At 38.5% G+C, this 288,358-nt stretch overlaps 1 protein-coding gene across 1 annotated transcript; it reads left to right on the top strand.

Moving 5' to 3' along the window:
• The first annotated feature begins 34,028 nt into the window (after window positions 1–34,028).
• Window positions 34,029–217,416, top strand: LOC149147167 (short-chain dehydrogenase TIC 32, chloroplastic-like). Its single transcript, XM_089439526.1, has 8 exons — window positions 34,029–34,327; window positions 61,793–62,024; window positions 62,256–62,335; window positions 63,467–63,620; window positions 63,987–64,065; window positions 151,922–152,006; window positions 216,809–216,855; window positions 216,991–217,416. The coding sequence occupies exons 1-8, from the start codon at window positions 34,219–34,221 to the stop codon at window positions 217,147–217,149; spliced, it is 945 nt and encodes a 314-aa protein (XP_089295652.1). The 5' UTR covers window positions 34,029–34,218; the 3' UTR covers window positions 217,150–217,416.
• Window positions 217,417–288,358: the final 70,942 nt, after the last annotated feature.

Consider the following 288,358-nt stretch of genomic DNA (forward strand, 5'->3'; position numbering starts at 1 on the left):
TTGAATAAAGCCTCACTTAAAGACAACTATCCCCTCCCAAAAATGGATCATATATTACAAATGGTAGTTGGATCGAGTAGGATCTTTTTAATGGATGCATTTTCAGGTTATAACCAGGTCCTAGTTCTTCCTAATGACCAACAAAAGACAACATTTACTACACCATGGGGTACCTTTATGTATATAAAGATGCCTTTTGGTTTGATGAATGTTGGAGCCACCTTCCAAAGGGAAATGGATATTGCCTTTGCTAATGAGATTGGAAAGTTCATTGCCATTTTTTTGGATGACATAACTATGTTTTCCAAGACTAATGAAGAACACTTGTTGCATCTAAGGAGAGTCTTTGAAAAATGCAGAAAATATGACATCTCATTGAACCCCAAGAAAACAATGTTTGGTTTGGAGGAGGGAAAACTTCTAGGTCACATCATTTCCAAAGAGGGCATTAGAATTGATCCTAGTAGAGTTGAAGCTATTCTCAAAATTGACCCTCCCAGGAATAAGAAATAAGTCCAGTCCTTCATTGGGAAAATAAATTTCCTCAAGAGATTTATTCCTAATTTAGCGGAAATATTAAGATCCATCACAAACATGTTAAAAAAAGATACTGAGATAAAATGGAACTCTGAAACAAAAAAATATTTCAGCGAAGTAAAATTAGCCTTAACAACTACTCTTGTATTGATTAGTCCTGATTTCCCCAAAGATTTTATCATATTTTCTTTTGCATCTGATCATACTATTGCAGTTGTTTTATTGCAGAAGTACAACGAAGGGCAGGAGTAGCCAATAGCTTTCTTTAGTAGGGATTCAAGGGATGCTTCACTACAATAGAATATAATGGAGAAACATGCTTTTGCCTTGGTAAAAGTACTCAAGGAATTTAGAGTTTACATCTTACACTCCCATATAATTGCATTTGTACCTAATGCTATTGTAAAAGATATTTTGACACAAACTGATCCTGATGGAAAGAGGGGCAAATGGATTGTTGTTATGTTAGAATATGATCTTGAAATCAAGCCTACCAAGTTGATCAAAGGTCAGGGATTGGAAAAACTGATGGCAGAATCTAATTTCCATGCACTTGATATAAATTTCATAGCTGAACTGGATGAACATGGAGAGTGGGAAACTCCACCAGTATCAGAAGCCTTTGCTACCTCTCTGTGGTATGAAGATATTTCCTTTGTGCTGCAAAATTTACAAGCTCTTCCAGGTTTGACTAAAACTAAAGCCAGATTTCTTAAATTAAAGGCTATGAGATTTTGTATTTTGGATAATAATGTGTATTGGAAAGATGCAAGAGGAATTTTACTTAACTATGTGCTAAAAGATGAAGCAGATAAACTTATGCAAGAATTCCATGAAGGAGATTATGGAGGACACTTGTACTAGAAGACAACAGTAAACAATATTTTAAGGGTTGGGTTCTATTAGCCCACCTTGTTTGCAGATGTCCATAGGAAAGTCACCACATGTCATCAATGCCAAATCTTTGAAGGAAAAAGAAAATTGTTACCCCTACCCTTGAAGCCCATATCAGTTGAAACTCCTTTCTAGCAATGGGGTTTGGATTTCATTGGAGAAATACATCCCAGTTCCTCAGCCTAGCATAAGTGGATTCTTACAGCCACTGATTATTTCACAAAATGGATTGAAGCTATACCTACAAGACAAGCCACAAATGCAGTAATCATTAAATTCATGGAAGGTAACATTCTTACTAGATTTGGATGCCCAAATAAGATTATTACTAATAATGCAGCTGCATTCAAATCAAAGAAGATGGTGGACTTTTGCAACAAGTACAACATAAGATTGGGTCACTCTACTGCCTATTACCCACAGGGAAATGGGTTATCAAATTCTTCAAATAAAAGTTTGGTTAATATCATTAAGAAGTTGTTGCAGGATAACAAAACATCTTGGCATAATAAATTAATAAATGCTTTGTGGGAAGACAGGATTAGTACCAAAAATTTTATTGGCATGTCTCCATTCCAATTATTTTATGGGGTAGATGTTGTTTTCCCCTCATCCGTAAGAATCCATTTTCTCAAATTACTGCAGGAGTCACAAGCTGAGCCTAATGATTTATAAAGGAGGATAAACCAAACCATACAACTACAACAATCAAGAGAAGAAATTTACAATAAAACCCAAGTCATCCAAGAGAACATCAAAAAGATTTATGATAGAAGAGTTAAAGCTGGTGATTTTCAATTAGAAGACATTGTACTAAAGTGGGATTCAAGAAACGAGAATAAAGGTAAGCATGGTAAGTTTGATAATATGTGGAAGGGACCATATCAAATTGATGTTTACAGAGGAAACAATGCATTTTTCCTGAAAGACATGTTTGGAGCACAACTGCCTAACAGACATGTAAATGGTAGAATGCTCAAACATTACTTCCCTCAAGGATAAATTACTTTTCACTCAAATAATTGTGAATACCATTCTATTTTTCTACTGTTAGTGTGGGTGGCTTACATCAGAAGTTAAAGCTCGAGGTGAAGGCCATAAGATTTTGATGAGTTGCTGCCATATCTACAACAATAACAGATCAATTCAGATGCAGAATAAAGACTGAAGATAATGGACCAAGGCTATTGATCTACTACATTCTTGACACCTCACAAGGAGGATGTCATCCCTAGTTAGAGCCATTGTTAGGGTCTTATAATTCATAGGATCAAATGATGATTGGCTATTATCTTTCAGTTGATAGAAATTGTAAATAATATTGTATTCTGCAAATGATTTTTTTAAAAAAATGATGATGAAAAAGGGGATAAAAAATGTATATGAAGAAGAATAGAATTAAAAAAAAAAATGAAAAAACCCCAAAAAGCAAAAATATGTATGCAAGTGAACAAGTCTAAATGCCACTAAACAAACAAAAATGCATCAAAGATACTTTAGGAAAATTTCAAATAAAGTGTGTAGCTTGTTTAAATGCCACATAGAAATTGATTTCCTAAGTTTGATCATATTGTTTAATCATGGTTAAACTGAGTTAAATAAGGTTGGTTATATTAGTGAATAAATCAACCATCCAGATTAATCTTGGTTCAACTTAATTATGGATTAGGGAAAGATTAAACAAAGTGTTTAAGCTTGGTTAAATTTGATAAATAAGCATTAGAATAGAAGTTGCACAACGTTAGAAAAAAATATAAAAATGGGCTTGCTAGATTAAATGATCTCTTATATATTTCCATCGTAACCTAATGTCCCCTACATTAGGTTTTGATCATGGTGGATAACACGACTAGATTGGTCAAACTCGACTTCCACTCCACAGTCTTGTGTCATGCATCCATCATCGGTATCTTCCATGCGAAAATGATGTCCATGTGCCCACATAGATGGGAACAAATGCACCTATAAAAAAGTGAAAAAATCACAGTGTCATGTGTCTAATAACCCAAACATAATTAAATAATATATGTGTGTGTGTGTGTGTTACAATTCAAAGGCACGATATGAAGTTAAAACTATACAAAAAGAGATTATAATTATCGATTTATTGCACCCAATCCCTATGTTTAGCGCATATTCTTCAGCACGTGGATAATGACCAGATGCAATGTATTTCTCTCTGACTTGATCAACAAACCAACTATTATGGCATGTCATTTGCATATTTTCTTTTAAATGATCAGGGTAATGCATGCTTCTACCATTCAACCGTTTGAATTTTTTCCTATCACTGTTCCATTTCCTCCTCTTCTCTTTGTAGAATGCGACCCACGGTTGTGTCACTTCCATATTGTAAAGAATGAATTTGTTGATGACTTCAATTTATGAATTCACTGATGAAATCAAACCAACATATATGTATAGTACATATGAGATCAAAATATGCATTAATATGAAGTTCAATGTGAATAGTTATTGTGTAGTAATTTGACAAATGATAAGCCTACACTTACTCTTTATCATGTGCCTCTTTCCATTCATTTCGAGAAGCTCCCCTTCTCTTTTTTCTTCATCCCTTTCGTCGTCCCAAATTGTCGCACCTAGTGTGTTTTCGATCTACTTGATGTACTCACTGGCATAATAGAAAGACTCATATGATATATAGCCCTTTGCCATAGACCCCTCAGGTTTTTCCCTTTGTCGAACAAAACCTTTCAATTTCTTCATGTACCTCTCTAAGAAAAACATTCAATGACATTCAATGACCCCAACTAATTCAACCTCATCTACTAGGTGAATTAGAAGATGAACCTGTAAGTCCATGAAACTTGTCGTCAACTCCTTCTCAAACATACAAATAGTCTCAACAATATCTTGATGCCACCGTGGAAAGCTATCCATATGAATCTCCTTTGATGTGATCCAACATACAAATGCAGATAATTTAGATATGGAACGTCGTAGGTCTTAGGGGAAGTCATGGTTCACATATCCACACACGAGCAGAGGATAATGACATTGCATAGTAAATAGTACATTATAGAAAAATTAATTATAAAATATCCCATTACATTAAAAAAAATGTCATTGACATACGTACTCTTAGAAGTTTCAAATAGTCATGCTATTTCAACCCCAACAAATGATCATCCATAGTGAAGCAGTGCCATAGTGAAGACCCATATAAAGAAGGCACCCTCAAATTCATTGTAACTTCATTTGCCAAAGAAAGATGACCTTTCTTTAAAACCCATGGGACATCACCTTCTTTGAAAGACCAAGAGGGGCCAACCTATCCTCTAGTTTTTTGTCTTGGAAAATGTTTCTTTTTAGTTTTTGAAGAAATAAGATCTTTCCTAACAACCAATCTGTCACTTTATTTCAATGATATGTGCCACCATAAAGAAGATGAAACATTTTTAAATATATGCATGGGGTTTAGTAAGTGGGCAATCTTAAGATGCTCCCAATATGGGAGCACATAAAAGACAGATTTCCTTTTCATCCCAATGGGCGATTTCTCAACATAGGTGTTAAAGAAATTTGGAGCATGGAACATAGGCTCCCCATTTGAATCGAATGTTTTTGCAAACTCCTTCTCCTTCTCTATCTCATATGCTCTAAGCCATCTAGCTGGTGTCATTATGGCAGGCCTTTGGGTTCTCTTTAGTTTACCATTGAAAGCGAATGTTGCTCTTCTATAAGGGTGTTCTTCTGGGAGGAATACCTTAGCGCAGTCATACACTGGCTTTTGTAGGTGGTTGGAACACCTAGCCTTCAGAGAAGGTCCACAATATTTACATCCATGATACCCTTTTGTTACAAGACCTGTGAAATTATTATATACAGGATGACACGTTAGCGACCATGAATATCTGAACAATTGCAATGAATTAAATTAATATATAAAACAATATTGTTACTAAATAAATCAATAAGAATGTAATTTACCAGAGCAAACTCTTAAGCTTGGATAATCATGTATGGTGTAAGTGCATATGCCATACAACGTAAAACTCCTCTTTGTTGCAATGGGTTTTGATACATCGTACACATGTATCCCTTCCCATAATTCCTTAAATTCGTCTACCGATAGTTGTAAGTAGACATCCATATTCTCCACTTGTCTTCTACCAGGACTATGAGAGCCAACATAAGATGTTCATTCTTCATGGACAACCATGGGGGGGGGGGGTATTGTTATTGATCATTGCTACATGCCAAACATAATAGTTGGTGTTTTGGAGGGAATATGGGTTGACGTCATCCATGGCTATGCTGATTTGTAGACTTCGTACTTCATCCTTGAATTTTTCAGGCCATGTATCCTCTATATGCTTCATGGCTATTGAATTTGTTGGGATTCACATAACTCCTGAATCACTTATGTGTGAGGCATGCCATCCCTGCAACATAGCTAATTCTTTGTAATGAAAGAGTCTTTGAATCCTTGGGATTATAGGCATGTGCCTCAATATATTATGAGGAGGACCATGTGATTTACCCATTTTTTTGAATTACGGTACCTGTCATGCCCACATTTCAGACATATTTCTTTGTCTACATATTCTCCTCTATATACAATACAATCATTCAGACACGCATGATATGATATGTACTCAACACCTAACATTTTCAACAATTGTTTTGCCTCTTTATAGCTACATGACAAGACATTATCACTCAGAAGAACCTTATCTTTGAATATCCTACAGTTGGTGGGGAATATTATTGTACAGTGTCAATATTTAACATTCATAAAAATGGCAATTTTTAAATTTGATTGTGTGACCAAATATAAGGAACTTGATCGATCATGCAAGTCAATTACTTCGATATTCCTGAGAAACATGCATTCGACATGCCAAACATTGCTTTCACGTTGTATAACAACAACGTTGTCCCCAACTGAGTAGACTTTGACTTGCCACCATGTACAAAGAGAGGGGTGGTGGAAGTTGATTTCATGCTTTCGAATAAAGTATCAGTGATATGAGCATCACCCCCTAGGTCATTGTTCTGGAATGCATCTAATAACATTGCTTCCATGGAAGTCGTATCCCGTAAGTAATCATCCATACCAACCTCCATTTGATTTCCTCTATTGCCAACTTGTGATCAAGAACTATTGTTGTAGTAGTTACTCCTAATTGGTGAATCTTGATGAAGTGGGAATTGAATAGGTGGTTGATTCAACCATTCTTTGTATGCTTCCTCTCCGAGACTTGCTCTTAATGTAACCTTCTCTCGATTTGACGTTGTAGTGGGGTGCACCAAAAGATGGTAGGTGGGTCACTCATCATCACTAGAATCCTAATTTCAAAAAATATTGAACATCATTAGTACAATATCAATGATATTAGTAAGCATGACAATGCAATTGGTTTGTTGAAATTTCAGTATACCAAATAATTATTACCATCGTTGATCCAAGATTGCGGCTAGAAGATGCCATGTTCTAATTGGCAGGGTGAAGAGGCTGTCCATTTTCATCTACCAATTGCTTGCGATATGTTGCTCCTAATAAGAGCTTCCGATGTTTTTGAAAATAATATGGAGTAATATTTTCTACATCTGAACTCGATTCTAAATCTAGATCCTGCAAATAATTTTCATACATTTTTATTCAAATTAACATGGATTAAAAAAAAATCAATTAGATAATCGAAATATAAATAAAATCTGAACTTACTTGAGATGGAAATGGAGAACTCCGCGAAGGACTTTGATCAGCAATATGGAATGAGTTGGAATTTGAAGAATTGGCCATTTGATATTATTGAGATTTTGTCCCTATATTTGAGAAAAATCAAAAATAAAATTTTATGTGAAGATTTAAAATTAATCTCGAGAACCATATAACCACAATTTAAATTTCAATATAGTTTTGAAACCATTTTTCAAGAACAAGGCGATTTTAAGCGGAAAATGTATATAATGAACTACTGTAATTCATGTGGATGCGTCCTAAAGAATAATTTGAGATTAATATGCCATTTTATGTGAAAATAAAATTTCATATGGCTTTTAAACTTTACCAGTGTGCTATTCAGAATAAATTGCACTTGTCTATTTAAATAATAAGAGCATAAGGGTGTTTAAATAATACCCGCACCCCCGGATGCGGGTGAATAGATGGCATACAGGTACTATTCCAGCGTGGAGGAGGGGCGCGTGGCCTTCCGCAAGCGCCAGTTGTTACGGACGCAGGTGGGCGACATGGGCTCACACAAACCATTTAATGGCAGCATTAATGTTGCCCCTCCCGGAGTTAACGCTATATGCAATGGCGCCTGGACTATTTACCCACCAGGCTTCTCCTCTGTGCGTCTTCAGACTTAGCAAGATTGCAGCTCCTGGCTGCACCTCTTCTGCCAACTCCCTCATCCGCCGGTCGTCTGCTCTGAATCAGTGTGCTCGGTCTCCACCTTATGCGGTGGGCTTGCTCCTCAATCGTTCACTTGTCATTCCCTCTGCGCCTGTCGATCCAGCTTGTGGCAAGATGCCAAGGGAGCGACCCAGAATGGGTTGCAGAAGAGGCAGTTACCGCGGTCGTGGCTCCCGCCAGACCTCTTCAACCACCTCGGAACCTTCCTCGGATGCCTCGGAGTTCTGTTGCCACAGATACCCGGCCACCAAAAGCGGCAGAGGCAGAGGAAGGGGGCAATCAATAGCGGAAGTCTGCGCGCACCACTCTCATACGCACACTGCCCGTTTTCGCATTCCTTGCTCACTGGGAAATTCTTCCTTTATTGTTTCAGTTTCTGTTGAAATGTGTGAGGCAGCGGTCAGCTCAAGGGAGGTTAATCCTGAGGCTCCCCCGCAGCAGAGAATGGCTAATCAAAGTGTCAACCAGCGCCACGACTCAGGAGGTTTGCACACTACGCAGATTAAGGCAGAGGCCGGCCCAAGTGCGCCCGCGGGAGGTGACCCTTCAAGCTCTGCTGCTCGTCACTCTGACTCAAAAGATTCAGACCAATTTGGGTGCAGAGTAGTTGAAGAACAGCCATCAACCTCGGAAGATGATTGATCCTGCCTGCGCCTTCAGTTTTATGTTTGGTCAGTTGACAAAGAAAGTTGCTTGTTATCTCGTTGATTCTGGTCTCAGTCTTTTTTACCTGATGGTCGCTCCTATGAAGCAGTGTTTTTCTTATATGTTAGTGTCTGTTAACGTTTATGCTTATGGTGGTACTTGTCCAAGTACCAAATGCGCGCACGTCTATCCTGGCTACTGTATGGGTCAGTTTTTAGGTGCAGTCCAGATCAATTTTGATAAGGTCAATGTCAAGTTTTGGAATTTCATGCTCTCCGAGACAGTAATTCCTGATGCAAATCATTATGTAGGTTCTCGGTTAGGCAAGTTAAGAGTCTTTTGTAAGAATGCCAAATCCATGGCTAGAACTCTTGTGGCCTCGGCCTCTCTGTAATATTATTTTGTATCAATATAGGAGTAGACTAATTGAGAAAAAAAAAAAAAAAATACCCGCACCGTTTCCGGTATTCTAAAAAAAATAAAAATAAAAAAATTATCATATCAGTGCTCTTTCACGTAAAAACGCACTCGTATGATTAAATAAAAAACAACACTGATACGCAACTATTTCCTAAATTTAGAAAATAAAAACGAATTCAATTGTCTCAATGCTCTTTTAAATATATACCGCATCATTGTGCTAAAAAAAAAAAACACACCATTTTGGGATTTTGAAAATGGAAAAAAAAAATGAATCATGTTGGTGTGTTGAAAAAATATGGCATCCTGGAAATGCCGGTGCACTTTTTATATAGCCGTACTGGTGCGCTTGACCATGAATGCACCAATGTGCGGAGAAATAGAATTAAAAAAAAAAAGAGTGCAATTTTTTTTTTCTTTTTTAAAATTAAAATAACGAGCTGCAATTGATTTTTCGAAATTTAATTTCATAAAGTCTTTTAAATATTAAAAATTTATTCACCATTTCATTATTTTACCCAAAATTTCAAGGTAGTCATTTGCAAGAGAGATATACTAGGAGCACTGTGTAGCAGCAACATAATACTTTGGCACAGCATAACTATTCAGAAGATCATAAGCTAAAAGGTATGATGATTCACTCAAACACCTGCATAGTAAGTTTTAAATTTTATTGTTTATTTTACTAATACAAAAATTGACATTTTCTGTTAAGGTTTAATTAAAAGATAGATCATTTGCAAGAGAATACCATATTAGAGCTGCAAAATATTTTGGATCCATTGAAAGATCAGAAGTTAAATGGTATGGTGATTCACTCAAAACCATGGATAACAAGAATCTTAAATTTTGTTGTTAAAATATTTTACAATTTCTGTTAGATTTATTCACAAATAAAATAAATTTATATTAAATTAAATTAAAAACCTTGTATAATAAAAAATTTACTATATAGTTTACTAGTAATTTTTTTTTTTTTCCTATTTAAATTTGATTAAAATTTAGAAAAAAAACAAAAACAAAAAAATTCAACACTTTTAGATAGAGGAGGAATGCCCTGTTATAAAGTTTTATGAACCCAACGTTTTGGACTACCAAGTGAGTCCATCATCAAGGGATGTATCAATAGATATTCTCTAGATCTTAATGATGTATTCAAGAGCTATATTTAGGGTATATATATATATAGAGGTTTTTAAAGAAAAGAAATAAGAAAATAAGTCGGCTCTTATCCTACTAGTTTTTTAATTAATTAAATTATTTATTTATTTATTTATTATTATTATTATTATTAAAAAATTAGTTTTACATAAAAGTAATTAACATAATAATTAAATCAACAAATAGCAAAATTAATTAATTAGTTTATCCCCTTAAACTTATTAATTAATGAATTAATTAATCAAATTAATAATTTAATAAACATATTAATAAAGAATAAATAATTAAATTAATTAATTTTATTAATCAAACAAATTAATTAATTATCTAAACAAAGTAATGAATCAATTAAATCAATTATTTAAATTAATTAATTTTATATAAAATAAAATTAATAAACATAAATAATTCTATAAATAATATAATTAATTAATTAAGTTATCCCTTTAACTTATTAATAAATAAATTAATTCATTTATCCATTAAATTTATTAAAAATAATAATAAAATAAATAAATAATTTAATTAGTTAATTAATTAAATAAAAAACTAGTTGCACACTCCCAGCACAATTTTGTAATACCCTCTGATACAACACCCTGTGAGGTGAATTTTGTATGAACATTACAGCAATGCCAATGGCATCTACCATATGTAATTTTCAATCTTAATGGAAATTACTGATTTTTCCAGTGGAACAAAAAATAAATAAAAAACTAGTAGGATAAGCATCGACCTATTTTCTTATTTCTTTTCTTTAATAACCTATATATATATATATATATATATATATATATATATATATATATATATATATATATATACCCTAAATATAGCTCTTGGATACATCATTAAGATCTAGAGAATATCTATTGACGCATCCCCTGATGATGGAATCACTTGGTAGTCCGAAACGTTGGGTTCACAAAACTCTATAACAGGTCATTCCTCCTCTATCTAAAACTTGTAGAAATTTTGAATAATTTAACACATATTCACAGAGATTATCCTGATCATACAATTATAAGCGGAACATGTATAATACATAATCTCCTCTACGTTGATCATCAATTTACAGAAGCAGAAACATTCACAGGCACACATAGAAGCATCAATCAAACTCATTAACACAATATGTATCCCGGGGGAAAGCATCTCGTTAAAAACCCCAACTATCTGTATATTATAGTGATTGAATCATGTAACATTACAAAGTACAATGCTTATCACAAGCAATCCAGTACCAGCTCCACCTGTTACACACAATACAGCTCAGATTTGATCTCCAAATCTATTCCACTGCTTGCCTGCCTCTCTAGCTCAATACCTGCTCAAGAACTGATGAGAATGGTTTACCGAACTCGTATTTGACCTGCAAATAATCACTCACACTCTATTGGACGTGAGCACAAGCTACAATTCTTGATATTGGCCAATTCATTGGCATACTCAATCCCTCTGATTGTGCAAATCATCATGCACAGCTATAGTCACAACTGATAGCAATCTGATCCTCTAACACCTGTCCCTGCTGAACTGAACATGCACTGACATGCAACTGAGTTAACTGATGTATTCTATAGTTGCATTATGAGTTAATAACTTGTGAATTAATTAATAACTAATTCGCCCAACTCATCTCTAGTCTATTGATCAGTTAGACTAAATACAAGTAGTTTAACAAAGCTAAACTGAACACAACTCCATCAACTGCACCTCCAGTCCATTAAACTCAACTCACTTGAGTTCTAACTGAATTCCTGCATGCAAATATTAGTCATCCCATAGGTAACCACGTATTTCCCTCTGGGATCTGCATGTACCACATCCGTAGCTCATCCTGAAGTGCTCCAAGAGAATAAGATCAAGTTTATAGTCCAAATATTATTATGAGACAATAATATTTGACTTTTCTATTTTTGACAGCCAGTCTAAAAATAGACTTTGATCACTCACACTGTGATTACTCACACTGTGGTCACCCACACTGTGGTCACTCACACTGTGATCACCCACACTGTGATCACTCATACTGTGGTCACCCACGCTGTGATCATCCCTGCTGGGATCAAAAATAGAACTTGTGCCATAATTTGCCTGCGGGCCCACTTAGTGAAGGCGACTCCTTTCCACTAAGCTCCATCATCTTGTTGCATTCTCAACAAGCATTTCTTGTTGCACACTTTTCAACAAAACTATCATCACTTGTATGGATTCATTATTTAACAAATTCAATACTTACCTTAAACCCTTGCTTCTTCTTGCAAAATTTAACATTAGGGTCTAAATTTATCTATCACTTCAGAATTAGGGTTTTTCAATTTAGGCATTTTAGATTTAATGGGTTTTTGTACTTACTATATATAGGGCATTTGACATATAAAGTAGGGAAATTATTTATTGAATTAGATCTAAACTTTGTCGACCCTCTCCCCCTTTTTTAAAACAATTATATGTTTCGTGGTGTGCCATCTGTAACATAGCGCATCGGTGCTATAGGAGTAATACAAGGCACCGGTAAATTAAAACACTTTCGATTTTGTCTAGTCTGTTCATCGTTGTTGACGGTGTAATATAACGCACCGAGTTGCTTGTTACTAATAGCACTGTTAAATCATTTTGGTGCTTTGAGCCTTACAATTCACACCATCATCCCTCTCCAATTTTGAGAAACAAGTATATGTTTCACGCTGCTCCTTATGTAACATAACACACTGGAGCTACCTGAGTAACACAACGCACCGATATATTATAACACTTTGGATTATGTCCAGTACTGGTGTGATTATTCCTAATAGCACCGTTAAATCATTCCATTGTGTTTAGCCTTACAAATCACACTGTCAACCCTCTCCTTTCTTTTTTAAAAATGACTATATGTTGCGTGGTGCACCCTCTATTATATAACACACTGAGACTACCTGAGTATTTCAACGCAACAGTATACTATAACACTTTCAATTTTGTCCAGTTTGTTCATCGTTGCTTCCGTTGTAATATAACACACCAATGTGTTTGTTCCTAATAGCATTGTTAAATCAATATGATGCATTTAGCCTTACAGATCACACCGTCCTAATATATATATATATATATATATAGATCAATATGGTGCATTTAGCCTTATAAATCACACCGTCCTAATTTAAAACTACTTAAAAAATAAAAAAAAAATAAAAAAAATAAAAATCCAAGACGGTGCTGAATAATTATTAAAATCCTAGTGCGTTTAATCTCATAAACACATCGATGCGTTTATTAAGATAAAACACCAGTTATCAGTGCTTTTTTTTTAATTATTTGATTTATTTGTAAAATATATCTAATGGCTTTTGTATTGAATGGTACAGGTTGTATATTGATAAAAAAATGTCTCAGAAGGTCTCAAGTAACAAAAAAATTGATCGACACAATGACAACACATCAAAAAAATCAGAGAAGGAAAGTTCTTTGTAAATTCTTTACAAAATTAATATGTTTGAACTATATGTAAGTTTAACTAATATGTATTAGTTGGTGTGTGTCATGCAAAGCCACAAAATGAAGAAGGTCGATAAGATTATTTCTAATCTAAGTGCAGAAAAGCGTAAAATCCTGATAGAAAAATTGCAGAATGATGAATCAGGTGAATGAAAAAATACTATTCAATATGGGTGTTTTTTTTAATTTCCATTAATAATATGCTTAAGAATATTAGATAACATGTTTCAAACAATCTATTAATTCATATATGTTCAATGTTCTACAAGAAGCGACAACAAATGAAAAGATCAATCTCGTTCTAAGAAAAGAAAAATTATGGAGCACGTAAATGAAAATGAATTGGTCCTTAGCTCATCTGGAGTGGTGTTGAAGGTTAATAAAAGGGGGAATTTTTTTACAGAACTATGAGGGATCTAGTGGAACCAACATATAGATGTACTTTCCACTTACAATACAAAAATCAATGCAATGATTCTAAGAATGAAATTATATCTAAACTACAGGAAGTGTTTCCAGAGCAATGGTCAATGAGACATGTCAAACTTGCAATAGCAAAAACATACAACAACAAAAAAGAATCATTCAAAAGGTAATATTCCTAATTGTATAAAATGATTTTCTAGAATTATATGTATATATTACTATAAACCATTAATTTTTTAATATCAATTCTGTTATATTTATTTTTCATATATCATTATAAAAATGGTTTATTACTTTTTTTTCAGGAAGATTATGAAAATTCCAAATAATTAATGCACTGATATACAAAACATGCGAGTAGAAATGTCCAAAAAAATGTATAAGGAGATGGTCAATGAAATGGGCATAATTGCATCACAGGAGGGGCCATCTCAACAACAACGTGTTTCAAATGTATGTAATCATGATTGACTTTGTACATAATAAAAAAAAAAAAAATAGCATTAAATATTAATTTTCAAGTATTTTCATGCAGAAAAGAAAACAAGATGGAATTCATTCAACACGTAAAACATGAAGACAAGGAATAAAAAGGTTGATTTCAAAGTTTGTGAGTAATTGTTAATATTTCCTAGTAACAACTCAAGGTTTCATTTTTGTATATTTTAAGTTGTTTTACAACAACCATCCTTGAATGTTTTCAACAAACAAAGAAGAGCCATCAGAAGAATTGATTGACATTGGGTTACATAACGGTTGTGAGTATATGTTAGCATATCAAAAATTAATTGTGGAGTTTGTAAGTATCTATGTTGTTTTACTTGCAAGAAACAAAGTATGAAACTACGCTAATAGAAGAGTTGTTGAAAGAAGGCATGAGATTTGGTTTTGAAAGAATGTGTATAATTCACGAGTCACTTCTTGCTATGGTACATTGTTTTTCGATTTACATCGATGTATATTATTTATTTCAATTTTCATTATTCTCGCCAACATAGATAAACTCGTTACACTTTATTTGTATGTTTGTAGATGGAACAAGATCTAAAAGATGAAAACAATTAATGCAATCAACAAAACATTCCTCCAAATAACCCCAAGTCATGGAAGTACCTCGAGCAGTGATAATAGTTCCAGTGAAGAAAGATGATCTATTTAGATATCAATGCAACCTGTTGTATTTTTTGAAATAATTGTCTGTGAAAATTAGACATTTTGTTTAATGTAATCATGGACATAGTGTCCCAATTGAAAGACAAGGGGTTACCAATAACAATCCCATTTTGTATGACAAAGAGCCTCTTATTGATATATAATAAAATACATTTTAATTTATTATATTGTGTTATCCAATGTCATTGTGAAATGTTACACCACTGATTAAATATATGGATGATTAAATATTATAATGAAGAGATGTGAAATTTGATAATATAACAAATTAATCCAAATATCATATACAAATGCAATAATCAAATATTAATTTCTATGAATATTGTTATAACACATATGTCAATTTCTAAATGAATAACATATTTTAAAAAGTACAATAATTGCACTATCATGGGTCGATGTCTCCAAAAAAGAGAAAATATCATACAAAAACACGGGCGTGTGCATAACATAAAAATGCACTTGTGCTTTACTTTAAATAAAAGCATTGTGACATCATCTTTTAGCATAATCGATGTCTTTTCGGAAAATGACAACATCGGGGCTTTCATGTCTTCAAGCATCTATATTGTTTTTAATTAATGTCCCGGTGCATTGTAACTCTTAACACACTAGTGCTTTCATAGAACTAACACCCCCCGGTTCTACAAAGTGTTATTTCCATTCCTGATGCATTGTTAAAATTAACAACACCAGGCCCTCTATATAACAAACACACCGGTGTGTTTATGTAAACAAGATGTGCTAATGCTGTGTGTTTAAGAGAAAGCACCAGAACTGCAAATATTTTTTGCATGCCCCAAAGTTGTTCCTTCATCAAAGAAAGACCGAGGCTTTTTTTTATACAAGCGCTGACATGATATACATTTCAAGGTTTAGTGCTCTTTGAGTTGAACGCATCGAGAATTTTTGTTGTTGTAAGCAATGGGGTGGTACACATTTCAGACTATGATGCTCTTTTTATTAAATGCCTCCATGCTTTTAATTATGTATTAAGCCCGATGCATTTCTATAAGTAGCACACCAAGGCTTCTTGTTCCATAAAGCGCGCTAAAAAAAAAATACAACAACAACAACAACATTCATGACGACAAATCGCCTTCCAATTGTTAGAGGCAAGTGTCAGAATAAGTGAAAGTTGTCAAGTATGAGTTGAAAAGCAAAGCAGTTTCCCAATAAGAGACAAGGCTCGATAAGGGATAGTTGGGAACCATATCCAGTAGGAGGAGGAGTATGAGACTCTAGTGTGCCAGATGGGAAAGATCTAATGTAAAAGCAACAAGGAGATTAGTTAGATCAGTTCCAGTTGTTGTAGAAGGATCATCAACTTTGCTACGAGATCCCACATTATTATAGTAATAAGAGAACAATCGTTCAGTGTCAACAAGCATTGTTAATCATTTGGATGACAGTAACAAATTTATTTGCAGTTAGTGCTTGAGAGACAGTTGCAAAACTAGTTACAGTGATACAGGCAGTGTGAATTTCCCAGTTGCAGGATGCAAGTGTAGTTCCAGCCATAAGATTCCCAACACAGATCTATGCATCCCAGTTTCCAGTGTAGGAGGATAGTGCAAGTTATTAAGAGGGAGTAAAGAGATTTCCCACAGAGAGATCGATACTCAAAGAGAGTCAAGTTTCAAAGGGAGAAACCCTATGGAAGCTAACACTTCAGTATCTGGGGAGATCATACTCATTATTGCAGTAGTTGCAACAACAATGCAAAGATAACAATAGTATAAGTAGATCAAAGTTCAGAGTTGCAGAGATTTGGGCAAGGTCTAGTGAGGTGATCCTAAAATGGTGTTTCCTCATGGATCAGAACCTTAGGGACCCACAATATTTAATAGTAGGAGGATCAACATCAGTTGATGTAGTCATATTCTAGAGTGACAGTTGCAGACTAGTGGCAGTCAGATGCTGAGGAGCGCAAAGCAGTGTTGACAATAGAGCAGGAGGCTCAATGCAGAGTCAACAACAACACATATTTCTTAGTGGATAGTGTAGAGGATAGTAGCAATCAGATGCTCAAGAGATAGCTGCAGCACAAAGACACAAATGATTCAATATTTCAGATACTTCTCATGTGCAATAGCAACATAAACAATTAAGAGGGAGTTCTAGTGCAAATGTGGAGTTGGCAGCAGTACACAATGTACAGTGCAGTGTCAACAACAACAAAAATGCATTAGTTTGGTTCATCTACAATCATTGGCAGATGAATTATAGTTAGCACAGTGGTTGATGGACAGTGGCAGGAAGCTACAGTGGTCAGACATCATCAACATGATTAGAGGATGTAGCAGAGATAGGGTGTTTTAGCAGTAGGACACTCGAACAACTTCTTCGCTAAGAGGGAGTGTTAGTTTTTGTAGCAATGAATGTTGTTATAGTATCGAGACTTTGTGGAGAGGCTAAAACATAGGAGTTCTACATAACCCATAAATATTTTCTGGAAATTCCACCTAGTGATGGTTCAATTAAATTAATTGACCATAATTAAAAATTTCCTGTCTAACTTAGGAAAAGTGGTTAACGAATAGGAATTAATTGAGAAAGGTGTGAATCATCTAGAAACTCACATGAATAGACCTAGAGATGATCTCAATAATCAATTAAGTTTTAATCGTGGTTGTTGGAGTCCCAACTAGAGATTATAAGGAGAGGTCGATGGGTAGATGGAGAAATACACTTGGAGAGTGAGTTTCCTTGGGTAGTATAATTTTCCATAAATCAGTAGCGATTCGCTGGAACAGTTCGAGCTAGAGAGGGGACACAAATATAGAGAGAGGCAGAGGCAGTGATTCTGGAGGAAGTCTTCTAGTTCCAAAGAGTCAGCAACATAAGGGTCGTATTTCCCAAAGAAGATATGCAGAGCTAATGCATATAGCTTAAGAGGGAGACCGATTTTCTTGAAGGGAAAGATGATTCAGTTACAGTTGCTCCAAAAATTCTCCACAAGGCCAAGCGAATTCCTTCCAAAGGTAGAGTCATCCAAGACGCCATTTTTCTAGCAGTTTTGGGGCTTAGCAAGTTGGGGTTTGTGAAAGCACTGTGTGGAGGCTCACGCAGAGGTTGTATGACTGGTTAGTTTTTCTAGTTATTGAAGCTGGATCAAGCGTGATGTTGAGGTATTTTCCTCACAAATATTTTGGCAAAAATATTTTGCTAATTGGATTTCCCATTGGGCATCCATAGATTGCACTTATAATTTTCTCATTGTTGCTTGATAATAAAAATCCTCAGTTGTTGCACCATTTTTCCCACATTGGGTTTTTCTTGGGCCTTTTGTCCAAAAATAACAATGTTATGGTTTTGTGTGTGTGTGTCTGTAGTTTCTCAACTTCCAGTTTATATTCTGCAGTATTTATTTTGGTGAAAATTGCAGTTGTGAATTATTCGTTGTTTACCGTAGTAAATAAACTGTAAAATTAATTTACAATTAGAAGAATAATTTCTAGTTATTGCAATAGTTGAAAATTTCACATTTCAATGGTATTCAAAAGTTTTAATAGAATCTAAGCGTACTAATCATATCCAACCTTCAACATTATGGTTTGCTTCTCAGTGAAGCATTTTAAAATAACTACTTTGAGAAACTGATTACTAAAGGCTAGCTCTATAGATCGACATCTTAGACTTCTAGTTCTATTAAGACTTTTATTCACATGTTTTGCTATCAAGGAACCAAATCATGTGAAAACACATCATCATCCTTCAAATTATTCGTGATCTGGCTCGCTTGATATGGAATCAACCTCGTTTGATACTATGTTCTGATGCCTGGTGTATTTCAAATGTGCCATGTCGTTGTTTGATTGTAAGTTTGACTTTGTGATTATGGTTAACTAAGATTATTTTGTTTGCACCCAATAAGCGAAAATCCATATAGGCACCATTTGGCATCTTCCCATGTGCTTTGGTTGATTTGTCTCTCATGGGATCTATTTGAACCTTGGATTCAACTAAAAAATGTTAGTGAGGCTACAAAATGTGTCAAATTTTATAACTCATGCAAATTAAATCAAATTTACAAAGCAAAACACATAGAATTGAGATAATATTGGACCTTTATCTTATTGCTTATTTATGGAGTTTTGATGATTTTTTATTTCAAAATAGTCGGGTGATGATGTAATGATAAGTGACAAATGAGTGAAAGAAAAAGTAACAAATTGTCAAAAATATGCAATTCTTGTGACCCAAAAATCATTATAGCAGGAAAGGTATTTGCTTGTGAGTTGAATGGTAACGACTCGACCCCAACTAAGGAAATTCAACTCGGATAACTACAAACTCAATGGTAGTCAAATGTGATGGTATCAAAAGGCAAAAGGCATATGATCAAAATGATATTTGTAGATGCGTAGAATTTGCAACAATGAACTCCATTTGGGAAAATAGCTTACCAATCCAGTAATATAATCCTAATTAAGGATGCAATCGTTTTTTTGTTAACAGTTATAAATTTATTTATACTGCTAGGCAAGAGGAAACAAGGGTTGGAAATTCTAGAAAGGAGATTGTGTACACTTCTTATGTTGCTTAGGATTGAAGATCAACATACTGGTGATGTATTTTTGTGTGTGATACTTTAAGTGCATTAATATACTTTCATCTTGAAACACAAATATAATCAATTGTTCTTTTCTTCAATCTTATTAGTGGAATATCTGTAAATATTGCTCTATTTTCTTTGCATTGTTATTAAAGAAACATAGTTGTGTAATTATTATCTTTCCATGTATGTTAAGCTTGATGCAAGAGATTTCTTATCGAATATGAGCACTACAAATTAAGTTATTCAAATAAGTAGTTATTTAAATAATTCAATTCTTGTGACTAGATTAATAGCTGAATAATTTGAGAACTATTTCATATAATTAGGCAGTTTCATAAGAAACTCATATCTGCTTTAAAATATTGCTCTCGAAATCATTTAATCTTAATTGGAAACATTAGTTAAGGTTGCACATATGATTTAATCCATCATAATTGCATCTTAGGCATAAACTTTAAATTAAACTTGGATTGACAAATTTGTTGATTTGTAAATCCCCTTAATGGAAACTAGGCCCACATATCGATGGGCATCACTATATCAAACAAGAATAGGCTAATTGGGGCCTTGATTGTGTGGTGATCCTCATTATTGACTAAGGATTTTATGAGGCATCAACAAATGTGCATGGGTTTTTGCATTGGAAACTTGTGTCCAACTGTGCTTATTATATGAGGAAGGTGCAACTAGCTACTCTTCTACTAGGATGAAGCGCAACCAAGCTTAAATGAGTAAATTTTCTTTGGTTGAAGAGTATTTTAGCCTCATACCATCTTATATAAGACCCATGGTAGCAAACACAAGTAAAATACAAACATGACATATGTGTAACATAATGTGAGATTAACATGGGATAAGTTGACAACAAAATAAATAAAAAAATGCTACTTATAAAAAATAAAATAAGAACATTTAAGTGAACTTAAAAAATTAGTAAATATATAAAAAGAAAGAAAAAAGAAGTGAATATGCCACAAATAAAGAAGCTAAATGAAATAGTATCTATGTTCATAGACTTGAGGGTTAGGCAAGTGGTCATGAGTTATATGTGAAACCTCTTCTCTCACACCAAAGTTGTTTAACTCACGAGGCCAAAACATAACATAGAAAAGTTAGATTGCACCAAAATTAGACATCACTTTGGAACTCACAACATTTTTTAAAAAATAAACCAAAATCAACAATACCATGTGAAATTAGGACATGTTATATTAAATGATTTAATTTTAATTTTTATATTTTAAAAATAAATTTGCTTTTATATTTGACTGTTTCTATTTTTAGCCTGGAAATCTAAAAATAGACTCTGATCACTCCGCTGTGAACCAAAAATAGAAGTCCATCTATTTTTCCCAACATGACCAATCATCCATAAACAACATCCTGCAACTCATAGACCATGATCCATATGTCTAAAAATAGACTTTGCGCCAAAAATAGCCTGCGGGCCCACTTAGTGAAGGCGACTCCTTTCCACTAAGCTCCATCATCTTGTTGCATTCTCAACACTCCCTCTCAACAAGATATGGATTATCTGCAACCCCTATCCTACAACTCTGGAATGTTCTGCATGCAACACATTTGCCCGGTCCACTTGCTCCAACAACACTTGGAACAAAAACACTCCCAACTGACCACTCTGTTGGGCTAGGAACATACTCTGATGCTGAAGCTCTACCTGCTGTTGACAAGTGCTCCCTCTCTGACATCTGCGCTACTGCAACATCTCCATGCATCTCACACCATTGCACACCTCTCTGTGCCACCTAGCACTGTGCAAAACACTTGTGCCTCACGCATTGCTGCAGCCTACTAGCTATGCATTGTCTTGGGATTCCCTACACTGTCGCTCTCTCTGCCGCTCCATCCGCATCTGTCTCTACCCAATCAGTCAGTTCCTGCTACTCCACATCGAGGCTCCCATAGCAAGGTCTCATCCAAGAGGTTGGGTACCTCAAGGATCTTGCCCCTCCTCCTTGGGACGATCAATCCACATCACCCCACCTCCTACCTGGAGGTATGGCTGCATGCGATCCCTCAGCCCACCTGGCTCGAAGTTTCCCCCTACTGGAGGTCTCTGCATGAGTAGATGTCTCTACTCGATCTCCTCTCAGCTTCCCTTGTTGTGGCTGCTCCACAACCTCCTGAAGTTGCTGCATCAATCATGGCTCCTCCACAATCGTCTGAGACTTCTTCTGGCTCTGCATGTTGAGAGGTAATATACGCTCCCTCTCAACCACCAAGTCTCCATCAGTTGCCTCGCTGCTCAAGGCTTTGCATGCATCTTGAGCCTCAAGAGCGTACAGGTTCTTGACCCGTGAACCAATCTGCTTCACCTGTCTAGTGATGATGTGTCCAAGGAAAACCTTTCCCTTACTGAAGACTACATCATAGCCTCTGTCTTCCAGCATCGCGATCGACACCAAGTTTCTCTCCAGTCCTGGTACATACTTGACGTCGGTCAAGGTAATTCGAGCTCCATGCTCCCTCTGAAAAATAACCGTGCCTACACTTGAGACATTATACTTCTCATCATTACCCATCGTTATGAGTATCTAGGATCTTTCTCCTCCAAAGTACTGAACAAACTCTTGTCAACGGTCATGTGGAAAGAAGCTCCACTGTCAAGAAACCAACCACTTCCCACCATGGATGAAACCATGCATGCAAAGAGTGTGAAATCCAACTCAAACTGTGAAGCAAGTGCCTCACCTTCAGATCCTTCCTCGGATCCCTTCTTGGATTTCTTCTTTGGGTAATTAGTAGCATAATGGCCCAACTCATGACAACGAAAGCATCTCACCTTTGACTTATCAACCTTCTTCCCATCATTGGAAGATCTGGATTCAGAAAGAGAACCCTTCTCCTTCCCCTTCTTCACCTTACTCGCTAAGGCACAGTTCTCCTCATCATGCATGGATGAAGAATTGTCTCTGGTGCTCCGTCTGATCTCCTCTTGCATAAGATCCGACCAAAGTCTCTCCCATCCTGGCAATTTCTCTCGACCATTGACAGAGTCCTGATAGGAATGCCAACTCTTCGGAAGACCAAGGAGAGCCAAGCTCACCAAGTCCTCATCATCAACAGTCACCCCCACACTTCGCAGCTCATCTCGACATTGGGTGAACTTCGTGAGATACTGGGGCATACTGTCTCCATTCTCACACTTAGATGTTTCTGAGTTTATCCTTGAGTGCCATTCCACCAGCTCAAAACTCAACCGATTCTGATATAAAATTCGTGAGAACAAAGTATTTCTCATACAGAGATTGACTGTATGGGCATTCACCAGATATCTCATCTTCCAAAAGAAGGATGAATCCAGAGGCTACCTGGCCCGATTACAGACTCTGCCTGAAGAAATAAAATGTAAACACTTTCTGAATAATAGATCTGATGATCAATCCTCGCTTTGATATCATGTAGAACTTTTTCTACAAATCAACCAGCTCCGATACCATGTAGAAATTTTGAATAATAAACACTTATTCACAGAGATTATCCTGATTATACACTATTGCGGAATACATGCACAATACATAATCTCCTCTACGTTGATCATCAATTTAGCAGCATCAAAAACAATGAAACATCAATCGCATGCACACATTAACACGGTATGTAACCTGGGGAAAGCATACAGCTGAAAACCCCACACTATATGTAGATTAATGATTGAGAACATGTAACAATACATAGTACAATACTCCTCACAAGTACTCAGTACTATCTCCACCTGTTACACACAAAACCAGCTCAGATCTGATCAATCACAACTCAAATCTCCTCCACTGCTTTGCCTGCCTCCACTGCGCAATCCTGCAAGAGAATGAATGAGAATGGCTGATCCAAACTCCTATTTACCTTGGCTGATCCAAAATCACATGAGCACAAGCTATAATTGCCTTGGTATTGGCCCACACTGCGCAATCCTCATTGGCATAACTCAATCCATGCATGTGCAAAATCTCATGCACAACTGATAGTCACAACTCACCCTTTCACTTACCTCTAACACCTGTCTCTGTTGAACTGTCCATGCACTGAGTTAACTGATGTATTCTTTAGTTTCTTTATGAGTTAATAATTAGTGAATTAATTAATATTTAATTCACACAACTCATCACTAGTGTATTCTTTAGTTAGACTAAATACAACTAGTTCAACTAAGTCAAACTGAACACAACTCCATCAACTCCACATCCAACTCCACAGAACTCACATGCATGAGTTCTAACTGAAGTCCTCCATGCAATAGCTCAACTAACACATAAGAAACCACGTGATTCCTTTTGTCAGCTGCATGTGCCACATCCGTAGCTCGAACTGAAGTGCTCCAAGGGAATAAGATAATGTTTAGAGTCCAAATATTACTAAGGGCTAATAATATTTGATTGTTTCTATTTTTAGCCTGGCAGTCTAAAAATAGACTTTGATCACTCTGCTGTGAACCAAAAATAGAAGTCCATCTATTTTTCCCAACATGACCAAGCATCCATAAACAGCATCCTGCAACTCATAGACCATGATCCATATGTCTAAAAATAGACTTTGCGCCAAAAATAGCTTGCGGGCCCACTTAGTGAAGGCGACTCCTTTCCACTAAGCTCCGTCATCTTGTTGCATTCTCAACACTATAAACCCACTAAAAAAATAATAATAAATAAATAAATTTAATGTTTATAATAAACAAAAGTCAACAATAATTTGTAAAGATGACATAGTCTAATTTATAAATGAAATGACCTTTTTTAGAGTATTTTTTCAGATAATTTTAACCAAAATTCAATAAAGAATTTTAAAAACTTGGGTTTAAATTGTTTAATTATAAAATTTGAGTGTTTGAGGGAGTTTTACAAAGTGCTAAATCCATTTGTGCATTAAAAAATGTATTTTAAATAACAAAAATTACAATCTTGCTTGCTTGAGATTGTATCACCAAATTACAATGAAAATACCATTTCATTTAGAAGTTAGACTACTATTGTAAAAATTACAACATAATACTCTTAAAAAATACCATATTAAATCATTTTTATTTTTACTTTTATATTTTAAAAATAATGTTTAATTCATTTATTTATGTTGCATAGAAAATATCCCTTGTGAATTCATAATAATCTCTTTTTTCTATTTTTTTTAATAAAAAATAAATAAACAATACTATTTTAAAATTGTGATATAATATTTTAGAATATTCTATAAAACTACACTCCAAATTTTTTTATCTCTCTATAATAAACAATTTAACTAATTACACAATAAAATAAATAAAACTTATTTTAATATTAAAACAAATTAATTTAATAATTTTTAAATATTAAAAATAAAATCAAATTTTAAAATTTAACTAAATAGAAATATATATTAAAAAAATAATAAATTTTGTATAAAATACTATTAATATAAATAAGTAATAATAAAGTAAAACTAAATATATATTAATAAATTAATAAATTTGGTATAAAATAATATTAATATAAATAATAATAATAAAGTAAATCTATCTCACTTTGAATAAAGATCAGTCGTTGCAGTCGTTGCTAGATCCCTGCCCTTTCTTCTTATTCTTGCCGAGGTTTCCCCTTATTTTCCTGTTTCCTTTTCCTTAGAGCTGTCTTTTCCATCCTCCTAGGATTTCTCCTTTGGTTAGGTTTTTTACTTATGGTCATGTTCTTGTCCTTCTTGTATTAAAAATTTGTGGCTTGTCCTAATAAAAAAAAATTATTAGTATTATTAATCCTATTTGTTATTAAACTTCTACCTTTACCATTTAAATAATATATAAATAAAAATAGAAATTAATTTTAACCAATACCCATAAATAATTTATTAATTCCATTAAATCATTATTATTAAAAACCCTTTACTTATCCCTATGGATTTAAACAATTAAATAAATTAACAAGTAATTAAATAAATTAATTCAAAATATATAATAATAATAATAATAATAAATAAATAAATATAAAATAAAATAAAATTATATATATTTCTAATATATAAAACCCCTTTACTTATCCCTAAGAATTCAATTGATTAAATAAATTAGAATTATGTAATTTGATATATAAATAAAATTAAAATAGTATAACATTCTATAAAAAAAACTTTTTTCAACAATTTAATATTATTATTATGATGATGATGATGGCTAATTTTCGCTGAGACCAAACAATGATCTATCAGACCTAAAGAAACAAATTATTTATTTTGATTTAAGATTTTATTCCTATGCTCAAAAAGCTTGGAGAGAAGCCTCTCGAGCTCACTATAATTTTGACATTGTAAAAGGCTAGGAAGGTATTGTAACAAAGACTGTGAAATTGAGATCTAATGCCGTTTTATGTAGTTGTTGATGGTCAGCTTAGTCAACCTAGCCATTTGGAAGATCTGCTCTCCCTATTTAATTGGCAGCCTTGATCTGAATCCTCAACTTGTCCTGACGATGAACCACACTAGTTGGTTCGAAACGCGTCGACAAAGGTTTTCTACATGTGATTTAGGCCGAAACTCGTCTTATAAATAAAATATAATAATTCTCATGAACTTTGAAACCATAAGTTGGTCTATTCTCACAATACTAAGAGATTCCAAGATGAAAACACTTTCTCTTGGATTGTTCAACTCTTACTCACATCTATTTTTATTTCCAAAATATTTGCCCCACTACTAACCTCTTTGACTTATTCAATTGGCAAAACTATAATGACCTCAGAGTACTTCTTTCCCTCCTTTTTATCACAAAAATAAAATTTTAAATAATCTCAATTTATTACTTCTTTCTTATAGCTCCATTAACTATATCAATTTTAATAAACATTATTAAAAAACAATTAACTTATCATTTTATATTTATCCAACCTCACAAAAATCTCTTTATATTTATAAAAAAAATATATATCCCAAAAAACTGAATAACTTAATCTCCTCTCATATTTAATAAATAAATTAAAAAACACAACAACCACAAAAAACATTCCAATTTCGAAAAAACATATAACTACTAACCTCTTTGACTTATTCAATCAGAAAAACTATAATTATCTCAAAATACTTTTTTCCCTTCGTTTTTATCACAAAAATAAAATTTTAAATAATCTCAATTTATGCTCCGTTAACCCTATCAATTTTAATAAACATAATTAAAAAATAAAAAATAAAATTAACTTATCATTTTATATTTATCCAACCCCTTTATATTTATAAAAAAAAAATACATCCCAAAAAACTGAATAACTTAATCTCCTCTCATATTTAATAAATAAATTAAAAAACACGCCAACCACCAAAAACATTCCAATTCGGAAAAAAACACCATTAAAAAAAAAAAAAAATCATATCCCCCTCGCGTAAGTTTATCAAATAAAAAACATGAAATAAAAAATGATCATACTCTCCCTCACGCGAATGTTCATCGGACTTGTCAAATTTGAATCCGAGTAGCATACGGGATATTATTGATTAAAATAAAGGTTGAGTGACACTTGGACAAACGGGATATTGCTGGTCGTGCATCGCTATCGTCGGTACTTCAAGTGTATTGGTACATTTTCATCTTGAAACACAAATATAATCCATTGTTCTTTCCTTCAATTTTATCAATAGAATATTTGTAAATGATTGGAAACTCATATATGCTTTAAAATCTTGTTGCTAAAACGGTTTATTTTTCATTAGAAATATTAGTTTAGGTTGTATATTAGAGTAATTAATTATAATGGTATTTATTAGTTTTTCAGATTAATCACATTGTTGGAATTGGGTTGACGTTTCGAACCAACTAATGTGTTTCAGATTAATCACATCATTGGGATTGGGTCGACGTGATTTCTCACCTTGTCCTGAGGATGAACCACATTAGTTGGTTCGAAACGTCGACCCAATCCCAACAATGTGATTAATCCGAAAGACTGATATATACATTATGGATCACAAAGGTCTTAGATCTATAATTGTATTTTAGATATAAATTTTAAATTAAAGTTAGATTGGTAAATTTGTTGATCTAAAAATCTCTTTAATGGCAACTAGACCCACATATCGGTAGATATCACTATATCAAATGAGTATAAGTCTAATTGGGGCCTTGATTGAGTGGTGATCTTCATGATTGACCAAAAAATTTCAGAGGCATCAATAGGTGGATATGGGTTTTACATGGGAAACGTGTCTCCAACTACGCCTATTATATGATCCGGATTTATGCAGGAACCAAATCAAATATAGATTTAAACAAAAACACAAAACTAAAACGAAAATTTAACTTCAATTCATTAATAACAAATACTCAAACTGTTTACATGCAAAATGGAAATAGACTAGCTCGGATAATAGTAGCTTATCTTTGAGAAGAGATGTGATGACTACATGCCTTCTGACCTATGTTACAATGCGGCTTAGGGACTTTTTTATTATTGAGAAACAATGGAAAACCCTAAATATCCAAAAACCTAACCCTAGGAGATGAATCACCAAAAGTCTAAGGGCCTCGTTGGGGTTAGTTGCTACAACAACTACCCGGGATCGTAACTTTGGCATACTATCTTTGTTTGACGCATACGATACCTCGTAAAAAAGTTCTATCCGAGGACAACAAATTTCAACTGCAAACCCTTGTCCACCGACTATGGGTCTGTCTGTTAAAAAAAAAAAAAAACATCTTTTAGAGCCTCAATACAGCTTCGAAAGTTTAAGACCCAGAAAAATGCCAAAAATAGTAAATTATGCTGCAATTAAGGAAACTAAAAGAAACAGGGGCGGGCGTCCAAGTGGAATAGGTGGGTGGCCACCAATATCCACCTGGATCATTATATGAGGAAGGTGCAACTGACTGCTCTTCTACTAGGAAGAAGCACAACTAAGCTTACATGAGTAATTTTTCCTTGGTTGAAGTGCATTTAAGCCTCATACCATCTCATATAAGCATTGTAAGGGCTATGCTAGCAAACACAAGTAAAATACAAGCATGACAATGTGAGATTAACATGAGATAAGTTGACAACAAAACAAATAAAAAAATACTACTTATAAAAAATAAAATAATAACATTTACGTGAACTTAATTACTTTTTGTTTGTTTGTCAAGTGGTCTGAGTTCATCAGAGATTACATCAGGCTTGACCTGTGGCCTGAGAAACCACGTCCGAGGGGCATTTACACTACCAAAATCACCCAGGGATTGCACCCAGCCTAGGCCACACCAACGCTTAACATCATTGGATTTTTTCCCACAGAATTTCTAACTTATGACCTTCACATCACGGAGTGACTTAACAGTACACCCCATCACCACCGTCTATTCTACACCTCATGGGCAGTGAACTTAATATCTTAATAATAAAGAAACAAGAAAATATACCACAAATGTACCTACCAAATATAGAAATGAAGAAACGAAATGTGATATCATAAGAACATACAATTGTTTTAATATTGGTCAAATTAATAAGTATTTACGTTCGTAGACTTGACAGTTAACCAACTAGTCATGAGTTATATGTGATGGTTATGACTTATACGTGAGACTTCTTACCTCACCCCAAAGTTCTCTGACCCAAAACCAAAATATAACATAGAAGAATTAGACTACACTAAATAAAACTAGTAATTGCCTCTAAAAGTGCAAAGATGCACAGAAAGAATAGAAGATATAAAAAGATCATGCTGAAAAACTAAATCACTAAATATAAAAACTCTTATTTCTAATAAAATAAATATTATATAAAGATTGAGATCGATCTTCGTAGAAATATAGAGTACAAATAGGTATAAAGTCACACTACCATACACATATAAAGATGACCAACACTATTATACATACATGAGTAAGCTTTGTATGCACATAAGTCAATCATTATGTTCTTCCTGAACATAAAACACATGGAATTACCATGTGAAATTTTGAACATATAAAATAGTAATTTGTTCATTGTGTGAAACTTTGAATATACAAACAAGTGAAACAAAGTTCTTCATTGTGTTTTGCTTGTAGTGAACCATTATGAAAACTTGATATTTTTCTCCCATATATTTTAAATATGTATAAAGAGAAATGAAATGATTTGAGAGACCCTTTTGTTGTAAGAGACGAAGATTGCGATAAAAGGTTTTAAGAAAATTGGTATCAAAGATCCTAATGATTTTAAAGATAAAGAATTTAGTAAAAAGGAATGGATTAAAGTAAGAGTTATTTTAAGTTATGCAAGATAGTTGTTTATCAAAGATTTTACAAATTGCTTTTAAAGTTTTTTTTACTCTGATTAATTCATGTATATTTATCATATAACAACTAAAATGAAAATCTCTCCATACTTGAAATGTTTCAAATTAAAGTGGAAAGAAATATCACTAAAGAAAAAAAAAAAAAAACCAAAAAGTCTAAGTTAGTGTGCTAGATCTTCAAGCAAACTTTTGTTTTAACATAAATACATGTTATTTTCATCAAGATAACTACATATAATCACGTTTTGGAAAGAAACAACATTGCGTTATCAATCCCACTTCAATGTCACATATAAGCTTCAGGTAGTTGTAGCCAACACGTAGCCCATTCTCTATGACACATATCAAGATCTATAATTGACCTTTAGTTTGGCTCTGGATGTTGTGCAAGATTTCACAAAGTTGGAAATAATCGCAAAAGTTCTCCATGCTATGATACTTCCATAAAGGGGCTTCTCATTCATGTATACTCCCACATCTATACACTTATGTACTAATAAATGGTATAGTTTCTCCACTCTACTTCTCTAGTCTCGTATCATTCCCATTACTCCAACTAAAAGTGACGAGTCCCCAATTTTCGACGCGTTTTCAATCGAAAAAGTGACCTTTGACAAGATTATGTTGTCGATCATCATATAGGATGAACATGATGGCCATTTCCAAGCTTTAACAAAGGGAGGTTCGAGTACCCTACCTATAACCTCAGTCATATCAACAACCACAGTGATTTGAAACTGTTGTTCCTGCATAAACCAAAACAAATCATGAAATTATAATAGTATTTTGTAATGGAAAAAAATATTAAACATATCGTTAGACAATCTTGTTTAGCCATGATGTCATGGATCATTTTTTGTTAATGGCGAGCATCTCTGCATAAAGGCATAAAATTTTAGAAACTTTTAACCCCCTTAGTACCATCAAAAGCTCCCTTAAGTTTGTTAAAGACCCAGTTGACCCTAAGGAGATGAAAGGGGTTTATTCAATCCCATGCTCTTGTGGGATCCCCTACATTGGGGAAACTGGGTGTTCCATTAAGCTTAGGATTTAGGAGCATGCTGTAGACATTTGACACAGGCGTTCCCGCTCCTCAGCTATTGCTGAGCATGCAGAGAAAACCAAGCACCATGTATGCATTGAGGACTCCCAGGTCATCACTAGAATAAATCACTTCCATCATAGGAAGTTGCGTGAAGCCATTGAAATTGAGAAGCATGCGACGAATCTCAATAGGGATGATGGGTGGAAATTGAGTAAGAGTTGGGTTCCTACCCTTTCTTCTTGATTTCTAGGTTTATTTATTTATTGATTTTTTTTTTGAGCCTTCTCAATTCTGGTCTTATTTTAATCATTTTCTAATATTTTTGACTTATCTAGGTCTTTGTGATGTTTCCCTTTTGGTTTTTATTTATATTTTGTTATTATGGTTTGTTAATAGAAATATGGGATTTAGTTTCCTTTTTTCTATTTGGTTAAACCTTTTATGCTCCTTTTCCTCATATATATATATAACTAGAAACTTCTTTTAATAATATTTTGATATGGTTTTTCATCTTTGTCTTGAGGATGAACCACAGTAGATGGTTCGAAACGTTGACTCAAAATCTGATGATGTGATTAATCTGGAATGCATTCTGAATAATCCTTGTAAGATCTGTAGAGCGAGAATTACTACAACAAACTATTTGACCATTGCAGATCTCACAAAATTATAAGGGAACATAATGTGCTTTTGCTAGATTTCTGATCACATCCACACAAGGCCAAGTTTGAAGCAGATATCAAGGCCATACTTATGCTTGAAGTAATTTATGAAACTCACCATGAAAATTTCAAAAGGGATATATCCAACTGCTTGGTTGCTAAGCCTTTGAACCATGTATATATCATGAGTATGCCCATGGGTGGTTATGATTTTCAAGCCGCACATATTTCTCTACACATCGTGAATACTTTTCATAGATAAAGGTTTAAATTCAATGTAGAAAAAGGTCTCTTGAATATAATCAACAAGACTAATGTTTCAATACAAAAGGTAAAATAGGGATTCCAACATCCAAATCCATTCCTCGAGTCGTTACCCTGAGGCTCTGGCAAAACCCTCTTAATGTAAATATTCCACCGCCAATGTTCTGCTCATTCATCTCTAATTGCTTCGAGTAAAATCCTTTGCCAACCCTATAAAACTATTGGCTACACGGATTCATGCGCGAATTATTCTTAGGACCACTACCACGACTTGCAAAAATTTTTGGTTATTCTCTTCCTTTGCAAGGTGCCTTCCATCGAACTAGTCATCTAGTTTGATAACCATTGCATGCTCCATCTCTAATTTCATCTTGGGTCTTTCTAATAACTTGTTTGTGAACTACCCTTGGGGTAATGACATAGAACTATAAATGTACCCATGAGGACCGGGACGAAGGGGAAGGCAAGGGTGAGTCCATTTCCTGGCTCCGATGGAGACTCAAACCCTGTACTAGACGAAGGGGTTGGTGACAAAGTAATGGCTCATGCAAAGCCCTTTCCACGTGTTAGTTTTTTACTCGATAGAGAAAGACAAAAATGAAGCGTTGGGATTGGCTAGGTTGAATAGTGTCTACCCAACCCAACCTCACAAAGAAAACAACTTCAATGTAAATATGTAAAATTGACCACATCAAATCCAAACATTGCTTTTGAACTCACAAAAATAAAAATAATATATATATATACAAAACAACACTACCATGTAAAAATTATATGAAATTATATTAATTTTTTTAAATAATAATTTTTATATTTAAAAAATAAATGTATACTTATTTATATTTCAATAAAAGAATCCATTTCTTATTGAAAGAATCACCTAGGAAATGGAGAATAACCTCTTTTATTTTTTAATGTTTTAATAAACAACAATCATCAATAATATATCAAAATTATCACATAAACAATAATATGTCAAAATTACCACACAATATTTAAAAAAATACTATATTAAATATTTTTATTTTATTTTTAATATTTTATAAATAAAATAAAATAAAATAAAATCATACTTATTTATGTAAACATCTAGGGTGAATTCACAATAATCTTTTTATTTTTTATTTTTTTAATAAATAAGAATAAGCAATATTATTTTAAATTGATATAACATTTAATAAAATATTCTATATAATTAGAGTGTAAAAAATTATCACTGTAAGAATTAATTATAAAATAAAGTAAATAATTTTGTTTGTTTCTGTTAAGTAATTTAATAATTTTTAAAATATTAAATAATTGTATACAAATAAATTGATTCAAAATTTAAAATTTAATTAAATATAAATATATATTAAAAAATTAATAAGTATTTATATAAAATAATAATATTAATGATGTGATTAATGTTTACGAAGAGCAATGCGGTTTATCAAAACTTAAAAAAAGAAAAAAATAAATTTAAATATGATTTTTCAAAATCTTGATGATGATGATAATGATAATGATGGTGGTGGTTATCGTCCGCTAAAACTAAACATTAAACATTGGTCTATCGCACCTAAAGAAACAAATTATTTATTTTGATTTAAGATTTTATTCCTATTCGGATTTAAGCTTATTTCTATGAAAAAATTAACATATTCTATGCGAAAATAAAACTATTATTTCACTTCAAAATTCATGAAAATTAATCACTAAATAAATATTATTTTAAACTTATCCTTTTATATTTATACATAGAGGATTCTCTTTAGGTTTATCCAACCGAGAGGAATGTGCATATTCCCATAAAAAATAAAATAATAACTTAATCCCCTTTCATATTTAATAAATCGAAAAGACACGAAAAGGATTTCAAATCGAAAAAAAACATAAAATAAAAAATTGATCAGATTCTCCCTCACGCGTAAGTTTACGGGGTTATTAAGTTCGAATAACAGTAGCATAGCCTTTTTAGATATTGGTTTAATATTCAAAAACGTATGAAATGGTCAAATGTGAATTAAAAACAAAAAAAATAAAAAATTTAATGGTTCACGTGATGTATTTGGCTTTATTTTTGTGAAGTTTCACAATAACTACTCATACATTATCTCAGGAGCGAGCTATAGTCAAATGTATTTGCATATCTTTTCTTATTGTCATCGAAGGTATCACATTCTAAAATAGAATGTATTTTTCTGTTTTTATTTTATTTAAACGGGATTAGAATGATACTATCCTGAATAAACGGGATTTTGCTGGTCGGTCTGATGGGAGTACCATCCTAAAACTGTAAATAAACCATCCATATTACACAGATTCTATCCACATTACACAGATTGGGTTGACGAAAATGAATTGGCTCCTCAGAAGGCCGGGCCCTTCGGGCTTCTCCTACACATCCACAGCGGAAGAAGTCACGGAAGGAATTGACGCCAGCGGTTTAACAGCAGTTGTTACAGGTAGTAGTTTGAACTCTATTTGATCTCGCCATAAGCTGCGCTAATGTTTTTGGAGTCAGGCCATATGCTTATTTGCTAATTACTTGGGTTAACTCTCAGCGGATGGGTTCGCAATATAGATATATATATTTAAAGAGGGGCGTGGTGGGGTTAGATTATAGTTGCAAGTTTGATTTGGATATGGTAAGGTACTTTAAAAATTCAGCAGTATACAGGTCACTAATAGAAAAAACTATGCAATTTTTTAAAAGTATAGAAAATCAGGGAAACAATCAATGATTATGCTTGTTCTGTGTAAAAAAACAGAGTTTGGAGTTTTGTATAAAAACCAAGAAGATTAGAAAACAACAAACTCTGAACTTCTGGATGACTCTAACATCAATAGCACGAGAACAAATATTCCTTATAAAGGTTTCATAGCGTTGGGAGTCCTTATCCTGCAGTTCCTAGGTTTTTGGTTTGCAATTGCCATAATTGCCCCCAAGAAAAGGGCATCAGATCATCGAATGTCTTCACTGTTATCTATGAAGAGGTTTCTTACATGTAAGTTGGATACTAATGAGGTCCATCTCGGGTATATTGTTCATGGCAACACATGAGTTATGCACATACTAGAAACCTCCCTCGAAATTTCTTCAAGGTCATTGCAGGAGTCATCTAAAATACCATGTATTAATCAGATTAAAGTATCGTTTATTAATCAGATTTCAGTGAGCTATAAATCCACAATTTTTGAGCATCGCTTCGTTCAATTTACAGTTTTGATCGTTTGAATCGATTCAAACCACTAAAACCTCAACTGGCATCAATTACTGAATTGGAAAAATTACACAATGAATGTATATTTTGGATTTCCAACAATTTTTTCTCTAAAAAATCACAATGGATCTTGCTAAGCAAGCTTTAGCCCACACCGTGTGGTTCACCTCATGCCTTTGCCAAATTACATTTCATTTATATTCATTGTGGTTTCCTCCTCGGCTCATATGTTTTAAGCTCCCTAGGGCCGATGTTATATTCTAGCGAAAGCCCCATTGGAGAGCGCTAAAGCTCTATACATAACCATGACAACAATAACAGGAAGACCAGTAGGGATGGCAATTAAGATTGCCCAATGCTGGATGTAGTGATGGCAATGGCATTGGGGTTGAAGCGTGAACATAAGGCAAATGTGATGTGAGGACTAGAGACACGGCTTCGATGATTTAATGGAAGTTTGCAAGAAGGTGAGAAAGCTGGAGAAATCCCAGAAGATATTCCTCTCAACCAATCTATCTGTATCACAAGGTTCGACACTCTCGTCTGACGACACGGTATGAAGATGTACGAACTGGGTGGCTTTGTCCTCAAATTTCCCCACATCTCCGAAATCTTCAAGCACCCTGTTTAAAGGCTACTCTAGTGCAAATTAACCTCGGTTTCGCTTCAGCAGTTTAAAGAAGAAAAAGCAGCCATGGCAACACAGAAAGTGGAGGCGGTGATCCGGATGGCCACATAGTCATAAACCTCTATGTGATTAATTTCATCGAAAGGTCATCCAAGCAGCGACCATGCATAGAAAAACTTATCCAAATGAGGCCATCCATGCACAGAAACGATCCATGTTTCTCGTCGTTTCTACAGAAACGGTTTCTAACGCTAAAAGACGAGAATACGCGTAAAGAAGATGTTTCTCGTCTCGTTGCCATTTCTAGAGCATTTTTTTCCCATGGGAACGAGGCCCTTCGTTCCATTTTTGGGAACATATATACTATACATGGAAGTTGAACAGAACATGTAACGATCTTTGTTCTGTTTTGTTCTATTAACAAAGTTAATAAAAAAAGCAACAATACGCCATTCGATACTGGTTAACAGAATAGACCAGCCTTGAACAGAAAGAAAGATGAGATCATTCATTCATTTTTGTCTTGTTCAAGTAGAGAAGGTTAACATGACAAAACTATTTTAGAACACGACGAATTAGAACAGGCATGATACATCATCTCTGTCTCACTTGAATTTAGAATCTGTTCATTACGTCGTAGGTTAACTAGCTAGTATTATGGCTTCATCTATGACATAGAGGGTTTTGATCTTGGAGAATTGGAGACTGATTTGAAATGGATCATTAATAGAGAAATGGCTTGTTTTTAATGACTCTTATTTCTCAAGTTATGTGCTCAAGTTGAAGGGTTAATGGCCTCAAACTTGTTAAACCCTCCTTACCAGTCTGGCTTGTTATCACCTAAACCCTCACTTCTTGATATAAATCCCTGAAGCTCAGGAAAGGATTTGGAGAAACTAAGAGGGAGCACACTATCATCTCACCAACCCTCTTCACACTTTAGGCTGGATCTACTTTGGCTCAAGGGGGGCTTCCCTGTAATAGTAATTGTTGGAATTTTAGGCAATGGATTCTAAGGTGATATGAAGAAAAAATTCCAGCAAAACAATTTTAAAAGTTAAGGAAAATAAAGTGGATGGATGGACTGGAAACTGGTGTCTCTTTATTGGGAAAATGGAGTCAAATCAAGGTTCATGGGAGGCTATCCTATTGAGGAGAAAATGGCAATTGAGGCTTAATTTTGAAACATACAAGCTACAAAGGCCTTTTTCTTGCTGTACCAAATTGCAGAAATGTAACTAAAGAGATCACAAAAGTAGATCAACTCCAACACTTATGAAGATTTTTAGAACCTAGAATGAATTGTATGTGCATTTAACCAAGCATCGAGAAATAATGCATCCATAAACAACATCACAAAGATAACAGAAAAGAAGAAAGAATAGTGTTACCCAATTCAATGCTCCATAAACATATGTCAGGATAATTCGAGCAATAAGAGAAAATGTTAAGATCTACAGGATATCCTCATCCACAATATATTTCATTAATCCTTCAAAATATTTAATATTTTAAATGGCGTTCTTAAGTCTAAACTTAGGGAAATTAAAATATTAATGGGTATTAATCAAAATATGGGTGAGAATGATCTAGAAGGTGGATCAAGTCTATTAATCTTCACTGTTGATTAGAGACTTAATATCGGCTGTTGAAGACTCAACATGAAAAATATAAAATGGAGGCTTGGGGTTCATTTGGAAATACACACAGAGAGATTGAGGAAATCGATTTTCTGAGGTGAGAAGTTTCCAGGAGGAAAATCGATTAGGGAGATCTTACAACTGAGGGACAGAGAGAATCTAGGAGAAGGACTTTCTGGAAAATACAGAATAGAGAGGCAGCGCAGTAGTCGGGAGAGCTGACGTAGAGGTAGCGCAACAGTCAGGAAAGTTGACGTAGAGGCAGCGCAGTAGCCGGCAGAGATGACGCAGAAAGACTGCCTATCACGCAGAATCCAGAATTATCGGAACAACTGGGAGTTTTGACGCAGAGGCAGCGCAGTAGCCGGGAGAGCTGACGCAGAAAAGCTATTTGTCACGCAAAATCCAGAACTACCGGAACAATTGAAATTGTCGGGAACTGCCAGAACTGTCGGGAATTGCTGGAACAGCCGGGAGAGCTGATGCAGAGGGCAGAGAAGGTGACGTAGGGCTGACGCAGAGCCAACACAGAAATAGCCGGGGTTAGCCAGTCTTGTGTCGGATCAGCTGGAATTCTGCCGGGTGAAGTGAGGTAAAACTCACTCAGATTTTTTGCCAGTATTTTCTCTGTAAAGGATTGCTAGATGAGCATCCTAGATTTGTATTCAGATATTTCTCCCGCATAATAATAAAACCCTCAGAGTTGCTGCACCGATTTTCCCGCATTGGGTTTTTTTGGGGACTATTGTGTCCAAAAATAAGTGTGTCCTATGTATCTTGTTCTTTGCTTTATTTTCTGTTTCATGAGATCAAATATTTAATTAGTGTAGGCTGCAGAAGTAATTTGGTTTAGTATTCAGAGGAATAACTTGATGAATGTAATTTAAAAATCAAGTAGGTGAAGTAGATTCAGATTTGCTGCAGTAGGGGTTCCTAGAGTCTAGGAACTTTCACATGGTATCAGAGCATTGATTTTGAAACATAAAGAGTAGATCTAGTGCTGAGCAGTGAGGCCGAAAGTTACACTTGGCAGCAATTCGAATCCCCTTGAAGGGATTGCGCAGTCCTTGCCGGGAAGCAGATTCGAGGAAATCTCTCTCTGAGTGAGTGATCAAGAGGTCCAATTTCTAGTTCGTGAGTTTGCAGAGGCAGAGGGAGTGACACAGAGCCTCAGCGCAGTGCTTGAAGGGAGCAGTTTCTATGGGGCAGAAATCCGCTAGAAAAGAACGAAGACACGTAGAAGGGGAATTTTCTCCTTAGAGAACTTTTCGCCAAAAAGTTCGAATTTCTCACTTGCTGAGCAACTGAGCAGTGACTAAAGGAGTCAGTTCGACAGTTGGGTGAAATGGCATCGCATGGGTTCAGAGATCAGGACAAGTTGGATGGAGCCTCCAACTATGTCATATGGAAGACCAGAACCTTAGTTGTTCCGGAGGAATATGATCTCGATCCCTACGTCAAAAGTGTTGTAGCTATTCCTGCTAACAACGATCAAAAGAAGAAGTACAAAGCCGAGCAGGGGAAGGCAAAGAGGCTCATTCTCGATGGAGTTCGAGATCATGTGGTCTCACACTTGTAGGGCAAGGATACAACCTGAGAGATGTGGGAAGCCTTGTCTTCTCTGTTGAAGGATCTTTTGAACAGTGGGAGATGCATTTAGAGTAGAAGTTGTAGCGGACTTTGATACAGAAAGGAGAAGGGGTGAACCTCTATCTTCAACGTCTTCTGGACACTAGAGACCAACTTGCTACAGTGGGGTCCACTCCTCAGCCAACCTCGATGGTGAGGTTAGCCCTGAGTGGAGTCTCAGATGAATGGCAAGTTTTCATCCAAAGCATATTGGGTAGAGAAAAACTACCTTCATGAGAGGAGATGGGGGCAACTCTTCAAAAGGAGGAGTTAAGGAGGGACCTAGTGAAGGTCAACCTCAATGGCAGCAGTGGGAGTGGCACAAAGACGAAGGAGGAGGAGGAGAACGCAACTCTGACATCGAAGGGACAACAGAAGCCGAAGCAAAAGAAGGACATTTTGAAGGTGAAATGTTTCAGTTGTGGCGAGATGGGCCACTATGCATCCTAGTGTCCTTTGAAGAAAAAGGACAAGGATGAGAAACATGATCCTAAGGCTGCTTCAGCAAAGATTGATGAGGATGAGTTTGCCATGAGTGCCCACGCATCTCCAGGAGGGAGATGGGGCGATATTGAGCTGTAGTCGGGAGAACTACATGTGGGCAGGATCCTTGAGGAGTCCACCTCTTGGATCAATTCTTTGTTACGGGAGCCCAAGATTCAGCAGTAGCGAGATGGACTTCGTGTCAAATGATGCAGTGGAGAGTTTGGAGGACAGATGCAGCGGCTTGGGACTAGAGATTGATCAGCGTAGAGCAAGGTTGGCAACAGTGCAGAAGTCAGCAGCAACGCAGAAGATTCAGAGGGTCAGCAACAGTCAGACTCCAACATTCATTGTATTATGCTGAACACAGTTAAGTTCAGCTAATTTTGGATGTTTTTCAATTGCTTCTCTCAACAACTGAGTTGCAGTACAGATGCAGTGTTAGCAGTGGCAGTACTAGCAGCATAGCAGATGCAGCGTTTGAGAGGGAGATGTAGTACAGATGCAACAGTGTCATGGGCAGTAGTACAGTAGCAGCAGTAGTAGCACAGTGTTGGTGGCAGTAACAGTGCAGAAAGGAGGTGCTTCAGAAACAAAGCAGCATGCAGGTAGACATTGTTGCTAGAGCACTTTCCTCGCTAAGAGGGAGTGTTAGTTTTTGGTAGCATTGGAAGTGCTCTAGCCTTGAAAATTGGTGTAGAGGCTAAGACACATGGGTTCTAAAAAACCCAGAAACCGTTTGGTGAAATTCCACCCGGATTGTATTTTATTAAAATAATTAATATTTTTAATGGAGTTCCTAAGTCTAAACTTAGGGAAATTAAAATATTAATGGGTATTAATCAAAATATGGGTGAGAATGATCTAGAAGGTGGATCAAGTCATGTTTTAATCTTAGCCGTTGATTAGAGACTTAATCTCGGCCGTTGAAGACTCAACAGGAAAAGTATAAAATGGAGGCTTAGGGTTCATTTGGAAATACACAGAGAGATTGAGGAAATCGATTTTCTGAGGTGAGAAGTTCTCAAGAGGAAAATCGATTGGGGACATCTTGCAAGTGAGGGGCAGAGAGAATTCGGGAGAAGGAATTTCTAGAAAATACAAAACAAAGAGGCGGAGAGAGCTCGCAGAGAGGCAGTGCAGCAGTCGGGAGAGCTGACGCAGTGGCAGCGCAGTAGCCGGGAGAGCTGACGCAGAAAAGCTCCTTGTCACGCAGAATCCAGAATTGCCGGAACTGTTGGGAACTGCTGGAACAACTGGGAGAGCTAACGCAGAGGCAACACAATAGCCGGGAGAGCTGACGCAGAGGCAACACAGTAGTCGGGAGAGTTGACGCAAAAAAGCTATCTGTCACGCAAAATCCGGAACTGCCGGAATTATCGGAACAACCGGGACAGTTGACGTAGAGGGCAGAGAAGGTAACGCAGGGCTGACGTAGAGTCAGCGCATAAATAGCCGGGGTTAGCCAGTCTTGTGCCAGATCAACCGAAATTCTGCCGGATCAGCCAGAATTCTGCCAGGTGAAGTGAGGTAAAATTGACTCAGATTTTTCGCTAGTATTTTCTTTGTAAATGATTGCTAGATGAGCATCCTAAATTTATATTCAAATATTTTTCCTGCATAATAATAAAACCCTCAGAGTTGCTGCACTAGTTTTCCTGCATTGGGTTTTTTCGGAGACTATTGTGTCCAAAAATAAGTGTGTCCTATGTATCTTGTTCTTTGCTCTGTTTTTTGTTTCATGAGATCAAATATTTAATTAGTGTTGGCTGCAGAAGTAATTTGCTTCAATATTCAGAAGAATAATTTGATGAATGTAATTTAAAAATCAAGTAGGTGAAGTAGATTTAGATTTGTTGCAGTAGGGGTTCCTAGAGTCTAGGGATTTTCACATTATGGAGTTCAATACTCTTGCTTTACAAATTTTGAGACCAAGTAGATGATGGACAACTGTTGCTTTGATGAGTATTATCCTATATGAAAATGCAATTCCTATGACTTATGTGAAATGCAAGAATCTTGATTGATTTTATTTAAATGCCTATTCTAAATATGTCCTTTGATCTTTGTCTATATTGAGCTTAAACTTTATAGCGAATGATAGAGAGAAGTCAAGGTGAAGCACACGAGGGTGTGATTAACGATCCCTCTCCTTGAAATCTAACGTACCCGGTGCCTCTGGCGCTGTAGAGGTTGTGGCTCTGATGACTGCAAGGTCACCGTTTTAGACACTAAAAAGACTAGACTTCTCAAGAGAAGAAGCAAAAGGTGTACCTATCTTTCTTTCAACCAAGCTTATGCTTGGAGGTCGATTATTAAATGCAAGACTAACTTAGAATGCATATGCCATGTGAGATTAGTAGATGAATAATGAAGCAAAATTGTTTAAACCTTAGAAGCACTTAGATTACAATTTATTCTGAGTTATTTCGCCAAGTACTTATTTAAGAAATTTGATAGATAATCCCAATTATGCCAATTTTGAAAATGCTCACAACATGAAATGAAAATACTCAACTTGAGAACTGAAAGATATACAGTTTATCACAAGTCCATAATAGAACACTTATTTGATCTCAGTGTAAAATGCTAATGATAATTATTTGAAGCTTCAAGAAAAATATCCAAGGAATGCACAATTAGATCTCAAATCATTCAATTATCTGAAACCACAAATTACTCAATGACATGCACATAAAGTAAATCACTTTCAATCCCACTTAGCTTAAAGAGAATTAGATCTTAGCACAAGAAAATTTCACAAATTAATGGGACAAGAAATTAGATATTAACAATTCTTTAAATTATCCTCTTGACCAAATATGTGAAATTATTCTTTAAACAGTGAGTTTATGTGTGTGATCTCAAGAGTTAGCAAGCATTCAAACTTAAATTATACTGCCAATAACCACTAAAAATTCGCTGAAATGAAGAATGTAAAACTTTACCTTAAAAGCACTTAAATCTCAGAGATTGATAGCAGCAAATTCTCTTAGGACAACAGTAAGTTTAGATGCCAAACTAATGCCAAATTATTTTAAACAATTCTGAATTTTACTATCTTCTCAAATGTACTCAAAATAAAGATGCAATCCAGTTTAATGATCAGACTTCAGAAAGCATAAAAGACATTCATTCAAATTGTAAATTTTATCCCAGTGATTATTTTGTGTTAAATTTTAGGTATGTTCTATGCTTAGAGTAACTTATTTCCATTTTCACAGTTAGCTCAATATCTTTTCCAGATTAGCAATCACATAAGCATTAAAGTAAACTGCAGATAGAACATAAACATAAATCGCAGAAGACAAGCCAAGACAAGAAGACACAAGATGTGGCGCTATCCAGGGACAAACCCCAATGTGGGGAAACCCTTGATCAATTCTTCTTATATGTTCTTCAATAGTTCAGCAGAGAGAGAGAGATAGTACGTTTACAATAGAAGTCAGCACTTTGACTTATCTAGATAAGAGCATAGATCATCTCTAAGAAGATGATACATGAGATCAGTTGAAGACATGTTGCTTCAACTAATTCTCTAAAGTGACTCCTTCACCTATCGTTGAGCTGCATTTCGTCATCATGCTGCACCTCACCACGCTGCACCATGTTGCACCCATCATCACTATGCTGCATCTCATCACGCTTCATTAATCATCACTGTACTGCATTATGTGCCATTGCTGCACCATGTTGCCATCCTGACCTATGTGTTGGTTGCACCTTGCTTGCTTGTTGTCCCTAGCATGCTTGTTGTCCTTAGCATTCTTGCTCTCCTTCGGAGATAGATGCTTCGGCTGTTCCGGCAGTTCCTGGTAGTTCTGGTAGTTCTGGCTGTTTCCGGCAGTTCCGGTTGTTCCCGGAAGTTCCGACAGTTCTCAGCAATTCCTTTAGTTTCGGCTGTTCCCTGTAGTTCCGGTAGTTCCCGACAGTTTCGGCTTTTCCGGCAGTTCCGACTTTTTCGGTAGTTCTGGCAATTTCGGATTTTTCGGCAGTTCTGGCTTTTTCGACAGTTTCAGCTTTTTCAGCTTTTCTGGCAGTTCTGGCTTTTCCGACAGTTCCGGCTTTTCCAGCATTTTTGGCTTTTTCGGCAGTTCTGGCTTTTCAGCTAGTTTCGGCTTTTCCGGGAGTTCGACTTTTCCGGCAGTTCCAACTTTTCTGGCAGTTCTGGCTTTTCCGGTTTTTCTTGCAGTTCCGGCAATTTCGCTTTTCCGGCGTTTTCGGCAGTTTCAGTTTTTCTAGCAGTTCCAACTCTCTGCTCTCTGGATCAGGGCAGCGTTATCCCTTAGGATCTCTCCTCCTCCTAAAACCCAAAGACAAGTAGAGAGAGGAAGAGATCCCAAGTGTGTGTTGAAATGACTTGAAGGCCACCTCTATTTATACTAAAACGTTGAGCACATGTGGGGTTTATTTGGTTGCTGGCCGACCTTGACGAATTGTCTTATAACACAAATAAATTCATAACTCCATGAATACTTATCAGAGTTGGATGATCTTTAGATCAATCCTACACCTCTCGATGAGAGGGATCCAAGAAAAATATGAGCTGCCATAAATGAGATGACCCACATGGAGTTTGGCCCTAGTTGCCAATTGTAACATTTTGCCAATGTGTTGAATTAATGTCATGATTTAAATATTTTGTTATGCAAGTTTGTTTGATAAAATACTAGGATAAGGTTCAAAGAAGTGTACTAGAGAGCCCAAAGGCTTGAAAACTTCTTCCAAATCAACGAATTTAATCACCCACCTTCAGATTTGATGCCAAACTTAACTTAGAAAATGCTTCAAAATTTTATGTCACTGATTGCAAATTTTTATGTGAGTTGTGAGACTGTGTTAAGGTAATATGGACGGCTGCGTTGAAACCTTGGGAAGATACTTCGGGCAACTGCGAAAGAGATAGAGGAAATAGGCAACAAGGAGGAGACATGCAGCAAAAAGAAGAGATAAGGAGAATGGTTCAACAGGGAAGGAGAGAAAGGGAGGTTGAGGCAGCGAGGAGATGGAGGGGATAGGGAAGCGGGTGGCTGCCAAGAGGAGAAATAAGGGGAAAGGACGGTAGGGACGCATGGGTTGGAGGAGCGAGGGTTAAGGGAAGTGGAGGCAGCTGAAGGAGAATGTGGGTGGGAAGATAAGTTGCGAGGGAGAAGGTTGCGGGAGACATGTAGGAGGGCCGAGAAGAAAAGAGGGAAAGGGAGTAGCGAGGAAGGAAAAAAATGAGACAGCGTGAGGCTGTGGGCAGGTTGAGAAGGGTTAGTGAGCAACAAGAGAGATGCAACAAACAAAAAAAATAAGGGCAATGTGAGGCTGCATGGAGGTAAGGCTTTAGGGGCAGGCTAAAAAAAATTTACAAAAATTTTGCCCAAACTCAGAAAAATTTCCTCCAAAAGCTCAGTTCAGAAGAATTTTCCAGGTCTTGATATTCTTCTTTTCACTGAATAATATTTTGAATTACGGCCCTGCAAACAAATTTGAGACCAAATCTTGCCCTCCAAGGCCTAGATCTGTCTCAAAATCCCAATGTTTCCTTGGCAAACTTCAGATCTATGGCATATGCCTCCGAAATTGCCCCCTACCCTTCGCGCTTAGCTCCTTGTGTCACCCTCCGCGCTGAGCTCCTTGCATTACCCTTCGTGCAGAGTTTACGATAACCCTTTCAGAGTTTCGGCCTTCCCTCCTTTGCCTCTCCTGGGGACTGGAAATCTTCTTCCCAGAATGCTGTTGCCCTCCTTTCCCACCTGCTACTCACGCTCTGGCTCTATCTTCTCTGCTAAGCTGCTGCTATTGAGAAAATCAAACTGCCTGGGCAATTGAGTATCTGCACTGGTGTATTCTTCATCACCACATCGACTTCCCTTATAATCCACTCTTGGAGCACCAACGACCAAGATTAGAACTTAATCAATGGCTAGGATAGTCTCTGGATCAATCCGAGTGAGTTTTTAGATGATTCTCACCTTATTTCAATTAATACTGATTAATTAACCATATTCCCTAAGTTTAGACTTAGGAAATATTTAGAAAAACGGTTAATAATTTAATTGAGACACTTCTATGCAAAATTTCTTGAAACGATTTCTGGATTTTGGAGATCTCCTGTCTTCTAGCCTCTCCACCAAATTTTGTGGCTGGAACACATCCGATGCTACAAAAGCTAACATTGCCTGCCCAATAGGCAAGATGAAAGACTCTCTAAGAAGGGCCAAGAGGGTCTTAGGGCTAGGTTTTGGGAATGAGACTCCTTAAGGAGGGACTTAGTCCTAAAAACCCTTATGAAGACTTGGTTTCCAAATGGTCTTTGAAGAATTACCTTCCAAAAGTTATGGGACCACATGGGACCAAGTAAACCCTAGGTTAGATCAAGGGGATAGGATTGAGCAACCAATGTACTTGACTTAATTAAGGAGGAGAAGGGGACCAAAGAAAGTTTTTTTAATGAAAGGTAATGCAGTGATCACAATGAGGTCACTAGCCAAGGGAAACCTAGGGCGACAAACTATCCTCGAGCTAGGGCTTGCAATATCTGGAGATCCCACCGTCGAATTTGCTTCAAATTTGGAAGGCCTCTAGAGAAAACACCAACGTAGATATAGACCAAAAATCAAAGTGTTTGGATGTCTAGATTGTGAGATAATTGATGCCCTAGGTGACCTATGTAGGCTAGGCCTAGAGAGAAAGAGAGAAAGGTGAGAAAAATATGTTTTTAGGTGATCACCTATGGAGGACTAATGCCTAATCCTTTGGGAGAAATGGAGTCAAGATGATTCCAATGCCTAGGATGGTTTCATCCGGTCAAGGAGGCCAATAGAACAATTTCGCATGTCAATTAGGGCGGGAGAAAAACTGCTTCAAGGTATTTATACTTCAATGTGGCAATATGTGATGACTTGTCAAGATAAATTTCAATGAAATATCTCTAGGAACATTCACTTATTCAAACATGGCCCATAACATGATGCAACACTAACAAAAGACAAATTAATACCTTTTTAAGCAAGAAAAACAATAAAATTTCAGCCTAGTATAGCGAAAATCCCAACATCATTTATGTGACATAGAAAAGAATGAAAAAGTAGCATTAAAAGAGCACTTACATGTGAGAACAAGTATATCCAATCATCATCATATGCCAATATAGAAGGTCCAAGACAAAAATGAAGATATCCAAACATCAAAATTCATCCATCCATCCAATTTTGTCCTCCAAAGAGAATAGCGAAAATCTCACAAGAGAGTGTGATCGATCCAAGTGATAATGAGAGAATGAATCAATTCATCATCTATTTATACAATGTCTAATGATTTCGATTTAGTTTTTTTCACCTAATTAGCCCCTAGAATAAAATAATGTGCAAAATAACAAGTACTTTTGGTGAGAATCCCACCAAAGTGGCTCAATAAGAAAGGAGTAAGCCTCTCAAGAGGGTCGAATGATCAATAACATGTGTTGTTGGGCCTTAGAGGAGGCCTAATGAAGTCCATAGGTGCCATAATGTGAAATAGGACTCCAAAAATAGTGGACAAGGGGTTGGCCCCTTGTTCTCCAAATAATAAACCTGTGGTGCTCCCAAATGGATGTGGGGGCACACAAATGTCCTCATGGGTCTCCAAACAGATTGAAGATGCTTGTAGACCATTTGCAATCGCTGGGATGATGATATAAGTGATGCCATATCATCATATAGATCTTGGACCATCTGCCAAGTGTATAATGCAACTGTGAAGTCGGTTGGGCATGGTGAACCATGTGCATCTTCCTTTTCCAATAGGTTGTTGATTTGGGGTAGCATCGAATGTGCTTTAAGCCTCAAATTTTGCAAGGAGGCTTGGGCACAGGTATTCCAAAGAACCCATAAAGCGTTTTGGGAAATTCCACTTAGAAGTGATTTTATTAAAATAATTAATATTTTTAACGAGGTTCCTAAGTCTAAACTTAGGAAAATTAAAATATTAATGGTTATTAATCTAATCAGGGATGAAACTTCTAGAAAAAGCCATGGATCAAGTCAAAATGATCCGAGCCTTTGATTATGTTTTAATCTAGGCTGTTGGTTGTCCAATAGGAAGATATAAGAAGGGGCTTGAGGGTCATTTGGAAAACACACAGAGAGAGATCAAGAAATTGCTTTTATGAAGTGAGAAGTTCTCAGGGGGAAAAATCGATTGAGGAGATCTCTTGCAACAGAGGGGCAAGGATAGTTGGGTTGGAGGATCTTCTCTGGAACCCCGAATACTCAGCAGAGAGGCAGAGATACACCAGTGGAGGCAGCACAGACCCAGGGAGGACTGATGCTGGGCCAGGAGGGCCCACATAGTGCTTGACGTAGTGCCAGAAGGGCCAGCGCAAAGGAAGATCTGTCCTCCTACAGAAATCCGAAACTTGTTGGGGAGCAGTTGGATCAGCCAGGAAGGTTGACGTCAGAGCTCCAGGAGGCAGTGAGACCCAGCGCAGAGCTGACGCAAAGCCTCAGAGAGCTCCACGTAGGCCCACACAGTTACTGTGAAGGGGCAGCGCAGTTGTAGCCGGGGATAATCAGTTTAGTTGCTAGATCAAAGGGATTTGCCAGGTGAAGTGAGATAATCTCACTGAGTTTTCTGCCAGTGTCTTTTTCTCTATAATTGGATTGCTAGAAAGGCATCCAGAGTTGTATTCTAATAAACCCTCAAAGCTTCTGCACCGGTTTTCCCGCATTGCGTTTTTTCGGGGACTATTTGTCCAAAAATAATTGTGTCCTATGTGTTGTATTTTTCCTTCTTGCTCAGTATTTTGTTTCCGCATATATGTAAATTAAGTGAAGGCTGCAGATGTATTTGCCTCGATATTTCCCGTAGAAGACAGTAAATAACTTGCATGATTTAAACAAGTAGGAGAAGTAACATCAGTTTGCTGCAGTAGGGATTCCGGCTTAGGAATTTTCACATAGGTGAACCACGAGCAATCTTCGAATGACTCTGGGGATCCATGGAATGTTGTCTACTGCTGTGGAGGCCCATTACTCTCTACACACACCCTACATGTGCCAATGTAGCCTTTTGGAAGGTTAGGAGACCATCTGTAATCCTGCATAAGATCCAATGCGTCCCCTTGCCCTCTAGTACACCAAGTCATTGAAGAAATCAAGTAAAAGAGTTTACAAACCATGGAAAACTGACACTTCATAATGGCATGCCCTTCCATAGTGGGCTTTGGCATGTGCAAATGTCTCCCAGCTCAAAGGGAGGTTAACCAAGCACCCTATTAGGCGGTTTCCACTTCTAAAGTGGGTGGTATGTCCCTGGTACATCCTTCAAATGGTGGTGGCATGTGATAAAGTGATGGAATGGAGTAGGGAATAAAGGGGAAAACTTGGGTCACATGCCATGGTACAAGGGTAGCTAATGAAAGGGAAGCCCATACTTGGGTAAATGATGTGTAGGAGGGAGCAAATCATGGTACATGAGTTACCCCGACCTTTGTTTTTCCACCCTTGTTCATATGCCTTTTTCCTTTTATTATTTTTTCTTCATAACTGCCCAGGGCTCCAGGGGATGGGAGCATGATGTGTAATACGTAGGAGTGAATACCCCCTTAAGGTGGGGTGGTTCATCACCCACTAGGGGTTGGGACAATCATGGGTTCTTTAATGATAGAGGGGGCTCATCTAGGGCCCATAAGAACCAGGGTGATGGCCATGGATAAGGGGTAGAGCTCATGTTTGGCTTTTGCCCACGTGCTAAATTTGTTTGTCCCGACCATCTTTTGCATTTTGTGGTACAATTTCCTATTGAATGTGGCCAATTATGCTTTTACTTTTCTTTTTAGTTGCATCAACCTTCAGAGCATCGTTCTAGGCCCGACCCAAGGTGTCGACAAAGGGGAGGGGGTGGCTGACCCTTTGTGGACCTAGTGGAGGAATGTGGACCTAGGTAGTAGGAGTGATGAATGCGTTTATAATGAGCGGAAGGGGGGTGATCTATGTGGATTGGGGAGTGGGACCACACAACCAAGATTGGGGTTTCCCATGTAGTACCATCCCTAAAGCCCAAAGGCCAGTGAAAGAGATCCCACAGGACTAGGGTCCAAGGTTAACATCCAAAAGAGACCTAGGGGACAAGAGCACAGACCTAGTCCACTCTTTCCTCCAAATCACCACATCAATCCATGCCTAAGAGTTTCCATGATAAGTAAACTAAAATACTTAATTACCAAATGACGAGGCATACCTTTAGGTTTGGGAGGCCCACCTTCAAACATACTATGATGACAGATGGGTGAGGGACCACATGGCTGGCTAAGGAGGCGAAGAAACGACACAACGAGCTAGTTGGTGGCTGCAAGGGGTTGCCGACTGATGACCATTATGGAGAAAAGTGTTAAAATTGGCAACTAGGGCCAAACTCCATGTGGGTCATCTTATTTATGGCAGCTGATATTTTTCTTGGATCCCTCTCATCGAGAGGTGTAGGATTGATCTAAAGATCATCCGATTCTGATAAGTATTCATGGAGTTATGAATTTATTTGTGTTATAAAACATTCGTCAAGGTCGGCTAGCGACTAAACAACACCCACATGTGCTCAACGTTTTAGTATAAAAAGAGATGACTTGAGAGTCATTTCACACACTTCTCTCTTGATTTCTCTCCACTTGTCTTGAGTTTTAGTGTGAGAGAAATCTAGGAGGAAGAAGCCCTATACGTTGGAGGAAAGGAGGTTGCCTTACCCGCAACAATGAAGACAGGCCAGTGAAGCTATGGAAGGGATCTATGTTGACCTAAAGGAGCTCATGGAAGAAGTTTAACGCAACTATGGAGGAAGCCTTAAGAAGCCCTAGCCGCAGTCCTAAAGTAACCCTAACGCTGTCCTAAATTTGCCCTAACCGTAGGTATGTTCAAGCCCTAGACGCAGGTCTATTGAGGTCTCTTGGATGCAATAAAGGGCAGCGTATGATGGTACAAGAAGAGGCCAAGGCAGCGAGGAAGTTAAGGTTTGGTTTAAGGCTAATTGAGCTACTGTTATAGGGCCGAGGAGTTGAGCTTGGAGGCTGAGTTGAAGAAGGGTGATCACAAGTCTGTTTGGGGCAGCGAAAAGGTAAGGGAAGCCTGTTTTGAGTGGGTTGTAGGTGACAGCGTGGGACTGTGGTAGGCCGCAATGCTAACCACCTCAAAATAAGGACAACGTGGAAAGGTTGAGGGCTCAAACATGCCCAAAACAGCAGCGTGCTAGGGGAGGTGTCTCATGAAGGTGAGCCGCAGTCTTTGAGGGCTATTTGTGGATTGTGTTGAAGGTTTGAAAATCAGGTCTACAACAAGGGGGATAACCACTTGGTCCGGACCTTGAAAGCAGCTCCTTTTCCGTTTGGAATGGTGGCTCCGACTAGGGGTGATGGGACTAGTTTTCCAATCTGTTTATGATGGTGTGCTATCGGGATGATGCTTTTCTTTTTGGGTTTATGGGGTTTTAAACTATCCCCGGAGTAACCTTTTACTTATGTGATCTAAAATAATTTCTAACAACAATCGATAATAAAAATCATTCAATCACTACGAGAAAGGAATCTATTGAAAATGATTATTTTTTATAAGAAATTAGATGAAACAATTATGAAAAACATATCGCATAAGAGTTATTCATATACTCAGCATAAAAAGAATAGTTATTACCGTACAGAAGTGCAATAATGACAACTGAACATTTAGACTTTCATAAATCAATAATTGAAAATAATTTATCACTTGGCACATAAGTAAAAAGTATTAGGAGATAAAAATACCATTGGTAATAGGTTTTACTCATGAGCTTTAACAATATAGATTTATCTTCAAATAACTCAACATCCACTAAGAGCACAAAAGTGCATTTCAGTAGCAGACATCAAACTCATAAAAATAAATCTCGTTCCATTCATTTTATCAAAACCTCCTCAGTGGGGGGCAAACTGCTCATTCTGAAGAATTGTTTTTGATAAAACTCTGGATCTCTCTCCAATGCAATGAGAGGGGTTAAAATATTACTATGCGAAATCTAAAATTAAACATTACAAAAATAGATGAGGAGGTTTAAACGACCTGCCTCATTTTAAGCAAAAATGAACTAAAAATAAAACTAAACTGTATCTATGATAAATTATGCATCTGTTCTTTTAAGTTGCAAATATCCAGCATCGGCTTCAAGAGCGTCGGTTGGCCGACTTCAGCTTTTAATTGTCCTGCAAATACGGAATTGGCGAGCGCTGGCACTATCTTCTCGGTGGAGGTTATGAGACATTTCAGGGTCATCCATTGGCTATGTGGCTTTACTAGGTACTGCTAGTATGTGTCCCAGTTTTACTTGTTTAATTGACTCAGCCTTTTCCTCTGCTGTTTGTTTCCACTTTGTTTGAAGCTGCTGTGCCTTTGGGAGGAATCCTGGAGTGGTCTCTGATATCAAATTTGCCTTGTGCAGATTTTCATTGATGCACTCAATGACGTTGTTTGCTGCTGTCGCTGCTTCCTCCATCGCCTGCTCTGCTTCTTTAAGCTGGGAATCCCATTTTGCAAATAACATTTCTTTATGAGATTCATTGATTCTGGGCAATTCGCTCTTTTTCCTTCATCTGATTTCTGCCAGCTCAAAAAGTCAGAAACCTTCTTAAAAATTGAATCATAATCAAGTCGTAAGTCTACGACTTGATTTGTAATGTTATCGCTCTTTTCGCAATGGGAATTCCATTGCGAGATCTTTTGGCAGAGTGTTTCTTCCTGTTGCAAGAGTTGGGCATTAAGAGCGAGTGCTTCTGTGATAAATTCTTCAATCTTAGGATCATCCTTATGCAGTCCTATCATGGTCTGTAACTGTTCTTCTTTATTGGCCAGACTGCTTTGATAATCCAATTGCATTTGCTGGAAGTCCTGCTGGAGTTTTGTCAATTGTATCTCTGCTTCTTGACTGATGTTGGCCTACTGTAGTTGCTGTTCCAAAAATAGAATCCTATCCTCCTTTTCTTTTAATAGCATTTGAACTTCAGTTGCCTTATCAATTGTTGCAGAAGCATATGCCCCTGCGATCTGAGAGAGTCTAGTTAGGTTTTCCGATGGGTCTGTAGTTGGGTCTTTCCACAGAACATCCAGAGGTTCAGCCTCTGGAGAGAGCACGACATCTATTTTTCTTTTCTTCCTTTGCCTCCTGATGACAACCTTATGTTGCAGGCTATAAAATACATCCAGAGGAGGAATCTCCTCTATTTTCAGTATGATTTCAGATGATGGAGCAACAGGAATATGCTCTGTCTCTTGAGTATTGGTAGCCCCTTCCACCACCATTTCTGTGGCTGTCTCTCCTAGGTTTGTTAGTGGCTCTGCGCTCTGTTCCTCAGTGTTGATTAACTCATTAAAATTTTCCCATTCCTTTTCTAGATCCACTACAAGTGGCTTTGTTGGCTTTGGAAGGGAAGTGGGAGTTTCAGTTTGTTCTGGGGACAAAACCTGCTGATCAGGCTTCTCTGTAGATTGAGCTGTATCTTTAACTGACCCTTCACTTCTGTTGTTTTCACTTTTGGACTGATCATCGGACTTTTCAGCCAATTCTTTTTCGGAATTGGATTTAGACTTCTCTTCTTCTGAACTTCCACTTATGCTAATACTGGGAGTGGGCTCCCTTATTGGTTCAATACGCAATTTGTCCAATGGGACCTTTTTTAACCTCTGTTCTCTATAATTGTTAAACTTTTGAAGTTTTTCTTGATCAAACTGAATTTGTGCCATATGTAAGACCTCTCTGAAAGTGTGCTTCTACAGAAAGACATCGTCAAAGGAATCTTCTTCATTGGTAAACACTTTTATTTTAACCGCTGTGGTAAAATTCTTTACAACACTAAAGGGATCGTACTGTCTTCCCGGGAACTTTGGTAGTTGTAAACATAGCATATTATCAACCTCTTTAAAAGCATGACCTAAATCAAATAATGCAAAAGCCCCGTAGACTACAGGGAATTGAGGCCAAATGGCCTTCTTAGAATCCTTGAGTACTTTGCTCATTCCCCCAACACCACAGGTCTGGTAAGCTATTTCTCTGGCCATTAGTTTGTCGGGGACATACAAAGGAAGCACGTGGGGGGAAGTAATGCTACCAAATACCCTGATGTATGTGAATAATTCCTCCCCGAACCACCTTCCCACAGGGAGAATGTCAACTTCAGCTTCTGGGGAGAATCTTGGGGTGTCTTTGTTGTAGAGCATTCTATGGATAGGGAGCATCACTCCATGACAAATCTTGTAGAAATGTGGGATGAAATTGGATTCCCACAGTTCTTTGTGATAAACTTGAATAGGAAGAGGGTTCTGTACTGTCCATTTCCACCCCATGATAGGAAAATCGGAGACAAAACAAATGGTGTCCATGACGTAGGCACTTAAAAAGAATGGAGGGTAAACCCTCTGAGCAAAACTTCTTTTAGTTCGATATCCTAAAATAGCAGAGGCTAAATTATTTGATAAAATCTAGGCCCAATCCATTATGGTGGCATTGGTGGCCGCATCCAATAAAGGCAACCATTTTGACGAAAACTTGTTGATATCTGGCTTCCCAAATAGTCTACATAACATTGCAGTGGCAAAACAATAAGGAGAATAGAGAGAGCCAGTGGCATACATACCGTTTTTATCCTTCTTTAGTGGTTCCTCCTTGGCAGACCAGCTTTTTGTGCACTCCGCCAAATCTTCGTTGTCCTTGGCGAATTTTTCTACAAATTGCTTGTTGTAGGAAGCCTGAGGTTCTGGCAAGTGATACATGCGTCTCAAATTGCTTGGGGTAAATGACCCCATGACTAGTTGACTGGCCGTCTTGAACTCTCTATCAGATATATCTGCATGATCTATGACCCATTTAACCATATCAGTGTAGGGAAGTATCTTCGGCCTCGCCGCAATATGATGTAGAAACGAGCATGCAAGCTCAGTTAGGGATGCTTCGGAGGAGCCGCGTCCATCTGCTGTAACTGTAACCTTCATAATCCTCGGGTTTTCCTCTTCTAACAATTTATACATGGCTTCCCAGGTAGATATCCCTGCTTCTCTAGTACAAGTGGTGTCTGTGAATAACAGAGTCATTTCTGACTTTTCAGATGCAGGAGCCTTGCCTTTCTTTCCCATTACGCTCTGTGTGCTGCTCTGCGTACTGCTCCTGAAAATTGCAAGCAGAGAACAAAGATACGATAAGGATGATAGTGAATAACGAACAAAAATAAGGTGACGGGAAAGCTTTTAATTCTTTAAATCATATCAAAGATATCACCTTGCGTGAGATGGTCCTTTTACCCTGATCCGAATCGTTTTTAATAAATAACCACTAATGGACCGTTAAGCTAAAATTTAATGCTCATAACTTTGCATCGAATGATGGAAAGTACTGTCATAGAACTCTGAGCCCTTAGATTTGCGATAAAGCGATTTTGTGATTTGCTTCGCAATATCGCAGATCGCGATATCGCAAAACCTATTATCATTAACAACCATTGTTTCGTTGGGCGGCTGTGATATGTGATTTGCGAGAAGCTTATCGCATTTCGCAATATTTGGGCGTTTTACATTAAGTGGCGCTGCGGAATTTGAAATCTGCGATATGCGATGAGGTTGTAAGGCTTTGTGATCTCGCATTCTCGCGGATCGCATTTTCAAGGAGTTCTTTGTGTAAGAGATGTCCGCCATGACCTTTTTGCGATGCGATACTATTGTTTGAAAAGCGGGTTTTGTGAAAGGTTTACCTAATATTTAAGACTTTCCGCTTTCAAAGCTTTTCTTGGGTTTTACGACCATATAGCGCTTAGGTATGGAAAAGGTAAATTTACACGTTTTAGCAAGTTTCACTTTGATATCTTGTTTTATTTTAAACAAAAAGCATTATTAAGTGCTAAGTTTTGATTTTTTGGAAGGGTCCCCATTTATTAATGTTATTGCTAACACTAATAAAAAGGGGGGTTGTTGATGGTCACAACAGATTGTTAGAGGAGTTTAGGGCTGACCTAGTGCCCTAACCAGAACAACCACGAACAACAATATACAAACATATTTGGAGCAACATTTGTATGGTGTGTTGGCAGCTAGATACATGGGACAACAAGGTCACTTGGTGGAGAAAGCAATAGGATAGCAATCAATGACATGGTGCAACAAGGCTACAATGGGACAACAACAATAGCATAGTGCTGCAAACTCATTAGGACAGCAACAAGGTACAGCATGCCAAATGGGACAGCTAGGCAATGGTGCTTGTTGGAGCATAGCAAATGGGACAACAGTATGCCAAACATGGAATGGAAATGTCACTAACAGTGGGACAACTGTATGCCACATGGGACAACAATGGCTAGCATGGTGCAGCTATGGCACATGGGACAACTGTGGCAGCATGGTGCAACAATGACACATGGGACAGCAGTGGCAGCATAAGGTGCAACAGTATGATGTGTGCAGCATGGTCATGAGGTCCAGCATAGTGATGATGGGTGTAGCATGGTGCAGCACGGTGAGGTGCAGCATGATGACGAGGTGCAACACAATGATAGGTGAAGGAGTCACCTTGGAGAATCAGTTGAAGCAACATGTCTTCAATTGAGTTTAGCTATCACATGTATCATCTTCTTAGAGATGATCTATGCTCTTATTTAGATAAGTCAAAGTGTTGACATCTGTTGCAAATGTACTCTCTCTCTCTCTCTCTTTCTACTGAACTATTGAAGAACATATCAGAAGAATTGATCAAGGGTTTCCCCACATTGGGGTTTGTCCCTGGCTAGCGCCACATCTTGTGTCCTCTTGTCTTGGCTTGTCTTTTGTGATCTATGTTTATGTTCTATCTACAATTTACTTTAATGTTGATGTGATTGCTAATCTGGAAAAGATATTGAGCTAAATGTGAAATTTGAAATAAATTGCTCTAAGCATAGAACATACCTAAAATTAACATGGTATCGGAGCTCAGGTGAAGACAAAGCCTAAGCAAGAGTGAAGAGCAATCACCAAAGACAGTTGGGAAAGGACAAAAGGATCAATGGATTCCTCATCCCTCTTCAAATTCACTGAGGGTGAAATCGAAGCAGAGAATATTATCAGAATGGTGCAGCGGAAGCTTTTGATGGCCTACCTAAAGATCACTTCAATGGGAAGTCCAGATCTAAGGGTGGAAGGAAAGGCAAATGCCTTGTTTGTAATAAGTTCAACCATTATGCAAAGGAGTGTCTGAATGGTAGGGACACATCACTTGATGATGATAACAATCATTCCAGGGACATCTTCAATGATCAGAGGAATGACAGGTAATGCAGGTCATCAAGGAAACGACCGACTCTTCAAGAAAGCAAGGAACCCCAGGTATGAAGAATCAAATGTTGTTTCTGATAAGATTAAGAAGTGCTATCTTGTATTGGCCCTCTCCTTCAGACTCTTTGGGAATCTGGCTTATTGATTGTAGACTTGTAGTGCTTCAAGGCACTTCATCGGATAGAAGGGTGCTCTCTCTAATTTGGTAGAGATGGAAACAATTGTGGGATTATACTTGGAGTCGATGCCACCTATCTCGGAAAGGGTGTAGGGAATGTTACCTCTCAATTGGATAAGGGTAACTCGATCCATCTCTTTTATGTACCTGATTGCAAGAAGAACCTGGTGTCCATTTCGACAATGGAAGTCAGAGGTTTCAGGGTGGCATTCATCGATGGAAAGGTACGTGTTTGAAAATAGAATTTTCAAAGATGCTTTTACTCATAGGTTCAGGGTTGGCAATTTGTATCAAGTTGTAGGATGGTCCATTGGGGACCATGTCAGTTGACACATCTTATCTATAGCACCAGAGGTCTGCTTAGTGGGGCCCTACCCGATGTGAGTCAGATAGTGTCAGGGATGCCTGAATTCAAGAAGAGCATGAAGGTACATGTCCGAGATGTACCAAAAGAAAATCCTACAAGGGGACCATTCCCCTCATGTAGTAGGTCCATAGGTTTGGAACAAACTCGAGGGGTTTAAGATTCATGATTGAGAATCTCATGTATGTAGGTGGAAGAAACCCCTTTATGGCTTGAGGCAAAACACCCTGGGCTTAGTTTGAGAGGATTGATAGCTGTCTGATGACGTTGAGATTCACTAGGAGTGAAGCCGATCCAAACCATTGCTTGAAGGTTGTGGATGATAGACCTCTCATACTGGCACCTTATGAGGACGACCTCTTTCTGATAGGTGCAGACCCTCTCATTTGCAGAAGTAAGAGGGAGTTGGATTCTGGATTTGGAATGGTGAACTGCAAGCCCGTGACTACCTCGATGGAGCTTAACTTTCATAAGTTATGTGGTAGTGATGTTGGACTAGATTTGGGAAATGCCTCTAAGTTTCATAAACTCATTCGCTTTGATGTTCTTGGTACTTCCGTCCGGATATATGTTTTGCAATTAGCATGTTGGGCTCATATTTGGTTGAGCCTCACTGGATTAGTGCCGGGAATCTTCTGAGATATCTTCGGGGCACAATCTCTCATGGATTGAGATACACTATCGGAAATGTGAAGCTGCATGATTTCGAATGCTAATAGCGCAGGCAATGTGGAGGATCTCAAGAGAACTTTTGAGTGCTGATTCTCCTTGGGTTTTGCTCGATATCCTGGATGAGCAGGAAGCAGAAGACTGTTGCTTTGAGCACCGCTGAGACCAAATATATAGCTACGAGTGTGACCTCGTGTGAAGCTGCTTGGTTGCGGAAGCTCTTCAGTGAACTCTTTGTACACATGATGGATACCACCATGATCTTCTGTGTCAACCAGGGGGGGATTCAATTGTTGAGGAATCCTGTATTCTATGATTTCTCCAGCATATAGACATCAGATACTACCTTATCTGGGATATGGTACGTCGATGAGTGAGGAGGATCCATCGCATTGAGATTGATGTACAGGTCACAGAAATTCTGTCAAAGCCCAGGGAAGGGTCCAATTTGTGACTTTCCCGAACGACTTGGAGTCATTAAAAGACCCTCTTATGAGGGTCCTACATGATGCATACATTGAGCTCTGAGAGCTCCGGGGGGGCCTTGGGGTACTTCTTAGAGCAATAAGCGACCATAGGGCGACTCACCCTCCCCTAATGGTGCGCTGTGTACAGGGTGAATGATTCAACCTTCCCCTGTGATACCCTGTGGCAACTTAAGGACATGATGAGTGGTTCTCCTGTCGAGGCATCCTACCCATGCAGTCTGGGACTCATGGGAAGTATCTCTCATCTGGCCAATGAGCAGGGAATGAGGTTAGGGACCATAGTAGTACTATCGATGGACGCATCGTTGTATCTACCGTACTCCCTATGCTAGGAAGACTTGCATTGATCTGGGATCAGTGTGAGTGGTTTGAAACACTCTCTTTTGATATTGATCTGGGATCAGTATGAGTGGTTTGAGACACTCTCTTTTGATATTGATCTGGGATCAATGAAACTGACTTCGGGTCAGTAAAAGTGATATGGCTCACTCCCTTGGAACTGATCTAGGATCAGTAAGAGTGGTATGACACACTCTCTTCATATGGAACTGACTTCGGGTCAGTAGAGAATGGTATGAAACATTCTCGATCAATTCTTCTTCTTCATGGTTCAGCAGAGCAGAGCAGAGCTCAGCAGAGCAAAGCAGAGCGAGCAGAGCAGAGCAGAGCTCAATAGAGCAAAGCAGATTAGTGCAGGGCACTGATGGCAGAGATAGTACAGTCGAGCAGATGGATCAGCGGATGGAGTTCTCCCTAGTTGAGAGGGAGCGTTAAAATTGGAAACTAGGGCCAAACTCCATGTGGGTCATCTTATTTATGGTAGCTGATATTTTTCTTGGATCCCTCTCATCGAGAGGTGTAGGATTGATCTAAAGATCATCCGATTCCAATAAGTATTCATGGAGTTATGAATTTATTTGTGTTATAAGACAATTCGTCAAGGTCAACCAGCAACTAAACAACACCCACATGTGCTCAACGTTTTAGTATAAAAAGAGATGACTTGAGAGTCATTTCACACACACTTCTCTCTTGATTTCTCTCCACTTGTCTTGGGTTTTAGTGTGAGAGAAATCTAGGAGGAAGAAGCCCTAGACGTTGGAGGAAAGGAGGCTGCCCTAGCCGCAGCAAAGAAGACAGGCCAGTGAAGCTATGGAAGGGATCTACGTTGACCTAAAGGAGCTCATGGAAGAAGTTTAACGCAGCTATGGAGGAGGCCTTAACAAGCCCTAGCCGCAGTCCTAAAGCAGCCCTAACACTGTCCTAAATCTGCCCTAACCGCAGGTCTGTTCAAGCCCTAGACGCAGGTCTATTGAGGTGTCTTGGGTGCAAGAAAGGGCAGCGTATGATGCTACAAGAAGAGGCCAAGGCAGCGAGGGAGTTAAGGTTTGGTTCAAGGCTAATCGAGCTACTGTTAGAGGGCCGAGGAGCTGAGCTTGGAGGCCGAGTTGAAGAAGGGTGATCACAGGTCTGTTTGGGGCAGCGAAAAGGTAAGGGAAGCCTGTTTTGAGTGGGCTATAGGTGACAACGTGGGACTGTGGTAGGCCGCAGTCCTAACCACCTCAAAATAGGAACAACGTGGAAAGGTTGAGGGCTCAAACATGCCTAAAACAGCAACGTGCTAGGGGAGATGTCTCATGAAGGTGAGCCGCAGTCTTTGAGGGCTATTTGTGGATTGTTAGAGGAGTTTAGGGCTGCCCTAGTGCCCTAACCAGAACAACCATGAATAACAATATACAAACATATTTTGAGCAACATTTGTATGGTGTGTTGGCCGCTGGATACATGGGACAACAAGTTCACTTGTTGGAGAAAGCAATAGGACAACAATCAATGACATGGTGTAGCAAGGCTACAATGGGACAACAACAATAGCATAGTGCTGCAAACTCATTAGGACAGCAGCAAGGTACAACATGCCAAATGGGACAGCTAGGCAATGGTGCTTGTTGGAGCATAGCAAATGGGACAACAATATGCCAAACATGGAATGGCAATGTCACTAACAGTGGGACAGCTGTATGCCACATGGGACAGCAGTGGCTAGCATGGTGCAGCTATGGCACATGGGACAGTTGTGGCAGCATGGTGCAACAATGACACATGGGACGGTAGTGGCAGCATAAGATGCAACAGTATGATGTGTGCAGCATGGTCATGAGGTCCAGCATAGTGATTATGGGTGCAGCATGGTGTAGCACGGTGAGGTGCATCATGATGACGAGGTGCAGCATGGTGAGGTGCAACATGATGACGAGGTGCAACACAATGATAGGTGAAGGAGTCACCTTGGAGAATCAGTTGAAGCAGCATGTCTTCAACTGAGTTCAGCTATCACATGTTTCATCTTCTTAGAGATGATCTATGCTCTTATTTAGATAAGTCAAAGTGTTGACATCTGTTGCAAATGTACTATCTCTCTCTTTCTCTCTGCTGAACTATTGAAGAACATATCAGAAGAATTGATCAAGGGTTTCCCCACATTGGGGTTTGTCCCTGGCTAGCGCCACATCTTGTGTCCTCTTGTCTTAGCTTGTTTTTTGCGATCTATGTTTATGTTCTATCTGCAATTTACTTTAATGCTAATGTGATTGCTAATCTGGAAAAGATATTGAGCTAACTGTGAAAATTGAAATAAATTGCTCTAAGCATAGAACATACCTAAAATTAACAAAAAGTTTCTCCTAGGGATGTCACCCACAAAATGGCGGGTAACAAGTGGGATATTCAGTGGCATGCTGTTCTTGTTTTTCCATTTTACTGCGGATTTATTTATTTATTTTTGTTGTTGCTGTCCCATTTTACCTTCATAGTGATAAAACATACTTATGCCTTTTCTTATCGGCATTCCATAGAATAGTGTAACATGACCCTATTAACCTTTATAATCACTGGAAACAAAGTCAGCTAGTGGCTCTAGGTATCACTCTCTAACCAAAAACTAACCTTTTCTAGGTGCTGATTACGTGACCTAGTTTTTTAATGCACTATCGACAAAAATAATGCTATTGATTTGGGGTCAGCCCTGTTACATTATGGAGCTGAATGGAGGGTTAGCTGTTTTGAATTACACTGCTCTGGAGGTTTGTTGTGAATGGTTTCCTCACATTTATGCTACATGCTTGGGATATATTCACTGTGATTTTCCTTCTTTCTGACAGCATTATGGGAAGAGTTGTAGTATTCTGCTGCTACATTTTAGATGCATATGCTAAAAGTTTCCTTTGCATGTTACAGTCTCTATAAGGGTTTATTAGATTATTGATGTACCTTTCTCCACAGTAATGTTTTACGCTTGCAATTTGTTTTCTCAAAATTAATTTATTGCCAATATTTAAATTTTCCTTGTAGGTGCTTCAAGTGGTGTTGGAAGTGAGACGGCTCGTGTTCTTGCATTGCGTGGTGCCCATGTCGTCATGGCAGTCAGAAATGTGAATGCTGGCAATTCTGTCAAAGAAGCTATCATTAAGGAAATTGGCACTGCTCAAGTGGATGTTCTAGAGCTAGATCTGAGTTCTATGGCATCTGTTCGGGATTTCCCTTCGAAATTCAAATCGTTGAATCTTCCTTTGAACATTTTAATGTATAACATCTTCCATACTCCTAAAATACACTAATCCATACTGTTATTAGGTTTCCTTTACTAAATCATGAACACCATCCTTTGAATTTGCTTTTCTTCTGTAAAGTGACATATTACCTTGCCTATTTGATAATCTATATTTAAGGGAGGGTGAAAAATCACAGCTTATGATTTATGTTCCAAGATCCCACATTGAAGGAAATTATGACTTCACTTTATTTGCTTTGAAAGAAATAATGCAGGAATTATGGCATGTCCCTTTCAGCTTTCTCAAGATGGCATAGAACTACAGTTTGCTACAAACCACATTGGTAAGTCATATGGTTCTTATTTTACAAAATTGCACTGGTCTTTGGTAATCAATACATCATGGTAAGCTGTTATAAACCTAAAAGTTTATGATTGATAATATCCATACAGGAAAAGAATATGTATATATTAAAATATGGATTGATGATTACATAAATGAGGTTGTATGCCATTTATATGCCTGTGGTGACCCTTCACATACAATTTTTCTTTGAGTTGTACCTTTTAAAAATTACATATGATTTACATTATACCCTAAGTTCTATGTTCCTATATCTATATAATGCTATTTTATATTCATGATGATCAGATTGCTATCTACTTATTTTGAACCATAGTTTGCCACAATCCATATTGGTGAGTTATATGGTTTCTTCAAAAAATTATACCTGTATTTGATAATCAGTACATCCTGGCAAGCTCCACAAGTTGATGATTTCCAGTTTTCTTACTGCTGGAAAGTAAAAAATATGTGGCCTTCTTAGAGTGTAGAATAGGATTTCAAATTTTGACACGTTTCCGGTAATTATTCTGTCCTAGATGGATTCTTCTGCGAAATCTGTTATGTTCACTTGATTTTTAGCCTGCCTTATGTCCATTGGGAATAAAGTTTTCATTGTAGTTCTCATATAAAATAGATAAATGCATGACGTGTTTATGCTTTGATAGAATTATGGATTTATTAGCATTGGCTTATGATGACCAATGCTTGCTATGAAATATCAGGTAAATAAAATTCCTTTAAGGAATGAACTTGAAAAATTTATATATGGAACCGTAAAGGATGCTTGTGGAAGGGAAAAATGTCGTTATTGAAGTTGAACAGCACTTTGCATTATATTATGTGTTTATTATATATCTAATGCAAAGCATAGTGCCTTTTTTTATTTGTTATGAGATAAATTACTTGTACAGGCATATAGAAAGAATACTTTCTCTTTTGTAAACTTTGATTTTCTGTTGTTCAATTTGTATTTAAAAATCTTATGGCATGAAATGGAACCGATCAAGTTTTGTTAGGTTTTTAATGTTCATGCTAAATTATTTATTTAATTCCCATTTTCTAAAAAGGTCATATCATTGAACAACACACGACTTCCATTGAAGTATGCATCATCCCACAACTTTTGCAGGGCATTTTCTTCTGACAAATCTTTTGCTGGAAGATTTGAAGAAGACAGCTCAGAAAACAGGCATTGAAGGTAGAATTATTAATGTGTCATCGGAAGCACATAGGATAACTTATTCAAGTGGTATCCGGTTTGATCAAATAAATGAAAACACGGGGTAAGCAATTTCTTAGACAAAATGCACTAGCAAAGCACCTATTAATTGATATCGAGTTTCTATTTATTTGTTTCATTTGTTTTGCACATCGTGTTTGTCTGCACTCAAAGGAATCACATGCTTATATAAAGGACCATAAAGTGCATATGTGCCTTGATTTACAATGCAAAAATGATGAATGGAACACAGTCTTTCTGATCTTGCTTGTGTGCTGTTGCATTTCATTTTATGAAATGATTCCGTGAAACTTATGGGAATGTTGAAGAAGTGGGATATAAATTGAATTAGAATTTGATGCAGCTGGACAAAGGCATAATGTCATCGAATTCTAATGCTTATTGTCTGTCCTTTCGGTTTCAATTGAAGGTACTATGCGTTCCTGGCATATGGGCAGTCAAAACTTGCTAATATTTTGCATGCTAATGAGCTTACAAGGAGGCTTCAGGTAGTGTTTTTCCTTACTATAATGCAAATATGCCTGATTTTAAGGTTGAAAATGATGCATAGCTGCTTTATATGCCTTTTATTGGTCCAGTGTTTTAGAATACACTAAAATGTTCTCAAATGTACTTGGTTTATAATTCATTTGTTTTACCCTCTAAACGTGCATTTCAGAAATATCCAAGTCTAGCAACAAAATGCACGTGTAGGTGAACTTAGAAGTGCAACCCACTGTCACCTCAGTGGCTACTTCCCCCTCTTTAGGCAGTTTCTCCTCTGGTACAAGGAGGAATTGCTGAATATGATTGCTAAATCTGTTCTTTAAAACCCTTGTGAGAGTTTCCAGATTTAGTAAAACAAAGATTTAAAATCTGTTATGAATATTAATGGTGATTTCAACTAGACAACTGCATTGACCAATATGCATGGAGTCAAAGGACGCATGAATTGATTGGAAAGCATCAACACTAAGCTAGAACTTAGTTATAACAGATCTGAAACATTCATTTTCAGCCAAGTATTAATGATCATAAATGCGCTTAACATGTTATTTTTTGTTTATGGTAGTAGCGAATATGTGTTCTAGTCTCCATGTTGTCTAAGAGGCTAAGGAACATGAGATCTCCAAAACCTAGAAAATTTTTCATGAGAAAAGACTTGGAGACACCTTAATTAAATTAATTAGTCAATAATTAAATATTTTTTAAGTCTAACTTAGGAAATTTGGTTAATTAAATCGAATTAATTGAGGGGGTTCAATTTTGCTCTAGAGACTTCTGGAAAAGTTAATTGATGGAGTCAAGATGATCTTAGCCATCGATTGAGATGTGATTGTGGCCGTTGAGACTCCAACGAGAGATTATAACAACAGGTTGCAGGGTTTGGAGAAGACATCAATTTATCGAGTATCATTTTAGCAGTTCGACTACCCAATTGCAGTGATTCAACAAGGGTGCAGTTGAAGCTAAGGAAGCATTAGTAGTAGGGGTTCAATGGACATTTGGGAGAGGATTCTGAAGGAGATTTCCCTAGTATTTTTCTAGTGTCAGGGTGACAGGAAAGGTAGGCCGAATTTATTTGCAGAGGAGGCCAATATAGCTAGTGCAAGTAGCTAGTTTCCCAGTGCAAGTTGCCAGAGGAGACCACGTTTCAGTTACGGAAGGCTGGATCTATTTCCCGGAGGTAGAGCAAGTGGGTCTAGGAGGTAGAGGGAGGCATGATGACTAGCTGGGAAGGGTTCCCAGTGGCTGTACAAATTTTTGGAAGCAACAATGCGCATTTCCCAGAGGCAGTGCGAATATCTTGGGAGAGTGCGAGTTGCTTGGAGAGGGCTAGATCGAGTAGGAGAGGGAGACAATTAGTCTCAAGTAAATTTTTCCAAAGAAGATCAATATTTGCCAGAGGTTTGCCAGTGAAAGGCGACTAGTTGTAAAAAATTTAAATTGTTGAATAATATTAAAGCCCTCATTTGTTTCATTGTTTTTTCCTTTAGTTTTTTTCTAGGGACATTTGTCCAAAAATAGTGGTGTCATATTTTTATGTGCGTGTGCATTATTTTCTCATTTCTATATTTTATCTTCCGCAACATATTTTATTTGTGAAGATTGCAATAGTGATTTAATCATTATTTGCCGAATTAATAATTCAGTAGACAAATAATCTCTAGTAGATAGAAGATTAAATTCTAGTTATTTCAGTCGTGGAAATTTCATGTGGTATCAGATCAAATCGGATCAGAGAGGCTCTAGAGTAAGGGTTGTGCAGTTCAGAGGGAGATTTGAAGCATAATAAACCAGATTTGCGCAGGCCAAGCCAAGTAGTTGGAATTAAAAGGTAGAAGTTTGATTTCCAGTCCAAGGAGGTGATCCGGAGGAAAGAGCTAATTGTCTCAGTTGTAGCAGCAAGTAGTGAGGTTGTCGGAAAGGGTTTCCGAAGGCAAATCAAATTTCGCAAAGCGGATCTAGTGCTGAGGGTTTGCAGCAAAAGGGTTTTGCTGCAACAGATCAACCTAGGACAAGGAAGATATGTAAGATTCCGAACTAGGAAAATACAGTAAATAACAGATGCATGAACAAAGCTATAGCAAATTAAATTCTAGACACAAATTTCTGTCAGTAAACATAAAAATTGGAATCAAATATCAAAGCCATTGTATTAATTTGGAAATATGAGTACATCAATGGTAGAAATGGAAACTGGGCTTGCTACTGCAAGCTAATGGCAACAAAACCTAGGTGAGATTACAAGCCTCAAGAAACTGGAAGTCCTCCACCAAGACTGCACCCTACGATGGAAGAATTTATGTTGCTAGTTGATAAGAGACAAGTGTTTCAACCCTCTAGAGTGCTCAAAAAATTTGGCCAAATTAGCTGGAGCCTCCCCACACAAAACCCATAAAAACCTGAAAAGGGTTTGGGCTGAATCCAACGTGCCACAGCGAGCCCAAGAAATGTGTGTGGCTGTGGGAAGAATTCTTCTCTAGAATGCCCAAATCAACCCTTGGAAAAATCCACTCCAGCTCTTGCAAATCACTCCCCCAAATCTCATTATTTCTCCTTAGCCCAAACTCCCCAAAATCTCCCTATCAAAATGACTGTGCAGTAGTTGCCCAGTGAACCCTTGCATAGGCCCAAGAAATAACAACTTAGCCCTCCAAAGAAATGCACCTTCAACTTTGCAAATTGCCAAGGGAAGTCTGCGCTTCTTGTGAATAAATTCCCCGCAAAATCTCTGGCCAAGAGACTCCTTTTTGCTTGCACTACGCATCCTTGCAAATTGCCTTTCGTGCCCTTGGAGAAACACGCCTCTGCTAATGGAAATCCTGCAATTTAGCTCCTCAAATACCTGGAACGATCTCCATATTTCTCTCCTAGGGTGACACTCGAAGTTCACCGAAGGAAGAGTTGGAATTTCCAACTATAAATCCCTTGTGCTAAGTAGCACTGGTTGAATTGGTTGAACAACTTAAGAAAACTTTAGTTTAGATATCAAATTGTCAAAAAGTCCTAAAATGAGCCCCCCCCCTCAATTTATAGTTGCTGCTCCCTTCTCTCCTTGTGGGATCCACTAGTTCGAATTCCCTTTTTTCCCTTGTTCACCTCAAGTGCGAATTTCACTAAGGGGTTTGAATTCCCCTTTTGGGTGGCCCCCACAACCCACCATCAATTTAATTTTATGTTTCTTTAATGTGTGCAACCCTCTTCTTTCCACAAATTAAGGTGGGACCTCCCTAACCCACTTTTCCCAAGTCCTGCATACCAAAATGTCAAAAATGCAAAAAGGGAAATATTTAACAGAATTTATTTAGTGGGGACGTCACAGTCCTCCTCATCCAAAGCTTGCTTGTCCTCAAGCAACTGTAATGTTGGATGTTGTAGAACTTGTTCACCTACTCAAGTGGCATACTCTTTCGACAAATCTTTCCATCTGACCAAGAATTCCCAGATGTATCTGTTTCTGAGCTTTCTCTTCCTTACCTCCAAAATAGCCTCTGGAACCAAAACCAAATGCGACTCATCATCCAAGGGTGGTAGTTTTGTGGCAACTGTAGCCTGCTATCCCAAGGCCTTCTTCAGGCAAGACACGTGGAACACGTTGTGGACTTTTCTCCTTGGCAGAAGCTCCAACTCATAAGCTACCTCTCCTACCCCCCTGATCACCCTGTATGGTCCATAAAAGTGGCGCTTGAGCTTTTTAGCCCCTTCTGCTTCAACGTGGTTTACCTGTATGACTGTAGACTCAAAAATTCCAAGTCCCTGGCCTCAAAGTGCATCTCTACTCTATGCTGGTTTGCATTCATCTTCTGTTGGTTTTGTAGAATCTGTAACTTATCCTTGAGAGCTCTAAGGATCTTTTAGCTCTCCTGTATCCAATCCTTGGCCCAAGGGCCCTACTGTCTCCAAAAACTATGTCAGCAAAATATAGGCATATGGTGCATGGTTTTGTAACAATACTCCCCAATATGAAGCCACTTCACCTATGCGTGTTGCTGTCTTCTCACGTAATTCCATAGATAACCCTCCAACCATTTGTTCACATTGTCCATTTGTGTTATGAATTAAAAATTCATAAATATGTATATATATATATGTTGCAGGAAATGTTGCCCCTAGGTCCGTTTTAGCCCGGAAACACGGAAATGTGTGCCGTACGACTTGGAAACGAGTTTCCGGCCTGGGAAAACGTGGCCAGGACGGCCGGAAACGAGTTTTTAGGCTGTATGACGGAGTTTCCACTTCATATTGCGATTTTTTTTGTTTTGTTTTTTTTTTTTTCAGTTCTAATTTTTTATTGGGCGAAAAAATATCTTGTGGATGCTTCTAGATGCCTCTCTCAAGTTATAAAAAGATTCTCGCCTCATTCCCTAATCACACAATTGAGCAATTCGTTTCTCTTGGAGACGAACGATTTTAGCAAAGGATAAAAGAGGAAGAGAGCAATGGCCTTTTGTTTTTATAGTTCTTGTAGCCTCATAGTCTTTATTGTACTTGCAACCTCATATATATAATAAAGGCTGATTTTGAGATTTGGATATATAATAAAGCTTGATTTTGGATATTCCGATATTGCTATTTTCATTATGTGATCATTCATGAGTAAAAGTGATGTAAATTTAATCATAATGTTTAAACTTTAAATGTAATAAATTATAATGTATCATGTATGCTTTATGATTGCACATAACATTTCTTAAATGTGCTAAATTCTAATATATATATATCGCTTTTCCTTGTTTCCAAAATTTGGGGGGTCATGTTTCGTACCCGTGCCCATTTCGGAAACTCATACCTATTTCCCCGTTTCGTGCAACTTATATATATATATATATATATTATATATATAGTATTCACATAATAAAATTAATTAAAAAAACATAAATAACTAAATTAATAAATTATTTAGTAGAATTAGTAATTACACTTATTTAAATCAAGAGACATCGGTCCCAAGGGACATGTCTCTCTATTCCAGCATGGCTAGTCAACTCCTATTAAAGGAGCACCGCCACTGGCATGTAAAGCATCATTTAATTAATAAAATATATTACATTTTGACTATGTCTCATGTCTAAGAAGAATACTGAAAGTACAGGTATACAGATAATTGTACCACCCCATTGGTATCAAAGCCTCACATCCTCGTTGTCTGCTGCGATCGAACTGTCGTCCTGCTATTCTTTTCCCTATCCTGTCATCTTCCTCCTCGTTCCACGCTGTTTCAACTCCCCATTGTCTATCCTCCGCGTCCACTCCCCATTGTCGATACTTGCTGTCACCACTAACGCATCCGCGACAGTCAACTCATCACTAGTGTAATCCCTGTCGGTCCACACTGTGACAACTCTCCGCTGTCTGTCAAGTGCCGTGGCACCGCTTTCGTTCTCCACTCACCGTTCATAGCCATTCATGGGTTCTTCACCACTTGGTTAACACAGAAGGTCAATGGCTATGTCACTCCACCGTGACGGTTCACATATACTCCCATATAATGTTACTCATTGCCTATAATACGACAAGTTGGGTTAGTAATATACTTAAATTAATTATATAAAAAAATGGGTCTACAAGGAAGAAAAAGAACAAAATGGGAAGTAATAGTAATGATGATAGTTCAAAAAAAAAATCAAGAACTCACCAGGCTGCGGAAACGCCTTGATGATGTCGAAAGGAAGCAAGGCGATTTTGGGAAGACTCAAAACGACATGGCACTGAATATCTGAGCCATAAAAGACATGGTGATCCAATCTAATAGAGGAGCCAATCCACCCTCAGCCACGCAAAGTCCCCGGACCCCAGATGGAAAATTCTCCAAACCCTGGATTTTTGAGGCATGAGCAGCCGAGAATACGACAACTACACTTTGAGGGAAGCTAGTATTATTCTAAGTCTTCCGAAAGGAACCATCTTAAAATAAAAAACGAGTTACCTAAGTATGAGAGTAAGGACCATAAAGGCGCCGTAGTGTGGGTAAATAAGATGGATGCCATTTTTTTAGCAAACCCACCACTCGGCGAGCAAGAAAGGGTCATGAATGCATCCAACTACCTAGAAGCAGAAGCGTATGATTGGTTTTTGTGGTGGTCTTCTAAATGTACAGGTTGCTTGTTCAATTGGCAAAACTTTAAAGACGCTTCGCTGAAAAGATTTCATGATGAGGAAAAGGATGATGTATATGAGAGATTCGTTCACCTCAAACAAAAAGGAATGGTGAGTGAATACACTCACGAATGGGAAGTGTTGGCGGTAAGGCAAAGAGGATTTTCAGATGAAGAACTATTAAAAATGTATCATTGTGGCCTTAAAGATTATATTCAGGAAGAATTAAAATTACATAAACCCAAAACCATTGAGGATGCCAGACACGCAGCTATAATTATCGAATGGAAATATAAACTCCATAAGGCACGATATGCCAGTAATGAGAAAACAAACAACTACTCGAAAGGGAAGCCAGGAAAACCATCGTTAGAGAACACTAGCAAGTATGTTTCACCACCAATGCGCAATGAAGGAAAACAACAATCTAGTGTTGAAAGAAAAAAAGGATGGCAAATGTTGGAAATGTAGACACAAGTATTACGCAGGACACAATGCACAATGCAAAAACTTTACAACTGCAAAGCAGAACAAGAAGAAGAATCTTTAGAAGACAACTCTGATGAAGAGAACAATGAAGAAAATGAAAACCCTAATCCAAAATCAGAAGAAGATATGCCACGAATTTCTTTGGGAACCATCACAGGGATAGCTCTGCCACAAGACATTAAAGCTTAAAGGTCACATCAAGAAGAAAAAAGTTATCGTTCTGATAGACTCAGGGAGTTCGCACAACTTCGTAGATGTCAATGTTGCAAAAAGACTGAACATTTTTGCTTACCCTATAGCAGATTTAAAAGTTATGGTAGCAGATGGGAAACGAATAGATGGAGTAGGCAAGTGCCATAAAGTTAAATTGCAACTAAGCGAATACGAAATGGAGTCTAGTTTTTATACAGTCCCCCTAGGAGGAGTAGACGTCATTTTAGGGATACAATGGTTACAAACACTAGGCATGTATTCAGCTAATCACCAAAAGCAATTCATTAAATTCAAATGGGATGGAAGGAAGTATAAGTTGTTTGGGTTCCAAGCTCCACCCACTCAAGTCATCTTTGCTCAACAGATGAAAAAACTTATTCGCAAGGGAGCCCCAGCATTTGTTGCACAATGTCAGCAATTGGAGTTATTATTGATAGAAGGGACTCACTAGCCATCAGAAATTTCATCCTTGATCCAAAAATACGAGAAAGTTTTTCAAGATCTGCCAATGAAATTACCCTTTGAAAAGCAAATTGAACGCGTCATTGAAGTTAAACCAGACTCGACATCAATAAACGTTAAACCATATCGTTATCCCCATCATCACAAAACATAAATAGAATGATTGATACAAGCCCTGTTGAAGCATGGGATCATTACGAGTAGTAGAAGTCCTTACGTTGCACCCGTAGTATTGGTTAGAAAGAAAGATGGGTCCTTCTGATTATGTATAGATTACAGAGGGTTAAACAAAATCACTATCAAACATAAGTTTCTGATTCCGTTCATTGACGAAATGCTAGATGAACTACACGGTGTAGAATACTTCTCAAAATTAGATCTAAGTTCAGGGTACTACCAAATACGGGTAAGACTAGAAGACATTGCCATTCTCATCTAACTTGTTCCTGAAAATCCATTTTGTCGCAATGACATTTTTATCTTTTGGTCGTGGGACCAATTCTCAAGTGTCATTTTTCTCAATTTGATCCAATTCTTCATTCATGGCAGCTACCCAATGTTCATCTTGATTGGCTTCTTCAAAATTGTTAGGCTCAAATGTAGCTAAAAGAGCAAGATGGGCTTGTTGTGGTACATGAAGCTGACGATTTCTTCTAGTTCCTATTCCTTCATTGAGATCCCCAATGATCTGATTTGATGGATGATTCTTTTGATACCATTCTTTGGGGGCCTTTGGTGTTGATTTCTGGTAGCATCGGATGTGCTCTAAGCCTCAAAATTGGCAGGGAGGCTAGGACACATGTATTCTAGAATACTCAGAAATCGTTTAGGGAAATTCCACCCGGAGATAGTTTTATTAAAATAATTAATTATTTTTAATGGATGCCTAAGTCTAAACTTAGGAAATTAAAATAATTAAAGGGTATTAATCAAATTGCGGTTGAAGCTTCTAGAAGAAGACAAGGATCAATCCAAAATGATCTAAGCCATTGATTCGAATCTAATCTGGGTCGTTGGTTCTCAACGAGAAGATTATAAGAGGAGGCTTGATGGGCATTTGGAAAACACATCAAAGAGAGATCAAGAGATCGAATTTCTTAAAGAGGGCAGCGCAGCAGTCACTAGAGAAGAGATTGAAGTGATTTCTTGCAGTGAGGGGCAAGGATAGTTTTCGAATGTAAGATATCCTGATGCGAGGATACGTCGCAAAGGAGACAGAGAGAGATCCAAAAGAGGTAGCGCAGAGGTCACACTGGGTAGTGTAGGGCCACGTTGAAGCAACGTAGAGCTTGAGAGGAGATCCGAATTTGCTGGAGAAGTCAAGTTTCAGAGCCAGAAGCCAGGGTGTGAGATCGGGAGGGTAGAAAGTCGAAGTTCCAGAGGCAAATCGATCAGTGGAAGGAGAGACGCAGTTCCCAAAAGCTGTGACGCAAAGCAACATAGTGATTGCGCAGAGGCAACTAGGGGCTAATCATTCAGTAGCTGGATCAGTACCGGATCACTAGTGATAGTGTGAGGTATATCTCACTCATCTCTCTGCTAGTCAGATTCTCTGTATTGGATAGTAAGTAAGGCATCCAAAGATTGTATTCAGAAAACTACCTTTTAATAATACAAACCCTCAGCTGTTACATCGGTTTTCCCGCATTGGGTTTTTCTGGGGACATTTGTCCAAAAATAACAGTGTCATGTGTTGTGTATTTCTTTCTTGCTCATATTCTTGTTTCCTCATATTAATTTAATTAGTGGAGGCTGCAGTGTATTGGTTTCGATGTTTATCGTAGAATACAACCAATAATTTGTTCATTTATTTGACAAATAGAAGAAACTTAATCAGTTGTTGCAGTAGAAATTTGGGTCTTCCAAATTTTCACATGGTATTAGAGAACATGTGAAGCAAGAGAGCAGAGCCAGAAGAGCCCAACGTTGAAGAGGAGGGAAGTCGAAGTGCTGTGTAGGAAGCAAATCGAATCCCCAGAGGGTTGTGTAGTCTAGGACAGGAGGGAAAAATTTTCGAGGAAAGTCTCTCTCTGAGTGAGTCGACATAGAGAAACACTTCCACATTGAAGTTTTCCAGAGGAAGCAACGCAGAAACTTTAGCATAGCACAGTTTTCTAGTGACACGTTTTTTTCTACAACAGTTGCTGGGGTAGAAAAACGTCAAAAGAAGGAAGGAGACACTTGAGGGAATTTCTTCCTCAGAGAATTCCTAGCTAGGGAATTCGATTTCTCAAGTGCTGAGCAGCAACAGAGAGGAGGAGATCTACTAACTCCAACTGGAATTACGTAGGCCAACCTAGTAATTGTGTAGAAGAGAGAGCAGGCAGTTCGACATTTTGTTGGCAGAGATGGCAGCTAATGCATTGCGAGATCAGGATTGGTTGGATGGTGCATCCAACTATGTGATCTGGAAGGCAAGGATCTCATGCCTTCTGGATGAGCACTATCTCAAAACCTATGTTGACAATTTGGTAGTTGCACTCGCAGATCTAGATCTGCTAAAAAAGTACAAGAGTGAGATGGCAAAGGCCAAGCGATTGATCCTCGACGAAGTGAGAGATCACATAGTGTGTCACATTTTCGGCAAGGATACTGCCTGACATATGTGGGAAGCATTGGCTATGCTATACAAAGGATCTTCCAAGCAGCGGAAGATGTACTTGGAGCAGAAGATGAGATCCACGCAGATGCAGAAGGGGAAATGCATTGATCTGTTCATGACAAGGCTTCAGGAAATCCGAGACTCATTGGCAGTTGTGGGGTCTACACCCTAGCCTACCGAAATGGTAAGAATGACCTTGAATTCAGTCTCAGAAGAATGGCAAGTGTTTTTCCGGAGTATCCTGAGCAGAGAGAGATTGTCAGATTGGGAAGAAATGTGGGTTGCTCTTCAGCAGGAAGAGATGAGGAGAGACTTAGTCAAGTGCAAACTTGATAGCAACAACAACAGTGGGATGAAGCCCAAGGAGGAGGAAGAGAATGCAACCCTTGCATCAAAGGGGCAGCAGGAGTAGCGGAGGTGGAAGAAGGACGTCTCGAAGATCAAGTGTTTCCGGTGTGGTGAATTTGGTCACTACGCTACACAGTGTCCTCTCAAGAAGAAGGACAAAGACGAGAAGCATGATCTGAAGGTTGCATCCGCAAAGATCAAGGAGGAGGAGTTTTCCATGATTGCCCAGATACCTTCAGGGGAGAGGTGGGATGATCTAGTACTGTAGTTTGAAAGAACTACAGATGGGCAAGATCCTTGAGGAGTCCGCTCCATAGTGCATTTGATCAGAATTGAAAATTGGGGATCGGATGGTATAGTCTATTCAATCTGTTGGGAGCTTGTAAGATCACAACCATGACTATTGCTTTCCAATCGGCTGTGTTTGCATTAATTGCTATTTCATTTTTACTAGTGATTGGTGTACCTGTTGCACTTGCCTCTCCCGATGGTTGGTCAAGTAGCAAAAATGTTGTATTTTTGGGTGTATCATTATGCCTCTTGGATCAATACCTTGCTACGGGAGCCCATATCAAAAGTAGCAGCATGGACCGAGTCAGTTGATGCAGAGGAGTGTAATAGTGATAGTTGTGGTGGCTAAGAGCACCAGAATCTGAGCAGCGCAGAGCTAGAGTTGGCAGCAGTGCAATTGGCACAATGCAAAGTTAGCAACAACGCAAAGGCTTCAGAGAGTCAGCGCAGAGACTAGCAACAGTTAGAACTCCAGCAACAGATGCATCATACTGAACACTTGTTCAGTAATTTTGGATGCTTTTCCATTGTTGAAGCAATAGCAACAACAGTTGGAGAAGGTTGCAGTACAGATGCAGTGTTGGCAGTGGCAATGTTAGCGACAATATAGATGCAACATTTGCGCAGTAGTTGGTGGGCAGTGATGTCAGACATCAACAACGCAAAGGGAGATGTTACAGAGAAGGGTGATGCTTCAGCAGGTTGCATTACTAGAGCACATTCCTCACTAAGAGGGAGTGTTGATTTCTGGTAGCATCGGATGTGCTCTAAGCCTCAAAATTTGCAGGGAGGCTAGGACACATGTATTCCAGAATACCCAGAAATCATTTTGGGAAATTCCACCTGGAGACAGTTTATTAAAATAATTAATTATTTTTAATGGATGCCAAGTTTAAACTTAGGAAATTAAAATAATTAAAGGGTATTAATCAAACTGGGGGTGAAAGTTCTAGAAGAAGACAAGGATCACGCCAAAATGATCGAAGCAATTGATTAGAATCTAATCTGGGCTGTTGGTTCTCAACGAGAAGATTATAAGAGGAGGCTTGATGGGCATTTGGAAAACACATTGGAGAGAGATCAAGAGATCGAATTTCTCAGAGAGGGCAGTGCAACAATTGCTAGAGAAGAGATTGATGTGATTTCTTGGAGTGAGGGGCAGGGATAGTTTTCGGATGAAGATTTCCTGATTCGGGGATACATCGCAGAGGAGACAGAGAGAGATCTAAAAGAGGTAGCGCAAAGCCTAAAAGGAGATTTGAATTTGCTGGAGAAGTCGAGTTGAGAGAGAGAAGCCAGGGTGTGAGACCGGGAGGGCAGAAAGTCGAAGTTCCAGAGGCAAATCGATCAGCTGAAGGAGAGACGCAGTGCCCAGAAATTGTGATGCAGAGCAGCATAGTGATTGCGCAGAAACTGTGCAGAGGCAGCTAGGGGCTAGTCATTCAATAGTTGGATCAGTACTAGATTGACAGTGATAGTGTGAGGTATATCTCACTCATCTCTCTGTCAGTCAGATTCTCTGTATTGGATAAGCCAGTAAGGCATCCAAAGATTGTATTCAAAAAACTACTTCTTAATAATACAAACCCTCAGTTGCTGCGCCGGTTTTCTAGCATTGGGTTTTTCCAGGGACATTTGTCCAAAAATAATGGTGTCATGTGTTGTGTTTTTCTTTCTTGCTCAGATTCTTGTTTCCGCATATTAATTTAATTATTGGAGGCTGCAGTGTATTGGTTTCAATATTTACCATAGAACACAATAAATAATTTGTTCATTTATTTGACAAATAGAAGAAACTTAATCAGTTGCTGCAATAGAAATTTGGGTCTTCCAAATTTTCACATTTGGGGGTGCTTCTTGTTCAACCTATTGTTCATCTCTTATCTCTTCCTGGTTGGTAGTTGTTTCCTTATTCAATTGTGCTTGCTTTGGGACTTCTTCTTTGACCTTTTCTAGTTTTGACTCATGTATCTTTGATTTGCTTGAAGAGGAGCTTTCCTCATTAACCTTTGAGCCATAATCTTCATTAAATGTTACATTGATGCTTTCAACTATTCGTTTAAGTCTCTGATTGTAACATTTATAAGCTTTTCTTTTGCGTGAATAACCAACAAAAATACCTTCGTCTACTCAAGAATCAAACTTTCCTGTTTCCTGATCTTCTCTTTTAATATAGCATTTGCTTCCAAATACCCTAAAATATTTGACATTTGCTAGTCTTCCTTTCCAAAGTTCGTATGGAGTCATATCACAATTGTTTCTAAGCAAACTTTTGTTCAAAATAAATACAGTTGTATCAACTGCTTGAACCCAAAATTTGTCATCTAATTTTGAATCATTTAGCATTGTTTTGGCCATTTCTTGTATAGTTCTATTCTTCCTTTCAACAACTCCATTTTGTTGCGGTGTTCTGGCTGTTGAGAACTACCTTTTTATTCCATTTTCTTCACAAAAATGTTGAAATGTTTTGGAGGTAAATTCGTCGCCGTTATCAGATCTCAAACATTTAATCTTTAAATCAGTTTCATTCTCAACCATTTCCTTGTAGATCTTGAAACATTCAAATGCCTCAGACTTTTTCTTCAAGAAACTAACAGCGGTCATCCTGGTATAATCATCTATCATTAGCATAAAATATAATTCACCATTCAATCCTTTAGTCCTCATTGGTCCACATAGATCAGTATGTATTAATTCCAATGGTTGTGATGTGAAGTGTTCTTTTGTCTTGAATTCGACTTTTGTCTGCTTGCCATGCCGACAATGTTCACATACAGCATTGGTTGGTTTTGAAATCAATGGCATTTCTCTCACAACTTCCTTTTTTCTAATTCTAACAAGGTTGTCAAAGTTTATATGTCCCATTCGTCTATGCCATAGCCAACTCTCATCTTCTTTTGCCAAGAAACATCCTTTAACGACCTCATCCAAGGTGTATATGTCATTTGGAGCTCTACTTGTAGTAGCCACAAGTTGACTGGATTTTTCTTTTCTTATTTCACATTTCTTTGAGTCAAATAACATTGTGTCCTTGATCACACATTTGACCTACACTTAGCAAACTGTGATTCATATTTTCAACAAGAAGCACATCTTTTGCTATAGCATCCTTGCTTCCAAGCTTGACAGTACCTGTTCCTATGACATTTGAAGATCCATCATTTCCAAAGGATACTGTTCCATCTTTTCCTTCCTTTATAAATTTATTCCTATCTTCATTCATATGTGTAGAACAACCGCTATCGACATATCAAACATTAATTTTACTTTGAGCCTTTAATGCAAGAGCGCACCTTTCAGTTTTCTTCTTCCAGACTTGTTCATTCCGATTCTGTTGTGATTCCCTTGAGGGGAGCATAAACCTACAATCCTTAGCCAAATGTCCAAAGTTGTTGCATTTATAGCATTCTACTTCATTTCTTAACCAGTCAAATCTATTATAATTTTGCCTAAAGTTTGCTTGCGGATTTTTGGAATAGATATTCCTAAAAGATCTTCCAAAGTTGCTTTCATAAGTACGACAATCTATAGCTTTATGCCCAAACTTTCTACATGAATAACAAAAACCATAAAAGGTGGGTTGATACTTGGGAGGAAACCTTCGTGCAATTTTTTTCCAAGAGCCTTCTTGTCTATCTTGAACCTTTGTTTTGGTTGGGAAACATCCTTGCTTGGTAGATCCTTCAACATAGGTTTTCTGTGCATTTTCCCTTTCAGAGTTTGAACCCTTTTCAAGGATTTCTTTGTAGCCTAGACCAGTCTTGTCATTGTATGACCTTTGGTCGCTGATGAGCTCATCCAAAGTTTTAGAACTGTTATCAAAAAATTTCAGAACATTTCCTTTTTTTACTTCCTTTCAAAGAGATACTATTTGGGCTTCTAGTTCTTCCCTTGCCTTGTTGCTTTCTTTTAACTCATCCTTGAGTGATTCTTCAATTCTTTTGGCTTCTTCTAACTTTACTCTGAGGTTGATGATTTCTTCTTCATTCCTTTTGTTGAGATTCTTTACCTCCTTCAATTCGGTTTCCAGAGAATTAACATTTTTCCTTTTTGCTTTGAGTTCTTTTATAATTCTGACAACTTCATTTTGAAATTCGATTTCAGTCATTTCTTCTTCTTCATCTTCTTCTTTGTCAGATGCTTCCATCTTGTTATGCTTAGCCATAAATAATACTCTTTCTTTGTTTTCTTCATCACTGTCACTTTCTTCTTCAAATGAGGAACTATCTTCCTTGGAGAGGAAGTTTTTCTTAAACCCTTTCTTCTTACCTTGGTTGTTGAAATTTCTTTGACCTTTCTTTCCTTTTGTAAATGTTTTATTCTTATGAGGGCACTTAGCAACAAAATGACCTATCTCACCACAGTCAAAACATACTAATGGAAGTTTTCCTTTATACTTACTTGTTCCTCTTTTCATCTTCCTTGTAATGTATGCAAATTCTTCATTTGAAAGTCCTACTTCTTCTTCTTCTTCCTCTTTGCAACAACTAGATCTAGGTTTGGATACCTGTTTGCCCTTCCCGGTTTTCTTGGATGCTGTGAATGCAATTTCTATATTAGATGAGCCATATTCTTCTTCAATCCTCATTTCATAAGTTGTAAGTATCCCATGTAGTTCATCCATACTCAAGTTGCTTAAATTTGATCTATCTTCTAATATCGAAATCTTAGGATTAAATCTTGATGGAAGAGTTCTGAGGACTTTCCGAACAATGACCTTCTTATCAACTGGTTCTCCTAATCCTTCCAAGGCATTTGTTATTTCATCTACACGTTGAAAGTAAGTTGTGATGTTCTCATCCTCTTTCATCCTTAGTTGTTCAAATTGAGCTCTGTAAATTTGAAGTTTTGCTTCCTTGACCTTCGAGTCTCTTGCATATATATTCTAAAGCTTGTCCCATACCTCCTTAGCTATTTTACAACCCAATACCTTAACATAAACAGATTGAGTGAGTCCACTTATAATAAGATCCTTTGCTTTAGCATCATTTACGATATTTTTCTTACCTTTTTCATCTTTTGTTGTTGTGTAGCCCTGCTCGACAATTTCCCAAACTTTATATCCTTACGCAAGTAAATGAACTTGCATCCTTCTGCTCCAAAGTGCATAGTTATCTCCATTAAATAGATGAACTCTATTCTTGGTGTACTCCATGATCTCCTTCCAGTTGTTAAACTGCTACTGAAGGAACCAAGCTCTAATACCAATTGTTGGAAATAATGAGAGGGGGGGTGAATCAGTGTTTCTTAGCAATTAGCACTTTATTAATCTTTTCAGAGCATTAGTTAATCTTCAATTATTATTATTATTGTTCAGTAAGAGCAATAAACAACAATGCAAAAATAGAGACAGTAGGCACAAGATTTTTAGGTGGAAAACCCCTTCGGATCAAAAACCACCAAACGCTTTTCTAATAAGTTATTTAATCTTCAGCCCCAACTAAAAAGAAAGATATGACTTCCTAGAACTCTAGAAAAGCATTCTTCTCCAGCTCCCACTGGAAGGACGCCCCAACGCCCTAGTTTTATCAGCAGTCAGCTGAATGGATGCCCCAACACCCTAGCGAGCCACAACTCGCCCTAGCACCACCCTACCACCCTGAAGTGTTTATAGGTCCCAACTTGTAGGTGACTTCATTCCCCTACCTAGCACCACCCTACCACTCTATAAAGACAAAAAATAAATACAAAAGTGTGGACTCCCATATTAGGGACAATGATCCACATTACAATGATATTACAATGATTTTCTTTGACTGATCAATAACACTACGACCTAAACCCATGTCCCGACAAACTTGACAATAGAATAGACTCTCCCCAATAATGCCTTTACAACTCTAGGCAATTTGACTCTTTTTACAAAATGGGCTCTCGTACCAGAGATAATGCCCCTAGTTACAATGATTTGACTTTTGACTTTGACAATGCTTCACAATATATGGACAGCAGTTGATGATGGTTGTTATGTCTTCAAAGAATGTCCTGTTGCAATGCTTCCTTTAAGAGATATTGATTTGACACTTCAGACTCTTGAATGCTTGCTTGGTGTTGTCCTTGAATCTTCTTCTACCTGCATGCAAATTGCCCAAACGAAACCCAATCCCAAAGCAAAACAAATTACCCTTCACTTACCTTTGCCTGCAAAACAAGTGTGAGTATAAAATAATGAATGTAAAAAATTGAATGATTCAAAACATACCTGAATTGTGCTTGAGACTTGCTTATTGTTGTTTTGTTCTTGGCTTGTTCAATTACTATCAACAATCTAATATTGGACAAAACTGTTGACTAGGACAGACCTAATGAATGCTTTCAATTCTACCTAGACCTTACCACAAATCGTGAAAACTATACAAGAGTTCTAATAACCTTTAATTACACATTTTATGCAGACCCTAATCAATGTGACAGATCTTGACATAATTATGTGACAGTCTTTAATGCAGGGTGTGTGTGACAGACTTTAATGCAAGGTGTATGACAAATTTTAATGCAAGGTGTGTGACAAACTTATCATAAATGTATGACACACACACACAACTAGACAACATAAACTACTCACTGTAGTGGAATGCCCTAAGAGCCTTAGAAACATATGCTTATGTACACAATAGTCCTAATGCATATCCCCACAAGATTTAATACACATGCAACAAGAATATGGCACAAGACTTTATACCACAATCCTAATTACAACAAGACCTAGAATACAATGCCCTAGCCTTATTGAACTAGACCTTAAAGAAGACTAAACAATACACTTGTTTACACCTCAGACCTCAAGAATACTCACAATTTTATGTCTTGATTAAACCTTCTACATACCTCGCACTTGAATCAGGCTTGTGGATGATACCTTTAAGAGCTCAGATGGCCTTCCAACTGGTGCTAGCTCCTCACTGGTTGTTGATTGATTCTTTTCAAACTTTATGCACCAAACATCATTCAAACGTCACAAAGGTTTCCTTAAAATGTCATTCACTGCCCTAGAATGAATGTTACAGCCTATGGTTAGGTCTTCATGTATTGATTGAGAGCTTGAGTAGCCTTCCAAACACCTCACTGCCTACAGAAGTCTTTTAAAAACCATACAGGTCTTGGTTCATCAAGATAAGAGCTCGATCCATGATCATTAGGTAAAGTCAACACAGTTTAGGCCTTCGTTGGCCTCTAAACAACTTCGCTGCTCCTACTCCAGAAATGTTGTAGCATATGGTGCCTTAAAAGGAGATTCTACAGGTCTCGGTCAAGGCATACAATAGTTCAGGTCAGCAAAAAAAACATTATCCAAACAGCAATATAAAAACCTTCCTCGCACTGCCACAGATCTCTGTAATTAATCTTCAATGAAGCCCGAATTTCAGAGGAGACCTCCTCCTTTTATTAGACGTTAAGCACTTACATTCATTTGTGAGATAGAGAGTAGTTTTTATAGTGATGGGTGATCGTTTAGGATAAGAAGAGTAGGGCTTCAAAAGTTGACCGTTGGGTGTTAAGGAGGGGCTTCTTAATGTACATTGGAGGAGTAATTCATAATATTTATTTAGAATGTTAAATATTTTAAAATATGTATCTATATATTTAGAATGTTAAATATTTTAAAATATGTATCTTTTTATTCTAAGGTAAGTGGATCACTTTAATATTCCTCCTAATATTTGTATTAATATTTATTGACTTAAATTATTTCTTATTAGTGACATATCCTTAATAACTCTTAATAAAAGCCTTAAATTTGATGTTAATAGCAAGCAAACCAATGATTGGCTTAGTGCATATGATCCAACCAGAGTGTGAAGTCAATGATTGGTTTACTACCTTTGGATCTTGAAGTTATTCAACTTATATGTGGTGAGATTACGGTGAGAATCACTGTCATATATTGACAACCGTTGGTGAATAAGGTGTCATGTCTCTACCCCCTGGGGTTTTAGCCCACAAAAATTGGGTCTTCAACTTCAACCTCAATTTTCTCTCAAACCAGGAGGAACCACGAGGCGTACCATATATCAACGAAAAATATCTCATCGAGGAGAATCTATCTAGAAGGATCTTGACACAAGATTCCATGAATTGCCATGTCAAATTTGCCATGGAAGAATAGGGTAGCTCCTGGTGCTGCTTGGGTTTACAGCAATGACAACCACCTATCAACAGTGATTCAGAAATTTGAGAACTTATATGTTATTACAGCAGTAAGTTAGTCACAGATCAACAAGTTAAAAATATTGAATATGCTGCTTCAAATGTCTAAAAATGGTAATTTTTTCCTGGAAATTGAAAATTGAAAATTTTTTAGTCCTTATCAAGCATATAATTAAGAAATATTTCATACTTGAATTTCAAAGTTATGCAGTAAATTCCAACAAGCTAAAATGCTAGATCTAGGTCCAATTAGAGATGCCCAAGTGGCCAAAACTTGTGAAAACTTAGATTTTGCAATTTTAATCGATTTTGGCCTAAAATATGATTTTAGGGCCTAGATATTAATGATCTAACTGTTGTAATAAAACTGAAGCAAAACAAGGGTTTAGAGGTCAAACTCTAGGCCAAGGCCTTGAAGATCTCACCGTTGAAAATCGTTGAAACTTTGGGATCACATTTTCGCTTGGAAAACAAGAATTCTGAGACCTTAATGTTGCAAAACTGCCAAGTATTTAGCCTTAAAACTTTAGATTAGGGTTTCAGGTCAATTTTGGGGCAAAAGAGGCCAAGCATTGGAGAATGAGGGTAAGGGAAGCGAATTTGTGGGGATCAATGGGCTAGGGTGATAAATCGGGTACAAGGATGAAGAATATAACCAAAAACTGAAAACATGTGTCTCAAGAAAAAAATCCGGATCTGAATTTTTCCATCAAATCTTCAGTAAATGTCTCTGCAAAATTGTCTAGAGACTAGATCTTACCCTCAAGGGCCTAGATCTAGCTCTTCTCTCACTTGATTCTTTGATCCAACCTGTAAAAATGAAAATAAAAACACCCAAACCCCAAATATATACAAAATACTAAAAATCCATGAAACTCAAGTTAGAAAAAATAATTTACAAGTTAGATTTACAAAATTATTCACAAGTTCTACAAATATACAAGGGTTTTAAAAATTTTAAATTTTTGAGAAAAATATTTTTATGGAGTTTTTTCCTTTGAAGAATAGCTAAAAATACTTTAGAAACTCCAATGTATACTATAGCCTTAGCGAAGAATTAATCCACCGTATAAATATTTGGAATCCAAGCAACAATGATTCTTGCTCAAGTTTGTGAACTTGGAGGCCAAGGATTGAAGTACCTGCAAACACTATGAATTTATCTCAAAATAATTTGTTAGATCACATGGGGAATCAAACCACCTAAGATTATCCCAATTATCAATAGTATGGTTTTATCTCCATCTAATGAAAAAACAAATCTTACCAATATTCAGCACAACATAAAGATGCCCGTAGTTAGCACATACCACAAATCAATAAGCAAGAACACCTTGAATTGCACCCCAAAGTCTTTATTATGATTGAAAAACTAATTCCCAGGGGGACAATAGTTACAAAGTTACTTCAGCAAAAATTTTCTAGCCAGAGATCAAGATGCCTAGAGACTGAAATGACTCTCTAATTTATAGATAAATCCTCTAAATGGAAAAATAACGGCTAGTTTCTTTGATCCTTATCAAAATAATCTTGGTCATTGATAAATACTTCAAGATCTTTTAATTTTGGCCCTTGATTTCCTATTTTTAAAGAATTTTCGAATTTACCATTCAATTCCATTTTAATTAGCTCAAAATTAATTATTTAGAGCTATTTTCCTTAAAAATTTGACTTTGAATTAACCACCAACGTCCAAGGGTCCAAATTTTCTTAAAAAAGATAATATTCATTTGATGGAGGACCTTTAAAAATTGATTATTTCAAAACCCACGAATTTTTCCATTTAGAGAATTTATTTTCCTAGACGATTTAATTTTGACTCTAATTAATTAATTTTCTGGCTTAAGATTTAATTTTATTTTGCCAGAAAAATTAATTAATTTACACATGAGGGGATTAATTATTTTTCCAACCTGCTAATACATATGATTTTTCATTTACAAAACTCAAAGAGGGAATACAGATTCGTCTTTGTCAGGCCAGGCAGTAACTCCATTAATCAAAAAACTGATTCGTGTTATTCATTCAATCAGGTAGGTCTGTTATATACACGAGGGAGACACTGTTTAGTGCATCTCCCGATGACTGTTCACATTTCTCATTTATTTATTTACATATATTTACCCAATCACAAGGATTAGGTGTCAACATTCCCCCCCTTAATCTGAAGGGATGTTGGTGAGTCCAAGCATCGTTCAAGCTTTTCTCTTCCAAGCGCTTTGGTGAAGATGTCTGCAATTGGCTCATTTGTGGAACAATGACGGAGATGGATTGTTTTGGCCTCAACATGATGTCGAATCAGATGATATTTAGTATTGATGTGCTTTGTTCGATCATGGAACTTTGGGTTCTTGGCCAACTTTATTGTAGAGGTGTTGCCAATCATGAGTGGAGTTGATTGTACTTGTTTTACCTGCAAATCTTCAAGAATTTTCCTGAGCCACACAATTTCTTTTGTTGCTTCAGCTGCTGCCACGTATTCTGCTTCTATTGTGGAATCTGCTGGAACTGATTGTTTGCGTGATCTCCAGGAGACAGGTCCTGATCCAAGACTCATAGCATATCCTGAAGTAGATACCCCAGTTTCTTTGTCTCCATCGAAGTTTGAATCAGAGTATCCGATCAAGCTGAAGTCGTCCACCTGTGTGTACTTGATTCCAAAGTCTTGAGTTCCATTCAAGTACCTTAAAACTTTTTTTGCAGCAGACCAATGTCCCTCACAAGGCTTTTGCATAAACCTGGAGAGGATTCCAACAGCAAACGAAATGTCTGGTCTGGTAGTAGTTAGGTAGTTGAGACTTCCTACAAGCTATCTATACTTTGTTGCATCCTCAAATTCTTTTCCTTCAATAGATGTGAGCTTTAAGTTTTGTTCCATTGGAGTAGTAAGAGGGTTGCACTCTGTCATGCCAAACCTGTTCAACAGATCTCCAATGTATTTCTTTTGAGAAAGAAATATGGACTTTGGATGTTGTGTTACTTCAATGCCAAGATAGTAATGAACATAGCCCAAATCAGTCATTTCAAAACTTTTCCCCAATTCCTTCTTTATGGATGCAATGTAGCTTTCATTATTCCCTGTCATCAAAAGATCATCTACATATACCACAAGATATACAACTGTTTTGCCAACTTTCTTGACAAATAAAGTTGCATCATCAAGATCAAAATGTTTGAAATTGAGTTTCAGAAGATGCTCAGTTAGTTTTTCATACCAGGGTCGCGGTGCTTGTTTGAGGCCATACAAGGACTTCACAAGTTTGTATACTTTATGTTCATGTCCTTTCACAGCAAATCCTTCAGGCTGGGACATAAAAACATTCTCTTTTAGATCTCCATTCAAGAAAGTAGTTTTTACATCCATTTGATGGACTTTCCAACCGTTCTGAGCTGCTAGTGCAAAGAGTGTCTGGATGGTAGCCCATTTTGCTGTGGGGGCAAAAGTCTTCTCATAATCGACCCCTTCCTTCTGTGAAAAACCTTTTGCCACAAACCTAGCTTTGTGCTTGTCAAGTGAGCCATCAGCTTTATACTTGTTCTTGTAGACCCACTTGCAGCCAATTGGTTTGGTTCCTAATGGAGGATCAACCAGCTTCCAAGTGCTGTTTTTTATGAGGGCATCATACTCCTTTTGCATCGCTTCTTTCCATTCATCATGAGAAGTAGCTTCTTTGAAGGAAGTTGGTTCAAAATCTGTAGACAAGTTCAATTCACAATCATAAGAAACATCCATATCAACAGGTGAATCAGAGTCATCTACATCACCTCCATTTTGCCGGTTTGAATTTCTGGTTCTTGTCTTTCCAATTTCATCAGGATGAACACTTTCAAGTGTCTTTGTCACCCACTTTGGGGGACCTTTCTGTGATGGTCAAGGCTGCTTTGTTGATTGAGTTGGGACTGAATCAAGATTGAGTCTCCCAATTCTATCAATTACATCACTTAAAGCATCATCCGTTGTTGGAGTTTCATGTGGGGGAGGGTGTTCTTCAAAAGAAGATTCCACATGTTGATCTAGTATAGGAATCCCCCCTTCAAGATGTGGAATCTGATTATCAAATTCTTGAAATGATTTTGCTTTTGCGAATCTATCCAAGCGATCAAGTTGCCGCTCAACAACATTGTCAGTTTTGGATGATTCAAGAAAAATTACATTTCTAGATACAACAAACTTTTTATTTACTTCATCATAGAGGCGGTATCCTTTAGAGGTGTTTGAGTACCCCAGGAAGATACACTTACGACTTCTAGCACCAAGTTTGTTTCTATGTACCTTTGGTATCAAGGCATAACAGGTGGAACCAAAGACCCTGAGATGCTTTATCGAAGGAACATGTCCATACCACATTTCATAAGGAGTCTTGTTTCTTATAGCATTAGTGTAGGAATTTACAGGGTAAGTTCCACAGAAAGAATACCAAAAGGACACCGCTCACAACCAAATCTCAAATCAATACACCAGTATTTTTGACGTGGTTAAAACCCTCAGAGTGCAAGGAGGGAAACAGTCCACGGCCTGTCCCAACGTGGGTACTACAGGCAATTTATTAATCAAAGAATGAAAATTTACATAAGCTTCTCTCATGCACGGATTACCCGAACAATGACTCTCCATGCGCTTTAAATAGAACTCATGGACCAATCGGGTGTCAAGCCACGGATCAAGTGTCGGTAATACCGAGGTGAGAGTGAACCGTCGGATCACTACATATCGTGACCGTCGGATTGTAAGTTACAAAATGTACAACGGTAAAGAAACACACTTTACCTAACTCTAACCTAACTCTATGCTAGACCAAGTTGAACTTAACTATATCCTATGTGTCGGAATATCCTAACATCCCCCCTTAAGAACAACTTGGGATAGGATTGAAGGATTTACAAATATGACACAATAGGAGAAGGAAGGAGGCACTAGAGCCTATCCCCCCTTAGTGACAACTTCCTGAACTCCAAGCATATATCGAAGTTTAGTGAACTTCGCCTCTGTGAGAGCCTTTGTGAAGATGTCTGCAACCTGATCATCTGTTGGACAATATTGCACTTCAAGAACATGGTCATGAATGAGCTTTCTGATGAAGTGCATGTGTAGTTCAATGTGTTTGCTGCGCTGATGCTGGACTGGATCTTTGCATAGCTGAATGGCACTTTGATTATCACACCAAAGTGTGGTTGGATGCTGCTGCTCAAAGCCAAACTCTGATAGGATCTGACGAAGCCACAAGGCTTCCTTACTAGCTTCCACGGCACCACGATACTCTGCTTCTGCTGACGAAAGAGAAATGGCAGCCTGTTTCTTACAAGCCCATGTAATAGGTCCTGAACCAAGAGTGAAGACATAACCGGCAGTAGACTTCCGATCATCAAGGTCACCAGCCCAATCAGAATCAGTGAAACCAACTAACAGAGGAGCTGCTTTGGCACTGTAATGAATCCCAAACTGTACTGTACCTCGAACATAACGAAGTATTCTTTTAGCTGCTTTCCAATGACTTTCACGGGGGTTTTGCATAAAACGAGCAACAAGGCCAACAACAAAGGAAAGATCAGGACGAGTATGGGTTAAATACAAGAGTTTTCCGACAAGTTGACGGTATAAGGTAGCATCAACTTCAGGAGAAGTACAAGAGACTGAAAGTTTGACTCCAGACTGAAAGGGAGAAGGGGCTGGCTTACAGTCTTCCATGTGAAAATGACGAAGAATATCACAAGCATACTTGGACTGGGAAAGGAAAATACCCTCTGGGGATTGCAAGACTTGAAGACCGAGAAAATAGTGTAAGTGTCCTAAGTCTGTCATTTCAAATTTCTTTTTAAGGCTGGACTTCACATGGTTTATAAGGTTGGGATCACTACCAGTAAGAATAAGATCATCAACATAAAGAACAAGGATGATAAGAGAGTTGCCCACTTTCTTGGTGTAGACAGTATTGTCAGAATGACACCTAGAAAAGCCAGATTCTAAAAGAAAGCTATCCATTTTGGCATACCAAGCCCGAGGAGCTTGCTTGAGGCCATAAAGGGATTTCTTAAGTCGACAAACGAGGCTGGAGTCTGTTTGTATGAAGCCAATGGGTTGTTCCATATAGATTTCTTCCTGCAAGTCCCCATGCAAGAAGGCAGATTTAACATCCATTTGATGGACTTCCCATTTTAAAGAGGCAGCAAGGGAAAGAACAAGGCGGATAGAGTTCATTTTGGCAACTGGAGAGAAGGTTTCAGTGTAGTCAATGCCTTCAACCTGTGAAAAGCCCTTAGCAACTAGACGAGCTTTATGTTTATCAACTTTCCCATCTGGTCCATACTTGGTTCTGTAAACCCATTTGCATCTAACAAGTTTGCGTCCCTTTGGTAGAGGAACAAGATCCCATGTATCATTTGTCATCAATGAATGATATTCTTCATTCATAGCTGCTTCCCAATGTGGATGGCCTGAAGCTTCTGCAAAAGTGTCAGGATCATGATTTACTGGAGCTTGAGCCAGTAAAGAAGAGGCTCTTTCAAACTGAGAACGTGTACGTCGCTGATCTGTAGGATCACCGGCAAGATCACCTGCTGCATCCCGAGTAGCACGGACCCATCTTGGAAGTTGAGGATCCTGAGAAGGTGGGGGAGGATTATCATCCTCGCTTTCATCATCAGAAGAAGAAATGTTTTCAAAGTTAGAAGAGATAGGAAGAGGTGGCACATCCGCCGGACTAGGCTCGCAGGCCGATTTATTTTCATCAAATTTTACATCTCTTCTAATGATAACATTTTTGGACTTAAATGGAATAAGTCTATAACCTTTTACATCTTCAGAATATCCAACAAAAGTACATTTCTCACTCTTAGGTTCTAAAGCTTTATGCTTTTCATCTGGAATATGGGCCCATGCTTCACTTCCAAACACACGAAAGTGACTTACATCTGGTTTAATGGAACTCCAAGCTTCTTCTGGAGTGATATTCTCTAGAACCTTAGTAGGAGTGCGATTGATTATATAATTTGCACAATTAATTGCTTCGGCCCAAAAACTAAGACTGAGTCCTTTAGATTGCAGCATACAATTAGCCATTTCCTTTAAGGTGCGATTTTTCCTTTCAGCTACACCATTTTGTTGTGGAGTGTATGGAACAGTATGTTGCATTTGAATTCCATTTTCGGTGCAAAAGTTGATGAATGTGTTTTTAACATATTCTCCACCATTATCAGTTCTTAGCTTAAGAATTTGATGTCCAGATTGTTTTTCAACAAATGCTTTGAAGGCCAAAAAAGTGGTAAATACTTCGCTCTTGAGTTTTAAGAAGTATACCCAAGTGCGTCTGGAGAAATCATCAATGAAAGTTAAGAAGTACTTGCAGCCAGAGAATGAAGCAACAGGAAGAGGACCACATAAATCACTGTGCACAAGCTGTAAAGGGGCTGAGGCGTGCCAAGAGGCACGTTTGTCAAAACTGTCCCGATGATGTTTTCCGAGTACACATCCGGAACAAACACCATCTTTGCAAGATACCATAGGAAGACCTGTCACCATATTTTCTTTACATAGATGCTGAAGGGAGCGATAGTTTAAGTGACCAAATCGCTCATGCCAAAGTTTGCTCACTTCATCATTATGAGCAACAAATACTGAGGGAAGATGGGATGACCCAAAGTTGTGAAACTTATACAACCTTTTGGAATCATCAGCAAGACCAGTAGCTAGAATCTGTTTAGGATCTTTTAGATCCTTGATTACAACATCATGAGGTGAAAATTCAACAATTTTACCTTCACCTGAATGAGTTATCTGATAGACAGATAGAAGGTTGCAGGATAAGTTTGGAACACATAATACATCATTGAACTGACCATTGTCTAGATGAACAGTTCCAGTCCCTACAACATTAAGAGATCTATCATCACCAATATATATATTTTTGGTGTTACAATCATTTAAAGAAGAAAACATGGCTTGGTTTTTGGCCATGTGACAAGAGGCTCCAGAATCAATGAGCCACTCATGAGAATGAGAAGAAGAAGAAGATACATTTAATGCATAACCAGACTGAGATGATTGACGATGACATGCAGAAAGTGCCGTTCCGGAAGTTGAAGTTGAAGTAGGCTCCAGATGGATGTTATGTTTCTTCATTGCGGCTTCCAAGGCTTCCATCTTCTTAAAGCATTTAGATTCTAAGTGGCCATCTCGATTACAAAAGTTACAATGTCTATCAGTCTTCTTCCATTTGTTTTTATTGGTCTTATCATTTTGCTGAAATGATCTTTCATTTTGAGGCTGAGATGGTTTAGGACCATTCTTTTGAGGATATGACTTCTTAGGATTCTTTGAATTTGGTGCTGCTGGGCGGCTAACGCTTTCGTGGAAGAGTTTCCAAGATTAAGAAGACCAAGGTGTAAGAGTTTTTCTTGTTCTCTTATTAAGGAATCACAAAAGGAGTCAAAGGAAGGGGCCTTGTAGTCTTGTCCTTGACAAATGAAAGCTTCCCTTGTAGAATGGAAAGTGGAAACAAATACAGAGTAGGCTGGTCCCAACTTAGTAAGGATGGAATAAATAAGGTTACCATCATCTTTCTTAACTTTAACACCTTCCAAGAGATATCTAAGGGTCTTGAATTTGGACAAGAAATCTTCAATGCAAGAAAAATTATTAGGATCCAAAGTAAGCAGCTCATTTTCAAGTTGATGGGCTCTAATTTCATTTTTAATCCCAAAAACTTTAGCAAGTTTTTCTAATGCTTCATGAGGAGTCTCAAGTCCTGCAATGTGGAATCTAAGATCAGGAGAAATAGACATCCCTATCAAACCACGTGCTTGATCTTGTCTATTTTCCCATTTTGCCGCCTTGTCTTCATCTTTTGGTTTCTTCTCTTGGTTGTGGCTATTCTGAAGAGACCTTTACTTCTAAGTAAATCTTCCATGTAGGCTACCCATTGGAAGTAGTTAGTGCTGTCAAGAATGACTTGGCATGGACTTTCCATTTTTAAAAAAAACTGAAGCTGAAGATGCTGAAAGTAAGTGTTCCAATGGATAGATCTCGAAAAAATAGGCGGTTTTAAAAAAAACGGCTCTGAAAAAGGCTTCCGGATGAAGAAGTTATGGCTTTTTGAAAAAAAATTGTTGACGTTGCCGGCAAAGTGCGCGAATGTGCGGGAATGAAAAAATCCGCCCCCACAAAATGGAGACTTGAACCCAAGACCTCTACTCTCTAAAAATAGCTTTGAACCAATTGATCTATACAAAAAATTTGAGAGAGAGAGAGAGAGAGAGAGAGGAGGGGGGGCCTCGGTTTGCGTGCTTGCCTTGAGAAAGCTCTTTTTCCCTACAAAACACAAAACACAAAACCCAACACGAATATGCAAAGAAAAACGAACCTTGCGGCTCGAAGTTAGCTTTAGCCAAAAAACTAGAAAAAAAAATTTAAAAAAAATCTCAAAGTTAGCTTTAGCCGAAAAACTAAATATTTTTCTCAATGTTTCTGATTTTCCGAGATCACACTAAGGTGCAGGGAAAAGAGCATACGCATGAGAAAAATCCTTCCTTTCTGTTTCTGATTTGCCCAGATCGCACAGAGTCGCAGGGCAAAGAGCATACGCAGAAATGAAAGGTATAGATCCGGTTAAAAAAAAGGCTAAATAAACTGAGACCGAAATAAGCAGAGAGAAATTAACAGTAAACTGCAAAAAAAAACACTGTATACCTCCCGATCTGAAAAATGACGCAGCTAGGGCTACCGGAAACCTTTTCGCGTGAAACGAAAGGGGTTCCTCACTGGAACAGATGCTCCGAACGCAACAGAGCAGTCCTCTCGGCCCGAAAGCAGTCAGAAACAACAGATCTAGGAAACGACAGCCGCATGCAGTTCTACCGGCTTCAGATTTGGATCACCAACGGACGCGGCCCTCAAATAGCTCTGATACCATGTAGGAATTTACAGGGTAAGTTCCACAGAAAGAATACCAAAAGGACACCGCTCACAACCAGATCTCAAATCAATACACCAGTATTTTTGACGTGGTTAAAACCCTCAGAGTGCAAGGAGGGAAACAGTCCACGGCCTGTCCCAACGTGGGTACCACAGGCAATTTATTAATCAAAGAATGAAAATTTACATAAGCTTCTCTCATGCACGGATTACCCGAACAATGACCCTCCATGCGCTTTAAATAGAACTCATGGACCAATCGGGTGTCAAGCCACGGATCAAGTGTCGGTAATACCGAGGTGAGAGTGAACCGTCGGATCACTACATATCGTGACCGTCGGATTGTAAGTTACAAAATGTACAACGGTAAAGAAACACACTTTACCTAACTCTAACCTAACTCTATGCTAGACCAAGTTGAACTTAACTATATCCTATGTGTCGGAATATCCTAACAATTAGATGGACATCTATTCTTTATATATGCAGCACATAGAACAACATCAGCCCAAAACATTATCTTTACATTTTTGAAGAAGAGCATGGATCGTACCATATTTAAAATTGTCCTATTCATTCTTTTAGCTACACCATTCTGTTGGGGATTATAAGGCACAGTTGTTTGATGTTTGATCCCATGTTGGCGAAGATAGTTTTCAAATTCATTTGATGTGTATTCTTTTCCATTATCAGTGCGAATAGACCCAATATGAGATTGTGCATAATTTTCAATCCATTTATGAAAATTCTTGAATGTTTGAAAAGCATCAGATTTGTTCTTCAATAAATAAACCCAACACATTCTGGTGTAGTCATCAATAAATGTCACGATATATTTATTTCCATTGGCAGAAGGAACATGCATTGGACCACATAAATCTGAATGAATGAGTTCAAGTTTCCTATGTGCTCTTGAATGTGAATCATGAAAAGACTGTCTGCTATGCTTTCCTAGAATGCAAGCATCACATTGTTTAAGTTTCCTAGGAATTGTAGGCAAACCAACAACACCATTTTTCTTTAACAAGCAGAGACTTTCATAGTTCAAATGTCCAAATCTAGCATGCCATAATAAACTTGATGGAAGTGTACCCTCTTCATGATGAGAATTGTATGAGAAATGTTGTGCATGAGCAAAGGTTCATTGCAGTTTGAGAAGCCTTTCTTCTTCTATTCCCCTCATGACAAGTGAGTGGTCAGATGCTTTTCTTACCTCAAGCTTGCCATCAAACATATGAATGGAGTGACCTTGCTGGCGAATGTGGACCAAGGACAACAAGTTTCTCTTGAGCTGTGGGAGATATAGAACATGATCCAGAAGAAAGTCTGGAAGACCAGGCAGTTTAAGCCTGATTGTGCCAAGCCCTGATGGCTTGATTTTTGATTGATCTGCAAAGTATACTGCTCCATTAACATTGTCAGTAAAATATTCAAAAGAATTTTTTCTATGAGTCATGTGACAGGTTGCTCCTGAATCAAGCAACCAATCATTTTTCCAAGAAGCAAGTGAAGCATTAAACATCTTCATTTACTCCAATGTTACATTGTACCTCAACATAGTGAGCGGATTCAGGTGCTTTACCTTTGTCTGTATCATCAATTTTACCTTTCTGTTGATCTCTTTTCTGCTCAATTTTGTCCCATGGTAGCTTGCATGTAGAGGCATCATGTGATCCATTTCTTTTGCAGCGAATGCAGTGCAAATCTGCCTTTTCTCTTTCAGAATGTCTGCCCCCCCTGCCTCTGAAATATCTTCCTCTTCCTCTCCGTCCACCTCTTCCTCTTGTAGAATCTTGAGCAGGATGCTTTTCTTTATGAGCAAGGCACACAGTCTCTTTTGAAGATTCAGGGGCTGTCTTCTTTCCAAAAGCTTTCTCTCTTTCAACAAACTTTTTCACAAGAGAGTCAAAGGTTATATCTTTGAGATTTCCATTTGCTTGCAATGACTCAAGATAATTGGAGTAAGTAGGATAAAGTGCCTTGAGAAAAGCAATAAGAGGAATATCCAATTCAACCTTAGTGGATTTGATATCATGCATTATAGACTTTACTTCAGATGCAAGAGAAAGAGGATCATTATTTTGCAGTTCAAGAGTGAAGAGTTTAATCATGAGTTGAACGACTTCAAGTGCAGAATGTGAGTCATAGAGTTCTTTCAGCTTTTGTAAAGCTTCAAAGGCAGTTGAATATGACGAAATATGGTGACTCACCTCTTCATTTACAAATGCTGCGATTAATGCATAAGCTTTGCTGTTCTTGTTTTCCCAAATGACAAGCTCTTTGTCTGAGGTAGGCTGTACTGGGTCATTGTCTCCTTCTCCGACACTCACTCCTTTCCACAACTCATTGAAGATGAGGTGTGTTTTATCATCCGGGACCATTCAGGATAGTTCTCCTTGCCAATGAGAACTATTCCCACCATGGATATGATTGAATGCATTCTGTAAAAAAAAACTTTTGCTGATAGAAAAAAATACTTCTGCCAATATACAATAAAAATGTACTCAAAAGGGCATTCTCAAAGGGCATTATCGTCCACTAAAAACTTCTAACACAAAGTTTTCATGTACCCATTGAATGACTGCCATCACAACTTCAATACACAGAGAAAAAATGACCTTCAAAACATACACGACCACCAATAAAAAACATTCAATGCATATGCAACATACAAAGCCAATTTTTCATACCATACGACCTCTTTTAAAAGGGCTCAACGCATCATGGACGTTCTGCCTCCACCAAACATTCTGCCCCAAGTTTGTTGTCAGCGTTCAAATGTATACTTTCAACTATTTGAAAGGATATTAGGCCAGCGTTCAACTATTTGAAGGAATATACCATGACCAATGTTCAACTATTAGAACAGTCAGACCAGCGTTCAACTATTTGAAAGGAATATACCATGACTAGCATTCAACTATTAGAACAGTCAGACCAGCGTTCAACTATTTGAAAGGATATTAGAACAGTCAGACCAGCGTTCAACTATATGGCACCATTGTAAGAACAGACTTTGGCCCCAGCTACATACAAAAATATAGCTGGAAATCAGCAGCGTCCTTGGCATCCACAGCAATGAATGGATCTGTGTCTGTTGCTGGAGCAAGTTCTGGAGTAGCAAGAAATCAAGTGACAGAGGGGTGGAGCAGTTTGCTAGCTGCTGCAACACCACAACAACAGAAGCGTCCAGCGTTCAAACATATGCAACTGATAGACAACGTCCAGCGTTCAAATGTGTGTGCGTCTAGCGTTCAGAACAGGCCAGCGTTAAAATGTGACAGTGTTCAAATGTGTGTGCAGAATAGGCCAGCGTTAAAAATACCAGGCCAGCGTTAAAAATACCAGGCCAGCGTTAAATTTTTTATTTTTATTTTTTTGATACCTCGATTTCTTGCAATAATCGATGAAGCCACGCATAGGCCACCAGAGAGTAGAGGAACGTTTCAGGCTACCACCTAATACGTGGAGCAAGCTACCAGGTCAAGATAGCGCAAACGTTCCCAGACAGCGCATAGGCCACCAGAGAGCAGAGGAACGTTTTAGGCTTACCACCTAATACATGGAGCAAGCTACCAGGTCAGGTGAATGTCAGACAGAGAGTGCAGGTACAGCGAGCACAGGTATGGCAGACAGAACGCAGGTAATCAGTCACTGAATTATATGGAGAGCAGAGGAGCAGACCAGGAGTTACAAAGACATAAAGGCTAAAAAAAAAAGGAGCTGGCTCAAGCCAGACAATAACTCCATTAATCAAAAAACTGATTCGTGTTATTCATTCAATCAGGTAGGTCTGTTATATACATGAGGGAGAGACTGTTCAGTTCATCTCCCAATGACTGTTCACATTTCTCATTTATTTATTTACATATATTTACCCAATCACAAGGATTAGGTGTCAACAGTCTTAGACCCTCAAGACACATAACCCATCTGCGATTCAATATGATCTAGTAAACCAAGTGATTTGTAATAAAATAATTTAACCAATTAGCTTAAATTATTTCCAAACTACTTTGACATTAGACTTTACTAAAACACTAGAACTCACATAATAATTCGACAATAAATTTCACCCTAGCTTTGGGGGTATAATTTGGAGGGTAAAAACTCTTCTAAATAGCCGTGTCGAAAAACAAAGGTAATCAGTGAGGTTAAAGAACCTCCTAGGACGGAATTCGTCATCAAATTATAAGCTTACCTAGGTTGTTACATACAATCAAGGTTTTACTAAGATCATTTACAACATATAACTTGCAGAATGGGATGACTATGACACATGGACTGCTGATATGTGATTCGATCTTTATTGGAAAAAGTTGGTACTTCCACTTCCTTGGAACTTTGACAAATATGGTGCAACAGGCCAAAAATTTGATCTTAAATTTCAAAAATCTTTATGACAACCCTGGATCTGAAACCTTCACTGCAAAATCTTGTCGTTTTATCCCTGCAATCAAGAATTTGAGGCTAGATCTTGCCCTCTAGGGCCTAGCTCTACCTTAAAACCCAAAATTCTCCTCGACAAACTTCAGATCTATACTTGCACAAAATGAAAATGAAACCCCTAATCCCAAATATATACAAAAATAGAGCTAAATCCAAATACCCAAATGTTAGAAATTTGAAATTATATTTTACAAATTTCATATCTATACAAATAAACTACAGATCCATCAGATCTGAGGAGTATGAGTTCGACTTCGCTCCCATTTCTGTAGATTTTAGGCTCTTCCTAACTAGATTTATCTATTTAGCACAATATTTAGAATATAATTTTTTTTTTTAAAGAGGTACTAGCCAAGAAAACCCGCAAGAGAAGTTTCGTTAGATAAATCATGGGGTTTCAATCAAGCAGGCTCTTCAGATCTTATGCCTTGGGAGTCAGTTGGTCCAACCGAGGACTTCCCCAAACGCTTAATTTTTAAAGTACGAATGATTTCTGCAAACACTAGATCAAATTGTCAGATCAATAGAGATATAAAATAACAATATAATTTTCAAGAATTAGAGATACTTGCTTATTCAATCAAATTAAAATTGATACCTTAGATCCAATAAACTAAGCAAAATACTTGTGCAATATATTATTTTACAAAAGCTATAAATTAACAATGTATAAATAATATTCAACGGAACATTAAAAAAAATATTACCATAAGACGCAAAAGAGGAACACCACCATCAATGAAAACCCCAAAGACTTTTGCGTTATATTATTCCAGAAATATTACAAGAGAGCTTCGAGAGCTAGTACACAATCTAAAAGATCGAATGAATTGAATGTCAATTGGCTTCTAATCAATAGATTAATTATCCAACGGCTAGTTGGCTTGATCTCCGTCAAAATAATCTCGACCGTTAAAAAAGATTTAATTATCTTTTAATCTCTTCCATTGAAATTATTTTATTTTTGAGAAAAATCGAATTTTTTGTTTAATTCAATTTTAATCAATTCAAAATTAATTATTTTTAGTTGATTTCCTCAAAAAATTGACTTTGACTTAACTACCAAGTCCCAAAGGTCCAAAATCTCTTGAAATTTTCAATATTCCCTTGGCCGCGGACCACCAAAAATTAATTTTTCTGAGGCCCACGAATTTTTTTTAATTTGGAGAATTAATTTTTCCTAGGACACAAAATTAATTAAATTTTTGGCTTAAGATTTTAATTTATTTTTGCCAGAAAATTTAATTAATTGACTCATGAGGGGATTAATAATTTTTCCAACCCTCAAATATTTTAGCCATGGTGTCTAAATATGAGGGACCATGCACTAAAATATTTTTTACATCAAGATATTACAATTTAATACATGAAGGGGGAACACCCGTTCGTTATAGACCCTCAATTATTTACTCAATTCTGCGATTCAAATATGATTTAGTAGACAAGTGATTTGTAATAAAATAATTTAGCCAATTAGCTAAAATTATTCCCAAATCACTTTACAAAAGACTCGACTAGAACACTAAGACTTACCTAAGATCTTGATGACAAAATCCACCCTAGCTTTGGGGTGAGGTTGGAGGGAAAAAATTTGTCGATCATTTGTCTAAAAACACAGATGAATCAGTGAGACAAAAAACCTCCTAGGATAGAAATTGTCACCAAAATAATAGGCTTTCTTAGGTTGTTACATACATAATGGTCTTACTAAGATCATTTACATTATAAACATGCAGAATCGGTTTACAACTTTAACGAACTGAACTCTGATGATGAATCCTGGGTGATCTAAATGATGAAATCCATTTTGCGAAAAAAATGGTGTACTGCTATAAGGTAGTTGACATGAAGTGGTCAACACATTGTTTGGCCTCTCTTGCAGTTTTGGAGGACCACTATTTTAATTAGAGGTCCGATATATGCATCATAAAGTCTGATCATAAGTATGGCTATGGTATAAAAGGTAATGACAGTCATCTCATTTCATTGAGCATTCACACCTTGCATCTTTGTGCACCTTTGGAAATTGTTTGGGTGTCAATTGAGTTGTTTCTCTCATTGTTGTGATCACTTTCTTGGCTGCCTCATATTTGCATCTCATTGCATTCTTGATTTCTTTGCATTCACAAGTGTCTCACTATCTGCATCCTCATCTAATTAACAAGTATAAGTGCTCTCATTTTTCTCAATAAGAAGATAAGTGCTCTCAGGGCTAATTGGCATTTGGATCGAATTGGCAATTGTTGCATAAGTAAGCTTGTTGCCCTTACAACTTTTCTCTTGTTCTCATAATGTCCTTAACATAAGTTAAGGAGTAACATTCTTGTGGATTTTCAATTACAAGCATTTTTCATGTGTCATTGGTTAACAAATTGATGAATGTTATGCTCTTTTCTCACTGACATTGGAAGGCATTAATGCATTGTGTTGCCTAAAGGATAGCTAGTATATTGGTGACATTGGTCTTTAAAGGAATTTTTTTTACTTATCATTGCTATCAATAAGCTATTGGGTAATTGGTTAAATTTTCTTTTCATTGCAAACAAGTGTGCTAACATTTTGTTTTTGCAAGCGAGCATCACATCTAAGTTCATAATCTTGCAACTTAACTCTCTTAAAGCACCTAATTGATTATCATATTGTGATAAGAGTAGATTTGGCATCTAAATAATCTCTTGAGTTGCAAATTGTGACATCTTGTTGAGTATTGGTATTGTTTAATTGACACATTTACATTGTCAAGAGAAGTATTGGATTTGTGAATTTATTGTCATAAGCAATTGTCCAATTGAGATCTCTTGTCATTGAATAATCCAATTGGTTTACTGAGCACTTCTTTTGGTGAATATTATGTTGGAAATACTGAGAGGGAGAGTGAATCAGTATTTCTTTTACAATTGTTATTTTACCAGTTTTTAGATCACTTATAACTAGAACACAAAATGAACAATATAGAATAAATGATTTTATTAATTAGAAAGGATGAGGAATCCAATCCTCTTCTTTACAATATATCAGGTACAATAATGCTTAGGGCTCCAACCCTAGATGAAGACACCAATCTTCAGCCCACCAGGATCCAACCTGTACTTTGCCAAGCACCGACTAGACTTCACGAGGCTCCAACCCTGTCTTCCACAAGGCTCCAACCTTGTCTTTATGAGGCACCAACCTCTAGGGCTACAACCCTCTCACTCGTACAGGCTCCAACCTGATCTTCTTGAGGACTCCTATCCTCTAGGGCTCCAACCCACGGCTTCAATTCCTCAAGATAAGGTCAATGGTTCTTCAAGGCTCTCAATATCTTTTGCAACAAGCCCTGACAATTTCTTCACCTTCAACAATGCCCTCAATTGATCTCCAAAGCACTTAGCTCATCAATGACAACTTTATTTTCTCGGAAGGTGTCTCCACAATTCTTTATTTCACCCAAAAAAACTTCTTCAAGGTCACATTATGATGGCGTCAACAATGTATCATGGTCTCCAATAATGTCTCCAAGATCAACTTCTACAAGTCTTCCAAATGTCTTCAAGAATCCCTCAAGGTGTCTTCAATAGGCTTCTCCAAGAGTATGCTCAAGAATATCCCCAAGACAACTCCAAAACCACTTCAAGATGTATATCAAATTTGCTCCAAGATATTTCAAAGAGCTGCTCCAATGTCTTGTCTAAGTTTAGTCTTCAAAAGGAATTAAACTCCTTTCCACAATGGCTGCAACAGCTCTAAACCTTCAACGCTAAGCCCAAGGTCCACCACCACAGGTCTGTAATTCGACTAGTCAACAATCTGAGATATCACAGGTTGATTCACCAAAGGTTCGAGCTTTTGCACCTTTCCACAGATCCAAGACTAGTTCGAGGCTTATCCGAGGTCTCCACAGTACTTATAACAGTCTGAGCTCCTTGTCCAACTATCACTGCCCATTGTTCTGAGTATCCAATAGATAAGTGATTGTTTTATTAATTCAAGCCTCCAAAAGTCTGTAACAAGGCCTCACAAATGTCACTGTTCTGAGGTACTAAGGTAATGTCCGACCTCTAGATGTCACTGGTCTGAGATGTTATTTTCTCCACAGGTCCGAAGTTAGCCAACTCAGGTTAGTAATCCAAGCCTCCCAAATGGTAATTGTTCACATGTATGAGGCTTCCACATACAGGTCTGTCTGAGCTCCAATATGAGACTGTTTACATGTTTGAGCCCTCCTCAAGTGTTACTTCCCACAGGTTTGTGCCTTCAAGCTGTCACAGGGTTATGTAAGTCAACAATCTGAGCTTCTTGTCCAACCTTGACTGATAACCCAACCCAAATAACCATAGATCCGAGACTGTAATTCTTCCACAGGACTGCAATCCAAGCTTTCAGGCAAACTATCTGAGATTTCTGAGGCTTCTGCACTAGTCCGAGCAACTTGCAGATGATTGTTACACGGTTTTATTACTGGTCTGAGGTCTTGTTACCACAGATTATGTAACATCGAGCTTCCAAAAATGAGTAGGTTTGTCTATCACAAATTCGAGCCTCAGATCTGCAAGTATTAAGGTCTGTTGTCGAGCTTCCTTACACCCAATCAACCAAAAAGGTATTTGCCTCAAATTGTAATGTTCTTCATTCTTCTCGGCCTCAGTTCTGCCTCAGTGCCTCTTATCTGTGTTCTTCACCGAGCAGATGATAAGAAGGACGAGTTTCAACCTTCTATTTATACCTGTCTAGTCCTCTAACGAAAAGACTTGTGCATAGGCTCATTTCGACTGACATTAAAGAATTATTATATTTTAACTTGAAAAATCATTTCTTCTCAATCAAAGAGGAGTTAGAAGGCGAGTAAGGGCTCGTTGGAAAGGGGAAAATGTCCTCTACGAGTCTATGCCAATTCCAACTTCAATTAGGGTCTTTTTACCATCAATAAAATTATATTTGTGAAACTGTCATCATTATTTTATCCATGGCAGCCTTTAGGATTTTATCTTTAAGTTTTTGGCATTCAAGGTAAAGGCTCCTTCTTTATTCATTTAAGGCTTGACATTAATGGAATGGACATATTAGGATTAGGGCTTCCTTAGGGCATCATGAGCATCATTCAACAAGGCTAGGGTTCCTTTTCAATATGTCTTCATGGGCATATTCAACAAGGTAACTTCTTTCTTAGGGCAGCTTCAATAAAGCTTGGTGAAACACGCAGATATATCACGCAGATATATGGTGAAACACCGTCTCAAGAGCAGATTCTGGAAATTGCTAGAAGTAAAGGTTACACCTATCAAAAGAAAGGCAAAGATCAGAATCAAAGTAAGCAACAGGTTACATCTACGACTTATGAATCAGGGCTAAAAATTGATTGGGTCTCATGGATAAACAGTGTTAAAATCTCAGTCCCAGTCTTAGAACTTCTTAAGATTCCATCTCAAAGAGTTGCATTTTTTAAAGCCCTGGGCATATCTCAGCAGGATAAGACTGATACACACCATAAAGATGAAGAAATTAAGTTAAAGGATCAAAATTGCTACATGACAAATGAAGATAATCAGCGTTTTTTCTTGACCCTTGAGGTCAATGATAGCTTGCTTTACAACTTCATGCTGGACTTTGGGACATCAACTAATGTCATGACTAAAAAAGTCATGGATCAATTGAATCTGAGAATCTCTAGGCCTTATCATAATATTTTGTCAATGGATTCGAAGAAGATTGAGGTCTTGGGTGTAATCAAGGATTTGCAAGTGGCTCTGGCTAATTACCCATACAAAATAATCACCATGGACATTGTTGTTATAGATGTGTCGGATGTATGGGGAATGCTTTTATCCAGGAAGTTTGCAGTTGATTTGGGAGGATGTGTTCAGTTGGACTTATCATATGCTACTATTCCTGCACCAGTAGGTGGTATGGTCAGATTATTACGGGAAGTTGAATGAAGGTATCATGTTGAAGATTTGAAAAGCCCAGACAATGAAGAGGTTGCTGCACCGGGACATCCTTCAGAATATAATGTGGTGGTAATAGAGGTCTTCCAGCCAACCCAAGATTATTTTTCATCTCATCTCACGAACAAGAATACGCGATGCAATGACGAGAGCCTTCATCTACCTAAGAGGATCAAGATTCAACAGGGGATGTCTGACAAGCAGCCTATGGATTCATTTATTAGCAGACAAGTTCTTTGGATTGAGCCACAAGGATGACATTTGATGCCATATGGCATCTTTGTATAATATCTCTAACCCTATTCTCTTAGATAGGATTTCATTTCTGTCATTAGTTAGTTTCTTTTTCATGCATTTAAATTTTATGTTTTTATATTTCATATGTTAGAATAGTTTTTCTATTCCAGCAAATGTTTTAAATGTTTTATGATGTATACACGATGATTTTGATTTCAAGTGGATATCTAGTTGATGTTACTTTGTTTTCTTAGATTCAGGATTCTAGATTCTCACATTCCTTCAAGTGAAGCAATATGTCCCCAAGTAGAGTCAGATGTTGACCACACTAAGTCAACAATCCAAGAAGCGGAGTGCAAAGCAGCAGATCAAATTTTTTTGAAGGTCAAAGTCATCAGTCAGCATTAAATTTATCATTGTAAACACAATTTCTGCAAAGTTTCTTGTAAATGATGGTAGTATGACCATCGAGTCATGTAATTGCACCTAGGTAAACCTATGATTTTTGTCAAAGGATTTAACCTTAGGAAGTTTTTAAACCTCCCCGAATTATGTGTGTTCGTAAACACAGATAATCGAAAGAGCTTTTCTTCCAGCTATAACCTCAAAGCTAGGGTGGGATTCTTTGGCAATGTCTTAGGTGAGTCCTAGTGTTTATTGAGTCTATTGTAAAAGTGTGTTTAGGAATAATTCTAGTGCATGGTCCCTCATAATTAGAACACCATGGCTAAATTATTTTATTATAAGCACACTTGGTTTCATACTAGATCATATTGTGTCGCAAAATTGGGTAATGTCTTGAGGGTCTAGTCTAAATGTGTATTTCCCCTTCTAAGGGTTGAATTAAATTGTAATATCTTGATGTAAAAAATATTTTAGTGCATGGTCCCTCATAATTAGACACCATGGCTAAAATATTTGAGGGTGGAAAAATAATTAAATCCCCTCTAGAGTCAATTAATTAATTTTTCTGGCAAAATTAAATAAAAATCCTAAGCCAAAAAATTAATTAATTTTGAGTCAAAAATAATTATAGAGAAATTAATTTCTCTCCAAGTGGAAAATAATAAAAAATTCGTCGGTCAAAAGGAAGTCAATTTTTGGAGGTCCTCCACCAAGGGAAAAATGGATATTTTAAGAAAATTTGAGCCCTTGGACCTTGGTGGTTAAGTCAAAGTCAAATTTTTGAGGAAATTAATCCAAAATATTAATTTTTGGATTAATAAAAAAATATTTTTAAGAGAAATTCGATTTTTTCCTCAAAAATAAAAATTTGACAGTGGAGATTAAAAGAAGATCAAGTTATTTTCAACGGTTGAGATTAATTTGACAAGGATCAAGCCAACTAGCCGTTATTTTCCACTTGGAGGGGTTTTCTCTATGTAAGGTAGCTATCTAGCTTCCATTTCACATCTTTGGGTGAAGTAATTTTTTACTGGTGTACTAAGCTTCTACTCTATTGGAATTATTTTTCTCATAATAGAAAGACTTTGGGGTTTCAGTTCATGGTGTTCTTCTATCTACTGATCTATGGTATGTGTTAATTTATTTGTTTATGATCTATATTGTGCTAAATATTGCAGTTGTTATTTCATTTGTCAGTGATAAGAACATTCTATTGGTACGAGTTATCTTAGGTGATCTGATTCACTATATGATCTAACAGTTATTTTTAAGATTGAATAGAGATTTATAGGTACTCTAGCCCTTGGGCTTCAAGTTCACAGACTATGGGGAAGCACTGACCTTGTTTGAGATCCGACCTTTCATTGTGACGAATTATTTTGCAAGAGGGTTTTGGCTAGTTAATTTTTTCGAAAATATTCATCCATAATATTTATTTCAAAATTCTCAAAAATTTCGTCCACGGGGTCTTGGATAGATAGTGATCGGGTGCTCTGTTAAGACACTCCTTGATGTGAAGTCACGGTTCAATTCCCCACCCCGATTGGGGTGATATATTGGACATGATGAAGATGTAGTCATGCCAAGCTTACCAAAAAAAAAAATCTCAAAATTTCTATTTAACCTTTGGCACAAAGATTTAATTTTTCTAATGAGAGCTAATATTTGGACTTTTGTAAATATTATATATTTGTAAATAAATCTAATCCTTATTTTAATTTTGTAGCACTTGGGGTTTTGGGGCTTTTATTTTTTTAGGAATTCTTTCTATTCATATGTGCAAGTGAATCTTCAAGCCCTCAAAGAGATCAAATTATTTTGTGGAGTAACTAGCCCTAAAGGCTAGGATTTGAAGGGTTTCTCTCTTCCAAGTGTGACATCTAGTCTTCTTGAGAAAAATCATTGGCGTTTTGAGGTGGATCTAGGCCTAGGAAGGTAAGATCTAGTCTCTAGCCTTTCTCCAAGCTCAACGTTCAAGCAAGAAAGAGGGTCGCTAGCCCCAAGAGGTAATTTTTCGTGGATTTTGTAGCAATTTTTTTGAGTTTGCAGGGGTTTTGAAAATTTTTGGGCCTCCAAGACCTAGACGGCACATTTTCCCTTAGTCGTGGCTTCCTTTACCCCTGTCACAGTCCTAGTTGCCTCATTTGGGTGAACCGCAGGCCATTAAGCCTCTTTCCCTTGAACCACAGGCCATTAGGGCCTTTTCCATGCCCTTACCCTTCTCCTTTAAGGCCTTCTTCCTCTAATCCATGGCCTCTTTAGGCCTTGAAGCCTTAACCGTGATCCTATCTAGCTCTCCTAGCCCTATCATTTGCCTTCTAGCCTCTTCATTGCTCCTCTTCTAGCCTTATGCCCTCATCATTGTCCTTTCAAGCCCTCTCATTGGCCCCTCCTTGCCTCATCCCTATCATCTCTTGGGTTATCACTTGGTTTTTTGCCACTAACTTTTTGTTTTGCAGGTGATTCAAGGTGATTTTGGAACTAACATTGTGGTTGCAGGTGAGTATACTTCTCTAGTCATCGGTCAAGGCCATTAGGCCTAGCGGTTTGACCGTCTATTTCTCCTCCCTTATCACCGTTTCATCCATAGTTCTGAAGCATATTGTTGACAGAGGTATGTTAATGACATAAATACACCTAAAATAACCATAAATTCATTTATCAATCTCTTAAGGCAATAAACATTGATCTTGTTGTTATATTGGTGTCTTACAAGTGAAAATTGGAGGATTGTGGGTTGAATTTCAAGATCTGATATATCACCTACAACAGTGACATAAACACCTAACAGTGGCATAAAAGACTAATCTACAGTCATCTTGTCTCATTGAAGAATCATTTGCATTATTGGGCTTGCATTGCTTGGCCTCTCTTGCATTTTTGGAGGACTGCTATTCTAATTAGAGGTCTGATATATGCATCATAAACTCTGATCATAAGTATGACTGTGGTATAAAAGGTAATTGACAGTCATCTCATTTCATTGAGCATTCATACCTTGAATCTTTGTGCACTTTTGGTAATTGTTTGGGTATCAATTGGGTTGTTTCTCTCACTGTTGTGATCACTTTCTTGGCTGCCTCATATTTGCATCTCATTGCATTCTTGCATTCATAAGTGTCTCACTATTTGCATCCTCATCTAATTAGCAAGTATAAGTGCTCTTATTTTTCTCAAAAAGAAGCTAAGTGCTTCAAGGGCTAATTGGCATTTTGATCAAATTCGCAATTGTTGCATAAGTAAGCTTGTTGCCCTTACAAGTTTTCTCTTGTTCTCTTAATGTCATTAACATAAGTTAAAGAGTAACATTCTTGAGGATTTTCAGTTACAAGCATTTTTCATGTGTCATTGGTTAACACGGTGACCTTGTAGTCGTCAAAGCCACAGTCTCTACAACGTCAGAGGCAACGGGTGGTTAGAACTCCAGGGTAGGTATCATTAATATAGCCTTTGTTATCTTCCCTTGGGTTTCTCTCCACAACCTACACTTGAGACTAGCTTTTAAACAATTGAGAGAAAGGATTCATTTAGATAGGCATCTAATTTAAAATTAACCAAGAGCTTGCACTTCACATAGATCTAAGTGTTGCATTTCATATAGGATAGTGTGCATCCTAAGCAGCAACTGTTCATCCAGTGACTTGGTAAATATTTTATATTTTGCAAGTGATTTGACTCCATAAGGCACTGGTCTTTCCAATAATCTAACCAAATCGTGCTAATAATTAAACTTGTGAATCATCATTAGCAAGGTTTCTAGGCCATTCTATTGTATCTCTCGGATTATTCAATTCCCGACAAGTCTTTCATTCACACATTTCATAGGGACTACCGCCAATAGCTTGATGTAGGGAGACAACTAGAATGGAGAGGGCGGGGATCAAAGTGACAGCGCCTGCCTTGAGTCGTTGTTGCAATTAGTTGTACAATTGGAGCAACAACATACCGAAAATGGGGAAGGAAACTGTAGCCCAAGACTGTTTTAGGTGTTTATTTTAATACCATATGATAAGTACAATAGTAAGCTACAAGCGGCGATCAAACAAGCTTTGTTCCATATCTAGCAATGGCCCCATCTCTTCAATGAGGAAATAACATGGTTCCAACAACTGTACCTGTTACCCACCACCTGTGGGTGACACCCACAAGAGAAATTTTCATCCTAGATCATTTTTTGTCAATAGCTAGCAGCCCCCTGCAGCCACTAGATAGCTCGATGTGCCACCATCTCTGCCACTTGAGCTAGCCATTATGTGCCCTTGCCCATATGTTATGATCGTATGCTTGAAGGCGGGCCTTCCAACCTCGAAGGTATGGATTTTATTATGTAGTTGGGTGTTTTTTCTTACCTATCATGGACAATTTTGGGCATAAATTAGAGGGGGGATTCGGTAGAAAGAATGGGCTTGGTCTGTACTCTTTTCCCCTCGTCCAACTTGGTAGTTAACCTTGTATCCTAGTCTTGTGGGATCTCCTCTTTTGGCTACTAGCTTTAGGAGTCACACTACATGGGAAACTTTGATTTTGGTTGTGTGGTCCCGCTTCCCGACATCACATAGATCACCCCCCTCTGCTCATTATAACCCCTTTTCACATACTTCTCATCTGGGTCCACATTTGTCCATTGGGTCCACAAAGAATTAGCCTCCCCCTCCCTTTGTCCACACTTTGGGTCGAGCCTGGAACGATGCCCCAAAGGTTGATGCAGCTAAAAGGAAAGTTAAAGACATAATTTGGCCACCTACAATAGGAAATGTACCATAAAATACAAAAGATGGCCGAGACATAAAAATTCAGCATGTGGGCAAAAGCCAAACATGAGCTCTACCCCTTATGATGGTCATCACCCTCGTTCCTAGGGGCCCCTATATAAGCCCCCCTACTTATGGAACCCATGATTGTCCCAACCCCTGGTGGGCGATGAACTGCCCAATCTTAAGGGGGTATTCACTGCTATATCATTTGCATCATGCTCCCATTCCCTAGAGCCCCAAGCAGTTATAAAAAGAAAATTCAATAAAAGGCAAAAGGCATATGATGAAGAGTGGAAAAATAAAGGTCGGGGTAACTCATGTACCTATTGAGAAGTCAAGGGGCGGCTAGATTAGGTGATTTCTCTTACTTCGATAACTGTTTGTGATGTTCTTTTACTTAACTTGATGTACTTGTTGTTAGCTTCTTCTTTTACTTGATTATTCTTACATTATTATCATCAAACAGCTACCAAACAATGAAGATCAATGAGACAAGAGGACACAAAATGTAGGTTGCTAGCTAGGGACAAAACCTCTCCTCTTGAAAGGAAAACCCCCAAGAATTCTTCTCTTCTTATAAAATCTTCAAATGGCGAATTCCAAGACCTATGAACCAAGACCAAGACCCCTCCAAGACCAAGTCAACCTCCTCTTTGATGCGTTTCTCTTCCACAAAGTCAACACCAATGAAACTTGCTCCAATACTTTAGATTTCGGCCTATCTTTAGAATTTCGGCTTGTTGCTTCAGGATTGCAATTTTCGGCCTCTATTGTAGAAACTCTAGCTAGCACGTGTGAGAGAATTAATGGTGAATTATGCCTTCTTTCTTCTTCGCTCAGATCGACTTCTCTTCCTTGAATACTTGGCTTGCAAAGTTGACTCCTTTTGACACTAGATTCAACTCCTTGTGGTGGATGCAATTTCAGTCTTATTGCAACAAAATTTTCCCTAGTTCCTTTGCACGTGTGGGATGTGTATCCCAGAACAAGCTTTCCAAGACTTCGTCTTTCTCTTCTCTTCTTCGCTCCTTCTAGGTCTCCTTTTCTTGTCCTTTTACGAGTTTCTTGGATGTTATTCAAATTAGGTTGAGTACCTCTTATATATATGCTTCTTCATGGTGGTCGAATGACCCTAATGGCGCTGACTTCACTGCTTTGTAGGCTGACTTGTCTTTTGTAGGTTGACTAGGTCTTGGAGGGTCTTTATGACACTTTTATGACTAAAATAAATTCTCTTGACATAATACAAGATGCCCAATGGGGTCTTTCATATATGACAATGACTCAATTGACTTCTTGACTCTATGACAAACCCTAGAAGCACTTAATGGGTGTTTGACCTACAAATAAAATTGAACTTGAGCATGAAACCCATGCTAAAAATAATAATAATATTTTTTTCTTTCTTTTTACAATATACAAGAATCAAGAGTACATTTCATATTTATGAAGACCGAACCTAGTTACCTATTTCAACACTCCCTCTTAACTAGGGAGGTATTCATAATACATACAAGGTAATTGGACATTCTCATACGGAAGAATTCTCATAAGAGGAGTTGGATTGGTAAGTCATTTCATAAGCTATCTTCTCAGCTTATATCAGTGCATCTCATCATATCAACCAACATTGTCACATAGCAAGGCCTTGACTAACAACTCTATCTCTCCACAAGATTAGAGCACAATGTTGGGGACACCAATGATTTATAGACACCTTACCCCATCCGGATTTTCACAAGATATGTCCTTCTAGAACCATTCCTGTCTTGGATTAACACATCCTCAAGGAATTTCCTTTTCGACTACTCTTACTTGTTGGATGCCCTACCTCATCCTCAAAGAGTATCGGAAACCAGATGCTTACCCAATCCTCCATTCTTTCTCCATAGCATGAAGACAAGAATGATGTGTCTATCTCTCCTTCTCATCTAGGGAGGATCTATTCATTCCTATAAAAGGGATGTACCCAAGTTCCCTCTTAACTAGGGACATGTTACCAACCGCAACTATCGACTCTTCAGTGGAGATCGTGGTACTATCAGTTGCTTGTAGAGCTCCTCCTTTTGGCGTCATCATGTCATGAACTTCAACTTCTTTATCATGGAGCCTTCTTTTTCATCACTTCTTCGTAGGGCATCAACCATATTCTCCATCACTTCCCTTCAACGAAACATAGTGTTGAACCTGTTACCCACCACTTGTGGGTAATGTATATAGCAAAAAAAAATCTCCTAGATGGTCCTTAGCTGGCAGCCAACAGCCCCTTGTGTTAGTTTTTGTAGCATCGGATGTGTTCTAGCCATGAAATTTTGTGGCGAGGCTAGAATACATGAGATCTCCAAAACCCAGAAATTGTTTCTGGAAAATCCACTTAGAAATGACTTAATTAGATTATTAGTTGTTTTTTAAATATTTCCCAAGTCTAAACTTAGGGAATATGACTAATTAATAAGAATTAATGAAGTTAAGGTGTGAATGTTCTAGAAACTCACACGGATTGACAGAGAAATAATATGGGCCATCGATTATGTTTTAATCTTGGTCGTTGGTGCTCCAACAAAAGATTATAAGAAGAAGTCGATGGGTAGATGGAGAACACACAAGTGCAGTTACTCAGTTGCCCAGGGAGATTGATTTTCTCAGTGGCTGAAGTTCAGCAGAGGAGATAGAGTCAGAGGGTGAGTTGCAAGAGAGAGAGAGAGGGTATCAACATTGGTCCGAGAAGTGCAGGACGAATTCAGAAAGAGACAACGTGAGGAGAGATGCAGTCCACTAGAGCACTACACAGAGGGTGATGTAGAGACACCAGCGTATGGATAGGGGTCCATCTTGGGGTTAGGGAGTCACTGTGGAGAGTGAGAAATTTGTTACTAAATGTCTCTCAGTATTTTTCCTCTGTTTTGTTGTCCGAATTATTGTACTTGAATTACTGCTGAAAGATTAATAAAGAAACCCTCATCTGCTGCACCGGTTTTCCCGCATTGGGTTTTTCCAGGGACAATTGTCCAAAAATAATTGTGTCAATATCTTTATGTGTGTGCTAGAATTTCTCTAATTTTTCAGCATTTATTTTTCTTCCGTAGTATTTGTTTTGTGAAGGTTGCAGTGTATATGTTTCCATATTTGTCATAGGAAATTGAAAAAAGTTTGTTTAATTAATTGAACAAATAGAAGAAATATTATCAGTTGTTGCAGTAGGATTCTGGGTTTCGGAATTTTCACACCTTGTAGCCACCAGATAGCTTGATGTGCCATTATCTCCACCACTTGAGCTAGCCATGTGGTCCCTTGCCCACTTGTTATGATTGTATGTTTGAAGGTGGGCCTCCCGACCCAAAGGTATGGATTTTCATTGGTATAGTTGAGTAATTTTCCTTACTTGTCATGGGAACTTTGGGGCATGGATTAGTGGGGGATTTGACGGAAAGAGTGGGTTAGGTCTGTACTCTTGTTTCCATTGCCTGATTTCGTGGTTAGCCTTGTATCCTAGTCACGTGGGATCTCCTTTATTGGCCATTAGCTTTAGGGTTGGCACTACTTGGAAAATATCGACTTTGGTTGCATGGCCTCGCTTCCCGACACCACATACATCACCCCCTTCCATTCATTTTATCCCTATTAGTCTCTTTTTCTATCCGGGTCCACATAGGGTTAGCCTCCCCCGCCCCTTGTCGACACCTTGGATCGGGCTTGGAACGTTGCCCGGAGGCTGATGCAACTAAATAAAAATAACGTAATTTGACCACTCTCAATAGAAAATGTACAACAAAATGCAAAAGATGTTCAAGACATACAAATTTAACACGTGGGAAAAAGCCAAACATGAGCTCTACCCCTTATCCACGGCTATCAACCTAGTTCCTATGGGCCCTAAATGAGCCCCCTCCCTCATTAAGGAACTCATGATTGTCCCAACCCCTGGTGGGAAATCAACCACCCCACCTTAATGGGGGTATCCATTACCATATAGTACACATCATGCTCTCATCCCTTAGAGCCCCGAGCAGTTATGAAGAAAAATCAATCAGAGACAAAAGGCATATTAAGAAGGGTGGAAAAACGAAGGTCGAGTTAACTCATGTACCGCGATTTGCTCCCTCCTACACTCACATACCTAGGTGTGGGCTTCCCTTATTATAGCTACCCTTGTACCATGACATGTGGTCTGGATGAATCCCCTGATCCCCACTTTGTTCCATTACTATATCATTTGCCACCTACCACTTGAGGGATGTACCATGGACATGTCACCCCCTTTAAAGGTTGAAACTGCCTAATAGGGTCCTTGATTAGCCCCTTATTGAGCTTGGAGACACCTGTACATGCCAAAGCCCACTATGGAAGGGCATGCCACCATGAAATGCCCCATTGATTCCATGACTTGTAAGCTCTTTTACTTGATTATTCTAATGATTTGTTGTATTGGAGGGCAAGGGGATGCATTGGATCTTATGCAGGATTGCAGGTGGGTCTCCATATTGGGCTTGGTCACCCTATATGGGGTCCTAGCCCTCTAGAGGGCCACATTGGCACTTGTAGGGTGAATGTTGAGAGCCATGGGCCTCCACCATAGTAGAGAGTACTTCATGGATTCCCAACACCACTTGTTGATTGCTCATGTTCCAGCTTTTGGATTAGGATGATGCATGTGGTTCACTATGCCTAGTCATCTCCACACATGCACCATACACTTGGCAGATGTTCCAAGGTCTAAAGGATGTCTCCTGCTGCAGAGGGAGGGCTTATGTCATCATTCTAGCCCATACAGATGGCCTACAGGCATTTCCGATCTACTTGGAGACCCATGAGGACGTCCTTGTGCCCCCACACCCACTTGGGACCACCACAGGTTCTTGCTTGGAAAACAAGGGGCCAACCCCTTGTCCATTATGTTTGAAGTCCAGTTTTACATCATGGCACCCCTAGGACTTCAATTGGCCTCCTCAAAGGCCCAACGACTCACTAAATTGATTATTGTGCCCTCTTGAGAGGCTTATTCTTGTTTTATTGCGCTATTTTGGTGGGCTTGTCACCAAAAGTATTGTTATTATGCACATTATTTTATTTTTAGGGGAATTATTAGTCCAAATTAAGCCATTTGAATGCCTTAGAGGATTGTATAAATAGAAATGAGATGATTCATTTTCATCATCATCACTTGGATTGGATTAGTGCCTCTTGAGAGATTTTCGCACTTTTTGTTGGGTGAACTTTTTGGAGCTTTCTTGATGCACTATGATGTTTGGATTTTCGTTATTGTCTTTGGGGCTTCTTTCTAATGCAAAGTTGATGAATGGATATACTCTCTCTCTCTCATGTAAGTCGAATTTTGATGCTATTCTTGTTATTTTATTGGTTAACTACATGTTATTGTTATCATTATTCATGAATCGGTTAAAGTAAATGCGAAATTCTTCTGATAACTCTGAATAAGTGATTTATGCATGTGTTGTACTTGAAGAGAGTGGATGAATGTTCCTAGAGGCACCTCTTAGGTTGAAAGACCTTGAAACTTCATCTCTTTGGCAAACTTGAAGTATAAATGACCTAGTTGTTGCCCTTGGAGAGGCTAGCGAAGATCAATTAGGGCTCCTTAGCACACGAAAGTTCTCGATCTATGTGTATTCTAACTCCATTAAGCCCAAGAAATAAGGTACTGATCGTTGTATCCCTTTGGTGGTCAAATTTCCCTCTCTTTTCTATACTTTTCCCAATTCTAGGCCTAACCCTAGAAAGTCTCCTAGGGCATCACATGAAATATTTTGTAGTCATCCAAACACCTTGAAAATTAATTCACAATTGCGTTGGGGTCTTCTCAAGGGGTCCGCTAAATTCAAGCACAATCTGATAGTGGAATCCTAAGATATCGCAAGCCCTAACTTGAGGATAATTTCTCTCCCTAGGATGATTTTGGGTTAGTGTCCTTACTTGAATCATTGCATTCAAATTTCAAAAGAAAATTAGTTCTTTGATCCTATTCTCTTCCCTAATTAGGTCAAGCCCCTCTTTGGTCGATCAACTCCATAAACTTGACCTAGTTTGGGTCCACCTTGTTAGAAAATCAGAAAGAGAGGAAGATTTGCTTGTTCATGATAATTACTTGTGATGTTTCTTATTATTATGATTCTTTATATCTTCTTTCTTTAGTTCATCAAGCAATTACCAAAAGCAGTAGCACATAAAACAATAGACACCAGATGTAGGCACATGCTAGGGCAAACCCCCCTTCGAGGGGAATTTCTGTCAAGATAATTCTTCCTTTCAATAGTATTCTTTGAGACTCCTCACCTTAGACCAATATTAGACCTTCCCTCCACACCAAGTCAATCTCCCAGAATTTGGACCTCTTTCCAGCAACTTCGACTAGGCAGCAACTTACAGCAACTGGCAGCTTCCGACAATAGTGAAACTTGGAAGACTTCGATTTCCCAATCCAGGACACAAAACAGAGAGAGAGAAACACCAAAATTGTGATTTTCCTTGTCTCCTTAGTCTTTCCCAAACTCGCATTCACTTGAGCTTCCCGGCAACAAAATTCGCGCCTTTTCCCATCTACAAGACACCTTCGCACTTCTGCCCAGCTGTTACACAGTAATTTGTCACTGCCTTCCTGTTAGTCACCCTGTTGTGCCAATCACTAAGCTTCATGCCTTCTGAACTGGCCCAAAAAACCCATTTTCCTAAAGTTTTGTTCATCAGCGCGTCTGTTTGAAAAATACCCGCGATGACTGGCGCCCTGTAGTGTATTCCGTGCGCTGCCAGCTCGGAAGGACATCACTTTTCCGCGCTGGTCGCCAGCGCGCCTTTCCCGTGTTCTTCCGCGCTGACATGACTGTCCCAGTTATGTAGACGCGGCGACATCGCGTCAGTTGCCTCATAATCCGCGCTGATCCAGTTTGGGCGAATTTGTTCAAACAGCCAGCCTTCCAGATCACTCCAGGCTTGGTTGTTAGCTTTGTGAATGTCGACTCCCTTCTATGGCATGTCTGTTCGACCCTTTGCAACCACTTCCCTTGAAGATAAGCTCATCCTTCCACCCTTTTAGGAGGCTCCTTCTCCTATATAAACTCTCACCATTACCATGGGCAGCTAGTTTTTGAATAGCTTGGATTGTATAGAGCTTTTAGTGCTCAGATTGCTGCTATTATAGGTATTTGGTGTGCTAAGTGTGGAAGTGATTGATAGCTTAGGGAAGGCTGTTTTGTGTTGCTTGTGTGAGAGAGAGTCTCTTGTCTTGGGAGAATTATTTCCAAAGGTGAATGCTTGAGACGCTTGCTGACTGGCCCCTCCTGAGAAGGATACCGACGTCAGAACATTTGGTTGTACTCTTCTCTATTTTGATTAATAATAGATGACTGCTACTATTGTTCCATTCTCATTTGTACATGCAATGGTTGAATGTGAATTACATCTTTTCTGACTGATGTATGGTTGCTTTTATTAGATTTCACGCTTGCGTTTGTTTCCTCTTCGTGTGTGCAGGTGTCTATTCGCGGGGATCGCGGAGGATTGTGACCAGCCAAAGCGAAGGAGCGAAGGCAGCATCTCTTCGTCAAACGACAGCGCTGGAATCCAAGTAGGTGCTCTTTACCTCTTGTTTAATTGTAATTAGGAACATGCATAGCAGCATTGTGTGATTGTTGCTAGACCCTTGCTGGGCTAGTAGGGATCGCCTCTATCCGTAGAGGGGATTTACCTCATCAACAATTTGGCGACTCCGCTGGGGATCAACCTTTTTGTCTCTTGAGTCCACTTTTGTGTTTGACTTTGATTGATCTCTTTTCGAGTTTTTAGGATTGTCTCTTTGCTTATGAACTTTCTTGGCATTTCTGGGAAGCATTTTTATTGTTAAAAGGCTCTTGCCTTTGGTTTGGGGAGCTTTTATTTTTGGCCTTGCTTGTTTTTGCTCTTAGCGCGTTTTAATTCCGAACAGCCGCGCTGACATCGCGACCCTGTTCGTTGGTTTTCTATCCATCGCGCCTGTACGTCTAATAGTCGCGCTGACCTCGTTTTCAGAGACAGCGCGCTTTATTCGTGTCCTTCCGCGCTGGAATCGCGGCCCCGCTTCTTTGTGGTTTTTGTCATCGCGTCTGTGTGCTTTCTTTCCGCGCTGACCTCGTTTTTCTGAGACAGCGCGCTTTATCCCTGTCATTCCGCGCTGACGTCGCAAAGTTGCTACAGGCCTCCCCCAGTCAGCGCCGAGTTGCTGAAGGCTACCCGCGCTGATCCTGTAAAATTCATTTTTGACCAAATTGGCCTCTTGAACCTCTTGCTGTGACTTTCCCTTCTTCTCTCCACCTGTCTGATGACTTGTTTTTCATTGTCTGAACTCTGAACTGCTTGATTGCGGAGCTTGGTTCCATAGGGTTCCGTTTTTGCTCAGTTCTTAAGTCTGCAAATACCTTCCCTTTTTGCTTTTGCTGCTTAGTTCGTGTTTCCATCGTTACTTTTGCAATTGCTAGATTGTGTTGGGTCTCTAGTTGACTGGTTGTGACTCTCGTCCTTCGGGTGTTCGCTTTTCTCCATTGATTTCACACTCTAGCCCTAGGACATCTAGAGGCCGTGTGTGTGTCAAGCCTACCGTAGGGATCTTGTTTGCTTGTTCGACCAGCCGATTTCAGATTTGTTTATGCACTTGTTCAGTGATTGTTGGAGTGTTTGGATTGTGTTTCCGAGTGGTTTTTCGCTTCCTCCTTGCTTGCAATCCTCGCTTGTCTTGCAAGAGCTTAGATCACATAGCTCGTGCGGATTTTGTTTTCCTTTGATTTGGAAGCTTTGGTTGAGTGTTTCGGGAACTTTGTGTGCTTTCATTAAGTGATTTGCTTGGTGTTCCGGTTCCTCCAAATTCATTTAGATGCTTTGTGCCATTGGAAGAAAATCAAACTAGTAGCTTTGCTTTGAGAATTGAAAAGGAAAAGAACATTTCGTTGATTTGCATTTTCAAAAGAAAAAGTTTCCTTTCCTTGCTTTTAGCTGCATTAGGTTGCTTGTTTGCTTGTATTTGTTTTGTTTGATCAAAATTCTTTACCCTCTCATAGCTAGAATTCATCGAACAAAATGAAATTCTTTGGCATGTAGATTGCATCTAGGTAATTGTGAGCGAACATACGATAGAGCTTGAAATCGAAACTTAATCTCAAGATCAACTATAAAATGAACCAAATGAATCTAAAAACGCATTGGAACTAAGCGCAAATATCTAGAGGTCTAGGTTAGAGACGTGTTCCGGCGTCTTTAAACATAGTCACTGTTGTTTCACATTAGGTTGGGTGATTCCTCCTTCTGTGACTCGATAGTGGTCTAACACGGACTGCGCTCCCACGTACCGTCACGTATATAGGGAGACCCCACTAGGCTTTTATCCTTTATCCATAGGAAGCCGAGTCGGCCGCCCTACGATTCGCAATGCAGTGAACACAGCATTCACGAAGATCGACCACCCGTACCCTAAAAAGTATTCTGTGGTTTTGCGAAAAGTTTGGCACACCCTCTACCTAGAATTCCAGAGCAGTCACTTTTGATCCTTTTCGGACTCCCTAAACGAAAAGGTGCCTGTGAGCGTCTTGTCACTTCGTGCTCATTAAACATTCGAAGGAGACTGGAGTCATCTTTTCGTCCTTTTCTCGACTCCTGAAACATGAAAAGGTCAAGTTTGGTTCTTGTGTCTTAAAATTAATTTGGCCACGATAACATCACCTGGTTAGATCTTGTGTGCGTTAGCTTGAGTAGGTTTCGTTTTCGTATGCTATGGCAACTTTTCCAGGATTCACTAACCCAGGTTCCCCCTCTGACGGGAATCCAGGACAATTCCCTCCTCTTGGGAATGTTGGTGCTCCGTATATGGCGACGTTGTCCCTACTTGGGTTAACTGTCGGGTTGCCTGTGTGGTTGTTTTCAACCTCTTTGGTCTCTACCGTATCGGCTGTTAGTCCATCAGTCCCTCCACCTGAACGACATCATGTTGATCCTAAGGTGGACCTCTCCCCTTCGACCCCTACTTCTACGTCCTCATCTTCGACTTCGCCTGGTGAAAGTCTCGATTCGCATAACCAGGTGGCTAAGAAGAAGAAGAAGAAGACCAAGAAGAGGAAGTCTCATAAGGGAGAGCTTACACACAAAGTCCCCCTCTCGAGTCCAGCTATCCACTCTAGTACACCTGAAGTCGGGTCACCTTCTGCTCCTCCGCGGAAGGTTAAGTTTCCTTGTCGATTATGCAAGGAGGACCATCTGCTTCGTGATTGTCCTGGCATTCCCAGGGTATTAGAAGTTTGGTCCCACGATCCGGCCCGCCCTTCATCGTCCACTAATGATCATGGCGATGCTACCTCATCAGTTGGGAATGGTAAGGAGAAAGGGAAGCTTCGAATCCCCTGTCGACTTTGTGAAGGCAAACATCCCCTTCACCTTTGTCCACTCATGGATAAAGCCTCTGCTGTGCTGGAAAGTCTTGCTGCTCCTCCGAATCCATTTCCTGCCGGTTATCAACGTCTTTCTGCGACTGCGGATCGCGTCCCTGCTGACCGAGAGATTGCTTCAGATTCCTCTCTTGTCCAGCCCCCTCTTCCCGAAATCGGCTGTTCCCAGCCCGTCCTAGACCAGTCATCGGTCGGACAGAGTGTTGACTCGAGTTCGCCACTCGCTCACTCTGTTCCGGAAGAGAAAAATTCCCATGTTCTTCTCGTCTCATCAGATTCTCCTGAGCTTGATAAAGGTTCTCCTGAAACCTCTCCGGAGAATTTAGATTCGGTTCTTTCCGAACAGGGGGGCAACCATATGGTTCCCCCACCAAGTAGTTCGGTCATTTCCTTCGATTGGAGTCGTTTGACTACCCCTCCCCTTCCATCCCATGTGCCTTTCTGGGTCACCGCCTATGCTTGCAATAAGGGGCTGCCCGGCACTGTGTTAGACGAAGGAGCATCGGTTAGTCTCATGCCCGTTACTACTTGGCGAGCTTTGGGTTCCCCATCGCTTGTCCCTGTCGCACCGCATCTCACCGCGTTTGACGGAGGAACGAGTCAGCCATTAGGGATCCTTCCAAAGTTTCCTATTACTTTGGGGGGCAAGACTGTCTATATAGACATCTCAGTTACCCAAGGTTCTTTAGACTTCAGTCTTCTCCTTGGTCGTGATTATGTGTATGCCATGGGAGCCCTTGTTTCTTCACTTTTCCGTGTGGTTTGTTTTCCACACGATGGAAGAATCGTGACGTTCGATCAATTATCGTTCGTTCGTCCACAAGCCCCTCCGGTGCACTCATCCTTCCCTCCTGGCTTTCATCCACAAGTTGCATCTGCCTCGCCGCAAATCAACTACGTGGCCACCTACCCCGTGCCCGTACCCAGTGATGACACCATCGTGCATAGTGTCCTGGGGGCATTAGGTCCTGATTTCCAAGATGTCGGCCTTCCCTCCGGAGCCACTTTCTTGGAGGCCTCCACTTCCCGTTCATTATGATGAAGTCTGGATGGAGCATAGTTCTTTTCCTATGTCAAGCTCCTTAAAAAATGAAACTGGGTTTGGTCGGAGCATAGTTCCTTTCCGGTGTCAAGCTCCTTAAAAAATGAAACTAGGCTTGGTCGAGCATAGTTCCTGATCTTGTGTCAAGCTCGTTAAAACATGAAACAAGGGTTATGAGGATAGTTCTTTTACTGTGTCAACCTCATTAAAAAAATGAAACAACTCCCTTTTCAGATCGAGTCTTTGATTAAGATCTCGTAAAATCCCAGTCGAGTCTTTCCAAGATCTCGAAAGTGAACCTTCATTCCATCCACTTTGTCGAATGCAATGAAGCTTGGGGGGCATGTACCTCGATTTGCATTATTATGCTGGGGGCATGCGAACTTATAACAAGCATAGTTTTTCGTTTCAAGCTTGTGTAAACATGAAACCGAATCCAAGCAAAGTTCTCTATGGTTCAAGCTTGTGTAAAATGAACCCATACCCGATTTACATCTCGTGATTGCCATTTTTATCTGCTGAATTCTGTTCGATGAGCCTTGGTTGTTTCATTCCATTGCTACCATCTCTTTGGCCGATCATATGCTCTCACTTGGTTGTTTATCCTTTCCTGAGGAACCGCAGCGATGAGTGGTTTTATTAGCCAGCCTCTTAACCATTACATGTTTTGAACAGTTCCACCATTTCCGGAACCAGTTGCTACCCTTTATACCACTCGTTCCTCTAGGATGAGTCACCTTTAAGCTCTTTTCTGACTCATAAAATATGAAAAGATTGTCGAGTATTTTTCCCTTTTTGACTCGTTAAAGAGAATAAAAATGGAGGTCTGCTTTCAGCTCTTTTCTGACCGTTTAAAGATGAAAAGATTGCCGAGTCCCCCTCTCGACTCGTTAACGGAACGAGAGGCGGTCACTTTTAAAGCTCTTTTTTCGACCGTTTAAACTAAAAAGATTGCTGGGTGTTTGTCGTTTCGCACTCGTTATTGGCTCCAAAACGACGTACTTCCGACCGCTTTTCTACTTTTTCGGGTCGAAGTCACTACTTACGAAAAGCACTCCTCGATCTTAATGGTCGGGCGGTTCTTTCGAGCATTGTTTTATACTTTTTCGGGCTCGAGAGACACAACTGTACGAAAAAGGACCCCCCTGGAGTCTTCTTTTCTGCTGTCTTTTCAGGCTCTCTAAACAAGAAAAGACGCCGAGTTTTTCCTTTGTCAGGCTCGTTAAACACTTGATGACATCGGATATTGTCAAAATGACACTCTTCGAGCATATGCTATCCCCGTCAAGCTTGTCATCCAAAAATAACCGGGGTACCTGCCAGAAATGGTGGGGAAAATGGAACTGTAATCATAGTCGTGTCGGCAGTATGTCGCTCTTGAACATGGCACTCTTCTGCTTCGTGTCTGGGTGGGATCATCTCATCTTGTTTTTCACTGGCCTCCGTGGGTTTGGGTTATCTTATTCGACCTCTCATCTGCCCATTGCCATCATTACTATACCCTCTGCTCATTTGATGTCAAATACTGCCAAACCTGCTACAGTGCCGCCGATATGTTCAAGAGAAGTTGACCTCTGCAATAATACAACCTCATCTGCTATCTCGCGCAAATCATTTTTTTTCCTCTGTCTCGCGTCGATGATGTGGGAATCATTATGGCCCACCTTCGATAGGAAGTGACTTCAGCTCATTATCCGGGAAGGTGACTTAGAGACTCCCTTCAGGTGCCTTAGAGCCTGCATGCCCTAATGGCAGGTTCTTCGTGTTCGACGTGAGGTTTACATCATTGGCCTCCGATCGAATGATTCCGTGGGTGTTCGACACCAGCTCATTGATTCACATGCCGCGGATTGTACCTATAGTACCTTGAGGGCCATTGTCATTATTGGTGGTACCTCTCGCGTCTGTTAACAGTTTTCATCATTGACTGGTAATCAGACGATGTTCATGCATGTTCGACTTCAACCCATGTATTCACATGCTTGAACTTGTACTTTGTTCGGATCGGGACGGAGCGCAAGACCCTGGATCCCGTCTGTTTATGGTCCAGGTTGCGATTTTGTGGATGATCATTACATGACTCATTGATGGATGGCTGCGCCCATACCTGAGTCTTCATGGATGGCTGCGACCATACGCTATCATTATTATGGTCTCTTTAGCTGGGTGGCTGCGTCCATTCCACAGACCTTTTCGCATGTCTTTTGGATGGCTGCGCCCATGCCTCGACTGCATGTACTTGATTATCAGAGATATTTCGGTCCTTCCTGGTGATGTTCCAGTTCGGCGTGTGTTGTAAAGCATTTCACCCCTCCCACTCTCTCGGTCTTCATGCTTTAGGGGGCATCTGTTACACAGTAATTTGTCACTGCCTTCCTGTCAGTCACCCTGCTGTGCCAATCACTAAGCTTCATGCCTTCTGAACTGGCCCAAAAAACCCATTTTCCTAAAGTTTTGTTCATCAGCGCGTCTGTTTGAAAAATACCCGCGATGACTGGCGCCCTGTAGTGTATTCCGTGCGCTGCCAGCTCGGAAGGACATCACTTTTCCGCGCTGGTCGCCAGCGCGCCTTTCCCGTGTTCTTCCGCGCTGACATGACTGTCCCAGTTATGTAGACGCGGCGACATCGCGTCAGTTGCCTCATAATCCGCGCTGATCCAGTTTGGGCGAATTTGTTCAAACAGCCAGCCTTCCAGATCACTCCAGGCTTGGTTGTTAGCTTTGTGAATGTCGACTCCCTTCTCTGGCATGTCTGTTCGACCCTTTGCAACCACTTCCCTTGAAGATAAGCTCATCCTTCCACCCTTTTAGGAGGCTCCTTCTCCTATATAAACTCTCACCATTACCATGGGCAGCTAGTTTTTGAATAGCTTGGATTGTATAGAGCTTTTAGTGCTCAGATTGCTGCTATTATAGGTATTTGGTGTGCTAAGTGTGGAAGTGATTGATAGCTTAGGGAAGGTTGTTTTGTGTTGCTTGTGTGAGAGAGAGTCTCTTGTCTTGGGAGAATTATTTCCAAAGGTGAATGCTTGAGACGCTTGCTGACTGGCCCCTCCTGAGAAGGATACCGACGTCAGAACATTTGGTTGTACTCTTCTCTATTTTGATTAATAATAGATGACTGCTACTATTGTTCCATTCTCATTTGTACATGCAATGGTTGAATGTGAATTACATCTTTTCTGACTGATGTATGGTTGCTTTTATTAGATTTCACGCTTGCGTTTGTTTCCTCTTCGTGTGTGCAGGTGTCTATTCGCGGGGATCGCGGAGGATTGTGACCAGCCAAAGCGAAGGAACGAAGGCAGCATCTCTTCGTCAAACGACAGCGCTGGAATCCAAGTAGGTGCTCTTTACCTCTTGTTTAATTGTAATTAGGAACATGCATAGCAGCATTGTGTGATTGTTGCTAGACCCTTGCTGGGCTAGTAGGGATCGCCTCTATCCGTAGAGGGGATTTACCTCATCAACACCAGCTACAAGATATTTTCACACTTCTTCCAGCTACAAGAGAATTTGAGCTTGTGAGAGAATGATGCACCAAATGAATTCGATGAGCTTCCTTTTATAGGTTTCTTGAGGGGTCGAATAGGGTTCTTAGGCCGACTTGATCTTCTTCTAGGTCGACATGGTGTGGAGGTTACATAATTCATATTTGACTCAATACTAAACCTTTTACATGATTCAAAAGCCCAGGAAGGATCTCTTTAAATGTACAATAACTCTATATACTTAGAATAAATCCTAGAAGTCCTCAATGGGGACTTTGACCTAAAACATGGTGACCCAAGCATGAAACCCATGCTTTAATAAGTCACAATAATAATAATAAAAATTATTTTCTTTATTCTTTTGACAAGTACATTACATGATGACTCAAGTACATTAATGAAGACCGAACATAGTTACATTTTCCAACACTCCCTCTTAACTAGGGAGGTATTCATAATGTACAAATACAATGGAAGATCTCAAACTATATGAACCATGAAGAACTTTAGGCACCACAATGCCATGGACTAGATTCCTAACTAGGGCAATCTATCCATGTGGGACTAAGATGGACTCAAGCTTTCAGCCCCTTTAGGTATCCTCAGGCTTACTTGCTAACCATCAACCCAAAAATCCAAGTGTGTATCCAAAACAGAGTTCAATAACCAACACCATCTTTCCAACTTCGGGACTCAGACATCAACACAAAGTGTCAGCCAGATGTCTTCCCAGGCAATGCTTCACTCGCAAAGCCTCAACACCTCTTGATCCAATAGATCAAGAATGACCAATCTCTCCCAATCAACCTGATTGGTAACCAGCATGCTATCAAAACCTTCGACAATTTCACCTGTACAAACACAACCCTAATCAATAATATACTTTCTCATGTACATAATCAAATACAAACCTTTAGGGTCTTTCAGACAACTTGATGTTGCTTCTCAACTTTTCATAGTAGGACTATCAATTGAATCTTTGACAGAAGATTCCTCAATCATATGTTTCCTTTCCTACTTCCCATGCAACAACATATCCTCCGAAATTCGTTCTTCATTTAACATCAAGCTATGCCCTCCCTCTCAACCAGAAAACATCTCTTTATCCAGACTCCCTCTTAATCTTAGGAAGTTCTCTTCTATTCATGCTTTCTTAGGGAGATCAGCTTCTTCTTTTTGTCATCAGAGAATCTTTCGTGGCTTCCAACCATATCAGAGTTATCATCATCCCCATCATGCTTATCACATTAATGAGCATCTTCACCATATTGAAGATTGTGTACCTACACAACTTAAATAGCAAGTACAACCAAATCTACAAAAGCATGATGTTAGCCATATCAGAATCACGGAAGCATTTCATTTTTATACATATCAGATACTCAAACTCAATTACAAACAAGATACATAAATTCTTCAACATCTTGCTAGGGACTTTTGTCACACACCTTAGACTACTTCATAACACTTCTCATTCCATCTAGGGTTTCAATGTTTCTTCCAAAGGTATGACATACCTTCCTTCAACATATAGCAAACCCTAGAAACAATTCACACAAATATAGATCTACAAAGCATCTAACAACCTTTCAAAATACATATGTTAGACTTCTCACTAGGGATTCATACAAATCCTAGATTTCATACAAAAGAATCAATCAAAGTCAATCACAGCTTAGTCATTAACCTGACCAGCTTCCACTAGGGTTAGTTCCAACCCCTAGATTTTCAATCAACCATCAATCAGTCACTAACATGACTAGCTACCACTAGGGTTAGTTGCAAACCCTAGATTTCCGATCAATCATCAATCTCAACCAAAAATTCAAATTTCAACAATCTTTCACAAATCTCAAATTATCATATAGTCATCATATATCAAAGATTTCTACTTCGACTAAGGTTTAACTCCAAAACCCTAGAATTTCAATTTCACAATCTCAACAATCTTACACAAATCTCAAATCATCATATTTAAGAGATTTTACTTTGACTAAGGTTCAACTCCAAAACCCTAGAATTCTATTTTCACAATCTCAACAATCATTAAATACATAGATCTCAGATTGTTATATTACACACATTAGACAATGTCACTACTAGGATTTAACTGCAAAACCCTAGATTTTCATTTTCCAACAATCATTTAAATAGATTTCAAATTGTTATATCACACATACTAGACAATTTAACTTCACTAGGGTTTAGCTATAAAACCCCAGATTTCCAAATATCATCATCCTAGAATCTCAAACAAGGACTTCCATTAAATCCTAAAACTTATGACCATCAATGACTAGGTCAACACACATATCTAGGAGATCATAATTATTCATAATCATATCATATGTCCAACAACATTAATACATTTGACCTAGACTAAACTAGGGTTTCAACCAAAAGGACATATCTATATATGCCTAGATTTCATCATGCAAATATATTTCATATCATGTGCTAGTCAAATCCAACTTCACAAAGATCAATAAGAGTTAGACACAACCATCTTGATTACACTAGGGTTTGATCAAACAAACACACCCATACCAAGGAAATCATTTCTAAGACAATATAAGGTTATTGGTCACACATTTCACCAAACCCTAATGAGCTAGGGTTTCAATGTAGAAACATAGCAAAACCAACACTACCAATACTTCAAGGGTTCGAGATTTTAGACCTTATCATTCAATCCTAACAAGTTAGATTTTCTTGATCATACCAAAATCCTAAACATGACATCATCAATTTAAACTTCAAACATTATTTCACAATATGCCTAATCAGCTTAGGGTTTCAGACATTCACATTAGCATACCCTTCAGTTAGGGTTTTCCAGAACCTGACTAGGGTTCTACACAATCAGTTAAGAATATGAGTGGGGTGGGTAGATTTATTAAGAGATGAATCACCCAAACAAGAATCACTAAGATTCAATATAGCTTAGACATAGCAATGTCAGTAATAGATAATCAAATAAATAATCCTTTCAATCACAGTGTTTAGAGCATACCTTTGTTTCTTAACTAACCTTGTCTTGAGAGATCCTCCTTGCAGATGTTTTCCCTATCAAAACAATAGACGGAGAAAGGTGATTAGTATTTAATATAATCAAAACTAAATGAGTACATGAACCCAAAACTGAAAAGACATGAAATACTTATCTTTGGGACTTGTTGGGGGCTCCCTCCAAAGCTTGAGGGATACCTACAAAGTTCAAACTTATAAAAACGATACAAAAATGTCCTCTCCAAAATATATTAAGACCTATAAATTCTAAAACATATAAAATAAGATATAAAAAGCTACAAGCATAGGACTCAATAGTGTAAGTCCCTAATGTCAGGTTCTTCGGGCTTGACTTTCTTTGAGTCTCCTTCTACAACAAGGTTGGCTTGATCCCTTCCTCTCTTCTTATTCTTTGGATTGTCAGGATAGTTGCTTTTGAAGTGACCTTTCTTATGACATTGATAGCACTCTATCTTGGATATGTCAACTTTCTTCCTTGGTCCCTTCGATTTTTTTCCTTTATGATGAGCAACATAAGCATTTGATACTCCTTTAGGATTGGTAACCATAGAGATCCTTAGTTCTTCTTGACTGCAAGCAGTCCATAACTCTTCAAAGGTGGGAGCTAACTTCCAACTGTTGAGACCTGCAACAAATGCACCCCAAGAGGGTGTCAATCCTAATAGAGCAGTGATCACAAGTTATTTGTTTGGAACAATCTCATCAATGGCCAAGAGATCATCCTTGAGTCTAGCTATCTTCACAAAGAAGGTTGCCACAGTATCTTCTTTAGTCATCTTCGCAGTCCTCAATTCATTCTTCAAACTTGCTACTTGTTCAGTGTTCTTAATAGTAAACAACTTCGACAAGGCTTTAATACATTTCCTGAGCATGATCGATGTTGGCTATGAATGGGACAAGATTGTCCTTTATCCCTTCTACCATCAGAGTCATGGCCACCAATTCTAATTCCCTGTATTTCGCTTTGTCAGCATCACTGGCTTCTTTTGTAGGCTTCTTTACATTTCCTCTTACCAAGTCCAGTACCTTGTTCTTTTCGAGGATTAGGTCAATCCTCTTCTTCCAGGCCTTGAAATTAGAAGCTCCTTCAAGTTTGTTCTCACCCTTGATTGAGTTAGACATCTTCCTTGAATATAATAGACTCCTTCCTTGAGATAGTACCTATGAATGGATCAAGTGCTTGAGACTGCCTTTTTCTTCCTTCTTCACCAAAGCTCTGATACCATGTTAGAAAATCAAAAAGGCAGAAAGATTTTCTTATTCATGATAATTACTTGTGATGTTTCTTATTATTACAATTCTTTATATCTTCTTTCTTTAGTTCATCAAGCAATTACCAAAAGTAGCAACACATAAAACAATAGACACCAGATGTAGGCACATGCAGGGGCAAACCCCCTCTAGAGGGGAAAACCCAGTCAAGATAATTCTTCCTTTCAATAATATTCTTTGAGACTCTTCACCCTAGACCAAGACCAAACCTTCCCTCCACATCAAGTTAGCCTCCCAGAATTTCGACCTCTTTCCAGCAACTTCGACTAGGCGGCAACTTACGGCAACTAGCAGCTTCCAATAATAGTGAAACTTGGAAGACTTCGATCTCCCAATCCAGGACACGAAACAAAGAGAGAGGAACACCAAAATTTTGATTTTCTTTGTCTCCTTAGTCTTCCCCAAAATCACATTCACTTCGGCTTCCCGGCAAAAACTTCGCACCTTTTCCCAGCTACAAGACAGCTTCGCACTTCTGCCCTGATACAAGAGATTTTCGCACTTCTTCTAGCTATAAGAGAATTCGAAACTTGTGAGAGAATGATGCACCAAATGAATTCGATGAGCTTCCTTTTATATGCTTCTTGTGGGGTCGAATAGGGTTCTTAGGCCGACTTGCTCTTCTTTTTAGGCCGACATGGTGTGGAGGTTACTTAATTCATATTTAACTCAATACTTAACCTTTTTACATGATTCAAAAGCCCAAGAAGGGTCTTTTTAAATGTACAATAACTCTATAGACTTAGAATATATCCTAGAAGTCCTCAATGGGGACTTTGACCTAAAACATGGTGACCCAAGCATGAAACCCATGCTTTAATAAGTCACAATAATAATAATAATAATAATTCTTTTCTTTATTCTTTTGACAAGTACATTACATGATGACTCAAGTACATTAATGAAGACTGAACATAGTTACATTTTCCAACACACCTGGGTTCTCTATGGTCCCACAACTTTATAACTCAAATTTAGAGAAGATCAGGGCCATTCTGGATTGGTCTACACCCAGGAATGTGACGAAGTTGAAGGGATTCCTAGGTATATGTACTTACTACAGGGGGCTTGTGAAGGGGTTTTCTAAGCTAGCAACACCCCTCATAGATTTGACGAAGGGGCATTTTGGGTGGACAGACATGGGTCGTGGCAGAAGAGGCTTTTGAGCGCCTCAAGGGAGTGATGAGCAGTTGCCCAATGTTGGCTTTACCAGACTTTACGTAACATTTTGTTTTGGAGTCTGACGCATCTAGAGAGGGCATTAGGGCGGTTTTGATGCAGGGAGGTCACCCGATAGCCTTTGAGAACCGGAAGCTTCAGGATCATGAGAGGTTGTATTTTATATATGATAAGAAGATGCTAGCCAAATGCATGCATTGGCCAAGTTCTGGTTGTATTTGGTGGGTAACAGGTTCAGAGTGAAGACTGATGACAAAAGTCTTTGATTCTTCTTGGAGCAGAGGGAATTGAATGAGAGGTAGCAAAAGTGGATCAACAAGATCCAAGCATATGACTTTGATAGAGTATGTCAAGGGCAAACAGAATGTGGTAGCAGATGCATTATCTAGGAGTCCCACGACACTTATGAAAATTTGTGAATCTAACAAACCAGAAATCCTACTGCAGTAAACTGATGTGCATTACCTACTTGTGTTCTTCATTTCAACAAGTTATTTTCAGAAAATATTAATTCAAATACACTGCAGCCTACACCACTATACAGATCAAGTACTGAAAAATAAATGAGACAACCACACAAAGGACACACTTATTTTTGGACTAAACGTCCCCGGAAAAACCCAGTGCGGGAAAATCGGTGCAACAGATATGATGGTTTTATTATTAAGCAGATTTCTGAATACAACTAGGGTGCCAAAACCGGCTCAACCAATAGAGAAGAAACCCAACAGAAGTACCTCTATCCAGAGACGAATATTTTGGCGAATCCAACAACTGGATGAACAAACCCCATAGGTGACTGCGCTGTCCCCAGTGCTGTGCAGCGATGGCTGCTCCCAGCTCTGCACTGGAACTGCGTCACCTCCTCTAGGAGATGCGTCACCCTCCCAGTGAGCCTTCCCTGCTCAGAAATCAATTTGTTGAACTGATGTCCGATCTGTCTCATAGAAACCCCAACGCTGCCTCTAAGTGATTGCGTCAGCCCTCCAACCTCTGCGTCAGCCTCTTAAAGTTGCGTTGTCTCTCCTTGGTGTTGTGTTGCCTCTCTGCTATGTATTCTCGGCCTTGGACGAAAGTCCCACTGCTGAATTGCCCCTCTCTGCACTAGAAGCTCACTCCGAAATTCTCAGCAAACCACGTCGCAGAATTTCGATTTAGCTCAAGTGTTGCTCTCACTGTGTGTATTCTCCAATTGACCCCAAGCCTTCCTTTATACTTTTCCCGTTGAGAAATCAACGGTCATGATCTAATGTCTAATCAACGGCTAAGATTAAATTAGACTTGATCCTCGTCTCTTAGAAGCTTCTCGCCCATATTTACATTAATTCACTTTAATTATTTTAATTTCCTAAGTTTTAACTTAGGAACCATTAAAAATAATTAATTATTTGAATAACATGCACTCCAGGTGGAAATTCTCCAAACGATTTTTGGGTCTTGGAGATCTCATGTGTTCTAGCCTCTCCACAAAATTTCGGAGCTAGAGCACATCCAATGCTACCCAAAAATCAACACTCCCTCTTAGCGAGGATGTGCTCTAGCAATACTTCCCAGTAGAAATATCACACTGATCCAAGGCATCGGTCCTCTGTGTTGCTGATGGTCGGCCTGTTGCCCTTCATCCACTGCGCTGCTGTAATCTGTACTGCTATCCACAACACTGCCACTGTCACTGCTGCATATGTACTGCAACTCCCTCTCAATATGCTGCATCATGCTGCCCATAGCATTGCCACTGCTAACTGCTGCACTGCAACTCAGTTGCTGAGAAGTAAGCAACTGAAAAGCCACCCAAAAGCTGACATGCTGGTTAGTCTGGATGCCCCTTGACGCTGAAGCTACCTCTACTGCTAATCTGTGCTGACCCTCTGATGTTATTGCGCTGTTGTTGTATCTGCTTTGTGCCTTCTGCACTGTTGCAACACTCCACTGCGTTGCTTCAGACTTTGGCACTCTAGCTCTGCCATTGTTGCTCCATCATCCCTTGCACCAACTGACTCCTGTCATTCTGCTACTATCATTAAGGGCTCCCATAGTCATATGTGATCCAAGAGTTTGGGCACCTCAAGGATCCTGCCTTTATATGTAGTCCTCTGACTACAGCTCAATATCACCCCACCTCTTCTCTAGAGGTGCATGAGCACTCATGGCGCAATCATCATCGTTCTCTTTGTCAGTTTGTGCTGGAGCAGCCTTTGAGTCAGACTTCTCTTCTTTGCCCTTCTTCTGAGGGCATTGCGTGGCGAAATGACCCATTTCTCCACATCTGAAGCATCTAACTTTAGATATGTCCTCCTTTCGTTTTTGCTGCCCTTGCTGTCCCGTTGATGTGAGAGTCGCATCCTCCTCTTCCTCCTTCTTGATTTTGACCCCTTTGCTGTTGCTTCCCGCCTTGGTCAATCGTCTGATTTCTTCTTGTCGAAGAGTTGCCCACATCTCCTCCCAACTAGGAAGAGAAGCCCTACCCAAGATGCTTTGGATAAAGGTTTCCCAGTCTTTAGTGACTGCATTCAGGGCAGTTCTGACCATAAATTCATCATTTGATGTAGCCCCTACGAAAGTTAGTTGGTCACAGATCCTTTGCAACCTGAGAAGGAAGGGATTGATTTCTTCTCCCTTCTGCATCTGAAACTGTCTCAGCTGACTCTCAAGCAACATCTTCCGCTGAATGGAAGTTCCCTCGTACGATGTGGTCAAGGCCTCACACATTTCACTTGCAGTGTCTTTCTCAGCAATATGTGGGATCACATGATCCTTGACCCCATCCAAGATCATGCACTTTGCTTTTGCTTGAGCCTCCTCATACTTCTTGAGAGGATCAACATCAACTAGAACAACAACCGTCCTCGAGGCATAATCCTTGATGCGGTTTTTATCCAAAACTGTTAGGATCTTGGCCTTCCAGATGACGAAGTTGGATGCTCCATCCAACCTGTCCTGATCCCTCAGTCTGTTAACGACCATCTCTGCTCAAATGAATGTTGAAATAGTTCTCTTCTCCCTCTTTTGCTATTGCCCTAGTAAAACTAGGATCTGGATTTATTTGGCGTTAGAAGTCCTCTAAGGAACAAGCTCCCTCTGAATTTCAATTTCCTTCACGGAAATCCTTCTGCCAACCACTATCGAACCACCCCTGTTTGATCTCTCTTTGCTGCTACTCAACATTGGATCTATATTTCTTGGAAAGAAATCTTCTAGGCACTAATTCCCTCTACTTTTCTTTCGCCCCACAAGGTATTGTTCTGCACCAACAAAATCAGCACCCCACTAGCAACTCTTGATGAAATCTGCGTTGTACCTCTAGCCACGACAATCGGAAAAAAACGAGACTCAATAGTCTCCGCGCTGGCCCAGTAACCAATGCACTGCCCTCTGCAACAACAACATCACCCAATCAGGCTGGCGCAGTGTTTGCCTGAGCCTCCCTTGGTGATTACATCACCCCTCCTCTGCTCTCTAGGCTTGAAATTGTGCTGTCTCTCAGGACAGTTGTCTTCATGCACAGATTTTCCTTTTTCCTTTCGCTGATGGCTGCAGTCCTCCTTGATCTGCAATTGCTCTGATATCATGTGAAAATTTCTAAATCTAACAAACCAAAAATCCTACTGTAGTAAATTGATTTGCATTACCTACTTGTGTTATTCATTTTAACAAGTTATTTTCATAAATATTCATAAAATATTAATGCAAATACACTACAGCCTACACCACTATATAGATCAAGTACTGAAAAATAAATGAGACAACCACACAAAGGACGCACTTATTTTTGGACTAAACGTCCCCGGAAAAACCCAATGTGGGAAAACGGTGCAACAGATATGAGGGTTTTATTATTAAGCAGATTTCTGAATACAACTAGGGTGTCAAATCCGGCTCACCCAACAGATAATAAACTCAGCAGAAGTACCTCTATCCGGACACTGATATTTTGGCGAATCCAACAACTGGATGAACAAACCCCACAGGTGACTACGTTGTCCCCAGTGCTGTGCAGCAATGGCTGCTCTCAGCTCTGTGTTAGAATTGCATCACCTCCTCTAGGAGTTGCGTCACCCTCCCAGTGAGCCTTCCCTACTCAGAAATCGATCTGCTGAACTGATGCCCGATCTGCCTCATAGAAAACCCAGCGCTGCCTCTAAGTGACTGCGTCAGCCCTCCAGCATCTGCATCACCCTCTTGGAGCTGCGTTGTCTCTCCCTGGTGTTGTGTTGCCTCTCTGTTATGTATTCTCGGTCTTGGACGAAAGCCCACTACTGAACTGCCCCTCTCTGCACTAGAAGTTCACTCCGAAATTCTCAGCGAACCACGCCCCAGAATTTCGATTTAGCTCAAGTGTTGCTCTCCATGTGTGTATTCTCCAAATGACCCCAAGCCCTCCTTTATGCTTTTCCTGTTGAGGAATCAATGGCCGTGATCTAATCTCTAATCAATGGCTAAGATTAAATTACACTTGATCCTCTTCTCATAGAAGCTTCTCACCCATATTTACATTAATTCACTTTAATTATTTTAATTTCCTAAGTTTTAACTTAGGCACCATTAAAAATAATTAATTATTTGAATAACATGCATTTCGAGTGGAATTTCTCCAAACGATTTCTGGGTCTTGGAGATCTCATGTGTTCTAGCCCCTCCACAAAATTTTGGAGCTAGAGCCCATCCGATGCTACCCAAAAATCAACAACTCTCCCTCGTGGACACCACTTAGGACTGGAGAGCGCAGTTGCTCGTAGAGTACTCCAAGGATCGGCAGACATGTGAGATCTTAGATGGCACTGCTGGGGATCACATATATAGGGTGATGAATGAGGTGAATTATTACAAGGACATGATCTTTTTGGTGCCAAGTTCACAGTTGCGATAGATGATCATGCAAGCTGCACATGGCTCACCTTTGGTTGGACATCAGGGGTTCCTCAAGACATATCGGGCTATCAGGAAGTGCTTCACTAGGAAGGGCCTCAAGGGGGACGTATTGAGGCATGTACAGGAGTGTGATGTATGCAAGAGGAATAAGGGGGAGTAGACACATCCTGCAAGGTTACTTCTACCTCTCCCTATTCCTGAGAGGAAGTGGGAGAGTATTTCTATGGATTTCATCACGAGTCTTCCAGTGGTGCAGGGTCGAGATTGCATCTATGTGGTGGTGGACCTGTTAACGAAATTCTCCCACTTCTTTGCTATCCCATCCAGGTATTCAGCTTCGCAGGTGGCGGAGCTCTTTTTCAGAGAGGTATTCAGGTTGCACAGTCTTCCAAAGGCCATTGTTAGTAACCGAGATAGCAAGTTCATGGGGGCATTTTGGCAGGATCTTTTTAGGCTGGTGGGCGCAGAGCTCACTCCTAGTACCAGTTATCACCCCTAGACCGATGGGCAAATTTGTGTGGTACAGTTATTTGTATACCTGTACTTTCAATATTCTTCTTAGACAGGAGACATAGTCAAAATGTAATATATTTTATTAATTGAATGATGCTTTACATGGTAGTGACGGTGCTCCTTTAATAGGAATTGACTGGCCATGCCAGAATAGAGAGACATGTCCTTTGTGACCAATGTCTCTTGTTTTAACTAAGTGTAATTACTAATTCTACTTAATAATTTATTAATTTAGTTATTTATGTTTTTTTATTTATTTTATTATGTGAATACTATATATATATTTATGAATTTTCCTCTCCCTTAAAAATGCTTTTTCCTCAAAGCATAGATAAGGTCGGATGTTGTTGAAGAAAGTTCTCTGATTCCCAAGACAAATCTTCCTCTGGTAATTTCTTCCATTTGATGAGGTACTCCTTAATTGTCTTGGACCATAATACTTTCTCCTTGGTAGCGAGTATACCTTCAGGTTCTAGGACAATCCTTCCTTCTTCATCGGTTTCCGCTATCTCTGTTTGAGCTATTTGGTTTTGCCCTAGTACTTTCTTGAGATTTGATACATGAAAGGTGTTATGGATTCGACAATTGTCGGGTAACTTCAGTCCATAAGCCACGCTACTTATTTTTTTGATTATTTGATATGGACCATAATATTTAGGTGATAGCTTATTATTTCCTTGTTGTTTTAATGACAATTTCTTATAAGGTTGGAGCCTAACAAAGACCCAATCTCCTTCTTCAAACTCTCTTTCAGTGCGATGTTGGTCGGCTTGCTGCTTCATTCTATTATGTGCCATGGTTAGATTTTCTTTTAATAAGTTAATGATTCTTTGGTTTTCTTCTAAGTGGTTTTTGACTGCTGGAACCTTAGAATCGAGTAGTGCAAAGTCCTTCCATCAGGGTGGTTCATAACCATAGAGAGCTTGGAAAGGTGTCATTTTAGCCGACGTATGGTAGGTGGTGTTATACCACCATTCTGCCAGGTGTAGCCACTGAGTCCATTTGTTTTGTTTGTCAGTGACGAAGCAACGAAGATATGTTTCCAAGCATTTATTTACAACTTCAGTTTGACCATCTGTCTAGGGGTGATAGGTTGAACTCATGTTGAGGGATATTCCTGCCTAGTGGCAGAATTCTCTCCAAAAATTGCCTTTGAACTTTGCATCTCTATCACTTACTATGACTTTGGGAAACCCATGTAGTTTGTATATGTTTTTACAAAACATCTCCGCAATTTGCTTAGTGGTGTCAGTGTTTTTTATGGCCATAAAATGGGCATATTTAGTGAGTCTGTCGACTACGACAAATATCTTATCCTTACCGTCAGATGCAGGTAGTTCTTCAATGAAGTCCATCGAAATCTCTTGCCATTTCTGATTTGGAATGTGTAGCGGGTGTAACAAACTTGGGGTTGGTATAATTTCACTCTTATTCCTTTGACAAAGGAAAGGTTACCAGGAACAAGGCAAGGTTGGTTTGCAAAGGATATGCACAGGTTGAAGGAATTGATTTTGAAGAAACATTTGCTCCCATTGCTAGAATGGAAGTTATCAGGATGTTCTTGGCTTATGCATGTTCGAGAAAGATCAAAGTTTATCAAATGGACATGAAATCAACATTTCTAAATGGAGAATTAGAAGAAGAAGTATATATAGAACAACCTGAGGGATTTTTGCTCACTGACAAGAAAGATTATGTTTGTAGGTTAAAGAAGGCGTTGTATGGTCTCAAACAAGCACCCAGAGCATGGTATGCCCGTCTTGACAGGTATTTGCAACAACAAGGATTCAAGAAGGGAAGTGCGGATAACAACCTTTATGTAAGGATTGAACATGATAGTCTGACGATTATTGAAGTATATGTGGATGATATAATCTTTGGGAGTAATGATGACAGGTTAAGTAAAAATTTTGCTACAAATATGCAGAGTGAGTTCGAGATGTCACTACTTGGTGAGTTGACATACTTTTTGGGACTTCAGATATCTCAGCAAGACAAGGGAATATTTATTTGTCAAACCAAATATATCAAGGAAATGTTGAAGAGATTTCAAATGGAAGATTGCAAGCCAGTTCTCACCCCAATGGTGACAGGTTGCAAGTTGAGCATAGATGACTCATCCAAATATGTGGATTAGAGGATGTATAGATCTATGATTGGTAGTCTTCTATATGTAACAACTTCTAGGCCATATGTGATGCTGGCAGTTGGGCAAGTTGCAAGATTCCAAGCAACACCAAAGGAATCCCATGTCATTGTAGTGAAAAGGATTTTTCGATATCTTAAGGGAACAAAAAAATATGGACAATGGAATCCTAAAGGAAATTAGCTAACTATTGAGGCTTATATCGACGCAAATTGGGAAGGAAGTGTTGATGATCGTAAGAGCACTAATGGAGCAGCATTCTATCTAGGTGGTTGTCTTGTTTTGTGGTTGAGAAGAAGCAATCTTCAATCTCATTATCCACAGTGGAAGCAGAATACATAGGAGCAACAACCTGTTGTACCCAAGTCCTCTGGATGAAACAAACTTTGCATGATCTTCAAATGAAGTTTGATGAGCCCATTCCAATCTTCTATGATAACACCAACGCCATTAGTATCTCCAAGAATCCTGTGATGCATTCAAAAACGAACCACATTACGAGCAAGTACCATTTTGTTAGAGAACAGGTTGCCAAGAAAAACATCAAGGTTGAATACATTGGGACAAAAGAACAAATCGCTGACATCTTTACCAAACCTTTACCGCGTGAGGCATTTGAGTATCTTCGCCAAAAGCTTGGGATTCTCCCAAGTTCCCATTAGACTATTATTTTCTCTAGTCAAGTAGATAGGGGGAGTTGAGGCAGGTTACAAGTCTGCAGGAGAGGCAACTTGTCAGGGGGAGTTACCCTTTGCCATTGATGTCAAAGGGGGAGAGAAAGCGTTAGGAAGGTTAGAAGCATGATGTTAGGGGGAGTTATGATCATGGGGGGAGTACTTGTGTTTCCATCAATGCCAAAGGGGGATATTGTTGATAGGTGGTTGTCATTGATGTCAACCCAAGCAGCACCAAGAGCTACCCGATCTTCCATGGCAAATTTGACATGGAAATTCATGGAATCTTATGTCAAGATACTTCTAGATAGATTCTCCTCGACGAGATGTTTTCGTTGATATATGGTACGCCTTGTGGTTCCTCCTGTTTTGAGAGAAAATTGAGGTTGAAGTTGAAGACCCAGTTTTGTGGGCTAAAACCCCAGGGGGTAGAGACATGACACCTTATTCACCAATGGTTGTCAATATATGACAGAGATTCTTACCGTAATCTCACCACGTATAAGTTGAATAACTTCAATATCCAAAGGTAGTAAACCAATCATTGATTTCACACTTTATGTCTCCCCACTTCCTCTCAAGTGGCGCATGTGCACTCATGGCACAATCATTGTCTGTCAAAACTTCCTTCTTTGCCCGTGCTGGCACTGCTTTAGTCTCGGAAGACTCTCCCTTATTCTTCTTCCTTGGACACTGGGTCGCATAATGACCCAACTCCCCACAGTGGAAGCACTTGATCTTGGAGAGATCTTTCTTCTTCTGCTTCTCCTGCTTTCCCTTAGATGCTAGGGCCACATCCTCCTCCTCTTGCTTGAATTTGATCCCTTTGCTGCTACTACCTGTCTTCGATTGCCGTCTGATCTCTTCCTGGCGAAGAGCTGCCCACATCTCGTCCCATGGTGGGAGAGTCCTTTTGCCTAGGATACTCTGGACAAATACTTTCCAATCTTCTGAGACAACATTCAGGGCTGTCCTCACCATAAGCGCCTGATCCGTTGTCACTCTATAGCAGTCAACTAGTCTCGGATCTCATTTAGTCCTCCGAGGAAGGTGTCAATCGATTGACACTTCTTCATCTGATATGACCTCGTCTGATTCTCGAGCAACATTCTTCTCTGCACAGAAGTATGCTGGTATAGCTTCTTGAGAGCCTCTCACATCTCAAATGCCATTTCCTTCTCGGCTATATATGGTACCACATGATCCTTGACCCCGTCAAGGATAATGCACTTGGCCTTCACCATTGCCTCTTTGTACTTGTCATTATCATTGGGGTTGACTGGGACAGGTATTACCTTCAATGCGAAGTTCTTGACACGATTCCTGTCAAGCACTGATAAGATTCTGGCCTTCCAAACTGCGAAGTTCAATGCTCCGTCCAGTCTATCTTGGTCTCTTACCCCGTGTAGTGCCATGATGCTCCTCTACTTCCCTCCTGGAAGTTCTTTGTTCGACTCCTCTGAGTCTCTACTTCCCGTCTGGAAGTTCTCTTCTGGACTCCCTCTGAGTCTTAATTTCCCTCCTGGAAATCCTTCTGCCGCTTGTCGAGATGCCCCCTACTTTGATCGACTTGTGCAGCTGCACTTCTGATCTGGGTTCCTCGGCTAGAAACCCTCGGTAACAACTCCTCTGGCCCTGCTCTGTCAAGTACTGTTTTGACTACAGTACCTCACCAGCTCCACTCTGCAATATTCCTGCAGCCTTCTAGACCCCAACAACTGCCTCTCTGTGCACTGTGTTAGCCCCTCTTTGCCTCACGCTGGCTCTACGTCACCCCGGATGGGTCTACGTCAGCAACGTTGACCTCTCTAATGCTCTACGCAGTTCCCAGCTTCTTTTGCGTGGCTCTGGCTGGCTTTGCGTCACACTTCCTTGGCTTCTATGCTGCTAGAAACAACTTCTGTCACCTCGGGACAACTGTTTTCTGCTGCTATTGCTCCGCTCGGCTGATGTCTTTTAGTCCTCCTGTGATCTGCAATCACGCTCTGATACCATGTTGAAGTTTCTAAGTTTACTTAGTTAGAAACCCTCCATGCACTTTATCTGATTTATTCCTACCTACTTGTTATTTTCCTTAACAAGTTATTTACAATGTAAATACTGAAAATAAAGACTAGTGCATGCTCAACGTATTACAGATCAACAACTAGAAGAAACAATAACAAACACACCACATGACACCATTATTTTTGGACTAATGTCCCCGGAAAAACCCAATGTGGGAAAACCGGTGCGGCTATCTGAGGGTTTTCCTATGAAGCAATATCAGAGTACAATCTGGGTGCCGAAAGTGGCCTACCCAACAGAGAATTTCCTTAGCAGTAATACCTCTTTGTTTCAGACAAATCTACTGGTTGAAACCTCGGATAATCCTTTCGGCAGCTACTTAGAACTAATCTGCCCCTGAAACCCTAGCGTCTGCCCAATCTAGACTGCGTCAGCCTCTCTTAGCCCAGCGTTGGCCCTGCGTCCTATCTTGGCCTGCGTCAGCCCCAGGAGGCCTTGCGTCAGCGCTTTGAACCTCTGCGTCAGCTACGCTGGCCCCTCTGGTGCTCTGCGCAACACTTAGCTGCCTCTGCGTGAACACTGGCTACTCCTGATTCTCTCTCTCTGGCTGCTCTGCTGCCCTCCCAACACTATCTCTACCTCTCTGTCTCTCTATACTCAATGCCCCTCAGCTGCTCTCCCGATCATTGATTCTATCTCTCTTAGCAAACCCCGCTTTAGAGAATAAAATGACTGATCACTTTGGTGTGTTCTCCAAGTGACCCTCAAGCCTCCTCTTATACTTTTCCTGTTGACATCTCAATGGCCGAGACTAAGTCCCTAATCAAGGACTAAGATTAGATCTGGCTTGATCCATGTCTTTTGGACCACTCTAACACAGATTCATATTAATACACATTAATATTTTATTTTCCCTAAGTTTAGACTTAGGGATTCCATTAAAAATATTAATTATTTTAATATCTCTTGATCTGTTTAGAATCTGCCCATACCCTTTCTGGGTATTGGAGATCTCATGTGCCCCAACTTCTCCACCAAATTTCGTGGCTAGACCACATCCGATGCTACCCCAAATCAACACATCACCCTCTTTGGCTAGAGCACATCCGATGCTACCCCAAATCTACGTTAGCCAATCAGCTCTCAGTCTGTCCCATTGAATCACCTCAGCGCAACCTCTGAACCCTCTACGTCAACTGCGTCAGCGTCTACGGTCTCTGCGTCAGCTCCTTAGGCCCTTTGCGTCCTCTGTGCTGGCCTCCTTAGCCTCTGCATCAACCCTTGCTGCCTCCGCGTTAGCCTTCCTAGGCTCTGTGTTGCCTCTTCCCGCACTCTGCTGCCTCTCTGATATGTATTCTTCGACATGTCCCTCACTGCAACTGATCACTTGTTCGATTTCCTCAGCAAACCTCGCCCCAGAAAATCGAACTGACTGATCTCTTTTGGTGTCTTGGTGTATCTCCAACTGACCCTCAAGCCTCCTCTTATACTTTTTCTGTTGATGATTCAATGACCAAGATTAAGTCCCTAATTAATGGCTAAGATTAGATCTGGCTTGATCCTCGTTATTTAGAAATTTCTGACCCATATTATATTAATACACATTAATATTTTAATTTGCCTAAGTTTATACTTAGGAACCCCATTAAAAATATTAATTATTTTAGTATCTCTCAATCCGGGTGGAATTTCTCCAAACGATTTTTGGGTCTTGGAGATCTCATGTGCCTTAGCCTCTCCACCAATTTTCATGGCTAGAGCACATCCGATGCTACCAAAAATCAACATTAAGTACTGTTAAAAGGATTCCAATTAAGTACTTAAACAACTTAAGAAAATCTTAGCTCAAGATAAATCTCACTCATAATGTCTTTCATAAGCATACTAGATCTAGATTTGCATTAATAATTGACCTCCTAGCATAAGCTAGGTTAATAGAGACATAAGACAACCCTTCTTATCTAGCTTGAGGGGCCTCGACAATTCATTTGTGGTTAACACGGTGACCTTGCAGTCATCAGAGCCACAGTCTTTGCAGCGTTGGAGGCATCGGGTGATAGAAGCTTAACAGTAGGTATCGTTAATCAAGCCCTAGCTTGCTTCCTTTTAGTCTCCTTCCCACAACCTACCCTAAAGCCTAACGTCAAAATAGTTAAAGGAAGGTTACACTTAGACTAGGCATTTAACTAAAATTTTAGACTAGGCATCTCACATAGGTCCTAGGATTTGCATATCATATAGATTACTCAATCCTTCAAGCAATGGGGGTCCATCCGATCATTTGGTTCCAATTCATAAGAAGAAAGAATTTGTGACTCCATTAAGGCACTGGTCTCATAATAGAAAATCTAATTTAATCAATAATCTTGCTTAATTTCAACCAAGTGGCTAGGTCACTCATTCGTGTCTCCCAAGTAAGTTGATTCTCAACTTGCTTTCCTTCACTTCATTCCATAGGGAGTACCCCCCATAACCTGTTGTTGGAAGACAACTAGAACGGAGTGGACGGGGATCAGAATGACAAACCCTGTCCTGCGCGTTGTCCCAGTGCCTGTATAATCCGGGGAGAGTCTATTCTATTGTCAAGTTTGTTGGGACAAGGGTTTAGGTCCTAGTGTTATTGATCAGTCAAAGAAAATCATTGTAATATCAACGTAATGTGGATCATTGTCCTTGGTACGAGAGTCCACACTTTTGTATTTAATTTTTGTCTTTATAGGGTGGTAGGGTAGTGCTAGGTAGGTGAATGAAGTCATCTATAGGTTGGGGCCAGTACACACTTCAGGGTGGTAGGGTGGTGCTAGGGCAAGTTGTGGCTCGCTAGCATGTTAGGGCATCCATTCAGTTGACTGCTGATAAAACCAGGGCGTTGGGGCGTCCTTCTAGTGAGAGCTGGAGAAGAATGCTTTTCTAGAGTTCTAGGAAGTCACAACTTTCTTTTCAGTTGGGGTTGAAGATTAAATAACTTATTAGAAAAATGTTTGGTGGTTTTTGACCCGGAGGGGGTTTTCCACCTAAAAATCTTGTGCCTATTGTCTCTATTTTTGAATTGTTGTTTACTGCTCTTACTGAACAATACTAGTAATAACTAAAGATTAACTAATGCTTTGAAAAGATTAATAAATTGCTAATTGCTTAGAAATTCTAATTCAACCCCCCTCTTAGTATTTCCAACAATCACCCCCTCTAAATAACTAAAAATTAATTTTTTCAAGTTTGGCGATATTTTTCTATTTTTAGAAATATTGGGCATCTATTTTTTTGCTTGATTGTTTTGCTGATCTGTGGTTAACTTATTGCTTTAACAAACGTATCAGTTCTGAAAATCTCTGAGTCAAACTCTCTAAAGCCCTAAAATCGAAATTTTTAAGTTCTGGTGCATTTTACTATTTTTGGCATATAGGCCGTCTATTTTTGGTAGTTTTATCTTGCTGATCTGTCTTTACTTACTGCTGTAAATCAAGAAATCAGATCTGAAATTTTACTGAATACATCCTCTTAAAGTGATCTAAATAAGCTAATTCCCATTGCTAGTCAAATTGGAAACTTTATGTTTTTTGCGTTGGGCAAATTTCATCATTTGAAGTGGTTTATGCACTGCTCTTATACATTGATAAGATCTGATTTTTCTGAAGTAGTATCGCTGGTATAAACTGTCATAAATTTGTGATTAATATTGTTAGCATCTGACATCTTGGGTTAAATGGTATCTTGTGAAATATTGTTGAAATTTGCACTTGTATCTCTAAGCATTTTATCTTGTTTAAGTTTGCAATTCACTATTGTTAAGTGTGAAAATTTCTGAATCTAACACATCATAAATCCCTACTGCAATATCTGGTTTATTATCTCCTACTTGTTATTTACATTAACAAGTTATTTAATAATATAAACATTGAAATAAACACAATTGCAGCTTTCACAAACATACAAATCAGCAACTGAAATAAATTGAGACAACACAAAGGACACCGTTATTTTTGGACAATTGTCCCCAGAAAAACCCAATGCGGGAAAACCGGTGCAGCATATAGAGGGTTTTATTATTAAGCAGATTCTGAATACAACTGGGGTGCCAAAAATGGCTCACCCTTCAGAGAATATCCTTGGCAGCAATACCTTTATTCAGAGACAAATATTCCCGATGATTAGCAACCGGATGAAGAATCCTACGGTGACTCCGGCTGTTCCTTGCGCTGAATAGCGAAAGCTGCTCCACGCACTCCTCTGGAATTGTGTCACCCTTTAGGGACTGCATCACCCTCTCTAGCTCTACGTCAACCAATAAACTCTTAGTCTGTCCCACTGAATCACCTCAGCGCAGCCTCTGAAGCCCTCTACGTCAACTACGTCAGCCTCTATGGCCTCTGCGTCAGCTCCTTAGGTCCTCTACGTCCTTTGCGCTGGTCTCCTTAGCCTCTGCGTCAGCATTCCTAGGCTCTGCGCTGCCTCTGCGTCAGCATTCCTAGGCTCTGCGCTGCCTCTTCTGGTACTCTGCTGCCTCTCTAATATGTATTCCTCGGCCTCCTGCTGACTTGCCCCTCACTGCAACTGATCACTTGTTCGATTTCCTCAGCAAACCTCGCCTCAGAAAATCGAACTGATTGATCTCTCTTGGTGTATCTCCAACTGACCCTCAAGCCTCCTCTTATACTTTTCTTGTTGATGATTCAACGACCGAGATTAAGTTCCTAATCAATAGCTAATATTAGATCTGGCTTGATTCTCGTTATTTAGAACTTTCTCACCCATATTATATTAATACACATTAATATTTTAATTTTCCTAAGTTTATACTTATGAACCCCATTAAAAATATTAATTATTTTAATATCTCTCTATTAGGGTGGAATTTCTCCAAACGATTTCTAGGTCTTGGAGATCTCATGTGCCTTAGCCTCTCCACCAATTTTCATGGCCAGAGCACATACGATGCTACCAAAAATCAACATTAAGTACTCTTAAAAGGATTCTAATTAAGTACTTAAACAACTTAAGAAAATCTTAGCTCAAGGTAAATCTCACTCATAATGTCTTGCATAAGCATACTAGATCTAGATTTGCATTAATAATTGACCTCCTAACATAGGTTAATAGAGACATAAGACAACCCTTCTTATCTAGCTTGAGGGGCCTCGACAACTCTTCGATGGTTAACATAGTGACCTTGCAGTCATCAGAGCCACAGTCTCTGCAGCGCTGGAGGCATAGGGTGATAGAAGCTTAACAGTAGGTATCGTTAATCAAGCCCTAGCCTGCTTTCTGTTAGTCTCCTTCCCACAACCTACCCTAGAGGCCAACTTCAAAATAGTTAAAGGAAGGTTACACTTAGACTAGGCATCTAACTAAAATTTTAGACTAAGCATCTCACATAGGTCCTAGGATTTTCATATCATATAGATTAGTCAATCCTTCAAGCAACGGGGGTCCATCTGATCATTTGGTTCCAATTCATAAGAAGCAAGCATTTGTGACTCCATTAAGGCACTGGTCTCATAATACAAAATCCAATTTAATCAATAATATTGCTTAATTTCAACCAAGTGGCTAGGTCACTTATCCGTGTCTCCCAAGTAAGTTGATTCTCAACTTGCTTTCCTTCACTTCATTCCATAGGGAGTACCCCCATAGCCTGTTGTTGGGAGACACCTAGAACGAAGTGGACGGGGATCAGAGTGACAAACCCTGTCCTGAGCGTCGTCCCGGTCCCTATATAATACGGGTGACAACAGGGCCAAAAACTTCTCTAAACTAAAATTCAATCTTTTTAAAGGCCTAGACACCTATCGTTGCCTCTGGCTACATTAAGCAACCTTTCCTTAGCCTTCCGCTCAACCCTGTACTTGTTGTGTTAGCCCTGCCTTACCCTCCTCTCCTCAGCGTGGCCCTTTTTTTTGGCCCGCGACTTCTCCTTTTCCTCTCGCTATCTCTCCACGCCTCCTCTTCCCTCACAACCTCATCCCTTGTTGCTGCTGCCCTATCTTTCCCTTCCCCCTCTTGGAAAATGTAACTAGGTTCAGTCTATATTTAATGTATTTGAGTCATCTTGTAATATACTTGTCAAAAGAATAAAGAAAATAATAATAATAATTATTATTATTGTGACTTATTAAAACATGGGTTTCATGCTTGGGTCACAATGTTTTAGGTCAAAGTCCCCATTGAGGACTTCTAGGATTTATTCTGAGTTAATAGAGTCATTGTACTTTTAAAGAGACCCTTCTTGGGCTTTTGAATCATGTAAAAAGGTTAAGTATTGAGTCAAATGTAATTTATGTATCCTCCACATCAAGTTGGCCTAGAAGAGATCAAGTCGGCCTAAGGACATCAATTCGACCTCCCTTGAAGCCTATAAATAGAAGCAAGTCGAATTCATTTGGAACACACTCTCTCACAAGAAAGTTCGATATCTCTTGAAGCCGGAAGAAGTGTGAAGTAGAAGAAGAAGGGGAAGGAAGTGCAAGTTGGGTGGAGTCTAAGGAGAAGAACAAAAACAAAATTTTGGTGCCTCTCTCTCTCTCTCTCTGTTTCGTGCCCTGGTTTGGGAGGTCGAAGTCTTCCAAGTTTTTCAGATGCCGGAAGTTGCTACATAGTCGAAGTTGCTGGAAGAGAGGTCGAAGATTTGGGAGGCTGACTTGGTGTGGAGGGAAGGTTTGGTCTTTGTCTAGGGTGAAGAGTCTCAAAGAATACTATTGAAAGGAAGAGAATTTTGATTGGGTTTTCCCCTCGAGGGGGGTTTTGCCCTGGCATAGTGCCTATATCTGGTGTCCATTGTTTTATGTGCTTTCACTTTGGTAATTGCTTGATGAACTAAAGAAAGAAGATATAAAGAAAACTTAATAAGAAGTCAAGAACATCACAAGTAATTATCAAGTATAAGAAAATCTTTCTGCCTTTCTGATTTTCTAACAATTCCTTACAGCCTCCTTTCTTCCACGCTGCTGTAACAACTTCCCTCTAATCTGCACCTCTGTCCAGTCCTTAAGCCCCTAAACGCAAGATCAATCTCTTTTCATGTGACGTGGCCTTTTGGCCCCGAAACATAAACTTAATCCATCCTAATCACTGTGACACGAATTTGAAAATATTTTCTGAGTCTGAGAAGGAATTTGGGTTTCAGATCTGAACTGTGGGTGAGAAGGCATTCCTTGAGTGGGTGCATTAACAAAATTTGCAGTGGATTTTCAGTCAAGGTGTGAGTTTTCTCATCACTGATTTGGTTGGGCAAATTGCTTCCAAGGCCTAGGGTCTCCAGGTTCTATCTCTAAACCTCTCTATCTCATCATACAAAGCATTAAAAATAGTGACATTAACAGCTGGGATAAACTACAAGTCTGATTCTGTCTTAAAATGCTTTAAAGTCTGATCATAACACTTGGTTGCATCATTAGTTGAGAAGATAATTTGTTTGATTGATTGAGCATCAACTTGGCATCTAAAATTCATTGGTAACTTACTGCTGTCCTGAATGCATTTCTGAAGTTTAAAGCGCTGAAAATAAATTTGATCTACTGCTGTTCCAGTCATTTTAATCACTGTTTTCATCACTAGTAAGGCTGAAGCAAATTCTAGGGACTGATATTTTAATGTTTGTTGTCCTATAATTTTCATAATCTGAAATTGCATCTTCTTGGGTATGTTGAAAAGGCTAATTAGTTCAGCACTGTTTTGACATTTTTTGCTTGCTGATTTAGCAATTGCTTGACATTTTAAACTCACCGAGAATTTACTGTTGTCATAATATAATCTCTGAAATTTAAAGCGCTTTAAGTTCATTGTGAAAGTGAATGTTTGCAGCAACAAAGTTATGGTATGTTTTTTGGCATTGAAATTTAAGTTCAATATCTAAATTGCATGCATAGTAACTCACTGTCATCCTATTACTCATTGGATATTGATATTCTATGTTGGTATAGGAGCCTTGGTATGATTTCATCGCTTATATCTGTTTGTGAATGATAAATTTACACTGGCACTTGAGATCTGAATGTTCCTAACTTGAAGACCCATCGATATAATTGCATCTCATGTTTCAATTGAATATCTCCTAAATAATTGGCATTGAGGAATCAAATTGTCATTGGTATTATCTTGAAAGAATCCTAATTGTCTAAATAAAGGAGCATTGATGATCTTATTGTTTCTATCTTGAAGAATTGTCATTGGATAATAATAACACCATGGGTAAATGCTCTAGAATTCCCTCTTACCATTAATGTCGTTATTGGTTTATGGTTATTGTGACTTTGGGTATATTAGTGATCTTACTTTAAGAGCTTACATTTTGTGATCATTTACTTGAGCAATTGTATTGTGGGCATCTTTTATATCTTATTGGCCCTTGGAAATTTGGCACTTTGTCTTGTATAGGGTTGTCTCTTCATTTATTAAGTACTTTTGTCATAAGGATAATCAACATTAAGTACTTAAACATTAAACAACCTTAATTCAAGATTACTCACTCATCTTCTAATTCCTCCTTGCATTCCACATTCTAAGATAGTCTTGCATTTAAATATCGACCTCCAAGCATAAGCTTGGTTGAAAAAAAGATAGGAACACCTTTGTGTCTTTTCTTGAGAAGTCTAGTTTTTTTATTGTCTAAAATGGTGACCTTGTAGTCGTAAGAGCCACAGCCTTTGTAGCGCCGGAGGCACTGAGTACGTTAGATTTCAAGGAGAGGGATCATTAATCACACCCTCGTGTGCTTCACCTTGACTTCTCTCTGCCATTCGCTATAAAGTTTAGGCTCAATACAGACAAAGATCAAAGGACATACTTAGAATAGCGCCTAGGCATCTAAATAAAATCAACCAAGATTCTTGCACTAAACTTAAGTCATAGGAATTGCATTCTCATATAAGATGGTTAATCATTAAAGCAGCAGTTGTCCATCTTGTACTTCGTCCTACATTTACTTAGCAAGATAGTTGACTCCACAAGGCATTGGTATCAATCGTTTAAATCCAATCGAATCCTTAATGTCTTGTTAGATATAAACAAGTACTTGGGCGCTCAACTGTGTCTCCCGGATTGGTTGGTTTCCAACTAGTCCTTCTACCACCCATTTTCGTAGGATCTACCCCCCTTAGTCTATGTTGGGAGACAACTTAAACGGAGAGGTTGGGGATCAGGGTGACAACCCCCGATATGAGCCGTTGTCGCAGTGCTTAGACATTCTGTGCGACAACACAATGCAAGCCCAATAATGCAAATGATTCTTCAATGAGACAAGATGATTGTAGATTAGTCTTTTATGCCATTGTTAGGTGTTTATGTCACTACTGTAGGTGATATATCAGATCTTGAAATTCAACCCACAATCCTCCAATTTTCACTTGTAAGACACCAATATAACTAGAAGATCAATGTTTATTGCCTTAAGAGAATGATAAATGAATTTATGGTTATTTTAGGTGTATTTATTCCATTAACATACCATTGTCAACAATATGCTTCAGAAGTATGGATGAAACAGTGATAAGAGAGGAGGGACAGAGGGTCAAACCACTAGGCCTAATGGCCTTGATTGACGACTAGAGAAGTCTATCCACCTACAACCACAATGTTAGTTCCAAAATCACCTTGAATCACCTGCAAACCAAAAAGTTAGTGGCAAAAAACCAAATGATAACCCAAGAGATGATAGAGATGAGGCAAGGAGGGGCCAACGCTAGGGCTTGAAAGGACAATGATGAGGGCGAAAGGCTAGAAGAGGAGCAACGAAGAGGCTAGAAGGCAAACGATAGGGCTAGGAGAGCTAGATAGGGTCACAGTTAGGGCTTCAAGGCCTAAAGAGGCCATTGATCATAGGAAGAAGAGCTTAAAGAAGAAGGGTAACGGCATGGAAAAGGCCCTAATGACCCGTGACTTAATGGAAAGAGGCCTAATGGCCTGCAGTTCACCCAAATCAGGCAACTGGGATTGCGACATGGGTAAAGGAAGTCACGACTAAGGGAAAAAGAGCTCGGCTAAGCCTTGGAAGCCCAAAAAATTTTGAAACCCTTGTAAACTCAAAATTTTTTCCACAAAATCCATGAAAAATTACCTCTTAGGGCTAGCATCCCTCTTTCTTGCTTGAGCATTGAGCTTGGAGAAAGGCTAGAGGCTAGATCTTACCTCCTTCCTAGGTCTAGATCCACCTCAAAACCCCAATGATTTTGCTCAAGAAGGTTAGATGTCACACTTGGAAGAGAGAAACCCTTCAAACCCTAACCTTTGGGGCTAGTTCCTCCACAAAATAATTCGATCTCTTTGAGGGATTGAAGATTCACTTGCACTAATAAGAATTCCCAAAACCCCAAAATATACAAAAAAAACCCCAAAACCCGTTATGCTACAAAATTAAAACAATGGTTGGATTTATTTACAAATATACAATATTTACAAAAATCCAAATATTAGCTCATTAGCAAATTAAATCTTTGTAGCCCAAGATTAAATAGAATTTTTGAGAAATTTGAAATAAATATTATGGATGAATAATTTCGAAAAAATTAACTGGGCAAAACCTTCCTGTAAAATAATTCATCACAATGAAAGATCATAGCTCAAACAAGGTCAGTCCTTCCCCACAGTCTGTGAACTTGGAGCCCAAGGGCTAGAGTACCTGTAAATCTCTATTCAATCTTAAAATAACTGTTAGATCATATAGTGAATCAGATCATCTAAGATAACTCGTACCAATAAAATGTTCTTATCACCGACAAATGAAATAACAATTGCAATATTTAACACAATATAAAGCATAAACAAATAAACTAGCACATACCACAAATTAGCAGATAGAAGAACACCATGAACTGAAACCCCAAAGTCTTTCTATTATGAGAAAAATAATTCCAGCAGAGCAGAAGCTCAGTACATTAGTAGAAAATTACTTCACCCAAAGATGGAAATAGAAGCTAGATAGCTTCCTTATATAGAGAAAACCCCTCCAAGTGGAAAATAATGACTAGTTGGCTTGATCCTCGTCAAATTAATCTCAATTGGTGAAAATAACTTTATCTTCAATTAATCTCCACTACTGAGTTTTTATTTTTGAGGAAAAAATCGAATTTCTCTTAAAAACATTTTTTTAATCCAAAATTAATATTTTGGATTAATTTCCTCAAAAAATTGACTTTGATTTAACCACCAAGGTCCAAGGGCTCAAATTTTCTTAAATCCATTTTTTCCTTGGTGGACGACCTGCAAAAATTGACTTCCTTTTGACCAATGAATTTTTGATTATTTACCACTTGGAGAGAAATTAATTTCTCTATAATTAATTTTTACTCAAAATTAATTAATTTTCTGGCTTGGGATTTTTTTTTTTAAATTTTGATAGAAAAGTTAATTAATTGACTCTAGAGGGGATTTAATTATCTTTCCACTTTCAAATATTTTAGGCATGATGTCTAATTATAAGGGACCATGCACTAAAATATTTTTTAGATCAAGATATTACAATTTAATTCAACCCTTAGAAGTGGAAATACACATTTAGACTAGACCCTCAAGACATTACCCAATTTTGCGACACAAGATGATCTAGTATGAAACCGGGTGTGCTTATAATAAAATAATTTAGCCATGGTGTTTTAAATATGAGGGACTATGCACTAGAATTATTCCTAAACACACTTTTACAATGGACTCAATAAGCACTAGGACTCACCTAAGACATTGCCAAAGAATCCCACCTTAGCTTTGGGGTTTTCGCTGGAAGAAAAACTCTGCTGATTATCCGTGTTTACAAAGACACATAATTCGGGGAGGTTAAAATACTTCCTAGGATGAAATCCTTTGACAAAAATCATAGGCTTACCTAGGTGCAATTACATGACTCGATGTTCATATTACCATCATTTACAATAAACTTTGTAGAATTTGGGTTTATAGTGATAATATTAATGCTGATTTATGGCTTTGACCTTCGAAAAAATTTGATCTGCTGCTTTGTACTCTGCTTCTTGGATTGTTGACAAAGTGTGGTCAACACGGCCAAAATGTTGATCTGTGCTTGCTCGATAATGTTACGGAACATACGATTTACCCTTCTGTTAGGGGTAGTGACTACCATTATGTCAGACCACCCATTCGTCTCAAACCACCAAAGCAATTCTCTGTGATTATATGCATATGCGAGATACCTTCTTTTTGGCCTTTTGCCAGATCCTACAGTTTGTCCTTTAGCCCTTTGCAACTGTGTCCCAAAAACTCTTTCATCCATATACAATGTCATACATCGATAATGGTCTAGTATCTTGTTTCTCAATACTTGCATATGAAAACATTCCATAGTCTTTACAGTACCGTCCTTCATCTAATATTACTCTTTCAATTGCTTCTCATCAAGTTTTGTTGAATCTCCTCATTGGTTAGAAGTTTAGAACATTCTTCAATGCTAGTTTCTTTCATGTCATTTTCGATTTCTATTACAGATGCTGAATCTAGCATCTTAAGATCCTTGGGCCATTTTTTAATTAATTCTTTGGTTTCCTGTAGCATTTCTATTTTTGATTCATCAATTTTTCTTAGATCATTGAAAATTGTTTTGTTTTCTGTAATTTCAGGATCTAAAAACATAATGGTAGCCAAAACTTGGCTTTGACAGAATTATTTTTATAAAATATATTGATTGATATAATGAATAAGAATGATGAATATTACAATGAGGGCCCCTGTTATAAATACCTAGGTGGGGTGCCTTTTCAGTAATGGACATGTCTTTCTGATAAGGCACAACTTTTCATTAACTAACTTATCATTACTTATTATGTTTTATTATTATGTTCATAACAAAGAGCACCTTCTCCATCTTCTCGTTTTCATTTTATGTTGTTGTAGAATGTGTGTGTACATGCTTTTGGATAAAAAATAGTGACATACTGCTTCACTATATCTCTTTTAGGAAAGCGGTGATAACGTGACTGCAAATTCAATTCATCCTGGATCTATTCCCACTAATCTTCTGCGTTATAGACAAACTATTCTTGGTATGGCTTTCTTTCTTTTCAAAACTTATGACATAATCTCTTTTAGTTTGGATATTAATTTATTTTTATGAATGGGTTAAAATACAAATGTTATGTAATTTGACCAGCATGGTAGAGTATTATGCAATCAACTTGCTACCCAAGCTCTTGGAAAAAAATTGTCCTAATTTCATAGATCGTTCAAATCTGTTTCCTTATATTTTTTTCTCATTCTGCAAAAATGTTTAAGCTTATTTTTTCTATAATAACATCCTAACACAACTATTTAATCAAACAACATTTGAAATATGAAAAATATAGACTTGATTTTTCAATATAGAATACATATTGCTAGACTCTTTTCTTTTCAGTCCACCACTAGCCAATTGACCCCAAGTAATATTTAAGGTAATCTTATGGTATGCCCTTGGAAATTGGTTTTAAAGGATGGCTGTAATTCTCATGAATCCTAACTATTGCTATAGATGTACACCCCCTGAACGCTATACTTGCAGAAACATACATTACATAGATTTTATACGTAATAAAACAGAGTCAATGTTATTTGGGATTAATTTTTCTTAACCTTGCAACACAACTTGATATATGTATAGAACTCGAAGCATTAACATATAGTGGAAATGCGTCCTACTTAATTTTTACATGTAATTAGTGATTGCGCATCCATATAGGTGCTTTGACTGAAGAGATAAAGTATGGCCATTGAAAATCCCCTTATGTGGCCAAAACTCACAAAGTTTTTCCTCACCAATCTGTGGTCAGATCACCTTAGCATATATATTATCACTCGTAAAATTTAATAATTTGTCAAATGGCCTGGAAGGTCCAATATTATTGAGGGTGTCATCATTAGATAAATCTAGTGTAAAAGAAATAATAATAAACGAGGTAGAGAAAATATAGCTTATGATCATCGATTCCATGTCTAGAACTAAGGCACATTATAATGAATTTCTGCAAACAGCGTTCTTACATTTTGACAGTTATAATTGTAAACCTATATAGTTTTCTAGGTTAGAAGTAAAGGTAAAGAGATGAAAAACTACCTCAGTACTAGGGCTAAAGTAGTGAAGTGGATCCACTCTCTTCACTAGTATAAAGTAATCCTCTAGTAGGGAGGCTGTTGAATTTTGTAGCTATTGTCGGTCTTCATAATTTATTTTGGCCCTTGTAATGTATAATGTAAATGTAAGACATGTTGTTCATGTCATTTTCATTGATTAGCCCTTGAAAGAATTATTATAAGACATGTTCTTCATGTCAGATTTAAAAGAGAAAATTTTGGAATTTAAATTTTGAATTTTTGTTCCCAAACTAGTCAAGTTGGCCCTCCCTTAAGGCAAGTTTGCTCCAGTGAAGAGTCACACCCATTCACAAAGACAAAACACTATATAAAGGTATTCGACCTCCTCCAAAAAGGCACCATTCGATCTCACAGAAGAAAGATAGTTTATGGGCATCCAAGTGAAGGACAAGAAGGACAGAGATCATCTCTCTCTCTCTCTCTTTCTAACTTGCTCTCTCTCTCTCTCTCTCTCTCTCTTCTAGCTCACACGTGTGTTTCTGGGCAGTATTGGGCAGCATATTCTGGGCAGGCCGAGTTTTCTGGGCATATTCTAAAGGCCGAAATTAGGACTAGGTAGATCAAGGAGGGCCAAAGTTTTGAAGGGCAGAGGCTTGACTTGACTTGACTTGACTAAAGGGCTGCTTGATCAAGTTTGACCATAGATTGTTGACTAGTAGCATTAGATGCATCCCTTGTTGAACTGAAGAATTTCTCTAAGGAAAAGGTTGCTGGGTTTTCAACTTTTCCCCCATGTGGATTTTCATAGGGTAAATCTTGTGTTCTCTTTGTGCATTGTGATCTCTATTGTCCTTATGCTTTTATGGTTGAATTTCTGAAGTGTAATTGCTTAATGATAAACTAGAATTGTTAAAAGAAGATCTACATCATTAGAAGTAATTATCAATATTTCAGAAATTTGTGCTTGTATCTATTGCACTTGAAAAATCAACATGTTATCTGAGCTTTGGTGAAGAAAGGAAGTTGAAGATCACTCTTTGAAGACTCTCTCTTACTCAAGTCAAGTCTCTTTCTTGAAGATCTACCTATGTCCAAGAGTTCTGAACAAATGGCTCCCTCTTGCAAGAAAGGAAACAAACTTTAAGGCACATCATACTTCAAAGCATGGAAGAAGAGGATTGACCTAGTTCTTGAAGAGCATGAATTTTTACGATATGTTCAAGGCAAAGTAACTCAGCTAGATGATAATGAAGGAAAGGTGTTAAAATTGGCAACTCGGGCCAAACTCCATGTGGGTCATCTTATTTATGGTAGCTGATATTTTTCTTGGATCCCTCTCATCGAGAGGTGTAGGATTGATCTAAAGATCATCCGATTCCGATAAGTATTTATGAAGTTATGAATTTATTTATGTTATAAGACAAATTGTCAAGTCGGCCAACAACTTATGCCCAATAGTCATGTCTATTCATCATGTACGTTTTAGTATAAATAGAAGAGGACATGAAGTCATTTATACACTCTTCATGTAATCTCTTCCTCTCCACGTCTTTGGGTTTTTGGTGAAGGAGAGACACTAAAGAGTATACCCTGGCCTAGTATGATGCCCTAGCTGATCCAACACAATCATGAAGACTTATTTACACGCAGTCAATGAAGACTCTATACGTAGTTATGAAGACTCATATACGCAGGTCATGGAGACATTCAAATGCAGTTCATGGAGACACTTATACGCAGGTCATGGAGACATCCATACACAGTCATGGAGACTTCTTATGTGCAGTTCTTGAAGACTCTTATACGCAGGTCATAGAGACATCAATACACAGTTATGGAGACTTCTTATACGCGGTTCTTGAAGACTCTTATACGCAGGTCATAGAGACATCAATACGCAGTCATGGAGACTTCTTATACGTAGTTTTTGAAGACTCTTATACGCAAGTCATAGAGACATCCATACGTAGACATGGAGACTCCTTATACACAGTTCATGAGGACACTTATACACAGATCATAGAGACATCCATACGCAGTCATGGAGACTCTTTCATGGAAACACCTTATACACAGTTAATGAAGACAATTATACGCAGTCATGGAGTTTCGGCCTCCTCACTGTCTTGTTATAGTTTCAGCCTCCTCCCAGTCTCGATGATCTCAGTGATCACTGAAGCAACATTACAATCTTGGCATACCATTGATGTAGTAGATCCAGGTGGTATTCTTGTAGCAGTCTCAACATAATGGCCAGCAGTGGTTAGGGTTTGAAGCAGAAGGGCTATGTTCTCTGCATAACTATTATAGTATAGAAGATCACTATGATTTCATAATATATCTCGGCATTCTCCCAGTCAGATCTATAAGGATATGACTTATACTTGGTGATCAATGAGTATATATTAATGACAAGGAATGATCTCCGTGATATGTTCTTAATTACAGTCTTATGACCGTTATAGGATCATTTCTTGATCTTGATATAACTCTCATATCTCAGTGAATGGTGGTATAAAAGATGATCTCACAAACTTGATCTCGATGGCACTAATGTGAATGTGCATCATGATGATCTCAGCGGAAGGAATGATGAAGGAAGATGCAGCATAATGGGCATGTTAAGTAAGGAGCAACATGATGATGAATAGGGCTGCATGATGAAGGAAGATGCAACATAATGGGCATGTTAGTAAAGAGCAGCATGATGATGAGAGCAGATGAGAGCAACTCAGTCATCTAGGTCCAGCACTGTGATGGTACAGCATGGTGCTACACGGTAAGGTGCAACAAATGGATGAGAGGCAACACTATGATAGGTGAAGGAGTCACCTTAGAGAATCAATTGAAGCAATATGTCTTCAACTAATTTCATGCAAATTTCAGAAGTCAAAATGTTGACTTCTATTGTAAATGTACTCTCTCCCACTTTCTTTGCTGAACTTTGAAGAACATAAAAGAAGAATTGATCAAGGGTTTCCCCACATTGGGGTTTGTCCCTGGCTAGCGCCACATCTTGTGTCCTATTGTCTTGGCTTATCTTCTGCGATTTATGTTTATGTTCTATCTGCAGTTTACGTTAATGCTGATGTGATTGCTAATCTGGAAAAGATATTGTGCTAACTGAGAAAATTGAAATAAATTGCTCTAAGCATAGAACATACCTAAAATTAACATGGTATCAGAGTTGAGGCAAAGACAATGTCCAAGAAAGAGTGAAAGAGAAATCACCGAAGATAGTTGGGACATGACAAAAGGATCAATGGGTTCCTCATCCCTCTTCTAATTCACTAAGGGTGAAGTCGAAGCAGAGAATATTATCAGAATGGCGCTGCGGAAGTTTCTGATGGCCTACCTTAAGATCACTTCATTGAAAAGATTGGATCTGAGGGTGCAAGAAAAGGCGGATGCCTTGGTTGCAATAAGTTCGGCCATTATGCGAAGAAGTGTCCGAATGGCAGAGACACATCGCTTGATGAAGATAAGCAATCATTCCAGGGACATCTTCAATGATCAAAGGAATGACAGGTAATACAATTCATCAAGGAGAAATGGTCGACTCTTCAAAGAAAGCAACGAACCCCAGGTATGAAGAATCAAATATTGTTTCTGATAAGATAAAGAAGTGTTATCTTGTATTGGCCCTCTCCTTTAGATTCTTTGGGAATTTGGCTTATTGATTATAGTGCTTCAAGGCACTTCATCGGAGAGATGGGTACACTCTCTAATTTGGTAGAGATGGAAAATATCATGGGATTATACTTGAAGCCGATGCCACCTATCCCAGAAAGGATGTTGGGAATGTTATCCCTCAATTGAATGAGGGTAACTCGATTCATTTACAAAATCTCTTTTATGTACCTGATTTCAAGAAGAACCTGGTGTCCATTTCAGCAATGGAAGTCAAAGGTTTCAGGGTGGCACTCATCGATGGAAAGGTACGTATTTGAAAATAGAATTTTCAAAGATGTTTTTGAGTTCAGGGTTGTATCAAGTTGCAGGAAGTCCACTGGGGACCATGTCCATTGACACGTAGCACTGAAGGTCTGTGAATCAAATGGTGACAGGGATGCCTGAATTCAAAAAGAGCATGAAAGTACATGTCTGAGATGTACCGAAGGAAAATCTTACAAGGGGACCATTCCCCTCATGTAGCAGGGCCTTAGGTTTGGAACAACCCGAGGGGTTTGAGATTGATGATCAGGAATCTCATGTATGCAGGTGGAAGAAAGCCCTCTATGGCTTGAAGCAAAACTTCCCGGGCGTAGTATGAGAGGATTGATAGCTGTCATATGAAGCTGAGATTCACAAGGAGTGAAACCGATCCAAACCATTACTTGAAGGTTATGGATGATAGACCTCTCATACCAACACCTTACGAGGACGACCTGTTTCTGACAGGTGCATACCCTCTCATTTGCAGAAGTAAGGGAGCTGGATTCCGAATGTGGAATGATAAACTGCAAGCCTGTGACTACCTCAAGGATCTTAACTTTCAGAAGTTACATGGTAGTGATGTCGGACCAGATTTGGGAAATGCATCTAAGTTTCATAAACTCATTTGTGTTGATGTTCTTGGTGAACTTCCGTCCGGATATATGTTTTGTAGTTAGCTTGGTGAGCTCATATTTGGTTGAACCTCACTGGATTGGTGCCAAGAATCTTCTAAGATATCTTCAGGGCACAATCTCTCATGGATTAGGATACATTGCCGGAAATATGAAACTGCATGATTATTCGAATGCTGAGTGGGCACGCAGTGTGGAGGATCACTAGAACACTTCTCAGTGCTAGTTCTCTTTGGTTTCTGCTTCGATATCATGGATGAGTAGGAAGCAGAAGTTGTAACGACCCATTTATAAAAGTTATGAAATAATAAAAATAAATAACTAATATAAAATTATAAACTTTATATTTAAAAAAATATTAATAAACTTCATATTTAAAATATGGATGTAAATCAAACCTTATATTAAAAATACCAATCAAACTTTATAAATTTAAAATTTAAATACCAAAATGAATTATCTTAAACTTAATACGATTTAAAGGCAAAACCAAATAAAGTGAAGGATTCATAATAAACGCTGGGATTAACTTCTGGTCTGAGGGACGTGGACAGGAGCGTGGCATTAGGGAGGGAGGCGGTGGTTGCATGCAGGAGGGCGGCCACCGCCAAGCCCGTGGATAAAACCGGAAATATGAACCGAGTACGGGAAAAAAAAGAACGGAGGAGAAACCAGAGGGGGAATTCAGTAGTGAAGCCAGAAAAGGAATTCAGCAGTGAGAGAGATCTGCCATTGGAAGAGCTTTAATCCGTCTGAGGTTCTGGGCACGGGGGACAGTGGGCTTCTGTGAGAAGCTTGCTGGATTGAGCAGCCAGCCTCTGCTCAATCAGGCTGGGTGGAATTGGTCTCCCTGGGTAATTGGAGCAAAACAGCAGCAGTATCGTCAACTTCACGGGATCAGCTAGCAGTTCAGGTAAGTACAAATCAAATTTTTATGCTTCCTGCTTCCAAGTTTATGAGTATTACACATGGTATCAGAGCCTGCGTTCAAACCCTTCGGGACCTCACAGGCCCTACACAGCTAGAATTTCGTATAAACCTCTGTCTGAGCGTATAAACGGCTGTCTGAGCGTCTGTCTGACGGCTAGAATTTCAAATTTCTGGTTAAGTGAGCGATGTGTCTTTTTAAATGTTGGGAGGGGTTTCGATCCTTTGCTTTATTCCTTGCACTTAGTATTTTCTTTTGCAGGTCTATAAGTACGTTGCGGTGAGATTTCTTTTCCGATTCTGCGACTCCGTGAGGGATTGTGGTCTCTGCTGCTAAAGAGATTTCCCTTTGGATGCTTTGCATCGATTGAAACTGTGAGGGTTCAAATGTTCCTTCGTTTAGTTTTTGAACACCCATTAGGGTTTCTACTTCTAGGGTCATTTGTGCTGAGCGTGCGCGTGTGTATTTAATGATTCTTCGTCCTGGGATTGTTTGTGATGGAGAACATTAACAGACTATTTTACAGCAAACGCGGTGGTAAAATTCAATTGTATTTGCATAATGTTTCCGCCCTGTTTCAAAGAAGCTTCCTTTTTTTTATTGTTATTAGGGTTATTTGCGCCGAGCATACGCGTGTGCATCTGATGTTTCTTCGTCACGGGCAAGGGGTTTGTTTCTGATGGAGAACATTTCTAGACTCAATTTTGCAGCAACCGCATTGGTAAAGTTTTATCGTATTAGATAGTCTGAGTAACCCTCAGCATGCGCGTGTGCATCTGATGTTTCTTCGTCGCAAGGCAAGGTGTTCCTTTTGATGGGGAACGTTACTAGACCCAATTTTGCAAATCGCATTGACAAATTTGGGGGATTATGGCAAACAGTTTGGTGTCTTTCTGATAGTTTGTTTGGGCAACAACATATGGTATTATTATGATGTAAACCTCTTACGGAAGCCAACCTGGTGGTGATTGCAATTCCTCAGAAAGTGGGGAAAAAGGGTGCAAAGGTGACAATTGGGTTCATTGTCAGGGGAAAAGTTCATCTCCTGGAAAGCAAGAAGATAATGCTTTGGCAGGCTTGATAAGTGTCTCTAAATCTTTATCTAAAACACTCATCTGGTGAGTCCGTGAGATGAAACTTCACATCATAAATACTATACAAGGAGTTCGTCCCAGAAGCTTTCTCCACATCAAGTCTTTCGCACAAGAATCCTCCTTGTCTGGAACTTATTTTGTTTGATGACAGATACATCCCAAAACATCTGCCAATGCAAAATTGATATAATTTATAAACGCATTTACCGAACAAGCAATACCAATAAAAAAAATCCATTGCTGTAGAGGCAACCAGGATGGTCACAGAAGTCACCCAGTAGAAGCTTGAGGTGTGGAAATAAAGAACAAACACAAGATATCTTCGCCGTCAGTCTCATCAGCAATACCGATGAAACATAGCACCATAATACACCGATCAAACAGGTTGACATCTCTATATATTCTTCAAGTATATGATGATTGACTTCTTTATAATGGTATAGTTGACAATCCACTTAGTTTTTGAGAAATATTGGCCTATACACATCAACCTATTCAAATGGGATGATAAGTATGACTTGTGTTTATGGGCTGAAAATGATCAGTGATGAAGGTACAATCTCAAGGTTCTGTTAGCTGTTTGGCAGACAGATTTTTACACATGCAGAAGACATAGTTGGGCACAGGAGAAATGCACCAGAACAGGTATATCTGTCACACACACACAGAATTATTACAAGCATAGTAATGTTCTCAAAGAGATGTTCCTGTTCCATCAATTTACATCCATCTTGCATGAATTGATTCTTATATGTCAACGGAATACTATAAGTGTAAATAAAGAACAAACACAAGATATCTTCGCCGTCAGTCTCATCAGCAATACCGATGAAACATAGCACCATAATACACCGATCAAACAGGTTGACATCTCTATATATTCTTCAAGTATATGATGATTGACTTCTTTATAATGGTATAGTTGACAATCCACTTAGTTTTTGAGAAATATTGGCCTATACACATCAACCTATTCAAATGGGATGATAAGTATGACTTGTGTTTATGGGCTGAAAATGATCAGTGATGAAGGTACAATCTCAAGGTTCTGTTAGCTGTTTGGCAGACAGATTTTTACACATGCAGAAGACATAGTTGGGCACAGGAGAAATGCACCAGAACAGGTATATCTGTCGCACACACACAGAATTATTACAAGCATAGTAATGTTCTCAAAGAGATGTTCCTGTTCCATCAATTTACATCCATCTTGCATGAATTGATTCTTATATGTCAACGGAATACTATAAGTGTAAAGGTTTGGGGCATAGTATTACTCCTAAAGAGACGTCCCCATTCCATAAATTTACATTACTTCCATTTTGCATGATTTGTTTCTTATATGTCAATGGAACACTGTAAGTGTAGAATTTCTATTCTCCAATATTCCTGTTATCTTGCACTATATATATGTATGCCACATGGGCATTCGGGATGCTAAATCCAACCTTCAGGTAATTTTTGTACTCAGGATGTTGGCTGATTTTGTTGACCTTTTACTTTAGGGATATGTTTATTCTTCTTTTATTTTTGTTTTCTTCCTTCAAGATAGGCGTCTGCAGGGAATCCTTTATGCACTTAAAATTTATATACTATTTGTTACCATACTCAGCTATCCATTGACTATTTGTAGCATTGTGGATATTGATACGATTCTTTGTTCTATTTCCTTTTTATTTTGTTAATGTGAAGGTGGGGTGGTTAATTAAGATTTGCATGGCACTAAATGAGATTGCAATGTCGTCTGTTATCTATTGCTTCGTTTGAAAGGTGTGCTTTGATTATTTATATAGTCATTTTGCTAGGCTTGTTAAACCCATGCTTATGTTATATTACTATATTAAATAATGCAGTATTTCAAATTCATCTTAGATTCTGGAGTGTTTTTTTTTTTTTATTTAGAGTACCTGTCAGATTAATTTAATAATGAGCACAAGAAGGGCTTTTGTCGTTTCCATTTTTCATCAACCCAATTGTGTAGACATTTATCTGAAAACAAGGTCAATTTGGATTGTACACAAATTAGTTTAGGTCTGCTACGTGTGATTTTGACATTGCTGACAATGTACTTGTATTTGAGTGCATTCCTATGATTGTATGACAAGCAGATCAAGGAGACAGTTTAGATGAAGGAGCGACTTTATAAACTGAAATAAAGCTGTAGTGAAAGAATTATATACAAGGGCCAGCATGTGAGGGTCAAACAATAAACAGACACGTAAGACCAAACCGAAAAGCGAACCACACTTCAGCTGTGCCATCCAACCATTTACAGACGTTATACAATTATTATATTTGATCTTTAGCTGATCATAGGAATGTTATTAGTAAATCAGTTTGTGGCTCTATTGTAAGTGCACCTGTAAGCTTTATTACCTTGAAACTAAGTATTCGTTGAAACATCTCTTGAATTTAAGCATACTTTGATAAGTTGAAGGAGTCTTGGAAACCATCTTAGATGCTGACAGCTACCATTGACAGCTGTGTTATGTATTTTCAACCATTAGAAAGTTGCTGCAACCCTTTCAATTATTTTATTCAAAAACCTTGGTTATTTATTGGTCACCATGAATTATAGGTTGTTGCTGTTGCTGTCATAATTTTGCATGTTGTACAGAGTGCATAACAGCAACCATGATAGAAATCATTAAATCAAAGATGGCATGTGCGGGACCCATTTGAGTATCTCCAGGTCTCTGAACCATAGGTTCTCTACACTCCTTAATCTCATCTCCATTTTGCCTGTTGCAATAAATATGAAAACAAATGGTAATTTATACCATAGGCACTTGTGTCACCACAAAGAAGTCATCGAAACCTTGCTATTGCATCAATTCCTTTAATAAGGAATCGAGAAAAGGCAGCGTTATTAGTTTAAAAATAATACAAAGATTTGGAAAGAGGTCAACCATTTTCATAGATTAATTGCTCCAGCATCTTGAATTTTTGCAAACACCGGTATTAAACTCAGTAAACTAGTATTTTTCAAAAACATAACTTTATGATCTTCCAGTACAATCTCGTGAGCTTATAAACAAAAATTAGATATACATAAACGTACTTACATACAACGATTTGTGTTTAGCTACAGAGTAGTTTCAATATAATGCATTGCTAGGTCATCTCTAAAGTAACTCTAACATTGCCATGATCTTACAAAGTTTTGATTTTGGTAGTCCCGTTACATAATGCCTGTAGGTGGCTCTTAAACATCTAGAAATGAGATGGTGCACTAATGTAGGAAAGGATAGTATAGATCATTTTATTTACATACTATTAAACTAACCTCTTATAATCTTTACACTGCCCCAAATGCATTCAAGTTTACTGAATGCAAATGCCAATTACCCCTCTGTCATGTGCCATGGTGAACTGTTAAAATTACATACCTTATATTGCCTTTATGCTACATTATCTGCTGAACTGTATTTCTTCTAGATTGTAATCATGACATGTCTATGGTAAATTTTCCGGCTAAAGGACAAACTGATTTGGAACCAGAACAACCCTCCATTTTATTATAGGTTTAATCCATATCTAAGTAATATATTCAAAAATATAAGTATGTATGACCTTCTTTAAAGGAAATAGCTAGATTGAGGTATGACGGGTATGTTACCGAGGTATATTGTAACGAGACATTTAAACATTTTCATTTTGTGGATATTATTTAGATGTTTGATCTTAGGAGCTAATAACCATACACTTCTGCATTATTCATACTAGGATAGAATACCCTGCATTAGGACAAGGAGGTCGCGAGACCACCCTCCTTGACCTCGGTACCAGTAAGATCCGCCTAGCGGATAAAAATAGCAAAACTATACCCGTTTATGAATGTGAAATTGTAAAAGGAAAATTATGTGTTAAATTTGGTTGTCTACCTCAATTTTTTTATATATATAATTTTATTATATGTTCAGGAACCATTACAATGGTAAGGACGTATGAGCGACGACGACGTGATCGGGCAGCATCACCACCAATAATGCCGCCACCGTCGCCATCGTCATCTCCATCACCATCGTCACCACCAAGACCATCATCAACATCAATCGCCCCAGCGCCAGAGTTAACTGTGATAATGAATTCTTTGGAAGCCTTATTGGAAACATTAAAAGAATCCACTAAGGCTAGAACCAAAGGGGAATTTCATCATGTAGCCACCAGTTCAGTAGAACCAAATAATTATGAGCCCAGAAGACCGAAAGAAGACATTTCCAGGGAGCTTCAGAAAATTAGACTCCCAGAATTCTCAGGAGGTCGAGCAGGTGAACGCGCTGAAGCATGGTTAGAAGGAATGAACAGATGCTTTAGGTTAAGAGAATATTCTTCTTCGGCAAAAACAAAAATTGCCGTGTTTCAATTAAAGGAGAGTGCCTTAATTTGGTGGGGAAATCTGGAGAAGCAGCTGCACCTTACATCGGATAATGTCCCTTGGGAACTGTTTGAGGAAAGGTTCCGCGCAAAGTATTTACCTCCATACTTTCAACAACAGCAAGCGAGAGCCTTTCATACATTAATTCAGGGAAATAAAACGGTGGAAGAGTACGAGATTAGGTTTATGGAGCTTGTAAAATACATTCACTACTTAGATTCTGATGAACGTCAAGCTGAACGCTTCATATTTGGGTTAAATCCTCGCATTAGAGCCTTGGTAAGCATGTGGAAACCGTCATCAGTAGCCGAGGCGGTTGAGTGTGGTCGTTATGCAGAAGAGCACCTTGGAATCAAAAAAGAGATAGGGCTAGCAGAACCTTTACAATCAGGATTTCCTGGAAAGACTCCTCGAAACTTTATCAACGGAGGTAGCTCAAGGCCACCTTACGATAACAGGTCTACCTCTAGAAATATAGTAACAAGAGCTCCCATGGCAGTAAACACTATAGCCTCGGAATCATCAAACGCTAGGTCATGGTCATCTCGAGGGACTGCCAGCAGAGGTAGAAATTCGAGAGAAATCAACATGAGAGGACGAAGCTCGTTCTCTAGAAATTCACGTCCTGAGTCAAGAGGATCAATGCCGCTAAATTGTTGGGGATGTGGGGGACCGCATTTTCAACGGGATTGCCCTGAAGCTTCGTCGAATATGTCGCATAGGACTGGAGAGGGACCAATATCAAACAATCAAGATAATCATAGAATTCATGCAGTAATCAGCAACGACCAAGCAGCGCATCAACCCACTATAGCGGGATCTTCAGGTATGGAACAAGGGAATCGTAACGGTCGAACCATTACGTATACTGGGACGTAGGGTTCGATAGCTGAGGAACCGCCTGGTGGACCAAGTTAGGGTCCAATGGGACAAGTATAGTCCTGGATCAGCAACTTGGGAAAATACAGAGGACATATGTCAAAGTTACCCTAATCTATGTCAATTTTGAAGAACTTTAAACTATGTTTAGTATATATTTACTTCACTACAATCAGAGACTCAGAAACTTTTTGAATGATTATGGATAAACGTGAAATTTTGTGGCATAATACATGTTTAATTCCTGCTGGTACATGGATACCAAAACAATATATATGGTTCATTTTACTAAATTATAGTTGTCGAAGTAAAGTTAAGACAGTTGAATGATTTTACTTCTGATAGAAATTAAGATATTATAGATCTGATTTATTTATACATGTCAATATGATCAATGGGATAGAAATCAGGAAGTGAATACATTCTAGATGAAAGTCAAAAGACATGCATGGAATATGGAAAAATATGTTGTACTGTAGTATCATAAATGAATTAATAAGGGAATAATATGTGAGTTATTTTGAATATGCTGATGCACATTTTACGGATGCATGGATAAGTGTATGATTGCAGGTAATAGACAGTTACCGGGATGACCACGTGATGACAGAACCTCAGAACAATTAAAGCTCCAAGTGATTCTATGATAGGGTGTTAGCCCTAAGTTCTATTAGGAGGGGTGGAGGTGTTGCCCACCGTTTATCCTCCGAACCCTGGAGTCATGGGAGGACTGTGTGAACCACGCTCCCCTAGACGTGTGATGATGACTGCCAGATGCCTACTGGGAATCAGGTTGGTATAACCGACGCTGTCACCTTAGAGTTTATGAATGGCCGAGTCAGTAAAACTGACGCCATGGCATACTCCAGTAGAGGATGGATAGGATGGGAGCGGAAGAGATTAGGAAGGATAGGTTGATTTTAGAATAGCTTGGGAACCTGGATGGAGCACGATATGTCCATTAAATCGTAAACCTAAAATTCTAATTTTGTTTTAGTCTCTTGATATTAAAATAAAATTTTAAAGCTAAGAAAGGGGTACTAATTACCATCATAAGTAATCAGATAAGATAAAACTCTAACTTCGGGACGAAGTTTTCTGAAGGGGGAGTGTATGTAACGACCCATTTATAAAAGTTATGAAATAATAAAAATAAATAACTAATATAAAATTATAAACTTTATATTTAAAAAAATATTAATAAACTTCATATTTAAAATATAGATGTAAATCAAACCTTATATTAAAAATACAAATCAAACTTTATAAATTTAAAATTTAAATACCAAAATGAATTATCTTAAACTTAATACGATTTAAAGGCAAAACCAAATAAAGTGAAGGATTCATAATAAACGCTGGGATTAACTTCTGGTCTGAGGGACGTGGACAGGAGCGTGGCATCAGGGAGGGAGGCGGTGGTTGCATGCAGGAGGGTGGCCACCGCCAAGCCCGTGGATAAAACCGGAAATATGAACAGAGTATGGGAAAAAAAAGAACGGAGGAGAAACCAGAGGGGGAATTCAGTAGTGAAGCCAGAAAAGGAATTCAGCAGTGAGAGAGATCTGCCATTGGAAGAGCTTTAATCCGTCTGAGGTTCTGGGCACGGGGGACAGTGGGCTTCTGTGAGAAGCTTACTGGATTGAGCAGCCAGCCTCTGCTCAATCAGGCTGGGTGGAATTGGTCTCCCTGGGTAATTGGAGCAAAACAGCAGCAGTATCGTCAAACTTCACGGGATCAGCTAGCAGTTCAGGTAAGTACAAATCAAATTTTTATGCTTCCTGCTTTCAAGTTTATGAGTATTACAGAAGTCGGTTGCTATAAGCACTGCCAAGACCAAATACATAGCTACGAGTATGATCTCGTGTGAAGCTGCATGGTTGCAGAAGCTCTTAAGTGAGCTGTTTGAACTTTGTACACATGATGAATACCACTGTGATTCTCTGTGACAACTAGAGGTGGGATTCGATTATTGAGAAATCCCTTATTCAATGATTGCTCCAGCAGATAGACATCAGATACTGCCTTATCTGGGATATGGTAAGTCGATGAGCGAGGAGGCTCCATCGCATTGAGACTGATGTACAGGTCGCAGACATTTTGTCAAAGCCCTAGGGAAAGGTCAAATTTGTGATTTTCTCGAACGACTTGGAGTCGTTGAGAGACCCTCTTATGAGGGTCAAGTATGATGTACTAAGCTCTACGAGCTCCAGGGGGGCGCGGGGTACTTACTGGAGCAACATACGACCACAGGGCGACTCACCCTCCCCTGGTGGTGCGCTATGAACAGGATGATTAGTTCTCCCGTGGCAACTATGGAACAAGATGATTAGTTCTCCTGTGGGCTAGGATGATTCGTTCTCCATGGAGATTGTGGATCAGGATGATTCGTTCTCCGTGGCATCCACTGGACAGGATGATTCGTTCTCCTATGGACAGGATGATTAGTTCTCCTGTCAAGGCATCCTACCCATGTAGTTCGGGACTCATGGGAAGTACCTCTCATCTGATCAATGAACAGGGAAATGAGGATAGGGACCATAGTAGATCTATTGATGGACGCATCGTCGTATCTACCGTACTCCCTATGCTAGGATGACCTCCATTGATCTGGGATCAATGATACTGGTCTAGGACCAGTGAGAGTGGTACCCACTATGACACTGACTTCGAGTCGGTAGAGGACTGGTCTGGGACTAGTGGTACAGACTCTGAGATTGACTTCGGGTCAGTGGAGAATGGTATGGTACATTCTCGATCAATTCTTCTTCTTCAGAGTTGAGCAGAGCAGAGCATAGTTGAGCAGAGTAGAGCAGTGCAAGGCACTGATGGCAAAGATAGTATCATCGGATATATGAATCAACGGATGGAGTTCTCCCTAGTTGAGAGGGAGTGTTAAAATTGGCAACTAGGGCCAAACTCCATGTGGGTCATCTTATTTATGGTAGCTAATATTTTTCTTGGATCCCTCTCATCGAAAGGTGTAGGATTGATCTAAAGATCATCCGATTTCGATAAGTATTTATGAAGTTATGAATTTATTTATGTTATAAGACAAATTGTCAAGTCCGCTAGCAACTTATGCCCAATAGTCATGTCTATTCATCATCTACGTTTTAGTATAAATAGAAGAGGACTTGAAGTCATTTAAACACTCTTCATGTGATCTCCTCCTCTCCACGTCTTTGGGTTTTTGGTGAAGGAGAGACACTAAAGAGTATACACTGGCCTAGTATGATGCCCTAGCTGCAGATGATGCCCTAGCTGATCCAACACAATCATGAAGACTTATTTACACGCAGTCAATGAAGATTCTATACACAATTATGAAGACTCATATACGCAGGTCTTAGAGACATCCATACGCAGTTCATGGAGACACTTGTATGTAGGTCATGGAGACATCCATACACAGTCATGGAGACTTCTTATACGCAGTTCTTGAAGACTCTTATACGCAGGTCATAGAGACATCAATACACAGTCATGGAGACTTCTTATACGTAGTTCTTGAAGACTCTTATACGTAGGTCATAGAGACATCAATACGCAGTCATGGAGACTTCTTATACGTAGTTCTTGAAGACTCTTATACGCAGGTCATAGAGACATCCATACGCAGTCATGGAGACTCCTTATACGCAGATCATAGAGACATCCATACGCAGTCATGGAGACTCTTTATACGCAGAGATGGAAACACCTTATACACAGTTAATGAAGACAATTATACGCAGTCATGGAGTTTCGGCCCCCTCACTGTCTTGTTATAGTTTCAAAATCCTACCAGTCTCAGTGATCTCAGTGATCATTGAAGCAACATTACAATCTTGGCATACCATTAATGAAGTAGATCCAAGTGGTATTCCTGTAGCAGTCTCAGCATAATGGCCAACAGTGGTTAGGGTTTGAAGCAGAAGGGCTACGTTCTCTGCATAACTATTATAGTATAGAAGATCACTATGATTTCATAATATATCTCGACGTTCTCCCAGTCAGATCTGTAAGGATATGACTTATACTTGGTGATCAATGAGTATATATTAATGACAAGGCATGATCTCTGTGATATGTTCTTAATTACAGTCTTATGACAGTTATAGGATCATTTCTTGATCTCGATATAACTCTCATATCTCAGTGAATGGTGGTATAAAAGATGATCTCACAAACTTGATCTCAATGGCACTAATGTGAGTGTGCATCATGATGATCTCAGCGGAAGGAATGATGAAGGAAGATGCAAAATAATGGGCATGTTAAGTAAGGAGCAACATGATGATGAATAGGGCTGCATGATGAAGGAAGATGCAGCATAATGGGCATGTTAGTAAAGAGCAGCATGATGATGAGAGCAGATGAGAGCAGCTCAGGTCCAGCACTGTGATGGTACAACGTGGTGCTACACAGTAAGGTGAAGCAAATGGATGAGATGCAACACTATGATAGGTGAAGGAGTCACCTTAGAGAATCAGTGGAAGCAATATGCCTTCAACTGATTTCATGCAAATATCAAAAGTCAAAATGTTGACTTATATTGTAAATGTACTATCTCTCTCACTTTCTTCGCTGAACTTTGAAGAACATAAAAGAAGAATTGATCAAGGGTTTGCCCACACTGGGGTTTGTCCTTGGCTAGCGCCACATCTTGTGTCCTCTTGTCTTGGCTTATCTTCTGCGATTTATGTTTATGTTCTATTTGCAGTTTATGTAAACGCTGATGTGATTGCTAATCTGGAAAAGATATTGTGCTAACTGAGAAAATTGAAATAAATTGCTCTAAGCATAGAACATACTTAAAATTAACAAAAGGCAAGGTTCAGGAAGGGTTAGGTCAAGGCTCCAAGGATTCTCTTTGAATCTCTCAAGGATAATCTACTTCCGTTTGTTTCAGAATTGACTACATCAAAGGAAGTATATGGTACTCTAGTTAAATTGTACTCTATTAGAAACACTGGTCAAAATATGTCATTAAGGAATCAACTTTGTGATACAAAGATGTCAAAGGAAGAATCAGTGACTTCCTATTTCATGAAGATGGCGCACTTGAGAGATCAACGCCAAAGTGTTGGTGAGATTATTTTTGAGACAAACTAGTAACTGCAACAATCAATGGACTACTAGAATCATGGAATGCATTTGCCTTTGGCATTTGTGCTAGAATTGATACTCCAAGTTTTGAAGAATTGTGGACCTCTTGTACTCTAGAGGAATCTAGACTTATTTCTAAAGGGAAGATTCAGAGAGTTGAAGAAGGTGACTCTCAAGCATATGCAACATGTTTCAAGAAGGCCGGAGGAAGAAAGATGTTTGGATTCCAAAGAAGAAATGAAGGAAAAATATGTGCTTCTCAAGGAAAGAGGGACATGTCAAAAGTTCAATGCTATCATTGTCATAGATTTGGTCATTATAGAAGCAATTGTCCTGAAAGTTCGATTGATAGAAAAAGAAAGGGAAAACAACACACTACCATAGCAGACATGAATGAACTTCCAAAGAAATCTAAGACTGGAGATCTAGGTACTAGAGATTTCTTTTGTTTCAATGCCCTTACAGGTTCTATTGTAGATATCAATGATTTGTGGTTATTAGATAGTGGTGCCTCAAGGAACATGATAGGAGATCATGACAACCTCACAAGTCTAATGGAAAAAATACCATCTCAAAAGGTAGAACTTGGAGACTACAACAATTATGCAGTAAAAAGGCATTGGGAAGACTTCTATTGAGCTGGAATCAGGCGAAAACGTTAATCTTAACAACATATTATATGTACCAGTTTTGAAAAAGAATTTGGTTTCCATTTCATGTTTGGAAGAAAGGGGAGATAGATTAGCATTTGTTGATGGAAAACTTCTTTGTTTGGCCCAAAGGCTCTAGTATAGATTCCACTAGAGTAATTTGTATTCGTGAAAGGAGATTATATAGACTCTTGAAACAACCTGCTTAGGCACTTTCACATAATGATGTTAATCCATGTGAGCTTTGGCCTAAAATATATGCTCACCTTCACTATAGAGCTTTGCCATCCTTAAAACAGATGGTTGCAGGTGTTCTAGATTTGTAGGTAAAACACGAAGGAGTATGTAAAGGATGTGCACTTGGGAAGAATGTCAAGAAGCCCTTTCCAAGCAGCGAAAGTAGATCCAAGGATGTTTTGTATCTAGTCCATTCTGATGTATATGGTCTGATGCCAGTGGAATCACTTGGAGGCTCTTTGTACTATGTAACCTTTATTGATGACTTCTCTCGCAAGACATGGATTTACTTCATGAAGACGAAGGATGAAGTCTTTAACAAGTTCCAGGAATTTAAGGCTGAAGTAGAAAACTTAAAGGGAAAGAAGATCAAGATCCTAAGATCTGATAATGGAGGAGAATATACCTCCAAGGAGCTCGTTTCCTTTTGTAAAGAAGTTGGGATTAAGAGGGAGTTGATAGTCCCTTACAATCCACAACAAAATGGAGTCGCTGAAAGAAACAACAGAACCATCAAAGAATCTGTTAAGGCAATGATGCACAATCAAGACTTTCTTATTGTTCTATGGAGTGAAGGATATATGGCAGCTGTCTACATTCAAAATAGAAGTCCTTATCAGATTTTGGAAGAATATTCCTGAAGAAGCATTCATTGGACATAAACCTTAGGTTGGTTATTTGAGAATATTCGGTTGTCTTATTTATATCCATGTACCTAAAGATAAAAGAAAGAATGTAGAGCCTTCAGGAAAGAAAGGAATATTTGTTGGATATAGTGAGTCATCAAAGGCCTATAGAATCTATATTCTGGGAAAAAATAGGTTCAAGTCAGCAGGGGTTTGACCTTTGATGAAAATGTGGTGTATTGGAAATCCAAAGAAGTTCCCACTGACTCTGATCAAGATGAAGAACATGAAGCTCCCAAGGAAGAATATTTAGGTCCTTTCGAACATCCTATTGATCATCAAGAAGAGCCAAAAGGGCCTAGCAATCCAGTAGACCTAGTTGTTGTTCCAAAAATTAGGAAAAGACCCTCATGGCTTAGATACACTTTGCAGGAGGTAGAAGGACATGCAACACCATGTGGCACCTTCAAGGAAAGCAAGAGACCAAAAAGGTATTCTGTGTATGTAGCTTTGACGATTAATCTTATTGATTTTGAAGCTTCCACCTATGAAGAAGCAACGAGCTAGCAAGTTTGGAAGGATGTGATGTTGGAAGAATATCAATCAATCATGAAGAATGATGTATGGGAGATTGTGCCTAGACCTGAAGGGAATTCAGTGATAAACTCCAAATGGGTATACAAGATCAAGCATGCAGTGGATGGTAGCATTGACAAATACAAGGCGAGATTTGTGGCTAGAGGGTTCTCCTAGAAAGAGGGAGAGGACTACGATGAGACTTTTGCTCCAGTTTCCAGGTACACTACCATTAGATCTGTTATTTCTATTGCTTCTTCTATGGGTTGGAAGTTACATCAGATGGATGTAAAGATTGCTTTCGTCAGTGGTGTGATTGAGGAAGAAGTGTTCATAGAACAATCTCAAGGTTTTGAGGTCCATGGAAGAGAGTCCCACATTTGCAGATTGAAGAAAGCCTTGTATGGAATTAAACAAGCACCTAGAGCGTGGTACTCTTGATTTGACAACTATCTGACTAGACTTGGTTTCTCCAAAAGTGATGTTGATCCAAGCCTTTACATCAAGGTTTAGAAGAATGAACCTGTGATCCTATTATTGTATGTCAATGACTTATTGCTGACAGGTGTGGAGCATCTCATTATTCGGTGTAAGAGGGAGTTGGGCTCTGAATTCGATATGAAGGATCATGGCTTGATACATTACTATTTGGGGCTAGAAGTATGGCAGAAGCCTGGCAAAATCATTCTTGGTCAAGGAAAATATATTATCAATATGTTAATTTTTCACAATGTTTTATGTTGTAACAATCACTTAAACAATTTCTTCTTTTAGTTGCAATCACTTTTCCAATTTAATTTTAATCAACCAATGTTAATAAGCAATTGTAGATAGAAAAATAAACAACATGCACAATAGAAGACAACCAAGATCAATGAGACCAAAAAATTTAGGTTAGAGACCAGGGAAAAACCCTACAAGTGGGAAAACCCAACCAGATTCTTCTTCTATTAGATAATCAATTGTTTAGCGGAAATACATAGTCCAAGTACATCCATTAAAAAATCAAAGGTCAAAACCTTGACTATCCAAGTCAACAATCCAATAACCAATCAATGATGAGCAATAAAGTCAAATCTGGTCAAAGTACCAATTTTGCAATTTTCCGCCCTGCCAAAATGTCGTCAACAATAGTCAATGCAACCCTAATTGGTCAAGGTCAACAATCAACAATGCTAAAAAAAGTTTGGTCAACTAGTCAAAGAATGTAGCAACTTTTCCTCAGTCAAGCCCAGTCAAAACAGATCCAAAATACCACTTGCAATTTAGTCAAAGTCAATAGTCAAGGTGCAGTCAACCCTAGCTTCATATCTATGCTCAAAGATGGTCAAAGTGCCTAGAAGAATTCGGTCAACATCTCAGTCAAAGAGGCCTTCCAAAACATATCAGATTTCAATCAAACCAAGTCAAAGTCACCCCAAGTCAATGCTAGTCAAAGGAGGCCAAAAAATAGAGAGTCGACGCAGTCAAACAAAATCTCCTCTCTCTCCTTTTGCACATGTGAACTCGGCCTTGCAATTTCAAAAGTGTACGAACCAATGATTGATTGATGTGATGTGTGGATGAGGTCTCCAAATGAGGTCAACGAGTTTGTATTTATATGGTGACTTCGAGGGTCAATTTCTCTTCTAGGTCGACTTGTACTTTTCATGATGACATGGACCGACAATAAAATAATATTTTTCTAAGTGCAAATTTGACTTTTATCAAGTGGAAGAGGGGTCTCCTTAGGGTTTGCTGGGCTTCCCGAATGGGGAAATTGCTCCCTTAGCTGCCAATTTTCAACACTCCCTCTCGGCAAGGAAGGAATTTCCATCTGCATCTTAAGTCTCATCTCGGATTTGCATGTCTCATCGTCACTGCATCATATCTCATCTCGACTCGTCATAGCTGAACAATGATGTCTTGATCTAAAGAAGAAGAATCATTATAGGGTAGATCAATCTCCAACACTAGAATCAAGTGGTAGAACACTTGCATCCACTACCTTGGGGGAGATACCACTTACCATGAGAGGTAAGGATCAAACACATCCCATGTCACTTGGGGGAGATACCACTTACCATGAAAGGTAAGGATTAGACACGTCCCAAATCTCCTCACCCATTGGCCAGATGAGTGGCAATCCCAACAAGCCCAACTTGTGGGTTGGATGCATACTAGGGTATACTCAACAATAGGGGAGATACCACTTGCCATTTCTGGTAAGGATCAGACACATCCTACTGTGACAATAGGGGAGATACCACTTGCCATTTCTGGTAAGGATCAGACACATCCTACTGTGACAATATGGGAGATACCACTTACCATTTCTGGTAAGGATCATGCACATCCTATTGTACATGAGTTCCCTCAACCCAAGTGGCTCCCTGACTCCATTACTCCCCCCCCCCCCCAAATTAATGGAAGTCAAAAGACGGGGTAAGAGCATAACTCATTGTTCTTGATCAGCCGTGACCCCTTCCTTTAAGGGTCACATCCACCAATCCAAGTTGCTCTCTAAAACCAAGAACTTCCCTTTTGCCAAAGGCTTCTAAGAATGTTGGCTATCTGCTCATCAATCGAGATGTGTTGGAGCCTTACTGCTCCTCTCTGCACCATATCCCGGATATAGAGATATTTTATCTCAATGTACTTGGACTTGTCGTGGAACACATGATTCTTTGAAAGTTGGATCCCACTCTTATTGTTGTAGTATATCATAGCCGTATCTAGTACCGCCTCAAACATCTCTCCAAAGAGCTTCCCCAGCCATACTGCCTCACAACTAGCCATGCTAACAATAAGTACTTAGCCTCAGTTGTGCTAAGAGCAACAACTTTTGCTTCCTGCTCATCTAAGATATCATGGCAAACCCTAAGCTAAAACAACACCCAAATGTGCTCTTCCTATCAACAATGCTGCTAACCCAGTCAACATCAGTATATCCATGAAGTCTGAGCTCTCTAGAAGCATATCTCAATCCATGATTAATAGTCCCATGCAGGTATCTCAACACATGCTTAGCAATAACCTAGTGTGCATGTAGTGGCTCCACCATAAACTGGCTCAAAGTGTTGATAGCAAAACATATGTGTGGACTAGTGTTCATTAAGAACATCATTGCCCTAATCACTTGTCGATGCTCAGAAGGGTTTTCCAAATCAGGTCCCACAACTTCACTAGATGACTTCTTAAAATTCATTCCGTCAGAGTGGCCATAGACTTGTACTCCACCATTCCAAATCTTTCCAATAGCTTGACATCATATTTTTCTTGAGAGAGGAAAATCTCACTAGGTCTCTGCCACACCTATAAGCCCAAGAAGTAGTGCGTTAGACTAAGGTCTTTCATCTCAAACTCAGAGACCAACTCCCTCTTACACTGGAGAATGAGAGGCTCTCCACCTATCAAGAATAAATCATCAACATATAATACCAAAATCAAAGGCATACCTTGGTCAACTTTGTAGTAGAGGTTTGGATTCACATTTCTTCTAGCAAATCCAAGCTTCATCAAATAGCTATCTATGCGGGTATACCAAGCCCTAGGGGCTTGTTTCAATCCATAAGGAGCCTTCTTCAACCTGCACACATGAGTCTTCACACTTGTCTTTCATAGCTTCTTCAAAAGTGCATGGTTCAACATGTATAGTGTTGCTCATAGCTACAATGTATCCTTGGTATTGACATGCTTCTTACTTTCTCTGAAGGTTCCTCTTGCAGTAGCATGTCTCTCAGCATCCTGTACGGTGTCACGAAGCCATAATGGTCTCTTCCTAGTAGGAGGATCACACAGAGGGGGATCCAAAGGTTCCATGTGTTCATCAACAAGATCAGGCTCAGGCATAAGAGGCTCCTTTTGTACATCCATGGCATCATCCCTTTTCTCAACATTAGTAGGGGGAGGAGTGTCCCTTGCTTTCCCAAGAGTAACATCTTCATCAAATGTCACATCCCTGCTAAAATCTGTCCCTTTGACTAGGTACATATATTTTATAAGCTTTAGAATTTTCACAGTAGCCAACAAAAGCACTTTTCTTTCCTGAAGCTTCTAGCTTGGTCCTCTTCTCCTTCGGCACATGAAAGTAAATGGGGCAGCCAAAGATCCTCAAGTGTGCATCCTCGGGCTTCACGCTTGTGAAGACTTCTTCGGGGGTCTTATCTCCTAAGACTTGGTTAGGGCTTCTATTTTGAACATAGACAACATTGTTAGCAGCTTCTCCCCATAGAAACTTTGGCATCTTTTGACCATGCAACTTAGCTCTGGCTGCTTCCATGATAGTCCTATTTTTCCTTTCAACTACACCATTATGTTCAGGATTTTAAGGTCCTATGGTCTCCTTCTTGATTCCGACTTCCTTGCAAAACTCAATGAATTCATTTGAAGTGAATTCTCCTCCATTATCAGACCTACAAATTTTGATCTTTCCGATTTGATTTTCCACTAGTGCCTTGAAGTAGTTGAACATGTCAAATGCTTGATCTTTTTTCTTTAAGAAGAAAATCCATGTCTTGCGAGAAAAGTCATCCACAAAGATTATATAGTACAAATAGCCACCAAGAGAGGTCATAGGCATGGGTCCACAAGGATCAAAATGTATAAGTGGAAGTATTCCTCTAGTTTGGCTACTGCTAATAGGGAATGATCCCTTCACATGTTGTCCACCTGCACATCCTTGACAAACTCCATCATGATCTATTTGAATTTAGGCATCCTTGAAACCATCCTTGTCAAACTAGGTAGAGCTTTGTAGTGAAGGTGTGCAAATCTTCAATGCCACAACTCACATTGATGAGTACTATCATGGATCAATGCTCGAATTGGTCTTCCATTGACTTTATAAAGACCTCCAATTCTCGATCCCAAAGTGAAGGCATTGTTACCCACCACCAGTGGGTGACCCTTATAGGTGAAATTTTCTCCTAGATTTGTCTTTAGCTGACAACCAACAACCCCTTGTAGCCACTTGATAGCTCGATGTGCTACTATTCTCCACCACTTGAGCCAACCATTGTGTGTCCTCAGTCATCTTTCATGATTGTATGTTTGAAGGTGGGCCATCTAACCTTGAAGGTATGATTTTTCATTATGTAATTAGGTGCTTATGCTTGCTTTTCTCGGGCACATTTGGGCATGGATTAGTGGGGGGTTTCGACAGAAAGAAAGGGCTTTGATTGTACTCTAGTTCCCTTACCTCAAATGGGGGGTTAACCTTGTATCCTAGTCTCGTGGGATCTCCTTTGTTGGGTACTAGCTTTAGGAGTGGCACTTCACGGGAAACCCAGATTTTGGTTGCGTGGTCTCGCTTTTCGATACCATATATCTCATTTCCCTCCACTCATTACAAGCCCTGTTCACATTTTATCCATTTGGGTCCACAAGATGTTAGCCTCCCCTTCTCCTTGTCCACCTTGGGTTGGGCCTGAAACAATGCTCCAGAGGTTGATGCAGCTAAAAAGAAAGATAAAAGCATAATATGGCCACATAGACAAGAAATGTACCACAAAATGCAAAAGATGGTCGGGAAAATAAAATTTAGCACGTGGGCAAAAGGCAAACATGAGCTCTACCCCCTATCATTATGACCATCACCTTGGTTCATAGGGCCCCTATGAGCACCCCATTCATCATTAGGGAACCCATGATTGTCCCAACCCCTAGTGGGTGATGAACTGCCCCACCTTAAGGGGGTATTCACTACGATATCTTGCACATCATGCTCTCATCCCCTTGAGGCCCGAGCAGTAAAATGAAGAAGAATCAATAAAAGGAAAAAGGCATATGAAGAAGGGTGGAAAAAAAGGCCGGGTTAACTCATGTATCGCGATTGCTCCCTCCTACTTTCATACACCCAAGGTGTGGGTCTCCTTCATGATAGCTACCCTTGTACCATGCCATTTGGCATGGAGCCTTCCCTCTTGCCCCCACTCTATTCCATCATAATTTCACAGGACACTTGCCATTTGATGGATGTACCATGGACCTATCACTCCCTTAGAGGTTGAAAGTTGAAACCACCTAATAAGGTCCTTCATTAACCTCTCTTGTCAAGGAAGGGGACATTTGTACATGTCCAAAGCCCATTTGGAAGGGCATGGACAATGTAACAACGAACTACCAATCCAAGTATCACAACAAACTACTTTGCATAGCGGAACAATACACAACAATAAATCTACTAGTGCACAAAATATAAACAACTTTTTACATATGTTCACCAACCCAACTTTGTTATATTAACAAACTAAGAATACAACAATCTAGAGCTCCCGTACCAGGGATAATGGCCCTCATACATCCACTAGTACAAGATACATTGATCATCTAGCTGATGTTGCACACCATCACATCTCCTCGATTGTACCCTGAACACAACTGCGAGTCCTTCGCTCCCTTTCTGCAGCTCTTGCCTCTATCAGTGTACCATCTCCCTTAGGCCACTGAACATGTCTCTAATATGCTCTTTAGATGATCGTTAGTCCATCAACACATCAACGGATCAACACATCGAGACTCCTGTTGAGTTGTTCACAACTTCGTTTGTGAACAACTCTTAACTGCCCACTGTTGCTCCTCAGTTTCTTTGGGACTTCTTCCCTCTAATGCCTTTCTCTGCTGCTCTAATGAAGATAAACTTTGGGCTGGAGGGCTGCCACCTATCACTACAAGATGTCCTTCTCCAACAATGAAATTGAGTTGATGTAATCTGCTCCCTTGACCTCCTTTCTTCGTCCTTCAAGAATCAGTTCTGAGCTTACACAAAACAACCTCTTCCAACAATTCTCTTTGTCCTTCAAGACACTGCTCTTAGGCCTCCAACTTCACCCTCCTTACTTTCAAAGTCCTTGGCATGCTGATCTAGGGCTACTTTGAGCACCTACTTGTTGCCCTCCAACAGCCACAAGATGCCCAATACAAGTTTGTCCAATCTGGACCTATCCTCTATCAACCAAAATTCAACTTAAGCACATCATCAACCTACCTTGTTTGCTTCTTCTACGTTTGCACATATTGCTGTAACATCAGATTTGGTTAGGGCATCAAATCAAATTTGTTTAGCCCTTCCCTTTTGCTCTGACAATCCTCCAAATGGCTGTGACCTTCCTCAATCTCTAGGCTGCTCCTTTCATTGCTCTTAGAAGGCTGAAATATCTTGGTTCTAGGCCTTTCAGCCCTCTCCAACAAGATGCTATGACTCGACCTTCTTTGCAATAGCTATAGGGATCTACCACCCTTCAAAACAGAGCAGGACACACCTTAAACAATGCACAAATCTGTCCCAAAACAACCCAGACTTGTCCCTGAAGCCTCGGTGTACTCAACAGATCAACCTCGACACCAAACGACTCCTCTTTCCTTCGCTGAAGTCTGCTCCTTAGATCTGCGACCCAAAACAGATGTGCTACTGTGAACTTTGTTGCACTTAGATGTGTCTTTCCTCCTCACTGAGTCCTTATATATATATGCTCTCCTTTGGGCTCCAACAAACTCTCCATGGGCACACTTTAGACCCAACTGACCTGACTTCTGTGCCACAAACCCACCAGCATACAAAATAAATTAAAAACTCTAGAACTACTTGCCATCTCTTGGTGTTTAAGGTGTCCCCTTGCTCATCTAATGGTCCCCTACATCCTCCAAGTGTCAAATCAATGAAACTCCTTGTGGTTTCATACCCACAAGCTTGGGTGCAAAGCCCATACTTTGGGTTCTAAGCCCACAAAGCCACTTGTGGTGCTACTTCCTCCAAAACCCCGAACCTTAGGGCTTGGAGTACCTCCTAAGCTACCAATTTCAACACTCCCTCTTAGCAAGGGAGGTACTTCCAAGACTAGGTAGTAACTCATCATCATTGTCACTGCTGGTGACACTATCCCAACTCCTGCCACTCATAACTGCAACAAACCCTATAACATGAACTGTGGCCTTCTTGGAAGTGTCACTGCCACTGGAAGCCTCCTACTTCTTCTGCTTCTCCTGAAAGGCTTTCAAGCCATTCCATGATTCCCTTTTGCCAGCTATGGAAGCACCCTTGTTCCCCACTGACCACGTGCTCTTCTTGGGCTGCACATTCTCCCTCTGAACCTATAAACTCCCGTTAGAACTTGTCTCCCTTTGAACCTCTGGAATCTAGACTTTCTCTTCCTTCTTCTTCTTATGATTTATAGGCTTGCTCGTCAACTTGTATAGACCATGCTTTCTAGCTCCAATCACAACGCCTGCGGAGCTAGAGCCTCTGGGCCTAAATCTCGCCTTTCCACCCTAGAACAACATCTTAAACACCTTCTGCTCGATCGCTAAGACAAATATCATGTTATATTTGAGTCATGGTACAAATAGTACATCCTGAGCTTGCATCACCTGACTTGATTCCATCCTAAATGACACAACTCTTGATCCCCTGATCTCTTTTTGACACTTGTCGCCCAACACCATGTGCAACTTCGAGTCCCATTCAGCTAGAGTCTCAAATACATCTTGTCAACCCGTCATCACTGACGCTACCAATCCAAGTATTACAACAAACTACTTTGCACAATGGAACAATACACAATAGTAAATCTACTAGTGCACAAAATATAGAAAACGTTTTACAAATTTTCAACAACCCAACTTTGTTATATTAACAAACTAATAATACGACAGTCTAGGGCTCTCGTACTAGGGATAATGGCCCTCATACATCCACTAGTACAAGATACACTGATCATGTAGCTAATGTTGCGCACCATCACATCTCCTCGATCGTACCCTGAGCAAAACTGTGGGTCCTTCACTCCTGTTTTGCATCTCTTGCCTCTATCAATGTATCGGCTCCTTTAGGCCACTGAACACGTCTCTAATATGCTCTCTAGATGATTGTTAGTCCATCAATGCATCAACACATTAAGTCTCCTGTTGAGTTGTTCACAACTCTGTTTGTGAACAACTCTTAATTGCCCACTGCAGCTCCTCAGCTCCTTTTGGACTTCTTCCCTCTAATGCCTTCTTGCATTGCTCCAATGAAGACAAACCTCGGGTTGGAGGGCTGCCACCTATCACTGTAAGATGTCCTTCTCCAACGATGAACTTGGGTTGATGTAATTTGCTCCCTTGACCTCCTTTCTTCGTCCTTCAAGAATTAGTCCTAAGCTTACATAAACAACCTCTTCTAGCAATCCTCTTTGTCCTTCAAGAGATTGCTCTTAGGCCTCCAACTTCACCCTCCTTACAAATGTCAAAGTCCCTCTTGGTACGCTGATCTAGGGCTACTTTGAGAAGCTACTTGTTGCCCTCCAACAACCACAAGATGCCCAATACAAGCTTGTCCAATCTGGACCTATCCTCTAGCAAAAAAAATTCAACTTAAGCACATCATCAACATACCTTGTTTGCTCCTTCTAGGTCTGTGCATACTGTTGTCACATCGTGTCTAGTTAGGGCATCAAATCAGATTTCTTTAGCCCTTCCCTTTTGGTCCAACAGTCCTCCAAACGGCTGCGGCCTTCCTCAATCTCTAGGTTGCTACCTTCACTTCTCGTAGAAAGGTTGAATTGATTTGGTTCTATGCCTTTCGACCCTATCCAACAAGCTGCTACAAATTGTCCTTCTCTGCAATAACTACGGGGATTCGCAACCCTTCAAAACAGAGCAAAACACACCTTAAACAATGCACAACCCCATCCCAAAACAACCCAGACTTGTCCTTCAAGCCTCAGCTTGCTCAACAGATCAACCTTGGCCCTTAATAGTCACACGAATTCACGTAATGGCTCCTCTTTCCTTCGTTGAAGTCTACTCCTCAGATTTGCGGCCCAAAACAAATGTGCTACTATGAACTTCGTTGCACTTGGATGTGTCTCTCCTCCTCAACTAATCCTTATATTTATATGCTCTCCTCTGGGCTCCAATGAACTGTCCATGGGCACACTTCAAAGTTTCAAACCAAGCCGACTTGACTTGTGTGCCAAAAACCCAACAACATACAAAATAAATTAATAACTCCAAAACTACTTGACATCTCTTGGTGTTTAAGGTGTCCCCTTGCTCCTTTAAGGGTCCCCTACACCCTCCAAGTGTCAAATCAATGAAACTCCTTGTGGTTTCACACCCACAAGCTTAGGTGCAAAACCCACACTTTGGGTTCTAAGCCCATAAAGCCAATTGTGGTGCTTCTTCCTCCAAAACCCTGAACCTTAGGGCTTGGAGTACCTCCCAAGCTACCAATTTCAACACTTTGTGCGAAATTCATTAGAGGAGTGCGTTTGGGATTCTGTTTGCACAAGATTCTTCCGTACTGTCTCTTCTAGGCATCCACAAGTTTTGAATGAATTCTGACTATGGAATTTCAATTAAGTTGATGTCTTAACTATCACACCAAGTGGGAACCCTAGAAGCAAATTGTTAATTTTTCTGAGGGCTACATTGTTCTTTGCTTAGATAATTGCATTTCTTGATTAACACATTAAGTTCACCCCATATCATCATTACATTATTCAGATTTACATCATTATTCATCAACATATGCAACTATGTAGAAAGAATAACTTCATTATCATCAATGCGGCGAAACATAAAGGAACAATAGAAGAAAAACATGCACACATAGAGACACCAAGATTGGTCTTAGACTAAGCAAAACCCACTATGGGGAAAACCCTTGCAAATTCTTCTTCTTCTTAGATCGTCATAAAATGTTTTAGTAGAGACTACAATGAGCTCAATACATAAACTTGCGGCAGAGATTTACAGAACAAAAGTAGACTGCAGAACTACAAAACAACAGAGAGAAACCCTTTATCCATTGGACTACTGAAGCCAACTATCAAACCCTAGATAAAAACCCTGGATGCTCCCAAAAAGGCAGACTGTGAGCAACTGAAACTTCCTGGTCGCTTCCTTAGTCACTGGGAGCGAGCGATTATGTCTGACCCAGATGCTCCTTGGAAGACTGTATGAATGCGAATGGGGACAAACACACACAAAACTGCTCCAAACCCCCAGTTTCTCCCTTCCTGCTACTGTGTGAGTGACTGGGACTACCCAGTCACACCCTTGACCTCACTGTGCGAGCGTCTGGGGACCAACACTGTCTGATCTGCTTCAGAAACCCTAGACACTCCCTTCAAGCTTCTGTGCGAGTGTCTGAGACTTCCCAGACACACCCTTGACCACTCTGTGCGTGTGTCCGGGGCCAATAATGCTTAGTTACAAGCCAGCGATCGAGAAACAAAAACCATAGATCCGTGCGAGCTTCAACCCTGTAGTTTCAGACCCTTGTGCGAACATTCTCTGTCAGACCTGTGCGAACCAAGACAATAGAAGAGAAGAGAAGATGGCTTGATCAATGTGTCCAAATGAGCTTGAGGTCTCTTCTATTTATAGGATTCCATGAGGGTCCACTTGATGTTGAGGCCGACTTGTCCAATTGTACATATGCATAGGGCCGACCTGATCCAATATACATGAGTGGGAACATAAATTCAAAAACCAACTTTTGCTTATCCAAATGAGGTGATCTTTAGGTCGATTTTGGTCTTCTAAAAAATAGGAACCTATTGTAATTATTATCTTTATCATATGAGCTGTCCAAAGTGGAATTTGACTGTAGTTGCATAATTTTAACACTATTCTTCAACTTGGGGATTCTTTGAAGGTTTTATGCTTTAGTACTTGTTGAAGTGTATCATTCATAACCTTTTCTCTTGCCTACCTTGAACTTGGATGAATTCTTATCTCATCAAATATCTCAACCCTAGGTCTCTTGTAGTCTCTCTTTCAAGGGATTTTTTCGTGGGAAGTCACAATAGCTTCTCCCAAAGCTCACACATTTATTGAATCTTTCCATTGAATGAGCCACCTTGCCTCACTTCAAACCCATCATAAATACATTTATCACAAGTGAGGGACATTGGGACTCCTCTCGTTGGTGAAAATCAAAGAAGAGAAGGATACTTAGGCTGTGGTGACAATGGGCCTCTGTCCCTAGGTGTTGTGCCCTCTAGCTTTTTCCTATTTACAAGGCCTGCTAGTTTTTGCAACAATAGGCATCTCTCAAACTAAACCTCCTTATCCAAGCAAGGACCTTTCCTTTTATGAAAGCAACTCTATAACCCTTGTCTTCCATAATAGATACAGATACAAGATTCTTTTTCATTCCCGACACTTATAGAACATGTTGAAGGTGTATAGTTTGACCAAAGTCCAAATGAAAAGAAACAGGCCCAATCCCCTTAATAGTATATGTAGCATTATCTCCAAGAATAATCTTCAAATTTGACTCCCTCTCAACCAAATTGGAGAGAACTTCTCGATAACCAGTGAAGTGTCTAGAAGCCCCAATATCTACCAACCAACTATCAAAAGAATTCAGAGGAGAGGTACTAGAAAGAGCAGAAATAAGATAATGTTCAGATTGATTTTTAGCTATATTATTATTATCATAACTTGGATTCCTTGATCTCTTAGGAGGACGATGACTTTCGTCACAGGCAGTGGGAGCTTCTCTTCTTCTTCTATTGTTAGACCTGTTGTTGTAGCCACAATTGTTGTTGTTGGACTTTGGAGCACTTCTATTTTCCAGATATCCTTAGGAATAATGACCATGCTTGTGGCAGTTGTAGCATTGAACTTTTGATAAGTCCCTTCTAAATCTTCTATTGAAGTCTTTGGACACTGGAGTCGAATTTCTTGAATTAGATGGTCCTCCTCTTTCTTTCCTCTTCTTGGCTTGGGAAGAAAAGTTAGTGGGTTCTCCTTATTCATGTTTTGTAATTCTTCCTCTATAGATCATCTTGGACTCCTCTTGAGTGCACTTGCCTATGAGCTCATCAAATGTGGGAAAATTGTCATTGTTGCTAATGGTTGTGATAAATGTCTCCCATGCCATAGGGAGACCACCAAGTGTGATCAACACTAGCTCTCTATCAGATACAATTTCACCAATAGACAAAAGTTGATCCTTGAGTTGTGATATCCTCATGAAGTATGCTTGAATGGTCTCACCCTTGTTCATCTTGATGTCCTTGAGTTGATTCTTCAAAGCAAGAATATGGCTCAAGTTGTTGACTTCATACATCCCAATCAACTTATCATGCATTTCCTTGGACTTCTTAATCTTGGACACATATGTAATCAAATTATCTTTCAAAGAGTCAATACTAATTTTCTTAGCTTTGATCTCACCTTTCTTGCACTTGGATTTGACAGCAACAATAACATTCTTCGAAGGCTTAGGTACCTTGCCTTCATCATATTCCCATAACATCATTCTCTTCCATGTTGGAAATACTGAGAGGGGAGGTGAATCAATATTTCTTTTCAATTGTTATTTTTACCTGTTAGATCACTTATATTTAGGACACAAAATAAACAATAAGAATAAATGCTTTTATTAATTTATTCTTTACAATGAATCAAGTTCAATATATGTAGGGCTCCAACCCTAGATGAAGACACCGATCTTCAATCTTCCAGGCTCCAACCTGTATTTGCCAAGCACCAACTTGGACTTCCAAGGCTCCAACCTTGTCAATTCTGAGGCACCAACCCCAAGGGCGCCAACCCTATATTTGTTTCAGGCTCCAACCTGGTATCTTGAGGACTCCGATCCTCTAGGGCTCCAACCCTATCCTCCAAGGCACCAACCTTGTCTTTTTCGAGGCTCCAACCTTTTGGGCTCTAACACTCAGCTTTACTTAGTCAAGATGTATTTGGTTATTCTTCACGGCTCCCTATGTCTTCTTCAACAAGCCCTATCAATCTTCGCTTAGTCTTTGCTTTAGTCTTCACGTCACGTCATCAATGACAACCTTGATCTCTTTAGAAAGTGTCACCACTGCTCTTCATCGTACCCAAGCAAAGATCTCCAAGGTCACCTCATGATGACTTCAGCGCATCATGGTCTTCAATAATATCTCCAAGACCAGCTTCAAGATATCTTCACAAGGTCTTCAATATGTTTCCCCAAGAACTGAAGGCTTCTCCAAGGTGTGCTCCAAATCTTCAAGAATGCTAAACAAAAGTCCAAGAGATAGACTCCAAGGATGTCTTTCACAAAGCTTCAACAATGATGGCTTCAGATTAAGGAAAGTCCCACAAATGTCTTCAAGGCATCTTTCAAGATGTGATGTTAATGTTGCTTTAACAAGACTTCTTAAAGATACTTCAAAGTGTCACAAAGGCTGCTCAATAAATTGTCCAATAATTTCCAAATACAATGATGAACAAGTTATGTCACAACCTTGCAGCTTGCTGATCTTCAATGAACTTCCCCAACACAGAAATTCAGCCCAAACATTATCCACAATAGGTCCTTTATAGTCTGCTCCAACAAGAGATCAAAAATGTCTTCAACAGTGGTCCACAACTTCAAAGGTGGTCTTCAAGGAGGTGATAACAGATCTGCAAAAGTGATGTCTGCTTCAAAAACTGCTTCTAGAGCTGCTACAATGATGCTTCAAGAGGTGTCACAAGTCTGCTTCAACTAGATGTCAAAGGACTGCTTCAACAAGTTTTTTAAAATGTCTTTTATAGCCCTGTCTTGCTTGCTGTTCTTTGGGCTAATAACCAGCCCCAACACCACCTAAACGCAGCTCTGTTTTAGAACAGAGTAAGGCCTGTGGCCTATTCTCCTTCTCTGCTTGGACTGTGGCTAATATGCAGGAGATAACCCTCTCCTAAACCACACAAAAACCTTCCTTCTTTCTGCTCAGAACTGTGGCTGCTTTCCTTGCTCAGAAATCGGACTACATGAGGAGGAAAAGCGTCCTTAAGACAGCAGCTGTCCTCCTGTACTAATGGGGCCTTCTTACAGGTGTAAACTTGCCCTTAAAAATAGACCCAATCACCTTCGTCCTTCTCCTTATGAGCTCGGTTGTCTTTCTGAGTTTATCTTTTCTCTCTGAAATCCTGTGATTGTCTTCACTGAAAATTCTGTGCTAGAATGATGAATTCCGACTTGTATTTATACTGATTTGAGTTTGAAATGAAGGGACACGTCTTTCAGGAGGGAGGCCGACATGAGTGACAAAGTGTAGGTCAGCTAGCCTGCAAATATATAATTTTTACCTTAAAAATTCAATATCTCATCAACCACCGGGAGTTTGGGGGCAAGTAATAGCTCATTAGAAAGAGGAAAAAATCTCATTTAAGATGGTATAGGACTCATTGTGGAAAGATGCCTCCAAGGTGTCAAAAATTATTTTTCTTTGTGACTGCCCTTGAATTTTTGTGCATAAAATGTTTGGGACAACATGAGGTCATTAATGGCTTCTTCATTGTTATGACTCCAACTTGTGAAAATTCATAATCCTCAAGGAATCCCTACTGCAGCAAATCTGAATCTACTTTACCTACTTGATTTTAATATATTATCAAGTTATTCTCTGAATACTGAAGTAAATTACTTCTGCAGCCTACACTACTTTAATATTTGATTACATGAAATAGAAAATTGAGCAAAGATCAAGATACATAAGACAATTATTTTTGGACAAAATAGTCCCCGGAACAACCCAATTTGGGAAAACCGATGCAGCAGTTCTGAGGGTTTATTATTATTAAGCAGTATTTATGAATACAAATGCTAGTAGCCCTCCCGGCAAACCAGTGACAAAGAAATACAATGGTGAAAAATCTGAGTGAGTTTTACCTCACTTCACCAGGGAGATTCCAGTTGATTTGGCAGCAAGACTAGCTAACCCCGACTACTTCTGTGCTGGCCTTGCGTCAGCCTTTCAGGCTTTGTGTTAGCCTTGCGTAAGCTTTTCTGCCCACTGCGTCAATTTTCCCGGTTGTTTCGGCAGTTTTCCGGGAGTTCCGACTTTCTGTGTGGAGGGCAACTTTCTCCTCTACGCTGGCCCTTCTGGCTCTGTGTCAAGGCTGCATGGGCCCAGATTGGCCCAACGTCAGTGCTCCTGGACAGTGTTGATAATATCGGTATCGGGAAAATATCGGCGAGGGTCCGGAAAATATCTTATCGGCAATATCGGTGCAAATATCGGCAAATATCGGCAAGCATAAAAAATGCATAATATATTCATTTTTTTCAGATTTCTAAACATATAAAGCAATAACAACATGAACTAAACACATTGGCACATAAATATGAAGAAGGCATTGATATATATGATGTCAAATAGAAATGATACATCAAACTTCAAAGGCGATACCAAATCCTGCTGATCCCTGATAATTGTCCAATCAAGGACTCAAACAAAATAACATCACATATCCTACTGATCCCTGATAGTGATAAATTGATAATTGTCCAATCAAGGACTCAATCAGAACATTCTATGCTTCCTTTATAAATATGCTGTAGTTCGTCTCTCATTAATATTTTTTCACAATTGAAAGTTATTAGGCACACGTTCTCACTAGGGCTTGGGAAGTCTGCACCGGTTGTGACCAAGCCTACTTCAGTTGAAGGTAATTACGCAAAGCTGACTCTGTTATTAACTTATTATTTTGCCTACAAAAAGCAGGACGTCTTGACTCTTGACTGTAATGGACATTTGGAAAACAAGGTTCCAATTTCTATTCCTTTGAAGAAACCTGCTATCGGTATGTTGACTTAATGAGATGCAAGCTGAGGGACCTGTCAGGTTTTCAGAAGGCCAGGCAAGAAAATAACTTTACATATAAACTGCTCACTTATCATGGAGTATTCTACCAGAAATTGCTGTGAAATGCAATCATTGGTAAAAGCGAAATGTTAGGGTGAATTTAATCTTATCTACCACCACTGCAGCAGAGGAAGTGCACCCTATAAAAGAAAAGCCACCAACAGCATCCAAAACAGATTCCAAAAATAAAGCTGTTGTTAGGCATCATCTGGTCCATCTTTAATCTTATCATCCATCAAATAAAACTGTATGTAAAATGTTTTTACAAGTATGAAACCATACAGTTGAAAAAAAACAAATTAATCCTTGGATTTGTTAAAAACAGAGACTGAATGCCATTTATATTTCTTCTCTAGCTAGCTTTAATGCCATTGTGCATAGAAATATTAGAAAACCACAGTGAAATTTCTCTACAGACATTTCCTGTTCTGGTGTATCAGTGCTCTAGAATACATGTGAAGTTTATTTCACAGGATTTTAATACTCTCAGTTAATACTTATATGGTTTCTGTCTACACTGACAGTTCAGCTTCAAAAAACGAAATGTAACACTGGCAACGCAGACAGACTCTCAGCATTCATTCCATACGCAGTCACATACTTGATGGCCACTACCTCAAACATCGTCACAGTCCAGGCATCGTTGTGAGGAGAAGAGTCATAGTGATACAGTCTCGACATGATTGTAACAAGTAAAAGGGTTTGGATCTGTCTCTAAGCAACCCCGACATAATCTCTAAGCACTGCTACAGTCTCGAGTCCAGATAATGGACGTGCGGGCAGCCAAATAATGGACGGGCAGACAGATAATGGACGTGCGGGTTGGTGTCGGATTCATACCTGTTCTTGGCAGCCAAACCCTCCTTCGCAGCGTCTCCAGCTCTCACAAAAACGAAATGACGTGAAACAAAAAACTAAAAAACCAATTTATACAGGCCGCCGGCGATATTTTCCATCGTCTCGCGATATTTTAGAAAATATCGCCGAAATATCGCAAATCTCGCGCGAAATTCAAAACAGGCAAATATCGCGATTTTTTGGGGGCGATATTTCGGCTCGCCGAAAATATCGCGATATTTGCGAATATCGTCGATATTTCGGCGATATTATCAACACTGCTCCTGGATACTGTGTTGCCTCCACAAGCTGCTCTCCGCCTCTCTGTCAGTATTCCCGAACTATCCCTGCCCCTCTGCTGCAAGATTTCCCCAATCGATTTTCTTCTTGAGAACTTCTCACCTCACAAAATCGATTTCCTCAATCTCTGTGTGTGTGTCTAAATGAACCCCAAGCCTCCTAACACTTTTCCTGTTGAAACTTGAGACATCAATAGCCGAGATTAAGTCTCTAATAAATAGCTAAGATTAAAACATGACTTGATCCGCCTTCTAGATCATTTTCACCCATATTTTGATTAATACCCATTAATATTTTAATTTTCCTAAGTTTAGACTTAGGAACCCCATTAAAAATATTAATTATTTTAATAAAATACAATCCGGGTGGAATTTCACCAAAGGGTTTATGGGTTCTTTAAAACTCATGTGCCTTAGCCTCTCCACCAATTTTCAAGGCTAGAACACTTCCGATGCTACCAAAAACTAACACTCCCTCTTAGCGAGGAAAGTGCTTTAGCAACAATGTCCACCTACATGCTGCTCTCTCTTTGAAGCACCCTCTTTCTGCACTGTTGCTGCCACCAACAATGTGTTGCTGCTGCTACTGTACTGCTACCCATGACACTGCCACTTCCATTGCTACATCTGTACTACAACACCCTCTCAAATGCTGCATTTGTTATGCTGCTAGCACTGCCACTGCTAACACTGCATTCGTACTGCAACTCAGTCGTTAAGAGAAGCAACTGAAAAACATTCAAAATTAACTGAACTTAACTGTGTTCAGCATAATACCATGAATGTTGGAATCTCACTGCTCTAGTCTCTGATCCTCTGAATCTTCTGCACTGCTATTGACTTCTGCACTGTGTCATCTGCACTGCTGCCAACCTCGCTATGCACTGATCAGTCCTGGTCTTAGGCTACTACATCTATCCTCCAAACAATCCACTACATCATCTGACACCAAGTCCATCTCGCTACTACTGAATCTTGGGCTCCTGTAGCAAGAAATTGATCCAAGAGGTGGACTCCTCAAGGATCCTTCCCACATGTAGTCCTCTCGACTACAGCTCAATATCGCCCCATCTCCCTCTTGGAGATGCGTGGGCACTCCTGGAAAACTCATATTCGTCAATCTTTGTTGAAGCAGCCTTAGGATCATGTTTCTCATCCTTATCCTTTTTCTTCAAAGGACACTGGGATGCATAGTGGCCCATCTTGCCACAACTGAAACATTTCACCTTCGAAATGTCCTTCTTTCGCTTTTGCTTCTGTTGTCCCTTTGATGCTAGAGCTGCGTTCTCCTCCTCCTCCTTGGTCTTTGTGCCACTCCCACTGCTGCCATTGAGGTTGACCTTTACGAGGTCCCTCCTTAATTCTTCCTGTTGAAGAGCTGCCCACATCTCCTCCCATGAAGGTAGTTTTTCCCTACCCAATATGCTTTGGACGAAGACTTGCCATTCATCCGAGACTCCATTCAAGGCTATCCTCACCATCGCGATTGACTGAGGAGTGGACCCCACTGCAGCAAGCTGGTCTCTGGTATCCTGAAGACGTTGAAGATAAGAGTTAACCCTTCTCCCTTCTGCATCAATGTCTGCTGCAATTTCTGTTCTAAGTACATTTTCCGCTGTTTGGAAGAGCCTTCATGCAGTGAAGACAAAGCTTCCCACATCTCTCGGGTTGTATCCTTGCCCTGCAAGTGTGAGACCAGATGATCTCGAACTCCATCGAGAATGAGCCTCTTCGCCTTCCCTTGCTTGGCCTTGTACTTCTTCCTTTGATCATTGTCAACAGGAACAACCACAACACTCTTGACGTAGGCTTCGAGATCGTACTCCTCCAAAACAACGAAGATTTTGGTCTTCCATATGACATAGTTGGAAGCTCCTTCCAACCTGTCCTGATCTCTGAGCCCATGCAATGCCATCTCACCCAACTGTTGAACTAACTCCTCTAGTCACTGCTTAGCATTGCTGCCTGACAAGTGAGAAATTCGAACTTCTAGCGAGAAAAGTTCTCTGAGGAGTAAATTCCCCTTCTATGTGTCTTCGCTCTTTTCCGATAGATTTCTGCGCCCCCCCCGACAGAAACTGTGTCCTTCAAGCACTGCGCTGAGGCTCTGCGTCACTCCCTCTGCCTTTGCAAGCTCACGATTTGGAAATCAGATCTCTCTGTCGACTCTCCCAGAGAGATTTCCTCGGAATCTCTGCTTCCTCGACAAGGACTGCGCAATCCCTTCAAGGGGATTCGAATTGATGCCAAATGCAGCTATTGGCCTCTTTGCTCAGCGCTGGATATGCTCTTCCCTGTTTCAAAATCAATGCTCTGATACCATGTGAAAATTCCTAATCCTCAAGGAACCCCTACTGCAACAAATCTGAATCTACTTCACCCACTTGATTTTAATACATTATCAAGTTATTCTCTAAATACTGAAGTAAATTACTTCTGCAGCCTACACTACATTAATATTTGATTACATGAAACAAAAAACTGAGCAAAGAACAAGATACATAGGACACAACTATTTTTGGACAAAATAGTCCCTGGAAAAACACAATGCGGGAAAACCAGTGCAACGCTCTGAGGGTTTATTATTATTAAGTAGTAATTCTGAATACAAAAGCTGGCAGCGCTCCCGGCAAACCAGTGACAAAGAAATATAATGGCGAAAAATCTGAGTGAGTTTTACCTCACTTCACCTGGTAGATTCCGGCTAATCCGACAGCAAGACTAGCTAACCTCGACTACCTCTGCGTTGGTCCTGTGTAGGACCTGCGTTAGCCTTTCAAGCTTTGTGTCAGCTCTTCTGCCCACTGTGTCAGCTTTCCCGGTTGTTTTGATAGTTTCTCGACAGTTTTGGCTTTTTGCGTGGAGGGCAGCTTTCTCCTCTGCGCTGGCTCTTCTGGCTCTGTGTCAAGGCTGTGTGGGTCCAGATTGGCCCAACGTCAGTCCTCCTCGCTACTGCACTCCCTCCACAAGCTTCTCTCTGCCTCTCTGTCAGTATTCCCGAACTATCCCTGCCCCTCTGCTGCAAGATCTCCCCAATCGATTTTCCTCCTGAAAACTTCTCACCTCAGAAAATCGATTTCCTCAATCTGTGTGTGTCTAAATGAACCCCAAGCCTCTTTCTTATACTTTTCCTGTTGAGACTTCAACGACAGAGATTAAGTCTCTAATCAACGGCTAAGATTAAAACATGACTTGATCCGCCTTCTAGATCATTTTCACCCATATTTTGATTAATACCCATTAATATTTTAATTTTTCTAAGTTTAGACTTAGGAACCCCATTAAAAATATTAATTATTTTAATAAAATACAATCTGGGTGGAATTTCACCAAACGGTTTCTGGGTTCTTTAAAACTCATGTGCCTTAGCCTCCCCACCAATTTTCAAGGCTTGAGCAGTGCTAATGCTACCAAAAACTAACACAACTATGTCTTTATATTATTTTCACGTCATCATGAAGTCCTCCATGTCATCATATGTCACCAAGTGATTCATTATAGTGTCAACATGTAATAGTGCAACATTCATGTCATCATGTAGTCTCCAACCATGTCATCAAGAGCCATCATGTATGACATCATCAAGTATAGTCCTCCATATGTCATCAAGGGCTTGTATATTAGATACATCATTGGCACTTAAGGTCTGGATCATCAATCAAGGCACATGATTGACACTCGACAATATCATAGTTAGTTCTAGGACTTCTTAAGATTTCTTCATTGGTGTCTTGACATATTAATAGCTTGACATCTTCATTGATGGCATCTTTATCAAACAAGAGTTTGTTCAACATGTACCTCATCATCATCTAGAACCAAGCATCTCAAGAATACTTGCCATCTCGGTCAATGCCATATTGACATCAATGACAACCTTGATTAACATTCCAAAGTCATATCCAACCTAGCCCTCCAAGCAACAAAGTTGGAGGAGTCATTGAATGACTCCTCAATCTTGAAGTATGATGTAGACATCTTGACCAAGTGAAATGAACTTCAACAGATAAGATCTCTTCAAAGAGGTGATTGCTCTTGTCTCCTTGGGCTTGTCTTCACCTCAACTTTGATACCATGTTAATTTTTCACAATGTTCTATGCTGTAACAATCACTTAAACAATTTCTTCTTTCAATAGCAATCACTTTTCTAATTTAATTTCAATCACCCAATGACAGTAAGCAATTATAGATAAAACAATAAACAATATGCACAATAGAAGACAACCAAGATCAATGAGACACAATGATTTAGGTCAGAGACCAGGGAAAAACCCAATAAGGGGGAAAACCCAACCAGATTCTTCTTCTATTAGATAATCAATTGTTCAACAAAAATACATAGTCCAAGTACATCCATCAACAAGTCAAAGGTCAAAACCTTGACTATCCAAATCAACAATACAACAACCAATCAATGATGAGCAATAAATTCAAATTTGGTCAAAGTACCAATCCTGCAATTTTTAGCCTTGTCAAAGTGTAGTCAACAACAGTCAATGTAGCCCTAACCAGTTAAGGTCAATGGTCAACAGTGCTCCGGAAATTTCAGTCAACTAGTCAAAGAATGCGACCTCTTTTCCTTGATGAAACCCAGTGAAAACAAATCCAAAATACCTCCTGCCATTTTGTCAAAGTCAACAGTCAATGTTTGATCAACCCTAGCTTCAGATCTGCGGTTAAAGATGGTCAAAGTGCCTAGAAGAATTCGGTCGACATCTCAGTCAAAGCGGCCTTCCAAAATAGATAAGATTTCAGTCAAACCAAGTCAAAGTCACCCCAAGTCAACACTGGTCAAAGGAGGCCATAAAACGGAAAGTCAACATAGTCAAACATAATCTCCTCTCTCTCCTTCACATGTGTGAACTCAACCTTGCAATTTCAGAAGTGTATGAACTAATTATTGATTGATGTGATGTGTGGATGATGTCTCTAGATGAGGTCAACGAGTTTGTATTTATATGGTGACTTGGAGGGTAAATTTTTCTTCTAGGCCAACTTGTACTTTTCATAATGACTTGAACCAACAATAAAATAATATTTTTCTAAGTGCAAATTTGACTTTTCTCAAGTGGAAGAGAGGTCTCATTAGGGTTTCCTGGACTTCCCTAATGGGGAAATTGATCCCTCAATTGCCAATTTTCAACACAAGATCCTGCAGAAGTTTGGGATGATGGATCGTAAATCAATGGCAATTCCCATGGTGACAAATCTAAGAAAGCTGAGAGACCCTGAGTCAGATTTGGTAGATCCATCCATGTACTGAAAGTTGATTGGATCATTGATGTATTTGGTTAATACCAGGCCAAACATTTGCTTTGCAGTGAACACTTTGAGCTAGTTCCAGGTGGAACCGAGACATGATCATTGGATTGCAACAAAGCATATATTGAGATATTTGTGTGGTATGGTTGACTATGGTTTGAGATATGTCTCAAATGGTTATATACAAATGCAAGGTTATATAGATGTAGATTGGGCAGGGAGTGGTGAAGACAGAAAGAGTACATGTAGAGGTTGCTTCAGTTTGGGTTGCGCTATGATTTCAGGGATGACTAGGAAGTAGGCATCTGTTGCACTCAATTCTGTTGAGGCAGAATATATTGCAGCTAGCCTAGCAAGTTGTGAAGCGGTGTGGCTTTAGAAGTTACTCACTGGACTATTTGATCATGTGCCAGAACAAACTGTGATATATTGTGATAATCAAAGCTATATGAAGCTAACAAAGAATCCAATTTTCCATGACAAGTTGATGCACATCGATATCAAGTACCACTTCATTCATGACATGGTGTAGAAGGGCGCAGTGAAGCTTCAATATGTCTCCATTGATGAGCAAATTGCTAATATTCTTACAAAGCCTTTGTCCAAAGCAAAGTTTATAAATTTCAGGGAATAGCTTGGAATTGTTGAGAATGGTTCTCTCTTTGAGGAGTGTTGATGAGATAACATCGTCAATTGACATTCTCCTTCTGTCATATTTGACCAAAATTAGGGAGAATGGCCCACCAGAGGACAATCATTCTTGCTATGTCAAGTATATTGACCAAAATTAGGAAGAATGGTCTCGGAGGCCCAAAATTGCTCAGATATAGTGTGGCCTTTCAGCATCAAGATTATTTAGCAACAAACCCAGAATTACTTAGATAGAGTGTGGCCTTTGGGGATTCACCATGTGTTAAGTATTGACCAGAATGATGGTGAGACAAGACTCATCTGTACACCATGTGTGAAATAGACTAGAATTATGGTGACTAGTTGATGCTAATGATGTACTGTGTGTCAGGTGTACCGACCAAAATTATGGTGAGGATACACAATGTGTCAGAGGTACTGGCCAGAATTATGGTAGATTGATTGATGTTGTTGATCTACTCTGTGTCAAAGTTATTTGGCCATAATTATGGTAGTAGTCTAATGATGCTATTGATCTACCATGTGTTAAAATTACTTGGCTAGAATTATGGTAGTTGATTGGTGATTTGTTATAACCTTTTCTTAGAGAAATTTGTCAACATGAAGAACATCTGTCTAGTCATTATGAATACGTCCCTAGAGAAGAGGGAGTGTTGAATTTTGTAGCTATGGTCGGTCTTCATAATTTGTATTTTAGCCCTTGTAATGTATAATGTAAATGTCAGACATGTTCTTCATGTCATTTTCATTGATTAACCCTTGAAAAAAATATTATAAGACATGTTCTCCATGTCAGATTTAAAAGAGAAAATTTTGAAATTTGAAATTTGAATTTTTTGCTCCAAACAAGTCAAGTTGGCCCGCCCTCAGGTCAAGTCAGCTCCAGTTAAGAGTCACACCTATTTTTGAAGACAAAACACTATATAAAGGCATTCGACCTCCTCCACAAAGGCACCATTCGACCTCACATAGGAAAGACAGTTTTTGGGCATCCAAGTGAAGGACAAGAAGGACGAAGAAGAAGGATGAAGATCATCTCTCTCTTGTTGAAATGTGTAACTAGGTTCGGTCTTCATAATGTCTATTGTAATCATGATTTTATATATTTGATATTAAAGAGAAAATAAATTTATTATTGTCATTCTTGATGCATGGGTTTCATGCTCAAGATAAATTTATTTGTAGGTCAAGCACCCATTGAGTGCTTCTAGGTTTGTCATAGAATTATGAAGTCAAAAGAGTCATTGTCATACATGTAAGACCCCTTTGGGAATGTTGTATCTTGTAAAGAAATTTTTTGTATAGTCAAAAGTGTCATAAAGACCCTCCAAGACCTTGTCAAACAAGTCGGCCTACAAGAAGGATCAAGTCAGCCTCATGGACAATAATTCGACCTCCTAAGAAGCCTATATATAAGGGAACCTCGAATTCATTTGGAAGAATAATTCAATCAAGCAAGAAGAAGTTCGATCTCCTCAAGAAAGAAGTTGGAAAAGGACGAAAATCAAGAAAAAGAAGAAAAGCCAGATCAAAATTTTTGGATCTCTCTCTCTCTTGTTAGGGTTTCTAAAGTAGCTACTAGACCAAAATTATAGAAGTTGTTGGGGAAGTTGAAGTTGTAGAAGAAAACTGCTGGGAAAGTCGAAATTTTAGTAGAAGTTGCTGAGAAAGTCGAAGTTGCTAGGAAGTCAAAGTTGCTGCTAGGTCAAAATTGTGGGAAGGTCAAAGTTGCTAGGTCGAAGCTGCTAGAAGTTGTTGAGTAGAAGTTGTTGGAAGTTGTTGGGGCGAAGTTGCTGGGTCGAAATTGCTGGAAGCTGCTAGGCCAAAGTAGTTGGAAAAGTCCGTCACGAAAGAGAAGTTTTACTTGGTCTTGGAGGGGTCTTTGGTCTTGGAATTCATCATCTGAACATTCTATAAGAAGAGAAGAATTCTTGTGGGTTTTCCTCTCAAGAGGAGATGTTTTGGCCTTGGCTTGCAGCCTACATTTTGTGTCCTCTTGTCTAGTTTGATTTTCATAGTTTGGTAGCTGTTTGATGATAAGAACATATTAATAATCAAGTGAAAGAAGAAACTAATCTAGTTAAGTAAAAATACATCACAAGCAGTTATCAAAGTAAGAGAAATCACCTAATCTAGCTGCCCCTAGATTTCTCAACATCTCCCTCTCTCCCTCTCTCTCTCTCTCTTCTAGCTCGCACATGTGTTTCTGGGCAGCCCGAAATTCTTGGTAGACAGAGTTTTATGGGCATATTGTGGAGGTCGAAATTAGGCATAGACAAATCAAATAGGGATGAAGTTTTGAAGGGCAGAAGTTCGACTTGATTTGACTTGACTAAAGGGCTACTTTGATCAAGTTTGACTATAGATCATTGACTAGCAACATTAGATGTATCTCTTGTTGAACTAAAGAATTTCTCTAAGGAAAAGGTTGTTGGGTTTTTCCCCCACGTGGGTTTTCCCAGGGTAAATCTTGTGTTCTCTTTGTTCATTGTGGTCTCTATGTTGAAAGGTGTAACTAGGTTCAATCTTCATAATGACATGTGTAATTGTGATTTTATGTAATTGATGTAAAGAAGAAAAATAAAATTATTATTGTAATGCTTGTTTCATGGGTTTCATGAGCAAGGAATTTTATTTTTAGTAATGGCTCCCATTGTGAGCCCTTAGGATTGGTCATAAAGTCAAATTGAGTCAATGTCATGTATGAAGGACCCTTCTTGGGCATGTTACATATTTGTATAAGTCATTAAAAGAGTCAAAAGACCCTCCAAGACAAGCACAAGCATCTCCTAGCAAGTCGACCTTAAATAAAGTGATGAAACCTCTCCAAAAGACACGTCGGCCTAGCTCATTGTCAAGTCGGCTTATTATCATGGGCAACCACTATAAATAGGCAGCTCGGCCTCATTTCAGAACACATAATTTCGGACAAGAAGAGGACTGCAATAGGAAGTGCGAAATCACATGAAGGAAGCCTCTCTCCAAGCGAAGAAGGAAGGACTAAAAGACAAGTTGGTTTGGGTTGTTTTAAGGGCTAATATCCATCACATGTGCGAGGAGAAGGATCATCTGCTACAAGGGAAGCCGAGACTATATCAGTCATCATAGAAGGTCGAGTCAAGCAAGAGGACAAGTCTAGAGTGCAAGCCGAATTATAGTAGAAGAAGTCTCCATCCTATATGAAGGAATCAAGGGTATTTCCCACGTTCTAGGGTTTCTAAAGAGATCGAGAATTGTAGATCTAAAACAAGAGGTCGAATATCTGAAGTATAGCCAAAGTGCAGAAGAAGGCAAGCAATTGGACCAAGTGTTGACTTGGGCACGAAGGAGAAGTAGTGAAAGAGAACTTGTGTCTTGGTATTGGAGAGGCAAATAGGTCAAGGGTCATGTTCTTGGTATTCGTCAATTGAAGTCTCTATAAGAAGAAGAATTTGTTTGGGTTTTCCTCTCAAGTGGGAGAGGTTTTGGCCCTGGCTGATAGCCTATATTCTGTGTCTCTTGTCTCTTTTTGGTTTATGCATTGGTAGCTGTTTGATGAAGAATAACACTATAATAGCATAAGTAAAAGAAGATCCTAATCTAAGAAGTAAAAAACATTCACAAGCAGTTATCAATAGAAGAGAAATCACTTAATCTTGATGCCCGAGATTTCTCAACACTCTAGTGTCCTTTTGCTTTTATGGTTGAATTTATGAAGTGTAATAACTTAATGATAAACTGGAATTGTTAAAAGAAGATCCACACCATTAGAAGTAATTATCAATATTTCATAAATTTGTACTTGTATCTATTGCATTTGAAAAATCATAAAATTTTGAAAAATTTCTTTTTAAGTCAATTTTAGAAACTCCACCTCAACCTTGAAGTTTTCAAAATCTATTTCTTGTGAATTTTCTTTGTTTGGGCTGTGTTATCCATACTAAATGCCCAAAATGAACAAGTATAAGCGCTCGATTGTAAAATGATCAAAGTACCTTATGAATAATAACCCACCTTCATCCAAGAGTAAATGTCGGATGGTGAGAGGCACATGGTTGATGCAAATAGTGGAGGCACATGGCATATCATCGTTTAATGGTGGTTGGAAGGAGCTATTGGCTGTCTGGCTATTTGGCTAACTGTCAAATTTAGGAGAACAAAAATTCTCCTACAGGGTTACCCATTTTGGTGGGTAACATCTGGCTCCAACTAGGGACATGTACTCGTTGTAAAGTGCATGATCCATGTGCTTGAACAAGGAGTTCATGAGAACTCCAGCATTCTGTGGGCTCACAGACTTGTAACTTGTACATCTAAGTCAATTTGTTTGGGAGCATGTGCATTGGGTGTAGGATATCACCCATTTTTTATATGATGCTAAAAATCCATGCAGAAAATAAAATTTGTTTAAATGCAATTTAATCTTATGATGAAACATAATATGATAAGGTAGGATTTCAGAATGCTCACACAATATGTAATGCAACTAACTATTATGCACTTTTTTTTAATCTAGGTTATATTGCAAAACCATTCCTTCAAGATTTGATGATTTACGGGGAAGGGAAGAGCCTCACCTTCTAAGGTTTCTAGATGATATGCATTGATATCGACAATATCAACAATTCTGTATGGTTCAATCCATATATTATCAAGCTTCTTATTCATACTGGGCTTCTTCCTTCTTTTGTCCCATTAGTGGACCGTGGTTCTTAGTTTAAAGGCCTGTGGTTTAGCTCTTCGATGAAAAGTTTTCTTGAATTTCTCTTTGATTCTTACCAACTTAGAGGAGGGCTTTATGTTGTAATTCATCCATCTCAATAATTTGGTCAATCCTAGATTGCACAACATCTTGCTGGTTAGGAAATGCATTAAGGAACTCCGGCACCAACTGTTGCAGTTGGATCAGAAATTTGGCTTTGGTTCGATATACAAGCTAGAAAGGGCTAAATCCTGTGGAAGCTTTTACAGTTGTATGGTCAACCCATAAAGCATATTTAATCTTACTATCCCAACTTCTCTTGTTTTCACCAATAATCTTCTTAATAATTGTCATAAGGTTCTTGTTACTTGATTCAGCGTAGCTGTTTCCTTGGGGATAGTAATAAGAAGAATGGGTTAACATGATGCCATACCTAGAACACATGGATGCAAGAGCCATGGAGTTAAATGCCTTGGTGCTGTTGGTCACAATTTTAGTAGGGACCCCCAATCCTGTGATAATGTGATCTTTATGGAAGTCAATCATTAGCTGGCCATTTTCCTTCTAGTGGGAATGGCCTCAACCCACTTGGTTAGATAATCGGTGGCAGTGAGGATCCATTTGTGACCATTACTGGAGTTGCCTTTGAATTCTCCTACAAAATCGAGGCCCCATTGTTGGAACAAAGATTCAATGATGAAGCTTTTCAATGGGAGGGCAAGTAGTTGTTTACCTATGAATCGCTGACAAGTCCTAACCAATTTTAAGGTATCAACGATGATAGTAGGCCAATAATAGCCTTCCCTGAGAATTTTGTGGGTAGTAGTTTTAGCAGTACAATGTCCACCACAAAATCGCACATGAAACTCTTTAATAATATTTTTCAGATTTGTCTTGTTCACGTACTGGAGGATGACCCCATTGGGGTTCATCCAACCTAACCCATTTTGAGTCAAACAATATTTTGTTGCCTTTAATCATAGAGCTTTCCTTTTATGATTTATGAATCCAGGAGGGGCAGACAATTTCTTAAGATAGTATATTATATCAGAATACCATTCATCCTCTTCTAATTCTATGGCAATGGAGTAGTTTTGTTCCCCCTCAGCCATTTGGAAAGCTTTGGCATTTTCTTCTGTTAACATTTCGCAAGGCCTTGGCCTTTGATGATCTTCTTAGGCAAAATTTCCAAGTCATACTCTTGGATTTTGGAGATCCACTTCCCCCTTGACCCTAGACAATCACTTTGGGTTAGTACATCTTTCACAGTTGGGTAAGGGACGAAAGCATGGATCTTATATATCCTACATATATTCGGAAGTGCTTTAGGGATTTAGCCATGTAGTTTTTTCGAGACCTTCTAATCTGATAATTACTTCTCATGATTTCTTAACTTAATCTTTCATGAGTTCACAGTCATCATTAAGAAATTACACAAAAGATATTCAACAGTAGAAAAAAAATGGTAGTGGGATCATAAAGAGAACCAAACAATAGACACAAGAATTTTACCCAAGGAAAACCCACTTGGGGAAAAACCCAACAACCTTTTCCTTAGAAAAATTGTTTAGTTCAACAAGAGGTACAATCTGATTTCCTAGTTAAAAACAAAGTCAAATTGACTAACAATCAAACTTAGATCAAACCTGGTCAACAAAGACAAATTCAACCCCCTGTAATTTCGACCTTCCAATATGCCTTAGAACAAACACTGATTCATCCTCTTTCTCTGCCTTAGATTCGTCCTTCTGTTCTGCTTCAGATTTGTCCTCTTTAGTTCTCCCACGTGTGAACAAAGCCATTAGAAGATGATGATCCGAATTATGCTCAATGGAGGAGGCTGAATGGCCTTTATATAGAGATCAAGGAAGCTCGAATAGACACGTCTTTAGGGTTGTGCCAATGTAACATCCCATGCAGGTTAATTCCCCTTGTAAAACCTTTCCTTATTATTATATAATTATAAGTTCAAAATGGCTGAGAGAGGGACACAAATTCCATTGCTTGCGGAAGGAGATTGTTGAGTTAGTCGATTGTTTAAATATCGGTCATGGGTTTACGGAGTGGGTTTCAATGGCGCTGACTATGTATTAACTCCAGCTAAAATGAAGGACAGGCCCATGTGTCTTTTGGGAAAAACTACAAGCCAAGAAAGGAAAAATGTTAATGAGAAGTGGCAATGTTGGAAGAGGGAAGTATGGCCAAGCACACCAGAGACACTGAGAGAGAGAGAGAGAGAGAGAGAGAGAGAGAGAGAGAGAGTTGCACTGTCCAAGGAGTTTGTTTGCGTAGACCACTCAAAAGAGTTAGAACCATCATGACCGAGGGGCAGGTGGATTTTTTTTTACAAGGAGGACATTTTCTCTCATGCGCATTACAGGAAGGGAAAATGCAGTGAATGTGAAAATTCCTAGATCTAACAATCTCTGGAATCCTACTGCAACCAGCTGAATCTACTTCACATAGATTGTAAATTACATTACAAGCTTATTTCAGATTTATTCTTGAAACATTGAAGCAAATTACTAAAGCAAGCTACACTAAATTAAATATTATTATGAAACATAGAAACTGAGCAAGGAAAATAGAAACACATAAGACACCGTTATTTTTGGACAATAGTCCCCGGAAAAACCCAATGCGGGAAAACCGGTGCAACAGCTCCGAGGGTTATTATTATTAAGTAGTAGCAAAATCTAAATACATCATTGAATACCTCACAGGGGTATTCAGTTACATAGAGAAATACTGGCAGAAGATTTGTGAGTTTTACCTCACACAATCACTGAGAAAGCCTAGTTGATCCGACCCCAAACTGACTGCCCCCTAGCTTTTCTGGTTGCCTCTGCGTAGTGTCTACCTCAGCCCAATGTCCAGCTCTCTGGGTGCTGCGTTACTTCTCTGGCTAGTCAATCTGCTGCCTAGGAAATTCGATTTCTGCCTCTTGGTCTCACACCCCGACACCTGGCTTTTGAAAATCGAATTCCTCTGCAGATTTCAGATTCCTCTCTCTCCCTCTGCATTGGTTCTGTGTGGCCCTTTTGGCCCCACGTCAAGGCTTCTAGATCACTCACTACCTCACTCTGCTGATGTATCTCCGGCTGAGAATCTCTCTCCAGAAGCTACTATCCGTGCCCCTCAACTACAAGAGATCTCCTCAATCAAATTTTCCTCCTAAGAACTTCTCACTTCAGAAAATCAATTTATTGATCTCTCTTGGTGTTTTTCCAAATGACCCTGAAGCCCCTTCTTATATCTCCCTGTTGGACAACCGACGACCTCCATTAAAACATAATCAAAGGCTCAGATCGTTTTGGCTTGATCCATGGCTTTTTCTAGAAGTTTCACCCCTGATTAGATTAATACCCATTAATATTTTGATTTTCCTAAGTTTAGACTTAGGAATCCCATTAAAAATATTAATTATTTTAATAAAATCACTTTTGGGTGGAATTTCCCAAAACGCTTTCTGGGTTCTTTGGAATACCCGTGCCCAAGCCTCCCTACAAAATTGGAGGCTTAGAGCACATCCAATGCTACCCCAAATCAACACTCGCTCTTAGCGAGGAATGTGCTCTAGCAATGCATTGCTACTGCATACTGCTTTGACTTTGAAGCATTGTCCTCTGCGCTGCTGATGTCTGACATGCTGTCCACCAACTATTGCGCTGCTACTGCTACTGTACTGCTGCCTTTGACACTGCCACTGCCAATGCTACATTTGTACTACAACTCCCTCTCAAACGCTGCATCTGCTATGCTGCTAGCACTGCCACTACTAACATTGCATTCGTACTGCAACTCAGTTGCTGAGAGAAGCAACTGAAAACACCCAAAACTGGACAAGTATCCAGTGGATACTCCTCGGTGCTGAAATCCTGACTGCTGCTAGTCCCACGTTGCCTCTGAAGCCACTGCGCTGCTGAAGCTTTGCACTGTGCCGCCTTTGCACTGTTGCCTCTCTGCTCAGTGTTGCTCACATTCTGGCTCTACTAACCACTGCAATTGTCGAATCAACACTCCATGGCACCAACTGAAACTCCACTATCCCACTACTACTGATCATGGGCTTCCATAGCAAGGTGATAATCCAAGAGGTGGGCCCCTCAAGGATCTTTCCCATCTGTAGGTCTATCGAACTATAGTTCTAAATCAACCCACCTCCCTCTTAAAGGTATCTTGGCTGTCATGGCGAACTCCTCCTCCTGTACGATCTTTGCGGCTGCAACCTTAGGATCGTGCTTCTCATCCTTGTCCTTTTTTTTTCCTCAAAGGACACTGGGATGCATAGTGGCCCATCTCACCACATCTGAAACACTTCACCTTGGAGATGTCCTTCTTTCATCTCTGTTGCCCCCGTCGCCCCTTCGATGTAAGGGCTGCATTATCCTCCTCCTCTACTTTGGGCTTCGACCCACTGCTGCTGTTGCTTTTGTCAAGTTTGACCTTGACTAGGTCTCTCCTCAGTGCTTCTTGTTTCAGAGCTGCGCACATCTCGTCCCAATTTGGCAATGCTACTCTCCCCATGATACTCTGGACAAATATTTGCCATTCATCTGAGACAGAATTTAGAGCCAGTCTTACTAACTCCGAATCCCGAGGTGTGTACCCCACAATCGGCAACTCATCACGGGTCTCCTTCAGTTTCGTGAGGAATGGATCAACATGTTCTCCCTTCTGCATCTGAGCAGATCTCAGCTTCTGCTCCAAGTACATCTCCCGCTGCTTGGAAGATCCCTAATACAATGTGGCCAAGGCATCATGCATCTCCTGAGCGGTCCCTTTGCTAGCAACGCGACACACCATGTGATCCTTGACTCCATCCAGGATCATCCTCTTTGACTTAGCCATCTCAGCTCTGTACTTCTTCAGCGGATTTGCATCCGCAGTACAACTACCACATTATCAACATACGTCTTGAGGGCATGCTCATCTAGAAGAAAAGTCATTCTAGCCTTCCAGATGGCATAGTTGGAAGCCCCATCCAAACTGTCCTGATCCCTTAAGCCATTGGTTGCCATATCTTCCAAAAAATGTTGAACAACTCCCTCTTTCTCCCTACTGCGTTGTTCCTAGGGTGACTTATGCACTCCTTGATGGAGTTGGTAAGCTGCTGCTCTTGTACTTCTTAGCAAATGAGAAACACTGCTTTGTTTGTTAAGAAATCATTGAGGAAGTATTCCCTCACTATGCGATCTGCTTCTTCCTTCGGATGAATTTTCTGCCCAACACTCAGCTTGTAGAAAACTGCATCCCTCTAGCTCTGTGTGTGGCTTTGCGTAGCTCCCTTTGCCTTGGCAAGATTTTGATCTGGCAGTCTTACCTCTCTGTCGGCTTAGTTAGGAGAGACACCCACGAAAATATAGACCTCCTAGCTAGAACTGCACTATCCCTCAGGGGATTCGAACTGCTGCTTGCTGCAGCAAGTTGGCCCTTGCTTTAGTGCTAGATTTGCTCTTCCCTGTTTCATGTCAACTTGGCTCTGATACCATGCAAAAATTTCTAGATCTAACAATCTTCAAAATCCTTCTGCAACCAGCTGAATCTACTTCACCTATATTGTAAATTACATTACAAGCTTATTTCAGATTTCTTCTTGAAACATTGAAGTAAATTACTAAAGCAGCCTACACCAAATTAAATATGATTATGAAACATAGAAACTGAGCAAGGAAAATAGAAACACATAGGACACTGTTATTTTTGGACAATAGTCCCCGGAAAAACCCAATGTGGGAAAACCGGTGCAACAACTCTGAGGGTTTATTATTATTAAGCAGTAGCAAAATCTTAATACATCATTGAATACCTCATAGGGTTATCCAGTTACAGAGAGAAATACTGACAGAAGCTTTGTGAGTTTTACCTCACACAACCATTGAGAAATCCTCGTTGATCTAACCCCAAATTCACTGCCCCCCAGCTTTTCTGGCTGCTTATGTGCAGTGTTTGCATCAGCACAACGTCAAGCTCTCTGGATGTTGCATCACTTCTCTGGCTGGTCAATTTGCTGCCCAGGAAATTCGATTTCTGCCTCCTGGTCTCACACCCCGACACCTGGTTGCTAAAAATGGAATTCCTCTGCAGATTTCAAATTCCTCTCTCTCCCTCTGCGTGGCCCTTTTGGCCTTGCGTCATCCTCTGCGTCAAGGCTTTTGGATCACTCATTGCCTCTCTCTGCTGATGTATCTCCGACTGAGAATCTCTCTCTTCGAAAGCTGCTATCCTTGCCCCTCAACTGCAAGAGATCTCCTCAATCAAATTTTCCTCCTGAGAACTTCTCACTTCAGAAAATCGATTTCTTGATCTCTCTTGGTGTATTTTCCAAATGACCCTCAAGCCCCTTCTTATATCTTCCTGTTGGACAACCAACGACCTAGATTAAAACATAATCAAAGGCTCAGATAGTTTTGGCTTGATCCATGGTTTTTTCTAGAAGTTTCACCCCTGATTAGATTAATACCGATTAATATTTTAATTTTCCTAAGTTTAGACTTAGGAACCTGTTGTAGCGACTACAACCACCCTCCAAAATTTTGCCTTAGCTTCGTTTTGTAGCCTCTGTACCAACCATCCTCAGCAGCATGTCTTGCATTGTCGGGAGTACAAGCTTCAGTGGTTTTCTAGCAGCATGTCAGCCTGTGCATGATAGGTGTTGCGTTCCCCTCACAGGCTGCTTCCCCGGACTTGGTCCAGCTGCAGGCTGAGAAGCTCCCTCAAGAAATTGCGCAATTCTAGAGGGGAACCAACCTTCCCTCCAGAAATTGCGCAATTCTATCTGGCAGCTTGTTGGGCTTAGGAATTGCGCAGTTCTAACTGTCAACCTTCCCTGGAAAAACTACGTAATCTGACCTAGCAGGACTGCTCAGCCCAAAAATTGCGCAATCCTGGGCAACAGTCAGCTGCTTAGCCCAAAAATTGTGCAATCCCTCTGGACAGCCAGGCCAACTCCCTCCCAGAAATGTGCAAATTTCTCCCTTAGGCAAGCTGGCTATTGCATGTGCCATCGGGTTGACTGGTTCCACCTAAGGTCGAGAAAACTTGACTTGCATGAATGGGCTGTTTTTTCTCGAAATTAAAAATTCGACAGTGGAGATTAAAAGATCATCAAACTATTTTCAGCGATCGATATTATTATGACGAGGATGAAGCCAACTAGCCGTTATTTTCCACTTGGAGGGGTTTCTCTATATAAAGAAGCAATTGAGCTTCTATTGGATATGTTTGGATGATGTAAAATTTTGTAATACTAGTATTGAGCTGCTGCCCAGTTGGAAACATTTTGTATCATAATAGAAAGACTTTGGGGTTCAGTTCATGGTGATTTTCTTTTGTCAATCTGCGGTATGTGTTAGCTATGCATGATCCTATTTTGGGCTAAATATTGAGTAATAATTATTATTTCATTTGTCGGTGATAAGAACATTCTATTGATATATTCTATCTTAGGTGATCTGATTCACTATATGATCTAACAATTTTCTTGAGAATATAATAGAGATTTACAGGTATGCTAGCCCTTGGGCTTCAAGTTCACAGACTGTGGGGAAATGATGACTATGTTTGGGCTTTGAGATTTCTTTATGGTATTTGATTTTGTAGGAGGGTTTCAACCAATATTTATTTTTCGAAAATATACTCATCCATTGTTATTTATCCAAAAAATTATTTTCTCCAAAAAATTTAAATTTTGTAAATATTATATATTTGTAAATTATTTGTAAAAAAATTGTAAATTATTTCTAACCTATTTGTTTTGCAGTAATTGAGGTTTTATCATTTTTGGGGTTTTATATTTTGTACATATGTTTGGGGTTTTGGCATTTTGATTTATTTGTGCAGGTAGACTTAAAGGGGTCAAGCTAATTTTTTTGGTTGGGGTTTTGAGGTAGATCTAGACTTAGGAAGGCAAGATCTAGCCTCCAAGCTCAACGTTCAGCGTGAAGGGGAAGCCATGCACCAATTTTGTAGTGAATTTGTGGAGGAAAGATTTTATTTGCAGGGTTTCAATTTTTTTTTTGGCCCCAAGGCCTAGTCGTCTAGCCTTTTCTGGCCTAGTCGTGAGGCCTGAATGCCTCTTAGAGCCCTTGACCCTCCTTTCTAGCCGTCAGCCCCTCCTCGGCCTTCTTTTCTCCTCGACCTCCCTTTCAACCAGACGAAAACCCTTCTAGGGCTTGCTGTGAGCCTTAGGGGCTCCTCCTTTTGAGCCGGGGCCCCTCTAGGGCCTTTTCTCTCTTTGCCGCAGCCCTTAAGGGGCTCTAACCCTTGCTGCTAGACCTTTTAAGGCTTGATCTGTCCCCGCGTCAGCCTCTAAGGGCTTCACGTCAGCCTTGAGGGGCTTGTTTTCCCTTGCAGTGTCCTCATCTTTCCCTTTTCCTTGGCGTTTGCCCTTCTTTTGCCCTTCTAGTCCCGCATTCGTAATTTTTAGCCCTAGTCTTGGGATTTTATAGCCTTCTAGCCCTTGCCCTAGCTTTGTATTCAGTCATCTCTGAATCTTATATTTTTTTAGTGGGCTAACATTGTGGTTTGCAACAAATATTTGAGCTAATTTGGTAGTTGCAGGTATCCAAGCCTGTCGGAGGTCAAACTAGCCCTCAACTAGGCCTCTTAGTTTGCCTCTCTTCCTTTCATCATTTTCTCTGTTTTGCTACAACCATTTATGCAGTCATATAAACTCAAATATAATCATCAAAATTGCCTAAGGATCATATAATAATCACTCAAACTAATTAGCTAATCAATAGAGCTATTATGACATTAATAATTTGACACCTTGTGGGTTTGTTAAGGACTAAATCACTAATTTTGTGACTTGTTCCAAGTCTGATATACATGATTTTGAGGTCTGATCTGAGCATAATAAATTTGATCTATAGTGTCCAAGTAGTGTTTTTTCCCCTCGGAAAAATCGTAATTTTCATTGATATAAGAAAATTACATATTGTAGATGTAGTTGCATATGCTATATGGTGAGGCTATTCGCCTATCAAAAATAGAATGTATCAAAAAAGATCTTTGATTCTCCATGCAGGGAGAAACTTGTCTACTGTATTTTTTAAAGAGGTCAAAAAACAGTACTATTATCTGTCTTATATATACATCTAGTAAATCGAAATATACATTTGTACTGATAAATTAAGCAAAACTATAAACATGTAAATCAGGCCCCTCAGAGCCAGTTATGCTGTGTAGTCCATATATGGGCGGTGGTAGTATTGATATTGTTCACTGTCCCTCTGCTCCTGAATCATCCATGTACCACGAGGCTGGTTCGCAGCTTCCTTGGATAGCTGATCGACAATCTGATTGTGTTCCCTGTAGATATGGCGACAAACAAAATGATCAAAATGTGCAATGAATCTGTGTGCCTCTTCCAAAATAGGTCTTAGAGAATATGCATGACAGTTTGATGTGTTGTTTATCCAGTTGATAACATTCTTGGAGTCCCCAAAGATTTGTATATTTCTGCAATGTTTCTCCATGGCAAAGTGTAGGAGATGTCTTAGAGTGATCAGCTCAGAATAATTATTGGTGCCCCTTCCCAGTCCCATTTGGATTTTAAAGTAATGTGAGGCGGAGAGGTATAGTATAGCACCCCCCCCAACTTGCATCCTGTGCAGATCCATCAAAATACGCCCAGGGGTAGTCTCGATTGATGACCTCGGGGACAATGTTCCTAGAGGTAGGAGCAACATCATCGTCAGAGATGGAGTTATAGGGGCAGTGATGGAAAGCCAATGAGGTATGGTATAGTGTCCAAGCAGTCTTATAATCAAACAAATATCATTGGAAGTTGAATGCATTGATTTTCTAGCTCAGCTTGGGCATCTTGCATCATTTTTTGACTGTTGATATAAAATTGCAGACCTCTGGATACAAGGTTGCAGCGATAATAAATCACACATAAGTCTCTAAAATTGGTTAATCAATTTTTATAATTCATAATCATTCGTTGTTGAAGTGATTTGGGCTTAATTTTGGTTATTTGCACCTAGTTTCACTCTTGCATAAGTGCTCTAATTTGATTGTTGATTTTGATGAAGTTTGCTTTAAGTGACATTGTGGATTAATGCTCTAAATTTCTCATTGCCATTGGATAAATAAACTCATTGTTGAATTGAATATATTTTGTGGATGCTATCTTGAATCATAATTGCGATAAGTCATCTAAGTTATCTCTCTCTCATATATCTAATTGGCATATTGATGATTGGTTAATTATAATCTTGAAGATTAAGAAGCATTGATCTTGTATTGTTCATCTCTTGAGCTAATTGCCTATCGATATTACCAAAAACATTTTTTTGGCACCGTTAAGTTTAAGCACTATTTCTCTTGCGGTTGAGATTGTCTATTGTTCAAGTATTTCATTGTTCACAATTGAAGATCATTGTAATTGAATACTTAAGTAATTAACTGATCTCACTTTAAGAGCACTCATCTATCTCTTGCACTTGCATGCTAGGATTAGTATCTTGCATTAATTAATTTACTTCCAAGTTTAAGCTTGGTCGATAGAAATATAGGTCCACCTTTCTCATGTAGTTTGAGGAGTCTAGAAACTCTTTAGTGGTTAACACGGTGATCCTGCAGTCGTCAAAGCCATAGTCTTTGCAATGCCAGAGGCATCAGGTGGTTAGAACCCTAGGGGAGGTATTGTTAACCAAGCCTCAACTTGCTTCCCCTCGCATTCTCTCTCACAACCTACTCTAGAGACTAGCTTCAAAACAATTAAGAGAAATGACACACTTAGAATAGCCATATAATCTAAAAATAACCAAGACTTTGCATCTCACCTAGATTGTAGGATTTGCATCTCATTAGGATAGTGAAGCATCCTCAAGCAACAATTGTTCATCTGGTGACTTGGTAATTTGTCTTAAAGCAAGTAGTTGACTCCATTTAAGTTACTGATTTGCATAATAAATCTAATCAAGTCATTTAGTTTGCTAATTCAACTAAGTTGCTAGGCCATTCAGTTGTGTCTCCCGGATTTGTTGATAGCCAACAAGTCTCCCATCTTCACAATTCATAGGGATTACCCCCCATAGCTTGCTATAGGGAGAAAACTAGAATAGAGAGGGCGGGGATCAGAGTGACAACCCCCACCCTGAGCGTTGTCGCGTCTTGCCTATACAGTTTGGGTGACAACAAAACCTAATCCCATGAATGGGTCGACAACCATTAACCATTTTCCATGTGGCGTTGGAAGATTAGGTAGGTGGGTATGGACACGTGGTCAAAATAATGATGTGATTCTTTTTGATTTGTCGAAATTTCAAATGGTCACATCTCATGAACTGAAGGCTGGATTGAGGTAAAGTTTTATATCATCGGAATCGTCTCAATGAGACGAAAACAATGGTGATGTCAAACTAAGGTTTTAAGTAAGTTGAAAACATCGAAATTTTTAGACCCCCATTTCCATAACGACACCTTGGACCTTGGGTTAGCATAGTAACCACCTCTTAATCGGTGTTATGGTGAGGATTAGGAGGGGGATGTTACAATTGACTTGGGGCTGACCTTACATTTTGGAGGCAAAAGTTCATAATTTGAAATTCAAATTCCCCTCTTTCTAAAGCCGACATGAAGAACATGTCTTGAATTTATCTTTATATTTATTTGAAAGGCTAAAACATTAATTCTGAAGACTGACCATAGCTACAAAATTCAACAAGCCAAACCATAAGCTTGCTTTTCAATGAGAGTAAACCTAACTTTGGCATCCCACAGGGGTTTGCTCATGAATGCTATTGGTTTCTTGTTTCCTTTGTCAACCTTCTGCATCAATACCTCGACGATTATATCCTCTGAGGAAAAGGAGTAAATAATGATATCTTTGGAGTTGTTACCTACCAAAAGAGGGTGACCCCATAGGAGAATTTTTCTCCTTGTCTTATCTTCAGCCGGTAGCCAGCAACCTCTAATAGCCACTGATGTAGCTGATATATTGTGCCACTTTGATCTCCGCTCCCCGCAACAGTTTTATGTCCCCTTGCTCATTTGTTGAGAGGATATGTGCGAAGGTGGACATTCCAACCCAAAAGGTATGTTTTTCATTGTGTAATCAAGTGCTTATGCTTATTTTTCTTGGGCATTTTGGGTATGGATTATTGGGTGACTTGGAAGGAGGAAGGGTTTTGATCGGGGTTTTGTTCCCTCACCTTACATAGGGGTTAATCGTTAATCCTAGTCTTGTGGGATCTCTTCTATTGGCCTATAGCTTCAGGAAGGGCACTAATTGGGAAACCCTAATTTTGGTAGTGCGGTCCCATTTCCTTGTTTCACATTTTTCACTCCTCTCTGCACATTACATGCCCTATTTCATCATCTTTCCTCTCTGGGTCCACAAGGCACTGACACACCCCCTCCCTTGTTGACATGTTCAGGTTGACCTTGGAACTGTTGCCTTGGAGGTTGATGCAACTAAAAAAAGATAGAAGTACAATCATGACCACAAGTAAGACACAAAAGAAAAAAATATTATAAAATGCAAAACATGGCCAGGAGATTGGATATAACACGTGGGCAAAAGCTAAACACGAGCTCTACTCCTTATTACTATGGCCATCACTTTGATTCCTAGGGCACTTGAGTGCCCCACACATCATTAAGGAACCCATCCACGTCCCAACCCTGGTGGGTGATGAACTGCCCCACCTTAAGGGGGTAATAGTTGCTGCATATCTCTAACAACATGCTCATATTTCCTAGAGCCCCGAGCAGTAATACAAAGAAAAATCATAAAAACTCAAAAGAAAAATAATGAAGGGTGGAAAAACAAAGGTTGGGGTAACTCATGTATCCATGATTGCTCCCCCCTACATCTATTCACCCGATGTGTGGATGTTCCTCATCATTCCCACCCTTGAGCCCATGGCATTTGGCCTTCAGACTCCTGTACCAATTGAAGGATGTACCTTGGACTTGTTTTTCCCCTTAGCGGTTGGGAACATCTAATAGGATGGTTTGTTATCCACTCCTACTTAGGGAGGTAACACTTCTTTGATTTCAAAGCCCCAAGTCTAGAAGGGAAACCCCATATGAAGTCTCATTGTGCCCTTGAATAACAAGTTTGTTTCACTTAGATGCACTAATGAATTATTGTACCTGAAGGTGAGGAAGTGCATTGGACATTATATGTAATTGGCAGGTGGTTTCATCATAGGCTGAGCAACCTAACTGGGGCCCAAGCCTACTAGAGGATCATATTGACACCCCTAGGGGAAGCTTTGAGAGCCATAAGACTCCTATCATGTGCAGAGCAATACTTCACACCATGGGCACCCTCAACAGCGTCAATAGTCTTCTCATTGCCCTAGATTATTCGCGAGATGATGCCCCAACTGGCTTAGTGGTGTACACATGGTTGGGTAGCTGATGCGAGGCCTAGAGGAGGATTGTTTCACCCTTGTGAAAGATGGGAGTGCAAGCACCATCGTTAGAGCCCTCAGATTGGACCATTATAGGATTATCTATCACCAAGAGACCCATGAGACCAACATTTATGCCCCAAACCCATTTTGGGGCCCCACATGATAAGTTTGTACCTAGAGCACTTATACAAAATACTATAATCTTTTTTACAATTGGACTCAAATTCACTCTCTTTTTCTCTCACATCATCCACTAATTGTTTCTCACGTTCTCAATAATATATATATTTTTTTCTGTGATCAAACTTTTCACAGGAAATTTTGATTTGATTTTATTTTTTGGGTTGTTTTTTTCATGAAATTAACTCCACTTAAGAGTAGCTTAATGTGCATACTTGGGCCTGGAGTATGCCCTAAAACTGCTTCTGTTTGGTTAAGAGCTTGTCTTCCTCGGACATAAGGAAATAGGTTAACAGCCCAAGACCCAAAGACATTTGGCAGGAGTGAAAACCTGCCTCTTTAGGGACCACCAGCGGGTAATTATAGGTGGCATAGTTTTCCTTGAATAACAGTTATGAGTGAACCTGCATTAGCAGATAGCAGCCAATGATGACTGTCCCCACTGTTGGTTTGACCAGAGTTATGATAGGTTTTCCCACTGTTAAAAAAAAAAGCTTAATGCATACTAACGATCCTTTAAATGGATAGCATACTTTAAGAGTAGCACAAAGGTCCTTCAAATGAATTAAAAAGTGCATACCAACAATCCTTCACACGTCAGGCTGAAGGCTACAGCCTACAGGTCACACTAAAGGCTACACACCAGGTTGAAGGTCTTCGCTCTACAATCTGGAAGTCTTCACTCTTCATTCAAGTCTTCACACATCTCCAGCTGTAGGTTACACTTTACCGCCATACTTCTGGCCTCACATAGTCCGCATTGGCTGTAACTGCTGCGTCAACAGTTGGACACAATTTTGCACAGACTTCTATAGCATTGTGCACAGGGTCCGAAAGAAATTTACTTATGAAATCTCTATTAATGGGTGAGCCTGCATCAATAGCCACAAAACTTGTTGAGTTAAAAATATTATCAAATAGAGGGTCCCAACTCCCATTTTCTTGACCCAAGCCGTGCTGTTGTTGACCAATTGTCAACCATAAATAAAACACCCTGTGCATGCATGAAAGTATTGAAAGAGTCCACTGCTTTACCAATTCATACATGCCTTTACTACAGCGTTATGGCTTTACACCACAACGTTACAGCTTGATACTCCATGTGCTACATGCTTCTCCACACACAGATCACTCATCACAGTTCTCCACAGGCAGGTTTCTTGCACTCCAGCGCTCACGGTAGTCCTCTCGTACACACAATTTTATTGCACAGCCTCATACTTCCACACAGCTTCACTCACTAACTTACATCACAACCATGCTTTGATACTAAGATGAAAAATATTACACCAGCAAATATAGAGCGATGCACAAATTAGTTATAACAAGACAAGCGTAAACAATTTCATTAAGAAGACCAGTATTTAATATTTATACATGTCTATGAGGAAATGCTCGCTTCATTCATTTCCTACAATCTCTTAGCAATTTTTTACAACCTCTGTACAAATCTCTCAACTAATAATTCTCTATCTAGATTAAAACGCTCAAGACATAACAAAGACATAACAATAATAATTTTAGAATATGCTAAATGATCATCATTCTAACAATTGCTCTGTGTAAACCTGTGACAAATCAACCTCCCATTCCTTCTGAATTTGTAGCTCTGATACCATGTTAATTTCTTGAATACCAGTTTTGATTTATATCACAAACAGTTTTATACCTAGAAAATTGTATTTGACCCACTAAATTATTTTTGAAATTGCTAAATAGAAATACATTGGTATTTAACAATAACATTTGCAGTAGAAGCACAAGTAGAAAATCAATCACACAACAAAAAATTAAAACCATCCAATTTAGTCTCCACTTCAATTTTCAAAATAAATGAAGTCTCCCTAACAGGGAAAATGGCCCACAGGGAATTACAAAATTTATACAGCAGTAAAACCTGGAAAACCTTAAAACCCTCCAATATATTCTTCATTATATTTCTCAGAATAAATTAGGTTTCCCTTATAGGGAAAATGGCCCACAGGGAATTACAGAATTTATACAGCAATAGAACGTGGAAAATTTTGCCCCCCTTGGTAATACTGGGCCCCCTAGATTGAACTGGATTTAGCAAAGTTGAAGGACGAGAGGAGTTCTTTGGAGAATTCAATCCGACACTAGAGAGGAGGCAATGGATCCATTCTTTAATGTTCTAATGATGATGTAATGTCTCCAATGATGGATGCATCTTTTCTATCGATCTCCTTGAGGATGCCTATGGCCTGAAATGATGTGAGGGCCTCCACTTCAAATTTGTAGCCTTTCATGACCCAAAGCAAAGTGAGTTTTTGATATCCCGTTTGATCCAAAATGATCTAACCACCCTTCATCTCCCTCGGCCGCCAAGCACATGCCACTCTTGAATAGTTATTCATCTTTTAAGAAACAATTGAAGAAATTATGGTTTTACAATTATATATGAAATTGAATTTTTTAGCTGCTTTCATTCTCTATTTGGAGGCAATTCTCACAAGGTAAACTAATAATTTTTTGGGATAGGTTTACCTTGATTTTATAAAGGATTCTGTTAATGTTTCGTAATTGCCTTCAATTTCATCCAGAGTATATAGTTTTTTACAGTACTACTTGCTGTAGTTAGTTTTTATCTTGTGACCAAAAGTTGGACAATGGGACAGCGAAAAATATAATGATAATATTGAAAACTGGTATCTCCCATGCAAACTACAGAAGTACAAAAATAAGAACACATTGGGTGTACTTAAAGCATCTCCAGAAAAAACGTCATTCTGCTTCACTCTAGTGCTTTGTGCAAAAGGATTTTAATTCATGTTTCTCTCACATATTAGGCAGTGTGAAATAGCCTTTATTTACGTGCAATTATTCGAAACTTTCTTGTGTTGTTGTGTAGGATTTTTAACTCAAATTATAAAGTTTGCTCTAAAGAACATTCCACAGGTGAGTAACAATGTTCAGTGTTTTTAGTATAATTGTTTCTTTACCGATATCTGTTGTTTTCAGTATGTAGGCATGTACGTGAAAAAATTGGGAGTCATGTCGATATAATTATGGTATGTTTTTTAAATGTCTCAGGGTGCATCAACTCAGTGCTATGTGGCACTGCATCCTCAGCTTAAGGGAGTCAGTGGGAAGTATTTTTACGATAACAATGAGGGGGCCCCTAGCTCGCTAGCTACAAACACCGTATTAGCAAAGAAGTTGTGGGAATTCAGTGAGAAAATAGTTTCCTAATTTGTTTTCATGATTTCAATGAATTCATAGTTTGAACCATCACATGAGCAGAGATTTTTCCATAGTGAATTTCTTAATTATATATGATGAACAATTGTTTAGTCCACAATTCTGCACTTTGCCCTTCATTCTTTCGGCAAGGATGTCGGTATATTTTCTGCGTTAAGGTAAATCCATGGTAAACATACAACTTAGAATGCTGTTGTGAATAATTTTCGCTACACGTTTATTTGTCTTGGTTTGTAATTAAATGTAATATTTCTTCAACTGTTGTGAATAATTTTCGCACGTTTATCTGTCTTGGTTTGTAATTAAATGTAATAATTTATTTTTTGTTACTTAGAATTTTTATTTGTTCAAATAGAATGAAGATTCTCTTTGTTTTCATATACAAGCACGTTAAGCTGGAAACATTCTATTAAAGAAACTGATATTGCGAAAATTGGTGCTTTCATACAAAGGTCTCAAGCTAAGTCTCATAATACGAGGAATTGGTGTTGAAATGTGTAACTAGGTTCAGTCTTCATAATGTCTAATATTTCATGTATTTGATGTAAAGAAAAAAATAACTTTATTATTGTCATTCTTGATGCATGAGTTTCATGCTCAAGACAAATTGATTTATAGGTCAAGCACCCATTGAGTGCTTCTAGGAATTTGTCATGAAGTCAAAAGAGTCATTGTCACACATGTAAGACCCCTTTGGGCATGTTATATCATTTATGTAAAATCAAAAGTGTCATATAGACCCTCCAAGACCATGTCATCATGCAAAGAACAAGCCAGCCCCCAAGCAGTGACAAGTTGGCTTCATGGACAACAATTCAAACTTCTTTAGAAGCCTATATATAAGAAGGAACTCGACCTCATTTGGAGTGAATGCAAGCAAATTCGATCTCCTCATGAAAGAAGTTGCAAAACAAAAAGAAAAGGACGAAAATCAAGGAAAGGAAGAAGAGAAGCAAGATCAAAGTTTTGGACTCTCTCTCTCTCTTATGTTAGGTTTTATAAAGTAGCTGCTAGACCAAAATTGAAAAAGTTGTTGGGAAAGTTGAAATTGTAGAAGTTGCTGGGGAAGTCGAAGTTGCTAGGTCAAAGTCGCTAGAATTTATTAGGTTGAAGTTGCTGGAAGTTACTGGGTCGAAATTGTTGGAAGTTGCTAGGTTGAAGTTATTGGAAAGAAAATTTCATCAAAAAGGAAAGTTGGCTTAGTCTTGGAGGGGTCTTTGTCAAGGGTCTTAGGTCTTGGAACTCGTCATTTGAAGTTCTATAAGAAGAGAAGAGTTTTTCTGGGTTTTCCTTTCAAGTGAGAAGAGGTTTTGGGCCTTTGGCCATGGCTTACAATCTACATTTTGTGTCCTCTTGTCTCATTGATCTTCATAGTTTGGTAGCTGTTTGATGATAAACAATAATAATAATCAAATGAATGAAGAAGCTAATCAAGTTAAAGTAAAAATACATCACAAATAATTATCAAGGTAAGAGAAATCCCCTAATCTAGATGCCTTAGATTTTTCAACAATTGGGAGACGGAAGACTCATAAATATGAGCATATAACATAGAACACATCAACCCTGGAAACAAGACTTGGAGGACATGTTTTACTTATTATATATATATATATATATATATAAAAAAATTACAAATACTAAATTAAAATATAGACAAAGATAAATTGAAATATAGACAAAGATCTAAAAAATAGAGCATTTACAAAACATTTGGAATGTCGTTAAATCTCGATGTTATCCTTCATTGATACAATGAGAGAGCATTAGAGGTCTTTCTCTCCAGTTGAAAGTGAGAAAATAGCAACAAAAAAAATGTTTTTTTAGAGTCAAACAAGTAGTACATGTCTAGGGCACATCAATGTTTTAAAAACCAAAACTGGTGACTGGACCGGTCCACCTAATGAACTGGGTTTTGAACTAGAATTGGTCGAACCGGTACTGGTCAGGGCTAAACAAATTGGTTTAAAAAAATATATTAAATAATTAATTTTTAATGAAAAAAAACTATTTTTAAGATTTAAAACCATGATTCCAAGCCAATAGAAACAAAATATGTAAGGTTTGCTCATCTATATACCATGTAAAGGTGAATATATCAAAATGGCATCGAGTGCAATACATATCCACAACAAAATACATAATCAATGAGGCTCTAAATGGCCTCTAGAGTCGAAAACAATGTTCTAAGCTATGACTAAGCTATGGGGTCATTGAACTACTACAAATCTACATATTAGTGATCAACAACATGATCACTCCTCATCATGATCAAACTCATCACCACTACTAGACAAGAGATCATCAACATGAGCTACATAATAATATGCCTCCGAGTTTGAGGACTCCTAAAAGTCCTCTACAACTTTAGTAGTACCAAAAATAGACATCAAAACTACAAATCACTGATCAACATGGTCACTCATGAAACTCATCATTGATTCGACGCTATTAGAAATACATAAACATCATCAACAATAGATACATGAACATCATCTAGCTCAAAGTCTTCAGACTTGGATTGCTCAACCTTATAACATGATAGAAATTGAAAAGGTTTAACATGCCTAACCAATGATTTTGGTTTGAGTGAAGGGTTCATCTCCTCAACCTTATAATGTGGTAGAAAAATATTAGCATGCCTAACAAGTTGTTTTCCTTTTGAGTGAAGGGTGCATTCTTGTTAAGGCCATGGTAGAGGAGTTTAACAATCAGTACCACCAACATCAACAAAGTTCAATAATCAATGCCACCACGATCAAGGTTCTTAAAGGCTTCATGCTCTTGATCAAATTCCAATCTCATACCCTCATGCATGATAGAATCAAATGGAAACATTGCAAACCCCCAAACCGTGAAATCCTGAAAACCATTAAGTCTGCTGAATTTTGAGTGAAATCTAAAATTCTAGTTTCTTCATATGAAATCCAATGAGGTCGAAACCACTCAAACATCCTGAGTCATTTCATGGTAATGTTAAAAATTTAAGTAAAAGTGACATTTCCTTTCATTTTCATTTTCATTTTCATCCTTCTACTTTAAGAATTTAACATTACCATAAATTGCCAACATTGTTAGGGTTGAGATGTGTTAGGAAAATGAGAGGGTAAGCATGTTTTTCTTGGAGGGACTATTTTTGGAGGAAAACAACCCCAAGTTTCCCTCAAACCAGCTTCAAAACTCACAAAAATGCATTTTGTTGGGGTTATAGTTGCCCTGGCAATAAACCAGCAAGTTTAGGACAAAACCGACCGGTTTGACCACAAACTGGCCGGTTCCGTCCTAAACCGGCCGGTTAGGGCAAAAAAAAGGCGAAATGAGGAGGTAAACTGGGTTTTTAAGCCGGTTTGACTCTGTGGGCTTGCTAACTGGCCGGTTTTTAAAACACAGGGGCACATGTCTAACATGTCATCTGGGACACGTGCCAAACATGTGTTGGATACATGTCCTAGTGTGGAAAGGATATAGACATGGCACCTGGGGACATGTCATGTCCTGTTACTGATGTTTTAAGCAATAACAAAATGGTAGTTCAAGAAAATCATTTATGAGCCTAATTGTGATTCAAAATTCTAGCCAACGTTTACTCCTATTTGCAATGGGTACGTATTTGTTACAAGACGATTGGTTAGTTCGAAAGCATTCTAAAAAATGCAACTATAATGTGCCTTTTTATTTATAAATTAGCATTGATTTGATATTCATTTTCGCTTTCGAAAATGCAGAAGCTTACTCTAAGCAAGTCACAAGAATTTATAGAATTGGACCCTATACCAGCAGATTCCAGGATGCCCTAAAAATGTGAGAAATGACATAAAGACCAGTCTTTATGAAAAACCTATTGAAGCGCTTTACAAGGTAGAATTAAGAAACTTGGAGGAAGTTCAGGTTAGCTTGCTAGTTATAATTTAACAAGATACTAACATGCTAAACTTTAAATCCAACATAACACCAAATTCAAAGTTTCGAAATGAGAAAGCAGATGGACTTGAACTTCTCCTTAGTTTAAAACTAACTAAACTATTCCCAAACATTAGCGGTGGAGTTGGTCTTTATTTCTTCCTCTCCCAAATTTACAATTCTAATCTCATGCGGGAGCAATAAAATCCATTCATCTGTGTGCTCATCTGCAAGTCTATTTGACTATCCAAACATTGATGAAACTTATTTGTTGAAAGTTCTGTCACATTTATTTTGATCCTGCCAAGTGGTCTCCCATTCTCCTATTTACGTTCTTCCATGACTTTATAGCAGTTTGTTAAGTAGCCTTGAATCACCTTGAAGTTAGAGATTCTTGATTCCCTTGTCTAAGCAATTTCTTAGATCTTGAATGAGGGTTTGAAATTTCTGTTTATTGTTTGATGCCTTCTCACAAGTATTCAACATTCTCTAACGAGTAGACCATTCTCTGTGTGTATATATATATATATATATCTGACCATCAGATGCAATTTCGCCTCACTTCTCATGGAATTATACTATCATTATGGATCCATAAGAATCCCATAATAATGCACGGGATATAAAATTTCTGGTTAAATCTATTTTTTAACTTTGATCAATTCTGCACGCCTTTTCACCCATATTATTTTTCATCTCTTGAAGGCATATTTGATTTCAATTGGATTGGTAGATGTCTCTTTGTCAACATTTGAAATTAATAATCTTCTCTTTTGTTTCTCTCTCTCTTCTTCTTCTTCTTCTTCTTTTTTCTTTTTTTCTTTCTGGCTTAACTGTTTAACTACTGAAAGAAATATTTGACTGTGATTTCTTAGCCAAATGATGCCTTGTTTCCATTTGTGAAATCTTGTCTTGAGATTTTGCCTTTGCTTTTTGTTTCTTGTAATTCTTGATCATTTTGTTGATATTTTACCATGCATTTTATTTTCTCTAAATGCCTATTATCTCTCAATCTCTCCCTAAGAGAAAAGTCTTAAATCTTTCAAGGAGAGCCTAAGAGTACTATTAAGCAAATCATTAATTGTTATTTTGGTGATTTACTCCCACTCTTTAGACTAAGAAATCCTAGCCTATGGTGGAATTCTTTCATCAATCTCTTGGTATAGGGTGAAAGGGCCTAGCTCAAGTCGACCTCACTCAATCAATTCACTTAGCTTTGACAGTAAAATTTCAATGGCATCTTTATACTGAGGGAAGTCCTAAGTCCAACCTATATATTACTAGTTCAAGATGTCCAAGATTGACGCTTTGAAGTAGAAAGATAGCAGATCATGAGATTGTTCAGGTTCAATACCTTCAATATTCTTTAGCCTTGTGAATTATGAAGTGTGAATATGAATGACCAAGATTTAGTGAAATCTTATATTGCTTGAAAAATGTGAATGCTGGTGCTTAGGATGTTGTAGTAGTGCAAAATATGAAGTAGTGCTAAAGATGAAATGACCATTAACCATGAAATTGTTACTATATATGCATCAACCTATTTAACATGTGAAAGAACATTTCACAATGATCCTTTGTAAAATCAGAGAAATGTGAACTTGGCAATGAAATATCATGAAACTACTAACCACATATGTTGATGATATCTCATACAAGTGTCACATCTTCTAAATGAGGGTAACTTGGCACTTGATGGTGAAGCTATTTCACCTAGAGTAGAACGGAAAGCATTGTTGACCTAGAAGGTACATAGGAATCGATGCCTTCCACTAAGGCGTTTGAGGAATTGTTTGACATTGGTTAGTAGGAATAGAATCTTCCCAGTTGTAACTATAAGCTAGATTTTGTTAGGTAACTAATTGTTTTCAATTCCTTTCATTAAATCATCAATTTGGACTTGTAATCTTATAAAGTGTATAAACTGTATCTGTAGGGAAATACTATTGAATGATAGCTTTTTAAATAAAGTAAATGACAAGCTATAGGAACTAATCTAATCTAAAATTTATAAACTAATTTTTATATCCTCCTATTGCAGTCCTTGACCATGCATATGAATGGTGGCTTTTGAAATTATAATGCCATAATTTTCCAAATATTAGATCAAGTTTTATTTTTTTATAGCTCAAATTACAAATATAAAGCCACATGTAAACCAATCCTTCACATAACAATAATTTGAATGAATATAATTTATAAATTAAAATAATAGAATTAAAATTAAATTGAATTGAGATTAAAACTATAAAATAAAACTAAATTGAAATCTAACAAGGAAAAAATACCTTTATACAAAGTCTCTCTTGCTTCATGTCTTCACTACGAACTCTTGCTTCATGTCCTCACTACGAAAATGCTACAGGACTAAGGTATCTCAGCATGCACCAATTTCAAATTGCAAGCATATGAGAAACATGAGCCATTGTTTTGTATCAATTCAGGGAAACATAATACAAAATATGGAATTCATTTCTTTGATAATCAAACAATACATATCTATGTTTTACAATGTTTGCAAGCCTATTTATATAACATCTAAGCAATTTATCACATAGCTATATCTATGGACTACAAATTGTTGGAATAAGGAATTATTGAGAGGGGGTGGGGAGGGATGTGTGAATCAATACAGTGATGTTCTTAAACATTTAAGTACAAATCTTTAATTCTTTTCACTATTGTCAATGGTTTGTGAGAGCATTCATACACAATACAAATAAACAACAAGATACGACATTCACTTGTACACACAATCCGTCACATGAGCAGCATACACATATTGACATGAGTATTTTTATGTGGAAACCCAAAGAGAGAAAACCACCAATCTGTTTGTTGTTATGATGCATATTAAGAACCTACTTAATTAAATCAATTTGTTTGTGAGCATCCACTCACATGAGACACCAACCCCTTAAGATAACAAGCCACTACTTGTTAAGAGGCACCAACCTCTTATGAATGCAGACAAATACTTTCTCTAGCCTCCGTTTTACTTTTCATACAATTTTCAAATTGAAAATAGAGGCAAATGCATATACATAGAAATACAAATCTAATATGTTCCAGTACCAGTCCCTTTCCTTCAACTCCCTATTTCTCCTTCGAACTGTGCTCTCTACAACGCAACCAGCTCAAGTCTCGACCCTGTGATACACCTTCTCTCAATGACACTTACCTCAGTCACACACCCACAACACTGCACTCTATAACCCTCAACAATTCTGCATCCCACCAAATTGCACAACTGCAAATCTGGGTTTTGTTTCACTGTAACACAATGATCGATGTTGACTCTGTTAGCCTTCACCTTTCCATTCACACTATTAGAGTGTACTTCTGCATGGCTCACCATCTTGCTGTTCCGTCAAAGTGCAAGGCCACTGCAACTGCATTAATCACTGAGAATGGGATACAACAACAACTGCAATTAATGCAAAGAATGTCCACTTGAGTGTCTATCATACTGAGAAATAAATTCTTAGTCAAACTGTGCACGCTAGGAGTACATTGAATTTTTCATGTACAATAAACATGGCACTCCATCCTGTTGTTGCATCTAATACATGACATTTGCATCTACAACACACCACTAGAGCTCATAACTGTTGGTATTGCATCCTTGAGCTATTCTCTTCATTTAATTTTATGAGGCATGCAAGAAAGCTCAAGCATGGTTAATCTGAAGTCAATTGCAACGTTTGCAAATCATGGTCCTTTCTTATCTCAGTCTCTTGCCTATGATAGTCACTATTGACTCCATTAAAGCATATGTGCAATTGCGGTCCTCATTGCCTTGTGCCTTTGTTCTATGTAGTCGACATTAGTACAAGGAACAGCTCCAGTGCACCACCATTCAATGTTGGTTGGGAGGTTGGAAGGTCGTGGGTTGGTTTGCTTCACTTGTTATGCATCCGTGTTTTCCTCTGACTTCACGACTAGACTTGAAGGCCTAACAACTCTTTAACATTGAAAAACACTGCAAAACTAACTCCTGGACACATCTTTCAATGCTGGTTGGGAGGTCGCGAGTCAGCCTGCTCTGCCTGCCTCTGCCTCAGTCCTCAACTCGCCCATAGGTTCGACTAGGGTCCTTTTTCACTATTTTGGCTTGTTCTATTCATTCAACACTGAAAACCAAATACACGGGAAAAACTTCACAAAACAACCCCTTGGCGCAAACTTCGAGGTTATGCCACATCATCAGCTTATGTCATGCTGACATCATCTAGGCCACATGGCACCTTCTGTATGGTGACACGTGTCACCTAGATTTGGCCCATTAGGCTACCCAAAAATGTTGAATCTGCTTGCCACGTGTCCTCCGTACTACCATGTCATGCTAACATCATTTGTTGTGTTGTTGCCAACACATTACCGTGAGCCAATCACATTTTGCCACTTGTTTGCTTGTATCGGGTCCCACATAGGTTGGGGGTTGGGGGTCAGGACTTTGTTCTTCTTGTTAACCTTGCTACACTGCCTGACCTCTGATTAGCTCGAATAGACCCATCTCCTAACTTGGAGCTGGTCCCACACAAGTCGGGGGTCGAGGGTCAGGGCTTTGTTCTCTTGCCAAACTTTGATGCATGAACCGACCTCTTACTTTGTAAATTTGCTGCGCAGCCCGACCCTACTCCAAAAATGGCCAAGTCCAAAATTTCTTTAACAAAGATTTCACATGAAACAAGATTCTATGTGGAATCTTGAGCCATGGGACCATGTTTGTTTTCCTTTTGATCTACAACCTTTGACCGAAAATATCTCTCGATCCAAGAGGCCATTTGCAAAATTCAATATGCCATTGGAAATCTCTTTTTGAACACAATCCAAGTATGTCATTGACAAGATATTTTGAACTAATCTTGTGAGGTAGAATCTCCTTCAAAGTCTGGGAGTCCCCAACCATCATAACCATCTCTTTATGGCTTCTCCAATAACTCTTCTACTTGTTGATAAATCAATGCTAGTAGACTTAGGGTTATATTTCTCTTTCTTGATAATTACTTGTGAATTATGTTGGCTTCTTTTACTTATTTGTTATATTATCTTTCATCAAGCAATTACCAAATTATGTGTGCATGAAGATCACAAAAACACAAAACACAAGATGTAGGCACTCTGCCAGGGCAAAAACCCCTATATAGGGGAAAACCCAGCCAAAATATCTTCAATATTTTTCCTTGAGACTCTTCAACCTGGACACAAACCTCCTTCACACCAAGCTAGCCTTTCCTTCTTCTATCCAACCTTCGACTTAGTAGCAACAACACTTCGACTCCAACAACTTCAACTTGGCAACTTCTGGCATCAACAGGCAACAAGAACAACTTCGACTTTGATGAGGAGACTTCGATCTCCTAAATCAACCCACATGAGAGAGAGAGAGAGAGAGAGAGAGATCCCAAACCTTCGATTTTTTCCTTCCCTTCCTTTTTTACCAAACTCACACTCCTTTTAGCCTCCTTCTTCACCTTTGCACTTTTCCCAACTTCCAGCTTCAAATATCGAACTATGTGTGAGAGAGTGAGATACTCCAAATGAATTCGAACTGCCTTGTATATATATCCTTCCAATGAGGTTGAATTACCTTTCTTGATGCCAAATTGGTCTGGAGGTTACATGATTCATCTTTGACTAAAAAATAATTCTTTTTACATCGTTCGAAAGCCCAAGAAGGGTCTCATAAAATATAAAATGGCTCTAATGACTCTTTATTAATCCTAGGAGTCCACAATGGGGACTTTGACTAATAAAAAGATGACCCAAGCATGAAACCCATGCTTTAATAAGTCATTGTAACAATAATAAAAGTTCTTTTGACAAATACATTTTATGAAGACAAAACTCCCTCTTAACTAGGGATGTATTCATAAGGAAGATCTCAAACTATATGAACTATGAACAGTTTAGGCATCGCAATGCCATGGACTAGATTCCTAACCACGAAAATCTCTCCAAGGTCTCTCAACAGTTTAGGAACCGCAATGCCATAGATTAGATTCTTGATCAGGGCAATCTATTCGAGTTGGACTAAGATGGACTAAAGCTTTCAACCTCTCTAGGTACCTGTTGTAGTATTCAACAACCCCCCATTTACTTTTATTTAGTTATTAATAAATAATGGGGACCCTTCTTTCATTTTAATAAAATTCTTTAATCTTCAATAAAGATAGGACATTTTTGAATTTGTTATAAATTTCTTAGGCTTAAAGGTTTCCCTCATCATATATCGGAAGCTCAACTCTTAAAATGCTATGATAAAATATAAACCCGATAAGCCCTCTGTCTTAAAAGTCAAAGCATTATCGGAAGACTTCTATCGAATCCTTATTATATCGTAACTTTCCTTTAGTGAAAGTCACGATAAAGTCCCTCTCCGATATAGCTTCCCCGATAATAACTTCATTTATTAAAGGGGTTTATTAAAGGTTTATTATAAGTCGCGCGCGCCTCTATAAAATGAATGTTATAGTTCCCGCCAACCCCACAACTATCATTTATTATATTGATACTCACAATATTGTAACTTTTAAAGTGTGACACTTACGATATCTCCTAGCTCCGATGCCTTCTACCTTCGATACTTGTTATCTCTGATATCCAATATCCCTGATATATCCCATTGCCAATACTTCCGATATTCCCGTTTATAGCTCTTTATCAGAAATTTTATATAGGAAGTTTGTTCCGTAAATCTTTGATATGCCACCTTCGATATAAATCTCCCGATATCACTTTCCGCCTCTTTTCGATAGCCGTTACTCTATCAGAATTCCCATTTTTCAGAGGTTCCCATTTATCGTAACTTTTAAACTCATTCCTTTGAATCATTCCTTCGATATGCTAATTTGGAGTGCCCACATTAATTCATGTTTTTGCACTTCATGTTTGAGAGTGGTGAATTTTTTTTTTTCGAAATCATAAACTCTTTCATTCATTACAGTTTGATTCTATCAAGATTGGCTTTAAATAAGGAGATTGTTGTGTAAAGATTCATTATTTGCACTAAGTCTTCTGTGTGAAAAAGTTTATCGCTCATCCCTTTGTTTTCTCCTACAAGCTAGTCCTGACCACCATAACAGTGAAGAAATGTCTAAAGCAACAAAAGGAAAGAAGAAACTCGCTGCACATCAACAATCTGTCACTCCTCCAGTAGAAAGCGCAGAAGACAAAAATTCCATGGCAAATTTATTTTATGACACACTCTGTATCAAAGAATCTAAACATCCCTCGTGGGAATCCATGTACAAGCTCTTTAAGGATGAAGGACCCAGGGTCATGCAAAGAACAAATACGACCGACGATTCTACCCCAGTCTCAAACACTACTTACAATGATGTGGCTAATTCATTCTTACACAAAATTGCAGCTCGTTCCTTATATAGACATGGTTCAGTGGGTTGTTGACAATTTTAGCATTGTCGAAAGAAAGATCATTACGACGAAGCATGCGATCATAGGATCATTTACCAGCAGGGATTTGAGTGCAATGTATCATCTGAGCGAGCCTTGGTGTAAATATGAAAGGAAATTTATGGAAGCATTCATGAAAGAACACAAGCATGCATCAGAGCCAATTAGAGAATGGAGGAGGGATCCAAACAAGCATAAGTGAGAGGATACATGTAAGTATGCAGTTGACTCCCTTGCTGGTCCCTATTGCCAAGTAGCTGCTATGATGTGTAGACTCTTTGCTTACCCTAATATACATAAGTTTATTGATCAATGGACATCACTTATTGATGGGGCTTTTGAGGGTTATATCTTTGACTGGGGCAAGATGCTCTCAAAGAACCTAGCCACCCATATCTTGGCTTTTAGAAGCAAGCATAAAGTCTCAGAAAACATAATTGCCCCCTTTTATGTGAGTTCTTATATAATGGATGCCTTGTGTTTCACCATGAATTCACCTTTATGGATTAGAAGTGTAATTTACAAGACCCAACCCCTATCCACATCTACCATGATATTGTTTGGGATGCAAAATCTGCCTCATTTCTAGAAGATCTGTCATGGACTTATGCTACCTATCTACCAGATTAATTTTGATAGAAAGACCCCATGGATATCTCCTGATGCTGAAACAAACTTGTTCCGGGTAGGAAATTGGTTTGACGAAGAGTTATTTACCTATGTTCGAGTCTTTGGGAGTCTAGCTTGCCCTTATGTATTACCTCTATTCATTCTTGACAAGCTTCTTGCTCGAGAGATATCATGTTAGATCGTAGGGAACGATATTTCAAAAGTTTTGAAGGAATCAAATTAAAAGATGTGGCCTATTTTTCTTGTTAAGTGTGGTATATATTCTTTGGATAATTTCAGGCATGCAAACATTGAAATCAATGCTATTCAAGAGCTCAGTTTCCCCACCATTCCTAACAGACAGTATGACCCACATCAAATTGTCAAAAAGGTTACTACAACATCGAGTATCAAGAAATTTGCTCATGAGCTAGACAAGTTTGATGATTTGTTTGAAAAGGATTCTAATTATTTAGTGGTTGTGAGACAGGCAGAACAACAATTGACTCCATAAAAAATGATTTAGTTCACCCAGTACAGAGTCACAAGGCTAGAAAATATGCCTATGGATTCATTAAGTATTCCTTAGGAGAAAACAATTCCCAATGATGTAATAGTTGTTGGTTCTACACAATCTACCGATGTTTCTCAATCAAGAGAAACAATCGCTTCCTCTTCTTCCCAAGCAGAGGGTCTTATGCCTAATACCAGGTTGGAAGAAATATGGGAGCAATATAAATAGGCTCTGAATTGTAAGGTTGATGAACCTCAAGTTGTTAAAACTCCTTTACAAGAGAAAGTCCAAGAAACTTCCAAAAGTCTTGAACAAACTCCGATAACAACAAAGGCCTATGAGAATCCTTTAGGAGATGAAGACATTGAAATTATACCGACTTTCCCATCATTCAAGGTTGTGTTAAGAGTTGAATAAATTCCTCCCCTTGATATCTTTTACAATCCCCAGCACAAGGTTGTTGTCAAAAGAGAGTAAGAAAAGGAAAATTGATCAGTCACAGGCTTTGGTCCCTGGAAATGCATCTTTCAAGGTTTTGTGGAAAGGTTCTTTGGAAACTCCTACAGAAGAACTGGGAAGGCTCACCCAATTCACAGGAGCCTATGCTTTAGCAAAAATGGACAAAGCTACAAAAGTACAATAGTTGTTAAAAGAAAAAGAAGAGCATTGAAATCAAGAAACAAAAGATTGCCGAGCAATGGCAAAGACAGGCCACTGAACTCCAGAATAGTTTTAATGCCCTCAAGGTTCAATATGATACTGATTTGTAGGCCCGAGGCTCTCAAATATAGGAATTATAGAGCATGATTGAACAACTAAGTGTTAATCTTGAATTGACTGAGTTTAAGAAGGACGCAAAAGAGTTAAACACTCTTCTTGCTCAACAAAATTTTTTCGCCAAAAGTAGGCAACTATTCATGACTTATGCAACACAACTAGTTCTATAGTTGATCAACATTCAGATATCAGGACTTACTTTGATGGAAAAGAAGAGAAAATCACCGGTTTTTTAACATGGCAAGACAATGCAGATGGAAGATTGGCTAATATTCCTATAATTGAAGAATCACACAAGGATTTTTTTTATAGAGAATAGGAAGTTTGGCTCAAGCAAACAAAAGCATCAGTATTTCATGCAAGGGATATTTCAAACAATCTCATTGATGCAGTTAGCAATAACTTCTTTCAAGACAATCTCATATCAAATTGACTTGAAGGAGCATTGCCAAATATCAAACCACTTACTAAAATGTGGCAAGGAATCTCCAAAAAGTGATCCAAATTGGATCCTAGAACACTCTGTAAGTTTTCATGAACTCTTTAAAAATCATGCCAAAGTTTCAAAGTCTTATAAAGATCAAGCTTATCGGAGGTATCCTCGTAACAGTTGCAATTGGTGATCAACACGGAGCAACGAGGAACGTCGGTAAAGCACATAGACCGTCGGCCCATGGTAAAGCGCGCTATCGCAAATTAGCAAAACTAGAGGCCATTTTGAGAAACTAGGGATAGTTTCTGATATGCGATTAGTGACAAGTCACTAATCGCATATCACAGGGCAAACCCCTCAAAGAAGGAAAGGCCGCAAGCACCCGGACCCAAAAATCATAAAATGCAATGGATATCATTCCGATTCCGTCAGAAGCGGGGTCCCACAAAAACCGGAAAAATATCGGAGGGGCTTTGAGCGGTAAGTGGTTTCAACCGAGTCCCGCTTGATGCCACACAATGGTTGCCATGCATATGGTGGAAGAGAGAAAACCGCTCACATCGGACGGGTAAATGTCATGCGATTTAGCCGCTTGATATGAATGATGACCGTAGGATCTGGAGCCCCCAGATCAATAGCGGAGACGCTTTCCGATGGATGACCGGATTTGATGAGGTTAACAAGCAGAGTTGTATAATATTTGAAGCCTGATATGGACGATGTGTTGGCAGAAGGTCGTGTTTCACGGGCATTCTGGGAGCTAACGTAAAAAACGGTCATTTCGAGTATGTCCAAAAGAACTGACACTCATCCGTTACGAAATAGGTGGCCACCTCCCTGTGAGGCGTTATGCAGTGACTGATGACACAGGACAGAGGGATTCAAACGGACAGAGGTAGGGGAACCGGAAAGCTGGGAAGCGGAAACGAACAGTCAAGAAGCAGATTGGCTTTAAAGCCACAAACTAACAGAGAGAGAAGCAAGCAATAAGTTAGAGCAGAAAGCTAAGAGCAGAGAGAAGAAGCCGAGCTGACCTGCAGAAGCAAAGGCAGCATCGAGCCAGAGTTAAGACAGAGCCAGAGAGAGTCAGAGAGTCTGTGTACTCCAGAGAAGGCTTGAGAGGTTCAAGCGAACTCCTCTGTATATGCCTGTCATGTATTGAGTCTCAGATTGGACTCATACCATTGTGACCAATAGAGGTCGAGTTTCAGTAGGGAGAGTCTGTGTACTCTAGAGACTTGGGGAATCCAAGTACAATCTTACTGATTTATATCTGTTGTGTGAGACTCAAATTGAGCTCACTGTTGTAAAAACTTTGCTTGAAAACATAATAGAGAGGCCACCACTGATGGTTGGACTAGGAGACTTAGCTCAGGATTATTGGGTGAACTCCTTATTAAACTTGTTATGTTTATATGTGTTGCCTGTTATGTTTTCTTTGACTGCTTCAGTGTCTATGTATTTCGCAATCTTATCGATCCATTGCACAAAATAACATGCAAATCCATGCACATGAGTTTGTAATACCTTATTAACTGTCTTAGATCAATCCCAGATCAAGTGGTATTAGAGCTCTAGGTTGCTAAGGTTAGACAAGCTTGTGCTGGATTTTATTGTTGAATGTTAACTAGGAAAAAGTTCAAATTAGGAGAAGGAGAATTGGTTGAAGCTAACCCAGAAATTGGAAGAGTCTATCCTAAGAGGAGAATGGCAAAATAAACTCCCTTGGAATCAGACTCCTAGTTCATGGATAGTTTCATGACCATAAGAGCCATGGTAGAAAAAATGTATAGAGAATTTAAGAAAGGTAGAGATGAAGATTCATCAAACTCTAAACAAGATAAAGGAGCAGAAGAATCTCTCCTCCATGACCATCCTAAAGGAAAAGGGAAAGAAGAAAATCTTCCCACACCTCCTAATAGCCCTGAAAATAAAAAGAAAACATCTTTGATTAAATTAGATGTTAAATATAATTTGCCGATATATGATGGAGAGTTGAATGCAGAGAAGATGGATAATTGGATTAGACAGATTGATGTATATTGTAGGGTGTAGAGCATTGATTCAGACAAAAGTAAGATTCAACTATCCAGCTTATGCCTTGGAGGCACTGCCTTGGTATGGTGGGAAGGCAGGACACAAGCTGGCATGAAGAAGCATGGTAAAATCTTTTCTGTCTGGAGTGAATTTATTTATGCAATTAAAAAATAGTTCTATCCACTAGCTTATATGCAGCAAGCTATGATGAGTTGGCAAACTCTTCGCCAATTAAAAGGGAAAAGTGTACAAGGCTACACCCAAGAATTTAGAAAAAGAGCTTTGATTCTAGGAATTTTGTTAGACTCACTTGAAACTCTGCTGAAGTATATAGGTGGTCTACACAGCTATTTAAAGCACACCATTCTCATGTTTAATCCCATTAGCATAGATGAGGTATTTGTTCAGGCTACACATCTAGAGGCTAGAGGCAAGAATGTGAACCCAGAAGTTGGGGGATCATCAAAACCCACTGCAAGAAAGAACAAGGAAAAGAGAAAGCAGAAATGGAAAGAGAGGAAGACAAATGTTATACAAAGACCAAACCTCCATGCACTCACTGCAAGAAGGATGGGCATGATGATGAACACTGTTGGATTATGCATTCGGAGCTGAGACCCAAGAAGTTCGATGGCAAAAAGAAGAAGACTGCTACAGCTATTCAAAAAGATTTGGGGTCAGAATCAGGGGATGAAACAACAACCATAGCCATAGGTATAAAAGGTAAAAATCCTGAAGCATCTACTAGTAATTCTGCACAATCTACTGATAATGAAGAAAATGAGAGGAAAAGACATGAGATTTTTCATATTAGAGTTATTTCCAAGCATCAAAAGATTGATACTTTGTTTGATAGTGGCTCACAAGTAAACTTAATTTCTGAAGCAATTGTAAAGAAGCTGGGATTACTAACCACACCTCACAAGAAGCCATATCCATTGGGTTGGTTATGTGATAAAGAAAAACTACAAGTGACTAGACAATGTAAACTTAGGTTTTATTTTGGGTCAACATTTGTAGATGAGGTTGAGTTAGATATAGTTCCTTTGGATATATGTGGAATTGTTTTAGGAAGTCCTTACTTGTATGATAGAAAAACCATTTTCTATAGAGCTGAAAACAAGTATCAACTCGTTAAAGATGGAATCAAATATATTGTAAGAGCTTATAAACTCAAGAATAATTATACTCTCATAAACTCAGGGCATATGAAAAGAATTGTAAATTCATGCAAACAATTTTTACTGATGGTTGCAAAGGAAAAGAAACCTGATAAAACCAATGTATTTGAGGGTTGTAATGCTAAACAACAAGCTGATTTAGAAAAAGTTGTTTCAGAATATGATATACTATTTCAAGAACCTAAAAGTCTACCACCCCAAAAGGAAATATTACATGATATTAATTTGCAGCAGGATGCTCCATTGTCTAACATCGGAATGTACAGGTTGTCCGCTTTAGAGAATGCATAAATCAAAAAGTAGGTACAGAAGCTGCTCGAGAAAGGGTTCATAAGACCTAGCACATCACCATGTGGGTCTCCAATTGTCTTGGTGAGAAAGAAAGATGGATCATGGAGAATGTGCATTGATTACTGAGCACTAAATAAGATAACGATAAAAAATCGTTATCCGCTTTCTCGCATAGATGATCTATTAGATCAGTTGAAAGAAGATGTTTAGTTTTCCAAGTTGGACTTGCATAGTGGCTACCATCAGGTTAGAGTTGCAGAGCAAGATGCATGGAAGACTTCTTTCAAAACAAAGCAGGGATTGTATGAGTGGTTAGTTATGCATTTTGGATTAACTAATGCTCCTGCTACTTTCATGAGAGTAATGAATGATGTACTCAGGCCTTTTATTGATGATTTTGTCATTGTATATTTAGATGACATTCTTATATTTAGTAAAACATGGGAAGAACATTTGAAGCATGTAAAGCAGACTTTAGATGTTTTGAAAAGAGAAAATCTCTATGTTAAGCTATCAAAATGTGAATTTGGAAAAACATATTTGAATTATTTGGGTCATATTGTAGGGGGTGGTGAAATGAAGATAGATCTCTCTAAGGTTGTAGTCATTATAAACTGGCCTAAACACAAATTTGCTACAAAAGTTAGAAGCTTCCTAGGAGCCGCACAATATTGGAGAAAGTTTATTGCTAACTTTTCCTTGATTGCAACTCCCTTACATGCTTTAACAGGATTGAATAAAGTGTTTTAGTGGGGAGGAAAACAACAAAAATCCTTCGACACCTTAAAAGAAAATATTAGTACATCACTAGTACTAGCACTGCTTGATCTTCAAAGACCCTTTGAGATTGAAACCGATGCCAGTGACTATGCCATGGGAGCAGTGTTGATGCAGCATGGTAAACCCATATGTTATCATTCTGAGACATTTAATTCTGCAGTAGTTAATTATCCCACATATGATAAAGAATTGCATGCATTAGTACAGAGTGTGAAAAAGTGGAAACATTATTTAATGGGCAAAGAGACAGTTATACATACTGATTATCAACCACTTCAATATTTACACTCACAAACTAAGTTGTAGCAATCAAGACACTATAGGTGGATGGGTTTTCTACAACAATTTCATCTTGTCATCAGATACAAAAAGGGCATACACAATAAATTTGTAGATATGTTATCTAGACCAATCATTAATGCATCTACTATACTTAAGCATAACTCAGTATTGCATGAAAGCTACATTAAACATTGTGCTCAAGATATAGATTTTAAAGATGTATATGCAACTTTAAGTCATGGCAAACAAGTAGAAGAATTGGATTATCATGTTAAGGACCGATTCTTGTATCATTTTGGAAAGTTATGCATTCCTCAAACTAAAAGAGTAAAGATAATTTGAGAAGTACACACTTCTCTAATATCATGTTACTTTGGTGTAAGTAAAACATTTGCACAGCTGCAAAGATTTTGTTATTGGCAAAAAATGAATGAAATAGTTTCTAGATATGTAAGAGGGTGTACCATGTGTGCTAAAAGCAAGCCCAACAATAGAAGACTAGGCTTGTACACTCCACTACCAGTTCCTTCTCATCCTTGGGAAAGTGTTTCCATGGACTTTGTTGGGGAATGCCTAAATCTAAAAAAGGTCATGACTATTTATATGTTATTGTGGATAGGTTCAACAAAATGTGTATTTTAATACCCTGTAACAAACAGATTACAGCTGAAAAAACATCAAAGTTATTCTTTCAGCATGTATGGGTTCATTTTGGATTACCCACTTCCATTGTATCTGATCGAGATTCTGATTTGTTGGGAAATTTTGGTCAAGTCTGTGGGAATTGATGGACACCAGACTAAAGAAGAACACAACCTTTCATCCACAAAAAATGGCCAAACAGAAGTGGTCAACATGGACAGTGATCCAGTTGCTCAGAGGCTATTGCAGCAAGCATCCCAAGCTTTGGGATGAACATTTATGTTATGTTCAACATGCTTACAACTGTGCTAAATATTCTTCTACACAAAGATCTCCTTTTGAGACCTGTTTTGGTTTCAAACCAATGTATCCATTGGATTTTATTTTTGGTAAAGACATAGCGGTTGATGGATACAATGATGTGGACAAGGCAACCAAGTTCATTGAAAAAATCCAAGAGATTCACCAGATAGTATAGGAACAGCTGGAAAAGAGCCAATCCAAGTACAAGGCAAGGCATGGTAAGCATTGGATTGAGCATAGTTTCCAAGTTGGTGATCAAGTCTGGTTGTATATCAGCAAAGACAGAATGCAAGGTGAAGGTAAGAAGCTGAAGTCAATAAGGTATGGACCTTTCAAGATACTTGAGAAAATTGGTGAGAATGCTTTTCGCCTTGATTTTCCAGCGTACATGCACATCTATTCAGTAGTTAATGCAGAAAGCTTGAGATTATTTAAACCTTCATTGATTGAAGATCCCGAAGAGCAGAGTCAATTGCCTTCTATTGATGATCTGTTGCCTGAATATCTTAACGAATTGCAGGAAGATACAGTTCTGGACAAGAAGGTGAGAACTACACGTAGAGGGGATGTTGAGTACCTCAGGATTGGACTCAAAGGTTCAAAACCAAGCAATGCAAGATGGATAGAAATTGGGAAAGCGAGGAAACTATATCCTCACTTGATTGATGCTTAAAAACCAACTTTTTGTGGTCCAAAATATTTTTCAGTGGGAAGGTCGTGATCCAAATTGGATCCTAGAACACTCTCTAAGTTTGCATGAACTCTTTAAAAATCATGCCAAAGTTTCAAAGTCTTATAAAGATAAAGCTTATTGGAGGTATTGTCATAATAGTTGCAATTAGTGATCAACGCAGAAAAACGAGGACTGTCGGTCAAGTGCGCAGACTGTCGGCCCATGGTAATGCGTGCTATCGCAAATTAGCAAAACCATAGGCCATTTTGAGAAACAGGGGTAGTTTTTGATATGCGATTAGTGACAAGTCACTAATCGCATATCGCAGGGCAAACCCCTCAAAGAAGGAAAGGCCGCAAGCACCCGGACCCGAAAAATCATAAAATACAACGGATATCATTCCGATTCCGTCAAAAGCGAGTCCCACAAAAACTGGCAAAATATCGGAGGGGCTTCGAGCGGTAAGCGGTTTCAATCGAGTCCCGCCCGATGCCACACAATGGTTGGCACGCGTCCGGAGGAAGAGAGAGAAAACCGCTCACATCGAACAGGTAAATGTCATGCGACTTAGCCGCTCGATATGAACGATGATTGTAGGATCTGGGGCCCCCAGATCAACGACGGAGACGCGTTTCGATGGATGACCGGATTTGACGAGGTTAACAGGTAGAGTTGTATAAGATTTGAAGCCCGATACAGAATATGCATTGGCAGAAGGTTGTGTTTCGCGGGCATTCTTGGAGCTAATGGTAAAAACAGTCATTTCGAGTATGTCCAAGAGAACTGACACTCATCCGTTACGAAATAGGTGGCCACCTCCCTGTGAGGCATTATCCAGTGACTGATGACGTAGGACAGATGGATTCAAACAGACAGAGGCAGGGGAACCAGAGAGCCAGGAAGTGGAAATGAACAGTGAAGAAGCATATTGGATTTAAAGCCACAAACTAACAGAGAGACAAGCAAGCAGTAAGTTAGAGCAGAAAGCTAAGAGCAGAGAGAAGAAGCTGAGCTGACCTACAGAAGCAAAGGCAACATCGAGCCAGAGTTAAGACAGAGCCAGAGAGAATCAGAGAGTCTGTGTACTCTAGAGAAGGCTTGAGAGGTTCAAGCGAACTCCTCTGTATATGCCTGTCATGTATTGAGTCTTAGATTGGACTCATACCATTGTGACCAATAGAGGTCGAGATTCAGTAGGGAGAGTCTGTGTACTCCAGAGACTTGGGGAATCCAAGTACGGTCTTACTGATTTATATCTGTTGTGTGAGACTCAAATTGAGCTCATTGTTGTAAAAACTCTGCTTGAAAACATAATAGAGAGGCCACCACTGAAGGCTGGACTAGGAGACGTAGCCCAAGAGTATTGGGTGAACTCCTTATTAAACTTGTTATGTTTATATGTGTTGCCTGTTATGTTTTCTTTGATTGCTTCAATGTCTGTGTATTTCACAATCTTATCGATCCATTGCACAAAATAACATAGGCACATCCATGTAAATGAATCTGTAATACTTTATTAATTGTCTTAGATCAATTCTAGATTAGTCACAGGCTTTGGTCCCTGGAAATGCATCTTTCGAGGTTTTGTGGAAAGGTTCTTTGGAAAATACTACATAAGAACTGGGAAGGCTCACCCAATTCACAGGAGCCTATGCTTTAGCAAAAATGGACAAAGCTACAAAAGTACAATAGTTGTTAAAAGAAAAATAAGAGCATTGAAATCAAGAAACAAAAGATTGCTGAGCAATGGCAAAGACAGGCCACTGAACTCCAAAATAGTTTTAATTCCCTCAAAGTTCAATATGATACTGATTTGCAAGCCTGAGGCTCTCAAATATAGGAATTATAGAGCATGATTGAACAACTAAGTGTTAATCTTGAATTGACTGAGTTTAAGAAGGACGCAAAAGAGTTAAACACTCTTCTTGCTCAACAAAAAATTGTATTTTGCCAAAAGTTGGCAACTATTCATGACTTATGCAACACAACTAGTTCTCTAGTTGATCAACATTCAGATATCAGGACTTTGATGGCATAGAAGAGAAAATCACCGGTTTTTTAACATGGCAAGACAACGAAGATGGAAGATTGGCTAATATTCCTATAATTGAAGAATCACACAAGGGTTTTTTTTTAATAGAGAATGGGAAGTTCGACTCAAGCAAACAAAAGCATCAATATTTCATGCAAGGGATATTTCAAACAATCTCATTGATGCAGTTAGCGATAACTTGTTTCAAGACAATCTCATATCAAATTGACTTGAAGGAACGTTGCAAAATATCAAACCACTTACTAAAATGTGGCAAGGAACCTCCAAAAAGCGAGTCGAAGTCATCAACCAACAAACAAGGATCAATTTGGAAAGTCATTGGCATTTTTTGGTCAACCACACGGTCAATGGTTGATGATCTGATGTTTATCCAATACCTCCACACAAATGCTGCCAACATTGAGAGACACAATCTTCATCAGCCAGATGCGAATACAACCATAGTCTCCACCCGAGCCAAAGAACATGGTAGACATCTACGAGATGCAACAATGAATGGGAGGACAATTTTCTTCCCAGGCTTAGATAATTTGTTACAATAGATTCTAAATTTGTCCCTTTTGGTTTATTTTGGCTACGTTTGTTGAAACCACCTAAAGTTGTTACTTATTTGCTAATTTTGTATTTTCTTATGACACTATAAATCCCCTTTTTTTGTTATGAGAAGGGGTTCCGAATTTTGGAAAGAAGGCTCAAGCTTGCACTATTGTAACTTCAGTTTTTCTTAATATATAACTGAACCATCACCATTTTTGTCATGAGCAGAGCAACAATATATTGAGTACTACTCTCTGTGTTTTATTCTTTTGTTTAAGAGTTGAATGGAAATTTGATATTGTTCATTATATATGTGCTATAGCAATCGTGCATCATCGCTACTGATATGTTGGATTGGAATCATAAATTGTTTGTATGAAAAACGAGATCTCATATATTTGATGAATTTAAAAGCTAATTTAATTAACTATTTAATTAAATTAGCTATCTTTTTCTGTTTTAATTTCATAATTACATGATAATACATTGTTATGTTAATTACGAAATCTCTATAATCACATATACAAAAATTTTCCTAGGATAGATATTAGGTCATTAACCTTTATTTTCAGTTTTAGTTATATCAAAGCTTTATACTTTTATTCAATTCATTTCTTATAATTTCATATAAAGGGAAACTGGTCCCAAAATTCTAGTCAATGCCATCATCCCAAATGGAAAAGGAAATGCTCTAAGGTCCCGACCCTGATTGGGTGGTTTCCCCTAATGTTCATGTTGACATTTCAGACTATCAACATTTTTTGGTGCTAGAAGGAGCGCCATCAGACTATGAATGGCAACAAGATATAATCCCAAATCAAAAAGTCATTCTAAGAGTCAGCCTCCCTCAAAGTCACCACGAACTTCAATATCCCATTCTAAATCTCCTAATCCTAGATATTAAGTTGCGAAAACAACCACTAAATCTCCTAGCACACTTCCAAAGTTAGTCGGTCAAACTTCTACAGAATCACATGGAGAGTCCCATGAAGTGCAAACTTTAATTCAGAGATTGGAAGGAATTTCAATTTTTGGAGAAAAAATTTCCCAGACTGATTTATTTGAAGGAAGTGTTCATCTCTACAATCTTCTGGAGTTTTAAATAGAGCTTAGAGTGAGAAACTTGGAGTCAAGCCTTTTGAGTTTCCATTACCCACTCATCAGAAAAAGAAAAACAATCCAAAGACTCAGTCTCCAACTGTGGGATTACATCCTCTTCCCCACCTCATTCTCCTTTTGTCGATCCTGCTTCTTCCCATACTCCTTTACCTTCCTCTTATCATCCTTTGATTCCTTCCATTCACATTCCTCAATCACAATCAACTAGTGTTATTGTAATTAGTAGTGCTACAAGGGAAACCTCTTCAACTTCCCAATATCCTACAACCTCTACCTCATCTGCAACTTCCTCTGTTCCTAGTAATCCTAGAATGGAAAATAGACCATGAAACAATCTAGGGGCAGTTCAAATGACACCACCATTACATCCTCTTCCTAAACATCCAGAGAGATGGTTACCCAAGTTTAATCTAGATGATGGTTTGCCTGCAGAGGAACACCTTCACAATTTTATGTTGGCCATCAATCTCAATGGAGTTACAGAAGAGGATTGTGTTTGTAGAGTTTTCCCTTACACATTTGAAGGATTTGTAGGGTCTTGGTATTTCTCCCTACCTGTTGGATCAATCACAAACTGGGATATGTTTGAGGAACAATTTTTGTTGAAATTTGGGGATGATCGAACAACAAATACTCTAATCAATGATTTGTCAAACCTCAAAACCAATCCAAATGAGAAAATTAAGGATTTTAACTCAATATTTAACAAATTGTTAAATAAAATCCCAGATACTTCTAGACCTAGTATTGATGTGCAGATTGAATGGTACATTAGTGCTCTTCCTTCAAATATTGCTATGTTCGTAGATAGAGCAAATAAAATAGTACTACTTGACAACATGAAAGAAGCAACTTCACTACTTTATCTGTGGAAAAGAGAGTTCAAGCTCTTGACAAGAAATCTGCCATTGAAGAAAGAAAGAAGACCAAGAAAGTGAATTTTAAATATGAATCCAAGAAAAAGGCTCCTAAAGATCCTTATGATTTGGAAGGATTACAGAAGGTTTTGAAAACAATGTCAAATGAAATGGTTGAAATCAAGAAACAAGTTGTTGAATCTTCAAGGAAATCCTTTCGGCCTTTCAAAAGGAATCAACCATCACAACCTCCTGCTGATATATCAAATGCAGAATATGATGAAGATGATGAAGAAGAAGAAACATCTCTATCGGCTGATGAAACACAAGAAGAGGAAATAGTTGAAGCTCATGGCTTATGGGACTTCATCTTGACCACTTTAGAAAATGAAGAAGAAGAAGAAGCTTTTCCAATAAGTACTAGAAGTAAGGGGCTTGTTGATACTGCTTCATCAAGTAAAAATCAAAAGTCCCCCACTCCTTCTATTAAAGATAAAGGTACGATAAAAAAGACTTCTACTCAATCTTCTGATTCTGCCCCAACTACTTCCAAATCTCCCTCATCATCTAAAACTTTGATAGTTTCTGATAGCATTGAATATAATATTGTAGAAGACATGAAAAAGATCAAAGATAACATTTCCTTATATGAGGTTAGTAAATTAAAACAACAACAAAAATTGTTACTCAATGAATTAAATGTTGTCCTTGCATCTCCATTACCTTCTATTTCTATTACTTCGAAAGCCTCAAAAGAGAAGGGAAAACCCCAAAATTTCCCTATAGATAAGATTGATTCCTTTGATGTTATTTTGATTGGGGACATATCAAATTCCCACACTCCTCATTTTCTTTTGATTTTTGAAATATTTAACAAAAATGTTCATAACTATTTAGTAGATTTTGGTGCATCATCCAATATCATGCCTTATTCAGTTTGTCTCAAATTGAACATTACACCTTAAAAATCTGTTGTTCAAATTGTCCAATTAGACCGAACAAAAGTCAGAGTCTTAGGAGAGATGAATGTTGTCCTAATTATACTATATTCAAATCCAAAAGTCTATCAAATAATCAATATATTAGTCGCAAATATCCCTGAATTTTATGGCCTTATTTTAAGAAATGGTCTGAGAAACTCCATGGTTATTTTGCAACTAATTGGTCACATCTTTGGCTTCCCTACAATGAAAAACCTAATCAAATTCGTGTTGATAGGGAAAAGCATATGAATTACTTTGTGACTGATCTAGATGATGAAAATGAACCTGTGGTGTTTAGAAACAATATTCTAGGAAATTATTCCTTAGAATCTTTCTTTGGCAATTTCCCGACTCATAATTCTCCATTTCCTGTTGATTCTATTTTATCTCAGATAGAGATTTTTTCACAAACAAATTCATCAAGATGTATCAAATTTGTAGATAATCTTGTAAATAAGTGTGATGAATTGTTTTGTACTCTTTACTTTGATAGATCAAAATATAATGATGGTGCAGGAGCTGGTTGCATCCTAGTAAGCCTAGATGGAGAAAAACCATGTTTGCATGTAGATTGGAATTTGATTGTATCAACAACATTTCTAAATATGAAGTGTTGGTACAAGGCTTGTAGAAGGATATTCGTCTTGATGTCAAATATTTAAAGTTTTGGTGATTCAAAGATTGTCATTAAGCAAGCCATAAACAACAGTCATTGTGTTTCTAATCACCTCAAACATTATCAATCTTTGATCCAAGATTTAACTACTCATTTCACTGCATTCAATATAACTCTGATTCCAATATTATAGAATGCTAGTGCTGATATCCTAGCCAATGTTGTTTCAAAGCTCATTCCTCCTGAAGATTTTAGTTCTGATAGATTTTCAATTGAGTTGGATTTTCTCCCTCCATTCCAGATAACATAACCATTTGGCGTGTTTTCAACAATGACAATGACATCCTAAGTTTTTTTAACTTCAGAAGGGTCTTACTCTGATCAAATCATTGATGAAGACGAACATGATAAGAAGCTAAATAAGTCTTCTGAAGAGAATTCCTTGTCTAAGCCCATAGTGAAATTGGAAGACTTGTATGATTTGAAAGATAGATTCAAGAAGGTTACCAATTGCAAACTTCAGAGTAGTACTTTAAGATTCGAATTGGTTAATCAAAGGTCTAATCATAAACCCCAAAACATCAATTTAGGCCTTGGACTTACATCAGATGAAAGATCCACATTCATCCAATCCGTTGAAGAGATTCAAAGATGTATTTGCCTAGAGTTACGATGATTAAAAACCTATGACACATTTATCATTCAACACACTATACCTATGCTGCCAGATGTAAAATCAATTCAACAAAAAATCAAGAAGATTCACCCCAATATTGAAGCCCAAATTAAGACCGAGTTAAATAAGTTACTCAAAGCCAAAACCATCTTCCCAGCATACATTCCAAGTGGGCTTTGAATCTTGTAGGAATTTACAGGGTAAGTTCATTAGATAGAACACCAAAGGACACTGCTCACAAATAGATCAAAGATCAATACACCAGTATTATTGACGTGTTTAAAACCCTCAAACAGGGAAACAGTCCATGACCCGATCCAACATGACCACTTCAGGAAATTTATTAATGTAAAAGAAAGAAAATTTACATAAGCTTCTCTCATGAACGATCACCTAACAAATGATCCTCCATGCTCTTTAAATAGAGATCATGGACCAATCAGGTGTTAAGCCATAGATCAAGTGTCGGTAATATTGAGGAGAGAATGAACTGTCGGATCACTTCATGTCTAGCACATATCGTGACTGTCGGATTGTAAGTTACAAAAAGTACAAACAAAAGAACACACTTTACCTAACTATACACTAGACCAAGTTATACTCAATTATTTCCTATGTGTAGGAATATCCTAACATCCCCCCTTAAGAACAACTTGGGATAGGATTGAAGGATGTGAAAATATGACACAATAGGAGAAGGAGGAGGCATTAGAGCCTATCCCCCCTTAGTGACAACTTCCTGAAATCCAACTATAAATTTAAGTTTAGTAAACTTCGCCTTTGTGAAAGCCTTTGTAAAGATGTCTGCAACTTGATCATCAGTTAAACAATATTGCACTTCAAGAACATGGTCATGAATGAGATTTATGATGAAGTGCATGTATAGTTCAATGTGTTTGCTGCTCTGATGTTGGATTGGATATTTGCATAGTTGAATGGCACTTTGGTTATCACACCAAAGTGTATTCAGATGCTGCTGCTGAAAACCAAACTCTGACAGGATCTGACAAAGCCACAGGGCTTCCTTACTAGCTTCAATGACACCACAATACTCTTCTTCTGCTGAAGAAAGAGAAATGGTGCTTTGTTTCTTGCAAGCACATGTAATAGGTCCAAAACCAAGAGTGAAGACATAACCTGCAGTAGACTTCCAATCATCAAGGTCACCAGCCCAATCTACATCAGTGAAACCAACCAATAGAGGAGATGCTTCTGCACTGTAATGAATCCCAAACTGAACTATACCCAGAACATAATGAAGTATTCTTTTAACTTATTTCCAACTAATTTCATGTGGGTTTTGCATAAACCAAGCAACAAGGCCAACAACAAAGGAAAGGTCAGGATGGGTATGGGTTAGATACAAAGTTTTCCAACAAGCTGACGATATAAGGTAGCATCAACTCCAAGGGAGGTACAAATGACTGAAAGTTTGGCTCCAGACTGAAAGGGGGAAGGGGATGGATTACAGTATTCCATGTGAAAGTGGCCTAGAATATCACGTACATAATTGGACTGGGAAAGGGAAATACCTTCTTTGAATTGCAAGACTTGAAGACCAAGAAAATTATGCAAGTGTCCTAAGTCTGTCATTTCAAACTATTTTTTAAGGCTGGACTTCACATGGTTTATAAGGTTGGGATCACTACTAGTAAGGATAAGATCATCAACATAAAGAAAAATAATGATAAGAGACTTACCCACTTTCTTGGTGTAGACAATATTGTCAGAATGACACCTAGAATAACTAGTATCTAAAAGGAAGTTATCCATTTTGGCATACCAAGCTCGAGGGGCTTGCTTGAGACCATAAAGGGATTTCTTAAGCTGAAATACAAGGTTGGAGCCTGTTTGTATAAAGACAGGACTTTGTTCCATATAGATTTCTTCATGCAAGTCCCCATGCAAGAAGGCATATTTAACATCCATATGATGGAATTCCCATTTGAAAGAGGCATCAAGGGAAAGAACAAGGTGGATAGAGTTCATTTTGGAAATAGGGGAGAGGGTTTCAATATAGTAAATTCCTTTAACTTGTGAAAAACCCTTAGCAACAAGACGATCTTTATGTTTATCAACTTTTCCATCTGGTCCAAACTTGGTTCTGTAAACCCATTTGCATCTAACAAGTTTTCATCCCTTTGGAAGAGGAAGAAGGTCCCATGTATCATTTTCCAATAATGAATGGTATTCTTCATTCATAACTGCATCCCAACCTGGATGGCCTGAATCTTCTGCAAAGGTGTCAGGATCATAATTCCTTGAAGCTTGAGCCAGTAAAGAAGAGGCTCTATCGAACTGAGAACATGTATGACGTTGATCTGTAGGATCACTTGCAAGAGTAGCTGCTGCATCCTGAGTAGCGCGGACCCATTTTGGAAGATGAGGAGTTGAGGGAGGATCCCGAGAAGGTGGGGGAGGATTGTCATCCTCACTTTCATCATCTGAAGAAGGAATATTTTCAGAACTAGAAGGGATAGCGAAAGGTGGCACATCCGCCGAACTAGGCTCGTAGGCCGATATATTTTCAACAAACTTTACATCTCTTCTAATGATAACATTTTTGGATTTAGGTTGAATAAGTCTATATTCTTTGACATCTTCAAATATCCAACAAAAATACATTTTTCACTCTTAGGTTCTAAGGCTTTATGTTTCTCATTTGGAATATGGGCCCATGCTTCACTTCCAAAAACTCAAAAATGACTTACATTTGGTTTATTGAGCTCCATTGTTCTTCTGGAGTGATATTCTTTAAAACATTAGTAGGAGTGTGATTTACTATGTAATTTGCACAGTTAATTGCTTTTGCACAAAAATTAAGACTAAGTCCTTTAGATTGAAGCATACAATTAGCCATTCCTTTAAGGTGTGATTCTTCCTTTCAACTACACCATTTTGTTGTGGAGTATATGGAACAATATGTTGCAATTGCATTCCATGCTCAGTGCAAAAGTTGATGAATTTGATGTTAACATATTCTCCACCATTATTAGATCTTAGCTTAAGAATTTGATGTCTAGATTGTTTCTCAACAAAGGCCTTAAAGGCCAAGAACATGTTAAAGACTTCACTCTTGAGTTTTAAGAAGTATACCCAAGTGAGGGCGGTGAATCAACATTTCTTTTCAATTGTTATTATTACCGGTTTAGATTCCTTACAATATAATCAAAGAAATGATTTTATTTATATAGAAAAGAATTGAATACAATATTTGATGAATTTTTTCAAGAACCAACTTGGACTTTGATGAGGTCCCAACCTCTAGGGCTTCAACCCTATCTTACCAAGGCACCAAACTTGAATTTAGGAGCACCAACTCCAAGGACACCAATCCTTTCAATTCTGAGGCACCAACCCCAAGGGCTCGAACCCTATAGTTTTACTCTGTCAAGAAATGTTTGATTGTATTATATTGCTCCCAAGGACTTCTTTACCAGACCTTGTCCTTGTATTCTTTGTAACAAGTCACTATCTGCCCTATGGATTCACTTCGGGTCCAAGCCTTCCAAGATGAACCTGGTCAAAAGATTTGTCTTCTCGCTCTGTATTTGGCTTCCTTCTTTGCTCAGCCTTCGGCTTCTACTGCACCTTCAGCGTCTGCTAGACCTTTGACTTCTCGACCTTGGACTTCCTCTGTTTATTCAAGTTCACTAGTTGTGAGTTGTTTCACTTTCTCTGTAATGGATACCTGAGATCAATGTTATTCAACTATAATGTTCCAGTATATTTCTCTTCTTATCGACCTTCTGCTTCCTTTCCTCTGTTTCATCTTTTTCGCTTGTCCTTCGACTTATTTGAGTTTATGAGTTGTGAACTGTTACTTCCTTTCAATGTTCAATGCTCGAGATCGATGCTTTTAGTGAAATGTTTTAACTCGTATTTATACGAGTTTCACCAATGAGTGAGAGACACATTTATTTGAGGGAGGCTGACTTGTATAAAATATATTGGAGGAGGCTTTATGTTACTTTTATCATAAACTTGTTTATTTTTCGAAAATCATATTATAAAAGATGTCTGGCAGTCCCACATGCCATGTCATCGCTAATCGTAATCGCAACTTTCAGAGGTCTCTTATAAGTCATGCTCATAACATAGCCGATTTCCCTATTGCTAATGGAGTGGATGCAATATAATATTAAACAGTCGTTAATAAATCCATTGGGTCCACAACCTCTATTGCAATCGGCAGTTTGGCCATGTCAACCCTTAAGACTTGCGATATGACTCCCGATGAGGAAGACATGATATTACATAAAGGTGTATTCTAATGGAGTGGTCAGGTCCACATATTATATCACAATCGGCGTTTTGAATGGAACATCCCTTTATGGTTTGCGATTATGCGATGGATGTGATATTATATTGAGTTGTATTACAATGGTGCAATGGGTCCGTAATGATATCGCTATCGTAGAGTTTTGGCGGTGACATTCCTTTGCGATACATAACTTCCCATGTGGCAGTTTTGGTATGGCGGATGTGATATAACAATAGAGAATATTGTTATGGAACCATTGGGTTCGTAATACATATCACAGTCGGAGGATTCAACGCGACACATAATAAAGTGATAAAGTTGCCGATATTGATTTCTCCGATGCGCTATGAACTTTTAAAAAGGTTTACACAGTTTATTACTGTTAACTCCTCTATTATGGCTCTTACTCTTGGGTTCTCGCTCCTGTGGATTTTCTTCGCTCTTATGACTTCCGATAGATACTCTTCTGATGATGTGTTCCTCTTTGCTCCTCCGATGAACTTCTTCCTCTCTCTTTGGCTTCACAATGATTTCCTATGACTTCCCTGTTATTTCACAGATATGCTCTACTTGGCTTCACATCATCATTTAGTATCCAAAATATTTCCATATTGACATCAATGATAATCTAGATCAACATTTTTCACTCTTTGGTTCTAAGGCTTTATTTTTCTCATTTGGAATATGGGCCCATGCTTCACTTCCAAAAACACAAAAGTGACTTACATCTGGTTTAATTGAGCTCCATGCTTCTTTTGGAGTGATATTATTTAAAATCTTAGTAGGAGTGTGATTTTCTGTGTAATTTGCACAGTTAATTGCTTCTGTTCTACCCAAAAATTAAGACTAAGTCCTTTAGATTGAAGCACACAATTAGCCATTTCCTTTAAGGTGTGATTCTTCCTTTCAGCTACACAATTTTGTTGTGGAGTATATGGAACAATATGTTGCAATTGAATTCCATGCTCAGTGCAAAAGTTGGCGAATTTGTTGTTAACATATTCTCCACCATTATCAGATCTTAGCTTAAGAATTTGATGTCTAGATTGTTTCTCAACAAAGGCCTTAAAGGCCAAGAACATGTTAAAGACTTCACTCTTAAGTTTTAAGAAGTATACCCAAGTGCGTTTGGAGAATTCATCAATGAAAGTTAAGAAATACTTGTAGCCAGAGAATGAAACAACTAGAAGTGGACCACATAGATCACTATGCACAAGCTGTAAAGGGGCTGAGGCATGTCAAGAGGCACGTTTTTCAAAACTATCCTGATGATGTTTTCTGAGTACACATCTGGAACAAACACCGTCTCTGCAAGATACCATAGGAAGACCTGTCACCATATTTTCTTTACATAGATTTTGAAGGGAGCGATAGTTTAAGTGACTAAATTGCTCATGCCAAAGTTTGCTCACTTCATAATTATGAGCAATAAATACCGAGGGAAGAGTTGATGACCCAAAGTTGTTAAACTTATACAACTTTGTAGAATCATCAACAATGCCAGTAGCTAAAATCTGTCTAGGATCTCTTACGTCTTTAATTATAACATCATGAGGTGAAATTTCGACAATTTTACCTTCACCTAAATGAGTTATCTGATATACAGATAGAAGGTTGTGGGAAAAGGTAGGACCACATAGTGCACCATTAAATTGACCATTGTCTAGATGAATAGTTCCAGTCCCTACAACACTAAGAGATCTATCATCACCAACATATATATTTTTGGTGTTACAATAATTTAAAGAAGAAAATATGGGTTTGTTTTTGGCCATGTGATAAGAAGCTCCAGAATCAATGAGCCACTCATGAGAATGAGAATAAGACGATAATTTTAGTGCATAATCAAACTGAGATGCTTGAAAACCACATGCAAAAAGTGCTATTCTTGAAGATGAAGTTGAAGTTGAAGGGTGCTCCAAATGGATTTTATGCTTCTTCATTGCTGTTTCCAAGGCTTCCATCTTCTTAAAGCATTTGAATTCTAAGTGGCCATCACGATTACAAAAGTTTTAATGTCTATTGTTGGGAATAATAATGAGAGAGGGAGGGGCGTGAACCAATATTTATCAAATCAATAACTTTTTCATTTCATACTCAGATTTATATACGCTACTTCAATGAAGGGAACTCGTGTGTGCACACAACTGTCTTTAAGGCAACCAGCGTATATCCAGTGGACTTATGATTCAGTTAATTCATCATATTTTGATCTTTAATCAGTGCATCAGTACTTCAATAACCATTTAAATAGTAACCATGTACAATAATAATAGAATAAACGATCACACACAAGCAATACACATGAACACCAAGATTTAAGGTGGAAACCCAATGCGGGAGAAAAACCACCTACTGCTGTCGTCTCTGTCTTCTTTTAATATAAGAAAAACCTGTTTACAATCTTGTACTAGTGCAAACTCATACCAGTATGCAGGCACCCACCTACAGAAGGCTACAACCTTCTCTCATTCTCTAGCTTCTACTGGAAGGGAGCTGCAACCTCCTAGCTCTTGTACTAGTTGATATGTTTACTAGGACATAGGCGCTGGCCTACAGAAGGCTCCAACCTTCAATTGTTCTCTAGCTACTACTAGAAGGGAGCTCCAACCCCCTAGCTCTTGTATTGGCCGATATGTTTACCAGTACGTAGGCGCTGACCTATAGAAGGCTACGACCTTCTCTTTTCCTCGAGGGACCAAGTTTCATTAATTTCTAGACTGGATACTCTTGGTACACAACAACACAATATGAAGGCCACGTTTCATACAATTTTCATACTGGACCCATCAGCAACATTGAAGCTCAAAATCAATCACCACTGCAATACAACCAATCACTGAAAACTCATCATCACTGAAGCAAATCACAATCAATCAATCTGAACATTCAAAATACTGTGACCAGAACACAGTCAACAAAACACAGAGAAGAACCCAAAACTTTGCATCAACAACCAGAATCAACAACAACTTCAAACCTTATATCTCATAATGTATATGCTACTTAGAAGAATCGAACCGGCGTGTATACACACCTTCACCAAGGTGAAACAACATATAGATATGCAAATACTAACTTAAAACTTCACATCTATTCCAGACTTCAGTCATACCCATATCATAACATTTACATAATAAAACATGCATTAGTATTTAGATCTAGACTATCCATGATCAGACCACATAATGATAGTTCATTTTAGGTCTTATGATCTTGATCCATCATCCATCATCCATCATCAACCACTTAGGTGCATCCGTAGTTCAGATCAAGCAAAGCAACAGAAACCCATAACATGCATATTTTATTTTGATCTAACTCTTCATAAGATATTCATTACTTTCCCACATAGCCTTTTGATCTTCTCCTTCTTATATACTTAGATCCTTTGTCAATACCTCAGACCAAAACTCGATCCAATACCTCGGACCAAAACCTCGGACCAATACCTCAGACTAAAACCTTAGACTAAAACCTCAAACCAATACTTGGACTACAACCTTGATTTTCCATCCCATATGCGCTTTTCCTTCTGTGAAACTGCGTGCATACGTATACACTATTTTTGTTCTGTTAACCCGCGTGTGTACACTGCTTAGACCAAGTGAAGTAGTGCATACTTCTTAAACCATTCTCTTTCTTCAATATTTGGAGTCTGATCTGTAATCCTTTGTTGTTAACCTATTGCACTGTGAACTAATATCATTCATCATATATGTGAGTTTCCATCAAGGACAACACCTGTATCATAATGCCAACAATATCCCCCTTTGGACTTGATGGCAACCATATTGGTGTTTATTACGTCAAGCTGTAGAACTTGATAGATATATCAAACAACACCAAGATACTCTCCCCCTTTGACATCAAGGGCAAAGGGTGGACCAAGATATTCTCCCCCTTTGAGATACACTATGCTGTCCATGCTCCCCCTAAGTACATGCAGAGTCTGTAGAGATATGTTTCAAAAGAATAACATGACTCTATAACTCAAATAAGTGAGTATGACCTCCATAAAACCAATGACTCATACATACATCAATCACCCAACCAAGTGGGGATACACCAAATTTGACTCATCCACCCAACCAAGTGGGGTTATACCAAATTTTTATACATGACTAAAATAACAATTATTACATCATCCTTCCCATGCATAGTGAGGTTACAAATTAGTTCTTTACATGACCTTTACATCAAATGATATACATGACATTTATAACAAGGACCAATGATCTAAACAAGACCATGATAGTCATCAACAACTATCATACACCATATATGATCTGTACCATAAGCATCTATCAGCAGCATCAAGATCAATAACTTGTATATGTCCATCATCAAAAGAGTCATCTGAATCAAAGAAATTATGTGAACCAAGAAATATAAGTATCATAATGTATAATGCCAACAATGCATTATTAGAAGCATATGCTCCCCCTGAACCTGTGCCATCTATTCACTGTCAGATTTGATTATTGCATTTGTTAGTAAGAATCATCAAGGCATCATCATCAACCAGTTATTCAACAAGTTATTAACAACTTATGATGGCCAAAAGAACTTCTACATATAATCAACAAACTATAATCATCATCAATCAGAACATAAAAGATAATTTATAATTGACTGAACCATATCAGACCCATTTTCTTGAGTCTGTCCCACTGCTTCTTCAACAAAACAACATATACGCGACTGTGCAGCCTCTAACTCGCATATATACGTGACTTGTCTTCATGATACCTGCATATGAAAATTGGAATTCTGAAGTTTCACACTTTCAATTCCCCCTAAGTTTGTTATGTCTGTATACTATGCTATTCCACATCTTTCTAAATGTACTTCCTTCTTCTTCCATACCTTGGAGTTTGATGATGTTTTCTCCTTTTGGTATGTTGGCCGAAATTTGCTCCTGCATTCTTTTGCTATATGCCCAAACTTGTTACAAGCATAACATCTTATATGTTTCATATTCACTCTATAACAGTCAATGGATTTGTGACCAAACATATTGCAAGAAAAACAATATCCCTTAAAGTACCTAAAAGATGATGATCTTTCTATGTGACGGTTATTTTCTTGAACCATTCTACTTCTGCATCTATCTGCAACATGTCCAAAATTATGACATATAAAACATTCAACATTATTCATCAGAGGAAAGAACCGATTATCACTTCCACAGTCAAGAGTAAATGATTTTATTTGAAGTCTTTCTTTCCTTGGTTGTTGATGGGGTTGACCTATTATCTCCTTGTTGAGAATTTCAAATTTTTCATTAGAGTTCCTTGCCTCATCTCATGAGCTAGATTCACCTTCAACAGTTTCATGAAAACCAAGACCAGTTTTGATGGTAGGAGACCTTTGACTACTAAGAATATTATCCAAAATCTTAGTTCTATCTTGAAACCGTAACAGTTTATCCTTTTCTTCTAATTTACCTTTTAAGATATTTACCTCAACTTGATATTGCTCTTCCTTTTCCAGATATTTCTTCTTCATGATTTCTTCAGCCTTTCTTCCTTCTTCCACTTGTTGCCTTAATTTGAGAATCTCATTTTCTTGTTTTTCATCTGCTTGAAGTAGTTCTTCATTCTGCTTATTTGAATTTTGAGGATATTCTTTTAGAGAGACGATATTAGCTTCAATACTTTCATAGTAACTGGATCTATCTTTAAGTCTCTTGATTGTTGTACTCTTTTCATTTACTTCATTTCTTAATGATGTTACTTCATCTTGCAGCTTTTGACATTGATCTTCCTTTACCTTGTATTGCTTCCTTACTTTGTTTCCTTCCTCCAACTGAGCTTTTAATATGGTAGCTTCTTCTTTGAAGGCACACTCCCTTTTGTTAAATATATCTTGTTGATCTCTAATTTTATTTTTAATTCTTTTAACTTCTGCCTCTATATTTCTTTCACTATCACTTTCAATATCTTCAACATTGCATGAACAAAGAAAAGTATCACCAGAAGACCAAAACTTGTACTTGATACTTCTTTTGCATGTTCATCTTCAATTTGAGATGATTCTAAATCTGAATACTTGCTTCCACCTAACGACCAATTGTCTCTCTGCTGTCACTGTTCCTTTGAGATGTCTTCTTCTTCTGAGGCACTTTCTTCTTTAGCTTCTTTCCCATTGTTTTTATGGATATCCTCCATGAGATCAAGCTTCTGCCAAAGGACCTGCTTTGATACCAATTGTTGGGAATAATATTGAGAGAGCGGGGGGGGCGGTAAATCAATATTTATCAAATCAATAACTTTTTCATTTCATACTCAAATTTATATATGCTACTTCAATGAAGGGAACTCGCGTGTTAATGCAACTTTCTTTAAGGCAACCAACGTATATCCAGTGAACTTATGATTCAGTTAATTTATCATATGTTGATCTTTAATTAGTGCATCAGTACTTCAATAACAATTTAAACAGTAACCATGTACAATAATAACATAATAAACCATCACACATAAGCAACACATATGAACACCAAGGTTTAAGGTGGAAACCCAATGCGGGAGAAAAACCACCTGTTGATGTCATATTTGTCTTCTTTTAATATAAGAAAAACCTGTCTACAATCTTGTACTGGTGCAAAATCATACCAGTACATAGGCACCCACTTGCAAAAGGCTACAACCTTCTCTTGTTCCTCAGCTTCTACTGGAAGGGAGCTGCAACTCCCTGGCTCTTGTACTAGCTGATATTACTAGTATGTAGGCGTCGACCTATAGAAGGCTCCAACATTCAATCGTTCTCCAGCTGCTACTAGAAGGGAGCTCCAACCCCCTGGCTCTTGTACTGGACGATATGTTTACCAGTACGTAGGCATCAACCTACAGAAGGCTACGATCTTCTCTTTTGCTCGAGGGACCACGTTTCATTAATTTTCAGACTAGATATTCCTGGTACACAACAGCACAATATGAAGGCCACCTTTCATCCAATTTTCATACTGGACCCATCAACAACATTGAAGCTCAAAATCAATCACCACTGCAATATAACCAATCAGTTAAAACTCATCATCACTAAAGAAAGTCACAATCAATCAATCTGAACATTCAGAATACTGTCCCTAGAACGCTGTCACCAAAACATAGATTATAACCCAGAACTCTGCATTAAAAACTAGAACCAACTGCAATTTCAAACCTCATATCTCATAATGTATACGCTACTTCGTGAACTGAACTAGCGTGTATACGTGCCTTCACCAAGGCGAACCATCATATAGATCTACAAATACTAACTTAATGTTGGAAATAATACTGAGAGGGGGGGGGGTGAATCAGTATTATCTAATCAATAAAACTTTTTCATTTTCATACTCAGATTCATATACGCTACTTCAGTTAAGTATACCCGCGTATATACACGACTGTGTCTATTGAAACTAGCGTATAACCATTAAACTCATGATTCAGTTATGTGATCTTCAATGGATGCATCAAAACATTATTAGCCATATTAACAGTCAACAGTAGCAGTAAAACATATAGATCAACACACATAAGCAACACACATGAACACCATGATATAAGGTGGAAACCCAATGTGGGTGAAAACCACATGCTGCAATTCGTTTCTATCTTCCTTTATTAAGAAACTTCTTTTACAATGTACTGGTGCAGTCCTTTATCAGCACGCAGGCTACAACCTGCAGAAGGCTACAACCTTCTCTCGTTCTCCAGACTCTCCTGGAAGGGAGCTCCAACCCCCTTTGCTCTTGTACTAGCTAAGATACTAGTACGTAGGCGCCTGCCTGCAATCTTCTCTCCTCCAGGTACCACGTTTCATACATTTTCAGACTGGATACTCCTGAAGCACAACACTATAATCTGAAGGCAACGTTTCATCAAATTTTCATACTGGACCCATAACTATCATTGAAGCTCAAAACAATCACTACTAGCATCATCAATCTCTGAATCACTAAAACACTGAAAACCCTGTCAACAACACAGTCACCAGAACACAGAGCAGACAACAAAACTCTACAATAACAATCAGACCCAACTGCAACTTCAAACATCAAACTTCAAAATGTATACGCTACTATGATGAATCAAACCCGCGTACATACGCGCCTTTTCCAAGGCCAACCCGCTTACAGATCTAAAAATATTTTCTTATAACTTTGCAGCTGTACCAGACATCAGTCATACTTATAACATTACATGCGTTAGTATGAAGATCTAGAATAAGCATAATCAACCATATAAAGATAGTTCATTTCAAACCATTTGATCCCGATCTCTCCTTAGATCTTGTTCTCCATCAACCGGTGAGATCCCTCCTTAGCTCAGATCAAGCAATGCATCATCAACCCATACCCTGCATACTGGATCTCATCCTTCATCAGATATTCAAGACTTTTCCAATGCTCATTCCTAATGATCTTCTTCCCCTTTTATAGTCTTAGGCCTTGCTCAATACCACGGTCCAAAACCATAATAAAACAATACCACAGACCCAATACTTGGGATCAACACTTCTGATGAGGTACCATGGTCCAAAACCATAGGTTCAAATACCGAGGACTAACTACCACGGACCAAAAGTAAGTTCTCCAACATATACGCGCTTTTCCTTGCATGAAAGTGCGTGTATATGCATACGCGCATTTTCAACGACTAACCTGCATGCATATGCGGCTCGGTCATGATGAACCTGCATATATATATTTTCTCTTCATTCTTGTAGTCTGATCATCAAATCCTTGCTACTGACCTGCTGCACTATGATCTGACATCTGTGTGATTTGCCATCAAGGACAACACTTGTCTCATAATGCCAACAATCTCCCCCTTTAGACTTGATGGCAAAGCTAACTTGTCACACTTAGAACTATCATCTGATTCCTTTGAGCTGTCCTGCATCCCATGCATTCAGTCACATCTGATATCTTTTCTAAAGATTCATCTTGTTAGAATTAAGTGAGATGTTCTTCTATGAGTGGGTTGCCATCAAGTACAACACATGCATCATAATTCAAACACTTAAAACTTCACAACTATCCCAAACTTCAGTCATACCCAGACCATAACATTTACAGAATAAAACATGCATTAGTATTCAGATCTAGACTAGCCATGATCAGACCACATAATGATAGTTCATTTCAGGTCTTATGCTCCTGATCCATCATCCATCATCAACCACTTATGTGCATCCGTAGTTTAGATCAAGCAAAGCAACATAAACCCATAACATGCATATTTTCTTTTGATCTAACTCTTCATAAGATATTCATTACTTTCCCACATAGCCTTTTGATCTTCTCCTTCTTATATACTTAGATCCTTTGTCAATACCTCAGACCAAAACCTCGGACCAAAACCTCAGACCACAACATTGATTTTCCATCCATACGCACTTTTCCTTCTGTGAAAGTGCGTGCATACGTATACGCTCCTTTTGTTCTGTTAACCCGCATGTGTATGCTGCTTGGACAAAGTGAACCAGCATATACTTCTTAAACTATTCTCTTTCTTCAATCTCTGGAGTCTGATCTATAATCCTTTATTGTTAACCTGTTGCACTGTGAACTGCTATCATTCATCATATATGTGAGTTGCCATCAAGGACAACACCTGTATCATAATTCCAACATCTATCAATCTTCTTCCCTTTGTTTTTAGTTTCCTTATCATTTTGTTGAGTTGATTTTTCATTTTGAGACTGAAATGACTTAGGACCCTTGTTTAGTTTAGGACCATTCTTTTTAGGATGTTGCTTCTTAGGATTCTTTGAAATTGATTGCTGTTGGGTTGCTAATGCTTTCTTAGAAGAGTTTCCAGTATTAATAAGACCAATATGTAAGATTTTTTCTTTCTCTCTTATTAAATAATTACAAAAGACATCAAAAGAGGGGGACTTGTAGTCTTATCCTTGAGAAATAAAGGCTTCTCTAGTAGAATGGAAGGTGGAAACAAACATAGAGTAGGTTGGTCCTAACTTAATAAGAATGGAATAGATAAGGCTACCATCTTATTTCTTAACCTTAACACCTTCCAAGAGAAGTCTAAGGGTCTTGAAATTGGACAAAAAATATTCAATGGAAGAAAAATTATTGGGGTCCAATGTAAGAAACTCATTTTCGAGTTGATGGGCTCTAATTTGATTTTTAATTCTAAAGACTTTATTGAGATTTCTTCATTGCTTCATCGGGGGTATCAATTTCTGCGATATGGAATCTAAGGTTTGGAGAAATATACATCCCTATAAACCCATGTGTTTGATCTTGCTTATTTTCCCATTTGGCTTGCTTATCTTCATATTGAGGTTTAGACTCTTGGCATGAGGCTATTCTATAAAGACCTTTACTTGTAAATAAATCCACCATGTAGGATATCCATTGGAAGTATTTGGTGTTGTCAAGAATAAATAGGTATGGAATTTCCATTTTAAAATAAACTTAACTGTATATGTTGAAACTAAGTGTTCTAATGGAAAGATCTCGAAAAATTAGGCTGATTAAAAAAAAATAGCTCTGTAAATGACTTTCAAATGAAGAAGTTATGGATTTTTGAAAAAAAGTTGTTGAAGATGCCAAAAAACCACGTGAATGTTGGGAAGTTGATGATAATGTTATATTTAAAAAAGAATCCCCCCCCCCACCTTTCCAAATTTAATCTAGTTAACTCACCTTAAAAAAGTGATTACTTTATGTGACCCACTTTTATAAATAATTAAAAGTCACTTTTACAATGGTACTTTATGAACTATACACTAAATTGTAACTTAAATAAAAGTTAAAGTGACTTTAGAATTATAAGTGACTCACTGTTTATAATGGGTGAGAACGCTTTTACATAAAGTAACTTTAAAACATAAGTTACATGTGCTTTTTGAAAAAGTAACACAACAAAAAGAAATGCTTGAACCCAAAACCTCTATTCTCATAAAGTAACTTTAGACCAAGTGAACTAGTTTAAAATGTTAGTAACTTTTGGAAAGGAGGAAGGGGTTTTTTTCCTTTTTTTTTGCTCACTGAAGCTTTGGGGTCCATGCTTAGAAAAAACCCTTTTTTTCCTACAAAACAAAAAAAAAACAACCACACAAAAAAAACGAACAAGAAAAAGTATCCAAGCCTTACAACTTAAAGTTAGATTTGGCCGAAAACTATATATTTTCCTCAATGTTTCTGATTTTCCGAGATCACACTAAGGTATAGCGGAAAAAAACATACGCATGAGAAAAATCATTTCTTTCTGTTTCTGGTTTTCCGGGATCACGCAGAATCGCAGAGCAAAGAGCATACACAGAAATGAAAGATATAGATATTGTAATAAAAAAAAATAGATGACTATAAACCAAAATAAACAAAGAGATAAATAACTATAAATGCAAATAATGACTGTATACCTCCAGATCTTAAAAATGACGTAGCTAGGGCTACCAGAAAACTTTTCACGTGAAAAGATCGTGGTTCCTCACTGGAAAAAATGCTCCTGACACAATAGAGCATCCCTCTTGGCCTGAAAGTGGGCAGAAACATTAGATCTAGGAAACAACATTCAGATGCAATTGTACCAGCTTCGGATTTAGATCAAAAACATATGCGCCCCTCAAATAGCTCTCATACAATGTGTTAGCACTTGAAATTTCACCTCAGGCTGAAAAGGCAAACCTCAAAGCTACATCAAACCATTCAGTCTCGTAGCTAGCCCTACGGGGCAGGAGAAGGCTCTCTCCGGTCAATCTCGGTAGATTTTCAATAGGATGAGATGAACAACAATGTAACACTGATATTAGGCTAGTAAACTGGTTATAAAGGTTGATTTTGGGGGTTTTTGGTGGCAAATTGAGGAGCTGCAATTTAGGGTGCGGGGATTTGACACAGTTTCTGCAGGGGGGTCTTTGGGGCGAGGTAGGAGCCTGTATTGATGTCTTTAGCTGAAGTGGATGATTAGGAAGAAAGATAAGAGGGCTAAAGAGAACAAACAATGAATTTGAATTCTCTTTAGACAGTAGAAAACATAGAAATTAAACAAATTTAAAAGTAGAGCATGGCAAGCATGAATTCTAACTTTATCACTTCATTTGTTTAATATGCAACAGTACAGAAAGGAAATGAATCACATAACAAAGCTTACAATAATATGGAGAAACACACCATCAACACATGAGTCCACAAGAATCCCAAAGATGACTGCAAAACCCTGGTCTTCCTTAGCCAAAAATTGCAGAGATACAAGTGATAATACAATGATAGCTTCTCCCTCAAGAGTCCAACCTTCCAACCCCTGAAAATGATTAAGAAAATACATAATATAGGCAAGCCAACCTATTCCCTTGCCTCTAGGGGTCGAGCTCATCCTTCTAGGAGCTGTTTCAACTAATTCTAAACTGAGCACTAAAATCTAGGCAGTCAAAACAACTTGCCTCTATAAGCTAGGAAACCAATCCATTCATTAAATATTTACCCTTGACATGAATGAATCTTCTAGAAGTGTTAAACAAGAGTAAAAGTGTCTTAGAGTTACCAAAATTACATCAAAGATAATCATCTTCAACCCCAAAAAGTAAAACCAAGTCAAACTGTGCTTTTCCGAGCTGTATAGTGAAATCTGGCAAAGTTTGCTCAACGGGTCGCGCACCCCTGCTCAACGGGTCGCGCACATTGGGAGCTCTGTTTGAGGCACTTCCCGGTGTCAGAATCAGGTGAAGGATAGCTCGTTGGAAATGTCTTTGAGTCTACTTTCCAACCCAACTAGAATGTTTTAATTTGGAGTTCATTTGCCCTATCAAAAATCAATTCTCCCAAGACAGCTTTCTGCAGTTCAAAAAAGTGGCAGAAAGTCAAATTTTTCATGTATTTTGACCTTCTGGAGGCACAAAACTCCATAAAAACTCAAGTCCATCCATGGGCATATGTAACTTTGCATGAAAAATCTAGAAATACTGAGTTTTTGCAAAAAGGAGTTGCCATGACAAAGGGTCTCATCGGGGGTGAGACCCGTTGAGAAGCCAAAACCTGTAAATTTCCAAAAATTGCCAAAATTACCCAAAATCTTCAGAATTTCTTGGGATTTGAGATGTGGCTAGGCTAATGAGTGCCATGATCCTTGAGTGAATCCTCAGCGAAGATACGGAGGGGATCGGGCCTCTTTCTCCTTTTTTGTGCCTTGGCCAACCGCCTTGGATCCGGCGATTGTAATTTTGGCATTTCTCTAAAACCATGACACCTGTGCAAAAAGTGAAGGAGGTTTTTCTTCTTTGGCATGTTGTGGAAAAAAACCTCTCTCAGTTTTCCAAAATTCATCTTTTATTGCTCTGGAACATCATTTGAGTGCGACTTGTCCCGATGTGTGAAACAAGGAATTTTGTCGAAATGGAGCGAAATGAAGGGGATAGGGGGCTTCTAAATTCTTGGGGAAATTTTTGGAAGTAGGGAGGGATGTTAGGAAGCAGGGGAAAGTGGAATCTCAGAGATTGAGTGAGGGGAAGGGGTCCAAAAGGGAAAAACACAGGCCAAACCTAGAAAAATGCCAAGTTGTAGCTAGAAACTAGGGTTTGTGAAAAAATGAGGAATTTGGGGGATCTGAGGGATGGGAAGTGTTTTATAAGGTACTTTAAGGATAGGGGAAGGTGTATGAACATCAGGAAACAAGTTTTGCCGATGATTTGACCGTCCAAGAGAAATTGGCTTCAAAACCCTAGGAGAGGGAAATGAGCTTGCCTAGGCGCAACTGAAGCATGAATAAGGTGTAAAATGACTCATTCGACATTGACATGATAATGAAAATCCTATGAATGATGATAGGCTCAGCTGAATGATGACATGGACTGACATTTGGGCAAACCCTAGACCTAATGCCTAGTGACCAAATTTTGCTTGAAAACTCTTTAAAATGACAAAATTTGACCTTGACACTCTGAGACCACTTTGTAAGAGCATATTTGATCACTGGAGGAAGGCTGGAAAGACTGACACTAACATTGGCTCCAATGGGGATGGTAGCTCCTTGGAGGTGCCAAGAACCGCAGACCTCTGGGAGAGCAGACCAGTGCCTTATAGTCATTGGGCAATGGAGTCATTATTTCGGCAAACAACACAAGACTTTGACTCATTTATTGACTGAAAACTTGACTGAAAATTGACTGAAACTTAACTGGAACTTGACTCAAACTGACTCGATGGCAAACTGAAAGAACTTGAAAAACTCACTCAACAGACCAAACACAAATGACTCATGACTGACTTAACTAAAACAAGAACTTACAAAGCTTATTAAAGGGCAGCAGTCCATCAAGATTTGAAATCATGATGACAACCACCTGCATACTAATGAAATATGTACAATCATGTATAATGAGCTTTCCAATGTAACCAATCCAGCAGATGGCTACATACCAAATTTCTGCTCTCGCTTATCTCGAGCAGGCGAAACGATGAACCTGTAGGCAACTCAAAATAACCACTGAAACCAAAGCTTATGATAATGAACCAGGCAACATTTATCTTTTCTAATGCTTGCAGAAGAATGCCAAAGGGATCTTGATAATCCTGAAGCACTACCTTGTTTGGAGATCCAGCTGCAAAAATATAAGTACTTGCTTCATTCTGATCTGAAAGAACAGTGGGTTGCTGATTGATAGGAAGGCACAGAGAAGTATAAGCTTCTGCCATATGAGTGTTGGCTGTAAATTCCTTGACCGTGAGAAATTTTGACATATTGTCTCTCTCAAGCTTATATTCCTCAATTTCATGGTCTAAATCATTCTTAAACAGAAAACAATCCTCAAGATCATCAAACATGACAACCTCATCATCTTCATGAAAGAAAATATTATCTGTTTGCTGATCTATAAAACTAATTACAACACTGTCATCATTTTCAAAAGAGGAAGAAGTTTCACCAACACTTTCGTGACCATGTGCACAATGCCGATTTGCTTTAGCTTGGGTTGTAGCATGACCTTTCAAAAGGTGATCTATCTCCTCTTCAGACAAAGGAGATAAGACTTTCTGTTTCCCTTTGCTCAAACAAGTCTTGTCTTCTTGAAATAACATTTCAAAACATGAAAAATCTGAGTGACAGTCCTGATCTTCTGAATCTTGGAAACATTGTTGATCATCTTCATATGACATGGCAATCAAACTATCCAAATTATGATTGAAAGAAGAGTTTTCACTTACTTGAACAAAGATCTCATCTTGATGTTCATGAGCTGGCTGAATTACCTCCTCATGCAGGCTTTGTTCTGATGGCATAAGGACATTTGGATCAAGAACTTTGTCCATGATCTCAACAACAAAACTCTCCTTTTCAGGATTCGGCACAAGGTATTCTTGGTCACCATGATCTGAATTTTGATCTGAAATAGCTGAGTTGACTGCATTACATTCTAAAATTGAATCTTGGCTATCTTGCACGCTGTCTTCTTCTGTGGGCAGATCTGAAACAAGCTCTTCTCTTTCATCAATTACAACCATATGGCCATCTTCAACCTGCTGATCTTGACAAGTATCCTCTAAGATTTCTATGTGCTGCTGAAACGGCTTTTCATACAGGGCTTCCATGATCTCTTCATCCATGAAATTATCATCTTCATAAAACTTCTCAAGGCTTTCAATAAAATTATAGGCATGCTTGCAACAGTCTTGAACTAAATTCAATGATGGATAAGAGTCCTTATATCTTTCAATGAACATAGCATGAAAATCCTTTAAACAGTAAATACAAGCAGGTGGCAAACTTTCATACCATGATTGGGCTTTACCTTCCAGAGTGGCCAGGAATATCTTCATCAAGCAATCTTCAAAAAAATCCACTTTCAACTTGTGAATATGCATATGAAATCTAACTAGATGTAAAGCAGCGTCCTTCTTACCATCATCATTAAATGTAGGCAGATTCCTTGACCAATCTACCTTCGGAATTTTATTCGGAAAACCAGGGATGTGATCTCGGCTCAAGGGAGCATATCTTCTTGCGATCCGATCCATCTTGAAAATCTCAAAGCCACTGATCTCTCTGCAGTGAAGTCACCATGAAGCATAGGTTGCTGGATCCTTCAGTGAAAGGAGTCGCCAAGTGAATGATTTCAGCCTTGTCAGTGTCTGATCGTTGTCCACTATCAACTATCAGATCTGAACTTGATATATGTACTGGGGTAAAATGCAAATGAAGTGCTGTATTCACAAGCTCACGGAGATTGACTGAAGCAGCGTTTATCTACTAACGCTGATGTAAAACAAGAGCGTTTTCGAAGGCTACCTGGCATAACTTCAGGCTCCGTCTAAGACTTATGAAACAAACACATCAACCCACAAACAAGTTTGTTCTCCCCAGTATGGTCGCCAGTATGTTAGCACTTGAAATTTCACCTCAGGCTGAAAAGGCAAACCTCAAAGCTACATCAAACCATTCAGCCTCGTAGCTAGCCCTACGGGGCAGGAGAAGGCTCTCTCCGGTCAATCTCGGTAGATTTTCAATAGGATGAGATGACCAACAATGTAACACTGATATTAGGCTAGTAAACTGGTTATAAAGGTTGATTTTGGGGGTTTTTGGGGTTTTTGGTGGCAAATTGAGGAGCTTCAATTTAGGGTGCGGGGATTTGACACAGTTTCTGCAGGGGGGTCTTTGGGGCGAGGTAGGAGCCTGTATTGATGTCTTTAGCTGAAGTGGATGATTAGGAAGAAAGATAAGAGGGCTAAAGAGAACAAACAATGAATTTGAATTCTCTTTAGACAGTAGAAAACATAGAAATTAAACAAATTTAAAAGTAGAGCATGGCAAGCATGAATTCTAACTTTATCACTTCATTTGTTTAATATGCAGCAGTACAGAAAGGAAATGAATCACATAAAAAAGCTTACAATAATATGGAGAAACACACCATCAACACATGAGTCCACAAGAATCCCAAAGATGACTGCAAAACCCTGGTCTTCCTTAGCCAAAAATTGCAGAGATACAAGTGATAATACAATGATAGCTTCTCCCTCAAGAGTCCAACCTTCCAACCCCTGAAAATGATTAAGAAAATACATGATATAGGCAAGCCAACCTCTTCCCTTGCCTCTAGGGGTCGAGCTCATCCTTCTAGGAGCTGTTTCAACTAATTCTAAACTGAGCACTAAAATCTAGGCAGTCAAAACAACTTGCCTCTATAAGCTAGGAAACCAATCCATTCATTAAATATTTACCCTTGACATGAATGAATCTTCTAGAAGTGTTAAACAAGAGTAAAAGTGTCTTAGAGTTACCAAAATTACATCAAAGAAAATCATATTTAACCCCAAAAAGTCAAACCAAGTCAAACTGTGCTTTTCCGAGCTGTATAGTGAAATCTGGCAAAGTTTGCTCAACGGGTCGCGCACCCCTGCTCAACGGGTCGCGTACATTGGGAGCTCTGTTTGAGGCACTTCCCGGTGTCATAATCAGGTGCAGGATAGCTCGTTGGAAAGGTATTTGAGTCTACTTTCCAACCCAACTAGAATTTTTCAATTTGGAGTTCATTTGCCCTATCAAAAATTAATTCTCCCAAGACAGCTTTCTGCAGTTCAAAAAAGTGGCAGAAAGTCAAATGTTTCATGTATTTTGACCTTCTGGAGGCCCAAAACTCCATAAAAACTCAAGTCCATCCATGGGAATATGTAAATTTGCATGAAAAATCTAGAAATGCTGAGTTTTTGCAAAAAGGAGTTGCCATGACAAAGGGTCTCACCGGGGGTGAGACCCGTTGAGGAGCCAAAACCTGTAAATTTCCAAAAATTGCCAAAATTACCCAAAATCTTCAGAATTTCTTGGGATTTGAGCTGTGGCTAGGCTAATGAGTTCCATGATCCTTGAGTGAAGCCTCAGCCAAGATACGGATGGGATCGGGCCTCTTTCTCCTTTTTTGTGCCTTGGCCAACCGCCTTGGATCCGACGATTGTAATTTTTGCATTTCTCTAAAACCATGACACCTGTGCAAAAAGTGAAGGAGGTTTTTCTTCTTTGGCATGTTGTGGACAAAAACCTCTCTCCGTTTTCCAAAATTCATCTTTTATTGCTCTGGAACATCATTTGAGTGAGACTTGTCCTGATGTGTGAAACAAGGAATTTTGTCGAAATGGAGCGAAATGAAGGGGATAGGGGGCTTCTAAATTCTTGGGGAAATTTTTGGAAGTAGGGAGGGATGTTAGGAAGCAGGGGAAAGTGGAATCTCAGAGATTGAGCGAGGGGAAGGGGTCCAAAAGGGAAAAACACAGGCCAAACCTAGAAAAATGCCAAGTTGTAGCTAGAAACTAGGGTTTGTGAAAAAATGAGGAATTTGGGGGATCTGAGGGATGGGAAGTGTTTTATAAGGTACTTTAAGGATAGGGGAAGGTGTATGAACATCAGGAAACAAGTTTTGCCGATGATTTGACCGTCCAAGAGAAATTGGCTTCAAAACCCTAGGAGAGGGAAATGAGCTTGCCTAGGCGCAACTGAAGCATGAATAAGGTGTAAAATGACTCATTCGACACTGACATGATAATGAAAATCCTATGAATGATGATAGGCTCAGCTGAATGATGACATGGACTGACATTTGGGCAAACCCTAGACCTAATGCCTAGTGACCAAATTTTGCTTGAAAACTCTTTGAAATGACAAAATTTGACCTTGACACTCTGAGACCACTTTGTAAGAGCATATTTGATCACTGGAGGAAGGCTGGAAAGACTGACACTAACACAATGTAGGAATTTACAGGGTAAGTTCCTTAGATAGAACACCAAAGGACACCGCTCACAAACATATCATAGATCAATACACCAATATTCTTGACGTGGTTAAAACCCTCAAAGAGGGAAACAACCCATGGGCTGAGCCAACATGGCCACTTCAAGCAATTATTTAATGTAAAAGAAAGAAAATTTACTTAAGCTTCTCTCATGAACGATCACCTAACAAATGACCCTCCATGCTCTTTAAATTGAGATCATGGACCAATATGGTGCTAAGCCACTGATAAAGTGTCGGTAATACCGAGGAGAGAATGAACCGTCAGATCACTTCATGTCTAGAACATATCGTGATCGTTGGATTATAAGTTACAAAAAGTACATACTAAAGAAACACACTTTATCTAACTATACACTAGACCAAGTTATACTTAATTATTTCCTATGTGCCGAAATATCCTAACAAATCGTGTGCTAGTCAAGAAAAATAATGGAGACATTCGAATTTGAATAGATTTTAGAAATTTAAATAAAGCATGTGAAAATGATAATTTTTTTTTTGCCTTTGATGGAACAAATTTTGCAATCTACTAGAGGTTATGAATTAATGTCATTTTTAGATGGTTTTTCATGTTATAACTAGATTCCTGTGCATTTAAAAGATAGATTAAAACCACATTCAGAACCAAATGGGGAACATATGCTTACCAGAAAATGCCTTTTGGATTGATAAATGTTGGAGTTACATTCCAAAGAGCCATGGATATTGCTTTCAAAGGTTTTATCAATAAATTAGTTATTGTGTATTTAGTTGACATTACAATTTATTCAAAAAAGAGGAATAATCATCTTCATGACCTAAAACAAATATTTGAAAATTGAAATAATTTGGAATGTCTTTGAATCCTAAGAAGTCATTCTTTGTTATTAGTGAAGTTAAGCTTCTAGGCTTTATTGTTTCCAAGGAAAGAATTTTCATAGACCCAGAAATGATTAAGGTGATTTTAGAAATCCCCTTGCCTCACAATAAAAAATCCATGCAATCTTTTCTCGGCCAAGTCAAATTTTTCAAACGATTTGTCCCTAATTTTTCACAAATTGTCTTGCATTTACAGACCATGATAAAAAAGAAGGAAGCCTACAAATGGGAACAAACTGAAAGAAAGTTTTTTGAATCAACAAAGCGAGTCATCATAGATTCTCCTTCATTATCAACACCTGGTTTTTATAAAAAAATTGCTCTATGTACTTTTGCTTCTGAACAATTCTATGTAGAAGTGTTGACCCAACCAAAGTAAGAAAAAGTTGGAGCTCCTATTGCCTTATTTAGTTATAATCTACAAGGAGATGAGTTAAACTATTCAAAAGTGGAAAAATAAGATTTTTCCATTTTAAAGTCAATAAAACCTTTTAGATATTTTCTCCTAAAAACACATACGAAAGTCATTTTTCCTTTCCTAGTAGTCAAACAATTTCTTATTCAGAGAGAATTAAAAGAAAAGAGAGCTAATTGGGTTACTTCCCTACAAGAATATGATCTAGAGATAAAGCTAGCCAAAATAGTTAGAGGTCAAGGTTTTTGCAGGTTAATAACTGGAGCTTTTGACAATTCAACTGAAGAATATTCAAGTTTCATAGGTATGTCTTATTGACACTGAATCTCAGTATGTTGATTTAATATTTTACTTAAAAAATGGTTATGCTCCAGCAGAACTTAATTACAAAAGAAAAAGAGCTTTGAGGCTTAAAGCCAATCAATATCAAGTTGTCAATAATGTTTTGTTTAGTAGAAATCATGATTATGTCTTACTAATATGTCTAGAGAAACGTGAAGCAGAAATAGTGTTGCAGGAACTATGCGATCGACTAGGTGGTGGACACTATAGCGGGGATACAACTACTCATAAGATCCTTCATGCTAGTTACTATTGGACAACTCTATTCAAAGATGCCCATGCTTATGAGAAAATTCAAAGTCTCCCAAACAACTTCAGGGAAGGAAAAGAAACCAACTTTGCCTTTGCAACCAGTTAATATTGAGAAACCTTTTGAATAGTGGGGACTGGATATAATAGGTGAGATCATTCCACACTCTTCTAAAAAACATTAGTATATTCTGAATTCAGGCTTCTGTGATCCATATTACATTAAGAAGAGTCTTTTCGGTATCAATCACATAGGAGAAAATTTTTTCGACACATTTTGAGCTAGCTAGTGTGGTTCATCATCAGGACCAGATTTATACCGAAAATACTCTTCTTACCATAAGTATATTTTAACTGCTACAGATTATTTCACAAAGTGGGTGGAAGCAATACCCCTGAAGGTAGTCAACTATGAAACTATAATCGAGTTTATCTATCAACATATAATTACCAGGTTTGGCCTTCCTTATGCCCTCATGTTTGACAATGCATCTTATTTTTTTGGAAATGATATAGCCGAATTCGCACTCAAACGAGGTTTTAAAATCAAATATTCTGCAAATTACTATCCTCAGGGAAATGGATTGGCATAATCCACCAATAAAAACCTTATAAGAATCATCAAGAGAACTGTTGATGAGAATCAAAAGAATTGGCACAAATCTCTATTATTTTCTCTATGCGTTGACATAATTACTCATAAAGCCTCTTTAGGCACTTCTCCTTATCATTTTGTGTATGGAAAATAAGATATCTTACCTCCTAATATATCTCTTCCTTCATTGGTCCTATTGCAATCCATAGATGAACAACCTTGATCTTCTTTACAGTTAAGAATGTCTCAAATTCTAAAGTTAGAGGAAGAAAGAGATAAATCCAAACAAACTCATGCTCAACATCAGCAATTGGTCAAGTCTTGGTTTGATGCAAGTTCAGTATGTAATATTTTTTTTGAAATTGGTGACTTGGTTCTGAAATGGGATAAGGCCCATGAAGAAAAAGGTAAACACACAAAATTCCAAAAATTGTGGCTCGACCCATTTCAGATCATTGAAAAATTAGGCCCACAATGTTTATCCTTCAAGATTTACAGGGAAAGTGAGATGCTCTTTCTGTAAATGGGCTAGTTTTGAAAAATATTTTTCTTGAAAATGCATATTCTTCTGTAAATATGTAAATAATCATATGTACATATCAGTGTCTTTAGGTTAGTCATGTTGAGTAGTACTCTTTTGACTTCATATCAGGTTCTCTCATCATTAACATGAAGTTTTATTAATTAAAGGAGAAGTTAGGAATAAATTATAACATTGAAGTTTAGTATTGCATCTATTATAATCTCTAAAATATTTATTTCCATTGGTTTGTAAATATTTCATGACTTGAAACATTAAAATATCTTGTTATCCTTTGATTGGTCATGGACAATTTCTTTAAAAAAATAAAGGCTTTAAGTATGGGGGTTTTTACGCAGTGCATTATATTAGATATCATTTTGGGATTCAGCTGCGTTAAGTAAGTCATTCACGTATGACCATTTCCATGAGAGGTAGTCGTAACTGACTAGTTTCTCATGATTTTTGAATAGTTCACTTAGCACTCATTGCATCGGGTGATGCTCACAGGGGTGAAGAAATGGGATTGAAACTAGTGAAATGAATCACATAGCGTCAATCATCACTTCCGGGGCTTGCACCCGGTAACCAGGACTTCCCGGGAGGTCACCCATCCCAGATCGCCTCTGGCTCAAGCGCGCTTAACTATGGAGTTTTCCCCACAATCAAGCCCACTTAGCTTGCTACCCCATTTGTAAAACCTTAGCAAGTATCGTGCCTCATGAACCATTCAAGTAGAGATCCCTTCACTCTTTTTGAATTTAAGTATGGGGGTTTTTACGCAGTGCATTATATTAGATATCATTTTGGGATTCAGTTGCGTTAAGTAAGTCATTCACGTATGACCATTTCCATGAGAGGTAGTCGTAACTGACTAGTTTCTCATGATTTTTGAATAGTTCACTTAGCACTCATTGCATCGGGTGATGCTCACAGGGGTGAAGAAATGGGATTGAAACTAGTGAAATGAATCACATAACGTCAATCATCACTTCCGGGGCTTGCACCCGGTAACCAGGACTTCCCGGGAGGTCACCCATCCCAGATCGCCTTTGGCTCAAGCGCGCTTAACTGTGGAGTTTTCCCCACAATCAAGCCCACTTAGCTTGCTACCCCATTTGCAAAACATTAGCAAGTATTGTGCCTCATGAACCATTCAAGTAGAGATCTCTTCACTCATCCACAGCTCTTAAGGAGTAATTTACCTCGACGTCCACTAATTTTATATTTTTTAGAGTGTAATTCAAAAATATTTAAAGACTTGAAATATAAGAGGTCTCATTATGAGCCGACTTACCATGATCATGTGAAACTAATGATGTTGACATTATCACGACTAGTCACCAAGCTAGGATAATGGCTTATGGCTACATAACTATAGGACAAGAGGTCTCATCATGAGTCAAATTCCAATATCATTATAACCTGTAAATGAAACTGTCATTATTTGGATACCAAACCATGACAATGGCTTTCAAGTAGCTAAAAAAGAAAAATTAATACCTCTAAAATATTACTATAAGTGGATGGGATACTGGTATTATTCGACTAAATCGTAACCTTGTTGAGGCTATGGATGCCTGCTGGTAGCAAAGGCTCTACCAATGAAAAATAAGTCTATCTTAATGCTAAGCTTCCATAGATCTCTATTTTATCTTTACAACTGATAAAATGACTAACAAAGATAATGAAGGTTTTTATCAATAACAAGTTTTGAAGTTTTACAAAATAATGAGTTCTATTTTATTCAGAGTAATCTTAATCAATCTAAATTTCAAATATTTACATCTTTCTAAGTATTTTTCTTTAGTTGTTAAAATTTCATTTACTTTTACAGAGATAACTATTTCACCCAGTATGTCGCCAATTATTGTAGTATTCAACAACCCCCCATTTATTTTTATTTAGTTATTAATAAAAAATGGGGACCCTTATTTCATTTTAATAAAATCCTTTAATCTTCAATAAAGATAGGACATTTTTGAATTTGTTATAAATTTCTTAGGCTTAAAGGTTTCCCTCATCATATATCGGAAGTTGAACTCTTAAACTGTTACGATAAAATACAAACCCGATAAGTCTTCTCTCTTAAAAGTAAAAGCATTATCGGAAGACTTCCATTGGATCCTTATTATATCATAACTTTCCTTTTGTGAAAGTTACAATAAAGTCCCTCTCCTATATAGCTTCCCCAACAATTACTTCATTTATTAAAGGGATTTATTAAAGGTTTATTATAAGTCACACACGCTTCTATAAAATGAATACTATAATTGCTGCCGACCCCACAACTATCATTTATTATATTGGTACTCACAATATCATAACTTATAAAGTGTGACACTTACAATATTTCACACTTCTGATATCTCCCAACTTCGATGCCTTTCACCTCAGATATCTGTTACCTCTGATACTTGTTACCTCCGATATCCTATATCCCCAATATATCCCATTGCCAATACGTCTGATATTCCCTTTTATAGCTCTTTATCGAAACTTTTATATTGGAAGCTTGTTCCATAAATCTCTGATATGTCACCTCTGATATAAATCTCCCGATATCACTTCTTGCCTCTTTTCGATAGCCATTACTCCATCAGAATTTCCATTTATTGGAGGTTCCCATTTATCGTAACTTTTAAACTCATTCCTCCAATATTTCATCTCCGATATGCTGATTTAGAGTGCTCATGTGAAATCACATTTCCGCACTTAATTTTTGAGAGTGGTGAATTTATTGTTTTCAAAATCATAAACTCTTTCATTCATTACAGTTCGATTCTATCAAGATTGGATTTAAAGAAGGAGATTGTTGTGTAAAGATTCATTATTTGCGCTAAGTCTTTTGTGTGAAAGCGTTTATCGTTCATCCCTGTGTTTTCTCATATAGGCTAGTCTCAACCACTGCAACAGTGAAGAAATGTCTAAAGCAGCAAAAGGAAAGAAAAAAACCTGTTGCGCAACAACAATCTGTCACTCCTCCAACAAAAAGCGTAGAAGACAAAAATGCAATGTCAGGGTTATTTTCTGACACAGTTTACACCAAAGACTCAGGGCGGTCTTCTTGGGAATCCATGTACAAAATCTTTGAATATGAAGGACCCAGGGTCACACAAAGAACATTTACGACCGACGATTCTACCTCAGTCTCAAACACTACTTACAATGATGTGGCTAATTTATTCTTGCAAAAAATTTAAGCCCAACCTAAAATTCTTCTTTATACAGACATGGTTCGGTGGGTTGTTGAAAATTTGAGCATTTATGAAAGAAATATCATGACGAAAAATCATATAGTCATAGGATCATTTACCGACAAGGATTTGAGTGCAATGTATCATCTGCCCGAGCCTCAGTGTAAATATGACAAGAAACTTGTGGAAGAATTCATGAAAGAACACGACCATGCATCAAAGCCAATTAGATCATGGAGGAGGGATCCAGACAAGCACAAACGAGAGGATACGGGTACGCAGTTGACTCCCTTGCTAGTCCCTATTTCCAAGTAGCTGCTATGATGTGTAGACTCTTTGATTATCCTAATACATAGAAGTTTATTGATCAATGGACACCACTTATTGATGGGGATTTTGAGGGTTACATCTTTGAATGGGGAAATATACTCTCAGACAACCTAGCCACTCATATCCTAGCTTTTAGAAGCAAGCGTAAAGTCTCATAAAACATAATTCCCCCCTTTTACATGAGCACTTATATAATGAATGCCCTGTGTTTCACCATGGACTTCACCTCTATGGGTTGGAAGTGGAATTTAGAAGACCCAACCCCTATCAAAATCTACCACGATATTCTTTGGGATTCAAAGTATATGCCTCATTTATACAAGATATTTCATGGAATTATGCTACCTAGCTACGAGATTATTTTTGATAGAAAGACCCCACATATATATCATGAAGTTGAAACAAACTTGCTCCAGGTAGGAAACTGGTTCAACGAAGAGTTATTTACCTTTGCTCAAGTCTTTGGGAGTGTAGATCGCCCTCATGTATTACCTCTATTCATTCTTGACAAACTAATTTCCCGAGAGATAGCATGTCATATTGTAGGGAACGATATTTCAAAAGTTTTAAAGGAGTCAAATAAAATGATGTGGCCTATTTTTCTTGTTCAGTGTGGTGTATACACTTTGGATAATTTCAGGCATGCAGTCATTGAAATCAATATTATTCAAGAGCTCGGTTTCCTTACCAGTCCTAACAGACAATATGACCCACATCAACTTGTCCAAAAGGTTACTGCAACATCGAGCATCAGGCAATTTCTCACGAGGCAGACAAGTTTGATGATTTGTTTGAAAAGGCTTCTACTTATTTAGTGGTTGTGAGACAGACAAAACAACAATTGACTCTACAAGAAATGATTCAGTTCGCCCAATTCATAGGAGCCTATGCTTCAAAAACAATGGAAAAAGCTACAAAAGTACAACAACTATTAAAATAAAAAGAAGAGAAGATTGTGCATTTGGAATAGAGCATTTAAATTGAGAAACAAAAGATTTTTGAGCAATGGCAAGGACAGGACACTAAACTCCAGAACAATTTTAATTCCCTCAAAGTTCAATATGATATTGATTTGTAGGCCCGAGACTGTCAAGTTTAGGAATTATAGAGTAAGATTGAACAACTAAGTGTTAATCCCGTATTGACCGAGTTTAAGAAGGATGACAAGTGTTATGAAATCAACGCACAAAATAGAAGAAAAGATAGATCATCGACTTCAAAATTAGCCTCTTCAAGTGGGCAATCTCCTTTACATTACACAAATTAAAAATTATTGGATGATAAAAATGACAAAACCTCCTTTCTATATATAGGAGTATAAGGGATCACAATATAATCAAATCTGACATAACAATAATAATATAAGGGCACAACAATAACATTAGCGGGCTTCTATGGGGCACAATAATAACAATATGGGGACAATAGGGGCACAACAATAACAATAAGGGCTACAATGACAATAGTAATGGGAGAATCACTAGTATTATAGGGACCTAACATGCCCCTCTCCTTCAAAAAAGTGTTGTCCTCAATGCTTGAGTAGTTCTAGATGCTTCTGTATAAAATTCTCACCCTCCCATGTGGAATCTTCAGCGGGTAAGTTCTTCCACTTGATGAGATACTTCGAAATTGATTGATTTCGTAGCTGTCAAGTTCTTGTTTCTATGACTACTTCAGGTTCCAATATGATTTTTCCTTCCTCATCAAGTTCTGGAAATATTGTTTGAACTGGGAGTTTGTCACCTATAACCTTCTTTAAGCATGAAACATGGAAAACTGGGTGCACTCGGGAAGCTGCAGGAAGCTCCAATTTGTATGCCATAGTACCAATCTTTTGCAACATCTTGTACGAACCATAAACTTTGGTGATAATTTATTATCCTTCTTAGCTTGCTTGAGGGACATTTGTTTATATGGTTGTAGCCATAGGAATACCAGTCACTTACATCAAAACTTCTTTCACTGTGATGTTGATCTACCTGTTGTTTCATTCTATTCTGCGCCAAAGTGAGGTTATCCTTTAAGAGTTGGAGAACCTGTTGTTGATGCTTGATGTGATCTTAAACTACTTGTACCTTAGAATTTTCTCTTAAATATGATGTGATGGACGGTGGACGCTATCCATAAAGTGCCATAAATGGGGTCATTTTTGTTGTAGTATGGAAGGACGTGTTATAACACCATTTAGCCAGAGGCAACCATTTGACCCATTGTGTTTGTTTATTAGATATAAAGAAAAAAATATATCCTTCCAAAAATTTGTTTACTATCTCAGTTTTCCCATCAGATTGAGGATGATAAGATGAGCTATGAGCTAACTGAGTACCAAGACAAGAAAATAATTCTGTCCAAAAATTTCCAGTGAAAATGGGATCTCTGTCACTTACAATAATATTTGGGTTTCCATGTAGCTTTTGTATTGTTTCCATAAAATGAAGTAGACACTGTACTTGCTTTAAATGGATGCGAAAATGCAGAAAAGTGTGCATACTTGGTAAGTCTGTCAACTACCACCATGATGACACTCTTTCCTTTGGACTTGGGTACACTTGTCATAAAATCCATTGAAACCTCCTCCAAACGTTGGCTTTGAATGGATAATGGTTGTAATAGACCGGGGTCTTAATTGTTTCAACTTTATTTTGTTGGAAAAACAAACATTCCACCACAAACTTTTGAATATTTGATTTAAGGCCATCCCAAAAAAATTCCTTCTTAACCCTGTGGTAAGTTTTTAAAAATACTGAGTGCCCTTCTAAGGGAGAGGTGTGCAATTCCATAAGAATATTTCGTTTGCGATGGGAATTATTACATAGCCATAAGCGATATTTGTACCATAACGAATCATTTTCCAAATAAATGTATCAGATGTACTAGGATCTTGTTGTAACTTTTGAATAAGTGCCCACACTATTTCGTCATTCTTCCATTCATCCCTTGCTTCATTTATCCAATCTGGTTGGATAATAGAAATGGCACAAAGAAATGCTTCCACATCCTCATCCTTTCTTGAGAGTGAATCTGCCACAACATTTTGCTTCCCTTGTTTGTATATGATTTCAAAGCCATAACCTAACATCTTTGTAACCCATTTCTTTTGCTCTTATGAAGATAATCTTTGTTCTAAAAACTATTTAAGACTATCATAATCCGTTTTTACCTTGAAGTGTCTTCCCATTAGGTAGGGTTGCCATTTCTTAAGTGCATGTAGTATTGCCAACATTTCCTTCTCACAAATAGCTTTGTGTAAATACTTTCCTTTGATTGGACGCCTTTTGAAAGCAATGCGTCCTTCTTCTTGCATTAAAACAACACCAATTCCATTTCCTGAGCCATCACATTCCACAATAAAGGTTTTTGTGAAGTCCGGCGTAGCTAAGACCGGTGCTTGGCACATTGCCTCTTTAAGATGTTCAAAGGATTTCGTTGCTTCTGGATTCCATGAAAATGCATCTTTCTTCAATAATATTGTTAGAGGTGCTGCTATTCTCCCATATTTCTTAACAAACTTGCGATAATACCCTGTCAACCTGAAAATTCCTCGTAGATGCTTTATGATGTGGGGATTTTCCATTCCTTAATGGCTTTAATTTTGCTAGGGTCTACCTTAATACTTTCATGAGATACAATATGACCCAAATATTCCACCTCTTGTACTCCAAACAAACATTTGGAGCTTTTTTAATATAATTGTTTCTCCTCCAATAGTTTGAGCACCCTGTCAACATGTTGAACATGATCCTTCCAAGACTTGCTGTAGATTAGTATATCATCAAAAAATACTAACACAAATTTTCTAAGGAAGGGTTTGAAAATGGGATTCATCAAATCTTGAAATGTTAAAGGTGCATTGGTAAGGCAAAAAGGCATGACCAAAAATTCATAATGATCCTCATGAGTTCTAAATGCTGTTTTCGGAATGTCTTCAATCTTCATTCTAATTTGATGATACCCTGGATGAAGATCCAACTTGGTGAAGTAAATTGATCCATGCAATTCATCCAATAATTCATCAATGACAGGAATGGGAAATTTATCTTTAGTAGTGAGTTTGTTGAGTTCCCTATAATTTGGACACATGCACTATGATCCATCCTTCTTGTGCACCAATACTACTGGAGTAGAGAAATAACTTTGACTATGTTGAATTATACCAGCCTCTAACATTTCTGCAACCATACGATCAATTTCATTCTTTTGGGCATAGGGATATCTGTAAGGCTTGATGTTTGGAGGAAAAATTCCTGGAATCAAATGAATAGCATGATCATGATCACGAATAGGTGGGAGGCCTTTGGGAGTCTCAAATACCTTGGAATGATTGTTCAATGCATTTTGGAGATATGGAGAAATAGATGATTTCGATGTAGGAACCTCTAGTGAACATAATTGTGTAATTATGTCTCATTGTTATTTCTTTAGAATCTTTTTCATTCCGTTAGAGCTGATTATCTTTCTCGGTTTCCCTGTGATACCCCTTAATTCAACTTCCTTTCCTTTTGAAGAAAATTTCATGAAAAGTTCTTGAAAATTAAAAGCTATTGTACCCAAGGATTGTAGCCATTGGACTCCTAGTACAACATCAACACCACCCATTGGAATGGAAATCATTGGGCTATTCAATACATATTCTCCCATGGATAGCTTGATATTGTGGGACTTTCCAGAGAAATTTATGGTTCCTCCACTTGCAACCATCACTTAACACTCTGGTGCTGGATATAGGAAGCAATTTAATTCCTTGGCTATCTTACAATGAATAAAATTATGGGTACCATCCGAATCAATCAACACTATTACCTTTTTCTTCTTGATATGTCTTTCTATCTTGATAGTTTGAGGAGTGGTAATTCCAATCAATGCATTACAAGATATGGTCGGATTCATTTATTTTTTCTCTAGGGTTTGTTCCTAGTGTATATCCTCTTCTTTTGACATTTCTTGTTCCTTTTCTTCCTCCTCTTCACAACGTAAAATAATTTCTTCTAAGCAGACTTATGACCTTTAGTGTATTTTCTATCACAACTGTAACAAAGCCCTTTTGCTACTTTTTCTTCCAATTGTTGTGGTGTCAACCTTGTAGGATGTGGAAGGCTAGGAGCAACAAAATTTCCATCTTTATAGTTGTGAGTGGTAGGGTTCCTTGTTGCCATAATTTTTCTTTCCATTTTTCTTGCCAACCCGAATGCCTTCTCTAATGAATTAGGTTCCCAAAGGCAAACCTCATGTTGGATGTTATCCTTTAAAGTCCCTATGAACACATCAATCCTATCCTCCTCTGGAATATCTTTTACCCTTATATTCAATTTTTGGAAGTCCTCAATGTGCTCCATCATTGAACCCTTTTGTTTGAGATTTATCAATTGGCTAAAAAAGGTGTTTCTTTTTGTATCCTCCTAATGTGCTATCATTTCTTCCGTAAAAATTGCCCAAGTGACAATTTTCTTACGAGAGCAAAGCCATCGGTACCATACAAAATGCTTTGGTTCCAAATATAAAGTTGCAATACATACTTTTTGTGTGTTTTGCACATTATGGAGATCAAAATATTGTTCCATCTGTAGTATCGATGTTACGGGATCCTTTCCATCAAATTTCCTCATATCGATCTTTGGAACGTGGTGGGTCTCTGTTCCAATGTTAGAGTCTATGAGATCATGATTAAAATTTCTTTTTTTCTCATCATGAGTTTCCTCTACTACCTTTTCGTCATTAGGAAGCCTTTCTTGTAGCAACTTTGTCAAACCTTCCCTCAAACCTTCCACGTCATTCTTCAAATGTTCAATGTTGTCATTCTTCGAAGTATGATTAACATTTCTTTTGTTCTCATTATGAGTTTCCTCTACTACCTTTTCTCCTTTAGGAAGCCTTTCTTGTAACAACTTTCTCAAACCTTCCTTCCAACCTTCCATGTCTTTCTTCCAATCGTCAATGTTGTCTTTCATACCTTCTCTTAGCTTCCACGCCTTTCTTTAAACCATCCATCTTAGATTTTGTTACTTTTTGTGAGAGTGAAATTTGTTGCACTTGGTCTCGTAATTTTGATATATCTACTGCATTGCCTCCTCTTCTTCATGAGTCATTGATCCAGGTGGCTCCAGGGACACACACAGGACAAAGATGGCTTATGGAAGCTCAAAAATCAAAGTGATCAGAATGTTTTCAAACCATGACCAAAGTGTAGATCTCATTGCCCTAATCGCAACAGTATGAATGGTTCGTCAAACCGAGCTCGTATGCGAAAGTTAGAGGTAGTCAAAGTTCAGGGTTGACCGGGTGACTTGGAAAGCTTAAGGAAGGCACAATTTCGTCGAAACCCGGCCACCGGATTCCAGCCAAATTCCAGGTGAAATTGTGGCCTCATTAAAATGTCTCCTATGGTTAAATTTCAGAAATTCAAAAAAATGGCTATATAAAAAAAATAAAAAAAAAATAAAAATAAAGTGGTGGCAGGCCATGACCCCCACCACCCCCATCACACTCACTATATATAGATTTGGGTTATATATATAAACCAACACATTAAATGTTAATGTGAGGCTGGCGGGGATTGAACCCTCCCGGCCCACGTGGGCCGGCCCTCACCGGGAAGCCCCATGTGGTGGCATACGTACCAACCATATACACAATCGAACCATTTAATACAATGCCCCATTTAATATTTAAAACAAACCTCTACCACAATTAAACAACACAACAATTTTAAGTGGTTATAAAAAAATCATATGCCAAAATATATTTTATATGCTTGCCTAATTTGAGAGGGTTGGGATTTGATCCCACGACCTCTCTCCAACCAAACACCAAATTTACCAACATGCCACAACGGATTTGTTGGTAACTTCGCCTAGAAATTATATAAACCATCATTTCGTAAGTGCACCCAAGCATGGAGGACCAGGAGCACGCACGAAAATTGAGGTGAGACAATTTTTATTTAATTTTTGTAGGTGGAACCATGATCCTGAAAAAAGGCAGGCGGAACCATGATTGAGCGAAATTCTCAGGAGGGTGAAATTTTTGTAGTGTCCAAATTGAACAAACTTTATGTCGATCTTACACCTCTCAGGGACATGAGCCTGATGGCGCAGTTAGATTCCTGATCTGAGCAATAGATTTGCAGAGGACTAGGAGGAGGGGATCTTTGAGGAATCTAGGGGGAATCTAAAATATTTCTTAAGCCCAGATTTTCATTTTCTTAAAATTCAAAAATTTAACAGTCTATTTTGCACTATTAGATGCCACAAATTTGATGGTGCATTCAGATTTTCCATTTTCTCATTTAATTTTTTGGCCACTTTTCAAAGTGGAGTGCAGGTGTTAACATTCATGTGCGAGCAGTGATTTCCATGCGATTCGATGTCGTGAGATTGATGATACAACCAACTTCAGCAGTGTGACATCCTTTTCTTCAGATGGCCCCAGGATGTGAGGTATATGCAATGCGTTCATGTACTTATTTTTCTATGCATTGTGCTGCAAATATCCCTGTTTGATATTTGATGAGGGATCTTGTTTCTTACTTGTTTTCACGATTCCTGCTTGATGTGATGGGGAATCATTTGTGGGATGTACTTGTTGTCATGATTTGTCATGTTTGGTTTGAGATCCCTTTGTCGTTATGTTGATGGGATACTCATGTGTTGCCATGTATGTTTGTTTTGAGATCCCTTTTATGTGATGTTGGTGGGATGCTTATTATCATCATGCATGAGTTTGTATCATACTGATAGGAGTCCTTTTTGACTGAGAGTTCCTGTAGCGGAACATCTCTTGGAGCCACTCCTGCTTAAGGAATTTTCCTTGTATGATAGCAACATCACCTTTTTTGTAGATCATCACTATTGACAACACTTAATGCAGTAGCCTACACCATCTTGACACCGGGGCCTGGAGACGTAGTCCCTCCTGGACGAACTCCGTTATCAACGACTTATGTTTTCATGTGTTGATGAATGTCATGTTCCTCTTCTTTACAACATGCATATGTATTCATTTATGTTATTTTAAAAATGAAATTTAACACATCACGAAAGTAAAAGGTCTTGGAAGGGTCCTTTGTCACACCCGGACTCGGATCAAGTGGTATCAAAGTGGTCTTTGCGTGGATGTGAATTGCAAGCGTGAACAATGGAACATTCAGCAACGGAGGATGAAAACGCGATGTACGAGACCATGTTCAAAATTTCCCAAAGGGTGGAAATAATGTATGAAGCTCTAAAAAAAGAGACAAAGGAAAATGAGCGATTGCAACTTCAGTTGCGAGCCATAGAAGAGGCCCTGGAAGAACTAAAGCACAACAAACAGAATCTTCAAATAGAGAACGCTAAATTGAAGATGCTTTCACATGAAGAGAAGGAGGAAAAATAGAGTTTGTTACGATAGCTACAAGCTAAGGACGAGGCCATGGAAAAGCTGTAGCGTGACCCATGTGAGGTAAAAAATAATTATTTGAATTCATGTATGTGTCCTAATGATGATTTCACTGTTTTTGAAAATCATACCATAGGAATTGGCTCCAAAATGTTGAAGAAAATGGGGTATGAAGGAAATGTATTGGGCATTAATGGCCAAGGAATTGTCAACCCCATCAAAGTAGAAGAATTACCCTATCGAATAGGACTTGGGTATGTCAGAAAGGAAGTTGGGGAATACGCCGAGACAACTAGCGAACCACCGACAATAGATGATGAGAAGTCCTCATCAGTTCTTTTCAAATCGACAGATGAGGTAAAAGATGTTGATTTCATTTAAGTTTCACCTTCACATAGTATGATTTCTGTTGGAGATGTGGAGATCCCAATTACAGGGAAAAACATGAGGCTCCTTACCAGGATGAGGCACGAGGAGGAAAAATAAATTGGTGTTAATAACCAAGGCATAACTCAACCTTTGGACGTTGTGCATAAACATCAATTTGCAGGCTTGAGATACATCAAGGGAGAATGCTTGAAGGTGTCAGATTCTTCTGAGACATCATCAAAATCATTGAGGAAAGAGAATGATGGGAATACATCCCCATCATCCCATGGAAGTGCCCATTGCAGGGAAAGAGCTGAGGCAAGCTCTCATCACCATACTTACACCAGAGACAACAAGGAAAGGTATAACTAGTTTCAAATTTCAAATGTTCATTTCGATTATAATCACGTTGTCAATGATGAATGTAAAACATGGCATCAAAAAACATGTACCTTTTGTGGATTACATAACCATATATTTTCTAAGTGTTGGAAAAGAATGGCAGCACACAAAAGGATGAGGCGTGAAAGACCCTCTCAACAGCAGGGAAAGAAACATGTTAAGCAATTATGGAGGAAGAAAACCTATTGCAGTCATTGCGACAAAAGTGGCCATCAAAGAGCCACTTGTTGGAGGCTCCATCTAGAGCAGCGCCTTAAAGACAAAGTGTCGGTGCATGAACCAGGTGAAGTAGTTGTTCAACAAGCAAAATCACCACAAGGAGATGACCCATTCACATTGATAAGTGAAAAATGGTTTCTAGATATGTTAGCTTGTCATTGCGTGCTTTTGTAAATCATTTGTTGCATTTTAAAATGTAAAACTGATGATATGCTTCCCTCACTTGTTAAGAAACAATGATGTCTGGTCTTATTTTGAGTTGCATGATAAACAGTGAAAGTGATGTCGTGTTCCTATCACTTGTCAAAGAAAAAATAGTGTTTGGCCTTATTGTTGTAAATCATTTGTTGTAGTGATGATGTGTTTTCCATCACTTGTTGAAACAACAATGATATGTTGGCCTTATTTTCATAGCTGGGGTATTGTGCCCATTTTGATGTAAACTTGACCGTCGAGTATGTGTTATGAACTTGTGGCAAGTATGGGATGTTTGGGTCATTAGTTGGTCATGTAAGTCAAGCATGTAATTTGCAAAACAATGTACTATAGGTTGTAAAGGTTGTAGGTGTCAGCTCATTGCTTAAGGCTCCGAAGAAAAAAGGTGAAGGAGATGGAAGCGAGGTCTTTTAGCATGCTTGTGATGCAGACAAGGTACAAGGAAGATACAGATTAGTTTTCATGCTTTTGGAGGACCAAAAGCTCCTCAGTGGGGAGGATTGATCCAGGTGGCTCCAGGGACACACACAGGACAAAGAGGGTTTATGGAAGCTCGAAAATCAAAGTGATCAGAATATTTTCAAACTAGGACCAAAGCGTAGATATCGTCACCATGATCACAATAGTGTGAATGATTCGTCAAACCGAGATCGTATGCGAAGGTTAGAGGCAGTGAAAGTTTAGGGTTGACCGGGTGACTTGGCAAGCTTAAGGAAGGCACAATTTCGCCGAAATCCGGCCAACTTCTGGGAAAAATTGTGGCCTCATTAAAATGTCTCCTACGGCCAAATTTAAGAAATTCAAAAAAATGGCTATATTAAATAAAACAAAACAAAAAAAATTATTTAAAGTGGTGGCAGGCCATGACCCCCACCACCCCCATCGCACTCACTATATATATATGGGTTATATATATAAACCAACACATTAAATGTTAATGCGAGGTCAGCGGGGATTGAATCTGCCCGGCTCACGTGGGTCAGCCCCCACAGAGTGGCCCCATGTGGTGGCATATGTACCAACCATATACGCAACCGAACCATTTAATACAACACCCCATTTAATATTTAAAACAAACCTCCGCCACAATTAAACAACGTGCCAATTTTAAGTGGTTATAAAAAAATCATATGCCAAAATATATTTTATATGCTTGCCTAATTTGAGAGGGTCGGGATTTGATCCCCCAACCTCTCTCCAACCAAACACCAAATTTACCAACATGCCACAATGAATTTGTTAGTAACTCCGCCCAGAAATTATATAAACCATCATTTTGTCAGTGCGCCCAAGCATGGAGGACCAAGAGCATGCATGGAAATCAAGGCAAGACACTTTTTAATTAATTTTTGTAGGTGGAACCATGACCCTGAAAAGGGGTAGGCGGAACCATGATTGAGCGAAATTCTCAGGAGGGTGAAATTTTTGCAGTGTCCAAAGTGGACAAACTTTATGTCGATCTTACACCTCTTAGCAACACGAACCCTATGGTGCAGTCAGATTACTGATCTGAGCAACAGATTTGCAGAGGACTCGGAGGAGGGAATATTTGAGGAATCTAGGGGGAATCTAAAAGATTCCTTGAGCCCCAAATTTTCATTTTCTCAGAATTCAGAAATTTGAGAGTCGATTTTGCACTATTCGACACCATAAATTTGATGGTGCATTCAAATTTTCCATTTTCTCATTTCATTTTTTGGCCACTTTTCAAAGTTGAGTGTAGGTGTCGGCATTCATGTGTGAGCAGTCATTTGTGACATCCTTTTCTTTAGATGGCACATCCTTTTCTTCAGATCACCCTAGGATGTGAGGTATATACAGTGTGTTCATGTACTTCTTGTTTTATGCATTGTGTTGCACAAATTCCTGTTTGATGTTTGATGAGGGATCTTGTTTCTTACTTGTTTTCACGATTCCTACTTGATGTGATGTGGAATCATTTGTGGGATGTACTTGTTGTCATGATTCATCATGTTTATATTGAGATCCATTTGTCGTTATGTTGATGGGATACTCATGTGTTTCCATGTATGTTTGCATTGAGATCTCTTTTATGCCATGTTGACGGTATGCTTATTATCATCATGCGTGAGTTTATGTCATACTGATAGGAGTCCTTTTTGACTGAGATTTCTTGTCGCGGAACATCTCTTGGAGCCACTCCTGCGTCAGGGAATTTTCTTTGTATGATAGTGACATCACCTCTTATGTACATCATCACTATTGACAACACTTAATGCAGCGGCCTACACCATATTGACACCGGGGCCCAGAGACGTAGTCCCTCTTGGACGAACTCCATTATCAACGACTTATGTTTTTATGTGTTGATGAATGTCATGTTGCTCTTCTTTACAACATGCATATGTATTCATTTATGTTCTTTTAAAAATGCGATTTAACACATCATGGAAGTAAAAGGTCTTGGAAGGGTCCTTTGTCACACCCGGACCCGGATCAGCCGCTTACTAGTTCTTTCCATTTTCTTTATTCGGGGCATCAATTAATGATAATATTGCTTCACTATGCCCTTTGAATTCCTTCAAAATAATTTTTCAAACCAAACTTCTACAAAAAAAAAAAAAACTACACACCTTTTTTCACTTTGTAGGAGATCGATATTGAATTTGTTGTATCTCTGTAATTTAGGATCTCCAAGATCTGAAATTTCATCCTGCAGTATCCCTCTAAGTTCTATTTCTAACCCCGCAAGTATGATCAAGATTGGATTCTCCAAGGAAGAGTTATGCAAAATCTACCACAATGACCTGAGTATTGACTAGTTTAGAAGAGAGAACTTGTACGAAGTGCCATGTGTCATTTTTTCGATCTTAGGACCTAAAAACAATACACAGAACATTACAGGCCATCCCCTTTCTATAAATATTTAAGAAATTTCAATCTGATTCTCAGAAACAAAGTTATGATGATTTTCCCTAGGTCACCTATTTGAGATATAATTCAGGAGCCTGAAAAAATCCTAACTTCCTTGGATCCTATCTCCGAAAATATAGCACGAAAAGATCTGAAATTCAGACCCGAGGTTCATCGAAATTTCTTCTCAAATGGGTTTTACTTTCAGATTCTGAAACATTGTAGAAAAATATTTATAGCGAAAATTCCACAATGACCTATTTGGAGCAGCGAAACCCTAGAATCCAAAGCTCTGAGACCAAATGTTATGAAACCAACTCACAAAATAGAAGAAAAGATAGATCAACGACTTCAAAATTAGCCTCTTCGAGGGGGAAAACTCATTTACATTACACAAATGAACAATTCTTGGATGATACAAATGACAAAACCTCCTTTCTATATATAGGAGTCTAAGGGGTCATAATATAATCAAAGCCGACATAACAATAATAATATAAGGGCACAACAATAACAATAGTGGGCTTCTATGGGGCACAATAATAACAATATGGGGAAAATAGGGGCACAAAAATAACAATAAGGGCTACAATGAAAATAGTAATGGGGGAATCACTAGTATTATAGGGACCTAACACAAAGAGTTAAACACTCTTCTTACTCAACAATAGATTGTATTTTGCCAAAAGTTGGAAACTATTCATGACTTATGCAACACATCTAGTTCTCTAGCTAATTAATTATCAGATCCGAGGACTTACTTTGATGACATAGAAGAGAAAATCGTTGGTTTTATGACATGGCAAGACAATGTAGAGGGATGATTGGCTAATCTTCTTAGAATTGAAGAATCACACAAGGAAATTGTTTTTAGAGAATGGGAAGCTCATCTCAAGTAAACAAAAGCAACAATATTTCATGGAAGTGATATTTCAAACAATCTCATTGAAGAAATTAGCGATAAATTGTTTCAAGCCAATCTCATATCAAATTTACTCGAAGGAGCGTTGCCAGATATCAATCCGCTTACTAAAATGTGGCAAGAAACCTCCAAAAAGCGAGCCGAAGTCATTGACCAACTAACAAGGATCAATTTGGAAAGTTATTGACAATTTTTGGTCAAACCACACAGTTAGTGGTTGATCCTTCGATGTTTATCCAATATCTCCATACAAATGATGCCAATGTTGAGAGACACAATCTTTATCAACTAGATGCAAATACAACCAAAGTCTCCACCCGAGTTAAAGAACATGGTAGACATCTATGAGATGCAACAATGAATGGGAGGTCAGTCTTCTTCCTAGGCTTAGGTAATTTGTTATAACCGATTCTTAATTTTTCCCTTTTGGTTTATTTTGGCTACATTTGTTGAAACCGCATAAAGTTGTTACTGTATTTTCTAAATTTGTATTTTCTTATGAAGCTATAAATCCTCCCCTTTTGTAATGAGAAGTGGTTTTGAATTTTGGAAAGAAGGCTCAAGCTTTCACTATTGTAACTTCAATTTTTCTTAATATATAGCTGAACCATTGCCATTTTTCTCATGAGCATAGAAACAATATATTGGGTACTATTATCTGTGTATTATTCTTTTGTTTAAGAGTTGAATGGAAATTTGATATTGTTCATTATATATGTGCTATAGAAATCGTGCATCATCACTACTGATATGTTGGAATGGAATCATAAATTGTATGTATGAACAACGAGATATCATATATGTGATGAATTTATAAGCTAATTTAATTAACTATTTAATTAAATTATTTATCATTTTTCTTCATAATTACACGATAATCTACATTGTCATGTTAATTACAAAATCTCTATAATCACATATACAAATGGTTTTCCTAGGATAGATATTAAGTCATTAACTTTTATTTTCAGTTTTAGTTATATCAGAGCTTTATACTTTTATTCAATTCATTTCTTATAATTTCATATAAAGGGAAACTGGTCCCATAATTCTAGTTGGAGCGATCATCCCAAACAAAAAAGGATCCGCTCTAAGTTCCTGACCAGGTGGTTTCCCCCCAATGTTAATTCTTACATTTCAGGTTATCAATAATACCATCGGGCTTACTTACTAACCATCAACCCAGGGATCTAGGTGCATATTTGAGGTCATAGCTCCATGACCAACGCCACCCTCCCTACTTCCAAAACTAAACATCAACACATAGTTTCAACCAGATGTCCTCCCAGGCAATGTGTCTCACACATAAGGCCTCAAAAAATCTCTTCCAAACTTTTATCATCATCAAAAATATTAGCATTATCAACTAAAACCAAGCATGCTTCTAAGATTTTCAAACTTCTTATTAGGAAGAGACTTGTTATTATATTATCTACCCAATTGTCTGTCGAGACATACTATAGCTTCATGACCCCATCCTGCACCAAGTTCCTAATATAGTGGAACTTATTTTTGATATGCTTCGTCCTAGCATGAAACATAGGATCTCTAGACTTCTCTATACAACTTTGATTATCATAATTAATCACAGTAGGATCCAGAGGCTTCTTGAACAAATATTTCA

This window comes from Pinus tabuliformis, chromosome 9, assembly GCF_031772625.1.
Source record: "Pinus tabuliformis cultivar Carrire ecotype Pingquan chromosome 9, CPIR1, whole genome shotgun sequence".
NCBI lineage: Eukaryota > Viridiplantae > Streptophyta > Pinopsida > Pinales > Pinaceae > Pinus > Pinus tabuliformis.

Bases quoted from the DNA above. Each gene is read 5' to 3' on its own strand.
- LOC149147167 (XM_089439526.1), top strand. From the start codon at position 34,219: ATGAATTGGCTCCTCAGAAGGCCGGGCCCTTCGGGCTTCTCCTACACA. The intron at 63,621-63,986 runs GTAAGCAATTTC...TTTCAATTGAAG, and splicing joins CAAATAAATGAAAACACGGG to GTACTATGCGTTCCTGGCAT. The intron at 216,856-216,990 runs GTGAGTAACAAT...TAAATGTCTCAG, and splicing joins CTCTAAAGAACATTCCACAG to GGTGCATCAACTCAGTGCTA.